Source organism: Achroia grisella, unplaced genomic scaffold (genome assembly GCF_030625045.1).
Source record: "Achroia grisella isolate CSIRO2021 unplaced genomic scaffold, CSIRO_AGI_Agris_v1 utg2786, whole genome shotgun sequence".
NCBI lineage: Eukaryota > Metazoa > Arthropoda > Insecta > Lepidoptera > Pyralidae > Achroia > Achroia grisella.
The window spans coordinates 306635-517814 of NW_026712766.1; the positions used below are offsets into that span (position 1 = coordinate 306635).

General features: G+C 35.0%; 4 protein-coding genes and 1 long non-coding RNA gene across 5 annotated transcripts; 3 read left to right on the top strand and 2 right to left on the bottom strand.

Moving 5' to 3' along the window:
* The first annotated feature begins 13024 nt into the window (after positions 1 to 13024).
* On the top strand, positions 13025 to 142660 carry LOC131843124 (talin-1-like). The gene is made up of 98 exons (XM_059191727.1): positions 13025 to 13160; positions 14534 to 14683; positions 17138 to 17241; positions 27131 to 27272; positions 27942 to 28133; positions 39911 to 39992; positions 41967 to 42135; positions 43210 to 43385; positions 44234 to 44389; positions 45850 to 45941; positions 49381 to 49466; positions 50379 to 50478; positions 50633 to 50710; positions 51816 to 51937; positions 52462 to 52566; positions 53150 to 53272; positions 54474 to 54579; positions 55060 to 55137; positions 55684 to 55805; positions 57041 to 57133; positions 58628 to 58738; positions 59032 to 59233; positions 60057 to 60175; positions 64293 to 64401; positions 65319 to 65396; positions 66552 to 66673; positions 67613 to 67705; positions 68870 to 69028; positions 69418 to 69714; positions 71023 to 71134; positions 71784 to 71861; positions 72022 to 72143; positions 72305 to 72397; positions 73052 to 73204; positions 74823 to 75066; positions 75127 to 75248; positions 75611 to 75722; positions 76200 to 76277; positions 76661 to 76782; positions 77041 to 77133; positions 77408 to 77560; positions 78407 to 78614; positions 78710 to 78831; positions 81293 to 81404; positions 82122 to 82199; positions 83227 to 83348; positions 84797 to 84889; positions 86181 to 86339; positions 87124 to 87340; positions 87787 to 87902; positions 89122 to 89236; positions 89822 to 89899; positions 90676 to 90797; positions 91567 to 91659; positions 92268 to 92426; positions 93629 to 93845; positions 95381 to 95545; positions 96145 to 96251; positions 97044 to 97167; positions 97605 to 97682; positions 98465 to 98583; positions 99024 to 99116; positions 99732 to 99872; positions 100516 to 100809; positions 101923 to 102048; positions 103352 to 103465; positions 103903 to 103977; positions 105023 to 105148; positions 106717 to 106835; positions 109153 to 109288; positions 110233 to 110387; positions 110693 to 110822; positions 112113 to 112228; positions 112706 to 112868; positions 113895 to 113987; positions 114457 to 114531; positions 117626 to 117797; positions 120529 to 120641; positions 121204 to 121329; positions 122586 to 122759; positions 123551 to 123696; positions 125996 to 126130; positions 127514 to 127565; positions 128403 to 128434; positions 128518 to 128620; positions 128703 to 128812; positions 129697 to 129827; positions 130257 to 130405; positions 130796 to 130861; positions 131087 to 131198; positions 132663 to 132738; positions 134292 to 134457; positions 135562 to 135648; positions 136506 to 136626; positions 137823 to 137935; positions 138632 to 138722; positions 140601 to 140665; positions 142532 to 142660. Exons 1-98 carry the CDS (start codon positions 13025 to 13027, stop codon positions 142625 to 142627), a joined length of 12180 nt encoding a protein of 4059 aa, XP_059047710.1. The 3' UTR covers positions 142628 to 142660.
* On the top strand, positions 37328 to 39264 carry LOC131843150 (uncharacterized). The gene is made up of 2 exons (XM_059191759.1): positions 37328 to 37528; positions 38690 to 39264. Exons 1-2 carry the CDS (start codon positions 37375 to 37377, stop codon positions 39220 to 39222), a joined length of 687 nt encoding a protein of 228 aa, XP_059047742.1. The 5' UTR covers positions 37328 to 37374; the 3' UTR covers positions 39223 to 39264.
* Positions 96151 to 97682, top strand: LOC131843151 (uncharacterized). Its single transcript, XR_009357524.1, has 3 exons — positions 96151 to 96251; positions 97044 to 97167; positions 97605 to 97682. It is a non-coding gene; the product is annotated as an uncharacterized LOC131843151 (long non-coding RNA).
* Positions 142661 to 149363: 6703 nt separating the features above from the next.
* On the bottom strand, positions 149364 to 205844 carry LOC131843144 (apolipophorins). Its single transcript, XM_059191748.1, is given in 59 exon segments — positions 149364 to 149990; positions 150587 to 150781; positions 152102 to 152214; positions 152704 to 152830; positions 153335 to 153444; positions 153939 to 154079; positions 154579 to 154726; positions 154993 to 155195; positions 155198 to 155232; positions 162623 to 162807; positions 163583 to 163687; positions 164164 to 164295; positions 164556 to 164761; positions 165279 to 165447; positions 165818 to 165961; positions 166598 to 166726; positions 167002 to 167126; positions 167571 to 167742; positions 168232 to 168361; positions 168905 to 169104; positions 169361 to 169542; positions 169919 to 170084; positions 170357 to 170410; positions 171060 to 171155; positions 171300 to 171538; positions 172689 to 172880; positions 173834 to 173978; positions 175017 to 175158; positions 175992 to 176252; positions 177102 to 177244; positions 178011 to 178180; positions 178595 to 178751; positions 179355 to 179466; positions 180006 to 180184; positions 181316 to 181540; positions 182454 to 182613; positions 183003 to 183157; positions 183546 to 183771; positions 183866 to 184241; positions 184583 to 184712; positions 184792 to 185354; positions 185912 to 186085; positions 186400 to 186937; positions 187068 to 187247; positions 187668 to 187865; positions 187943 to 188105; positions 188547 to 188667; positions 189262 to 189409; positions 189866 to 190018; positions 190747 to 190929; positions 191559 to 191724; positions 192051 to 192121; positions 193011 to 193171; positions 193901 to 194093; positions 194878 to 195027; positions 195451 to 195615; positions 196288 to 196484; positions 197549 to 197575; positions 205751 to 205844. Coding segments are annotated over 59 exon segments (9927 nt in total). The 5' UTR covers positions 205830 to 205844; the 3' UTR covers positions 149364 to 149972.
* Positions 160229 to 162616, bottom strand: LOC131843143 (uncharacterized). The gene is made up of 8 exons (XM_059191747.1): positions 162242 to 162616; positions 161993 to 162102; positions 161629 to 161878; positions 161510 to 161539; positions 161303 to 161392; positions 161093 to 161158; positions 160844 to 161015; positions 160229 to 160618 (listed from the first exon to the last, which is right to left on the bottom strand). The coding sequence occupies exons 1-8, from the start codon at positions 162290 to 162292 to the stop codon at positions 160611 to 160613; spliced, it is 777 nt and encodes a 258-aa protein (XP_059047730.1). The 5' UTR covers positions 162293 to 162616; the 3' UTR covers positions 160229 to 160610.
* Positions 205845 to 211180: the final 5336 nt, after the last annotated feature.

Here is a 211180-nt window from a genome sequence, read left to right on the forward strand (position 1 = left end):
TTGCCAGAATATTAGTATAAAAAAACATATATTAGCTCTAACCAATTGGCTCTAACTACTAATTATAAGTGGATCAGCTTTTTAACGCTTAGTTTAACGTACTAATTAAAAACTATTCGATTTATTGAAATGTTTAATCGATAATTTATAATGATTATTTACAACGAATGTGTATTAAGATAAGGTAGTGTAGGAAAACGTGGGTGATTCAGGAATGTTAGTGCCATGCATCAGTGCTTTATATACTGTATTATATATACTATATAGATGTAGTTATACCAGTTTTACCTTAGTACTCTTCGGATACATGGTTATATTATCTAAAACATTTTTTCGGACTACTCTAAAGCCCTATTTACACTCAGCCCGAGTGGGCAGGGAAGTGAGCAGCGCGAGAGTGTAAACACGACTTCCCATGCCATTGTCGCTGCCACTCGCGCTGCCCGGCGCTCCCTCGATTGTCGGAATTTCGTGCGCGAGTCAAAGGACTGGCAGCGCGAGTGGAAGCGTGTGTTTACATTCAGCCGTCTCGCTCAGTTGTCGCCCGGTAATATTTTCGGCAGCGCGAGTGGCAGGGGAAGCGGCTGAATGTAAACGTAGCATTATGCTGTTGGCCGCTGGCCTTTACTGCTTCACCGGACGATAGGGGGCGAGTGCAGATGGCACTCCACACCTAAGGAAGGACTTATTGAGCGGTTGAAGGCCAACCTCCTGATGGATACGACGAGTCTGAGGGCACCGCTAGGGTTCGAACCTCGGCTCGGGCTGTAATTTCGATCCCGTTTGAATATGACGGGAGATCGATATGTCTAAATGTTTGTTAAAGTAATTGCATGATTATTCTTAAGCTTATTGCTCTCCTTAAATTCTACATGTCCCATATAAAAGCACTGTTTTTTAGTGACAAGATATATTAAATAATGTTTAAGTATAAAGTTAAACGGAATTTTTATATGTGGCAACAACATGTGTTAAAGATTTATTGGTATATATATATTGAAATATTTTTGTCAAATATCACCCTAATTTATTACCCTTTATTCAAATTCAAAATATCTTCATTCATGTAGGTCTATTACAGACTCTTATGATATGTCAAATCTACCGTCAGTTCGGAATGATTTCGAGATGAGAAGAATTGACAAGAAACTCAGCTCGTATTCTCTTCAAATAAATGTTGTACATGTTTAAAATAATATAGTGTCTAATATAATAATATATATTTTAGTCTTTTAATAATATATTTTATTATTTATATTTTTTAAGCTTTTTAATTTTAGGTTCTTAGTTGTACAATTAGGTTATGTAAATACTAGTAATAAATATAGTGTCTTGTATAACATAATGGAGCTTCTAATCAAACTCAGATTTATATATTTAAGTATATTAATTTCGACAACGTTGTACAAATTAGGTTAGTACAAAAGAAGTGAACTCAATAATTGACGAGCGTATAAGAAAAAAAAATTGATGCAGGTATACAAAAAACAAGTACATATGCAATGCGACTATATAATGCATATTCTTGGTGCTATTAAAATATATCAGGCGCTTTTGGCCTGAACATGTAGATATATTTATTTTTATTCATTTATAGCTGACCCGGCGAACTTTGTTCCGCCTTAATGGCAATAAATAAGCAGATTCTTTTTTAATTAAAAAAAATAAAAAATAAATTAAATACCTACATTTATCATTCATAATTCTTTCTGTATTTTAGTACATAGGTTGCTCTTCATTTAAGTATCTTGTGATACACGACATTTTTTGTTTTACACTACGACTGATTTAATCTAATTAGGTATTATTTTGGAAGTCCATTTCACTACTCGATGGATTTATATTATTTTGTTTAATTCCACTACAATTAACATGTGTGACTAGGAATTTCTACACCGAAAATTCGTAGTCTCACACATGTTAATTGTAGCTGAATTAAACAAAATAATATAAGTCCATCGAGTAGCACTACGACTGATTTACTCTTATTTAGTTACTCAACCAGTTGGTTATATATTTAATTTTGACTGTAATGAATTAGTACTATTTGGTAGTTTATAAAACGCAGCGTGGGAAGGCCTCCAGCAAGGTGGACCGACGATCTGGTCAAGATCGCTGGAAGGCATTGGATGCGAGCAGCGCAGGACCGATCGTCGTGGAGATCTTTGGGAGAGGCCTATGTCCAGCAGTGGACGTCTTCCGGGCTGCGATGATGATGATGATGATAATGATTGTAGTTTATATTCACACATTTCAACTTAAAGATGTAAACTTACAACTAAATTATTTAAACAGCAACACGCAAGTTTCTTACTCCTTGTGTTGAGATAACTTTCAGAATAAGCGGTAGATTAAATAAAAATAAGCAATGACTATTCAAAAATGCTTCAATGTAAGTTTATTTGAATAAATAGTTTTCTATGATCTTTAAGTAATTCACAATAAATAAATATCATATATGTACATAACTTAATTATACAACAAAGAACCTAAAATTAAAAACCTTAAAAAATATACTATAATATACTTTGACGACCTCGGTGGTCTAGCGGTCTAGCACACCGCTTTACGACCGATGGTCGCGGGTTCGATTCCTCGCACGGCACAAACATTTGTATTCATGAGTATGATTGTTTGTATCGTCTGGGTATTTTCTATGTATAATATGTATGTATTTACGAAAAAAAAAAATATCTATGTATTTGTATCAGTTGTCTAGGACCCATAACACAAGGTTTAGCTAGCTTAACTTGGGTCTAGATGGCGCTATGTGAATTGTCCTGAGATTATTATTATTATCATTATCATATAATATGATAACTAAAATATATTATTAAAAGTAGTCCCTTTAGGCAAGGTTTTTATTCTATTTTCTATTCTATTCAATATATATATATATACCAATAGATTTGTTATTACCAGCGGAGTTTTTACTTTAATGTATATTGTAACAAGGGTAGATATGAAAATATATTTATATGTGTAAAGGTTGCTTGTCTATGTGACAAGCAACCTCATCATCAACTGCTTCTTCCTTCTCCCATTTATTTGGGGTCGGCGTAATATGTTTTTCTCTTCCATTCATCTCTGTTCGCAGTCATTCCGTTATTTACTCCCTTTCTCACCATATCACCTTTCACACAGTCCATCCATCTCTTTTTCGGTCTTCCTCTACCCCTATAACCATCCACATTCATATGTTGCCTCGGGGGTACGCCCTAGTCCGATCATCAATTCGTTCACTCAAATTCATATTACGAGAGAATGGTTTTGGCTTGTCACATACTATTTAATATATATTCTGTAGATTATCTTCACATAGTATATAATAAAGACGCTTACGCTGTCTGTTCGCTTAGATCTTTTAAACTACGCAACGGATTTTAATGTAGTTATAGATAATAGATAGAGTGATTCAAGAGGAAGGTTTATGTATCACTAGCTTTTGCCCGCGGCTTCGCTCGCGTTAATTTACCCCCTAAGGGGTGGAATTTATCAAAATCCTTTCTTAGGGGATGCTTACGTCATAGTAGCTTTATGCATGCAAAGTCTCAGCCCGATTGGTTCCAAATTGACAAAGTTTCATACAAACTTTCATCCTCTATTTGATCCCCTTGGGGGTAGAATTAATCAAAATCCTTTCTTAGCGGATGCCTACGTCATAACATCTACCTGCATGTCAAATTTCAGCCCGATCCGTGCAGTGGTTTGGGCTGTGCGTTGATCACTATGTCAGTCAGTCAGTCAGTCACTTTTGAGTTGTATATATATATATAGATACATGTTCAACTGCGCGAAGTCGGGGCGGTAAGCTAGTAAATTATATTTTAAATGAACGAAAGGGTTGTTGGCAATACCTATATATTGAAATATATATTTTTATATTTATTGTAATGTTTTAACGGACTAATATTAAGTGTAATTGTGTTTTGTCATAAAAACATAAGGTAGATATGAACAAACTGTTGTTTTAAGGTGCGAGGGAACTTATATAAATTGCTCTTTATGGTGTAATTTAAATATTTTTCTATTAAATCTTATCCAAGTTCGTATTTCATATCTGCTATCTGCTAAATATCTATTAAATGATATATTACACTATTATTAAATATATAAGATTATATCTAAATCAAACTATGAATGAAATGAATGAATGAATAAAATTAAATATTCTTCATTGTTCTCAGCACATAATAAAAACATGTATTTACATATGTGTGCATAATATATAAATAAGAATAGACTGTAGTAGTATAAAAAGATTTAATAAAAAAAATCAGGATTTCATCAGGCGAAAGACAAAACATCGGCTTCATTTGTTGTATGTACAACAAATAAAAGCAATGCTTTGTCTGGACTGCCGAAATACCAATTTTTGTTTTTTTTTTATTAAATACTTTTATGGCCCTGGAAACCCCGACGTTGCACTGTTGTAGTTTATAAAATTTTTGGGCCACTGATTCATACAATTTACCCTGAACATATACATATATAATAATAATCATATATTCAGCATCATAGTATAGAGTAGAAATATATAAATCTTAAAAACTAATATTTCGCTATGAGCTGATATGGCCTCCACTCAGCTGGTGCTGCAGCGTGTCACTGCAGCGTTGATTTTCAGTACTATATTACTTTTATTGGTAACATTTCTTAATATGTATCAATCATATATATTTATAATAGTGTAATTAAAACGTAATAATTTAATAACAACAGTTGCTAATCCTACCTATTAAGTATGACTGTGCTACTTTTGAAAAAACGTGTGAATTTAACCATAGGTGCCCAGATTAGAGTGAAATAAGTAGTAAGTATAGACTACCTTCAGATATATAAAGATTCAAGGAAGCTTAATATCTTCGATTAAATAGAAAATTAGTCGCTAGAATTGCCTCCTTTTATATAAGTCAATTAAATTAACCACGCCGTCTTAATCATTATCTAAATACTTTTAAAATTATATACAAGACTTGTGTGTAAATTTAAAACTTTAAAGGAAAAGATAATTTAAATAAAATTAAAAAAGAAACTGTAAATGTCATTTCATCATTGCCTTACCTTTATCCCATTATTTGTGGTCGGCGCAGTATGTCATTCTCTTCCACTGCTCTCTATCGGTCGTCATATCTAAACATACTCTTCTTTTATTCATATCATCTTTCACACAATCCATCCATCTTTTCTTAGGGCGTTTACATTTTGAATACTGCACTTTTTCTATTTAACCGAAGATATTTAAAGAAATATATTAGAGACACAGTGTAATGTTTAAAATAATGTATAATTCTACACTGCAGTTTGGTGCAATATATTAAAGATAAATGTATTTTAAAGCGTTGCTGTCAATTAGTTACAATAAAAATGGTTATAAGCTGAATTTTATAACAGTTATTCTTCACTGTAACACATAAATAAATATATTATATTAAGTTAAATGGATACAAAACGTACTACTCGGTGTTGTGTTAATAAAGAAATCGTAGCAATAAAATATAACCTCAAACAAACAGTGGAAAAATATTATTTTTCGCGCCATCTATTGACGACCGGGCGCAAATAAAATTAACGACGTGATGTTGGTAACAAACTGCGTCACTACACTATTCAAATAAACGCTTAAGTGTTAATTTGTACCTCTATATCAAATTAACACTGCGTTTATTTGAATGGTATATCGGATATTCTTATATATATAATATCTCGTGTCACAATGTTAGTTACCATACTATCGAAACGACCTAATTGACCGCTTTTTTATTACCGTTTTATTGTATTTGTTTTACTTTTAAAGGAGAAATAACGTATTCTATATATTTTAGTAAAATAAATATGAATATCTTCTTATATATAGGTCGGAGAATGTTATTTATTTATATTTTTATTAATGGTAACACTACATACCAGTAAAATAAATAAATATTCAGTAAGTCTCAGAATTAGCTACTATTTATTTTTTCTTCTCTAACTTTGTTTTAAACAATCATTTTTATAATTTGCATTACAAAAATTTATACAATCCTAAAGTTTCACCCTTCTATCACTAACCCCTATTTTTTAATAGCGATTTTAATATATAGAAGAAAACGAATTCCCGCAGGAAAGGAAAGGTTAATTAATAATTAACTCTTCATAATTACAATAAAAAATATTGTGACATAACTTGGCGGTTGTTTTAGTGGAGAGAGTGGTTATTTCTATTATTATTAACATAGATAGTTAATTGTAACAAGTGTGATAAATATCTTACGAGCTTAAACGTATTTCTTTACTATCCGATGGTCGTAGGTTCGATTCCTCGCACGGTACAAACATTTGTATTCATGAGTATGATTGTTTGTATCGGTCTGGGTGTTTTCTATGTATAATATGTATTTATTTACAAAAAAAATGTATCCATGTAATTATATCAGTTGTCTAGTACCCATAACACAAGCTCTGCTTAGCTTGGGACTAGATGGCGCTGTGTGAATTCTCCTGAAATATTATAATATATATTATTTCAGCATTTACTAGTTATTAGTAAATTTACTAACTTAAAAATTGTTGTGTAAAACAGTCAACATTTAGTATTCCTGACTTCGAGCCTTTTATATTCCCTATATATTTACTATTGCTTCCGTGATTATATCTAAGTGGTGGTTAGCGTAATTATAATATAATTAAGATATATTTCTCGGATTTTAAGAGATTTCAATATTTATGAAAATGTTAAACTTTAATTTTAAATGCAAGTGTTTCAAAATTTTCTAAGGGTTTTTTATTTTGATTAATACAAACATGTCTATGAAATCTTTAAATACAAAAGTTTATTTTATGAAAATGTTAAACTTTCATTTTAAATGCATGGATTTCAAAATCTTATGATTTTTTTTTTGTTTTGATTATATGAAATCTTTATTTTCAAAGGTTTATCTTGACTTTGGTTTTCGTAAATATTATAATTACATCTTTGGTTAAATAGAAAAATGGCAGTATTCAAAATGTACATTTTTAACAAGTGAAGCATATAAACTCTTTTTTTCTTAAATAATTTAAATTATCTTTTCCTTTAAAGTTTTAAATTATAAATTTAACAGAAGTGTTATATATCATTTTAAAAGTATTTAGATAATGATTAAGACGGCGTGGTTAATTTAACTGACTTATATAAAAGGAGGTAATTCTATCTTCTAATTTCGAAAAATGACATTTTTCTATTTAATCGACGATATGTTTAACGTAGATACTTATATGTAAATAACCGGTTTTTTTAATACTGTGAACTTACAAGTGCGTGATTTTTATAATTGTTTAATATTAATGAATTTTTGTTATATTTTCATTTTATTGTTTAAATTTAAGTTCTATTTATATTCTAATAAATCATTTAAACTTTTCGTTTATGTTTTTATTTGGTCCTGTATTATTTAGTCAAGAATATAATTATAGTTGAATAGACATCGGTTTCACGCGCAGGAAATTTCTAGCCTATATTATTCGTTCATAAATGTAGTGTCATCAAAATTCGTTCAGTAGTTTTTACGTGAAAGAGAAACATCCATCCATACTCACAAACTTTCGAGTTTACAATATTAGCAACATGTCATGGAAATTGAGAAATATGTTTTCTGGATTTTAATGTTTGTGAGAATTTATTAATTATATACGGTTGCTTAGCTTTAAAACCTAACTTGTACTAAAAAAACGTAGCTTGACTTTAAAACCTAAATTAATCTAAACCGACACTAGCGGTTTAGCATGTAGGTAACATTAGTCATTTTGAAATAGATCATATACCGTCTTCTTCTTTCAGCATATATTTGTCCACTGCTGGACGTATGCCTCTTGCATAATTTTCCACTTCAGTCTGTCTGTGGCGTGTCTTGTCCAGGTCGGTCCTGCCGTCTTCCTGATATCATCGGACCATCTGGCAGTTGGTCTGCCTACGCTTCTGCTTCCCATCCTAGGTCGCCACATTAAGGATCTGTATGTCCATCTGTTGTCTTTGCTTCGGCATACATGACCAGCCCAACGCCACTTTAGCTGCGCGATATTTTGGACGATGATCATATACCGTACCTAAATAGGATTGTAACATTGTACCGTCTAATAATAAATCAATTATTCTTATATTAGTCAGTTGTTTTATTTATCCGACGTACAAGGTATGTACACAACACAAATATTTTTTTTTATGGATAACGGAATTGTTGGAGATGTGGTGCTGGAGGAAAATGCTTCCAGGGACTGCTTTAGGCATCAACGATCTTTATTCAATGGGCACTTTCAAACCCGAAGGACTTATGAAGGTCAACTCCTGTCTAACGGATACGACTAGCCTGAAGGTACCGCTAAGAGTTCGTTCGTGTTCAGGCAGTCGTAATTATGAACTCAAAATTGGATTAAAAATATATATAATACGAAATTTATCGCGTAAAGTATTTTTTTTTCTTAATTTATTATAGTAAATAAAAAAATTGCGACACTGAAGTAGCAATGGGCAGGGCACATAGCTCGTGGGACATATGGCCGTTGGGGCAATAAAGTCCATGAGTGGCGACCACGGACCGGAAGACGCAGCGTGGGAAGGCCTCCAGCAAGGTGGACCGACGATCTGGTCAAGATCGCTGGAAGGCATTGGATGCGAGCAGCGCAGGACCGATCGTCGTGGAGATCTTTGGGGGAGGCCTATGTCCAGCAGTGGACGTCTTCCGAGCCATGATGATGATGATGATTATGATTATAATATCTGCCGCTTCCTTTATGGCGACATCCTTTTGGTCTATTTTTCTTTTTAACTATACTGTACATATGTTCCATTGTATTTTTTGTCGCCACGCCAAAACTACAGAACCGATTTATATGAAATTTGGAATAGCACAGATAGTCTGGACCCTGAGAAAGGGCGTACTTTTTATTGCGAAAATAGGGTTGTAAGACGTTGAAAAGTGCGATGAAAATTTGTATGGAAGTATCGTCATTTTTGAGGTTAGAAACCTTGAAACTAATATTTTAGGCTGTTCATTAAATATAAATAAAGAAGGGTTGATAATAGTAAGTTAAATATAAATAAGAAAGGGTGATTATTATACTTATTTTTAAAGCTAGAAAATTGCAACTAATCTTTTTAGGCTGTTGATTGATTGTAGGATACCTAAAAGAATATGACATGCAAGTTTGCAAAACGGGTAAAATAAAATGATTTTCATTTTGAAAATCATCATTTTTGAAGTTTGAACATAGAACCGTCTCGTTTTGGGTTAGATTATTGAATATTTTTCTTTATTTAGTCAATGTCACTGTAACACGCGGACGAAGTCGCGGTCACAGCTAGTTTATTATAAGCACATATAACATAATCTATACATATACAATAAAACATATAAAATTGGAGTGTCTGTTTGTAATTTTGAAATAACCGTTTTTACTACATGCATATGAATATAAATAGGGTACACCAAAATAACATTTTTACAATTTTTGTCTGTGTGTCTGTTTGTTATGGCTTGAAATGGCTGGACCTATTTTGACGGGACTTTTATTGGCAGGTAGCTGATGTAATAAGGAGTATCCTAGGCTACTTTAAATTTAGAAAAATAAAGTTAAATTCCACGCGGACACTATAGTTTATTATACGTGATACTTATTTACCTCATACGGATAAAGTGGCTCTCGCAGGAAAACATAACGACCAGTCAACGATGAAACAATATTTATTTCGGGACATCAGGATAACATAAAGTAACAATTTATTTGTGTGTGTACCGAGCGAGGGATTGCCGTGACCCAAACACTGTTGTACCTATTGTAAGTACATTTATTATTAATTTATTTACACTCTACTACTAAAAATTGAGATTGAATTAATTAACTACTTGAATCACTCTATCTATTAAAAAAACTGCTTCAAATTCCGTTGCGTACTTTTAAAGATTTAAGCATACATATAGGGACGGACAGGCAGCGACAATGACTTTGTTTTATACTATGTAATGATTGCACCAATTACAGAACAAAAAATAATTAAAATCTATACATATAAATAACATTGCAGTGTCTGTTTGTAATATTGAAATAACCGTTTTTTACTACATGCACATGAATATAAATACGGTACGTACTCCAAAATAACATTTTTGTCTGTTTGTCTGTTTGTTATGGCTAATCTCTGAAATGGATGGGCCGATTTTGACGGGACTTTTATCGGCAGGTAGCCGACTTAATGAGGAGTAACTTAGGCTACTTTTATTTTAGAAAAATAAAGTTGAGAAAGAAGTCGCGGGTGCAGCTAGTAGTAAATATATAACTGCATCAGTTATATACTAAATGGCGGTCTTATCGCTAAGCAGCCTATTCCAGACTACCTTTGGGTGGATAGAGAAAGTAAAAATAAGAAAATATATTTAGTGCCCTCGGTAACATTTGTGTGAAATTTATATCCTACATGTTATTCTGATGTATAAGCTATATTACTGTAAAGTTACATCACAATCCTTTCAGTAGTTTTGAAAGAAGAGAAGAAGAGTATGAAAGAGTAATAAACATCCATACACACAAACTTTTTTTAACAAATTTATAATTATGATTTGCTTCATAAAAGCACCGGCTAGTCTTTCAAATCAAATCAAAACATACCGGCTAGTCTTTTATTTTTATTTGTATATACTATTTGATTGTTTATAGGTATATACAAACTTACTACTTTACTACTTACTAAACTTACGCAATAAAAATAAGCTAATTTTACCTAAATGTCGTCTACACAAAGTTAGTAATTCATTTTATGGTAATTGCGTAAGATTCTATAATAAACTGCCAGAGTTTACGCTAAATCTTACAGAGAGGCAATTCAAATCTTATATTAAACAAATGTTATGTAAAAAAGCCTATTATAAAATAGATGAATTTATAGATGATAGCAATATATAGCAAGAATAAGTTTATTTGCGGACAACGTTATAATTTTAATTTTCATACTGCTTTCTTGATGATGATAGCGTAGCGGCTTTTGTATTGATTGCCGCATGCATCCTTATGTAAAGTGCGAATACTGTAACTACCATATAGTAATTTTTGTAGCTGTGACGTGGTCGTATGGAATGAGTAGTCATGCTCACTAAAATGTCCAGACATGTGGCGGCGTGGTGGGCCGGGTCATTGGGCTCCCTAAAATATGGTCGAGCGCAGTGATGGCTGGCTCATCCGTCATACTCGTGAAACGAGTGCTGCTTGTAGGGACTGGTCTGCTCTTATCACTACGACTGATTTAATCTTATTGCATATTTATATTTGACCCAAAAATTAGTGCTGGTTGGTAGTTTGTATTCACACGTTTCGACTTGTAAATGTAAACTTACAAGGATTATTTAAAAGAGCAACACACAAGTTTCTTGCTCGTTCTTCTTGTGATGAGACAGCTTTCCGAACGAGTGGTAGATAAAAAACAAATTGTTATGACTATTCAAAAGTGCTTAAATTAAGTTTATTTGAATAAATGATTTTCTATTCTATTCTATTAACTACTTCTATTCTAGTACTACACTTGAATTGAGGGATTGTCCTTGTACCCAGTTGTATCATAAAACATAATAGGTCGAATACATATATTTATGTTTTAATTAAGCATTGTTTTAGCTTCACTGTAGGTACCTACGTACTCGCTGCTGTACAGGATAAACTGTCGATAAAGCCACGCTGTCATACAAAACCTATATGTACCTACTTGTGACTAATTTACCGATATAATTTGCTTGCAATAATTTATTATTATTATTGTAACTGATATGGGAAACGTTTTCCCATATAAATAGCCAGATTAAAGCAAAAAAATTGTCTATTAATAATTTTTCTTATTAATATTATAAACGCGTAAGTTTGTGAGTATGTATGGATGGATTTCTCTTTCACGCTAAAACTATTTAACGAATTTTGATGAAACTTTACAATAATATAGTTCAAACGTCAAATATAACACATTGGCTATAAATTTTTTTTGCGTATAATGCAATTTATTTTTTATTTTATTTATTAAATTTTAATTCGGATTACATCCATATTGTGGTGCGACTAGTAAAATATTTTTTTTTTGCGTATAATGCAACGTTGTTATCCTCTGGAGCGGACAATGTCGCAACAGTTTTTAACGTTTGTTTACGTTGCCTGTGCTAACGGTTTACGTTGGCGGACCACCAGTGGCAGATGATGAAATGAGCATGAGGTCAGATCAGTTAGCCCATCTTAGCAAATTGGAATTTACCACTATGGTTTCCAGGGGAAACCGCGTAGAAGTCAACGTGACATGGTACATTGTTAGCAATGGTGTTATTAGTCCACATTACTAACCATCCCTTACCCCGATTTTTATTATATTACTAACTGTCCCGGCAAACTGTTTTGCCCTATAAATTAATAACGCTATAAAAAATAGGGGTTGATGATAGAAGGGTGAAAATTTTGGATTGTATGTATTTTTGTATGTTGTATCATAAATAAAATAAAAATTTTTCTAAAAAAAAAAAAAAAGGGGGGATTACCCCTATCATTTAGGGGGATGAAAAATAGATGTTGGCCGATTCTCAGACCTACTCAATACGCTCACAAAATTTAATGAGAATCGGTCAAGCCGTTTCGGAGGAGTATGGGAACGAAAACTGTGACACGAGAATTTTATATATAAGATGAGGGACAGTGAGACTCTCCCAACTCCTCCGCGAGAAATTAATCCCCGAATCGCTGGCAGAAGTGCTTTTCTGGGCGATTCCTCGTGTTACTTCTACAGTACATAGACAGACACAGATAACATAAATATTATTCACAACTGTACATATTGTATACTAAGATTTATATCCTTTCAACAAGTTTTGTAATAATTACTTATATGTTTTGTTTAAGTTTCGGCACGTTTGGTCTTTTCTATCAACATATTGTTATATTATATTACTTGTGTATGTATTGACTGTTATGTGCCAAAATAAAAATAATATATATACTTAATCATAATAATCATAAGTAGTTTTTTTTAGAACAGTAAGGAGTGGAGATGGCGCCACTGTCGCTGAAAGTGATCCAGGACGAGGGCGCCGTGACTCGGACGGTGAAGTTCGAGTCCAAGTCGAAGGTGAGCACAGCGCTCGCCACCGTCAAGGAGAGGATACACACGGCAGACGATGGCAAAGGTATCACATGGTTAACAAATTTTTTTTCAGTACAATTTACACAGCTACATCTAAACCCAAGTTAAGCTAGCTAAAGCTTGTGTTATAGGTGCTAGACAACTGATACAAATACATAGATATTTTTATACATACATATTATAAATACAGGACACCCAGACCGACACAAACAGTCACACTCATGAATATAAAATGTTTGTGCCGTGAGAGGAATCGAACCCGCGACCATCGGAAGTAAAGCAGCGTGCTTAACCGTTAGACCACCGAGGTCGTTGGACTAGCCAAATTCTGGCTATAACAATCTTAATTAAAGATGGGTATAGCCAGAATTTGGCTATTTTTTACGAAATAGTCCGTTTACCTCTCTCTGTTTAAGTTGAAGATATTGAGGGTGCATTAACGAGATTTTATAGGGTAGTTTTATTAGAAAAACACACGTTTTTCATATTGGCTGAATTTGATATACAAAACTACAATTATATATACATCTCGCACCCCTCCTATCGATTCCCTTTCCAATACAAACGGGGATCGAAATTACGACGACCTGATCCGACATTAGACTTCCTAGCGATGCCCGCAACTAAAAGCGTATCCGTCAGGCGAGAGTTTTTTTTTTTATAACAGAAACGAGCATGCAGCTCACCTGATGGTAAGTGATTACCGCCGCCCATGAGCACCCGCAACACCAGGGGAATTGCAAGTACGTTATCGGCCTTTTAAAAAGGAATAAGCTCTTTTCTTGAAGGTTTCAATATCGTATCGGTTCGGAAATACCATTGCTGGAAGGTGATTCCACAATGTGGTTGTGCGTGGCAAAAGTTGGCCTTCAGCCTCTCCATAAGTCCTTCATTTGGTTTGGAGTGCCATCTGCACTCGCCCCCTATCGTCCGGTGAAGCTGTAAAGGCCAGCTGCGGCCAACAGCATTAGAGTAATCCGAAAAAAAAATTTACTATGTAATATTATCTTTGCTGTGGTTTTAATTTCTCACATATTTCATATACTTTTTTAATTATTTATATTAATTACATATATGTTTATGTAGAAATAATCTTTATTCAAATAAACTCATTACTTGAATACATATTTTTTTTTTGAACGCAGATTCATCACAAGAAGAATGAGCAGGAAGCTTGTGTGTTGCTCTTTTGAATAGATGTTTTTTTATATAATAATTACAGTATAACAAGAGGCATGCGATAATTAATAAAAATAAAAACACTCATTATTAGTGTAATCAGATAATATTGTCAGTGCTATGGATTTTAAGTTTTTCTATAAAAACATTATTGTCTATGTAATTGGAATATTTTGCTTTGCTTTTTCGTGGCCGAAAAATCGTAAGAATTTCACTTCAATAATAATTTGTTTGTAGAATACGCGCTGTTCCTCACATCGGCCGATGATGAGATGTCTGGTATCTGGCTGGAGGACCAACGGAACCTGGAGTACTACATGCTGAGAGATGGCGACACGCTGTATTACCTCTGCAAGACCAGGAACCTGAAAGTTAGGATGCTGGACGGTAAGTTTAACTGTAATAAAAAACACACCCCTACCACCCTACAGCAAGGTATATTACACTATCAGAGTCACTTGCTGTCGACATATATCCTACAGTTATAATCATAAATATTAATCATTATATAGTATAAAATAAAGTCACTGTCGCTGTCTGTCCCTATGTGTGCTTAAATCTTTAAAACTACGCAACGGATTTTGAAGCGGTTCTTTTTAATAAATAGAGTGATTCAAGAGGAAGGTTTATATAATACACTATCTGTCTCGGCAAACGTTGTTTTGCCTTAAAATAAAAAAAAAAATTGGGGTGCACTACCCCTAACATTTGGGGGGATGAAAAATAGATGTTGGCCGATTCTCAGACCTACTCAATACAATTACAAAATTTCATGAGAATCGGTCAAGCCGTTTCGGAGGAGTATGGAAACGAAAACTGTGACACGAGAATTTTATATATAAGATTTACACCCGTGCGAAGCCGGGGCGAATAGTTAGAAATATTATAAACGCGAAAGTATGTTCGTAACTCTGTCACGCAGAAACTACTGAACGTATTTTATTGAAACCGTGAAACCGCGGGCATGGCTAGTATTATACATATATATAGTAATGAATATAGTAACTTAGGCTACTAGATTTTTGAAATTGAAATTTTACTTATATAAATGTTAAATTCCGACCAGACAAAGCCGCTGGTAACAGTTAGTAGATAATATAATTTATATAAATTTATTACTATAAATATATATAATTTCATATTAAATTGTGACAATAAATTTTCGTTCACCACAATACGGAAGTTGTGGCGTACAAACATACTAACATTTAGCTAAAAATATTTGAAAGAAGTTTACACTTGTGTCTCTTATTAATTTCTTCTATTGTTATCACTATTCATCATCATTGAACAGCCTCGGTGGTCTAGTGGTATAACATAACGCTTTACTATCACATGGTCGCGGGTTCGATTCCTCGCACGGCACAAACATTTGTATTCATGAGTATGATTGTTTGTATCGGTCTGGGTGTCTTCTATGTATAATATGTATAATTGAGAAATTAAATCACTAATATTATAAAGTTGAAAAGTTTGTTTGTTTGTTTGAACGCTCTAATCTCAGGAACTACTGGTTCGAATAGAAAAAATATTTTTGTGTTAGATAGACCATTTGTCGAGGAAGGCTTTAAGCTATATAACATTACGCTACGACCAATAGGAGCGGAGCTGCAATGAAAAATATTGTAAAAGGTAGAGAAAGAAACGCAGACGAAGTTGCGCGGGTCACCTAGTGAATATATCACAGTTAACGCTGAACAGTTTTGACATCTCCGTCCGAGATAAAAATCTATCGACTTTTTCTTTATGATTAGCGGAAAGGACGTAATATTGCATTTTTCTAATGTACATTTGGTTCTTTCAAACATAAATTATTCACTCACCACTTTAAAGAACAAAAATCATTGTAGCAGGGAACACATATAATATAATAAGCATCTAAAACATGTACCAACTACACCATTTATGTACGTTATATATTTAAATATCATTAATAAATTTTATTATAATAAATTATCTCATTACATAACATTATACCTACTTAAATAATATACAAAATTTACTAAATACATTAATTAAAATTGCATTTATCTTTACATACATTTTTATACCTATTTATGAAATGGTCTTAATTTTAACGTTTTATTTTCTTTAGTAATATTTACGTACGCTCTCTCGTGTGTCGTGGCCCCACTGAAAATCAGCGCTGTGGTATATGTATACTGCAGTATAAATGCTGAGTGGGAGTCACATTCAGCGTTACTAGTTTTAGCTTCTAGCTTTTAAGTTGTATAGTATATAAGATAAATTCTTTCGCTGTGTACGCCGTGCGACTGTGGAACTCACTACCATCCTCCATACGTAGCGCTCAATCATTAGCTATTTTTAAAAATGCTGTAAAATCACACTATCTCTCTCATTAAATTGTCTTTCTACTATCCTTTCCTTTCTTCTAAATTGTCTCTTTCTTATTTGCACATTGCTTAGTTACTGTGTATTATTACTAATTTACTTTTTAAATTTTATATTTATATTATGTATAATGTATGTATATTTATTTATGTTATGTGTATATATATATATATATATATGGATATATATGACATATTACTATTATTATTCATGTCCATTCATTCTATCTTGCGCCATCTACCACCTTCTGTCTTTTCTCCTCTACCCAAAGGTTGTCTGGAAGAAATCGCTTTAGCGATAAGACCGCCTTTTGTGCCTAGCCTACCTTCCTGTACATTATGAATATTGTTTTTTCTTTGGATTGTTTTTAAGGTGCAATAAAGAGTTATAAATAAATAAATAAATAAATAAATAAATAGCATCTAAGAATACTGTAATGCTGAATAAATGTCTTTATTATTCTTATTATTATTATTTGCCCCCGTTAAGGTTCTATGAAGACGCTGCTGGTGGACGAGTCAAAACCCGTGGAGGAGTTGATGGTGAACATCTGTGCCAGAATTGGCATCACCAACCACGACGAATACGGACTGGTATGAATAACTACTGGATGATGTTTTGGGGACAGTAATATGTTGTCGGTGAGACAGGAACAGGGCAGGAAATAGAATAGAATAGAATAGAATAGAAATAATTTATTCAAGTAAACTTACATCGAAGCACTTTTGAATAGTCATTACATTTTTTTAATCTACCGCTCATTCGGAAAGCTATCTCATCACAAGAAGAACGAGCAAGAAACTTGCGTGTTGCTCTTTTAAATAATTTTATTATTACTTTACATTTTTAAGTTTAAGTGTGTGAATACAAACCACCAATTAGCACTAATTCTATTAAATACTCAATAGAAAAAATATTGAATATATAACCAACTGGTTAAACAATTAATAAGAGGAAATCAGTCATAGTGATTAGAGCAGACCAGTCCCTACAAGCATGGGATGTTGCGGATGGAATCCACGGATGTAAATGCGAATGCGGATCTTTTGGGTTCACATCTGCAGATGCGGATGCGGATTTTGATTTTATTTACAAAAAATGATATATATAGGTGCAGAAATAAAGTAACAATAATAAACTAATTTTTCCTACAAGATATGTAATGTTTAATTTACGGTAAACAAATTACACTATAACAAACGCGTCGAAATTTGTTATCGAACGAAACTTAGCTCCTATTGAAATAGAAATAGAAATAATCTTTATTCAAATAAACTCATTACAAGCACTTTTGAATAGTCATATGTTTATTCTACCACTCATTCGGAAAGCTAATTCATCACAAGATGAATGAGCAACATACTTGTGTGTTGTTCTTTTGAATAGATGTTTTTTTTTATATAATAATTACAGTATAACAAGTAAGAGGCATGCGATAATCAACATAGAAATCGCTATGCACTCATTATTAGTATAATCAGATAATATTGTGAGTGCTATGGATTTTAAGTTTTTCTATAAAAACATTATTGTCATTAAAAATTCTTCAATGTTATAGTAAGTTTTTTTCCAAATATTGGTCAATGAGCACGCGATGATCGCCGACTCCACGAAATTTCTTTCTTGTATTTCTACAACTTTCTACTTGTGCGACATCCGCATCCGTATCCGATTATTGCGGATGCATAAGTGGTTGCGGATGTGTAAATTGACGCGGAAGTCCCGCATTTGCGGATGTAGATATGAATATTCGCGAAATCCATGGTTGAGACGATGTATATTAACAGATGAGAGGTCAAACTTGTCTGCTCTGAGAACAATGACTTAATTTGATACTCAAGCATACTATTATTTAATTATGTTATATTTGCTATTTTAGCAGTTTATATCCACACAAAATTATTAAAAAATTAATTCTGAACACCATTTATTTAAAAGAGCAACACTCATGTTTTTAACTCATTCTTGTGATGAGTCTGCGTTCCGAATGAGTGGTAGATATTATTGATATTGTATTGGGAAGATTCGAAATTGTTAAAGCGGTTCCCTAGGGATATGTATCCCGAGAGATATATTCCTTCGATAAGACTGTCGTCACAGATCACGGGCAAAGTAAGGAGTTACGAGCGTACCTGGCTTTCTGCTATGGCGTCTTGGTGCAGGAATCGATGATCGACGACGATGATGATCGATGAACTGATCACACACACAACACGCGCGGCGGAAATTAGTGTATATACACCTTGAATATTGCACACTATCTATATACACCTTGACAATTCAATAGTTTATTAAATCGTAGTGATTCAATTATTATAAAACGTAATTATGTGCGAGCGGCGTTTCTCAGACACGAGCGGGAAACGAAGAAGTAGCGCCATCTTTCTTTCCATCGATGGCGCGGGCGTACTCGGCTCCTTTCGGCCCTAGATCGTGAGTATGTCTGTCCTTGTCTATTACACGAGATGTGCATTTAAACTAGTTGTGGCGCAAATATTCCCCCGGCCTTAAAGGGTTGCCTTTAAAAAAAATATACATATATATACCACTGGGAAATGAATAGCAGTATGCGGAAGATATATATAAATAAAATGAGCGGTATATTAATGCGTATAAGATTAATCATAAGCGGGAAGTTATCTGAGGTTATGTGAATACGATATATGAATGAAAGTTATATATAACTAAGCTAAATCTAAATTTTACTTATATTAAATATATAACTATTGATGCGGCAATGGGCACAAACGAACTACCGGGCGAAGGTAGCTACCCTTTGAAGTCCTAACAGTGACCACTCGCGTAGTTCCGTCTTTGGAAGGATGTACCTTTTCAACGACAGCTAATGGCCATGAAAAGGGCGGTGCGTTATCTATTACTAAAATTACAACAGTACCCTCCTTAATGGGAACTGATGGAAGATTCCATTTAGCGCGTGTCTGCAATTGATGCAGATACTCCATTCGCCACCGGCGCCAGAAAGACTGTACAATGCTATCCAGAAGGGAATGGCGTTGATTTAAATCGTGCGTGTTAGCTTCTGGCGCAGGAATGGATGAAAGAGGGACAGTATTTAAAAAATGAGCCGGCGTAAGAGCAGACGGCTCAGCGGGGTCACTACTTCTAGCTGTGAGTGGACGCGAATTAATAAGTGCCTCAACCTGAGAAAGCACTGTTATAAGTTCCTCATAAGAGAGAATTTGTGATCCTATCACCTTAAATAAATTATTTTTAACTATTTTTACGATGCTTTCCCAACTTCCACCGAAGTGGGGAGCAGCGGGAGGAATAAATTTCATACTAATGCGATTTTCTGAAAGTTCTAATTCTAAATGCGGGCGATATTCATCAAGAAACTTATATAAATCGCGAAGATACTTGCGAGCACCCACGAAACATGTTCCATTGTCCGTATATAAACAGTTTATCGGGACTCGGCGAGATAAGAATCGTTTAAGTGCGGATAAGAAACTAACCGTGCTTAAATCAGTAGCAACTTCAATATGAGTAGCACGGGTTGTCAGACAAGTGAAAATACATAGCCATGCTTTGCGGCCTTTAACCCCCGACCACGAATAGGTGTGTACTGTAAGGGACCGGCATAGTCACAGCCTACATGCGTAAATGCCTTATCAACTTGAGTGACGCGGTGGCTCGGTAGATCGGCCATGAGTGGAAACGTAGGGCGCGGTTTTATTTTAAAACAAGCGTTACATTTATGAATGCGATAACGTATTAAGCGGCGAGCGGACAGGATCCAGTACTTCTGCCTGAGTAAGGACATAAGTAACTCTGGTCCTGCATGAAGATGCTTCTTATGATAAAAATCGATAAGAATATCGATAACATGATCGCGGCGCGGTAAAAGTAGAGGATACTTAGTGCAGTAATCCTCAGCGGAACTTGACAAGCGACCACCGACGCGGATGACATCGTCCTTGTCTATAAATGGTCGGAGCTTGTTTAAAGCGGAAGAACAATATTTATTATTTTTTAAATTATTAAACTCATGTGCAAAATATACTTCTTGCACGGCGCGGATTAACTTTATTTCAGCAAAATCTAAGTCTTCACTCGTAATAACAGTATTACGAGGAAGGCGTTTAATAAATTTATATATATATACAATAGTCCGTAATAATTTAGAATATACAGAAAAGCGTTGAGATAGCGCGTAAAGTAGTGATTCAGAGGTATTTGAAATTAATGTGTGTATAACAGTCCGTTGTTCGGGAATGTCTTCATTCGATAAGTCGTGATTGACAACAAGTGGCCACTCGGCCGGGTTACTTAATACCCATGAAGGTCCGGTGTACCATAGCGGATGGTTTACTAGCTTGTCTGGTGTGAGTCCACGAGACAGGCAGTCTGCAGGATTATCGGAACCAGCAACGTGATAGAAACAGTCTGCCGGGACGTTATCGATAGTTTGTACTACCCGATTGGCAACGAAAGTTTGCCAGCGGTGCGGAGAAGAGTGGATCCAACAAAGAGCCACTTTTGAATCACTAAAGGCGTATATATTATTCACAGGATACCGTGGTGCGATAGTATCAACAACCTTACGAAGTAGTTTTGCGAGTAATACGGCTGCGCACAATTCTAATCTCGCGATGGATACAATTTTTACAGGCGAGACCTTTGACTTGGCGCATAATAATTGAACAAAATATTTATTATCAACCTGAATGTGTAGGTAGACTACACCGCCATAAGCACGTTCACTAGCGTCAGCAAATCCTAAAATATTCAATTGACAATCCTCAACCACACCTAAGTGTCGCGGTATGCGAAGCCTATTAAGCGAGGGCAGTTCTAAACAGAACTGTCTCCAGGCTGCGATGATATGATGCGGGGGTTGAGCATCCCAATCACATTTCAACAACCAGAGTTCCTTAATAAGGAGCTTGGCGTACAAAATAGCGGGAGCCACGAAACCTAAAATGTCCCATAAACGGGCAACAGCGGAGAGAATAGCGCGCTTAGTACATATAGCGTCTGGCGTGATTACCTTGAACTTAAAAGAATCATTAGAGTTATCCCAAAATAGACCTAAGATCTTGTGCGGGGTGGAATTATCGAATGATTTGTCACTGAGGGTTTTGTGTGTATCCGGGATGTGAGCAAGCACGTCGCGGGAGCTGCTCGTCCACTTTACGAGATCAAACTGTGCCATTTTAAAAAGTGCAATAAGTTCGTTGCTAATGGTAATAGCCTGTTCATCTGTCATAACAGAAGATACGATATCATCCATATATAGTGCAGACGAAGCAACAGCGGCAGCAGCAGGGAATTTATCCCCTTCATCTTCAACTAGTTGTTGAACAACGCGGAGCGCGAGAAATGGACTCGACCTCAGTCCGAAGCATACACGATTAAATTCATATTCAGTCACAGGATCATCGGTGCTGAAGCGGTACAAAATTCGCTGAAACCTACGATCGGGTTCGCGTACAACTATTTGATGAAACATTTGAAAACAGTCGGCGGAAATACAAACTTTAAAAAGACGAAAGTTAATTAAAATACTAAATAAATCACCCTGTAGGTTGGTACCACTATGCAATATATCATTTAACGAACGACCAGATGTCGTTTTACAACTGGCATCTAAAACCACGCGCAATTTAGTGGTGACCTTATCCTCTCGTAGCACTCCGTGATGTGGAATGTAGTACGAGGGTATAAGTGAATTGTCTTGATGCGATTTAACTGGACTTAAATAGCCCTTATCAATATATGCGCGAATTACTTCGTTATAAGAAAAACGAAAATGAGGTGACGCTTCCAACTTACGTTCTAGACATAAGTAACGTCTATGTGCGGCAGCGAAAGAGTCACCTAAGGAGAACACGTCCTCTCGAAACGGCAGGGATACGATATATCTACCACTATCATCACGAGTAGTGGTGGCGCGAAAATAATGTTCACACTCGAGATCATCTGCACTCTGAGCGGGCGGCGCGGATATCTCCTCCAATTCCCAAAAACTTTGGAAGAGAGTGTCCATACGATCATGAATCACGGAACAACATGACGTTGTATATGCGGTATTTAATAATGCGGAATTAGGCGATGCGGAATTAAAAGTGGGTACGGAACCCATGATTACAAACCCTAATACGGTTTGTATCGCAGGCGGAATATTACGATGCTTGCTATGCACAATACCCGGCAATAGCAAGTACGGGAATATAGAACTACCTATAAGTACGTCTATATTACTAGGAATGGCAAACTCGCCGTCTGCCAGCGGTGGGTTTTTAATGTGTGAAAATGCGGCGGTATTGACAGGAACGGAAGGCAAACTGTCCGTAATACGGTCAACAACAAGCGCGGAAATATTAAAGCGAACATTAAAATTAAAACGAGAAAATATATTAAATTCTACTGAACCCTTAACGTTTTTTTGTGAGCCACCAATACCCTTTACCATCGTAGATGAATATTTTAATTCATTTAATAAACCTAAGCGGTCACAACATTCATCAGTAATAAAATTACTTTGGGACGCACTGTCCAATAAACATCGAACTAAGTGTTGTTTACCTAATGCGTCATACACAATAACGCGTGCAGTTGCTAGTAGCACAGTTTTGTTACTGAGCGCGCAAAGTGACAGACCACTCTGCTTGGCCACGGCCTCGCCACTGTGTGACGGGAGCGGGGGTGAGGCCATGCTACTACGGGGCGCGGGCGCATCGCGCGCGGGCAGCGAGCCCCGATCCGTAACAAAATGTAGCAAAGAATGATGGCGCTTTTGACATGCACGACACGAAGATTTGCAGAGAACGTACCCTAAAATATATTCCTATCACAGAGATGAAATACTAAACCCATCGATTTTTTTTTTAAATATTTTTAACTTATCCACTTTGGTGGCAGAAACATTTAATGATCTACAAACACCTGACTTATGCTTGGTACTTAAACAATTTACGCATGAATTGTTAGCTTTAATATGTTTATAACGATCGAGAGGTGACAATTTTTCGAATGCACTACATTTATAAAAATGATCATGCATATTACTATTACAAAGTGAACATTTTATAGGTGTTACACTTGAAACATAAGACTGCGGGTCCGGGTACTTAGCAGGCGGGCGGTATTTATTAGTAGGCGGGCGGTATTTATTTGACTCTGTACTGGTGGCGGGCGCGGGTTGTGTATTTTCATATATGCGGCATTGTGTTTTTATAAAATTAATAAATCCGTCAAAATCACGTGATTTTGTTATAGAAGAGTGTAATTCGAACGCGCGTAATGTTTCTGAATCGAATTTACGTTTTGCAATATATAATAAAATGAAATCAGATAATTGTTTCCCAAATTACCCTAAATTCGGGAATTCTTATACCTAAGCCCTTTAATGACATAGCGGCGGTGACATACTTATCTATAAATAATTGAAAACTTGCGGCGGAAGGCATTTTGCCTAATTTAAGATTTAAAATCTGGTCTAAGTAATTAGAACCGAGAACGTGAATATCTTGATACTTATCAAGCAGAGACTTAAATATAATTTCATAGTTTTCGGCGCAGGGTGTAATACCTGCAAATACCGATTGTACTTTGGGTGATAACTTACCCAGTAAATAATACAGTTTTTCTGAGTTTGTAAGTGAGGAGTTGTCATGGACAGTAGATTTGTAACTAGCGTAAAATAAATTCCAATCTTGATAATTGCCGCTGAAGGAGACTAATTCCAGGGGGGGGGAGCCTGGGCCTAGATACAGGTGCATCTATCCCACACGAATTCCCACCCGTGGGCGCAGAAGAAAGATTAGAAAATGTCTGTTTAATTGAACAAAACAAATCTTCAAATGAGTCATATACATGAAAATTAGGTACGGCAGAAGGATTCTCATCAAGCATCCTACTATTATATTCATCAAGTACATCTTGAAACTTATTACGAACGTCATCGATGGTTATACATGAACTAAGAAACATACGTCTTTTTTCTTCCGATTCCGTAGCCGACTTCGACTTATCGTAAATACTTTGTATTCGTTGAAATAAAGCATTACGTTTAGCTTCTAACATAATAAGTTGACGACTAGGTGAAAAGGTAGGCGCATCTTTATCTTTACGTGACATATCTAATGATTTAACGCAATATAACTATAGGTAATTATACAGTGACCTGTCAATAGACAGCGTAAGCGGACAGTAACGAAAATAAAAATTATATGTAGGTATGTAGCGAGAACACGGTTAAGTGTTGCGTAGATTACTATATAAAATATAATGGAATGCGGGATATAGACATTTATATTTGTATATTATAGGTGTGCGGGATGTACAAGTATATTATGTATAATATAGTTATAGGATACAATTTTAAGACTATACTATAAATGCGGTGATATAAATATTTATTATCTAAAGAGATAATACAGAGGAATGCGGGATATCATATGGTATTCTATAGCGGTATATAATAAATATGTTTATAAATAATAAACTATTACACATATAGGTGCTTGGTTGCGGTATAATATAAAGAAATAACAAGGCAATCCTATATGGCTACGCGGGTATGTCTGAGAAACAAATAAGTAATATAAGACTAAATAAGCGGATTTTATATTATCAATTTTGAAAGCGGTTTCTTAATAATAATATTAAACGAAGGACCTTGCGAATAAATAGCAAAAGGGGTACGTTATTAAATGTAACTCAATTTAAAAATAGCAAAATATCCGGCTCGAAGGACCAAAAAATGTTAAAGCGGTTCCCTAGGGATATGTATCCCGAGAGATATATTCCTTCGATAAGACTGTCGTCACAGATCACGGGCAAAGTAAGGAGTTACGAGCGTACCTGGCTTTCTGCTATGGCGTCTTGGTGCAGGAATCGATGATCGACGACGATGATGATCGATGAACTGATCACACACACAACACGCGCGGCGGAAATTAGTGTATATACACCTTGAATATTGCACACTATCTATATACACCTTGACAATTCAATAGTTTATTAAATCGTAGTGATTCAATTATTATAAAACGTAATTATGTGCGAGCGGCGTTTCTCAGACACGAGCGGGAAACGAAGAAGTAGCGCCATCTTTCTTTCCATCGATGGCGCGGGCGTACTCGGCTCCTTTCGGCCCTAGATCGTGAGTATGTCTGTCCTTGTCTATTACACGAGATGTGCATTTAAACTAGTTGTGGCGCAAACAGAAATGATATCTCGATGCAGATGTACTTGTTTTATTTCGTTCTCCAATTACATTAATTGCACATCTCACTTATATTAATTTTTAGATAGAAAGATAGATAATTGATTTATTGCCAATATAACACAAAGAATACAGTTTACAATAAGACACAAAATGAGAAATAAATAATAAAATAGAAAGTTGGCAATAGGAGATGCCACAGCTGTTGCTGATATAAGCACAACCTCAGTGAGGTGCACCTATACACCGCTGGTTTTCAGGCAGCCACCGTTACTCATAAAAAAACGAAGATTTTTACTATATACAGATACATATACATTTATTATATTAAAAATAACAAATATATATATATATATATTAAATAAGATCTAGGATACACTAATATCTAAATATATATAACTCAAAGGTGACTGACGTAGTGATCTATCAACGCACATCCCAAACCACTGGACGGATCAGGTTGAAATTTGGCATGCAGGTACATCTACCTGACTTTATGATGTAGGCATCCGCTAAGAAAGGATTTTGATTAATTCTATTCCCAAAGGGATAAAATAGGGGATGAAAGTTTGTATGAAACTTTGTCAATTTTAAACCGATCGGGATGAGACTTTGCATGCATAAAGCTACTATAACGTAGGCATCCCCTAAGACAGGATTTTGATAAATTCCACCCCTAAGGGGACAACGCGAGCGAAGCCGCACGCAAAAGATAGTACATATATATACAATGAATTATATTTTATAATAAGAATATAACTTATATCATAGATCGGCTGCCTTCAAACGAGAATGGCCTATCCGTCCTTCTTTTTTCCTGCATGTTGGTGGTGGCATTACAGTGTCGCCACCAACATCACAATAACATCCTTACTCTATGGTTCTATATTTGAAATTCAAGTAATAAATTACTTTCTCTATACATTGAAGCTAACAATAGTTAGACGATTTCTAACACGACTAATTTTAAGGTAAATAGAGGTATTTACATCTCTTGATGTTTCGATTAGGTTGCACTAGCCGTGGTCACCAGGTGACTGGAGTCACTGAGTGGTAGTATAAAAAAAAGTTTGTTTGAATAAAAATTATTTCAATTATTAAAAACACATTGTATTTTGTGACAATAGGTAGGTACATATAATATAACGTTAAATAAGATTTACCATAGGTAGACTATCATCATCATTATCATCGCAGCCCGGAAGACGTCCACTGCTGGACTGGATTAGACTGTAAATAACAGTCTAATCTAAACTACAGTTTTGAGTTTATCATCTATCCTTATTTAGTGCCGTGATGAGGGTGATGAAGAGGAGAAACCGGCACTAGGCACGAGCACAGGAACCCTCACGCTGAGGAAGGTGAAACAGCCGAAGGAGAAGGATGCCAAGCTGGAGCACCTCAGCAAGAAGCTCAAAACTGATGACAATGGTGAGAGCTCTTAAAATTTATCTATACACATAAATAAAATTGGAGTGTTTGTTTGTAATATTGAAATAGTCGTTTTTTACTACATGCATATGAATATAAATGCGGTACCAAAATAACATTTTTTACAATTTTTGTCTATCTGTTTGTTCCGGGTAATCTCTGAAATGGCTGGACCGATTTTGACGGGAGTTTTATTGACAGGTAACTGATGTAATAAGCAGTAACTTAGGCTACTTTTATTTTGGAAAAAATCTTTAATTTCGAAAAATAAAGTTAAATTCCATGAGGATGAAATCGCGCGAACAGCTAGTCAGAATACGGTGAAAATTTAAGACTGTATGTATTTTTAATGCAACAAAATAAAAAAATAAAAATAAAAACACTTTCGAAAAAATTAAAAAAAATATTTGGGTGAGCCGCCCTTAACTCTCTGGGGTATAAAAAATTGTTATAAACCTATTCTCAAACCTACAGAATATACGTAATAAAATTTCATCTAAATCGGTCAAGCAGTTTCGAAAAAGCATATATAAACACGAAACATGTGACACGAGAATTTTATGTATTAAATAGATACTATTGAACCCGCGACCATCGAAAGCGAGCCGATGTGCTGAACCGCTAGACCGCCGAGCGTGTCAAAAATCATAAAACTTTGGTACCCATCAGTGCAATGGTTGGCGAAACACAAGACGCTCCGCGAGATGGGCATCGGTCCGAAGCAGGCGCTGTTGCTGAAGCGGCGGCTGTTCTACTCGGACCGGAATGTGGACGCGCGGGATCCGGTGCAGCTGAACCTGCTGTACCTTCAGGCCAAGGATGCCATCCTCAACGGGAAGCACCCCGTCACCGAGGACAAAGGTCAGTCCCTGCATGATCATCTCTTATTTCTATGAATATGTGTACGATACGCGCGAATCCTCGTCTGATGGTATATATTGTAAATATTATACCATAAAATTTTATTTAATTTTGTAAGTCATCCTGAATAATTTATTTATTTATTTTAATTCGGATTACATCCATATTGTGTTAGTAAAGAACTTACAAAACTATGTTAGTAACTTATATTATACAGATACACTTAATTCTTATATCAGTGTTCACGTCCAGAAGCACTGGGTCCACAATGCAACGATATCCAGTGCCTCTGGAGCGGGCAATAATATTTAGATATGTTTATTTATTATGTTTTAATTCATAACTATAATTATTATTTCGAATTTCAAAGTACAAATCTAAATCTAAAATAACAATGCCAAATTATAATACCAATACCAATAAAACCAATATTAATTTCCGAATTGAACTACAGTAACGGTCATTCATCAAAAAATTCGTCAACGGAGTGAAAGCATTTTTTTAATAAATATTTTTTAAGTTTAATTTCGAAATTGGTTTTATAAATAGTATATTTTAAATCATTATACTATCACTATATATTATATATATATATTTGAGTTTCTTTTTGTCAATTTTTATAGAATAGAATAGAAAATGATGTCTTCAAATAAACTTACATCGAAGCACTTTTGAATAGTCATCACATATTTTTTAATCCATCGCTCATTCACAGAAAGCTGTCTCATCACAATATTACTTAGCTGATGTAATGTAGGGTAGTATAGTATATTATTTAGCTGTTGAAATAGAAATAGAAATAATCTTTATTCAAATAAACTTAATATAAGCACTTTTGAATAGTCAAGTTTCTTTATTCTACCGCTTATTCGGAATGCAGATTCATCACAAGAAGAATAAGCAAGAAACTTGCGTGTTGCTCTTTTAAATAATTTTATTCTTACTTTACAATTTAAATTTAAGTGTGTGAATACAAGTTACCGATTAGCGTTAATTCAATTAAATAATCAAATAGAAAAAATATTGAATACACAACAACTGGTTAAACAATTAATAAGAGGAAATCAGTCATAGTGATTAGAGCAGACCAGTCCCTACAAGCATGTTTTCTTTGTTAATAGTAATTTAGAACTCAACTTGCTATCGTCGTAGTCGATCCCTTATTGTATTAAGTAATCTATACTTATAATAAATCTGTGGAGAGGTCAATTCTGTACATGAAATATATTTCCAAAATAACAACCCCCTAACAGGGGGTGATCACTAATCACCCCCTGTTAGGGGGTGATTAGTGATCGATACTGATGCCAAAATTACAATCAGTAAAAAAATTGTCTGTTTGTCTGTGTGTATGTTCGTTATAGAAACAAAAACTACTCAACGGATTTTAACAAAACTTGGTACAATTATTCTTCATACTCCCGGGCAGGTTATAGTATACTTTTCATCACGCTACGATCAATAGGAGCAGAGCAGTGAAGGGAAATGTTAGGGAAACACATCAAAAGTTACACACATGTTTATTTTATGTTTATTTTTTAATTATGGTAAATTAAGTTTAATTATATGTACATTTTATTTGCTCTTTTTTTTCGTTTGTTGTTTATATTGTATTTTTTACATTGCACTGAATAAAATATTTTTCTTCTTTCTTCTTCTTCTTCTTAAAAAACCACTGAACCGTGAGGAAGGACATAGGCTATTTATTTTACGAAAAACGACGGAAATACAGACGAAGTCGCAGGCAACAGCTAGTCTGCTAATAAAGGTTATAATAGAATAGCAGAGAGGGTGGACTCACTGCCCTCACTGAGTTATAGACCGTTTTGTTTCCTTCATTATTTTTAAATTTTATTATTGTATGGGGAGCAATTGTATTAGTTTTTGTTTGCGACAAATAAAGTTGATTTTTTTATATAAATATATATATAATAGCTGTGCCCGCGACTTGGTCTGTAATAGCAGTGGCACGTCGTGGGAAAGTAGCCATTATTATTGCTAAAAATTGCATATAGATGGCGTGATTGGTATCGATGGAATTCTTCATAGTTTTGCAAACGTTTTAAAAAACAAAACTGTGGTAATAGTATCCTAGACCAAATGAAAAAAAAATGTTTTGTAATCTAACCCATAAAAGATAAATAAATATTTCATCGTTCCAGCTTCAATTTATATCATTACTAGCTACTGGCCCCGGCTTCGCCCGGGTGTACATGTATTATACATATAAACCTTCCTCTTGAATCACTCTATCTATTAAAAAAACCGCTTCAAAATCCGTTGCGTAGTTTTAAAGACTGAAGCATACATACGGACGGACAGACAGCGACAGCGACTTTGTTTTATAGTTATAAGTATTACGGTTCTAGCTATATAAATTACGATTCTAAATATATATAACTCAAAAGTGACTGACATAGTGATCTATTAACGCACAGCCCAAACCACTGGACGGATCGGGCTGAAATTTGGCATGCAGGTAGATGTTATGACGTAGGCATCCGCTAAGAAAGGATTTTGATTAATTATACCCTCAAGTTGAGCAAATACGGGATGAAAGTTTGTATGAAACTTTGTCAATTTTAAACCGATCGGGCTGTGACTTTGCATGCATAAAGCTACTATGACGTAGGCATCCCCAAAGAAAGGATTTTAATAAATTCCATCCCTAAGGGGATAAATTAACGCTAGCGAAGCCGCGGGCAAAAGCTAGTTTCCATATAAACTTTCATCTCTTCTATTTTATTTTACCCCCTTAGGGGTAATATTTTTACAAACTTTGAATGTAATATTAATTTTTTATTTATATTTAAACAACAACCTAAAAGATAAGCTTCTTTGCTTCTTGAAAAGTAAAATGACATAAACATCTTATTAAATACAATCTGTGACTCAAAGATTTGCTCTTTACTCGAACTAGAACTAAATAGCTGCGAACTAAACTCGTTCCCCCTTAGGGGTAATATTTTTACAAACTTTGAATGTAATATTAATTTTTTATTGATATTTAAACAACAACCTAAAAGATAAGCTTCTTTGCTTCTAAGATTTGAAAAGTAAAATGACATAAACATCTTATTAAATACAATCTGTGACTCAAAGATTTGATCTTTACTCGAACTAGAACTAAATAGCTGCGAACTAAACTCGTTCCGTGTCTCGAACTATGCGGTGTGGAATGTTTTCCATTGATATACCTATAGTGAGTATATATTGGGCCCGACCCGAGCTTTGCCGAATCGATCGCCACCCGACGGGACCGACCGCGCCGACACGAACACGACGCTCAGTCAGAAACTCGCTACAGCGACGACCGAAGCTCCAACATGTTCAACGAGAGATTGGACATTAAATTGATACAACTCGTCAAAGATAACCCGGTTTTGTACGATTTCAACAATGCAAAATACATGGACTTTAACTCGAGAGAGGTGGCGTGGCAGAGGATAGGGGACGAGCTGAAACGACCCGGTGAGTTTTGTTATTTTACTGTGCTCCTTTACAATTTACGACGTAGATCCTACCACGGTTTGTAAACTCACGGATCGTCTTACGACTTGCTAAACTAAAATTCATGTCGAATATTGTAAGACATTTTGTTGTGACTATTATATTTGATTTTGTGGTCATATAAAATATATATCTTATATATAAAATTCCCGTGTCACAATGTTTGTTACCATACGCCTTGATCGATTTTTATGAAATTTTATATGCGTATTCAGTAGGTCTGAAAATCGGATACTATCTATTTTTCATACCCCTAAGTGGTAAGGGATATCCACCCCTAAATATATTTGTTTTATTTTTCGACATAATATTTTGTTTTCATTTTATTATTATTTAGGAATGATAAATACATACAATCCTAAATTTTCACGCTTCTAGCATCAACCCCTATTTTTAATAGCGATTTTAATGTATATGGCAACACAACGTTTTCGGGGCCAGCTAGTGTAACTATAGCGGTAAATTATTATTATTCTTGCAAAATTTTTTATTGTCGTAATTTTATAACTATTTCTCAATTTATATGAGTAATCATTTTGAGTGTCTTTTGCAAAACTTAATAATAACTTTTGTTCAAATGTTTAATTCTTACTAAACACTTTAAATTTCTCACAGTTTCTTTACCACAGTAGGTACTAACTGATACGCGGACGGACGTATAGACTTTAAAAGTTGTACCATAGGGCTGTTTGTCTGTTTGTATTTATACCATTGAAATATATTTTTTTAACAAATATGTTTATTTATTTGTTGGGTTGTTTTCAGCTGCCGATTGCAAGGTCAGATGGATAAACATAAGAGATGTGAACAGGCGTATAATAAGGAAAAGTTTACAAAATCCCAGTTCTCACTCCAGGCTTTACAAGTACGAGAGTGAGCTGTCGTTTATGAGGCCATTCTACAGAGACATATTGATTCAAAATTCAGAGTTCGAATCTGACGATAAGAGCGATAAGGATTGGAATATGGAGGAATGTGATGTACAAATAAATTGTTCAAACGAGAGCGACGATTCTGACAATGATGTTAAAAAAAAGAGAAACTCAAGGAAAAGAAAGAAAAAGGCGTACGACGAAGAAGACAAGCCAACCACTTCTACTTTTAGCGAGGCTGTAACGCCAGCTGATTTCGATCCCGCGGACCCGGTAGACGCCTTTCTGCTCAGTATCGGAGCAACATTGAAGACGTTTTCGCCGTACCACCTGAACTTGGCTAAAACTAAAATATTTTCCGTTGTACAAGAGCACGATTTGCAGCAAATTGTTCAGAAATCAAATGAGGTTAAAGTGTGTACAACAGAAACACTGTATCTTTCGCAATTAGGATAATAATAATCTCAAGATAATTCACACAGCGCCATCTAGACCCAAGTTAAGCTAGCTTAAGCTTGTGTTATGGGTACTAGACAACTGATATAAATATAAATTCGTAAATACCTACATATTATACATAGAAAACACCCAGACCGACACAAACAATCATACTCATGAATACACACGTTTGTTCCGTGCGAGGATCGAACCCGCGACCATCGGACGTAATGCGGTGTGCTAAACCACTAGACCACCGAGGTCGTCATACTAATAATATACATACGTCGTCATATAATATAGATACAAATTGGAATTTTTACTCCTATGAGACTATAAAAGAGCGTTTAAGATATTTTAATGATGTGTTAAAATAGTTCTACAAGCTATATTAAGATCAACGAAAAGATTTTACCTTAAGTAAGCCTAAGCTATCTTTACATCGCTTTCACTGTCAATTCGCATAGACTTTTTAAACTACGTTACAGATTTAATTGCAGTTTTTAATAATAGACATTGTTTCAAAAGGAATAGAATAGAATAGAAAATTATTTATTCAAATAAACTTAATTTAAGCATTTTTGAATTGTCAACAATTTTTCTTTTAAATCTACCGCTTATTCGGAAAGCTCATCACAAGAAGAATAAGCAAGAAACTTGTGTGTTGCTCTTTTAAATAATCCTTGTAAGTTCACGTTTAGAGATTCATAAGGAAGATTTATAATATTATTTATATTATTAACCGGGTCTTAACACGAATATTTTATGGCAAATAAAGGTATTTATTTACCTCTCTCGACGTTTCGACTAGGTTGCACTAGCCGTGGTCACGAGCTGACTGGAACGTCGAGAGAGGTAAATACCTTTATTTGCCATAAACCTCTCTCGACGTTTCGACTAGGTTGCACTAGCCGTGGTCACGAGCTGACTGGAACGTCGAGAGAGGTAAATACCTTTATTTGCCATAAACCTCTCTCGACGTTTCGACTAGGTTGCACTAGCCGTGGTCACGAGCTGACTGGAACGTCGAGAGAGGTAAATACCTTTATTTGCCATAAACCTCTCTCGACGTTTCGACTAGGTTGCACTAGCCGTGGTCACGAGCTGACTGGAACGTCGAGAGAGGTTTATTTACCTTTATTTGCAATAAAATATTCGTGTTAAGACCCGGTTAATAATTTAAATAATGTATATTAAACACGAAAGTTTAAAAGATTTATAATGTTTATATGTATAGTACATCCAAGCCGGGCGGGTAGGTAATTAAAATGAACATATTTAGCTAGTCTGAATATAGCTTCCTCAGACGGATCGGCTGAGATATAATACAATGAGTGATGATACTGTCCTAGCCCTTCCGGCTTCGGGACTTAAGGACCGGCCGCTTCAAGGACTCCTACGTCTTTCAAGTGCTCTCATGTGACTAGCATATCCCAACTTATTTTTAAAAGTTCGCGCACATTTTTGTCATGTTAAGATATTATTTATGTAAATGTAATTTATAGCCATTGGTATGTTTTTTTTATCTGAGAATCACTGAAGTGTTTTTTTTATATGAGTAAGTACATTTATAGAATTTACTTTTAAATAAAATAGATTTAACTGAACTAATAAATTGATTTGTGATATGTATTCAAGTACTGAAGTCAATATTAATAAATTATAATAAATAATACATATGTATTTACTTATGTTGACTAGAATGTGATGATGATGCAAAAAATAAATTATTATTAAAAATAATTTTGTGTATTTCTTGTTATATTTAAAATAATTGAATTTATTTCTACGGATTATATTTTACTAATAAAAACAAGTCACAATTATGGGTTTATCTAAGAAGAACTGGCTAAAATGTGACAACGTATCTACAAGGCAGCGTAATTATACCTTTTTTTCGAAGCATAGAGGGATCTAAAAATCTTTTTAGTAAAAAAAAACTGATTTTTTTTTAAAGCCGGCTACAGAGATCTAAAAAAACTAACATGAAGGTAACAAAAATGTCCAAATAAAATAAAAAACCAAGGGCAGCAGTAGTTAGGTCGCGGACTAAGTAAAGTCGTCAGAAAATAGTACCTATCTACAAATTCAAATAGAATAGAATAGAATTGAATTTATAGATAGGTTCTGTTTAATTCGTTTATTTCTGCGAGCTATTTGTGGATATTGTACTTATATTACTGCGATAAATCTGTGAGTTTCTGTAGTAGTTTCCATGTATTCGCAATCGATGTCACTGTAGTCATTGTATGAACGTAGTCTGGTCGCCTCGCGTGTCGACGGCCGGTACGGATGATCGATAAATATCGTCCAAATATATCGATAAAAAAACGTGAACTGGAATTTGACTTCATACCTGAAAACGATAATTTAAAACTCAACATGTTACTAAATCGGAGAGGATTTGATACTCGATGAGTTTAAAAAAAATATTCAGTGAGCTGTTGCGAAATTACTATGAAATTAGCCAAATGGGAATAAACAATTTGTTGTATTTAAAGTTATTGTTTACACAAAAAATGCCATATCATCATCACCTACTTCTTCCTTATCCCATTTATTTGTCGTCGTAATATGTTTTTCTCTTCCATTCTTCTCTGTTTGCAGTCATCTCGTTATTTACTCTCTTTCTTATCATATCATCTTTCACACAGTTCATCTATCTCTTTTTCGGCCTTACTGTTATTATTTTTAATGAGTGGAGTGATGATCTTATTGCTAGCAATGTACCGTGTCAGGTTGACAACGCGGTTCCCCCTGGAAACCATCGTTATAAATGCTTAGTGAGTTTGTCATGATGCGCTAACTGATCTGACTTCATGCTCATCTTATCATCTTCCACTGCCACGCCAGCGTAAACCATTAGCGCAGGCGGGTGCACCATTCCATTCCATGAATATTTTTGTTATATAGTTAAGTTTAATAGTTTTAAAAGACAAACGTGTTGGCAATTAGCTGTAAGTTTATATTTGTTAATTGAATAAATAAAAAATTATGTATATTTATGTAAATGAATGTCATTGACATTCATTATTTGAATTTGGCGCGCATTTGTAGGTGAATTAAATTTAAACGTCAGAATGACGTACGTCATTGTCACAGTTTTTTTTGCTGAATAATACGTGTATAATTGTTTATAATTTGAGTTGATAATTTTGTGAAGTAATAGCGTTAAATGTTGTTTCTCTTTTCAGGTGAGTTATTTAAAATTGATACTATTAGTAATGCGCTGTTATACTTGTTAAGACAATTGTTTGTAATAAATATAATCTCTTTTCAGAGCAACACAATTAAGTATATTATTTCACATAAAAAAGGTGTTTGAAAAATACATAACACATTATATTTATAGTAAAACAAAATAAAAAGATAAATATATATACATATATAAACTTCTGTAAACATTTACGCATGCCGTGGCAGCCAGTAATTAAGTCAACACTATATACCAGAACTATTTGCAAGTGATATTAATTGTAACCTCATAGTGTATGTCTTGTTGGTCGCTTAAATAAATAAATAAATAAAATAAATTCCGAGTCCGTCAAACATCGATGTCGATATTTTTTCTAAACATCCTTAGTGGACGTCGCGTCGTTCCCGCGCCTTCTCGGCCGCGGCTCGCCCCACCACACGTACACTCGTACTATTACGTCACTATGTTACTCGAGTCCACACGGCCATGCATCGTTTTAGAGTTTTGTTATATTCATATTTACATAGGTTAGTATGTCTACAATCATCTATACATATAAATAAAATTAGAGTGTCTGTTTGTAATATTGAAATAACCGTTTTTTACTATATGCATATGAATATAAATACGGTACATATACCGAAATAATATTTTTTACAATTTTTGTCCGTCTGTCTGTTTGTTGCAGCTAATCTCTGAAATGACTGAACCGATTTTGACGGGACTTTTATTGGCTGATGTAATAAGGAGTAACTTAGGCTACTTTTAATCTAGAAAAATAAAGTTAAATTCCACGCGGACGAAGTCGCGAGTACAGTTAGTCTATATATATAAATAAAATTGGAGTCTCTGTTTGTAATATTGAAATAACCGTTTTTTACTACATGCATATGAATATAAATACATCAAAAAACACTTTTTACAATTTTTGTCTATCTGTTTGTTTCGGCTAATCTCTGAAATGAAAATCCGATTTTAACGGGACCTTTTCTGGCAGGTAACTTATTACATACAAGGAATAACTTAGGCTACTTTTATTTTAGAAAAATAAAGTTAAATTCCACGCGGCCGAAGTAGTTAATATAAAAAGATATAGGTAGTCGGTCCAACTTGACGCGTTCGTGTAATCAGCGACGTTGCCGATCCGAGCACGAGGCGTCGCGTGCAGTCGACGCGGGACGAGGCCGCGCTGTGGACGGGACGAGGCCGCGCTGTGCACGAGACAATGCCTTTACCTTTTAACAAAGCACTGGACCTGAAGCTACTACACTTGGTAAAGGAGAATCCTATACTGTACAACTCGAGACATATCAAGTACGTGGATTTTGACGCTAGAGAGGTCGTCTGGCATAAGATTGGGGACGCTCTGAATAGACCTGGTGAGTTTGGTAACGATTACTATTCCGCCGCTTATCTTATCATTTATACGATTATTTATACCTCAGTCTTCGGACGGTCGCGGGTTCGATTCCTAGCATTTGATTGTACTATGTAAATAGTTTTATTTACTCAGTTTGACAGATCATTCTCGATGTATAGGTATTTTTTATAGGGACCTTTTACCTGTAGCGAGGAATCGAACCCGTTCGAAGACTGCCTGACCAAGACTGAGGTATAAATAATCTGTCAAAATGAGTAACAGTTTGACATATGATTCTCGATGTATAGGTATTTTTATAGGGTAATCTATACCTTATAAAAATACCGGTAGCGAGGAATCGAATCCGCGACCGTTCGAAGACTGACCGTCCGAGACTGAGGTATAAATAATCTGTCAAAATGAGTAACAGTTTCACAGATGATTCTCGATATATAGGTAATTTTTATAGGGTAATCTATATTCTATAAAAATACCTATAACGAGGAATCGAACCCGCGACCGTTCGAAGACTGACTGACCGAGACTGAGGTATAAATAATCTTTCAAACTGGGTAACAGTTTGACATATGATTCTCGATATATAGGTATTTTTTATAGGGTAATCTTTAAAAAAATTGCAGTATGTCTGTAATATCAAATTACCTATCAGGTTTTCACAAAATGCGTTCGAAAGTATATACAGTACTTAGTTTAAAAACATATTTTTGTGTATGTCCGTCTGATCTTGCTAGTCTCGAAACGGCTGGACCGATTTTGACAGGACTTTCACTAGCACATAGCTAATGTTATAAGGATTAACTTAGGCAACTTTTTTTTATATATATTTTAATACAAAAAGGGGCTTCCGAGGGTATATAATAGCTAGTCCAGAATAAAAGAAACGGGGCAACATACACAAATATCAACACGCTATAAAGTTATTATTACCACAGTAGAAATAGAAATAAAAATAAACTTCATTCAAATAAACTTAATATAAACACTTTTGAATAGTCAATTTTTTTTATTCTACCACTCATTCGGAATGCAGATTCATCACAAGAAGAATGAGCAAGAAACTTGCGTGTTGCTCTTTTAAATTAATATAGTTTTAATTATATTTACATTAACAAAGATTAGACATAGGTAAGTCTTATAATAATAATATTTACAATTTCAGGACAGGTCTGCAAATCAAGATGGATCAATATTAGAGACATGATGCGCAGAAAGGTGAAAGAGAGGCTCAGGAACCCCAACCACCGAATATACAATTACAAATACGAGGAAGAACTTGCGTTCATGCTCCCCTTCTTCAAGGAGCCAAACACCAGCTCCAACGACCATGAGGAATACCCCGACTTCCTTGATGAAGAAACTGGACAGTTGACAGAAGTGGAGATGCCGTCAGTCTTTGTAAATGAAAACGAAGTCTATGATGCAGCAGATACGAAAGAAATAAAACTTACAGTACGCAGAAGAAATCAAGAGGAACCTGGTAAAGAGTTTAATGAAACGGTATACACAGAACTGAACCCTGCAGACCCTATAGATGTGTTCCTAATTACAATAGGCACAACACTTAGGAAGTTCTCGCCGTATTATCTGAACCAAGCGAAGACTAAGATCTTCCAAGTGGTGCAGGATTATGAGTTGCAGCAAATTGTTAGTAAGGAGGACCAGCCAGCAGGCAGCAGTAACACTAACAGATGAAAATATAGAAGTTTGTATAGGCTACTATAATTGAGGTTTATTAAATATTTTTGTACGCACAATTTGTTTTATTTATCAAATTTTCATAGTGTTTGTTTTTAGTAGTAGTAGTTTTTACAGGTCATAGTTTTTAAAGAATTAAAAAAAGGTTTTACAAACTAACATAGCTGTTCCCGCGACTTCGTCCGCGTGGAATTTCACTTTATTTTTCTAAAATGCAAATGCCCTAAGTTACTCCTTATTACATCAGCTACCTGCCAAAAAAAGTCTCGTCAAAATCGGTCCGGCCATTTCAGAGATTAGCCGGAACAAACAGACAAATTGTAAAAAAAAATATTTTGGTGAATATAAACTCCTATATGATACTCCAATTCCTTCCTCCAGACCTTCTTTCATCAATTACATACATTTGACGACCTCGGTGGTCTAGCGGTCTAGCACACCGCTTTACGTCCGATGGTCGCGGGTTCGATTCCTCGCACGGCACAAACATTTGTATTCATAAGTATGATTGTTTGTATCTGTCTAGGTGTTTCTACATATAATATGTATGTATTTACAAATAAAAGATATCTATGTATTTGTATCAGTTATCTAGTACCCATAACACAAGCTTTAGTTAGCTTAACTTGGGTCTAGATGGCGCTGTGTGAATTGTCCTGAGATTATTATTATTATTTTGTTGCAGCGGTGGAATTCGCTGGTATCCAGTGCCAGATATGCTTCGGTGACTATCAGGAAGACAAACACAAAACGGGGTTAATAGAGAAGTAAGTTTTCAGTGTGAAGAGTAATTAATTTACTAATCCGACCCGAAATATATGAAGTATCGAGAGTTATTTTATATTGTCCTTAGGATATGCACCAAAGATCAAATGTAACGAAGGGGGTAGGGGTTGTTAGTTGTTGTGGGGGTGTGCCAACGATTTTTGTGCCTCTTGAATCTCCGAACCCGTGAGACCCGATCTGGGAAGCCGGTGGAAATGTGCAATCGTTGGTGGTGCGCAGAATGCCGTCAGACAGAGATCTCTTGATCTCGTCGTTTTCCCATCGTCTTGATCATGTCGGCCAGATCGCGTCGGGGTCACCACTGTTGCGGGTGAATGATATCATGTTGTTGGTAGTGACGATGTATATTAGAGGTAATAATAGACTGGCTAGAGATGTGCTAACTCGTAATCGAGACTCGAGTTAACTCGAGTTAAAATTATAACTCGAGTTGACTCGAGTTACCTGGAATAAAAAGTTTTATTTTTTCGAACAATTCTAATGTTTTTGGGCGCAGCTAGCCTTGAAAGCTTCACTGAACTTTAGGGGGCGAGTAGAAATGGCACTTTAAAGCCGCGGCAGGACTTATGGAATGCATAATCCCTACCCCCTTTGGTACATTTGATCTTTGGTCATACTCGTGAACGAGTGCTGCTTGTAGGGACTGGTCTGCTCTTATCACTACGACTGATTTAATCTTATCGCATGATTATATTTGACCCAAAAAATTAGTGCTTGTTGGTAGTTTGTATTCACACGTTTCGACTTGTAAATGTAAACTTACAAGGATTATTTAAAAGAGCAACACACAAGTTTCTTGCTCGTTCTTCTTGTGATGAGACAGCTTTCCGAACGAGTGGTAGATAAAAAACAAATTGTTATGACTATTCAAAAGTGCTTAAATTAAGTTTATTTGAATAAATGATTTTCTATTCTATTCTATTCTATAATCATTTTATTGATAACATAATCAGACGAATATGCCAAAAAAAATGATAACAACCTCAAATCAATATTGAAATATTGATGATGTGAAATGATCAGAAAATTTCATGTCATTGTCAGTTCGATGACAGAATCATGCTCTCGCTCTTTCACTTGATACATTCATTTCCCAGTTGAATTCTTCCAACTCGAGTTGGCAGAATTCAACTCGAGTTATGCGCAACTCGAGTTAACTCGAGGTAGTAACTCCAGTTGACACATCTCTAAGACTGGCAATATGTACATAGAAATAATGATCTTATATACTAAATAACAATAGGAAAATGTAAGGTGGGGTGACACAGTTTAGACACAGCAGTGCTTAGTACACAATATTGGATTTGTCTTACTAGACATTATTAAATGTAATTATTATTTCTAGGTAACTGTGTCCCATATTAGTAATGGGAACTAGTTATTTTCATTACTAGTAGTAGTATATATACATACTATCGCTTCGCCCGGGTGTACATGTGTTATACATATAAACCTTCCTCTTGAATGACTCTATCTATTAAAAAAAACGCTTCGAAATCCGTTGCGTAAGTTTAAAGATTTAAGCATACATAGGGACAGACAAACAGCGACAGCGACTTTATTTTATATATAGTAGGTACTAGCTAGTCGCCCCGGCTTCGCCCGGGTGTACACGTATTATACACACCTTCATCTTGAATGACTCTATTTATTAAAAAAAACGCCTCAAAATCCGTTGCGTAGGATTAAATATTTAAGCATATATAGTTACGGACAGCGACAGCGACTTTGTTTTATACATAGTACTAGGCACTCGCCCCGGCTTCGCCCGGGTGTACATGTATTACACATATAAACCTTCCTCTTGAATCACTCTATCTATTAAAAAACGCCTCAAAATCCGTTGCGTAGTCTTAAAGATTTAAGGATATATAAGGACGGACAGACAGCGACAGCGACTTTGTTTTATACTATGTAATGATGATAATGATATGTATTCCATAATTTGTTGCCAGTCTTAAGGAGTTTCTCCCGGAGCAGTACGCGAGCTCGTGGGGAATCGAGAAGAAGATATTTAAGGAGCACAGGAAACACCAGGAAGTCAGTTCCATCGATGCCAAATATTTATACACCAAGACTGCACGAGATCTCCCTACTTATGGGGTCACATTTTTCTTAGTCAAAGTTAGTATCTGCATAAATCTGCTAAAAAAAATTTCATTGTAAAAAGAAAATGATATACCATTTTTTTTATATATATTTTTTCAAAATATTTTTCTTTTAAATGAAAAAAAATTTTTTAAAATAATTATTTGTTTATATATTAGGCATCTTAATATTACTAGATTTATTACTGGTGAGCTGTTTACCCACCAGGTCACATGTTGAGCGGAGCTCTCGACTTAACTTTATTTAAAAACTCGACCTTGCAAAGTGTTATACTCGTTTCCATATATGATGTAACACAGTTATAAATGCTTACCTTATCTTATCTAAAAGAAAACATGTGTAATTTTTTTTTTCTAATTTATAAATGGTATCTTTTTTTTTTATTTATAAACTAGAAAAAGAAAACATGTGTAATTATGTTTTTTTTTTCTAATTTATAAATGGTATATCTTTTTTCTTTATTTATAAACTAGAAAAAAAAAATGATGTAACATGTTTTTTTTTTCTAATTTATAAATGGTAGGTATATCTTTTTTTTTATTTATAAACTAGAAAAAGAAAACATCTGTAATCATGTTTTTTTTTAGTTTATAACACTCTCTCTGCCACTGCAAGCATCACTTTTTACACGCATTTAGCAACACACTTGTATTCATGAGTATGATTGTTTGTATTGGTCTGCGTATTTTCTAGGTATAAAAATGAAAGAAGTAAGAAAGAAGAAAGAAAAAAATAATTATTCAGTGCTTTTCAACAATGTTACAATATAAAAAACAAGCAAACGACAAAAAAAAGATTAAATAAAATGTATATATAATTAAACTTAATTTACCATGTAGATAATTAAAAATAAACATAATATAATCACTTTTTACATCCATATAGGCACTGAAATGGCTCCACTCAGTTTTAATGTGCGTTCTATATGAACTTATAATAATGTATTTAAATAAAAAAAAATGTTTTATGTATATCAGTTGTCTAGTACCCATATCAAGTTCAGCTTAGCTTGAGAGATGGCATTGCGTCAATTGTCCTGGTTTATTAAAAGAATGTACATATGCGACAGTTATATACAATCTCTTACAGGAGAAGCACAAAGGTAAAAAGAAACTGATACCTCGTCTCCTGGGCATCAATGCGGAAGCGATACTCCGGCTGGACGAGGTCACCAAGGAGATCCTGCAGGTGTGGCCCCTCACACACGTCAAGTCGTACCAGGTCGGAAAATCGGAGACCTTCTCACTGAACTTTGGGGAATACAGGTTTGTTTATCTTGTTAATTGACGACCTCGGTGGTCTAGCGGTGTAGCACACCGGTTTACGACTGATGGTCGCGGGTTCGATTCCTCGCATGGCACATAATATAATATATGTATAATACGAAATAAAAATCTATGTACTTATATCAATTATCTAGTACTCATAACCAGGGATGTTAGGGATATAATCTCTGCCATATCTCACCTTAAAACCGAAACATAGTTTACAAAGCAAGCTGCTTGGCTGCTCAAACAGGTAACACCTTTAACAATCCTTGACATTTCACACAGCGCCATCTAGTTACCAAGTTAAGCAGAGCTTGTTTTATGGCTACTAAAAACTGATACAAATACATACTGTTATACACATTTTTATATAAATACATTTATACATATAAATAAAATTGGAGTGTCTGTTTGTTATATTGAAATAACCGTTTTTTACTCTGTACAAATGAATATAAATACGGTACATATACCAAAATAACATTTTTTACAATTTTTGGCTGTCTGTCTGTCTGTTTGTTCCGGCCAATCTCTGAAATAGCTGGACCGATTTTGATAGGACATTTATTGGCAAGTAGCTGATGTAATAAGGAGTAACTTAGGCTACTTTTATTTTAGAAATATAAAGTTATATTCCACGCGGACGAAGTCGCGAGTACAGCTAGTACATAATATAAATAGACAGTACCAAAATAAATACAACGAGTACGTGCGAGGACTCAAACCCGTGTCTATCGGAAGTAAGGCGATGTGCAAGCCGCTAGACCATCAAACCCGTCACTTTACCAACGCAGACGACTTTGCGTCCTCCACTCTAATGCTTCCTACCATTTCTATTATTTTAGTGAAAAAGAATATTGCGTGAAGACTAACGATGCTATTCGGATTCGGGACATCTTGCAAGGCTACATTGATATCATTGGAAAACGACTGGCCGCAGTCTACAACAGCAGCCAGCCGGAACGAGAGGTCATTGGCGAGGACAACATCAAAGTGTCCAGGTAAATATACATCAATTTTGTCACATGTAGAGAAAGTGTGAAGGAAGTTGATAAACTGTGACATCATGTGGCAACGGATAGTCATAAATAGAATTAAATTGTGTCACATGTGGAAAGGGTGGGAAGGAGGTTGATGAAGTGTGACATTATGTGACAACGTGTAATCTTAAATACACGTCAATTGTGTCACATGTAAAGAGGATGGGAAGGAGTTTGATAAACTGTAACATTATGTAAGAACGTGTGGTGATAAATACATATCAATTGTGTCACATGTAGAGAGAGAGGGAAGGAGTTTGATAAAGTGTGACATTATGTGACAACGGGTAGTCATAAATATACGTCAATTTTGTCACATGTAAAGAGGGTGGGAAGGAGGTTGATAAAGTGTGACATTATGTGACAACGGGTAGTCATAAGTACACGTCAATTTTGTCACATGTAAAGAGGGTGGGAAGCAGTTTGATAAACTGTGACATTATGTAAGAACGTGTGGTGATAAATACACATCAATTGTGTCACATGTAGAGAGAGTGGGAAGGAGTTTGATAAAGTGTGACATTATGTGACAACGGGTAGTCATAAATACACGTCATTTTTGTCACATGTAGAGAGGGTTTTGAACCTAAATAAATTAGTGTTGGTTGGTAGTTTGTATTCACACGTTTCGGCTTGTAAAATGTGAACTTACAAGGATTGTTTAAAAGAGCAACACACAGGTTTCTTGCTTGTTCTTCTTGTGATGACAGCTTTCCGAATAAGCGGTAGATTAAAAATTGTGTTTAAATTAAGTTTATTTGAATAATGATTTTCTATTCTATTCTATTCTTGCGCGTCATATTTTTTGAGAGGAACTTCTTAGTTCTTCTTCTTCTCATTCCATATATTCCCCGCGCGGATGCCGGGTCCATCGTGTAACAGAGAGGGAATCTATCAGCAGCTCCCGGGACTTTTGACCAGGGTGTAGGTATAAGGCGTCCTATTGCCGATATACGTCAACACTCACCTTCACCGCTCGGGGTTCTCTTCCTGCTCATCTCGATTTCTTCTAGTGCAGCTTCAGATACACTTACTGGTTGACCATCCATAAATTATATTTCAACTGTACGTCTGTATATTTATATTTTTTATTTATGTACTATAACGTATTTTGACAGCCTCGGTGGTCTAGTGGTTTAGCACACCGCTTTACTATCCGATGGTCGTGGGTTCAATTCCTCGCACGGTACAAACATTTGTATTCATGAGTATGATTGTTTGTATCGGTCTGGGTGTTTTCTATGTATAATATGTATTTATTTACAAAAAAAAATATATCCATGTATTTATATCAGTTGTCTAGTACCCATAACACAAGCTCTGCTTAGCTTGGGACTAGATGTCAATTGTCCTAAGACATTATTAATATTATTACATTATTATTTATTTATTTATATTTAATACAAAATGGAATTTTCCAGAGGCAACATCATACAGCACGTCGGCTACAATGCTACAAAAGTTGTTGAAGAATCATTTGTTGGGTCTTCGATCCTTCTCCCTTACGAATCAGGTACCTAGTTTTGTATATATATATATTATAGCACACTAGACTTCGTCTGTTCATCACTTATTTCACCCTCTTGAAGCTTATTTTTTGAGATAAAATGTAACCTGGTCTTGTGATTACATTTTTTTTTTATTAGAAATTCACCTGATTTTAGGTTATGATGAACCTATCATCAAGTCAAAGTTTTATTAAAATCAGTTTAGTCAAAAAACAGATAAACACCTTCCTATTTATAAGAATACAGAACATGATATGAGAGAGTCATATCCTTGTGATTTGTTACTATAAATTAAGCCTCTAAGGTAGTGAGTTCAAAACCTATATATATACTATATACTAACCTATATATATATATATATACACCCACATCAAAATACTTTAGCACTTTATATTTCTTCAATAAAGCGAAACATTAGTACTATATCAAATTAATCCGAGAGACTTATCTTCTGTAAGTTAAGATTTACTTTTCTAAATCCTCTCCTGTCGCATGCCTAATCCTTGTTAATGTAAATCTACTTGAAACAACATTTATTTAAAAGAGCAACACACAAGTTTCCTGCTCATTCTTCCTTTGATGAGTCTGCGTTCCGAATGAGTGGTAGAATAAAAAAATATGACTATTCAAAAGTGCTTGTATTAAGTTCATTTGAATAAAGATTATTTCTATTTATTAACTACTTTATTGAGTGAAACACGATGCGGGCGATCTTAGCGATTAAATTTGCACTCGTTCTAATAATCGATTTGTAGTATCGATCCACTTAGTGTGAGGCGAGATTTCGCTTCGCTTTGTGTGTTCTACCGATTATACAACGAACTGTGTTCTGATGAATTGTTCGACATGATGCCTACGGCCACCTTTTACCACCACCGCTCGCCATCGACAGGGAATTCATTCCCACACGCTGGAACCTAAGTGGTCTCGAACAGCTCGGTTTCAGAGGAGCTTCCTCCCGCGTACACTTAGGTTGTGGAATGAACTTCCTTCCGAGGTTTTCTCACGGCTACAGCATGGGGTTCTTCAAGAAAGGTATATTAAGGTTTCTTAAGGGTCGGCAACGCACGTGACACCCCTGGTGTTTCAGGCGTCCATAGGCTACGGTAACCGTTTACCATCAGATAGGCCGTATGCCTGTATGCCACCATAGTAGTATAAAAAAAAACAATAATACACCTCTGAAACGAGTTGACGAGACCAAAATTTCTCCATCGTTTGCCACTCAATTCCGATCGGTCAAGATGTAGTTTGTAAGAATAAACGCGCTCCGCAACATGGTCTGGTGTGTACCATGTCAGGTTGACCCATTCGCGGTTGCCCCTGGATACCATCGTGATAAATTCCTGGTGAATTTATCACAATGGGCTAACTGAGCTGACGTCATGCTTTTTGCACATTTTTTACAATTTTTGGCCGTCTATATGTGTATATTATACAAACAGACAGACGTTACAAATATATATATAACGAGGGTAGTTCCTCTATTTGGGATACCTCGTCATCAGAACCCATGTTGGGCATGGTGTAGGCAAGAAATAATAGTCTTATTACAAAATATAATCGTCTATTGACTCACTCCCAATAACAAAATAATAAAATGACTAACAGTCAGCCAGATGACAACGGATTATTCAGGGAAACGCGGCAAGTTCGGTACAGAGTGCAGCACAACCTATCACGCTCGCGCCCAATTCAAAAGTGCCGTTTCGTAATTGCTGTCAAAACTGCTTTACCCTGTACCGACCTCACCCAAGCAAACCGCTTGACGTTTCCAACAACGATTCATAGATGGCGCTATTCTAGTAGAAATCAATTGAGCCTCTTTGTTGATTCTGCGACATATATATACATTTATTTATTAAAACTTTAATGCATAAATACATTAATAAAGGTACACATTGCGGACTTAACACCTTGAGGCATTTTCTCCCAGTCAACAATTGGGCAAACAGAGATTCATGTAGACGGTGCATTAAGAAATTGAAATTGAAATTTAAAAATATATATATATATATACATATATATATATATATTATTAATCATGTATCCAGATATATATCAGAATTTACAAATTGTTTTGTCTGGAAATCATATAGAACAAGTGACATATGCACGCAATTTAGGTCTTGTTATGGACGAGAGATTACAATTCGAAAAATATATATTGGATATATTGGATGCGTAATTGTTTTTACAGACTAAAAGTACTGTACAGGCTGCGTGAATTCTTATCTGTTGATATTTGAATCAAACTGTGCGAAGCGTTAGTGTTGTCTAAGTTTAATTACGCTGATAATGTGTTTGGGGAGTGCCTTTTAGCTCGAACTAAGAAAATGATACAACGTATCCAAAACGCATGTGCTCGATTTTGCTTTCCTATTGCTCGTCGTGCTCATATTACTCCCTTTTTGGAACAGAATAACTTATTAAATATGACAGCACGTCGCAATTTACATTTTATTCATTGCTTTTTGGCGTAATACACAGTAAAAAGGCCTCATATCTGTATGATAAAAAAAATTTTTCAAAGCGTAACATAAGAATAAATTCTTTTTTACTTTGTCCACGATACAGAACAGCTGCTTTTCGTGGTAGCTTCCAGTACGCTGCTACGAAATGCTGGAACAATCTTCCACCGCCAGTTAGGAACGCCAAATCATTATTCACATTTAAAAAACTATACAAGAATTATCTATGTACTATTTAACCTATAAATCTTACGGCAAAGTAGTTGTATATATATGTTTAATAATAATGTCTCAGGACAATTGACACAGCGCCATCTAGTCCCAAGCTAAACAGAGCGTGTGTTATGGGTACTAGTCAACTGATATAAATACATGGATACATTTTTTTTTGTAAATAAATACATATTATACATAGAAAACACCCAGACCGATACAAACAATCATACTCATGAATACAACTGTTTGTACCGTGCGAGGAATCGAACCCACGACCATCGGATAGTAAAGCGGTGTGCTAAACCACTAGACCACCGAGGCTGTCCTAATGTTTATATTTATTTCATGTTATGTTATTCTATTTTATTCTTTCTACTATATGTAATTGGTTTGTATTTATTAGTTGTAATTTTGTTTTAATTATTATCATTAATATTTCAAATAGTGCCCTCTCTCTCCCCCTTTTATATATATATTCCTCGTTTTGGTGCCACTGAAAACCTAGGACATACATTAAAGCTGAGTGGAACCATTTCAGTGCATTTTTGGATGTAAAAAATTATTAATTATTTTATGTTTATTTTTAATTATGGTAAATTAAGTTTAATTATATATACATTTTATTTGCTCTTTTTTTTTTCGTTTGTTGTTTATAATGTATTTTTCTTTCTTTCTTTCTTTTTTTCTTTCTTCCTTTCTTTCTTTCTTTCTTTCTTAAATGTATAAATAAATAAAATATCTGCTTATAATTTCACAGGTACTATGATCTCGAAGGGTACTCATTTAGTCAACATCAAACAAGCAATGGTTACCGGTATTGGCTCCACCAAACAACAATCCATTGTAAGTTATTTCCATGTATATTTTATACTAGCTACTCGCCCCGGCTTCCCACGGGTGTACATGTATTATATATATAAACCTTCCTCTGATGCATCGTCGGGGCGCTTTGGACTGGAAAGGCCGGAACATGCTCGCTAAAAGTATAAAAACAAAAAGAAAAAAAAGGGAAAAAAGGAAGAAAGGAAAAAAGGGGAAAGGGAAGTGAAAAAGGGGAAAAAAAAAATTGCCGAATTACGACAAAAAGTGAACTGTGAAATTAAACAATCAATAATTAAACAAAACCTGGACTATAACAAATAGTGAACTTTGAAAATAGTGTTAAAATAAGAATTCATATAATTGTATATGCAGTGTAAGAATTCATAATGTGTATTGTTATATTATGAATTCTTACATTGCACAATGTAATGAAAACTGTGAAATTAGTAGTAGTGTAAGATTTATATAATTGTATATGCATATTGATAAATCTAATCTTCCAAATAAAGATGGGTGACACTGCATGTTGTCAACTCACCCGGCCGGCCAGCGGTGGTTCTGGGCCAGACGGATAAGGTCTGCCTCGGTGTCACTGTTAGGCAAATTGTAACATCTCGGCTGGAGTTGTACAAAAATGGAAATTAAATAAATATTATAATATTAAAGTAAATTAAAAAAGGCACGGACGAATATGTCTGTGGAAAAATGTATTTAAATATAAAAAAAAAAAAACCTTCCTCTTGAATCACTCCATCTATTAAAGAAACCGCTTCACATGTACACCCGTGCAAAGCCGGGGCGAGTAGCTAGGTTATAATATTAGTAAGGATGAAAAAGTCAGCAGTGGCACGTCAGTAATGACTAAATGTGAAGAAATTGAAAGCTAACCTACACAAAATAAAAAAATTAATATGTATTAAAAAATCGAATTAGAGTGGAGAAGTGCCAATGAGGAATAACGCATCGATGGACTTCGTGAAGAAGCTGAACCGCCTCAACTCTGGCTCCGTGAAGATCGTCAGCTACCTAGCTGGTGAGTATGAACTTATAAATGATAATGTTTTTGTAGAAAATATCTAACTTAAAATTCATAGCACTGACAATGTTATCTGATTGAACTGAGATTATGTGCGTAGCGGTTTCTACGTTGATTGTCGCATGCCTAATCCTTGTTATTTGCTTTCTAGATCCAAATGATGCTCACATTTTGGAGTCTCAGAAAGTAGTGGAAACCATTAATGCTGAATGGCCGGACATTCAAGAAGGTACTTTTCTTTAATTTTATAGTTTTATCTGCCGCTTCTTTTGTGGCGACATCCTTTTGGGCTATTTTTTTATACTCTATATGTATTCCATTTTTTTTAAGAAGGTATTATAATATAAAGTTATATGATGAAAGTAATGATTTACCTCGAGTCTTCGAGTGGCGACCGCGGGCCGGGAGACGCAGCGTGGGAAGGCCTCTAACAAAGTGGACTGACGATCTGGTCAAGATCGCTGGAAGGCATTGGATACGAGCAGCGCAGGGCCGATCGTCGTGGAGATCTTTGGGGGAGGTCTATGTTCAGCAGTGGACGTCTTCCGGGCTGAAATGATGATGATGATGATGATGACTGATTACATCACTGCTTTCATTCAATTAAATAAATCAATATCAATTTATTCTCACAAAAACAATAATTGAAATCCAACGCGGCACATCGAACTAGTGTACCCAAGATACGAGATATCACAGATTACATAATCTTAAAATTGGAGTGTCTGTTTGTAATATTGAAATAACCGTTTTTTACTACATGCATATGAAGATAATTACGGTACATACACCAAAATAATATTTTTTACATTTTTTGTCTGTCTGTCTGTTTGTGCTGGCTAATCTCTGAAATGGTTGAATCCGATTTTGACGGGACTTTTATTGGCAGGTAGCTGATGTAATAAGAAGTAATTTAGGCTACTTTTATTTTAGAAAATTCTTTCGTTTTAAAGCTAGGTGTCGAACCTGGACTCAGGCTGTCGTAATCTCGATTCCTGTCTGAATTCGACTTGGAGGTTTAGTTTTTTTTTTTATGGATGATAATGGAATGGTGCACCCGCCTGCGCTAACGGTTTACGCTGGCGGGGCACCAGTGGATAAGATGCTGATAAGATGAGAATGAGGTCAGGTCAGTTAGACCATCGTGACATATTCACCAAAAATTTATAACGATGGTTTCCAGGGAGAACCGCGTGGAGGTCAACCTGACATGGTACATTGCTAGCAATGGGGTTATGAGTCCACATTACTAACAATCCCCAGTTGGTTGCCATTTGCCATTACTGGTGTTAGCTTGTTTGACATGACTGTAACAAAAATATTAATATACATAGGTGTAAAAGAGATGGCTGATAAACAATCAAACGAAGATGAGAGGAAGAAGCTTCTAGATCAACTGCAGGAACTGTGCAATCAAGTGGATATGTTGTCAGCATCAATGGAAACCAGTAAAATTGTGAGATTTCTGAATTATATTAATTCGCCCCGACTTCGTACGGATGTACATGTATTATACATATAAACCTTCCTCTTGAATCACTCTATCTATTAAAATAAACTGCTTCACTGCTGCCGTTGCGTAGTTTTAAAGATTTAAACATACATAGGGACGGACAGACAGCGACTGCGACTTTGTTTAATACTATGTAATGATGATAATAATGTAACATGAAAGAAAAAAACTAAACAGATAACAAAAGTAATACCAAAATTAGTGTAGCAGATTTGTTTATTTTAACCACCGTTTTCTATAAATCAGGTTAAAACCGCTTCAAAATCCGTTGCGTAGTTTTAAAGATTGAAGCATACATAGGGACAGCGACAGCGCCTTTGTTTTATACTATGTAATGAGGATGATGTGTATAACTATCGTATTTGTGATTGCAAACACCCAGAACGATACAATAGTTCAGTAGTTTTGGATTTCATGATGGACATACAGATGAAGTAGAATATTGATGGATATATATTTCTGTCCAGGATGCAGCTAAAGGTCTAGATGCGGCTAAGAATATTGCAAATATATCGGCAGAGATGTACTCCAGTATGGATCCTAAAACTAAGAAGCGTAGCAAACTCCTCGAGGTAACAATTTGTCTTATATGTATTAATGGTCATGAAGTTTTCTATAAGATAATCTATTATATAGTGATTTCAAGTTGCTATGACGTGGTCGAGTGGAATGAGTAGTCATGCTCACTGAAATGTCCAGACATGTGGCGGCGTGGTGGGCCGGGTCATTGGGCTCCCTAAAATATGGTCACGCAAGTTTCTTGCTCGTTCTTCTTGTGATGAGACACGTTTCGACTTGTAAAATGTCCAAGGAATGAGTTTCTTGCTCGTACTTCTTGTGATGAGACAGCATTCCGAATGAGCGGTAGACTAAAAAAATGTGATGACTATTCGAAAGTGCTTCAATGTAAGTTTATTTTCATAATGATTTTCTATTCTATTCTATTCTATTGCCTTGTCCTTAACCCGTTATTTATGGTCAGTAAGAAATCTTCCCACGAACGTTATTCTTTCGAACCCTGTCCGATCATGACGATCTTAGCTTACTCTCTTTTTATACATATCATCTTTCACACAAACCATCCTATTTTTTGGACCGTCTTCTCCCTTTCCATCCACGTTCATGTTAAATACTTATCTGTCAATATGTGTACAGAAATCGCGCTCAAGTTTCATAGCGGACGAGAGGACTGCCGCGTACCTGCGGCGCACGTCGTTCCTGGCCATCGCTTCCAGAGCCGGACAAGCGGTGGACAAAGCCCAAGAAATACTTAACGAGGTAATACTTTTTGTCTGTGTTTATTTTCACTCGCGACTTCATCTACTATTTTCCGATAAATCTACATATTTTAATAAGATTCTGTACCTATGTAATCCCAGAGGACGTAGGTGTTACACCATCCACACGAATATTCACATATTCGAAAACGACTAAACTTGTTGTTAGAGCTTACTGTACTGTGGGAAACAAATGTACCTAAAGACCATAAAATAAAAACAAATAAATATTACGAAACAAAAATGTCTAATAATTTAGACGCGGTCGAAATGGGAGTGATAGGTGTACCAGCGAATTCTTTATACATTTTATAATCTGCTAGCCTATCTAGAACTGCAGTAAGTTCTATACTAAAACTGGTATCTAAAGCAGTACTAGCAGGCTTCTACCAGATCTGTCTGGGCAGGGAGAGAAACACGAGCGGTGAAGGTGAGTGTTGACGTATGTCGGCTAAGGGGCCACTTAAACCTACACTCGGGTCACAAGTCCCGGGAAATGTTCGGAATTTCCCTCTCTACCACACGATGGACCCGCTACCCGCACGATTAATTTAAGGAATGCTGAAAATTTCCTCTCGTTATTATTCGTGTATCGGTTACAAACAGATAAAGACACTTTCTAATTAATAATTTAGATAATGAGAGTATGCTACTGAGAGATTTCCTTTGATTATACACGCAAAAAGCACTTTTTTCGACTTGGAGAAAATCCCTCATGGAGACCCGTCCGCCCCGGGGAAGGCAATCGGTTACTGTGAGACTCCTCCTCTCTAAAAACTTCAAGATGTCCCTGATGTGCTGGAGCCGTGGGAGTTCACCGCAACTCCGACGGCGGTGGCCCAGTCTAGCAGCGGGCCCCATTTCTGCGGGTAACCTATGCGAAACCCACTACTTCCCCAAATCTTCCTTGGGCAAGGCGCGCGGGGACATGCGCGCGACTTCTTCGGGCCTAGTTCGGTGTGGTGGGACCTCTCCAGCGGTCGTCACCCCAGCCCGGTACCGATCGAGGGGCAACTACTTGCCGTCCCTACCTCCCTGATCGCCAGGAGAGAAATTGGGCTCACAACCTGTGTCCATTCCCTCCTCCTCTCCGCACCTTCGGACTTAACCTAACCTTAACCGTTAGCTATTTAATGATTTTGCCTTTATTCTGAAGTGAATATGATATATGGAAGATAAAAAAAAACTATATGTTTGTTTAGAAATACGAAGGACCAAAAATCGACGAGCAGGAGTTGGAGAAAGATTCTGCCGATAAAATGGGGAAACTGAATTCGGCCATCGCATTCGTCTTAATGGCACAAGCAGGTAACTACTTACATGTCTTTTATGTCTGTAAACAATACAATACCTTGACAATAGTTAATTTTAAACTTTCGTGTTTAATATACATTATATACTGAACCTTGACACTTGATGATAGACGTAAGCTGAGGGATATCTGTTTCTTGTACGATATAGTAAATGGACGTCTTAATTGTCGAGATTTAGTATCGAGTATATCATACAATGTATCAATTAACCGTTTTCGAGGCAACACTCCACCATTGCTACACATGCCAAGAGCGTACACCAACTACGCAAGCAACGCACCACGAAGCTATATAACTAAATTTTTAGTGAATTGGACCTATTCAGCTTAAGAAAGGTAACTCACAGGCCCGTGGTCTTTCTAGTTCTCTTTGTCTACATTTACATGCATATTATTTCCAGCGTGAAAGCCTATTCGCAAGTGAAAGAGCGCTAAAGGCAGCAAGAGATGATGGATGTATTCTGGTTTTGTTTCAGATCCCAAGAATGTGGATTACTCGGCTGCAGTTATGTCCATGAACACCATACACGAACTGATCCCGGAATTAGCTAGAGGTAAGGGAAACTGTTTTTCTGGATTTCGAAACAGCATTTCCTGTAACAATGATTGAAAAAATATTATGACAGATGGCTTCTTCAGAGTAGCTGTTTAGCCTACCTCTTTGTGATGGGATGGTCGCGGGTTCGATTCCTAGAACGGCATAAATTGCAACTTTTGTATTCATGAGGATTTACTATGTATTTACAAAAATAATATCTTTAAATATTTCTATCGCTTGTCTAGTTTCCATAATACAAGCTTCTCTTAGCATGGAACTAGAGGGCGCTGTTTGAATTGTCCTCAGATATTTTTTCACGCTACTTTGTCTGGGCTAACTTTCATTCCTTACGTCACCCACTTTTGAATTATTTGGTAAGATAAAAGATAACCCATGTTTATCTCCGTGATATAGTCTATCTTCATATCAAATTTTATTAAGATCCCTTCAGCCGTTTAGCTGGAAGAAGGTAACAGACAGACACTTTCCCAATCTTAATATTATGTAAGTATGGATGAAGAAATAATATTGTTTTTAAATATTAGTATAATATCATATGCAGATGTGCAAGCGTTAGCAGTCTACAAAGAAGGCGACGAGAAACAAAAGATGTTGGATGACATGAAGATGCTGTGCGAAGCGGCGCATCAAGTGTGTTCTTTGACAGGCGCTGCTGACTATGAGGTTAGTGAGTTGATTTGTGTGGATGTACATTTTGTATGTATTTATTTACTTTCATGGATGGTCAACATACGCAACAGCAAGTTTCAATAGGAGCAACAAACGAAGACGTGTGAAGATAGACGAATATGTCTGCTCATAAAAGATTTTATTTACCATCTACTGCTCTTCACCCGTGATCATGGTAATTGAAATACTGCCGAAATATCGGGATATTAATAAAAATAAATAAAACATGGCAAGATCCCGTGACTTTTCCTAATTGCACGTCTCGTTCACCCTCGTCGGCAGGACTTTCTTTCACCTATTAGAGCCCCTGAGCACATAAGGATAATGGTCCCTATGACCATAATAATAAAGCACTACTTTGTTAGAATAGACAAAGTAGTGCTTTTTTGAAAATGACTCTTTGGAGATGTGTATGGGGATGACCTTCGAAACAAATCAGGCAAAAATATTTTTAAGTTGTTATGTGATGTGGGGTTCAAATTCTTGCTAGACATTTATAAAAATATTGAAAAAACGAACAAATTGACCATAGTCGGTAGGGGGAGCGGGGGCAATGTTAATATGACAAAAGCTATGAAACAAATTATACATTGGATTACTTGCAAAGTTAGTATGTCTATTTAGCTATTAAAATATGACTGAAAATTTATTAAAATGTATGTAATTTTTTCACGATGGGAAATTTAACTAAACAAGTCGATTGTAACATCTTACCCCCCAATTGGGGCTAGTTGTTACATCATCGGGGCACGATGTTACGGTAGATAAATAAACACAATCATTCATTATACATATTTTTTTATTATTATTATAAACAATAGACATCATTTTAAACAGTCTTGTAACAGGAAACCAGTCCTGCCCAGCCATATTATTTTTATACCAACTGGGGGGAATACTTTTTAAATCGATTTTATAGAAATAGAAATAGAAATAATCTTTATTCAAATAAACTCATTACAAGCACTTTTGAATAGTCATATTTTGATTCTACCACTCATTCGGAATGCATTTGTTAAGACTGATTTTCAGGTGAGAGTAGAGTAGCTATCGGTTATCGTTTGGTAATGGAGTAGGGAGTATACTGGACTAGGGGCGCCAATCCATCGCGCGGCCTTAGGCACGTGCCCAGTATACCCAGTGGGAAAGAAGGACATGCTCGTCGGCACAGACCCTCTGATCTGAACCTGATAATGTGAGCCCAGACTAATTTTGTATTCTATTTCTAGAAACTTCAAGACATTTCCAACATTTACTCGGACGTTTCCAGAAAGTTAATGTTCAAATTTACACGCGGCGTGATCGGAGCCCAAGACAATAAGGTAAGCTGATGATACGTAATCTATACATATAAATAAAATTGGAGTGCCTGTTTGTAAATTGAAATAACCGTTTTTCACTACATGCTTACGAATATAAATACGGCACATACACCAAAATATATTTTTTTTACAATTTTTGTCTGTCTGTCTGTCTGTACTCTGTTTGTTCCGGCTAATTTCTGAAGTAGTTGGACAGATTTTGACGGGATTTTTTTTTGGCAGATAGCTGATGTAATAAGGCTGCTTCAGCTACTTTTATTTTAGAATAGAATAGAATAGAAATAATCTTTATTCAAATAAACTTAATATAAGTTTTGAATAGTCAAGTTTTTTTATTCTTCCGCTTATTCGGAATGCAGATTCATCACAAGAATAATAAGCAAGAAACTTGTGTGTTGCTCTATTAAATAAATATTGATTTACTTATATTGAATTAACAACAAGGATTAGGCATGCGACAATCAACATAAAAACCGCTACGCACTTAATCTCTGTTCAATGAGATAACATTGTCAGCGCTATGAATTTTAAGTTAGATATTTTCTACAAAAACATTAATATCATTTATAAATTCTTAAATTTTAGAAAAATAAAGTCAAATTCCACGCGGATGAAGTCGCGGGAACAGCTAGCTACAAATACGCTATATAATTGTGCAGAATTGAAGGAGTTTGCGTCCTTTCTTGTTCTTTTGTCTGGACTTACGTGTACAGTTACGTTTGCGTGAAAGTAGATTCGTTCTAAAGACCATAAGTGTAAAGGCAGCTATTCATTTAATAATCAAGTTGCACTATAATTGACAACTTACAAATTGACACCCTGTCCTACAAAAAAGATCTTCTATAACTTCTGCTATCATCATCTGCTTCTTTCTTATCCCCTTTATTTGGGGTCAACGTAATAAGTTTTTTGTTTCGTTTCGTTTAATAACTACTTCTATAAAGTAAATCTACCATATGTAGTGATATATGTATGTAAGCGGCTAAAATGTCCTACATGAATAAATGATTTTTGAATTTGAATTTGATATGAGAAACAAAAACATTATATCTCTTGTTACGAAAGAAGTACGAAAGGCAAACAGCAGAAGAAGTGGAGAATATTATATTATCGATAGATATATGGAATACACTTTATTTGTAATACAGTTACAGTAAAGAAGAATGTTTGACGAATGAAGAATTTATAATAATGTTTAAAAGTACATCACACACTACCATGCGAGTAGAGACAAAATATATGTGTGTGTGTGCGTGTGTGCGTGTGTAACACACATATATATTTTGTCTTTGATAATAGACCTTCTATAGACTTTAAATTGTTTTCATTTGAACCACTGAGCGACTACTTGTATGAAGTACCTAATACAAGAGCAATCCTTTAAGTCAACAAAATGGTAGTCACAATCAATAATTTTTAGTATTCACATAAAAAGACTAATTAATGACCTACTCCTTTTTAAAACAGACCTTTATTTCTATTGGATGTTAACAGATCATCGAACTAACAAAAGATGTCGGCGACAAAACCTCAGCACTATTGGTACAGGCGAATAAATTGTCTGAACCAAAATCGGAAGGAGGCGCCGCTGTGGATGAAGCTGGAGTACGTTGCGCTAATGCTGCGAGGGATCTACTTCTCTGTTCTATGGTAGGATTGTTATTCAAATAAATTAATAGGAAGAGCTACAAAAGAATATGGAATCTAAGGAGCGGTCCATGAATCACGTGATCTTTTTGTAGCATTTCTACTGTTTGAAGAGTCTTACTCTGGTCGCCGAACTGTGAATATTTGTAGTTTCACACATGCTAATGGTAGCAGAATTAAATAAAATAATATAAATGTATTAAGTATTTGGTAAGGTAATAGGTATTATAAAGAAAATTACATTGATGCAGTTGACGTCACCGACTATCCACGAACCCCACTGCCAGAGCGCATTAACAGCTGCATCGGAGACGCTTTCATCATCAGCTCAACATTTAATGTCTACTGCCAAGCCTCTACTAGAGCAGCCAGCTCACCAACATCTTGCGGACGATTTTCATAGAAGAAACACGGATTTGACTAAAGCGTTGGATAAACTACAGCAAGCTTATGGTAAGCCAATTAATATATATTACGCGATCTTAAATTTTATCTTCGAAATGTAAGAAGCACTAATTAAGATGGTGACTGAGGCTTTGAAGCCGGCTACCGCAAGGGAAACCCCAAGTAGCGCCCGTGACTTGTGACACGGGTGTAGGTTTAAAAGGCCCTTTTAGAATGCATTAACACTCACCTTCACTACTTGCACGTTTCCCCCAGGACTAACTAAGACCGGGATAAACCCATTTCTAATACAATTCACTTTAATATCCAAAACACAACCAGCACGCCCTGCGCTCGTCGACTGAATGCCGCGGCTCACGCAACGAAAGAGGATTATTCAACTACCGACCTCTGTATTTATAGACCAAAGTCAGTGTAGTAGGTTGGTCTATAAATACTAGATGGCGCTATTTACAATATTCGTAATAATCCTTACATTGGGTTCTTCATTAGTACTAAAAACAAACTACCTTCTTTTAATATATTTTTAAAATATCTGATTTTTTCTACAATAATGATGTGAATTCTAACAGAAGGATGACTTAAAAATTGTCTGCGTAACAAATCTCAATTTCAGTATTTCAACCGCCGAGCAGTTTGCATTGTAAGTAAGCTATGATTCGTTTATAAGCTGAGCTAAGGCAGTAAAATTACAGGATCTAAGGCATGATGATCTTAGTGGTATCAATGCTGTTAATGATAACGTGATGCGACCGTTGCTACTCACCACAGGCAGTCTATATGTTTGCTATTCCAGTAAAAAAAATGAGAACAATTATAAATAATGCTGATAAGAAATACACTATTTTGCCTAATACACCTGTGTTTATAGCTTATGAAGATGATGCCGAAGAGAATAAGGTTCGCAGAGAGCAGCAAAGATTGAAATTCATTACTACGTTACGCAACGCGAATAAATATTTAGAGAACGCCGACAAAGAGTTAAACAAAGTAAGTTAAATATAATATGTTAATTACCTTACACATAAACAACATGTCATAAATAATTGTCTTCCTGGTGCTTCATTGCCTAATATTTTAAATAAGGTGGTTAATGGTAGGTATGATAAGTTAACCACATTAGTCATTGCTTTAGGCAACTGTTTATATGTAAAAAAAGTCATGTAATTAAACTTGTAAACTCTTTGCTTAATATTGCTGAGCTGGGCATAGGTAAAATAATATTATGTGCATTTCCTTACTGTCGTTCTCTGACCATTGAACAAAATAAGTTCATATATTATATTAATAATTTAATTTATAATATGACATGTCGTCATAATGACTTTTTATTTTTTGATAGTAACAAATTTGTTACAAACTTTTGTATGACTGGAGATAGATTTTATCTGCCTAAAAAACAAATAAGAAATATAGCTAGTTTACTAGCTTATAATATAAATGACCCCATTATAAGTAATATAATGGGTTGCATTAATCCAATTAGTAGTACTTGTACTAATGTTAATACTAAACATACTGAAAATATTGACATAAATATTGATTCTAGTAAGAATCCTTTTATTTACAAAAATTTAAATATGACTGCAGATTTAAACTGCTGAAAAAGACAAAGGGAAAGCTATCAGAATTGAAAATTGTTCACCAGAACATACAAAGTTTTCTCGGCTGTGAATTAATTATTCAATTGTTTTTAGAAAAAAATAATATAGATGTTCTATGTTTAACTGAACATTGGCTCAAAGTGAGCAATATGATGTTCAGCTTAAACAATTATAATATTGTCAGCTGCTTTAATAGAAAAATAGTAAATAGAGGAGGTTCTATGATATTGGTGAAAAATAATATAAAAGTAAAAGAACGTAGTGATATTGGCAATCTTTCTGTTGAATGTTGTATTGAAATTTCCTGTGTGGAACTAGACAATTATATAGTTATATGTGTTTATAGACCTCCAAATAGTGATTATAATTTATTTGAAGAGGTAATGGAGGATATTTTAAAAAGAGTATTTAATATTAACAAAAAAATTATAGTGTGTGGTGATTTCAATGTTGACATTTTATCACATAATACCACAAAAACTAAATTAATGAGTTTATTTCAATCCTTTGACTTGAGTAATGTCTTCCACGAACCCACTCGTATCACTGCCACGTCTGCTACTTGCTTGGATAACATATTTAGCAACAGTGAGTATTTAGATAAAATAATAATAAACAACCTTCCTTCTGATCACTGTGGTCAAATAGTTATTTTTCCAAATCACTTAAACAAAATTGGGAAAATTAATTTATTAAAAAGAGACTTGACTAGTTATAAGATAAATAAATTTAAAATATCAGTTCGTAGTAAATTAGATTTTTATCTTCCATCTAATGAACCTAACAAACTTTATACAGATTTCTTCAATATTGTTTCTAACGAATATAATAAGGCTTTTAACAAAAAAACTATCAGTATTATTAACAAAACAAAATTTTCAGAATGGGCTACAAAGGGAATTCTTAAAAGTAGAAATATATTATTTGATTTATATGCTCAAAAAAAATACCGTTTCGATAGTACATTCGTAAATTATGTAAAAAGATACTCAAAAACTTTTAAAAAGGTATGTAATGTAGCAAAGTCTAATTATCTAAATAAAAAAATTAAAGAGTCCAAGGATAAGATAAGGACAGTGTGGAATATTATTAACAAAGAAACTGGCAAAGTTAAAAGTCCATATAACGATTTTACGCTAAATTATAATGATAAACTAGTAACGTCCACAAAAGAAATTGTCAATATTTTTGAAAATTTTTTCGCTAATATTCCAACTGATATTACTTCCTCTTTGGACTCTTCTCCTGGTACAGCTAAATCATTCCTTATTGATAATGTTGTTTCTTGTCCGGTTACATTTAAATTTACATTTATTGACATTGCTACAATTACTAAAACATTTAAACAATTAAATTTAAAAAATACTGAAGACCATTGGGGCATGTCTGTTAAAGTTATTAACACCGCTATAGATGTTATTGCTCCATATTTAGTAATTATTTTCAATAAATGTATTTCTGACGGTGTTTTTCCCAATTTAATGAAACATAGCAAAATAACTCCACTCTTTAAGTCAGGAGAAAAAACTGTGGTAGGTAATTATAGGCCTATATCTATCTTACCAGTATTGAGTAAAGTGTTTGAAAAAATTATGCTCAATCAAATGCTACAACACTTTAAAGTAAATAAACTGCTTCACAGTCGACAATTTGGTTTCACGGCCGGTAAATCAACTACTGATGCCGGTGTAGCTCTCATTAAATATATATTTGATTCTTGGGAGAGGTCTCAGGATGCAGTCGGTGTATTTTGCGATCTTTCAAAAGCATTTGATTGCGTTGAACATGAAACACTTTTGCTCAAACTTGAACATTACGGTATTAGATATGAAGCACAAAGCATGATGAAATCCTATCTAAATAATAGAATGCAAGTTGTCGAAATAAATGGTGTAAAGTCTGAAGGAACTAGTATTAAAATGGGTGTTCCTCAGGGCTCTATTTTAGGTCCTTTCTTATTTTTAGTTTACATAAATGATCTTCCTTATATGGTAGAAAAGATAGCTGACATAGTTCTGTTTGCTGATGATACTTCATTAGTATTCAAAGTCAATCGACATATTGATGATTTGGACGAAGTAAACGGTGCTCTTTCTTATGTTTTAAAATGGTTTACGGCTAATAATATGTTACTAAATGCAAATAAAACTAAATGTATCAAATTTACTCTCCCCAATGTAAGACCGGTAGATTCAAAAATCATGTTGGACAATAAACCTATTAATTTTGTGGATGATACTGTATTTCTAGGTATCACATTAGATTCCAAGTTGCAATGGGGTGCCCATATTACTAAATTAGCGAGTCGACTTAGTTCTGCCGCTTATGCGGTAAGAAGAATTAGACAATTAACAGACGTGGCAACAGCTAAACTTGTGTACTTTAGTTATTTCCATAGCATTATGTCGTATGGTATTTTGTTATGGGGCAAAGCAGCTGATATAAATACAATATTTATTTTACAAAAGAGGGCCATTCGCTCCATTTATAGCATGGGTTCCAGGGAGTCTTTGCGAGAGTGCTTTAAGGAATCAAATATCCTCACCGTTGCTTCTCAATATATTTATGAAAACATCATGTATGCCAGGAAGAATATAGACAGTTTCAAAAGAGTTAGTGATTGCACTAATAAAAGCTTACGTAACAATAACAAACTGATTTTACCTAAATGTCGTTTGGCTAAAGTTAGTAATTCGTTTTATGGCAATTGCGTAAGGTTTTACAATAAAATACCAGAGTCTGTTATAAATCTGCCAGAAAAAAGATTTAAATGTCAAATAAAACACTTCCTTTGCAAAAAAGCTTACTATAAAATTGAAGAATTCGTTAACGATAATAATGTTTTTGTAGAAAAATTTTAAATACATAGCACTGACAATATTATCTGATTACACTAATAATGAGTGCGTAGCGATTTCTATGTTGATTGTCGCATGCCTCTTACTTGTTACACTGTAATTATTTATATAAAAAAAACATCTATCAAAAAGAGCAACACACAAGTTTCTTGCTCATTCTTCTTGTGATGAATCTGCATTCCGAATGAGTGGTAGAATCAAAATATGACTATTCAAAAGTGCTTGTAATGAGTTTATTTGAATAAAGATTATTTCTATTTCTATTTCTATTTCTATTTCTATAAATGGCTTCAAAAATATCACACTCTTGGAAAAAAACGACCTTTTTAAGTCTTAATTTTTTCTATTTTGGACTTCATAGATCAATGTTTTTGCAGTAATATTGATCTAATCATACTAAATAATATTAAATAAATTGTCCCAAAACGTTGCTCTTTCTTTGAAATATTTAGATGCGAAAAAGATTAAATGAGAACGGAAAAATACGTTAATATTTTTTTCAGCCTAGTAATTCTGAAACGAAAACCTTCAAATATTTAAAATACAAAGACACTATGTGCATACAACGTCTTACTCTCATACGCAAAAATTATTGCTTTCTTCGAATATTTTATATAATAAAAAAATAAATTATATCTTCAACAGCCTTTAATAGCAAGTTCTAAGGATGCCAGCTCAGGAACTGAAGAAAATGTTGCAGAACGCATTGCTGAATTGAAATCTATTGTAGCTTCTGTTATTGCTACGACTGCAGGTAATTATTATATTTGTACATCATCTAAGTCAGAGGTTCCCAAACTTTTGTGTGTCGTAGACTCCTTGCCATATTTTTCGGTTTTGGGTAGCCTCCCATTCTTACCTGGTATTGATTTTTTGTAAATTTCTAACTATAGTAAAGTTTAGTGTTAAAAACATAAAGTAAAAACAACAGGATGTTCGCTGTCGTTCCCTTGCACTTTGTCATAGATCCCTGGGGGTCGATATAGACCGTTTTGGGAATCACTGATCTAAGTAATCAGCGTCATTCCTAAACTCAATAGCATGATTTGGTATCCAAATGATAGTAATAAATTTAATATGGTAACTTTGGGAGCGCAGGGAGAAAGGGAAATAAATTTATTAATGGAGACTCCAGAGAGAGTGACTCCATTGCTTAGAATTAACCATGTCAGATCGATCTCCATGGAGACCTAACTGGAAACTAGCGTAGTTAATTCCTGGTAAATTTGTTACGATGTCTTGACCCCATGTAGATCTTGGTTTCCAGTGCTGTCTCGCGTGGTTAGATAGATAGATAAATTCTTTATTCACAATTACAGACATAACATACATGAGATACAGAAAAAACACGAATTATTAAAAGAAATGTAGGTGACTTTATGTGCCGCAAAAGTGAAAAGACAGCCAACTCAGCATAATGCTACAGATAACTCTGCAGCGATATTCTGTTGGCTCCATACTTATACTATACTTAATATTAAAAAAAAATTATAAGGAGTTTGTTCCCATGTCTTGACCCCATGTAGATCTTATCATCTTCGTGTGGTGCCCCACCAGCGTAAACTAACGGTATACTCTGTGGAGGATACCGTCTCTGTGGAGATCATACCATTATCCTCCATAAAAGCATGGTTAGACAGCATTTAAATCATTCAATATTTTGGATTGCAGATCGTGATAGCCCAGATTACGCATCGGCCGATGTTGCAATTGGCACTATGTACACCCTTCTGCCTGGAGTTATTAAGGGTATGTTATTATATTTATTTCTATAACATCTAAATATATATAGCTGAAAGGTGACTGACTGACTGACATAGTGATTTATCAACGCACAGCCCAAACCACTGGACGGATCAGGCTGAAGTTTGATATGCAGGTAGATGTTATGACGTAGGCATCCGCTAAGAAAGGATTTTGATAAATTCCACTCCCAAGGGGATAAAATAGGGGATGAAAGTTTGTAGAAACTTTGCCAATTTTAAACCGATCGGGCTGAGACTTTGCATGCATAAATCTACTATGACGTAAGCATCCCCTAAGAAAGGATTTTGATAAATTCCACCTCTAAGGGGATTAAACAGGGGATAAAAGTTTGTATAAATCTTCTTAGATTTTCGATTGATTGAACTGAAATTAAAGATTGGAGCTACTATGATGAAAACGTTCGCTTAAATAGGATTTTGATAAATACAACCCCCATGAGGATAGAATAAGGGATGATGCAGGATGTAAATGTATTAGTTTGAACCTATCAGTACCTAATAGAACGAATAAATTAAGACGAACAAAATAATTTTTAGTTCTTTAGGCTACTTTTATTTTAGAAAAATAAAGTTAAATTCCAAATGGACGAAGTCGCGGGAACAGCTTGTTTATTGATGACTTATAGGATGACGTATATAAGGACGGCAGGGAAAAATATTAATCCAAAAAATTAAACTTGCATACGTGTTAAAACGTCCTTCATTAATAAAGGATGAATATAAGACAAAATAGATGTTACAGTAATTCCTATATCTTATATATAAAATACTCGTGTCAGATGATGATGAATGTTAGTTACCATACTCCTCCGAAACGACTTGATCGATTTTTATGAAATTTTATATGCATATTCAGTAGGTCTAAAAATCGGCTACTATCTATTTTTCATACCCCTAGTGATAAGGGTTGTCCACCAGCAACATTTTTTTTATTTTTTGGGCAAAGTTTTTATTTTTTTATTATGTGCCATTAAAAAATACATACAACCCTAAATTTTCACCCTTCTATCACCAACCCCTATTTTTTTATAGCGTTATTAATTTACATGGCAAAACGTTTGTCGAGATACCTAGTAATGTATAATAAGCAGATATATTAATATTGTAGTGTTCAATAATATAAATTCATTATATTCAGATGCCAAAGCTCTAAGTGCAAATAAAGAAGTTGAAGCCCGTGGAAAGATTATGGATGACCTTAAGAAACTTTTGGCTGCTACTCAAGAAATATGTGCAAGCACGGCCTCAAACAACATTGAAGTCAGTCAGCTTTATTTATCCTATTCCGTAAATCTATTATCTTTATTTATCTATTGCTTGTTTGCCATCGTAGTAGTATATGGTGGAAAACAAGCATACGGCCCATCTGATGGTAAATGGTTACCGTAGCCTATGGACGCCTGAAACACCAGGATCACGTGCGCGTTGCCGACCCTAAAATATGAATTAAATTAAAGTGTCTGTTTGTAATATTGAAATAACCGTTTTTTACTACATGCATATTAATACAAATAGTGTACATAAACCAAAATAACATTTTTTACAATTTTTGTCTGCAGTCTGTTTGATCCGACTAATCTCTGAAATGACGGGACCATTTTTGGTGGGTAGCTAATGTAATGAGTAACTTAGGCTACTTTTATTTTAGAAAAATAAAGTTAAATTCCACGCGGACGAAGTCGCGGGTACGGCTAGTTAAGAATAATAAGAAAATGTAACTTCAGGTGCACCTGTTGAATTACAAGAAATTGTTTTACTTTATCACTACATACTATAAAAGAAAGTGGCTGTCTGATTAAAGCATAAACAGGAACGGATAGACAACAGATAGGAAGTAAATAACGCGATGACTGCGAACAGGGATGAATGGAAGCGAAAAAAATATTACGCCGCACAAATAAATGGGATAAGGAAGAAGCAGATGATGATGATGATGATGATGAGGAACGGATAGACAGCGGTCTATCCGTTTCTGTTTATGCTTAAATCTTTGAAACTAGGCAACGAAATTTGAAGCGGTTTTTAATAGATAGTGATTCTAAAGGAAGGTTTATATATATAATACATGTACACCCGTGCGACAGCGGCAGCGACTTTATTTTATATTTGTAATGATGATGATTCCCAAACCAAGCATGCTTAACGACTCATAAATGAGTTTTTAGTAATAATTTACTGATAAGTACAAATCTGTTGCAGGAACTTAATGAAGTTAGTGCGAAATTTGCTGAAGCATCCAGTGATCTGTATTATGCTTTCAGTCCACGAGTTTCTCCAGTTACAGAAGATGAGGTGATTGGGATTTCTGTGATTTCTATCGTGTTACTGTTTAGTTGTATCTATTTGTGTGTAGCTTACTGAAATAACTTTGGATTGAAATTTTGTACAATTTTATCGCCAGATCTAATATTAGTTTTACCACAGATAAGGCTCTATTACAAAAAAATAACTGTATATTAAATAGTCCATAATACATAAGTAACAAGCTTATGTATATGAACGTAAATATGAACTCTGTAAAGCAGGAAATACAATCCTACAGTAAAAGCTACCAGTCTAGACGAAATGTACATAGAAATGAACTGGCCACACAACTGCAACAGGGATCGGCGAGTATAAGATTCTCTCGACTTAAAAGACGTGATATCCAGACACTTGCGGACCCCTCCGATCGATCCCCCGTCCAATTCAAACAGTGATCGATATTACGACGGCCTGAGCCGAGGTTCGAACTCCTAGTGGTGCCCTCAGACTAAAATCGTATCCGTCAGGCAGGAGTTGGCCTTCAGCCGCTCCATAAGTCCTTCCGCGGGTTTGGAGTGCCATCTGCACTCGTCCCCTAACGTCCGGTGAAGCTGTAAAGGCCAGCTGCGGCCAACAGCAATTGGAGTAGTCCGAAATTTAAAAAAAACACGTGCTGAAAGACTCGCAGACAGTGGCCGAGGGTGACTCATTGGAGCAGCAGCGTGAATTTTAAGTGGAATACAAAAAATTAAATAAAAAGAGCAAAGTAGTATTTTGAAAATATAAAAAAAAATAATGTTCAAGTCCTTTATATGTTGGTGCAATAAAGTGTTATAAAATAAAAGAGCCATCAGATTGCCAATTAGCAGTATTCAAAGGGAAAAAATAAAAAACAAGTTTTACTATATCTATAGATTCAGTTTTATAAATTTTAACGTAAATACTTTTGTCTCAAACATTCACGATCTAAATCTTTGTATCATACGTTACGTCCTACACCTGGACAATTTAGTTCAAGTAACAATATGTACATTTACCTTAAATACAACAAAAAGTATAAAAGAGAGTTTTCTAAATGTTTAATTACTTTGTAGCTTAATTTAGTCTTACGTAATTAATAACCTATAGATTACAGTATTTATTAACTAAAAATTAAGGGACAGGAACAGATTTTTCCATATTAATACATAAAATGTGAAATATTAATTTCAGATCATAGATAATTCTACAGTTGCGTGTACTCAAGCATCAGAATTGTTGGCAAACGTTTACCAGCTCGTTGAAGAAATAGGTGGCGAGGAAGGGGCTGTACTAGATAAAAAGGGGACAGTCACAGCTGATGCTGCAAAAGCTTTACTCGCTATTGCTCAAGTAAAGAGAATATTCTATTAAATAAATAATAATTGTCAAATGTTTTATGTTTTTGAAATTGCTATTCGATTAGAATTGAAATTGCTTTCCGACTGCCCACGTTAGCGGCATGCACTTACGAGGGAGCAATGGAATCCTCCATTGGATGAGGATGAAATTAGAGAGTTAGCCCATCATATGGTTTGCAGGTCGACCAGACCACTACTCCTATTATTGTCAATTCTCATCCCAGCACACAGACCAAACTTATACAAGATGTTAGAAGTAAAGATTATGTGTATTTAATTTAAGTAGCGCAGAAAGCACGGCTGATAGCAAAGGAGAAAGTTTTAAGTCATCCATATATAAAAATTCATCAAGATATTTCTAACAATTTCTAATTTTGACAGTTAACAGCAGCAAGCGTCAACGAATCGTGTTGCCGCGAGGCTTTGGTGTCCGCTGTAGACAAGTTATCAGCGACAGCTTACGACCTGGAAGCAACATTCAAGCCAATGACGCGGGATCGTAGATATGCCGACCTTGGAGTGAAGTTACAAAATCAACATCAACAGCTGCAAGACGAATTGGACAAACTGAAGAAATCCTGCCCACCAGCAGTGGATCAATGTCGAAGAATGCAGTATGTGAGAACTGCGCAAGAGATGAAGCAAGCTGTAGAAGCTGCCCAGCAGGAATTAGAAAAGGTTCGTACTATATTACGTTATTTGAATAGACTGTTATGTAAATAGACTATTTACGTGCCAGCAGACAAACCCCGACAGGAGTTTTGCTGGATAATGAATGTGGGAAATTAGGAAAAAGAAAGCTATCTATCTATAAGGTCTGCACAATTGCCTGGCTTTAAATCCATTGTTTGAGCTAGGTGCTGTATATCATCGTCTTCCAGATTTCAGATTCCTATTAGTCATCATATTTGAGTTTACTTTTCTTTAATTCATATCATATTATATCTCCATCCATCCACATATTTTTTGGATCGTCTTCGCCCATTTCAACCACGTTCATCTTAATAATATTACAAACGCAAAAGTTTGTGAGTATGAATGGATGTTTGTTACTCTTTCACGCAAAAAATACTGAACCGGTTTTGATGAAAAGTAATATAGCTTATACATCAGTATAACACATAGGCTATAATTTAAGATGTCCAGTAAGTGTAATGCAGACGAAGTTGCGCGATTCAGGTAGTAATAAATACTTTCTTTAAGTCATGGTTTTCGCTTCTCCGTATAACATGTCCATACCAAGATAATCTGTTGAAAGACGACTGCATGCAACTGAAATGAGAATGTTGAGATGGATGTGTGGTGTGACAAGAATGGATAAGATAAAGAATTAATACATTAGAGGAAGTATGAAAGTGGCACCGGTGTCAAAGAGGTTGAAGAGTAATCTATCATGGTATGGACACGTAATGCGTAGGAATGAGGATAATATTTTAAGAAAGGTGTTCCATATGAATGTGGATGGTTATAAGGGCAGAGGAAGGCCGAAAATGAGATGGATGGACTATGTGAAAGATGATATGGTAAGAAAGGAAGTAAATAACGCGATGACTGCGAACAGGGATGAATGGAAGCGAAAAACATGTTACGCCGACCCCAAATAAATGGGATAAGGAAGAAGCAGATGATGATGACCAAGATAATCTGTTGTAATAAAATGACTGTCAGTTGTTTAAAGAAATGTTGCTAAAATAATGCGTCACGTATTCGTAAAACATTATAGGTGACTACGTTAGCAGCAGCCTTGTGTTTTGCTCGTCCCTGTCCGCATATACTCGTATGTACATTAGCCATGATGTGTTGCAGCTTTGTGTAATAACCTTGTAGATATTTTATGTTAAAAAGAGAAATCGTACAAATTTAATTTATTTCAGAAACAGCCGGACACAAAATGTCTTGATCACTAACCAATAAAAACTAAAGATAATATAATTATAATTGCATTTGCTAAGAGCTGAGTGTGCAGTGATACATCTGATCTTGCAGCCGGCGGGCGCGCCAGTGCGGGGCGAGGCGAGCGTGGTGCGCCAGCTACAGCTGCAGCAGCGGATGGCGAGACTCAACGCTGCCATTGCCGCACTCGTCGCAGCCACCGCAGGTAATTTTTTTGTCCTGTGTACTCCAAACTCGTGGAACTCGTGGAAGAATTATTGAGCTGAAGGCCAACTACTGCAACACTTTAGTCTGAAGGCACCGTTATGGGTTCAAACTTTGTCGTAATTTCGATCCTCGTTTGAATTGAACGAGGGTTGGATCGGAGAAGAGAACCACCGATAATGCATGTTCTTATATGTATACGAGTATATACTAATAGGTCTAGGTTTCGCGCCGCTCGTTTGTGCAATCTTCTTTTTCTTCTTCTTCAATCATGCGTGCTTTCTCCCGTTTCTGTAATATATTATAACTAGCTTTTGCCCGCGGCTTCGCTCGCCTTATTTTATCCCCTTAGGGGTGGAATTTATCATAGTAGCTTCATGCATGCAAAGTCTCAGCCCGATCGGTTTAAAATTGACAAAGTTTCATACAAAGTTTCATCCCCTATTTTATTCCTTGGGGGTAGAATTAATCAAAATCCGTTCTTAGCGGATGCCTACGTCATAACATCTACCTGCATGCCAAATTTCAGCCCGATCCGTCCAGTGGTTTGTTCTCTGCGTTGATAGATCACTACGTCAGTCACCTTTGAGTTATATATATTTAGAAGATTATGAATACTATATTAATACTTGAATTATATTTCATGCTAGAAGGGAAGAGCGTGGACTACGTCAAGGCGGAAGAAGCCGTCTGTACCGTCAACGAGCTAATACCTCAAGTGGTCAAGGGTTAGTACCAGCTTCAGTATCTATTGATTAACTGTCTCTTTTACGTATATATGTTATATATGTTTTTTTATTGAGGGGTGGGAGAGGAATACTGTGCTTTAGAGGTGTTTGGGACAGGATGGAAAGCAACTTTCGTTATCATTGTGGTAAATGTTTGCAGAGACTAAGGCTCTGAGTGCAAGCGGCGACGAGAAGTCTCGCCGAGCTGCTCAGGCGGAGCTGCTGGCACTGTGTGATGCTGTGCGAGGAATCAGTGATGCTGCACAGCAACACGACGCGAAGGTGGGTTGTTGACAGCTAATTAAATTGAGCATTACAGTCATACTCAGGTATATAAATGTTTGGATTGTCTCAGGAATCGAACTTGAGACCATCAAGTATAGCGGAGTGCTAAACCGTTAAATCACCGAGACCGTTCAAAAAATGTGTATTGTTTGTTTCAGGGCGTTAATGAGTACGCATCGAAATTCTCAAATGCTTCAGGAAAACTGACATTTGTTGTGAACCCGCGAACAAGTGCAGAGAAGACAAAACAGGTAATTTGGAAGAGATAATTTAGAATTGTTTATGGTCATTATTAATTAGAAGCAAATTCAAATTCAAATTCCAAATATCTATGTATATTCATGTAAGTCTATTACAGACTCTTATGATATGTCAAATCTACCGTCAGTTCGGTATGATGGAATGAGTTGTCGATGGCGAGCGGTGCGATGGTGAAAGATGCCCGTAGGCATCATGTCAAACAATTCCTCAGAACACAGTCCGTTGTATAATCGGTAGAAATATTGTAGCGAAGTCTCGCCTCAAACTAAGTGGCTCGATACCGTCAGAGAGATTGGGATCATCGAAATTTCAGAATAGAGTGACCATATAAGAAAGGATAATGACTTTAAACAATTCTCACAGCGCCATTTTGTCCCAAACTAAGCAGATAGTGGGTTACGGATACTAGACAACTGATAGAACTACTTAAATACATTTTTTGTAAATTGTGTACATAACATATATATATATATATATATATGCGACTCATCAAACCCGTGTCCGTTGGAGATAAGGCATTGTGTTAAACCTCTAGACCACAGAGGCTTCAAGGCAATGATATTATTTGAGAGATTTATATAACCACGATGTGACGATAACGAACGATCGCGATATGATCAGAAAACCATCTATTACATCACCAGATCATGGATATATCATCATCGGTGAGCAAGCAAACGTCACAGTTGGTGGCGGAAGCACAGAAGTTGTCCAAGTCAGTCGGCGGCCAAGTCCAATTGGACGAGAGCAGTCAGAAGACGGCGAACGCGGCCAAGGTTTTACTTACATGTGCAAAGGTAAGTGGTAAATGCAATATACACCTTAAGAAAAGTGTGTCTATACAATTTTAAGGGGGTATGAGGACACGTCCCTTTAGGGTTTAGGTCTAAGACCTACTTCATCGAGAACCTAGGAGTTTGTAATGATATAACCGAGACATAATATAAGTGTTTTTAATGCATGTTTCGGCCTTATATACAAAGTTGCACGTGTCGCGTACACGTGCCGCTGCACGTAGCAACGGCATGAAGGTCACGCAGCTGTGTTGCTAATGTTACACGTGCCGTGTGACAAGGATTCTAGGAAGTTTCAAGGACTAAAGGTGGCACGTGTAGAAAGTATGCTGCTATACAATAAAATTATTGCTATCGCGCTTGGGAGAGGCGAGACGCAAGATCTCTCTATAGAGATAGAACAGAAAGAGAAGAAAGAGAAAATATTTCATAATAGTTTTGTATGGAAGAGGTCGGCATCTTAACATTGTTAGTCTTTAACTTTTATTTTTCGGATTTTTGTACAAAAAATATCATTGTAATCCCATTGACAATCCCATCGTAACTACATATACTAAATAACAAAAATAAAATTAAAAGAAATAATATGATACCATCCAGAAACAACAACTTAACATTGTTAGTTAATAAGTTATTTCTAGAGGTTTCACGTACTTATTATCGTTTAAGTTACTACTGATATTGCTCTGTGTTTGTGTGCGCTGATAAAAGCAATTTAATAAATTGATCCCTCGCAGTTGGTAATTATTTAATTGTGTTTATAATTTTTAAGAATTGTTCCGATTAGTTTGTAATAATGAGGTTGACATGTCTGAAAACAAAAACAAAGTCCTCTGCATTTCATTGTTTTTCTATTTTCCTTACTTTAATCACCTGAGTTTTTATAATTTATCTAGGTAGAATTTGTCAGTCAAACAAGTTTTAAATGAACGGAATCTGAACGACTGATAGTTGTAAAGAGAATTGTAATGAAGTAATGACAATTCACAATTGGAATTAATAATCGAAAATAATGAAAGCTAATATGTAACTAAAAAAAGCTGCCTTTACACGATTGTCCTTTCACGCGCGTTCAGAAGGGCGCGTGTTTTTGCGTGGCAATACTAGCGCGCGCAATCGTGAGTGATGACAGTTAACTATTTTGGTGTTCACTCTTGATTACGTGCGTTTGTCTTAAGTCATTTTATTTTTAATCTTGTTTTTTATTCCATAAATTCCATTTTATAAAGACACGTTTAAGGTTAATTAATTAATCAACAACCTTATAATTATGACGTTGCGCCATAGACAGATATATGCAATTTTTCAAAGATAATTAATTATTATTACAAAAATGCGTTAAAACATATACGACAGAAGGACGTAAGGAAAAATGCGAGCTGGCGGCGCGTTGGGTCTTTCTCGTTCTCTTTGTGGATGAGAAGAAGGTGCATTCACCTACCTTCTTTATTGAATGTCCGTGTAAAGGAGGCTAATGTTTTTTTTTTGTATACTACCATGGTGGCAAACAAGCATACGGCCCATCTGATCTAAATCGTTACCGTAGCCTATGGCGGAGGTTGCTGATATCTATCAGGCAACAGCATAAGATAGTAATGATTGCTGACTGTGACTTGTGCAGCTGACTGCTCCCCACGCGGGCGAGGCTCGCTGTCGGGAGATGCTAGCGTCAGCCGCGGAGAGCCTGCGGAGGGAGGCGGGGCAGCTGGCGGCCGAGTGCGCTCTGGAGAGAGACTCGCAGCCGGCGCTGGCGGCCGACGTGGACCGCAGCCACCGACAGCTGCGGGGCTTGCTGGATCAGCTCGCGGCGGCCTGCGGAAATGGCGGCGGTGAGAGGATCTTTTGTATAAGTGTGTTCCTACCAAGTAGACGGCGCTATGGTTTCGTTCAAAGATATTTACAATGTTTATAACATTTTCTTTCAGGGAAAGGAGCTTTGAGGGCTCCATTGAAAACCGTTAGCGCTATAGGAGAGAAACAGCGATTAACAAAAGCTGCGTCAGCTACTCAAGACGCAGTCAAAGCAGCACACGAGGAGTTGGACAAGGTTGGTGTCATCACACGACTGTCAATTTGTACTAGCTATGATATCCAAGGCTCGCATGTTTACACGTATTTCTGATACCGTCTCCTTTAGCTGTCCCCACGTGAGGTAGTCGAAGAATTGGCAACTGTCAGCGTTGTGGTGAACGCAATACTTCATATGCCCACATTTTGAGAGGTTAAGGAGAGCTTTCCGTTGTTTGAGAGTGAGTCTGCGGAAGAGTTGTATCGGATTGTGTAATGATATTTATTTAGGGAACAGCCAGACACGATACCTTGATCACTAACCAATAAGAACTAAAGATAATATAATTATAATTGCATTTGCTAAGAGCTGAGTGTGCAGTGATACATCTGATCTTGCAGCCGGCGGGCGCGCCAGTGCGGGGCGAGGCGAGCGTGGTGCGCCAGCTGCAGCTGCAGCAGCGGATGGCGAGACTCAACGCCGCCATCGCCGCACTCGTTGCAGCCACCGCAGGTGATATATGCAATTATTTATGTATAAACTAATAAGGTGCCTTTACCCATACGCTGTTTTATCCGCATATTGGCTTGCATACAAGGAAGAGTGTGCATATAAAAGTAGACAAAAGCTGCCTTTACACGACACGTTCTTTCACGCACGATTGATGTGCGTGGAACAGTGAGCGCGCGCAATCGTGATTGCACTGAAGTATTTTTTGTGTTCAATCTTTCGCACCCTATTGTTTGTTTGTATTGTTTTATAATTTTAGTTGTTTAATTCATAGATTTTATTTTGCCAAGCAACATTTAAGTGTTCTTAAATTATTAATTATAATTATGGCTTTGATCTATGGTCAAATAACGTTTCAACCTTCTTTATGCAGGATACTGGGTACAAGCATAAATGGACTAAGACTTTTGCTGCTTTTGCTTGTCAATATACATAGATACTAACTAATGTGTAACGATCTTAAATTATATTTCATGTCAGATGGAAAGAGCGTGGACTACGTCAAGGCGGAGGAAGCCATCTGTACCATCAACGAATTACTACCACAAGTGGTCAAGGGTTAGTACCAGCCTCAGTATTTATTGCCTCACTTTCTCTTCTGTATATATAGATATTTGTATTGAGTTTGGCCTATTACTCAGTTTGGATATTGTTTTAGGCCTGTAGCACTGCGACCTGCAGAGATCTATTGTCTTCGCCATTTTTTCAGAGTTCGTTGCCTTGAATTGAAGTAGTATCTACATATTCTAATGGCAATTAAATCCTAGTTTCTTCGACGTAACCTTGTCCTACAGATGGGCAATTTCAATTTCGTGGTATCATTGAATACCACGTTATTATTTTCAGAAACTGTGTTGAGAATCATTTTGAATATTTTATTACAACTACACACATATCATTATACTTGTATATAAATTATTATTGTGCTAAACGTTTTGCAGAAACTAAGGCTTTGAGTGCAAGCGGCGACGAGAGGTCTCGCGGAGTTGCTCAGGCGGAGCTGCTGGCACTGTGTGATGCTGCGAGAGGAATATGTAATGCTGCTCAGCAACACAACGCGAAGGTGAGGTGTTGACAACTCATTAAACTGAGTACTCGATAATTAGATGGACTGTTTATGAAAAATTCGACTAAATTGAACTGAGTGCCGTCATTTGTAATATCCATTTCGGATAATTACAGGATCCTATATATTTTTTAAATTTATTGGATGAATCTAGCTGGGTAATTAAAAATAATAACCCGGGACAATTCACAGAGAGTCATAAAATCTCAAGTTAAGCTTGTGTTATGGTTACTAAATATATATTGTTTGTTTCAGGGCGTTAATGAGTATGCATCGAAATTCTCAAATGCTTCAGGAAAACTAACATTTGTTGTAAACCCGCGAACAAGTGCAGAGAAGACAAAACAGGTAACTAGTGGTGGCGATGATGAGAGATGACGTCATCTCAAGATTAGCAGAGCTTGTGTTACGGATACCATACAACTTATAGAAACACTTAAATATACGTAAATACACACGTAACATGCATAGAAAACATCTAAACCAATACAAAAAATCATTCTCATAAATACAAATATTCATAGTGTGCAAGGTATCGAAATCGCGATCATCGAAATTAAAACAGAGACCGATGATGATGAAGGTAGAAATTTTATTTTATAATATTTTATTACATCACCAGATCATAGATATATCATCATCGGTGAGCAAGCAGACGTCACAGTTGGTGGCGGAAGCGCAGAAGTTGTCCAAGTCAGTCGGCGGCCAAGTCCAATTGGACGAGAGCAGTCAGAAGACGGCGAACGCGGCCAAGGTTTTACTTACATGTGCAAAGGTAAGTGGTAAATGCAATATACACCTTAAGAGGAGTGTATCCTTGCAAGAAAATTACAATGTATTGTAGTTACACTTCAGTATTCGTTCTATCTCTATTCAGAGACCCTGAGACTACCTTCACCCTAGCGCGAAAGTAATACTTCTAATCGAAATTTTGCCGTAAATATTTATATTCCACTTTATTCGGCTATCTCTATTATTTTATATTTAATCGAATTAGATGTTATTATGCGGAAATCCATTTCACTACTTAATGTATTTATATTATTTTGTTTAATTCCGCTACAATTAGCATCTGTGAGGTCACAAATATTCGGTGTGGAAACTTGACTACCTTTACGACCTTCTCTAATATTACAGTTAATGTAAAGGTATTTCTTCCATTATTTTGAAAGTCCATTATAATTTCATTATACATAGCTTCGCGTATTTATAATTTATACTTTATTTTACTACAAAATCGTCTGCGTGGATACTCCTGTTTACTTATTTTAGTCTATTTTGTTTTTAAGATTTATTTACTTCTGTCTGTACTTATTTCAGACTGTGGAACAGGTTTTAAGTTATCTGTATTTGAAGGGCTTATAGCAATGTAATTGCAATGTGTCATGACTAATAATCCTCAATAGTGGCCATTAATAGCTGCTTTAATGCAATTGAAGGACGCGAAATTGCGCGAGCTGGGAGCGAGCGCTGTTCTCTCTTGTTCTTTTCGTCTACATTTACACGCATTTTCTTTCTTGGGCATACGTGCAAGGGCAACTAATGTCTATCAGCAATGGTTGCTATTTTCCCTCAGGCAACAGCATAAGATAGTAATGATCGCTGTCTGTAACTTGTGCAGCTGACGGCTCCCCACGCGAGCGAGGCTCGCTGCCGGGAGGTGCTGGCGTCGTCCGCGGAGAGCCTGCGGAGGGAGGCGGGGCAGCTGGCGGCCGAGTGCGCTCCGGAGAGAGACTCGCAGCCGGCGCTGGCGGCCGACGTGGACCGCAGCCACCGACAGCTGCGGGGCTTGCTGGATCAGCTCGCGGCGGCCTGCGGAGACGCCGGCGGTGAGAGGATCTTTTGTATAAGTGTTTTGCTTCAAAGTAAATGGCGCTATAGTTTCGTTCAACAATATTTACAATTTATATCAATTTTTTTTCAGGGAAAGGAACTTTGGGAGCTCCACAAAAAACCGTTAGCGCTGTGGGAGAGAAGCAGCGGTTGACAAGAGCTGCGTCTGCTACTCAGGACGCAGTGAAGGCTGCACACCAGGAGTTGGACAAGGTTAGTGTCATTACACGATTGTCAATTTATACTGGCTTTGACATCAATAAGCATCCTGACCCATCTTCTTTGCTGTTTTCTAGTTCTCTTATCGAACACCAGATTTATGTTTCGATTTTGCCCGACAACGATTCTTGACTAAACGTTTACAAATGGATATTTGGTACTAATAGAGGTGAAGGAATATTGTTTTTATTTTCATAAGAAAATGATAATTCGCTTGCAAGTGTGCAACTTGCCGTGTTCATTGGTGACGCCAGAATATGCAATTGTGTATATAAAATAAAAACAAATTAAACAATATCTCTAATTTATGACGAATAGTTTGACGTTCCATTTTTAAATGGAGTAAATTTTTTTAAAGAAAAGCGAATATAATAATAGTTGGCTTTCACGCAGTAAAGAATGTGCATGTAAATGCAACAACAAACAAACAAACAGAATGAACAAAACCGCGCACGCCGTCAGCTCGAATTCTCGTGTTCTTCGATCGAGTATGCATTAGATCCTTTTTGAAATCATTAATTTCAAATGGCGGACATCTGGACATCATATAGAGCAAAGAAATAGAAATGGAATTAAAAATAGAAATAGAAATAATCTTTATTTAAATCAACTCAAACGAACAGGAAGAGAAAAACATATTACAAATAAATGGGATAAGGAAGAAGCAGATGATGATGATGATGAAATAAACTCAATACAAGCAAGTGCTTGTATTGAGAAATATGATTACACAAAAGTATATGTTTGTAATCATATTTTTGCTTCTACCACTCATTTGAATGCAAAGAAAGACATAATTAATAGGAATAAAGAAAATCATATCTGTGGAATCTCTACATATAACTAAAATTGGAGTGTCTGTTATTAATATTGAAATAACTGCATTTTACTACATGCATATGAATATAAATAATCTACATACCCCAAAATAACATTTTTTACAATTTTCGTCTGTCTGTCTGTCTGTACGTTTGTTCCGGCTAATCTCTGAAATGGCTGGACCAATTTTAACGGAACTTTTATTAGCAGGTAGCTGATGAAATAATAAGTAATTTAGGCTACTTTTATATATAGAATAGAATAGAATAGAATAGAAAATCATTTATTCAAATAAACTTAATTTAAGCACTTTTGAATAGTCATAACAATTTGTTTTTTATCTACCACTCGTTCGGAAAGCTGTCTCATCACAAGAAGATATATAAAGTTAAATCGCGGACGAAGTCACGAGTAAAGCTAGTAAAAAATAAAACTTCAAAAAGAATGAACTGACGTCATACCTACGCGCGTGACAGTGAACACAAAAAATAATAAAATACAATCACTCACGATTGCGCGTGCTTCTGAAATCGGGAGCGTGCCTCGCACATCGCGCACGCTCCCGATTTCGTGAATGAACGTGTTGTGTAAAGGCAGGTAATGGATATCTTTACACAGTCTTATTGGCGATTAACGCTATAACTATTGGTACTTTATCGATGATGTACTCATAACATAATTATTTATATATTTATTATTGTAGGTGACTTAAAGTTCTTAAGTTTTTTACTACATGCATATGAATATACATACACCAAAATATTTTTTTTACAATTTTTGTCTGTCTGTTTGTTCCGGCTAATCTCTGAAATGGTTGGACCGATGTTGACGGGACTTTTATTGGCAGGTAGCAGATGTAATGAGGAGTAACTTACGCTACTTTTATTTTAGAGAAATAAAGTTAAATTCCACGCGGACGAAGTCGCGGGAACAGCTAGTGTTTAATATAAGTTCTATATAATTATACTAACAAACTTATATAGTCAACTAGCCTTATGGCGAACGTAACACTTGTCCTGTCCATGTTTTGACAGGACGAGACGTCTCTTCAAATTATATATATATTATAAAAAAATCTGTCTGTACATCAAAAATTCTGTGTGATCATCTATTACAATCATTACATAGTATAAAACAAATGTATGTTTAAATATTTAAAACTACGCAACGGATTTTGTTTTAATAGATCGTGATTAAAGATGAAGGTTTATGTAAATAATACAAGTATACACGTGCGAAGCCGGGGCGATTAACTAGTATATTATGAAAAGATCTGTCTGTACAGCCGTCCTGTCCACATTTTGATTTACTGCGACATCTGTTACAATCTATACATATCAATAAAATTGGAGTGTCTGTTTGTAATATTGAAATAACTGTTTTTTAATACTTGCATATGAATATAAATACTGTATTTATATTCATACCAAATAATACCAAAATAATATATTTTACAATTTTTGTCTGTCTGTTTGTTCCGGCTAATCTCTGAAATAGTTGGACCGATTTTGTCGGGACTTTTTTTGACAAGTAGCTGATGTAATAAGGAGTAACTTAGGCTACTGTTATTTTTGAAAAATAAAATAAAATTTCACGCGGACAGCTGGTTACATATAAATATAATGTGTTGGTACAGCCTCTGCGAGCTCCACTGACAAATGAGGAGGCTGCGTCGCGGCGGGAGCAACTCTCGCGGTACATGGCAGACCTGAACGCTGCATCTGCTGCACTCCTCGCTGCAATATTGGGTAAATAATATAATAATAATAATAATAATCTCAGGACAATTCACACAGCTAGCTATAACTTGTGTTATGGGTACTAGATAACTGATACAAATACATAGATAATTTTTTTTCGTAAATAAATACATATTATACATAGAAAACACCCAGACCGATACAAACAATCATGAATACAAATGTTTGTGCCGTGCGAGGAACCGAACCCGCGACAATCGGTCGTAAAGCGGTATGTTAAACCACTGGACCACCGAGGCTGTCGAATTGTTCTGAAATCATAATTGCCTTGCCTTTATCCCATTATTTGTGGTCGGCGCAGTATGTCAATCTCTTCCACAGATCTCTATCGGCCGTCATCTGAGCATACTCTTCTCATATCAGTGCTGTTTCAGAGGAGTTTCCTCCCTACACTTAGATTGTGGAATGAACTACATACCGAGGTTTTCTCGAGAGACTACAGCATGGGGTTTTTCAAGAAGGGTATATTAAGGTTTCTTAAGGGTACGCAACGCACGTGACACACCTGGTGTTTCAGACGTCCATAGGCTACGGTAACCGTTTACCATCAGATGGGCCGTATGCTTGTTTGTCACCTACGTGGTATAAAAAAAACTTCTTTCACACAAACCATCCATCCTTTTTTAGGGCGTCCTCTCTTTTTCCATCCAAGAGGTAATGTCTGAAATATTATTATTGTATATTAACTGATGGTTATATTTTCAGATGGTGATGAACCGGACTATATCACAGCAGAGAAAGCAGTTCGTACAGTCAATGAAATATTACCGCACGTTGCCAAAGGTTGGTACAGTCAGTATCCTTTTTCCATCAGATGGGCCGTATGCTTGTTTGACACCTAAGTGGTATAAAAAAAATCCTAATAAAAATATGGACGCTTATAGTCCCCGAGCCAGAGTTTTTTTTTATACTACTATAATGGCAAACAAGCATACGACCCACCTGATGGTAAATAGTTACCGTAGTCTATAATTTCCGCTCGGTCGAAACTTCTAAAATGTTTCAGGTAGGTAGTAATTTTTTAAAAAGTTTGCACTCTTTCCTGAAATTTTTTAAAAACCATCGCTCCTAAGAATATCCTTCAATTCTTGTCCCTGACGGGTCTAGGTAGTGAACTTTGAAAAGGGCGAGCACAATAGATCTATGTAGGTCGCAGTGCTACAGGTCCATGCATCTGAGAATAGCCTAAACAACTCAATAAAAAAAAGGTAGTAATAGAGATATAGAAATAGAAATAATCTTTATTCAAATAAACTTAATATAAACACTTGAATATTCACATTTTTTATGCTACCGCTCAATCGGAACAAAGTCTCATCACAAGAAGAATAAGCAAGAAACTTGTGTGTTGCTCTTTAAATAAATATTGTTTTAAGTAGATTTACATTAACAAGGGTTAGGCATGCGATAAAGAACATAGAAACCGCTACGCACTTAATCTCTGTTCAATCAAATAACATTGTCAGCGCTATGAATTTTAAGTCAGATACTAGCTGTTCTTGCGACTTCGTTTGCGTGGAATTTAACTTTATTTTTCTAAAATAAAAATAACCTAAGTTACTCCTTATTATATCAGCTACCTGACAATAAAAGTCCCGTCAAAATCGGTCCAGCCATTTCAGAGATTATACGGTGCAAACAGACAGATAAAAATTGTAAAAAATTGTTATTTTGGTGAATGTACCGTATTTATGTTCATATGCATGTAGTAAAAAACTGTTATTTCAATATTACAAACAGACACTCCAATTTTATTTATATGTGTGGATAAATAACACGGACCATAATAAGATGAGGTAATGTGTGACAGATGCTCGAGTGGCGTGTCCTCTAATCGACGCGAAGCCGCAGAAGGACATGGAGGAAGAGATGCGCGCGTTGTGTGATGCTGCGCTCTCACTCAGCCACGCGGCCGTCCAACGGGACCCCCAGGTACCTATACCCTCCGGGGATTTTAGCCTCAATGAGGATGTGGAGATGAGGAGGGGTGAAAATATTGTAGTGATGTCTGAAACAAGATATTGTAGCATACATCCCTAGAACTCGCCAAATATCTTATATTTAAATCTTGAAGCCGAATTGAGTGTTTTTGTGGCATATTTATTTATAGCATAGGGAACTTGGTGTTCCCAAGTATCGTCCATAAAAGTTATTCCCATATTCCCATAAAAGATCTATCTTTTATGGGAATAAAATATAGATCTTTTATGGGATTTTAATAGGTATAATAAGATACCAAAGTGTGTGGGACTGTGTATAGGGCGCTGGGGTCGGTGCAGCCAACGATGGTGGTAATTAAAGATGCAATATGTAAAAGGATAGTGTATTATAAAAATATATGCCGTAACAAACTATATGAAAGCAAGAGCAATACAAGGAATGGTAAAAAGGGAATATATAAATAACAAAACCATAGCAACCGATATAAAATATAAATATTTAAAAATAAGGAATAGTCGTACCAGCCAGCGGCCCAAATGTAAGAAGTCCTGTACACCAAAGGATATACTGAAATTACCCTTAAATAAATTCAAAATATATGTTAAATCATATTTACTGAGCAAAGCCTATTACTCACTAAACGATTACTTGAATGACGAGCGTGCATGGCAATAGTTGTTCATGTTCGGGATTTTCATTTAATGTTAGACATAGACACCTATATAAATATACATTGTAAATAACATGGTTTTAAAAAAAAGTAATTCAATTGAGTTTCTTGCCAGTTCTTCTCAACACGATCTATATATTTAATTGGACGGTAGCGAAAAAAGTGTAATATAAAAAAAAAATACATTCATAAGTGGCTAAAATGTCGTACATGAATAAATGATTTTTAAATTAGAATTTGTAGCAGCCCTTGGATCAGGGAACTCACCAAATTCCTCGTACTTACATAGTAACGGAGTGTTTATATGGTAGGTTTTGGGGATTTTTTTATAGCGTAATAACGTGGTACAAGCGTGAGGTTGGCTCAACTGATGGTAAGTGCCGTTGCCGTCGTAGTCGAATTCAAACCAGCATCAAACATCCCCGTCCAATTTAGACGCCTGAGCGAAGGTTCAAACCCCTAGCGGTGCCCTCAGACTAAAGTCGTATCCGTCAGACGTAAATTGGTCTTCAGCCGCTCTATAAGTCCTTCCGCAGGTTTAGAGTGCCATCTGCACTCGCCTCTTATTCGGTGAGCTGCCACCTGCAGCCAACAGCATTAGAATAGTTTGATATCTTTTATTTCTTGTAATGGATACATTAAAATTTTACAATGATTTTTAAATAAAATGCAGTGTAGCATGTTGCAGCTGATTATGTACTTTTTATAGAAGGACATATTCAAAATATACTTAAACGATTACAAATATTTTTTCTGTTTCATGTTGTAGACACTCAATGAGCACGCATCAAAATTGGCAAAGGCCTCCAATGGACTTATGTACATCGTCAATCCACAGACACAACCGGATATATCGAAGAAGGTAAATTATTATCATCACCATTTCAGCCCGGAAGACGTACACTGCTGAACGAAGGTCTCCCCCAAAATTTCCACGACGATCCTACGCTGCTTGCAACCAACGTTTTTTTATGCCTAATTTATACTCAGCCCTAGTGGGCAGGGAAGTGAGCAGCGCGAGTGAAGTGAGAAACACGAGTGGAAACACTTCTCATGCCATTGGCGCTGCCCCTCGCGCTGCCCGGCGCTCCCTCGATTGTAGGTTTTTCGTGCGCGAGTCAAAGGACTGGCAGCGCGAGTGGCAGCGTGTTTTTACATTCAGTCCTCTCGCTCAGTTGTCGCCCGGCAATATTTCCGGCAGCGCGAGTGGCAGGGGAAGCGGCTGAATGTAATCGTAGCATTAGAGATATACTAGCTGACTCAAACGTTATTTTGACATATACATTAATATCGCTCTTAAAAAATAGGGGTTGGTGATAAAATTGTGAGAATTTAGGGTTGTATGTAATTCTTAATGCCACATAATAAAAAATAAAAAAATTGCAGTGACCTTAATACTTAAGGGTATAAAAATTAGTTATAAACCTATTCTCAGAGCGCAATATACATATAAAATTTCATCAAAATCGGTCAAGCCGTTTCGGAGAAACACGAAATTTATGACACGAGAATTTTATATATAAGATTATATATAAAGTAAAATAATATAAAAATAATTAACAAATCATTAACATTATTTAATACTAGCTACTCGCCCTGGCTTTGTCCTGGTGTACATGTATTATACATATAAACCTTTATCTTAAATCACTCTGCTAGAACTGTATTCAAATCTGTTGCGTACTTTAAAATACCTATACGAACAGACAGAGCAAGCAACTTCATTATTTACTATGTAAAGATGATTTTACCATGATTTTTCCATGATAAAAATTTGAATATAAATATTGTTTGCCAAACTTGCTCTATAAGTCCTTCCGCGGGAATGGAGTGCCATCTGCACTCACTTCCTATCGTTCGGTGGTAAAGACCAGCTGAGTCCAACAGTATTAGAATATAAAAAAGAATAAATATGGTCTCTTCTTGATCACGGCAGTGACAAATATGATGATAGAAGATCTGTGTGAATTGTAACAAAAAGAAAAGAAAAAGAAAGAAATATAGGCATTGTAATTGTAGTGCTCTCTATAGTAAATAATGAAAAATAAAGAAAAGAAAAGAAAAGGAAATAAATATATGTCTTGTAATTAATTATAGTGCTCTTTATAGTAAATTGTCGTAAACAAATGTAATATGTAGTAATGAATTCACAGATAATTGTACTATCTCAGTCCGCGCACGATAAGGTTGCAAAGATCGTAACAGATGCACAGCAACTAGCAAAGACAGTCGGTGGGGAGAAGGGTACTAAGCTGAGCAACAGCGCTGGCAAGACAGCTGACGCAGCAAGAGTTCTTCTTACTTCACAACAGGTATCTCATAATTTGCAAAGTAAAGATTCAGTAAGCTATTGTAATTTAAATATGATGTAAAGTCAACAAACTAACCACTAATGGAAAATTACACTCATCACGTATTACAAAAATCAGACTCCAGACTCTCACAAGGAATGGCCTGTAAGATTAAATACATACTTTTGTTACTTTGTTTAATATTGTAAATTTCCTTGTGAGCAGTAAATAAAGATTATTATTATTAATTAGTATCCGGCTCGAAGGACCAATATATGAATTTGGATAGCTCAATTAAACTTCAATTAGAAATTCCTATAAAATAAAATTTACAACTTTAGAATAGTCAACTATAGTAACTAAATCATTAGCTATTGCTGCCGTAATTATCCGTATGTAACAAAATACCTGTTATGTGATGCTATTTTTGAGGACTAAGTTATGTATAACTTATACTTAGGAAGAGGGGTAACCCCTCGTAATTATAATAAACTGGAATTTCTTAGGGGATGCCTACGTCATAGAAGTTTTATGCATGCAGTCGCAGCCCTATCGGTTTAAAATTGACAAAGTTTCATACAAACTTTCATCCCCTATTTAATCCCCGTGGGGGTATTATTAATCAAAATCCTTCCTTAGCGGATGCCTATGTCATAACATCTACCTGTATGCCAAATTTCAGCCTGATCCGTCTAGTGGTTTGGGCTGTACATTGATAGATCACTATCTCAGTCAGTCAGTCACCTTTGCGTTATATACATTTAGATTTTGAGTAATATTTTTCTTTTTTGTATCATGGTTTTAGCTGGTAATACCATACATTTCCGAGGCGCGAAGTCAAGCAACATTAATCTCAGCAGCTGATAGTTTATCAGCCGCTGCTCGAGATCTCACTAACCAGTGTGGGATATTAAAGCAAAATCCACAGCATGCAGCCTTTGTTTCTAAATTAGACAGCCAAAACCAGAATCTTCAGACAGACTTGGATGAGTTGAGAGACATTTGTCAGAATATATCTAAAGGTTTGTGTTTACATTTGTTGTTTTAAATCATTTAAATGTATTAGCTTTGTACACGGTTCCATCTAGTTCAATAATGTTATGTTATTTATATATATAAACCTTCCTCTTGAATCACTCTATGTATTAAAAAAATGCTTCAAAATCCGTTGCGTAGTTTTAAAGATTTAAGCATACATAGGTACGGACAGACAGCGTCAGCGACTTTGTTTTAAACTATGTAATGATTAGTAAAAATCACGGGATCTTACCATGTTTTATTTTTAGTGAGTTCCTATAGTTTGGGAGTGTATCAACCGCCAAGCTCACGAAAACTGAAGAGCAGTAAGTATATGGGAAATAAAATTGTTTATGAGCAGACATATTCGTCTAACTTCACACGTCTTAGTTTGTTGCTACTATTGATTTCTCTGTTAGTGTTACAACTCCAATAATGATTAATAATGCAGGTAAAGCAACTGCTGTAACTGAAGATGCCAATACGGAGGCGCAGCGCCTGCAATTCGTCAGAACTGTATCTGCTAGTAAAAATGCCGTGGACGCTGCTCACCAGGAATTGGGCACGGTAAATGTTGGGAATATATTATTTAAATAAAGGAATAATATTATTTTGTTCACTAACTTCATTTATTTATTAGAAAACCTTAAAGTAACCTGTAACTTCACAGCCAAATCTGATACATCAAACCCGAACACCATTTATAAAGTAAACTTTACGATAGATAGACAGACAGGTGAGAGCGAATACCAGGCAGATAACTCTTACAAAATCTACCTTGTTTTTTTCATAAACTAAAAACAAAGACCAGACTTCAATTATAAATTCATCAAAATCCTAAATATGTAATGTTGAACAACATTTATTTAAACGAGCAACACACAAGTCTCAAAAGAGTTAGTGACTAAACTAATAAAAGCTTACGCAACAATAACACATTCATTTTACCTAAATGTCGTTTAACTAAAGTTAGTAGTTCGTTTTATTGCAATTTCGTAAGGTTTTGCAACAAAATACCAGAGTCTGTTATAAATCTGCCTGAAAAAAGATTTATATGTCATATAAAATACTTCCTTTGCAAAAATGCTTACTATAAAATTGAAGAATTCGTTAACGACAATAATATTTTTAAAGAAAAACTTAATATCCATAGCACCGACAATATTATCTGATTACACTAATAATGAGTGCGTAGCGATTTCTATGTTGATTTTCGCATGCAAGAGGCATGCGAAAATCAACACTTGTTATACTATAATTATTGTATAAAAAATTCAAAAGAGCAACATACAAGTTTCTTGCTCATTCTTCTTGTGATGAATCTGCATTCCGAATGAGTGGTAGAATCAAAATATGAATATTCAAAAGTGCTTGTAATGAGTTTATTTGAATAAAGATTATTTCTATTTCTCTTTCTCGTTCCTCTTGTTGTGAGTTTGCTTTCCAAAAGAGCACTAGAATAAAAAATAAATATAACTATTACGAAATATAACGATTACGAACACTGATTAGATTTTCTACTTTTGCAATAGCATATGCTGGTGGTCACTGTATTCTCCCAAATTTGAATTTAAATGAATCTGTATTGTTGTAAACATGTGCAACATTTATTTGAAAATAATACTAGCCGAGTTTGTTGTCAGTTCGCCTAATCTCGAAATCAATCCGAACTGATGGTAGATTTGACTTATCATAAGTCTTTAATAGACCTACACGAATAAAGATATTTTGAATTTGAATAGAAAATTAAAAAAGGGAAGTTTCTATAATTATAATTTCATTGCAGCCAATAGTTGGTCTTCCGCTGAAGGCTGAAGCAGCTGTTGCACAACAATTGAAGCTCTCCCAGTGGATGGCGCAGCTAAACGCAGCCATCGCCGCTCTTGCCACCGCTGTATCTGGTAAGCTCTGATCCGTAATGTTATCTTTCTTGATTGTAATCAATTCAAGCTTTACTTTTTCATTATTTATATTATTAACCGAATCTTAACACGAATTATTTTATGGCAAATAAAGGTATTTACCTCTCGACGTTTCGACTAGGTTGCGCTCATGACCACGGCTAGTGATCGGATCGGATATATATAAATCACGAAATTTTAAAAATAACTGTTACATTTTTGATTTGTCATGCTTAAACTATATTTAAATGTCTACTTCCTTCAAAGCAAAGGTATTGTACTGTATAACTAGTAGTAGATAGTAAATTCAACTATTTTCTCGCGAAGATGTACACGTCTTGAATTCACGGGGAATATCCCTCTTACGCCTTGTAAGAGGGATATTCCCCGTGTAGACGCAGAATTAAGAAATGCAGTTATGGCTAACGAGCAGACCTTATAAAAAAGATGCTGTTTTGTTTTTGTTTAAAAGCCAACATCATCGATGTGGTCCTTATTAACAATTTTTTGATTATTTTTAATTCGGGATTTGTTTTGTAATTTTATAGCAATTTATTGTATAGCAAGTATTGTATGTACATTTAGGTCGAGATCCGATTGACTACGTAACTGCTGAGAAAGCTGTCACAATTGTTAACGAACTGTTGCCACGCGTTGCCAAAGGTAAGCAGGTTCATAACCAACTTCATGAAAACTATGAAGTATTGGTTATTTTTATTTGTTTTTCTTTTGTTCGTTTTTTTGTTTAATAATAATAATCGCCTATGCGTCTGTTATAGACGAATTATGGCGTAATGGTCATTGAACAGCTCTATTCTTGGCTGTATAAAGCGATTGTTTTCTTTATACTATAATGATTTCATCTCTAATTTAATGCGTTGTTTTTTTACTTACGTTTATTTTATATAATAATTTGTATGCTGCTGTCTGCATCGTTATTGTTGTGTTGTGATGTGTGATGTCATAAATATTATTCTATTCTATTCTATTAAGTTCTCAATAGATTTCTACTTTTTTTTAATTTTCGTTACCTCTAAAGACTGAACTCACAGTTTTATTTCTAAGGATGTACTTTATAAGGATTCTAAGGATGCTGTTTAGTTCCATAGAAAATTCATCGATATTTGTTCAGTGTTCTTTGTGTCTCCGGTTTATCTTTTTTTCTATCTTCCTTCTTTTCTTTTGCTATTTGGACCCGGTCTTCCTTTCTTTGTATCTTGCCAAGCGCCGTGTAATATTATTTTTTGTTGTAAAACAACTAGTCATATCAAACTAACTCTTTAACTTAAATTTTAAAGAATTATAGTTATTAAAATAAAGAATAGATAATTAATTTCTTTTCTAAATTGTTTCAATCACTGAAAACCTCTGTATGATTATTTTTTATAATTATATTGTAAAATTGCATTGGTTTTTATTAATACTTATTTATACCACAGAAACAAAAGTGTTGGGTACGAGATTGGATGACGGTTCTCAAGCAGTGCTTGTGGGCGATCTACGAAGCCTATGCGAGTCTGTACAGGAATTGTGTTCTGCCAGCGGTGAACAAAATATAACGGTGAGAATTATAACAATATATATAATAATACTAATAATAAATAACCCTTAACGACAAACACAACGCCATCTAGTCCCATGGCAGAAATAGAAATAGAAATAATCGTAATTAAAATAAACTTAATATAAGCACTTTTGAATAGTCACATTTTTTTATTCTACCGCTCATTCGGAATGCAGACTCGTCACAAGAAGAATGAGCAAGAAACTTGTGTCGCTCTAAGCTCTAAGCAGAGCTTATGTTATGGGTACTAAACAACTTTGCTTGCAGCTTGCGAGGAAACGAACCTGCAACCATCGGATAGTAAATTTATTATTATTTACACTGATTAGGCAGTGTAATTACAGGCATCTTAGACCTCCACATGCAAGGCATCGGTGTATAACCAGCATGACCATGGTGACAACATGACCAGCACTACGTACATCACTTTATACACATAAAGTGATGTACGTAGTGCTGGTCATGTATATATATAGATGGTTACCTCTTAGCTAACGTTAAGCTGACTCATCTGATCAGCTTATCGTCAGCTTGGTGACATTGCTAAGTATATAAAACAAGTGTGGAAGATATAATGTATGTAACATAAAAAATGTATCAGTTGAGTTTCTTGCTAGTTTTTCTCAACTGCATTAGTTAGCTGAACTGGACGGTAGGGATAATGTTAAAAACATATGACGTGCACAACAGGCCGAAAGTTCCTATGTCATTGATTTTGAGTGTAAATTTGAACTCTTGTTGAAATCTGAACTTGTTTTGTTTCTAGGCCGTTAATAACTCAGCAGCGAAATGCGCCAACATGGCAGCCAAACTGTGTTCAGCTGTGAATCCTCACATCAACCCGGAAAAGGAACAACAGGTACGTAGTGTAGACCTACTGACATAGAGGCAAGAGTTTGTTGCCATGGACTTTGTAATTTTACTGATATCTTTGTTATTACGTCTTGCAAAAATTATTGTATGAATTCTAATAAAAATTAGTAGTCACTTGGGTCCGTTAGTCCCACCGAATTCAACTGCCCAGTGGCTTGTTTTTAAGCTGAATTTCGATTGAAGGGTGCGCCGTCCCCCTGAAGAGCTACGCGAAAGTGGTGTCACGAGAAAGAGATGAACTCTTAGCATTCCATAAATTCACCGTACGGTTGATGGGTCCATCATGTGGCAGAGAGAAACTCCAAGCAGTTCCCGGAACTTGTGACCTAGGTGTATGTTTAAGGTGCTTTTCTGATGTATGTGATGATGGATGAGATGACAGAGATTTGGCTGGGCGGGTTTTGTTAATTAGTTCGCAATATTTATTTGTTTTTATTGTATGGTCTTTAGGTATAGTTGTTTCCTATATAATTATAACGTTATTTCTGTACAGTTGTTTATATATATTGCCGATAACTACCGTTTACCAACAAGCGGTCCGTACGTAAGAACACTTTCAATAAGTTGATATAATATTTGCAAAATCACTTTCAGATAATAAATTTGTCAACAAAAGCGTGCAGTGGAGCCTCTCAGATATTGGCAACGGTGTACAAGCTGTCAGAGGCCGAGGGAGGTGAGGTTGGGGCGCAACTAGACCAGACGGGCTCACGTACCGTTAATGCTGCGAAGACACTCCTTACTGCAGCGCAGGTAAATATTCTAACGAAGACAGTATCTGCAAAATATGTGGGCGATAAAGGAAATCAGGGAATTGATATAAGCCTAATATATATTATCAAAGAAACACTACAAACTAGGGTCATGAAGGAAAAGAAACGAAATAGGATGAAGACACAATTTAGAATTCAGTATTTGAAATATAAATATAAGAAAGCTAACCTCCCGCCCCGGGTTTGCACAGCTATTTTTTTTTTAATGATAATGTAATGGTGCACTCGTCCGAGCTAATGGTACTGCACTCGTCCGAGCAGTACACGTAACAGTACACTGGCCGGGCAATAGTGGAGGATGATAAAATGTGGATGAAGTCAGGCAGTTAGGAATAATAAATTAAACACTATAAGGTTTTTATTTAGATAAGGATTAAAGGATTTTTTTAGAACTTTTTAAGGTGAACAATTCCGTCATACATATTTTTTGCGTAATATTTACCGTTTATGAAGCATACGCGGCGCAAGCACTCAAGTGAACATTTTTTACACATTTTTATTGCTGTACCGCTCCTATTAGTCGTAGCGTGATGTTATATAGCTTATAGCACTTGGGGATAATATACATTTCTAAAGGTTAAAGAATTTTTAAAATCGGTTCAGTAGAACCGGATACTACGCTGAATAAACAAGCTTTCATCATCATCATCAGCCCACAGCAGTCCACTGCTGGACATAGGCCTTTCCCAAGGCACGATCTTCAGCTCTTCTCATTCAGTTATTACCCGCAACACTACGTATGTTGTCACTTTACCTAACTGTGCGGCGTCTTACGCTACGTTTGCCAATCCGTGGTCTCCACTCTAAAACACATCTATTCCAGCGAGCATCGGTTCTGCGATAGATATGACCAGTCCACTGCCACTTCAACTTGCAATAACGAAGAGCTTTATCTCTAACAAACAAATAAACTTTACCTCTATATGTATATATGCTAGCAGACCCGGCCACGCGTTGCTGTTGGTAAGGTTCTTGAATAAAATAATATTGAGACTATAAATTGAGATGTAACCAATCTATCTTTCAGGTTGGATCAAATTGCACACAATGTGCTAATCAAATTTGCAATCAGTTCAGTAGTTTAGGAGTCCATCTCGGATAAACAACGTGACACGTAATTTTTATATATAAAGATATTGGGTCCCGTTACTTACACAGTTCTACCTTGCACCCTCTATACAGTTGACAGCACCGTATATCCACGAGCAACCCTGTCAAATGGCGCTGATCTCTGCAATCGACGAATTATCAACATCGTCCAAACAATTGTCCAGCATGTGGCAACTGGTGGTCAAGAACCCACGTCATGAAGCTGTGAAAAGTAGTCTGGAGCAGCAGTATCCTCAATTGGAGAGTGATCTGGCGTTACTGAAGAAGATGTGCAAGGATGTCAATAGAAGTATGTATTCAATTACGCATAGTCACAGTTACTTGCTGCTTCCATTATTTTGTGTTGTATATTTATTTATTGCATATTGTTATATATGTACATACATATATATATAGGTGTATACAGTTAAATATATGTTATGTTGTTTATTATATTAATTTGTAATATTATTATCCTTATCATTTTTATGTTTTTTTCTATTCTAGTGCCACGTACCACCTTTTGTCTTTTCTCCTTCATCCAAAGGTTGTATGGAAGAGGCGATATGGCCGCCTTTTGTACCCTATTAATTTTAATTTTTCTCTTAATTTTACTTCATGTAATTTATCTGCAATAAAGAGTATATAAATAAATAAATAGTATATTTTTTATTTATACTTCATATGCATGGAATTTAACTTTTTATATTAAATTAAAGGTTCTAATTTAAAAGTACCTGAAGTCACACACCTCTATCTAGTCCCAAGCTAAGCAGAGCTTGTGTTACGGGTACTAGATAACTCATATGATTATATAGATACATTTATTTTTCTTTTCGTAATATACTATGATGTACATAATATACAATTATTATTTTGCAAACATATACATAATATGCTTTGACATTTATTTTTAGTTTTTTATATTTTATATATTTTTTAATGTAATAATAATATAATAGTGTACGCACACTATTATCTACGCAGATACTAACCACGTTACAGTACGCAGAAACCACCCAGATCGACCCAAACAATCATACTTAGGAATACAAATGTTGGAGTCGTACGTAGGGTTGCCAACTTTTTTTGGCAAAAAAATAGTATAAACTGGTTTCGATAGGAAAAAAAAAAAGTATTAGGAAGAAAAAGTATTTTTAAAATTCTAGGGTTTTTATTGCTTTAAAGACGCAATTTTAACACTAGAGTTGTAACAAACGCTACAACTTACGATTGACATCTAACATTTCGTTCAGTAATTATAAATCGTTAAGTACCCATAATGAGTATTTTGTTTTACGCATCACAGTTAAGGTTGAAAATAAAAGTATTTTTAATTTATTTGTACGTAAAAGTATAAAATACAAATACCAAAAATAAGATGATATGGCGAGAAAGGGAGTAAAAAACGAGATGACTGCGAACAGAGATGAATGGAAGAGAAAAACATATTACGCCGACTACAAATAAATGGGATAAGGAAGAAGCAGATGATGAAAATAGGATACGTTATTACAAAGTTTGGTTGGCAACCCTAGTCGTACGAGGAATCGCACCCGCGACCATCGGAATTAAAGCGGTACGCAAAATCGCTAGGGTAACGAGGCTATCACGTTATATATCTTACTAATATTATAAACACAGAAGTTTGTGGGTGTGAATAGATGTTTGCTAATCATTTACGCAAAAACTTCTGAGTGTATTTTAATGAAAGTAATACAGCATCAGAATAATACATTGGCTTTAAATTTCATGCAGCTGAAACTATGGACAGCGAGTTGTAGATAGTTGCGACTTCCAATGAGTATGTGTGACAGTCCTTTAACAGGTTTTTTTCCATTATAGTCTCTAATCCAATCAAATCTACAACAATGAATCAGCCACCATTACCTCCCAAACGTTCCAAATCCAAAACCGAAGTATTACCAAGTCCAACTGCACCGGACGATAAGCGAAGATCTAGCAGAGATGTCAACGAGGAGTCACTGGATAAAATTCGACGCGAACAGAGTGAGTTTTTTTATAATACGAGGAGTCATCTTATGGTGAACAATTACCGTAGCTTATGGACGCCTGAAACGCTAGGGGTGTGAAGTTCGCATTGCCAACCCTTAAAAAAAGTACCCTTCTTGAAAAACCCCATTCTGCAGTCTCTCGAAGTAGTTCTCATAGCATTACGGCTATTTGTGTCTTTATCGAATATTTTATTATTATGCCTGATATGCCAAATCAGTCAAAATAGATTCGACAAGTTTTCTATTGTACTTTTAACTACTGTTTACTTTTAATTGAAACTTTTTCTTTTTTTTTATTTATTTTTAGTTTCCTGCAGTTCAACTTTTACTTTTGCTAAATTTTCTTAGAATTTTCCTAAAATAATAATTTAAACACTTAAAATTTTACAAATTGATAGTTTAGATCTTTAGTTCTTTCTAACAAACAAACAGCGTTCTAATGTAAATATTACGACAAGATTTCTTGCCCTATTTATTTTTGTATTTACAACAAGTAAAATAGTAAAAATAAAGGCTGACTAAAAATTAATACATCTATTAGTTATTCTTAGGTTTTAGATATAAATGACTAAAATTATCTTAAATTACATATAGGCAAAAATGAAGCACCATTCGTTACTGAAGCTGAGAAGGCAGTACAAAAACAGTTTGTGTCGTGTACTGAAGATGCAGTGCGCAATTTACGCGTCGCTGAGGAGGAGGTAAAATTGAATTTGTTTTCAAATATTTACAATTCTTAATTATTTTTAATTATAATCTTTGTACAATCATCTGCATATGTACATTTCTCGCAACCATGTTAACCTTCAATCAGCATTATTTGCAAGATTTTTTGGTTGAACCGTGAGATAAGTTAATGCAATTACGGAAAATGGAGGCATGACAGTTTAGTCCTACGCAATGGTAATGCATTTGTGGTACCATGGGCGTCACAGTATAGCGTGATGTGTAAGGAGGGATACGGGATAACCATCAGGCGGGTTGTTCAAGATCAAGTTCAACATGCCTCATTGTTATTACCTAGTTATAAATATCGTATTATTAATTGTTCATAAAACTATACACGAAACCTCCTAAGAGTAAAGTGTGGTTAGACGTATATTAAAGTATAGAGGTTATCTTTATTAAACTGTGGTTATCTCTACCAATTATTTATAATTACTTTATCAGTGGCTAGCGCTAAAACTTCATATCTGTTTACCAAATTTCATTTCATTGTTACAAATTTCCTCTATCATTAAACTTAGAAATAATAAGGGTATGGTCAAACTCACAATTATCATCTATTTATGTCAAGTCAAATTTCATATACATGCCTGTAGTATAGGTAGAGAGTACACATGTTCTGTGGAGAAAATGATATTATTATTTAAATTATTTGTTAAATATGAGATCATATTTAAAAATAAAGTGTTTAAAAACTTATGTTCTGTCAATAGAAATGCCCCTTGTTCATGCTTATAAAAATATATGTCACTTGTTTTTCTACGTAGATGAAGAATTTGAAGAGCGATGGTCCAGTATTGAGTGAAGATCAAAAAATAGCTGTTCAAAATGCGATAGAGCAAAAGTTAGGTCTTTCAGCTGCTGCGGTCGCTACACTGCTTGCTAGTAACCGTAAGTTTGATGTCTACTAATGGTTACGATATTAGGATATACAGATAGTAGTGTACTAAGGTAGATGAAAGATTTTGTAATTTATCTTAAAACTTCCATTTTATTAATGCATTAAGTATAATTTGTAAGGTCTTCTGCTTTCGTATCAATGGTAAATCTAATTACGTTTTGACCAGAACTTGGTAACTATAATGTCACTTTGTTCAGGTCTTTCTTTAACGATTTGGGTTACCATTATGGTGAGAGTATTGGCCAGCCTAGACACTGCGTTATCATGTCTAGGTGTTACCAGCGCGCCGCGGGGAGGCTCCTATCATGTACCTATTTTAGGCAACAAATTAAATTTTTAAACTTAATGAATACTGCAAGTTTTATTTTTTTCTAATATTAATTAGAAACCAAACTCATTGTAGTAAATAAGTTGTTATTATTTACAGAAACAGATACTGTTGACTACAACACTGCATCGAAGTCAATGAAGACTTTATCCGATTTAATGCCGGCAGTTGTGAAAGGTATGGAAGATGATTTCAACATTAAAATACATATATTTATATGTAAATAAATGTATTTTGGTGTTTAATCTATATATAATAGCAGTTTTTTCAATATTTGTGTTAATTTAATAACCTGTTTAGATATGTATTTTATCTTGACGATATGACATTTGCACAATTCATGCAATATGTAAAAGTAAGTGATTGCCGTAGGTCATAATAGACTAGAGTAGTGTAATTATTACATCTAATTATAAATTAAGTAGCGACACCTCATATCGTTATACATAATAATAATAGTAATCGTCTTTATTTGTCTCAAATAATAAACTATTCCTTCTGTAATAAAATTAAGAGGTATTCATCTATACATATAAATAAAATTGGAGTACCTATTTGTAATATCGAAATAACCGTTTTTTACTACATGCATATGAATACAAATACGGTATATACACCAAAATAACATTTTTTACTATTTTTGTCTATCTGTCTGTTTGTTCCGGGTAATCTCTGAAATGGCTGGACCGGTTATGACGGTTTTTTTTGGCAGGTAGCTGATGTAACAAGGAGTAACTTAGGCTGCTTTTATTTTAGAAAAATAAAGTTAAATTCTACGCGGACGAATTCGCTGGTACATCTAGTCTATAATAAAATCAATCGAGACAAAATAGTCTATTCACTCATACAGTGATAAGGTGATACACATCATGCTACATAACCTTTGTTTTTTGTCTTTATAGCTGTTTAAAGTCCACAGTCAATGATAAGGAATGCTTTATATATTTCGAAATTTTCAGATGCAAAAACTCTGCATAGCACGGTAGCTGAGAAGGACAGACAAAGTTTCATTGATAACATTCTGGAATTACTCCACAGTGGTAATAAACTGTGTAATACTGCAACTGGAGATAGACAGGTAACTAGAGGAAAGTAATTCTAAAGTTAGTTTTTTTAGTTAATTTTGATAATTATCGAAAATATTAAAGAATGTAGACTTAGGTAGTCTGGATATATTTTGCGAAAATCCAAAACTATGTAGTGAAGATGTGCCTTTCCCTGGATACAATGAAGAGGGGACGTAGTAGACCACCTGGCTGACTAATGTCCATAGGGATATGAAGGAGTTGGGCCTATTAAATGACGATGCTTACCAATGAAGTACATGGCGCCTCGAGATTAGGAAAGCTGATTCCTCGTAACGTCAAAAGGCGACGATGAAGAAGAAGAAGAAGTGGGTATTTCTTGAGTCGGTCGCCGCTCTCAAAGCCCGCGGTAAAAGCCCACGATAAAAGCAATGCAATAGCTTAAAAACATTGTCAAAAATTATTTCATCTTAAATTTATTGTGTTTTCATAGAAACTGAGCCAGGTCGCCGTGGACTACGGTAATAAGTCTGCAACGTTGTTATACTCTGTGGGTGGAGAAGCGGACCCTGAACAGGAGAAGGAGGTACTGTACTCGATTGTTGTGCCTGTAGTTTATTGTTTGTTTAGAAAATTTACATATATACATTGTTTGGTGATCAGTTCACGGCATTGTATAATTTTAGATTTCAATTATTTTTGCTTTTAATTTAAATGGTGTAATAAATTATTTTGGTTTTAACAATATTACCTTCTATATAATGTTCAATTGGACACTAAATCAACTACGTTACTTATTAACATAACATTCACACAACATCTTAAACAAGTACTTAAAATTTTATATTCAGATTCTTAGACCTCCTGAGTATGTAGGTCTGAGAATCAGCTACTATCTATTTTTCATACCCTAAGTGATACGGGTTGTCCACCCCTAATAATTTTTTTTTTATTTTTCAATATTTTTTTTTCTTTTTTATAATTAAAAATGCCATTAAAAATACGCTAAATTTTCAGCCTCCTATCACCAAACCCTATTTTTTAATAGCGATTTTAATTTATACGTCAAAACGTTTGCGGGGTCAGCTGGTGTTAGTATATATGTAATGATAGACCGACCCAGAAAGAAATCGCAACCGTTGCGATTTCTTATAATCTGGGTCGTTGTAATATCGATGGTGACACGTCCGGACACGTTCAGGTGGGCGGGCGGACGCAAGCTGTGGGCGACAGCATGTCGCGGCTGGTGCGGGTGGGCGCGGGCGCGGCGACGGTGCCGAGCGTGTGTTCCGCCGCCGCCAGCTGCGCGCGCGCCGCCGCCGGACTCGCCTACACCGCCAAGGTCGGCCTCCTATCTGACCTTATGATCCTTATTAATTTTTAGCAGATAAAATCTATCTCCAGTCATACAAAAGTTTGCAATAAATTTGTTTCTATCAAAAAATAAAAAGGCATTATGACGACATATTATAAATTAAATTATTAATATAATATTTGAACTTATTTTGTTCAATAGTCAGAGAACGACAGTAAGGAAATGTACATAATATTATTTTACCTATATCTATACCTAAGGCTTCATAACCATCTTAGAATCTGTTACTTGCTCACTGGCCACTATCGAAGTATGACTCTTCGAAATTTATGGTTCTTTAATACTATTTGAGAAACCTTGAAGGTTTCAAGGGATACTAATAGAAATCAGTAGTTCAAAATACGATATTTAATGACCTGGTTATTAGTCCTAGGTTAGAATAGGTATCGATATAACCGTATAAAATTCTACTATTAAATAAATTATTTTTTTTGGACTGCTCTAATGCTGTACAGCATCACTGTTAAATTAAAAAGAATCCTTAGGTACTGGGGCCGAAGACAATCGATAGCGCGTTTTACTTTCTTAGTAACGCCATCTATTATCAAATTTACGAGTTAAAATTTTCTTGTTTCTAACACTATTCTTTCCGGTCTTATCATACTTCTAGCTCGTAGCACCGACGATTCAAATACCCGAATGCCTGCGTTGTCTCATAAGTGCCTCGGACGAGCTCGCTTCCGACCTGAAGACCTTCGCGGATACCTGGAAGCCTCTAGCTGCGGATCCTGAATACAAAGAAGCTGTTCAAGAGATGAGCTCGGAACTGAAAGACTTAGAGGGGCTTCTACTAAACCTAAAACAGGATCTGGTGTCAGGAAAGATGGTGAGGAGAAAGAAAAGGATTGTGGTGGAAAATACTCCGTTGAGGCAACTGGCTATCTCGCTACTAGAAAATGCTAAAGTAAGTGAATTAGATTATTACATTTCGTTTCGTCAATCAAAACGATTGACTAGTAGTTTTAAGATTAAAGATTTTTTGAATCCGATAAACTTCTTTTGTTTACCCACCAAGAAAAGTGTGAGTAATCTTTTATTCATTTTTAACAAATCCTATTCCATGCTTATCGTTAAGTTGAAATCCTATATTTATAATTATAATAATATTAGAGTTCATATTATTATTGTAGAAAAAATCCGATATTTTAAAAAAGATATTAAAAGAAGGTAGTTTGTGTTTAGTACTAATGAAGTACCCAATGTAAAGATTATTACGAATATTATAAATAGCGCCATCTAGTATTTATAGATCGACTACACTGACTTTGGTCTATAAATACGGAGGTCAGTAGTTGAATAATCCTGTTTCGTTGGGTGAGCCGCGGCATTCAGTCGACGAGCGCAGAGCGTGCCGGTTGTGTTTTGGGTACTAAAGTGAATTGTATTAGGAATGGGTTTATCCCGGTCTTAGTTGGGCCTGGGGGGAAGCTGCAAGTAGTGAAGGTAAGTGTTAATGCATTCTAAAAGGGCCTTTTAAACCTACACCCGTGTCACAAGTCACGGGTGCTACTTGGGGTTTCCCTTGCGGTAGCCGGCTTCAAAGCCTCAGTCGTCCATCATAATTAGTGCTTGTTACAATACTAAACATTACATAATGATCATAAAGAGTAATTTAAGATCGCAATATAAATATGACAGCTGTACTGTGAGATCTTCTAGTTAAATATGTATTGTAAAAGTACCTACATAAGTGGAATATTTAATCATTTGCCTGATTGCATCAAATCACTGGATGCTGGACAATTTAAAAGAACCTTAACAATGGTTATTGTGTAAGTGCTTTTACAACTTAGATGAATATTACCTTGGTGGAGGGGAGTGACAAATTGTTTGATCTAAGTTGTGTTGTAAATAGTTATTTTTTTTGTTTTTGTAATTTGGTTATTTGATGTAATTGTATATTCTAATTTCATATTGTACGTCCGAAATGGATAAACTGGTCGTTTCCATATATGATGTAAAACAGTTATAGACAATAAATGCCTATCTTATCTTATCTTATGATATTTGTTATTAGAAAAGAAGTCAGTCCGTTACTCTGGACGCTAAACAGAAGCAGGAGTACGAGAAGTACGCTATAGCCTTGAAAAATGCAGTCCAACAGCTGGATATAGCCAATTGGGCTTGCAAGCGGTCTCTACACGTAAGTTTGTACATTACATCTCATCACTATAGTTAGAAATTTCTAGAAAGTTAGAGAGCTCTAGTATTCTTTTGAGTTTTAATTTTGTTAGTATTCTTTTGTCGTGTCTATATAACGGCAACTAAGTAACTTACCTGGTATCTTTTTTATACCAACTATTTGAATAGCAAATTCTAAAGTATTTGATTAAAGTTTGATGTTATGATTGGTTTGGCAACATATGGAAGACTTTAGTTAAAAAATCACTAAGAATATGACGTTTATAGTAACGTGGATGAATGAAAAGGGAGAAGACGGCCGTAAAAAAGATGGATAGGGTGAGTGAGAGATGATATGAATAAAAGGAGAGTATTCTCAGATATGATGGCCGATAGAGATCAGTTGAAGAGAATGACATACTGCGCCGACCACAAATAATGGGATAAAAGCAAGACAATGATGATAAGAAACAGTTTAAAATGGCTCATATTCTGATGCAATTGATGGAATGAGGATAGTAATAGGGTATAATATACCATATATTGTCATTACTGAAGATATCGTTACAGCTCCGTACTCTGTCGTGTTTGATTGTTCGTACCATAACACAGTTGCAAAAGAAAGCTATGTAGTGGCTGAAATAGGTGTGATAGACCTATGAATTTTTGAATACAAATAAAGCAAATCAATTACGATTAAAATAGTTTAACTAGGCAAGAGCTGGACTAGGCTTCTCTGTGATATAACTCCTTGCATTCTTTGAAATCACTACAAGTATACAGTTGGAAGAAGTAAGTGAAAATAAATTTGATAATCGTCAAATTTTTATATCTATTTGAAGAATTGCGACTCTGAAGTGGTAATGCGCAGGACACATAGCTCGTAGGACAGATGGCCGTTGGGGCAGTAAAGTCCTCGAGTAGCGACCATAAACCGGAAGACGCAGCGTGGGAAGGCCTCCAGCAAGGTGGACCGACGATCTGGTCAAGATCGCTGGAGGGCATTGGACGCGAGCAGCGCAGGACCGATCGTCGTGGAGATCTTTGGGGGAGGCCTATGTTCTGCAGTGGACGTCTTCCGGGCTGCGATGATGATGATGATAAAGAGTTTGTTTGTTTGAACGAACTAATCTCGGGAACTACTGGTTCGAATTGATTTTTTTTTGTTTTGGCTAGTCTATTTGTCGAGGAAGGTTTTAAGCTATATAACATTACGCTACGACCAATAGGAGGGGAGCTGCAATGAAAAATATTGCAAATTGGTGAAATGAAACGCAGACGAAGTTTTGCTGGTCAGTTAATCTATAAATATGTTCAATTTCCAGGATACAGATAAACGCTTGCAACTAGAGAACGCAGTCCAAAATCTGCAAATGATTGTGTTACAAGAGAGACCGTCCCTAGCTGGGAACTCGCAGAACAACATTGTTGATTTGTCGGTAAATAATATTTAATATTGTAAATAATTTTAAATATTAAAAGGGTTTTAACGAATTCGATTAAAGATTTATCTAATTGAAGTTCACGGCTTATTGGATGCAACCGTCATTTATATAAATGATATCTTGCTTAGGCCACTACTAAACTATCAAATAAATTATTAAAGGTTAATAAATTTCATGAGGGCCATGAAAAGCACCAGCTTTCAAATAATAAAAAAGAATTATCCAAACTGGTTCATCTAGAAATTGCTTTTGATGAATTAACACAAAGAACAGTCACTTGAATTGAGGACGAGGAAATCCTTTTTTCATTCGATGAATATCACCACAGATAACGTAACGTTCGTAGATAAAAAAAAAACATTGAGCATTGAAAAAAATAATGTAATTTTTTCAGCGCTTACACTAATTGTATTATCTATGAAACTTTACAGAACTATGTAAAGGATCTGTCTTCTGATGCTGAAGAACTGATAAGCGCATCAAACAAATGTTCAAGCGATGTACAGGTGGGTAACAAAATACTGTTTTTCTATATCATTATTATTATCGGATGCCTCTTACTTTAATGAATGAATGAATAAATTAATGAAAAACTCTTAATTAGAAAGGAAATTAACAATTGCACACATTTGGTGTACATATTAATAAAAAAAAACAATTACAATAAAGAGGTAACAATGGGCGGCCTTATCGCTAAATAGCGACTTCATCCATTATTGATACTGTGTAATTATCTATATAAAATAACATTTATTCAATAGAATAGAATAGAAAATCATTTATTCAAATAAACTTACATTGAAGCACTTTTGAATAGTCATCACATTTTTCTAATCTACCGCTCATTCGGAAAGCTGTCTCATCACAAGAAGAACGAGCAAGAAATTTAGGCTACTTTTATTTTAGAAAAATAAAGTCAAATTCCACGCGTGTATAATACATGTACACCCGTGTGAAGCCGGGGCGAATAGCTAGTAATGGATATAGAAAACAGCCAGACCACTACAAACGTTTCTTAATTTTGGTATATACCCAGAACAAGTAAACAATAATTTTGTCAGATTAAATAATTTTATATTCAAATATGTGTTCAATAATTTAATTATGAATTAATAATAATAATAATAATAATAATAATCTCAGGACAATTCACACAGCGCCATCTAGACCCGAGTTAAGCTAGCTAAAGCTTGTGTTACGGGTACTAGATAACTGATACAAATACATAGATATTTTTTTTTCGTAAATACATACATAATATACATAGAAAACACCCAGACCGATACAAACAATCATACTCATGAATACAAATGTTTGTGCCGTGCGAGGAATCGAACCCGCGACCATCGGACGTAAAGCGGTGTGCTAGACCGCTAGACCACCGAGGTCGTCAATTATAATATATTAAACATTTATTATTTACATTAATATAATCATTTAAAGAGCTTATTGTAAGACTATCTGTAACTAAACACACTGTGATACACCTGCACGTAATATTATCAAGATGATTGGAGAAAATGTAAGTATAGTAATAATGTATAATTGCAGGTAATACAAGAAATCTGCAATCAAATAAAAAATGAAGCGAACAATGTACTGTATCCTTCCAATGTACACAATAGAGGCATGGGCAGTACCGTTGATGATATACACGAAATTGATAAGTTTGGCCGGGTAAGATAGACTACTTCTAAATATAATAACATTATCTTATTCTATATCTCCTTAGATATTTATACCTATATTTAATAATAATAATAATAGTAAGTGTGGAAAAAACGAGCAAAAGCTGAGAGAGTGAGACCATGATAATAGTAATAATAATTTGAAAGAAGTAGTAAAAATAGTCTTAAATGCCACAGAATAAACCATCAAGCAAAATAAAGTAACGAGAGACTTGGCATGTCCCTTCCTCGGTACTAAACACCAGCTTATGCTGTGAAAAACAGATAATAATTATCTCAGGACAATTCACACAGCGCCATCTATACCCAAGTTAAGCTAGCTAAAGCTTGTGTTATGGGTCCTAGACAACTGATACATATACATAGTTTTTTTTTTGTAAATACAAACATATTATACATAGAAAACACCCAGACAAATACAAATGTTTGTGCCGTGCGAGGAATCGAACCCGCGACCATCGGTCGTAAAGCGGTGTGCTAGACCGGTGTGTTACCTTTACAATAACATTAACAATATAATATTCTTGGATAATTCACATAGCGCCATTTAGTCTCAAATTAAGCAGAGCTTGTGATATGGGTACTAGACAACTGATATAAATACTATACACAGATCCAATTTCATAAACATTAACAGTAGTCATTAGTATGAACTAATGACTACAAATGTTAGTACCGTACGAGGAATCAAACCCGCGGCCGTCGGAAGTAAAGCTGTGTGCTAAATCACTGGACCATCGAAGCCTTTGAAATTTATGTTCAAGAAAATTTGCAAAATTTGCCAAACTGACGAGGATACGCCACTACACATCTTATGAGACTGTACCCCTCTTATGCATAAACGAAATATCTCCTTTGGAAAGTATACACTCTATCCTGAGGAGATAAAAACCATCGCTCCTAAGAATATCCTTCAATTCTTGTCCCTGACGGGTCTAAGTAGCAAACTTTGAAAAAAGGGCGAGCACAATAGATCTGTAGACCACAGTGCTATAGGTCTAAAGCACCTGATAATAGCAAATTCCTCAATAAAAAAAATTGTAATTATTACTACACTATATTAGAGTTTCTTGGAATTAGAATCCCCTTAGGGGTGGAATTTATCAAAATCCTTTCTTAGGGGATGCCTACGTCATAGTAGCTTTATGCATGCAAAGTCTCAGCCCGATCGGTTTAAAATTGACAAAGTTTCGTACAAACTTTCATCCCCTATTTTATCCCCATAGGGGTATAATTAATCAAAATCCTTTCTTAGCGGATGCCTACGTCATAACATCTACCTGCATGCTAAATATCAGCCCGATCTGCCCAGTTGTTTGGGCTGTACGTTGATAGATCACTATGTCAGTCACCTTTGAGTTATATATATTTAGATATGCTGTTTTTTTGTATTTAGAATTCTACTCATTAACTTAGTAGTTCCACAGATAATATAATTGGTAGTTCTAAGTTTTCTTTGGATTTATCGTTAAAATTTAGTGTAAATCAAGTTTTAGTGTTTGGTCTTTAAATTGTTGTTGACATTAATATATTTTTTTTAATATATTTGATATCCAGGATTGCAGTAACCGCATTAAAGAACTCCAGTCCCAAATTAGTAAAGTGGCAGATGTAAATGAACGAGCAAAACTCGAAAACAAACTGCTGAGCTTGGAGGACACGTTAAATTTGCTGAGGTATGTATTTTTAGTATTATTATTATATTATTTTAGGCCTATGTTGGGCGCCCATACGAAATTACTATAGTATCTGTAAATAATAAGTTTGAATGCTTGAATATGTCTACAGATGGCAGAATGTTGTATATTTAAAAATAGGCTTGTTATGAGGTAAGACAATCTTTGGCTTAAATTTTAGTCCCATGTTGGTCGCCAGTTTACTATAATATATACAATCTAGCTGTCCCGGCAAACGTTGCTTTGCCATATAATTTATAATCGATATTAAAAATAGGGGTTGATGCTAGAAGGGTAAAAATTTAGGGTTGTATATATTTTTCTATCCTAAATAATAATAAAATGAAAAGAAAATATTATATTGAATAAATAAAACATATATATTTAGGGGTGGATATACAATACCACTTAGGGGTATGAAAAATTGATAGCAGTCTATTCTCAGACCTACGGAATATGCATATAAAATTTCATAAAAATCGATCAAGCCGTTTGGGAGGAGTATTTACTATACTCCTCCCAAACAGCTTGCACATACTGGTTTAATGCTTAAATAACTGATGGCAGAGTTTTGTATATCTAAAAACAAGTTGTAAATTTGCTGATTTGATGATTGAATATTTTAGTCCCACGTTGGGCGCCAAATTCAAATTATCGAAATAATTGAACTATGACTATTTATTTATTTATTTTAAAACGTACAACTATTACAAAGTTGATTATACATTAGACCCCGCACTCGGCGAACCTGTATCGCGGGAGTCCACAAAAGAATTGCCAAATAATTAATTAACTATTACAGATCAGCGAGTAGAGTAGATTTGACATATCAGACGAATTAAGATATTTTAGTTTGATTTCATAAAAAGCATACCAGATCAATTGTTGATTACATAAATATTAAATAAAATAAACAGAGAAAACAAAATAAAATAAAAAGAGAATAAAATACAAAGAGAAAATTTCAAGTTTTTTTTTATTTTCTTATTGCGATATGTGCGTAGTTCATTAAATTACTCAAATTATACACTGTTAACATTCTTATTAAATTATTCATTGATTGTTTGGGATAATAGGTTATTTATTTATTTATTTATTAAAGGAAAACCAAGGCTATTCAAGTACACCTTAAATAAAGTCGATATATATGTCATAATAAGCCACTGACAGGCTTTCACTAATAACAATAGACTAATTCTTAAAAAATTTACATCACTATGTATAAAGGCATTACAAAATTAACAGAGAATATGAAATTAATTAACAAGAGTACAGTAACAAATAGTAAATTTATAGAAATATATACATATACATGATTTTCAATAATAATTAATTGTTATTTAAAGAAGGACTCGCTCAGTTGGTGTATCGTTGATTTAATATTATTACAAAATAGATCTATATTAACTGTTTTAGATAGTTTATTAAAATTGTTGCTAGCTCGCCAGAGAAATGAATTCTGCTTATAGTTCGATGACACTAGGGGAACAGATAGAAGAGGATTCTGCCTTGTTGATACTCGTGGTACATTAATGATGAATTAATGTTATATGTAATTACTATTTAAAATTTGTTCAGTAGCATCATAGTTTATTTTTTGTAGGTAATGTTTTATCTTGTGATTAGCTTCAATCCTGTTAATATTATCTAACTTGCAAAGCGCATTAATCTTTTTATATAAGAATGACTGTGTTTTGTTAGTACTAGTTAGTAGTAGTACTAGTTTATATATTTGACACTAATTATTGCTGGTTGGTAGTTTGTATTCACACGTTTCTACTTGTAAAATGTGAACTTACAAGGATTATTTATAAGAGCAACACACAAGTTTCTTGCTCGTTCTTCTTGTGATGAGACAGCTTTCCGAACGAGCGGTAGATTAAAAAAAATGTGATGACTATTCAAACGTGCTTCAATGTAAGTTTATTTGAATAAATGATCTTCTATTCTATTCTATACTGACATATTTTGTCACTCAAGTAGCTATTGTATAAATTTCGGTATTTGGCAATTTGTATACACATAATCCTAAATACATAATGCTGAATAACATTTATTAAAAAGATCAATACGTAAGATTCACGCTCGTATTTCTTGTGATGAGTCGGCCTATTTCCATGTATAGATATACATACTAGCTGTCCTGGAAAACGTTTGTTCAACTGCTTTGTCACATAAACTGCGGGTAAAAAAATAGCCTATGACCTATTCTCAGATCTATCAAATATATAGAAATCTGTAATCATTTTAAAAGAGTTTCAGAACAAACACTGTGACGCGAGATTTCTGGATTTAAAAATATATCTTTATATCCTAGGTTTGTAACACAAAGTGCTGTAGCAACGACAACTAGCGCAACGCTCGATGAAACGCTCAACGATTTGACTGATCTGGAGAATAGGATACAGCAGATGCTATTGCCTGTCGAAAAACTACCAGGTCTTAATGTTGAGGTAAGAAATAATAATCCTGGACAATCTCCAGATTAGGAGAATAGGATACAGCAGATGCTATTGCCTGTCGAAAAACTACCAGGTCTTAATGTTGAGGTAAGAAATAATAATCCTGGACAATCTCCAGATTAGGAGAATAGGATACAGCGGATGCTATTGCCTGTCGAAAAACTACCAGGTCTTAATGTTGAGGTAAGAAATAATAATCCTGGACAACTCACACAGCGCCATCTAGACCTAAGCTGAGCTGAGCTTGTGTTATGGGTACTAAACGACTGATATCAATACTTAAAAACGTCTTTATGAATAATACATAGAAAATACCCAGATGTTACAATCATACTTATGAATATAAATTTTTGCACCGTGTGCGGAATCAAACGTGCGACTATCAGAGGTAACGCGGTGCTCTAAACCGCTGTACAGTCTAGGTCTTTAAATGAAATATTATTTTCGAATAACATTTTTTATGATTGTATATTAACGCTTTTAAGAAAGGCTCTTGGACTAATTAGATCGAGAGATAGGATTTCAAATTTTGCTGATACTAAAAATATCAATTATTGCTGACCGGAGGCAACAAACCAAATTAACGCGACGTTAGGTTCACATCTTGTCAATTTAGATTTAAATACAGTTCTAGAAATATAGCCTATTACTAACTAAACGATTACTTGAATGACGATCAGTAGTTGTGCATGGCAATGCAGTTGTTCATGCATGGGATTTTCATTTAATGTTAGACATAGACACCTATATAAATATACATTGTAAATAAACTGGCTTTAAAAAAAGTAATTCAATTAAGTTTCTTGCCAGTTCTTCTCAATTGGATCTATATACTGAACTTTTAAGACAAGTAGCTGCTCTACGTCTATAGTTAACATTGTTTCAAAAAACACATGTAGTACGTTAATAGTTATTAAAGTATATTGAATTTCCAGCGTACTGGACCAGGAGCTGCGTCTGAGTGGGGTAAGAGCCAGGTAGTGGCGGCAGCAAGTGGTGGAAACCTTCAGAAGCTTGCGTCAGCCTTCCTAGCATACGCTGATGACATGCGAACTCACGCCCAACTATCAGACCCCTCCGAAAATAAACGGTGAGGCATTTTACGCTTTTTTTTTGCAATACCAAATAATGTACAAGTAAACTAAATTGTTGATATTAAAAAATACTTAGTAGTTACGGGTAATACCTAATATTTGTATTTACGTTGTTATTGACTCGAAAGAAGGACACTTAATTAGAGATAGTGATTCAAAATATGATATGAGAAATACATGTATGTGTATGTATGTGTAAGAGAAACCGAAAGATCTTATTTTTTATTATAAGCTTTAATACATTTATTAAGAAGAAAGAAGAAGAAAAGACGGGATTGTTATGGATGGATGTATGTTTCAGCGTAAAAGAACATTTGCAAAAGATGATGTACCTTCTGAAGATATTGACGGTGACCACAAGCCGCCGTGTGGTGACGTGGCAGGAGGTCAGCGGACCAGAGATCGCTACCGTCACAGAACAACTCCTCAAGGTATCCTGAGTTATTCTGCTTTAAACTGTTCTGAGTTATTGCAGTAAATATTTGTAATACCTATTCTTTTGCGGAAGTCCAATTTATTATTTCATGGTAAATCCATATATTATTATATATATATATTATTTGTTTTATTCCGCTGCCATTAGCATGTGTGAGACCACAAATATTCGGTGTGGAAACTTGACTACCGTTACAACCTTCTCTAATGGTGATCAAATTCCGACCGTTATTGAGTCTACACCCATATTGCGACACGTGTTTCGCCTCTGAACGAGGCATCATCAGGCGTTGAATAGAGTTCGGATATAGCTTGGAAGCCTAGTGTTTACTCTTCGGTGACTAAATCGCGACTCGCGGTTTAGTCTAGACTCGTGGTAGAATTAAACAATATAATGTAAATCAATCAAGTAGTGAAATGGACTTCCGCAGAATAACCCCTAATTCGATTAAATATAACTATAATATAGTAACTAGCTAAAGCTATTGACTACGTTACCTAATACTCGCCCTATGTGCCGACAAGCAGTTTGACTTTAGAACCTTAGTTCTAGAGATTAGAAGGGCAAATAACTTATATCGAGATTTTCGTTTAGCAAATATTGAAGAAATCAATTTGCTTGTCGGCACATAGGACGAGATATGTTCATGATTGTCTTACCTTTATCCCATTATTTGTGGTCGGCGAAGTATGTCATCTCTTCCACTGCTCTCTATCGGTCGTCATATCTAAGCATACTCTTCTTTTATCCATATCATCTTTCACACAATCCATCCAACTTTTCTTAGGGCGTCCCCTCCCTTTACTTCCATCCACATTCATATTATACACTTTCCATAAGACTTGATCCTCGTTCCTACGCATAACATGCCCATACCAGCTCAATCTGTTACCGCGAGGTAACTTTTCTATAATCGGCGCAACTTTCAAACTTCCTCGTATATACACATTCCTTATTTTATCATTCCTGGTGACCCCACACATCAATCTCAACATTCGCATTTCTGCCACATGCACACGTCTTTCGTCCGTCCCTTTACGGCCCAACATTCAGATCCATACAAAAAGACGGGTCTTATGATAGATTTATAAACTTTACCCTTTAGTTTCAAGACATTCGGGGGTCGCATATCGTTCCTGGGGTGAGATATGTTGATGACAAAAACGAGTTTATATTCTAACGTCTCTCATTAAAAATACTTAGATTTGCTTTGTAATATTATAGGAATAAATTACTGCAGTGATGGTTTTTAGTCAAGTTATTGCAAAATGTTTTTTTTTTATAGGAAATCGACAAGGTATCCCAAAATTCACCGGGAAAGAGCCAGAAATCAGTGTTGTCTAACATTGACGCAAATAAATTGTTACTGTTTACGGAATCTAAAATAAAAGGAGAAAAAACGTATGTATACATGATTATATAATCAAAATTAACTACTTAATTATTATGTTAAATAATATAATATTTTTAAGAATATTAGCTTCTGTTCAGTCAATTTCAATAAAGGTTTGCAATTAAACTGAAGTTTTTTGTATCCTTTGAACTGTTTTTACTGGGTGTCCTAGTTTTGATGAATCTTTTTTATCTTTGATAGGTCTTAGGTTGATAACATACTAAAAAACATGTTCAGTATGTTATCCAAAATAATTAGTGACAGCAATATCTTTCATGCCACATTTCGTTGGATATATTTGAATCCAACATGTCAGGCGGTGATATACTATCTCTTAATTAATTTTGTGCTTGTTATCAGCGATTCACTTCACCAATTTTGTGTTGTCAACCAGATTCGAATGGAGAACCATCAAAGGTTATATAACCACCATACACCATCAAGCTCTCGTATGTTACAATTGTTTATATGCATTAATATTACAGGCACATCGAAGGTAAATTACAGCTGACCTCTACAAAACTCAGCTCAATGTTGGGTACGGTGGTGCTGAGTACATCCAATCCACAGAGTCTCACCAGGAGTCTGAAGGCTACCGTGGAAACCGCCACAGAGCTGGCCGTTCTTGCGCGAGCACTCAAAACAAACGTTAGTAATATATAACTGAACAATTAAACATTAAGGGTCGGCAACGCGCATGTGACACCCCTGGTGTTTCAGGCGTCCATAGGCTACGGTAACCGTTTACCATCAGATGGGCCGTATGCTTGTTTGCCACCTACGTGGTATAAGGAAAAAAAATAATGTATAAGAGTAAACACTCTTAAGCCCCGAACGCATATATTCATATAGGACATTTTAGCCGCTTATGAACGTAATTTTTTTTGTATAAATATTTTTTCCCTACCGTCCAGTTCAAATGCAAGTGAGAAGAATTGGCAAGAAACTAAACTGAATTTCTTTTTTTAAAGCCAATTTCTTTAAGATTTCCTTTCCTTCCTGTTCCGTTTGGAGTATCATCTACACTCGCCCTCATATCTTTGGGTGGAGCAACAAGCTAGTTTCATCAGTTAGTCATTTCTGATGAGCGGTAGAATCAAAATAAATTACTCTACTACTAAGTACTATTTCACAAGTACTTGTATTAACCTTATTTACTTATACGATATTGGAACCTTTATCGTTCTTTGATCTTGATCATATTCCTTCTTAAATGGCCAGCAACACACTTGTAATTCCTTTGTTGTTGCGGGTGCTTATGGGCGGTGGTAATCGCTTACAATCGGAATTCCTTTGTTGTTACGAGTGCTTATGGGCGGTGGTAATCGCTTACAATCAGAATTCCTTTGTTGTTACGGGTGCTTATGGGCGGTGGTAATTACTTTCTATAAGAATTTCTTTGTTTAATTTATTTCTTTGGCGGTGGTAATAAATTACTATAAGAATTCCTTTGTTGTTACGGGTGCTTATGGGCGGTGGTAATCACTTACTATAAGAATTCCTTTGTTGTTGTGGGTGCTTATGGGCATTGGTAACCACTTACAATTAGTATACCTTTGTTGTTGCGGGTGCTCCTGAGTGGTGGTAATCACTTAGGTACTGTCAAGTGAGCAGAAATCACGATCGTCCCCTATGCTTTAAAAAAATTATTTATTACATTCTCATTTCTTTCAGGATCCTCTTCAAAATGCAAAAATAGAGGAGGTAGTGAGAGAAATGAATTTCTACACCTACAATATCGTCAAGATATCGGACCTTGTTAGTCAGGTGAGTTATTAATTAATTATTACTAATAATAATAATACCTAATCTATACATATATATAAAATTGGAGTGTCGGTTTGTAATATTGAAATAATCGTTTTTTACTACATGTACGGTACATAAACCAAAATAACAGAAATTAAGTGCGTAGCGGTTTCTATGTTCATTGTCGCATGCCTAATCCTTGTTAATTTGAATATAATTAAATCAATATTTATTTAAAAGAGCAACACACAAGTTTCTTGTTATGAGTCTGTATTCCGAATGAGCGGTAGAATAAAAAAACTTAACTATTCAAAAGTGCTTATATTAATAAGTTTAATTGAATAAATATTATTTCTATTTCTATTTCTATAAATCTTAAACGTGTGTTGGGAAAATAAAATCAGTGGAATAAAAATTGAATTTTAAAAGAAAGTGTAATGAAATGAGAAAATAATTAACTCTAATAATGACACGTTCTTTTATACAGGAAGCTAACAACCGTGTGTACAGGAAGAGATTACTTGACTCCTGCCGTATGCTGAATGATGCTATCAACAAAATTGTAAGTGCTTACTTTTATTAATTTTTATGTTTATAAAAGGGAAATGAAACGAGATGACTGGTAACAGAGATGAGTGGAAGAGAGAAACGTATTACGCCGACCACAAATAAATGGGATAAGGAAGAAGCAGATGATGAAAAGGAAAATAAAATTAAAGAAATCTTAGTTTAATAAAGTATATTATATCATATTGTCTAGGTTGACATCTGGAGCTTCTTACTTCACAAAACATTTACGAAAATATCATGTATACACGGAAGAATTTAGAGAGTTTTAAAAAACTCAAAGACTGTACAAGTAGAAACTTACGCAATATAAATAAGCAAATTTTACCTAAATGCCGACTGCACAAAATCAGTAATTCATTCTATGGTAATTGCGTAAGATTTTATAATAAACTGCCAGAATCTGCATTAAATCTGACAGAGAGGTAATTCAAATCTTATATTAAACAATTTTTATGTAAGAAAGCCTATTACAGGATAGACGAATTCATAGATGACAACATATCAAGTAAATAATTAGTTTATTAGCATACAACGTTATAATTTTATTTTCTCATTGCTTTCTTGATTTAATTGATTGATTTTAGAAATATGAAAGCGTAGCGGTTTTTGTATTGATTGCCGCATGCATTCTTATGTAAAATGTGAATACTATAACCATTAGATGGCAATTGTAAGTAGCTTTGACGTGGTCTAGTGTTTTGAGTAGTCATGCTCACTAAAATGTCCAGACTTGTGGCGGCGTGGTGGGCCGGGTCATTGGGCTCCCTAAAATATGGTCGAGCGCAGTGATGGCTGGCTCATTCGTCATACTCGTGAACGGATGCTGCTTGTAGGGACTGGTCTGCTCTAATCACTACGACTGATTTAATCTTATTGTGTACTTATATTTGACCCTAATAAATTTGTGCTAGTTGGTAGTTTGTATTCACACGTTTCGAATTGTATAGTGTGAACTTACAAGGATTATTTAAAAGAGCAACACGCAAGTTTCTTTCTCGTTCTTCTTGTGATGAGACAGCTTTCCGAGTGTAGATTAAAAAAAGTTAAGTTTATTTGAATAAATGATTTTCTATTCTATATAACTCAAAGGTGACTGACATAGTGATCTATCAACGCACAGCCCAAACTACTAATGATCTATCAACTAGACGGATCGGGCTGAAATTTGGCATGCAGGTAGATATTATGACGTAGACATCCGCTAAGAAAGGATTCTGATTAATTCTACCCCCAAGGGGATAAATTAATTACTAAGTTTGTTGAATAATCATTACATTTTTTTAATCTACCGCTCAGTCGGAAAGCTGTCTCATCACAAGAAGATCGAGCAAGAAACTTGCGTGTTGCTCTTTTAAATAATTTTATTATTACATTACATTTTTAAGTTTAAGTGTGTGAATACAAACCACCAATTAGCACTAATTCAATTAAATACTCAAATAGAAAAAATGATGAATATATAACCAATTGAATATGTCTAGACACGCGGTAGCGTGTCAAAGCCGAGTTTCAAGTAAACTGGCAAGCAGCACCGTGTGTATATTTACACGAACCATTTGGAGCCACTTTTGACCCCCTCATAACTCAAAAACTCTTTCACACAAACCTGTCAAATTTGGTTCATATATTGAGACTTGCGAGATAAATATGTGTTCCAAATTTCATAAACATATCTCAAACGGTTATTTAGATATTAATGTCCAAAAATCGTCATTTTTATCACTGATCAACTATAGATCAAAATTATAACCCACTTCCAGATGACCTAGGAAGTTCAAATTTGGCATGCAGATAGGTAATTAGGTGAATATAAAGGAAATAGAAATAGAAATAATCTTTATTCAAATAAACTCATTACAAGCACTTTTGAATAGTCATATTTTGATTCTACCACTCATTCGGAATGCAGATTCATCACAAGAAGAATGAGCAAGAAACTTGTGTGTTGCTCTTTTTAATAGATGTTTTTTTTTATAGAAATAATTACAGTATAACAAATAAGAGGCATGCGATAATCAACATAGAAGTTGCTACGCACTCATTATTAATGTAATCAGATAATATTGTCAGTGCTATGGATTTAAAGTTTTTCTATAAAAACATTATTATCGTTAACGAATTCTTCAATTTTATAGTAAGCTTTTTTGCAAAGGAACTGTTTTATTTGACATTTAAATCTTTTTTCTGAAAAAAAAAAAATCTGAAACTGGTAAATTGTTATCATTTTACTACAATTTTTCACTTTAATTGATTCTATTTCAACTTATACTGGACGAATACTAAAATTCTATGAAAACGTCGATAGCCACCAATTGACATTGATCCCTGGCGAAATATCTCATCTTGTACTGGACGGCAACTAATATTGTATGAAAACGTCGATCATTACCAATTTACGTTGACCCCTTCACATCAGTGTCGATAACTAGCAAACTTCAAATATTGCATTGAGCGGTTGGTTGTTTTCATATACGAAATATACTGTAGCCTTCGCAAGTTCTTAACATTTACAATAGTTACTTGTCAGTTCCTATTTTATTATTAGTAGTAACTAGCAATCGAAAGTAATAATTGGTATATGAGAACTGGCCAAGTTAGACCTTAGGCTACAGTATATTATCCTAAGTTATAAGAAGAAATGATATTTTATATTGTTATAAATACATTTCAGGACAGACCATTGAACTTGGCACCCATTTAGATCTCATCTCTTTTGTCGTAGAAGTCAACAATCAAGGCATATATCATAATATTAAACTCGGCTATCATTTCACATTTATGTTTTTGATGGGATATATATATTTAGATTAGATTATCAACATTCACTGTTACCCCACCAGCGTAACCCGTTAAAGCAGGTGGGTGCACCATTTTTTAAAATTTATTATTCTTTATTGCACCATAATAATAAATATATATATATATACATAAAAGAAAATAATATTTTATGGGTACAAAAGGCGGTCTTTTCGCATATGCGATCTCTTTCAGACAACCTTTGGGTAGAGGAGAAAAGGCAGAAGGTGGTGGATGGTGCAAGATGCACTAGAAGAAACATTCCAGTAATAAAAAAAAAACTTGTCCAGGTTCGAGTGACGATGGTCAGCAGCAGCGCTAGCCCGCGGCGGAGGGAGATCGACGAGATGACTCGCAGCCTGCAGCTCCAGCAGACGTTGCTGCAGGCTCCGCCGCAGCCTACCTGCAGCATGTCCTACACTGACTGCATCGACGCATTGAATAGTCAGAATGAAGTTATAGGTGAGTTTTGTTTAATGCATCCAAATCAAATCAATACAAAAATCATTTATTTATTTAACAAAATTTAGATGTTTATGAACGTAATCATTTTTGGATATATATTTTGCCCTACCGTCCAGTTCAATATACAGATTCAATTTATAAGAACTGACAAGAAACTCATCTGAATTTCTATTATTATATATATTTCGACGACCTTGGTGGTATAGCGGTCCAGTCCAGTCCACACCGCTTTATGTCCAATGGTCGCGGGTTCGATTCCTCGCACGGCACAAACATTTGTATTCACGAGTATGATTGTTTGTATCGGTTTGGGTATTTTCTATGTATAATATGTATGTATTTACGAAAAAAAAAAATATCTATGTATTTGTATCAGTTATCTAGTACCTACCCATAACACAAGCTTCAGCTAGCTTAACTTGGGACTAGATGGCGCTGTGTGAATTGTCCTGAGATTATTATTATTTCTCTATTTTGTTTTATTTCTATTTTATTCATTATTAGGGCTCCGCTCTTTAAAGGTGATAATGCTACTTCATGCATATCTCTATCTATATATCCCTTTATAGTTATTATATTAAATTAAGTTACATTATTAAATTAATTTGTATTAGCATGTGTGAGACCACAAATATTCAGTGCGGAAATCTGACTACCACCACTGGAAACTTTACGACCTTCTCAAATGGTGATCAAATTCCGACCGTTATTGAGTCTACAACCTATACTAACAACTAAACTGTACTCAACTAGGGGGAAGGGTATTGTTAGTCATGTGGACTAATAATCCCAATGCTAGCAATGTACCATGTCAGGTTGACCTCGCGCTTCCCCCTGGAAACCATCGTGATAAATTCTTGGTGAATTTGTCACGATGGGCTAACTGACCTGACCTCATGCTCATCTTATCATCCTCCACTGGTGTCCCGCTAGCTTAAAACGGTAGCGCAGGAGGGCCAACATTCCATTATCATACTTAAAAAAAAAAACTGATCTCTAGGTATACAACCTAAACCTATTGCGACTCCTGATTCGCCTCTGAAAGAGGCTTCATTCATCATCATCATCATCGCAGTCCAGAAGACGTCCACTACTGGACAAAGGCCTCCCCCAAAGATCTCCACGATGATCAGTCCTGCGCTGCTTGCATTCAATGCCTTCCAGCGATCTTGACCAGATCCTCGGTCCACCTATAATAATAAAATTGTAAAATCGTGTGTATTAGGGTTTGACGGAAGTACTAGGATAGAATTTTCAAAGATTAAGTTATGAAATCTTTGTATATACAAATGACGTGTCACGTTGTTTGTCCGCGATGGACTCCTAAACTACTGAACCGATTGCAAATTTGATTAGCACATTGTGTGCAATTTGATCCAACTTGAAATATAGGATAGCTTACATCTCAATTTATAGTCGCAATGTTATTTTATACAAGAACTTTAGCCACAGCAACGCGTGGCCGGGTCTGATAGTTATTAATATGTATAAGTTATAGAGAGCTGAAAAAAAACATTCCCAAGGAGAAATAATTTAAGGATTGTGAGTCATAAAAACTATTATAGCAAATTAAAATTCTTATTACATTTTATGTAGTATTAAAAAAATAATAATTACCCAGGATAATTCACACAGCGCCATCTAGTCCCATAGTCTCAAGTTAAGGTAGCTTAACTTACAACTTGTGTTATGGGTACAGCACAATTGATACAAATACATACCTTTTTTTAAACACATACCTAATATACAAAACACCCAGTTGCTCTGGGAACTGTCAAACAATCATACTCATGAATACAAAAGATTGCATCGTACTAGGTTTTTTTTCGGACTACTCTATATAGATAGATAGATAGATAAAAATCTTTATTCGGATCCCGATAACAAAGATAGTACAAACAAAATTCAAATAACACATAAGAATAGTAAATAATTATAAAAAAAAACAACACATAATACTTTAACTTCCACATAAAATAAACATTAAATTACATATTAGGTGCCACAGGGATACGAAAGGGTTGAGCTACTCAGTGAACAATTTGCTCAGCGAGCACAACACTGATTTTCAGTAGCAGCCCAGTGGTGGTGCGATCGCGTGCAGCGACATATTCACTCAACAATCTTAATGTTACCAAAACTTAATTAAACTCATTCTTAATAAAAATAATAGAAGAAAAAAATAATAAAATAAATAAATCAAAATACAAATAACTGTTGACCATTACCTCTAATGCTGTTGGCCGCAGCTGGCTTTTACAGCTTCACCGGACGTTATGGGGCGAGTGCAGATGGCACTCCAATCCCGCGGAAGGACTTATGGAGGGACTTGGATGGAAGGCCAACTCCCGCCTGACAGATACGACTTTAGTCTGAGGGCACCGGTAGAAGTTCGAACCTCGGCTCAGGCCGTCGTAACATCGGTCCCCGTTTGAATTGGATGGAGGATCGATCGGAGGAGGAATCGAACCCGCGACCATAGCAACTAAAGAGTATAATATAAATACCACTTGCTTACTTTTATATTTGTAAAGTACGTGTTAGATATGAGACAATAAAGACAACTTAGACTTATTAATATAATACTACTAAATACTTTTCGTTGTCTATCAACTATCTATATATATATATATATATATATATTTGTAATTATAATTGTAATGACTGTTTGTACCAAAATAAATTAAAAAAAAAAAAAAAAAATTTTTGATGCTGTACTTTTCCATAGACAAATTGAAGAGTGAAGAGCAAATGTCCCAGGAACAGTTGAGTAAAGCGATGGTGTATGTGAGTGCGGCTGTGCAGAATAGCACAGAGTACGCTATGCAGTGTGCATATTTTGTGAGTATTCACAGATTTAATTTCATATTAAAAGAATTATCTATACATATAAATAAAACTGGAGTGTCTGTCTGTATTATTGAAATAACCGTTTTTTACTACATGCATATGAATATATGAATTTTTGTCTGTCGATCTGTTTGTTCCGGATAATCTCTGAAATGGCTGGACCGATTTTGACGGGACTTTTTTTGGCAGGTAGCTGATGTAATAAGGAGCAACTTAGGCTACTCTTATTTTAGAAAAATTCTTTTTATTTTAGTAAAATAAAGTTAAAATGTCCACGCGTACGAATTCACGGGTGCAGCTAGTGTTAAATAAACTAAACAACCAATATATAATATCTGAAACCTTAAATTCAAATTCAAATTCAAAATATCTTCGCCCGCGTGTACATGTATTATACATATAAACCTTCCTCTTGAATCACTATCTATTAAAAAAAACCGCTTCAAAATCTTTTGCGTGGTTATAAAGATTTAATCATACATAGGGACGGACAGACAGCGACAGCCTTTGTTTAATACTATAATGATCAGTACCCTTGTAATTAAAATACCAGGTATCACTGCCTGATGGAGACATGGAGGTAGCCAAGACGGGCCTGGTGGACGTGCATCAGTTGGTGATCAACGTGGAAATACTACACGAGATCTGCTACAGGATTCTGCAATTTGAGCCGGACCAGGTATTTGGAAACATAGATATATAAAATAATATTTTAGCACTGCGACCTACAGAGATCTGTTGCTTTCGCCTTAAAATAGTAACAAACAATATTTTTTTGACGGTTTACGCTGGCTGGGCTCCAGTGGAGGATGATATGATGAACACGAGGTCGAGTCAGTTAGCCCATCGTGACAAAATCCTCAGGGTTTTATAATGATGGTTTTTAGGAACCACGTGGAGGTCAACCTGATATGGTACATTGTTAGCAATCTGGTCAGCTATCCACATTACTAACAATTTCCTGTCTCCCTATACAGACGTATTAACTTTTCAGTGTTTTTATATTTATAAACCTTCCTCTTGAATCACTCTATCTATTAAAATAAACTGCTTCAAAATCCGTTGCGTACTTTTAAAGATTTAAACATACATAGGGACGGACAGACAGCGACTGCGACTTTGTTTAATAAATTCAAATTCTAAAATCATTTATTCATGTAGGACATTTTAGCCGCTTATGAACATCATGTTTTTACATTATAATTTTATTTTTTCCCTACCGTCCAGTTCGGTATATAGATCCAATTGAGAAGAACTGGCAAGAAACTCAATTGAATTACTTTTTTTTTTAAAAGCCAGTTTATTTATAATGTATTTTTATATAGGTGTCTATGTCTAACATTAAATGAAAATTCAGTGCATGAACAACTATTGCCATGCACACTCGTCATTCAAGTAATCGTTTAGTGAGTAATAGGCTTTGCTCAGTAAATATGATTTAACAGATGTTTTGAATTTATTTAAGGGTAATTCCAACATATCCTTTGGTATCTTATTGTAAATTTTTATACCTATTCCCATAAAAGACCTATTAACTTTTTCTAAACGATACTTGGGGACAGCAAGTTTATCTTTAAATCTAGTATTAATATTATGAATATTGCTGTTTTTTGGAAATATGTCAAGATTTTTATGAACATATAGGATATTTGAATATATAAATTGAGAAGCAACGGTGAGAATATTTGCCTCTTTGAATTTCTCTCTTAATGAGTCACGACTCTTCATACAGTAGATCGCTCGAACGGCACGTTTTTGTAACATGAATATATTTTTAATATCTAATATCTATCTAATACAATGTAATGATAATAATAATGTCCAACATAAGGTAACATAAAAGAAAAAAACTAAACTGATTACAAAAGTAATACCAAAATAAGTGTAGTTGTTGAGCAGATTTTTTTATTTTAACCACCGTTTTCTATAAATCAGGTTAAATCGGAAGAACCAGATTTGACCAAACAAGTGGAGAACTTGAAACAAGCTCTAACCGAGGGTTCTAAGAAGTCGGTGCATCTGAAAGAAGAATTACTGCAAGCTGTAAACAAAGTAGATAAAGCCGCAGAAGATTTGCGTAAAGTTATAAATGAACCAAATACTAATAGGGTGAGTTCTGATATTCTATATAAGTCTCTATCTCTATTTTTTTTTAATGTAACTAGTTTAGTGAAGAAACTGATTGTTTACAAATTCAAATTAAAAAATAATTTATTCATACATAGGACATTTTAGCCGCTTATGAACGTCAAATTTTTTAAATTATAATTTCTATTTTTTCCCCTACCGTCCAGTTCAGTATATAGATCCAATTGAGAAGAATTGGGAAGAAACTCAATTGAATTACTTTTTTTTTAAAGTCAATTTATTTACAATGCATATGTTAGTATAGGTGTCTGTTATTACATATATATATATATATATATATATATATATGGTAAGTGACCACCAAGTAATATATTATATTATTTGGTGGTAAGTGGTGTTAGACCTACAACGAGAATCACTGGTAGTTTTTATATTTGTTCATCCATATTTAATATATACGAGTTCTATCTTTATCTTATTTGACGACCTCGGTAGTCTAGCACACCGCTATACTTCCGATGGTTGCGGGTTCGATTCCTTGCACGCTGCAAACTGGGCGTTTACTATGTATTTACGAAAAAAAAAATATCTGTGTATTTGTTTCAGTTATGAATTTGTTCTATTACCCATAACACAACCTTTAGCTAGCTTAACTTGGGTCTAGATGGCGCTGTGTACATTGTCCTGAGATTATTATTATTATATTTTTTATTAAAACCTGATATTATGTTATTATTACTTATCATTGTAAACATCATACATCATATCATCACATATCATGGTACGTGTATCATGGTTTGAAATGTTTGCAGAATAAAATCACATCGGCGACCATTAAACTCTTGGATACATTGAAATTGGTGAACTCCATATCTGAACACCCGTCGTTGCTGCCCAAAGTGAGTGAGGTGACGACAGAAGCTCAACAGAGACGGGATGATATCTTAAAAAGCTCCAGGTAATTCATTCATCATTTATTATAATAACAATTTTACATTTTTTTTAATTTAATAAATAGGTATATTAATCATCATCATCATCACCATCATCACTATCACCATCACCATCACCATCATCACCACCACCATCATCATCATCTCAGCTCGGAAGACGTCCACTACTGAACAAAAGCCTCCCCCAAAGATCTCCACGATGATCGGTCCTGTATATTAATGAAATTATATTCTTGAAAGAGAATCACTAATTTCTTCTACTGATCAAAATCATATTAGTCGCCGAACCGATGCTCTCGATGAGTGGAGTCCGCGAATTAGCAAACGTAGTGTAGGACGCCGCGCAGCTGGATGGAGCAACCACAAGCGAGTTGTGGGTAACTGGAAGAGAAGCGCTGAAGATCGTGCCCAGTGGCGTACCTTGGGAGAGGCATATCACGGGGAGTGTTCTGAGGAATTGTTCGGATTAATACCAGCTGCTGAGTTTCACCACCGTACCACCCGCCAGAAACTGAAAAACCATCCTGATCATCTGGATAAATGGCGGTCTTCCACAGTACGGTTTTCTAGAAACTTTTTGCCTCGCACAACCATATTGTGGAATCACCTTCCAGCAATGGTATTTCCGATACGATATTGAAACCTTCAAGAAAAGAGCTTATTCCTTTTTAACTGCCGACAACGTACTTGCAATTCCCCTGGTATTGCGGGTGCTCATGGGCTGCGGTAATCACTTACCATCAGGTGAGCCGCATGCTCGTTTGTCCCCTGTGTTATAAAAAAAAGACCTATGTCCCATTAGGCACATTGATTTTAGAAGATAAAATCTAATCCATCACATTTAAAATAAGTAATCAAGTTGGTAACTAACAATTTATATGTAACGTGCAACTGATCGAAACGAGAATAAATTATATTTACTGCTGTATATCTGTAATCCACTGAATCATGTCCAGCAGTGGACTGCTGTGGGCTGATGATAATGATGATGATGATGATCAAAATTTAAAGAAGCAATTAATATTCGTCCCACGTGTAGTTATACAAACATTTATTCTTAAGAGTATGTTTGTTTGAATGGGTCTGGGTGCATTCTATATATATAGTAGCTGTCCCGGCAAACGTTGTTTTGCCTTAAATTAAAAAAAAAATAGGGGTGGACTACCCCTAACATTTAAGGGGATGAAAAATAGATGTTGGCCGATTCTCAGACCTACTCAATACGCTCACAAAATTTCATGAGAATCGGTCAAGCCGTTTCGGAGGAGTATGGGAACGAAAACTGTGACACGAGAATTTTATATATAAATGTAGATATTTACAAAAAATAACAATAGAATAGAATAGAATAGAATAGAAAATCATTTATTCAAATAAACTTAATTTAAGCACTTTTGTTTTTTATCTACCACTCGTTCGGAAAGCTGTCTCATCACAAGAAGAACGAGCAAGAAACTTGTGTGTTGCTCTTTTAAATAATCCTTGTAAGTTTACATTTACAAGTCGAAACGTGTGAATACAAACTACCAACAAGCACTAATTTTTTGGTTCAGATATAAATATGCAATAAGATTAAATTAGTCGTAGTGATAAGAGCAAACCAGTCCCTACAAGCAGCACTCCTTCACGAGTATGACGTATGAGCCAGCCATCACTGCGCTCGACCATATTTTAGGGAGCCGAATGACCCGGCCCACCACGCCGCCACATGTCTGGACATTTTAGTGAGCATGACTACTCATTCCACTCGACCACGTCACAGCTACAATGTACTTCTATCAGTCATATAGTACCCATAACACAAGCTCTGCTTAGCTTGGGACTGGATGACACTGTGTGAATTGTCCTGAGATATTATTAGTACTGTACCATATCATAACCTGCTGTTGACGACATATCCACCTGATTGCACAGTTCCTGCAGTTGATCTAGAAGCTTCTTCCTCTCTTCTTCGTTTGATTGTTCATCAGCCATCTCTTTTACTCTTATGTATATTAATATTTTTGTTTCAGTCATGGCAAACAAGCTAACACCAGTAATGGCAAATGGCAACCAACTGAGGATTGTTAGTAATGTGGACTCATGACCCTATTGCTAGCAATGTACCATGTCAGGTTGACCTCCACGCGGTTTCCCCTGGAAACCATCGTGATAGATTCCTGGTGAATTTGCCACGATGGGGTTATGGTTCACTGACGTGACCTCATATTCATCTCAGCATCCTCCACTGGTGCCCCGCCAGCTACCGTTAGCGCAGACGGGTGCACCATTCCATTATCATCCATAAAAAAAACTATATTTCAGGAGTCTAACGACAAAAACGTTGGCGCTAATGAAAGAGGTGAGGTCTGCTGAGGATCAGGAGATAATGACTTGGGTCATGTTCAGAACCAGGAAAGATCTGCTTGATACGTTTGAAGCTCTAGTCGATGTCGTTAAGTAAGTGCCAATTTTTATCTATACATATAAATAAAATTGGAGTGTCTGTTTGTAATATTGAAATAACCGTTTTTTACTACATGCATATGAATATAAATACGGTACGTACATCAAAATAATAATTTTTACAATTTTTGTCTGTCTGTCTGTTTGTTTCAGCTAATCTCTGAAATGGCTGGACCGATTTTGATGGGACTTTTATTGGCAGGTAGCTGATGTAATAAGGAGTAACTTAGGCCATAGTTATTTTAGAAAATAAAAAGTTAAATTCCACGCGGACGAAGTCGCGGGAACAGCTACATTAGTTTATAAAACCTTTTTTTTTACCATTTTTGTCTGCCTGTCTGTTTGTTCCGGCTAAGCTCTGAAATGGCTGGACCGATTTTGACGGGGCTTTTTTTGGCAGGTAGTTGATGTAATGAGGAGTAACTTAGGCTACTTTATATTAGAAAAATAAATTTGCGAAAGAAGGCGCGGGTGCAGCTAGTAGTAAATATATATTAACTGATACAAAAGGCGGTCTCCTCTCTAGTGGCGGCTAATCTCTGAAAAGGCTGGACCGATTTTGGCGGTACTATTTTTGGGAGGTAGCTGATGCTTATGTAATAAGGAGTAACTTAGGCTACTTTTATATTAGAATAATAAAGTTAAATTCCACGCGGACGAAGTCGCGAGAATAGCTATTATAAATATATTAATAAACACTGACTACATACCTTGTATTTTTTTATATATAGTTTTATCACCATCTGCTTGTTCCTTATCCCATTCATTTGGGGGTAATATGTTTTAGTGTTAATATAGGTCTATGTTATCTTAATCTAAATATATATAACTCAAAGGTGACTGACGTAGTTTTCTATCAACGCACAGCCCAAACCACTGGACGGTTCGGGCTGAAATTTGGCATGCAGGTAGATGTTATGACGTAGGCATCCGCTAAGAAAGGATTTTGATTAATTCTACCCCCAAGGGGATAAAATAGGGGATGAAAGTTTGTCAATTTTAAACCATTGACGTAGGCATCCCCTAAGAAAGGATTTTGATAAATTCCACCCCTAAGGGGATAAATTAACGCGAGCGAAGCCGCGGGCAAAAGCTAGTAATATTATAAACGCGAAAGTTTCTGAGTATGGATGGATGCTTGATACTCTGCTACTCTTTCGCGCAAAAACTACTGAACGGATTTTGATGAAACTTTACAGTAATATAGCTTATACATCAGAATAACATATAGGCTATAAATTTCACGCGGGTCAAAGCGTGGGCACAGATAGTTTGGAATATTTGTATAATCATACCTACGCCCCAACACCTGTGCATCACAAATATGACTGAATACGAGATAATCACAATTTTTTAAATAATATCTATTAATTTCAGAGAGAATGGTAAACGTTCTGGCATCTTGGAGATGGCCGTGGAAACTGAAGAGGTATGTACTAATGGTGTAGTATAGAATAGAATAGAATAGAATAGAAAATCATTTATTCAAATAAACTTACATTGAAGCACTTTTGAATAGTCATTACATTTTTTAATCGAAAAGAACGAGCAAGAAACTTGCGTGTTGCTCTTTTAAATAATTTTATTATTACTTTACATTTTTAAGTTTAAGTGTGTGAATACAAACCACCAATTAGCACTAATTCAATTAAATACTCAAATAGAAAAAATATTGAATATATAACCAACTGGTTAAACAATTAATAAGAGGAAATCAGTCATAGTGATTAGAGCAATTAGTAATTACAGATTAAAGAATATTACATTTATTTCGCTGAGCAGGGAAACACGAGCGGTGTAGGTGACTGCTAGCGTTGCCCTTTAAACATTCACCCGGGTCACAAGTCCCGGGGACCGCAGGGAGTTTCACCCCCACGGTGATTCCATGCAATGCTATGAAGTTTTAATGTTAATAAAATAAAAAAATATGTAATTTTAAATAAATTCACATCTAATATTTGTGTCATTTGGAATTTTCTTTTTACAGATATGCATTTATTAATATTCTTATAAAAAAATATTGTTCAACTTCTACGGAATTAACTTAAAATGTTTTGTTAATGGTTTTTTAACTAAAAAAATCTATATTACATGAACGAGGAATTGATTGAAAATATTCAATTAATGTTTTTATAACTAAAAAATCTATATTACATGAACGACAAAGTGTGATATGTATTGTAGTCGAAAATATATGTCAATTTAGGTTACATTATGTGGTAATTTACATTAACCCACAAACTAAAATAAAAATTATTTTTTTAAGGAACCTAAAAAGAAGAGTTTTGTTCAGATTCAGTAAGTAGTTTTAAAGATTGTACCTATATTTTGAGCGTAAAATATTGTAGTTTCCCTTATTTATGTTTAAAATATGATTATAGATTGGAATTAGCAAGCAAATGGCTTATAACTTCAAGGAGTACGTCTGACACCAAGGAAGCTGGGGAGAAAGCTGCACAAAAAATCTTAGAAATTGCAGAACAGGTACTGTTGTTAAACTACCTTATATTAAGCTGCTTTATTTTAATGGTTATATTTATGAATGGGATGTTTTTACAACTTGTAGATGGCAGAGGAATTAAAAGGTCCTGAAAATGAAGAGATACGTCACCTCATTGTGGAGTCTAAACAATTGCTGAGTAGCTGCTCTATTAAATACAGTAAAGAAAATTCTAGGTGAGAATTTACATATTTACTATGTGGGTAAAATGGCAGAACAAACTAAAGATTACTTGTTAGAAAATGGAACCGTTGTATACATATAATACGTAGAGTCATCATATGACGCATAATACACGACATCGTTCTCGCCGGCGAAGTGAACGACCCCAAATACACCGTACCGCGCAATCAACCCGGCGCCTTCGCGCGCTCCGGCGCTCCATACCGGTACCCCCGGTCGCCCCTCCGATCGATCCCCCGTCCAATTCAAACGGGGATCGATATTACGACGGCCTGAGTTGAGGTTCAAACCTCTAGCGGTGCCCTCAGACTAAAGTTGTATGCGTCAGACGGGAGTTAGCCTCCAGCCACTGTTTAAGTCCTGGCTTTGGTTTGGAGTGCCATTTGCACTCGCCCCCTATCGTCCGGTGAAGCTGTAAAGGCCAGCTGCGGCCATCAGCATTAGCGTAGTCCGAAAGCATATGACGCCTGTGATATTATGTGTTGCTATTGTAGAGTTTTAATTGCTACCCGTACGTTATACTATGTAATTTCAATGCTCTATGTCAATCTTCAATTTGGAACACTGTTTACAAAGTAAGCTGCTAAAGTAGACTGTACTAAGGTAGATAGACAATTTGTATAAAATTTATCTACATTATTTATTTAAGAAAGTTGTAAGGAAAATTGTGTCTTCCGTGCTTTCCTTTTGGTGTAAAATGTTTTTGACTTTGATTATTACTTCGTTGTGTGTTTTTAACACAGGTTTTTAACTAGCACTTGAAACAATTATTTTAAATATAATATACCTACAAACATTTTATTATATTCGACTTATATTGTGAACAATTTATGTAACATTAACATCTGTTTTGTTATAATTCTTATTCTTTTTGAAGCCAATTGGTGGAGCGATTGAAAGGTCTAAAGAAGTGCATCGAGCGTGGTATGGTGACCATAGTTGTGGAAGACTTTATGCAGGAAAATGAGCCACTGGCTGACCTTGACTACTTGATCGATGCTGAACCTGGTAATTATACTGCTTAATTATTAATTAATGAAACATTCTTACCTCATGACGATATGTATGATATACTAGCTGATCGCGCAACTACGTCTGCATTAGTATTCATTGATACTCCAATTGGTTATTGTGTGATGTTATTAATCCTGTATCTATCCTTGAAAAATGGTAGCCAATTGTTGAAACTGATAAATTCTTAGCATAGACCAACGTGATGAACAACAATTACTGTTAGAATGTTTATGGTTGTTTGTGCGTTTGTGCCTGCTAATCTTCTTTGTGCGCTTTTCACTAGTAAACGTCACTTAAAGTTGTGTGTTTCTTTTATTCTAATCAATACATACCGAAACCAAAAAGTTATTAATTATTCCTGGTATGAAAATGCGGGCTGAACTGGTTAATAAATATTTTAAGATTGATCATTTTGTTCTGTAGATGCATCGAAACGAAAATTCATCTTGGAGCGCAAGATAGCGGAGTTACAGGCGCAGCTTCAACGTATGAAGAAGACGGCTAGGCTGGTCGTCAAGGCAGGCTCCGGAGCGGAACAAGTCTGTGTTGAATTGGAGAAGTGCGCCAATCAGGTAACTTTACTCTATACATTTACAGGCTAGGTGTCAGATTTGGGAATTATCGCCCCAAATGTGTGGGGTTGGAATAAGTTGATTGGATGGAGTGGATTTTGGAGACCATGTAGGCCTAAAAAAGGATAAGAATATTTCTAGATAAACGAAGTTGTTATAGTTGAAAGTTTATTATCTAGATTCTATCTAGAATATTCTGAACACTAAGTTGTGGGGTACTTAGAGTTTATTGCGGTGATTTTTTTCAAAGCCTATTTTTTGCTGGACTAAAATTAAAATGGGAATATCAGATGATCATCTGCCAATACTGCTCTCACAGTAAATTTAAATGCTCCTGAGACTTGGTGTGTATAATTTGATGAATATAATAAAATGAACATATTATTTCAGGTTGATCTCCTCGCGCCTTTACTCGTCAAAGCTGCTGAAGATGGAGTCAACTCCTCTAATGACGAGGTAAGTCTATTGTGAATGGCAATTACTTGCAATTACTATACGTTGTCTACCGGTCAGAAGCGGAAACGAGAACTTTGTTTCAAATTCTAGTTTGATTGAATTGGGTTCCATGGGTTGGTTTGGTCGGTTGGTTTCCATTTCATCATTGGAATGAAGATAGACAATAGAAATATTATCTATCTATCTATGTATTTTTTTTTTTCTAAATGAATAATGTTTCGGCAGGCCGCTGTCGAGAAATACAAAGCAATCCTGACTGAATACACGGAATCTTTATTGAGGGTCCGAGATTTGTGCGACCAGTCGGTGGATCCTATGGACTTCGTTCAAACTGCAGGTGAGTCAACTCTTAAAGCTGTATGACGCCTAACCCTTTCCATGCAAAACTTGCTACTGTAATTATTTTCTACAATAACTATTTACACTCGATGAAATTTTATCCATGGTCTAAAAAGTAAAGGTGTGGACCAGACAATTTGAATTTTAGAAATACACATAACTAAGCAAGTTGTGTTAAAAAAATCGACTTATGTTTAGTTCATTCGTGAACAATTCAAGACAGTATAAAAAATATAAAAAATCTGCAATACAATGGAGTTATATTGATTTTCAGAATAACTACTTCAAAAGGGCACTGATAATCTATACATATAATTAAAATTGGAGTGTCTGTTTGTAATATTGAAATAACCGTTTTTGACTACATGCATAGGAATATAAATACGGTACATACACCAAAATAACAATTTTTACAATTTTTGTCTGTCTGTTTGTTCCGCCTAATCTCTGATATGGCTGGACTGGTCCCGATTTTGACGGGACTTTTGTTGGTAGGCTGTTTTAAAAACCAAGTTAAATTCAACGCGGACGAAGTCGCGTGTACAGCTAGTATATTATAATAATAATAGAATAAGTGATCAGAATGGTGCCACCACTCTGTAACAAGACTTTGTGAGATATTTTGGTTGATATGGCAGTAAAATAGGGCACAGAGGCATGAAACGTTAGTTCTCTGAAAGCAACGCCTTACAGATATCCTTGTTAGAAGTCAGTTGAGGACGTGGTTCTCAAAATACATAGAGACATTGGTTGCTGTTCCATTAGGTGGACTATTGTTTACAATTCCAGTACGTCATACTCGTGAACGAGTGCTGCTTGTAGGGACTGGTCTGCTCTTATCACTACGACTGATTTAATCTTATTACATGATTATATTTGACCCAAAAAATTTGTGCTTGTTGGTAGTTTGTATTCACACGTTTCGACTTGTAAATGTAAACTTACAAGGATTGTTTAAAAGAGCAACACACAAGTTTCTTGCTCGTTCTTCTTGTGATGAGACAGCTTTCCGAACGAGTGGTAGATAAAAAACAAATTGTTATGACTATTCAAAAGTGCTTAAATTAAGTTTATTTGAATAAATGATTTTCTATTCTATTCTATTCTAAAATAACATTAACAGACAATACAAAATTTGTAGAAAATATCTAACTTAAAATTCATAGCGCTGACAATGTTATCTGATTGAACAGAGATTAAATGCGTAGCGGTTTCTATGTTGATTATCGCACGCCTAATCCTTGTTAATGTAAATCTGATTAAAACAATATTTATTTAAAAGAGCAACACACAAGTTTCTTGCTCATGCATTCCGAATGAGCAGTAGAATCAAAAAATTTGACTATTCAAAAGTTTATTTTAATAAAGATTATTTCTATTTCTATTAAAAAAAAACAACTATTAAAGAAAAACATATATTCCTTCAAGACTTGTGAATATATCTATGAGTTGTTTGTTACAGGGGAAACAATGCAGCGCTTGAGGGAAGATTCATCATCTAGTAACGACTATTATCAGTGTGCTATGTCCATCACCAAGTAAGTGTCTTATTCAATCATTTCATCATCATGTTAGCTTCAATATATAAATTTCATCATTTGACTAATTTGTAATTTCACGAATTATTAGACGTTTTGCCACCACTAATACTCATAGGGTATTTACATGGGAAGGAAAAAGGTAGTGGCCTCCCTTCCAATCGATCCCCCGTCCAATTCAAACGGGGATTACGACAACCTGAGTCAAGGTTCGAACCCCTAGCGGTGACCTCAGATTAAAGTCATATCCGTCAGCCGGGAGCTAACCTTCGGCCGCTCCATAAGTCCTTCCTTTGGTTTGGAGTGCCATCTGCGCTCGCCCCTTATCGTCCGGTGTAGCTGTAAAGGCCAGCTGCGGCCAACAGTATTAGAGAGGTCTGAAAAAAGGGAGCAATATTTGCATGCACATTTTTTCCTGCGTGAAAGCCTATACGCAAGTGGAAAAACAAGTGGAAAAATGATTGATTTGAACATGCTGGCAAAACACGTCATTAACTTAGTAGTCAGCCAACAGTATTAGAGAGGTCTGAAAAAAAGGGAGCAATATCTGCATGCACATTTTTTCCTGCGTGAAAGCCTATACGCAAGTGGAAAAACAAGTGGAAAAATGATTGATTTAAACATGCTGGCAAAACACGTCATTAACTTAGTAGTCATTGAACAGGACAGGCTTGTAGAACGCGTCATTAACCTAAGTATAACGTTGAGATGATATGATTGGTTTGAACGGGCTGGCAAAGCGCGTCATTAACCTACGCATGACAGGCATTCAAAATGCGTCATTAACCTAAATTAAACAGACAACCTAAATTAGTCATTATTAAAATTTCACGCATTGAATTATTGGTTTGAACGGGCTGGTAAAGTGCGTCATTAAACTAAGTATGAAATAGAATTATTGGTTTGAACGGGCTGGTAAAGTGCGTCATTAAACTAAGTATGAAATAGAATTATTGGTTTGAACGGGCTGGTAAAGTGCGTCATTTACCTAAATTTGACAGGCTCGCAAAGAGTGTTATTAAGCTAAGTATGACATATAGTATGATTGATTTAAACGGGTTGGCAAAGGGCGTCATTAACCTAAATTTGACAGGCTCGCAAAGAGTGTCATTAACTTAAGGATGGCATATAGAAATATTAGTTTCAACGGGCTGGTAAAGCGCGTCGATGACCTAAGTATGCCAGACTCGAAAAATATAATACATCATTAACCTAAGTATGACATATAGAATGTTTGTTTTGAACGGGCTGGCAAAGTGCGTCATTAACCAAAACTTCACGTATTGAATTATTGCTTTGAATGGGCTGGAAAAGCGCATCATTAATCTAAGTATGAAATAGAATTATTGGTTTGAACGGGCTGGCAAAGGGCGTCATTAACATAAATTTGACAGGCTCGCAAAGCCCATCATTAACCTAAGTATGACATAAAGAATGGTTGGTTTGAACGAGCTGGCAAAGCGCGTCATTAACCAAAATTCCACGTATTGCATTATTGGTTTGAATGGGCTGGAAAATTGCGACATTAATCTGTGAATGACTGATTTCAACAGGCTGGCAAAACGCGTCATCAACGTAAGTATGACGTCAAGCAACGCGAAGCGTGACCCTGAGCTGAAGCGGGCCCTCAACGAGGTGCAGCGCCGCATGTCCGTCAACTTGGTGGCTGCAGACACGCGCTGCAGCCGCCTGCCGGACTGGAGAGTCACCACTGCTGAGGTGAGCATGATGATGATGTGATGATGATGTGATGATGATGATGATGATGTGATGATGATGTGATGATGATGTGATGATGTTGTAATTTAGATATTGTAATGGGGGAAAATTGCGATTGTTACAGTCTATGCTCTAAATACTATAAATGACTTGGAGTATCTTGAAACAGTCATGCTCGCTATAAAGTTCAAACTTGTGGCGGCGTTGTGGGCCGAGTCAATGTGCTCTCTCTAATATGGTTGAGTGCAATGATGGCTGGCTGGCTGGCTCATCCGTCATACTCGTGAACGGATGCTGCTTGTGGGGACTGGTCTGTTTGGGTTACGAACACTGATTACACTATATGCTTTTCCAATAGCATATGCTGGTGGTCACTTTATTGTCCCAAATTTGAATTTTAAAATGAATCTGTATTATTATAACATTTATTTGAAAAGAATACGAGTTTCTTGTCAGTTCTTCTCATCTCGAAATCATTCCGATCTGACGGTAGATTTGACATATCATAAGAGTCTGTAATAGACCTACATGAATAAAGACATTTTGAATTTGAATTTGAAAATAAAGAATATTGTCTAATAATATAAAAAAATTATAAATATACCTGGACAATTAACAGCGCCATCTAGTCCCACAGTAAGCAGAGCTTGTGTTATGGGTACTAGACATCTAATATAAATATTAGATATATGTTTTTGTAAATATGTAATATATATAGAAAACAGACAGACAGATATAAACGATTATAGTCATCAATTGAAATATTTGCACCGCGCGAGAACTAAACCCGCGACCATCGGAAGTAAAGCTAGACCACCGGCCCGGCCCGGCCATAATCTTATATATAAAATTGTCGTGTCACAGTTTTGGTTCCCATACTCCTCCGAAACAGCTTGACCGATTCTCATGAAATTTTGTGAGCGTATTGAGTAGGTCTGAGAATCGGCCGACATCTATTTTTCATCCCCCTAAATATTAGGGGTAGTCCACCCCTAAATTTTCACCCTTCTATCATCAACCGCTATTTTTTTATAGCGTTATTAATTTATATGGCAAAACAACGTTTGCCGGTACAGCTAGTAAATATTATATAATTCTTTGCAGATTTTACGTTCGACCGGCGAAGTAGAGTCGGTGTTGGGAGGCGAGATGATATTCCAGAAACAACCGGAATCAAACCAACCGATTTTCGTACGTATTTTGTTTTTTTTTTCGGACTACTCTAATGCTGTTGGCCGCAGCTGACCTTTACAGCTTCACCGGACGATAGGGGGCGAGTGCAGATGGCACTCCAAACCCGCGGAAGGACTTACGGAGCGGCTGAAGGCCAACTCCCGCCTGACTGATACGAGTTTAGTCTGAGGGCACCACTAGGGGTTCGAACCTCTGCTCAGGCCGTCGTAATATCGATCCCCGTTTGGATTGGACGGGGGATCGATCGGAGTGGGGTCGTGTTTTGTTTAGCGAATAAAGTTATTTCTTTATTATCCTGATAGCTTCAAAATAGACTGCCTATTGTATACTAAAAATAATGATATATTTAAATCGCCTTATCCTGGTTACATTTTAATAGTTAAAGATTTTGTTATTATTTTGTTGCTGATATTTAAATGTGATGTCACAATATCCTAGAACCCTTCTGCAAGATGATTTGAGGACGTAATTTTTTTTGTGTTTTTTATTATGATTATTATTAATAGGGACCATATATTATTATATGCATATATTACGCATATAAATTGTTAAATGTTAAAATATTAAATAATTTTAATGTCATATAATTTTACTTTACCTATTATCGCCTATCAAAAAATAATTTACTAATTTTATGCTGATTATGAAATAAAAAAAAGAATACATTTCTATTTTTTGTTTGGGATTCCTAAAATTTTTCATTTAATTTTGCATATTCTGCCAATTTTCGTGCATATTTCAAGCATTTTTCATGCATATTTGCATGCATATAACAAGTTTTTATGTTGCATATCTCTCATTATCTGGTCTGTAATTATTACATTATACAACGAGAGTGTGTGGTGTGACGGTAGACGGCAGCGTTGGGCCTGCACGCTGCCGTCCGCGGGTGGTCGGCGCGTGACAACGAGATCGTCGCCGTCGCCAAGAGGATGGCTGTACTCATGGCCAGGCTCTCAGACTATATGAACAACAGTGAGTATATCTATACTAATATTACTAACTTCGTCCGTGTGGAATTTAACTTCATTTTTCTAAAATAAAAGTAGCCTAAGTTACTGATTTTTGATTTGACGGATTTGAATTTTGACGGAACTTCTATTGGTAGGTGATGTAATAAGGAGTAACTTAGCCTAAGTTACTCCTTATTACATCACCTAGCAATAGAAGTTCCGTCAAAATCGGTCCAGCCATTTCAGAGATTAGCCGGAACAGACCGACGTACAGACAGTATTTGTATTCATGCACTAAAAAATTTTAATTTCAATATTACAAACAGACACTCCAATATTATTTATATGTATAGATTATTGGTGCCACTTGGCCGATGTTAGATCCAAGAGTGTGATTCAACTCCGATCCAACTCCGTTATTTGAACGATTTCAACACTTGAATTTGCTGACTCGGCGGCACGTTTTTTCGCATGGTACTTTTTACGTTAATCGCCACGATCATATCAGAAAAATTATCACACGGGCCATGATAACTTCATTAGTTAATTTAGTTAAAATGTACCAAGGAAACTTAATGTATCACAGAATTTTTTTTTTTTTGCCAAATTACCCAGAAAAACACTTTGTTTATGTTCTCGCTGTGTTAGTCTTATATGTCTGACGCATCCAAACAAGATACAACAAGTACCTATTGACCTATTGTTTTGAACTCGGCGCTTTCTACAAAATGGCGTACTGTTAGGCGGCTGACCCCGTTTGGGTTTTTAAAAAAAACCTTTTTAAAACACAACACAAAAATCACTTGATTTCAGATAGTTTATTTCGAAAATGTGGTTTCACAAGTTATTATATTAACAAACTTATCCCAAACTATGTAGGTGCAAGTGAAATGAGTTATCGACGCGGACTGGTTTGACTAACTGTCTAAACTGTTTTTATATAACGATGTAAATCGGGAATTATTCAGGCTCAGCATTTTCTTTGTACTGGGCTCGGGCATAACAGTACGTCAGACACATATGTCTGACATGGCTCATGTAGAACTTAGTGTCAGACACATATGTCTGACATGGCTCATGTAGAACTTAGCGTCAGACACATATGACTGACATGGCTCATGTAGAACTTAGCGTCAGACACATATGACTGACAGCGATTAACGTGTTAACGTTTTATGATTTCGTAACGTGTGTTCACTAATTAAAAAAAACCAACAGATCGTAAACGTGAACTGATCGCCACGTCTAAGAAGATAGTGAACGAGTCTAATGAAGTCGCCAGCCTGGCCAGAAATCTGGCGTCCGAGTGTTCAGATATCAGAATTAAAACGGTAAGAACATTTTATTGTATTATTGGAATAGTAACGATTTTACCGATGGTAAATGGTAGCTGAAGTGGCAATGGGCAAGGCACATAGCTCGTAGGACAGATGGCCGTCGGGAAAGTCCTCGAGTGGTGATCACGGACCGGAAGACGCAGCGCCGGAAGGCCTCCAGTAACGGGGACCGACGTTCTGGTCAAGGTCACTGGCACAAGACATTGGATGCGAACAGCGCAGGACCGATCGTCGTGGAGATCTTTGGGGGAGGCCTTTGTTCAGCAGTGGACGTTTCCGTGCTGAGATGATGATGATGATGATGATGAAATGGTAGCTGTCAGCTGTCGTATAATCGACCACTGTACAGCCTGCTGACTATTTTTAATCTTCAACCCTCAACAGTGGTGGGCGGGGTCGATGTGCTCCCTCAAATATGGTTGAGTCCAATGATGGCTGGCTCATCCGTCATACTCGTGATCGGGTGCTGCTTGTGGAGACTGGTTTGTACAGGTTGCGAACACTTATTCGTAGCTTACGTGTCATCATAAAAGTCTGTGATATATGTATGTATTCTACCCAGACCAGAAGTATTTAGGACATTTATAAAATGATGAGTTTCTTATATAAGTTTTTATCTTAAATAAATCTCAATTATAAAGAGTTCTTACTGATGGAACCAATGGAATAATTAATAATGGAATTTAACAGAATCTTCAGCAAGTTTGCCAGAGAATTCCAACGATCAGCGGCCAGTTGAAGATGTTGACCACCATCAGAGGAGCCATGTTGGGACCTGAAGGTAACTGAAGTGTTTTAAATATATATTATAACGTGATAAAGAACAGGTCTAGTGGCCTTATTAGTAATAGTGTAGCATGTAGCCTCGACCTCCACGAGATCTCCTGAAAACCATAGCTAATTCGCTACGGTTAATCTTGTTGTAGCATGTAACCTCAATGGTTTCTAATATTTCGACGTCGAGCGTCACTGTTCTTCTTGTATTCCAATTTTACTAATGTCTACCAATACGTGTTGTTTTCTTTAATAATATTTTTCTCCAAAACATCTAATTCATCTCATGCTCACCCTAGCATCCTCCGCTGGTGCTTCATCATCGTATACAGTTAGCTCAGCCGTGCGACCCATACCAACTTCATCATCATCTGCTTCTTCCTTCTCCCATTTATTTGTGGTCGTCGTAATATGTTTTTCTCTTCTATTCATCCCTGTTCACAGTCATCGCGTTATTTACTTCCTTTCTTACCATATCATCTTTCACACAGTCCATCCATCTCTTTTTCGGCCTTCCTCTGCCCATATAACCATCCACATTCATATGTAACGCCTTCCTTAAAATATTATCCTCATTCCTACGCATTACATGTCCATACCATGATAGATGATTACTCTTCAACCTCTCCGACACCGGCACCACTTTCATACTAATGTATTCATTCTTTATCTTATCCGTTCTTGTCACACCACACATCCACCTCAACATTTGCATTTCAGTTGGATGCAGTCGTCTTTCATCCGTCACCTTTACCATACCAACCCACTTCATGTATTACAATATATATTATAGTGGAAAACGAATTATTACAATTAGTGCTAATTGGTAGTTTGTATTCACACAATACGACTTAAAAATGTAAAGTTGTAACGATCATTTGAAAGAGCAACACGCAAGTTTCTTGCTCGTTCTTCTTGTGATGAGACAGCTTCCCGAATGCGGTAGATTAAAAAAAATAACTGACTATTCAAAAGTGCTTAAATTAAGTTTATTTCAATATAAGATTTTCTATTCTATTCATTATTTATACTGTTAACCGGGTCTTAACACGAATAATTTTATGGCAATTTACCTTTCTCCATGTTTCGAGTTATGAATACATCAGCCGTGGTGAAAAGCTGACTGATGAGCTCAGGATTTTTTATAGTCTCATTACTGGCTTTATAATATGTCAGGACGACCACTACGTCGCGAATAATAATATGGTTATTTCTTGGTCAACAATGTATAACAGATTTGTCAGACCCCATTCAGCCATCTTCCACTAATGCACCGTTAGAGTCTATCGTTGACAAAGACCAGTGCACCGGTTTATCTTCTACCATAAAGGTATCCTTTATTAAAAAAAGCCTCATACCTCATACCTCATTCTCCTCTCATCTCTGTCGATATTTCCTCTTTGTCTTTATAATGCTGCCCACCTTCATGAAGGAGAACTACTGACCGAAAGGTGTGGTGGTATATCGGCGCTACCGTGGTAGGTTGTCGTCTTCAGTGCCGTGACAAAACAGCCAATATCAATATATTAGTTTTTAAATATTATATGTATGTTTGTCTATAAGGTATTTATAATATGGGCCTAGTTGAAAAAATGGAAAAATAAATAATGAATAGAATAGAATAGAATAGAATAGAATAGAAAATCATTTATTCAAATAAACTTAATTTAAGCACTTTTGAATAGTCATAACAATTTGTTTTTTATCTACCACTCGTTCGGAAAGCTGTCTCATCACAAGAAGAACGAGCAAGAAACTTGTGTGTTGCTCTTTTAAATAATCCTTGTAAGTTTACATTTACAAGTCGAAACGTGTGAATACAAACTACCAACAAGCACTAATTTTTTGGGTCAAATATAATCAATGTGTATATATATGTTCAAAGGTTCCAGAGAAGACCAACAGGACGTGACTATGTTAGTAGACAACGCACAGAACCTGATGCTCAGCGTATGTATATTACCGTTAATTTTGTTACCGCCTGTTAGGTGATGATTTTAGGACACCATGTATCCGCAGTTGCTACCTTGCGACTATGTTGGCCATATAATCAAATTTTAGCTGTCAAAACCATATTGCTTTTTTTTTTTTGTATATTTTCTTTTCGGACAACTCTAATGCCGTTGGCCACAGCTGGCCTTACAGCTTCACCGGATAATAGAGGGCGGTGCAGATGGCACTCCGAATCCGCGGGAGGACTTATAGAGCGTTGAAGGCCAACTCCCGCCTGACGGATACGACTTTAGTCTCAACTAAAGTTTTAGACTTTAGTCTTTTTAACTGTGCAGATTTTTAAATATAATTTTAAAAAAATACTCCTCCTCACTCAGAAAACTGTGCTGTGATGTGTCTACACTCCAAATGCATGGTAATGCAACATGTCAGCCTACTAGTGTCACCAGAACTTTGTTTATTTTATGTTTCAGTGTGTAGTTTTGTTTGATGTTTATTTATATATGGTAGTATGTCGTAAATGTTTACTCTGTGTTATCCGCCTAGATCTATGTATGTATGTGATGACAGAAGGGGTGGTGAGAGTAAACACACACAGTAGGGTGTAACTTGTATATTAACTGTTACATCTTGAATTACTCTATGTTCAAAATCTACCCTGTATCATCGTAAGCACAGATTATTATATTAGAGTCCGTTAGTTTGTGTTCCCGCGCTTTTACTTCCCCTCCCTTACATAGTACTGAACCGACTGTACGGCGGCCATGACGCGCGCGCATTGTGTTGTGAATTAAAATAAATTAGAACTGTGAAACCTACTGTGAAACTGGAAAGCTAGCGAAGATATCTTCGAGACCCTGAAGCCCAAGAAATCCGCAGAACCATACAGGTACGTGACTGACGCTTCCACTCATTTTTCACTATATATATATACAGAGAGTAAATTCCCTAACATTTTGGTAGCAGAGTAGTTTCCCAAACACTGTAGCTTACACTAATTACATAAACTATATATATATGAGGTACTGCGTGACCTACATGTCGTTATATAAAACGTACACTGTCACAATCTACTATCGAACCTGCTGATTTGCATCACTATATCACAGTATGTATGTGTATTATTATTTTTATTTTATTATATTTATTATATATGAAGGTATCCGTATAAAACCAGCGTCGTGGCACCCCGTCACGACATATGCTGAGCGGAGACCTATTTGGTATTGCACTGGTACTATTATTAGTCTGAGGGCACTGCTAGGGCTTCGAACCTAGTCTCAGGCCGTTGTAATTCTGATCCCCGTTTGAATCAGAAGGGGGATCTATCGGAGCGGTCTCTCTTTGATTTGTGAAGATGTCAATGGTAGTTACTACAAATTAAAAGTGCAACTACAAATACAACTACAACTACAAATTAAAACTACAAAAAAATATTTTATTTATCTATGCATATAAATAAAATTGGCGTGTCTGTTTGTTATATTAAAATAACCTTTTTTTACTACATGCATATGAATATAAATACGGTACATACACCAAAGTAACATTTTTTACAATTTTTGTCTGTCTGTTTGTTTGTTCCGGCTAATCTCTGTAATAGTTGGACCGATTTTGACGGGACTTTTATTAGCAGCTGATGTAATAAGGAGTAACTTAGGCTACTTTTAGTTTAGTAATATAAAGTAAAATTCCATGAGGACGAAGTCGCGGGTGCAGCTAGTCTAGTATATATGGTGATAGTTATTCCCCAGAGACCAGAGTGCGACCTATAAATTATTAATGAATGAAGGTACCCTCGCGGACGACTTTGTGCAAAGTGTACTTCGCTAAAAGTGTTATATAAAGTGTGTTGGATTACAGATTGAAGAAGTGGTGAAAGTCGCTGCTGGAGCGTCCGTGAAGATAATGTCTCAACGCGGCGGGCCTCGAGTGCGCTGGGTCCGCAGAAATTATTAATTTGTATTTCTAACGTAATCTTGCTTCTTATATTATTACCAAAAAGATTTTAAATATATTTTTTACTTTATTCATCTCTTTTTTTTTGGTAGCTTCCCCTGGTTTTTTTATTGGATTACTCTAATGCTGTTAGCCGCAGCTGGCCTTTACAGCTTCACCGGACGATAGGGAGCGAGTGCAGATGGCATTCCAAACCAAAGGAAGGACTTATGGAGCGGCTGAAGGACAACTCCCGCCTGACGGGTACGACTTTAGTCTGAGGGCACCGCTAGGGGTTCAAACCTCGGCTCAGGCCGTAATATCGACCCCCGTTTGAATTGGACGGAGGATCTATCGGAGAGGTCTCTTCCCCTGGTGTAGGGTTTAGGTAGTATTGAAGAAGTAGCAGGTATGCCTAGGTCATGCCAATGAAGTTGGTAAGCTTCACAAATAAATTTTAGTTTAGTTTAGTGTGAAAGTAAATGAAATTAAGTGTTTGTAATTTTAAATTGACATCAAATGGAAAGTATGACCATGACTGTGTATTATTGTAAACACTAGCTACCCACCCCGGCTTCACACGGATGTACATGTATTGTACATATATACCTTCCTCTTGAATCACTTTATCTATTAAAAAAAACGCCCCAAAATTCGTTGCGTATGTTTAAAGATTTAAGCATACATAGGGAAACGCCATTACACAAACAAACGAAATATCTCCTTTGGAAAGTTTACACTCTTTCCTGAGGAGATAAAAACCATCGCTCCTAAGAATATCCTTCAATTCTTGTCCCTGACGGGTCTAAGTAGCGAATTCTAGCGAACATTTATTTGAAAAAAATACGAGCTGAGTTTCTTGTCAGTTCTTCTCATCTCGATATCATTCCGAACTGACTTGTTATTGTATTATTATTTATTTAAAAAAATATATATTTAAAAGAGCAATACATTTCGCGCTCATTCTTCTTGTTCGAATCTGCGAATCTGCGTTCCGAATGAGTGGTAGAATAAAAATATGACTTTTTAAAAGTACTTGTATTGAGTTTATTTGTCAGTAATGTTGATATTGATGATCATGTTGTCGATCCTTACATTTAAATATTAAAATATTTTTTTTATTTTAATATTTAAATGTAATTCTGTCGTTTTTTTTTTTTTTTTTTTTCTCTCTGGCAACACTGCCGATAACAGTCTTTGTCAGTTGGCTCTTATTTATTTATTGTTTTTAATTTATTACTTGTGAAATAACGATACTAGTGTATATAATCAGTGAGTTTTGGGCATAAGTAACGTCGATTATTGTTGGTGTGCAAATCTGTGATTTCTTTGTGACAAAAATCTACGTTACAAAATTTGTGGGACCGCCAACTGTCAAAGTATTGGTAATTTACAATAGAAGTCTTGGATTTCTATTGACTCCTTTAATAATTAAATACAGTTATTACACTTCACTATTACTATATCCGTTTACAAATAAACAATAATATTAAAGTTAAATATTCGATAGTGAAGATCGGTTGTTGTTGTTGGGAGGAAAAAAAAAACTACCCACTAACATAAAATATTATTGTTATTACAATACAGCTCACAAAATTTATTTATTATCATATTGATAATATATTCCAAATAGCTGTGCGAAACTAAACTTATGTATTTGATTAAATAACAATACAATATTAGTAATCCATAGCCATTGCTAGATATTATATGACAAATTAAGACATATTTACTGTAGTGGTAATATATAAGATTAATTATTTTTTTGTAACAGTATTGGTATTTAAAGTTTTTACTAACAATATTTATTTATTTATTTATTATTAAATTATTTTATTGAAGGGAAATAGCGCACTTTCAACACTGTATTTCTTCTATTGAATAATATTCATTGTTGTCTTGTTTCGTAGATATTTAACATAATAATTAAAAATGATGTCCCGCAGAGCATGTGATCTTGATGCTAAGCTCAAGGTGACACTCTTAGAGTTAAAAAATCCAATGAATTAAATAAGGCCTTATTACAGGAACGAGATGAAAGTGAGATTGAAATTAAGTTGATGTCTGATAAATATGTGGCTCTGAAGAATGACCTAGTGAAGATCAGTACAGACTTTGAAGTTCTACATATCGAAAATGAAAAACTTCAAGAAATTGTAAATAAATATGATCTGTGCAGAGACACATATGAGTCAGCATTGCAGAAAATCACTCATCTAGAGCGGCACCTTGAGGAAGTTCAATCACAAAATAAATCTTTGTTGGATCACAGGCGGTTGAGTAGTTATAACGAGACCATGGATCTGTATACAGAAATGTTAAATACTACTAGTGATCAAACATCTGCTCTGCCCCTTGTGACCATAGATTTGACAAATACACCAAGCTCCTATAGTCCTAATAAAGTACCTATTAATAGTAGTAATAAGTTAAAAAAATATGTAAAATTAAATAAATTTATTCGAAAATCAGAAAATTTAGTGAAAAGTCATAAAAAGTGTTTAAAATCAATTATTACTAGGAAGCAAAAAATTGACTTATCAATAGAATTAAATAATTGTAAAGAAAAAATATATAACAAAGATTTAGAAATAGATGAATTATCACAAAAAATTAAACTATTAGAGAACTCGTTGTCCAATTTATCTTTGAAATACGAATCAGCTAAGAATGAAATACATGAATATTCTGATCAGTTGGATAATTTAATAAAATTAGGTAACTACAACATGGAGCGGTTTGTTTCTCTTACGGATAGATGTCACTGTAATTCACCAGAGTCTGATAACTATATCCAACCGTCCCACCATAATCAGTTGAACATTGATATCTCATCCGTCACGGAACCAGACGTTTCATGTTTACCCACACGAAACAGTACAAAAGTAAATAAATGCAGCACTGTACATGAAACCATCAGGAGAACAATTATTTATTCAGATGAATTTGGCAAGGATTTAGGTAGTTTATTATCGAACTGTCTCTCGCAACAAGTAATAAATAATTGTTTTCCGGGATCAGGTATATATAAGATTATAAGAAATATAGTAAATGAAAAATATGATATTCACACGACCCTAGTAATAGCGTTAGGGAATTGTTTGCATATGCGTAAATCTGATATAGTTAATTTAATAAAATCATTATATAATATAGTGGAGCTTGGTATAGGTAAAATATTATTATGCGCATTTCCCTACTCTCAATCCCTGACTAATGAACAGAATAAGTTCATTTATAGTATAAATAATTTAATTTATTCGATGACATATCATTGTAATGATATATTTTATTTTGAAAGTAACAAATTTGTTACAAATTATTATATGACGGGAGGTAATTTTTATCTTCCTAAAATACAAAAAAAGACTATTGCTAGTTTACTAGCGTATAACATTTATGATCCCATTATAAGTAGTATAACGGATTTAATTAGTAATATTAGTAATAATACTAATAATGTGACATGTGTTAATTTAAACTAACATCTACGACATTGGTTAAGCCACAGGATATGGTCATTATTCATCAAAATATTCGTGGCTTCTCCAGCAAAGAATTAGAATTAAGTCTATTCTTAGAATCTAACAATGTACGGGTGTTATGTCTGACAGAACATTGGCTTAAACAATATGAAATAATTTGTCCTTTTGAACATTATAATATAGCTAGTTTTTTTGCTAGGAACAATGCCATTCATGGCGGGTCAATTATTATTTTAAAAAATGATGTAGAATATAAAAACCGTCAAGACATTGTAAATATTTCTATTGAGCAAACAATTGAACTATCTTGCGTAGAATTAGTTACTTGTATAATAATTTGCGTTTATCGTCCGCCATCGGCTTGTTTTGATTCTTTTGAACTGGCTATGGAGGAAGCATTGAGACGAGTCGCACGGAGGAATAAAACATTATTTGTATGTGGCGATTTTAATGTTGATTTATTATCGGAATGCTCAATAAGCTTAAGATTGATTAACTTATTTAAATCATTTAATTTGCACAATCTTTTTTTAGAACCCACTAGGGTCGCAGGAAATTCTGCCACTTGTATAGATAATGTTTTTTGTAATTGTGAAGTAAAGGTGAAAATGAATTTCGACTGTCTTGGATCTGATCATTATGGACAAAAAGTTATAATTGAAACTAAGGGATCCAAAGGGACTCAAACAATTACATGCAGACAAATAACACAAAAGAATTTGGCACGTTTTAAAAATAAAATTGAACATAAAATATCTAGTGTCATAGTACCTCAATATGACCCGGACATTGTATGTGAACATATTTTTAATTTAATTGAACATGAAGCTAGCAGTGAATTTAAAACAAAAACCTTTTCAACTAGTGTAAAATCAAAGTTTTGTGACTGGGCCACGTTTGGTATTTATAAGTCTAGGGCTAATCTTTACGAACTTTACGAAAAACGAAGCTATATATCCGATCCCTTATTTCATGAACATGTAAAATCTTATTCGAAAATATTTAAAAAGGTTTGTCATACAGCTAAGTCTCTCTATTTAGGTAAAATAATAACTAAATCTAAAGATAAAATAAAAGCCACTTGGAAAGTAATAAATAGCGAAACTGGAAAAGTTAATTTTCAAAATAGTAAAATAGCTTTAAATATTAATAACAAATTGGTAAATTCCGACACAGAGGTCGCGGATACATTCGAATCTTATTTCACTAATATTCCATTAATTACGACACAGGCTCTAAAATCTTCCCCGTCTGCTGCTGAAACTTTACTAACAGACAATGTTAGCAAGTCATCAGCTGTATTTAACTTTAGACATACATCATCAGTAGAAATAATGAAAATATTCAAACAGCTTAATAATAAAAAAACAGAGGATCTATGGGGTATATCTGTTAAAATACTAGATAGTATAATGGAAATTATTGCGCCCTCTCTTGCTTTTATTTTCAATAAATGTATAGATGAAGGTAAATTTCCTAACATAATGAAAATTAGTAAAATCATACCGCTTTTTAAATCTGGAGATAGGAGTGACCCAATAAATTATAGACCTATATCTATACTCCCAGCACTCAGTAAAATTTTTGAAAAAATAATCCTTATGCAGCTTGTCAGTTATTTCAATTTAAATAATTTAATCCACAATAGTCAATTCGGTTTTTCCAAAGGTCGTTCAACTACAGACGCAGGTGCAGAGTTGCTTAGACACGTATTTGCTGCATGGGAAACTAAAATGGATGCGATAGGTGTTTTTTGTGACCTTTCTAAGGCTTTTGATTGCGTTGATCATAATACATTGCTAAAAAAACTTGCTTTTTATGGCGTCAAAGACAATGCTTTAAATTTAATAAAATCTTATCTATCTGATAGAATACAGAAAGTGAAGGTTAGCAACGCTACGTCTGACGGGTCACTTGTGCAAATGGGTGTACCTCAAGGATCTATTCTCGGTCCATTTTTATTCCTAGTTTACATTAATGATCTCCCATATGCCATGCAGGATAGATGCGGCATAGTATTATTTGCAGACGATACTTCATTGATTTTTAAAGTTAATAGAATGACTAATAACTATGACGATGTAAATAGTGCTTTGCGGCGTCTCCTGCACTGGTTTACAACTAACAATCTTATGTTAAACGCTAAAAAAACAAAATGTGTTAATTTCTCTCTGTCTAAAAGTTTTAATACTAATTGCAATATTAAATTAAATGACGAATCTCTGGAATTTATAGAATCTACTGTCTTTCTAGGAATCACACTAGATAATAAAACAAAATGGGGTGCACAAATTCAAAGCCTTGCAGCGAAACTAAGTTCAGCAGCTTTTGCCGTGCGTAAGGTTAGACAGTACACTGATACTGATACTGCTAGATTAGTCTATTTTAGTTATTTTCATAGTTTACTCTCTTATGGAATATTACTATGGGGAAAAGCGGCAGATATTAAAAATATATTCATATTACAAAAACGTGCCGTTCGAGCGATCTACTGTATGAAGAGTCGTGACTCATTAAGAGAGAAATTCAAAGAGGCAAATATTCTCACCGTTGCTTCTCAATTTATATATTCAAATATCCTATATGTTCATAAAAATCTTGACTTATTTCCAAAAACAGCAATATTCATAATATTAATACAAGATTTAAAGACAAACTTGCTGTCCCCAAGTATCGTTTAGAAAAAGTTAATAGGTCTTTTATGGGAATAGGTATAAAAATTTACAATAAGATACCAAAGGATATGTTGGAATTACCCTTAAATAAATTCAAAACATCTGTTAAATCATATTTACTGAGCAAAGCCTATTACTCACTAAACGATTACTTGAATGACGAGTGTGCATGGCAATAGTTGTTCATGCACTGAATTTTCATTTAATGTTAGACATAGACACCTATATAAATATACATTGTAAATAAACTGGCTTTAAAAAAAAAGTAATTCAATTGAGTTTCTTGCCAGTTCTTCTCAATTGGATCTATATACCGAACTGGACGGTAGGGAAAAAAATAAAATTATAATGTAAAAATTTGACGTTCATAAGCGGCTAAAATGTCCTACATGAATAAATGATTTTTGAATTTGAATTTGAATTTGAATTTTGTTCTTATTATTCTGAAACGCCTAAGCCGGTTCTGGTGCTATCTAATAGTAAACACCACTTCAAATTTTGTATTTCTTTTTTGCCAATTTTTACAGACTTTTTTGTATTTTTTTTTTGTTTTTATAGTTGCGGCCTCAGTTGGTAGTAAAAATAAAACTACATAAATATATTAATAACATACTTATTTATTCTAATACAAGGTGAGATTATTTCAATGAGACATTTACCTCTTTATTGTACAGAATTATTTAAATAATTTATAAAATAAAAACAGAATAATTACAGAATGAGAGGTACAACAGCACTTGTGATATATTTATTGAGTGCGAACGAGATGCATATAGTCTCTTAGTTACGTCCTAAAATCGTTATAGCATCCAATCCAAAAATTATGTCACACTTAAGTGTGACGAAGGGTGACATTTGTCATATATTTCGTACACTTTAGTGTGACGAAGTGTAACAAAGACAAAGCATATGTCATAAAATTCGTAACTACACATTTTGAAGTCAACATTTTATAAATAAATATGCTAAATGGAAATCAAATTCATTTCTAATATAGGTCTTAACCTCACAAAGAGTTGAAGTATGATAGATTAATTATACTGTACTATTTTATATAATAATAAGTATGAGAGAATAATAAAGCACAATAAAGAAAATATATTCATCTCGCTCTTGTAGAGACGGTAGTTATAAAAAATTAGAGTATTTGATACATAATGGCACTGATCACAGTCTCGTTAGTTCCGTTGGGTCTGCCTGGTAACCTCACTTTCGTCGGTGTGCCTATAACAAAAAAAAAAAATATTATATATATGTATCGTATCTCTGAATTTACATATAAATAAAATTGGAGTGTCTATTTGTAATGTTGAAAGAACCGTTTTTTACTACTGGCATATGAATATAAATATGGTATATACACCAAAATAAGTTTTTTTACAATTTTAGTCTGTCTGTCTGTTTGTTCAGGCTAATCTCTGTAATGGCGGGACCGATTTCGACGGGACTTTTTTAATAGGTATCTGATGTAATAAGGAGTAACTTAGGCTACTTTTATTTTAGAAAAATTCTGTAATTAACTTGTTATTAATAATAAGCCTTGTCTATTCAGCGCTATCTAACCTCAAGGTTGGCTCAGCTCAGCTTAGACAACCGATAGATGTTCTTAAACACATTTTTATTTCTAAAATCATATATATAGACAACATTCAGACTGATACATATAATCATACAAATTTGTATCGTGTGAGGAAAGGTTACGAACCCGTAGCTATCGGCAGTGAAACGGTCTTCTATACTGCTAGACCACTGAGTTAATAGGCTATATTTTTTTAATGTGTGAAATGCCACCAATAAAAAAATATCATTGAAATCCTTACCACTTCCTTCCTAGACTTGACTACACACTCGGAGCGGCCAACGAATGCGTCAGCGTAGCTACACACGCACTCCTGCACGAGGGACTCCTCGAGGATCTTCTGTGTGATAGCATTGGCAGCAGAGAGGAGGAACTGCTTCTGTTCCGCAGCGCCCAACGCTAGGTAGTTAGTTGCCGAGAGCACGAGCCCGTCAGTCTAGAAAGTACAATATATCATTAGAATTTATAAAAGAGGATAGAAATATGAAAGTTGTTATTTCTAATAATATATATTTTTTGGTATTGGGGTATCTGCAATCAGTACTGGTACTATAAGCAGGTGAGTTGTTGGTAGTAGGCGTGGGAGGATCTCTATCCTTTGACAAGGTCCCCAATGTTTCAGCTAGCTAGAAATTTTTCATCCAGCTCAAGGATATTTGATCTTTTTAATCTTTTTCTGGGTTGTTGGCTAGAAGCTTCTGAGCTAATTCGTTTGGGTGAATAGCAAGGCGGGCCTTATATTTGGTGCTTGTTTTCCTAATTTCTACTCTGAATAATAATAATAATAAGTCCCATCTCCTCTCCTTAAGAGGGGAGATGAGAATATTTGAAAAAAAAATAATAATAATCTCAGAACAATTCACACAGCGCTATCTAGACCCAAGTTAAGCTAGCTAAAGCTTGTGTTATGGGTACTAGATAACTGATACAAATACATAGATATTTTTTTGTAAATACATACATATCATACATAGAAAACACAGACTCACAGAAACAATCATACTCATGTATACAAATGTTTGTGTTGTGCGAGGAATCGAACTCGCGGCCATCGGATGTAAAGCGGTGTGTTAAACCGCTAGACTACCGAGGCCGTCGATAAAATAACAAGTCTGTGAGGAGAAAAAATCTACTAGACAGAATATAATGAAATTTGGTACACAAATAGATCACAATAATAATAATAACTCTGGAAGATTTACACAGCGGCAACTAGTCACCTCGTCAAGCTAAGCTGAGCGTATTTTTCCAATTTATTACACAGTTTTGGATTGTTGATATGAATGAACTAAAGATAGGTCTTTTTCTTTCTATAAAATCTAAACTAACATTTTTAAAGAAAATCTGAAATGTTGATATTATATTAGTTGCCAGTTGTTATATCCTCTAGACAATTTCCTTGAATTTAATTAGTTATTGCAGAAAATATTCATAGTTAACACGCAAACATGATTACGTGGTTAAAAATGTTCAAGATACCAAACTCGACCAGAGGTAGGTGCAGACAACGCGCCACATGGTGGAGCAATATTAAGAAGTAGATGGACAACCTTACTACTTAGAGAACCCAGAACAGTTCTCTGGTGCAGATGTACAGGGAGACCTGATCCCAGATAAACTGGGAACATGAGTTAGACAGAGAGAGAGAGAGTTAAGACGTTTTGTTTGTAGAGGGGTCGAGGACATGTAGCCTTAATTTGCATCTTTAGATTGCATCATCATATTTTTATCTATTGCTGTATTTATATCTACTTACAACTTCGGCTACAGCTGCGCAGTAGTTGGTCTCTTCTTGGTCCACGTCGACATCCTTCACTTCCTTGGCATGCTTCTTCTCATCAAGTACCAGAGCAGAGTCACTGGTGTAACCTGCAGACAAAATACTTTCAATATTGTCGCCTTTTTTGGTACCACCTGAAGTGATGGTAAGTGGAAACTGTTGCCAAATGGAAGAAACTCCACTACAGATCCTATGTGGTTGTAGCCCACTCATGCATAAACAAAATATCTCCTTTGGAAAGTATACACTCTATCCTGAGCAGATAAAAACCATCGCTCCTAAGAATATCCTCTAATTCTTGTCACTGACGATCCTAGATAGCGGAGTTTAAAAAAGGGCGAGCACAATAGATCTCTGCAGGTCACAGATCTAAAGCACCGAGAAATCACCCAAAACCACCAAAAATTAGTAACTGATCAGAACTGATATCTACCTGTAATTGACTTTTTAATTTACATAAGTTTTGATATGTAAGTTGTCGGTAGATTAATAATAGATAAAGATTCAAATCCACGATCTTCAGAGTGTAGTCAGGTAGTAAAACAATTAGATTTAGATGAAGATCAGGAGAAACTTACCAATAACATCTGCAGGTTTAACACCGCCCTTAGTGACTTGCAGGCCGGGAGTGGATGCCACCAAACTGTGAGTGATGCCCAATTGTTCGTAAAGAAGTGCAGTGAGAGCTATTTCCAATGGAGTGCCCTGTGATCCGAAAATAATAATTATTGTAAATTTATAATGAATTCCATTTTCCACATTTTGCTTCATATTTGGGTCGTTGTGTGAGCGTAGATCAGATATTTCTAAAGTAGTAAAAACCTGCTAATTTCTTCTAAAACATCTTCCTTCCAGCAATGGTATTTCCCAAACAATATGATATTTAAACCTCGAGGAAAAGCGATTTTAAAAGGCTGACAACGCACTTGCAATTTTCCTGGTATTGTGGGTACTCCTGGGCGGAGGTACTTATTTACCATCAGGTGAGCCGCAAGCTCGTTTGTTCCCTTGCTATATAAAAAATGTAGTAAGTGAACTCAGTAATCCTAAGAGTTCTGTACGCCCACGGCTATGTGAGCAGTTGTTCCTTTGAAATCAAAGCAACATCACCAAAGTGGACAATTTGTAGAGCCTATTGCGTTTCTTCTAAAGGGTCTAAAGACCAAAGTGTATAAACCTTTTCAAATATTATAAGTATCGAAAACTTACAATTTCCAGTTGGCAAGTTTCGCCGTTGACCGTTATGATGTGCTTGAGGGCGCCTGGTCGGAGAGGGGTATCAATAGCTCCGGCGTATCCACCGTTAATGTTGGACAATCCTGAAATTAATATTAAATTTGTAAATGTGTTGATTACTGTACGCCATTTTATGAAAGTTTTTTTTTTATATATAATTATTAGCAAGTACAGATATGTATATTATAGTTACTATTATTTGAAATGAGCCTTGATTGAAACGGTTCTAATTTGTATTTAGGTAATGTTAGCTTTTTAATTTCACGTAAAGAAAACATTTTGTATACTACATTATTGGACCCGGCATGAGCCTTGCTTGAAATGGTTCTAATGATTTGTATTTAGGTAATGATAGCTTTTTAAGTTCACGTAAAGAAAACATTTTACATACTACATTATTGGACCCGGCAGATGTCTGGCCGGAAACCGTGTATTCAAATCATCCAAAAACTAAAATATGCACACAAAATTTCATCTTAATTGAACCAGCTATTTAGGCGAAATTAGGTGACAAACAGAATTACATTTCTTAAGATAATGCCTCTATATTTTAATTTTAAAATGATGTATGACTTACCTAAGATTATTCTTAGTTGATCAATGTAGGAGGCAATAGTCTTTTGGACGGAGTTGACCTTCTCGCAGCCGGTGTTTATGGTGGGAGTTGTCTGGTAGCGGCTCTCATCACTGAATGAGACCTTCGGGGTCTTCAGTTTCACTAGAACAAGAATGATTAATACATGTAGTTTACGAATATAATAGTTTGTTCTCGCAACAGGCTAACAACATCTTTGACCCTGGGCACATTAAGGTAAAGGGACTCTAATGTTGAGATTGATTGGTTGTAGATACAGAATAGATACTAAACATGGACCCAGGAATGCCAAATATACTATAACTCTTCGATATATGTCTATATACAGTTTCAAATTTGACGCAATCATTTTAGAAACGTTATTAGGAAAAATAAATAACTTAATAAAAATAAATAAAACGTGCTAAGATCCTGTGATTTTTTCTAATTGCATCTTCTATGAACATTTCAAACGATATTTTTTTAATTAGGAGGCACCCTGGATTGGACAAGTTAGAGTTTAAAGTACTATCACTAAGGACCGGAATTCCTTAAGCTCCTAACTACTGCATCACTTTGCACGATTATTGAGCATCAGCATTGGGATCTGCTAAAACGACACTGATTTTGAATAGAAACTTACAGTCGGTATCATAAACGATGGGGTATGGGAACCTAGCGGTGACTCCGATCAGGTAGACCTTGATGTCAGTGATGCGCTTGCTCTTCAAGTTATCCACCACTTGAGAGACTAACGGCACGACCAAATCTTTGTAGTTCTTTTCGTTGCTCTAAAACAAATAAATAAATGAAATATAATAATTATTTCAAATTAATTTTAAATGCGTTATCATTATTTTTTTACAGACGATGTCGAAATTAGATATTAGTAAGTCCATTAGATCACTGTCGAGAATTCACTGGAAACTAACAACGCTGATTTCCAGGTAAATCAAAAGATATATCTATAGATATACTACATTATGTAATAAAAGGCAAACAATTCCTGGATAATGGATAGTAGTGAAGTAATATAGAGAACCACTCAGGGACTAACCTTAGTAGTCTCGACGAGGACCAGGATATCGGCCTGCTTGCCGGGCAGCTTGACCTCGTAGGTGTCTCCGATGGGTTTGACGCCGCCGGCGTCCGTGCAGCGGATGCAGGCGGGCGGCAGCACGGCCGGCAGATATATCCGTGCTCAGCGCCAGAAAAGCCACGTCAGCCAGGCGCCTCATTCCATCGCCTCGCGGAACAACACTGAGCGTTGCCGGTCACCGCGTGGATGCACGCTTGTCTGTTTTTTAGTTTCATTATTAGTTACATTGTTAGGTTCAATATTAGTTTCATTATTCGTTTCGTTGTTAGATTCATTTTTAGTTTCGTTGTCAGTTTCATTGTTAGGTTCATTATCAGTTATTGTTCTTGTGACATTAAACGGATTTCAACTGAGATGGTTTTCATTACAACTAATATAGTAAATGAAAAACTGAGATTGAATATGGTTTTAACAGTTTAAATAATCATATCGAAGACATACACATATACATTTTATGAATAACACCGTATCGGTGTTATTCATAAAACTTAAGAAGCCTTTATAAGCCCACTATAACAGAGCTATAAAGGCTTTATAAAAATGATCTATTTATAAACGCTCTATAAAGCTCTTATAACTGTTCATTAGCAATCAGTTCTATAAAACGGCTATAAACTATGATCTCTGATAGTGAAAAACGTTATTCATAAACGTCTATAGCGGTCCGATAAAGTTAAAACGTCAAATAGCGACGAATAAAGTTAACAGAGCCAACTCCCTACTTTAGCGGCATTTTAACCTAAAAATTGTGAAATAATTATTCCGTTAATTAATAAAATGGAAGCAATTACGACTATTTCTACAATTAATTTAATTGATATGTCAAGAAATCGTCAAAAAAAACATTTAAAAAAAAAAAAGTCAATCCATTTCTTTTACCAGATAAGTGCCTTTAAATATAAATACCGATTCAATAAAAGTACTGCTCGATATATAAGCTGATGAATCAACTAAAACAAGATCCCAGAGGTGGTTCAACGTTTCTCCAGAGTTGCAAGTATTAACTGCTTTGAGGTGTTGGGGACGAAGAGAGGTAAGTTTTTTTACAATACATTCATCAATCATATATTTATATATATATATAGGATAAGTACCATTTTATATGTAAGTTTTCATACAATTCAAACTCATAATTAATCTTGATATCTTTCATTTCTACCGGGAAAGGATGATTGTGCTGATCTTCATGCACTCAGTCAACCCACAGTACAAAAGTAGGATATGTCGAGTATTGAATGGAATGCTCAGCTTGCTTCCACTTTTATAAAAATGCAAGAAACTGTCACAGAGGAACGGTCTTGTATGACAAATTTTGAAATGTGTGACGCTGGTTTGCGCAGGGGTTACAGGGATCGACTATAGACTGTACCCATATTAAAATTAAAAAAACAGGTGGTGATGCAGCCCAATATTACATAAATAGGAAGGGATATTATTCTTTGAATGTGCAGGTGATAAAATTATGAAAAATATTATGTGTAAGAACATAATCTATATTGTTTGATTAACTAATTATCATTACATAGTATAAAACAAAGCATCATTAAAACTATACGCCGCGTTGAAGGGGGTTATAATAGATTCAAGAGGAAGTTTATATATATATATATATATAAGTAATGTATAAAACTTAATTATTTCTGATTTTAGGTTGTCTGTGATGCAAAACTTGTAATAAGAGATGTTGATAGCAAGATGGACTTCAACCCAATACAAAATGAAGTAGAATATTTACTGAGTCAATTATAAAAGAAACGTTTAATAATGGTCACTATTAGAGGACGTTTACGTTCAATGCTGTGACTCAGGGTATCAGAACATCCGGAAACTACAGAAGAAATATTTTACATCCATGAATATCGATGTAAAAAAATTTTGCATCCTGTATGTAGAAAGGAAGAAAGGTATAACTCTGCCCATATCAAAACACGGAATAGTGTGGAAAGATGTTTTGGAGTGTGGAAACAGAGATGTCATGGATTAATAACTACATGGATTAAGTGTATCGCTGGAAAATGGAAAGGCAGTTATAGTGGCTTTAGGGCTGGATTACCAATATCGCTATTAGTAGGAATGACGATATATTAGGTAAGTTTTAATGAAACACTACTTTATTTATTTCAATATTATTTAATAAACACAATTTTTACAAAAAATTTAGCAACGGTAGGGAGCGTTGGCAGTCCGATGTATTGGGCACTCACAGCTCATTTCACCACCAAAGTTTCATAGATATTTTTTGTTTTCTACGCACAGACACTATACTTTATTCACTAGCAACACCGCTTATCTAAAGTGTCAGTGCATCATTAACATACGGACACAACATACGACTCCCGTAAGGCGATTTTTTCACCCCGTCGCAAACGACCGACTCAATATTTTATTATGATTTACGTATCAAAAAACTACAATCTATAATCAAAGTTACGACCAGTTATCTTTTTCTTTTGTCTTAAGCAATATTATATTTTTCTGTAAATTAGGTTGAAAACATTTGATAAAAATATTTATTCGTGTGGATCTATTTGAAAACCGGTCTACCATGGGGAGCAGGGTCCCTACGAAGTGATTAGAAGGAACGGAAAATTATTCACCGTCCAATTACCACACAGGGAAGCTACCATATCTGTTTTGACCGTGTATTTTGGTGTCTTTTATCATGCCTATGGAAACAGTGGTTAATCATTTCGCAGCCTGACAATGCCGTTTTCATTTAAAAAGAAAAATCAGTTCCGAAGACAACTAAAGATACGGTCGTGTAGCGCGCATTGGTACGTTTCGCAAAGGGCTAAAATTAAAAGCACACATGATGAGTGGAATAAATATGACAACTGCAAGATCAACGCTTCGCCGGTTATAAGCAGGGTGGTGTCGTAAAAGATAATTCTTGTAAATTTATATCGTCTCAAATATTCAAAAGATGAAGTATACTAATGACATGATTTTACGCAATAAGTTGTAAAGCATTCTTTTAAATCAATCCACGGATATCAAAATTGAAAACACGCGAATTGGTTTATGAATACGCCACTGCCATTCGAAAAAACAACATCTTTGATAACTGGACAGAGAAGAAACTTGCATCCTAATGTTGAGATTGATTTTTAGATACAGAATAGATACTAAACATGGACCCAGGAATGCCAAATATACTATAACTCTTCGATATATGTCTATATACAGTTTCAAATTTGACGCGATCATTTTAGAAACGTTATTAGGAAAAATAAATAACGTAAAAAAATAAATAAAACGTGCTAACATCCTGTGATTTTTTACAATATGCATCTTTATGAACATTTCAAACGATATTTTTTTCTCAGAGGCACTGGATTGGACAAGTTAGAGTTTAAAGTAACTATCACTGAAAGAGGGACGCTTGTAACTGCATCACTTTGCACGGTTATTAAGCATTGGATCTGCTAAAACGACACTGATTTTTCATATTCCCACGGGTTAATCATAAACATATATGCTAAATGATGCCCCTGTTGGTTCAGATGGAGCAGCACATGATGTCAGTGGATGACATCACCAAATTTTTTAAAATATATTCACCATTTGAGAGACACGCAAACCAACGCCTTCATCGCCAGTTCTTTTGCTGCTGGACAATCATGAAAGATATATAATAATTATTTCAAATTTTTAAACAATCATTATTGTTTTACATGACTTTCCACCACACTGCAGATATTGCAAGTCCATTAGATGACTGTCGAGGATTCACTGAAAACTTATTATAACACTGATGTAACAGATTAGATGGTAAGCAATGTAATAAAAAACAGTAACAATTTATGAAATACCAAAATTAGCAGCAAATAGCCATTCCACTAGCATTCAAGTTGCAGAATATTCAAAGTGGATTTGAAAATATCGGCATGCTTGGCCATTGAATTCAAATATTTTCTCCGATGAAGATTTCGCTTGTTCTTCTATAACTGATCGCTGCTTGTCGGAAGAGGGTAATGTTCCTTCAGAACAATCTATTTCAGGACCAACCTGTCACTGAACAGCCTTCAACCGCGTGGAAAATCAGAGTCTAGAGATCATTACAAGTTCAAATTGTTGGAAGTCATTGGGCCATCTCATTATTGGAATCTCGTTCTACAAGTCAAATTAGTGGCACTGTCAATGTAACACCTGATGTAGTAAGACCGTATCCGAAGGCATTAAACGGAGTTGCAGGGTATGAAACGGAAGAAGGGAAAAACTAGAATATTGACGGACACACGAGAAAAGTTTATAGAAATGGAAGAAGAAGAAAGACAAAGAAAAAATAAGATCAAAGAGCTCAACAAAAATAGAAAATGCTTCAAAAATACAGGACAGAAAAATTATAAAACTTCTGATGAATTTACTTAAACCAGAGAAAAACAGGAAAATTAGCAGCGATGATGAAATAGAAAATGTTTAAACCTCTGATAGTGAAACCGTTGTTGAATCGGAAGATTTTGATGAAGACGATGTGATCGTTCTGGATAGAAATTTCCAGATCAATAACTTTGTATTAGTGAAATTTGACACCAAAAAAACTGTCTACCATTATGTTGGAATAATCGAAAATGTTAATCAGACGATGGCAACTGTAAAATTTATGAGAGTGAGTAAGTTAAGAAATACTTTTATATTTCCTGACATCGAGGACGTAGCCAGTGTCCTCCTGGAAGATATAAAGACAAAATTGCCTACACCAACGACATGGATGAAACGTGGCAGCTTAAAATATAAATTTGACAAGGTTTATATATATATAAATATAAGATAAGTTTAATTAAGTCTAACATCGTGCAGTACTGATTCTAAGTCACATTGTTAAATTTTTCTAAAATCTATGATAAGAAAAAATGTTTGTATTACAATTTTTCATAGTAATGTTATATAATACTTAAGCCTAGTAGTATAGTAAAGCAATTTCGTGCATATTAAATACAGTGCCCAAACCTCCCTACATGGGTGCCCAAACCTCCCGACCGCCGGGAGGTTTGGGCACTTTGGACATGTGTTCGAAGATCTCTTGTAACTTTGAAACTAATAACAATATTGAAACTTTTCTTAATAATAATTACTACCAAATATGTGTGCTCCCTATATTAGGAATAAAATTTTGATTATGATAAAAAATAACAGTTTTATTAACATTTATGTAAAAAAGTGCCCAATGCTCCCCTACCTCCCCTACTATACAAGTTTTTGTACAAACACTAATTTGTTTACTATGAAATGATTATCAACTTCAGTGCATTCATAATTTGCACTGTTACACAATTATTACAACTTGCGGTTGCCTGTGACTTCATATGAAAATGTATTTTTGTAAAAATCTTCCAGAATTAATTATTTTTGAAGCCTCACAGGTCTGCTATGAATATGTAACTTTCAAACTATTTATCCAGATTATGTGTAAAGGACAAAGTTTTAATGTAGTTTATATATTGTTGTTATTTATATCTTCTGATATATGATGCAGTCACAGTCATCCATTGAATATAGTTATACAGACATGTTTCTAATCCTTGTTGTTTAAGCTGTGTTTTGATAAGTAGCAATACATTATATTTTTCAATAAATTATGGGCCTGTAAAGTAATAATATTCTTAATTTCAGAATATGAGAATCTTGAAGAGGTTACCATTCAATCACAACATCAAATTGATGAAGGAATGGGCAATGGTGCTGTAAGAAGACACTCTCGATATATTTTGGATACATTTATACAAAATAATTTTTAATAAAATAAATTATGTTAATTTACTTTGTTTACTATATTTTATATTTAACTTGTTACAAGTTGTCTACATACTTGGATTGTTTTTCTTTCTATAAAATATCAATTTTTGTTGTAGAATTTCATACTCCAAGTCTAAATTTCTTGCTTTCTTTCTTTCATTATCCATTTGTATATTATGTAATTCATTTTTGTTCTTGATCTCTGTATCAGCTATTTTTTGTATATAATTGTTTGTATTTGTGAGCTGTATAATAAAAAAAAAACAATTATTTAATTATAAAAAATATTTGTATTTTATTGTGTATAAATTTATTTGGGTACCTTTCTTTTTTTATTACATTTCTTTCCTTCATTTGAAATATATTCTTTGGTGCTGCCACTTTGAGACTACAAAAGAAATAACAAAATTTATGTATATTAAACACCATATTATACCAACCAATTTAATAAATCATATCAAACATCTCTTTATAATCTTTGGTCCCAGTCATTTAGCACACAAAATATATTTAAAAGTTCTATATTACTTACATTTTCAATAATTTCATCAAGATCCAAAATAATTTCTGGCATCTCCGGTGCTTTTTCATTCAGTTTTGGTTCTCTAGGTTTGTCTGGAATCTTTTAATTACAACATGTACTTTTATAAAAATAATATATATATGTTATATAATATACATTATGCTGAGTTCATTGATGTCATGATATAATAGATACTACATATTATATATTACTTACAGCGCTTACAGGTACATCTATTTCATTTATCTGAAATATGAACACAATGATTAATGAACCTACACTTACTACCTTTACTTTTTATATTATATGTAATGAAAAAATAAAAAGTAGGTTACATGATCATCTGGAATTCCTGTTTTAGCGTCAGAATCATATAGATTGGTGTCCACGTAAAACTCCTGCGGTAACCATGCCAATATGTCTGTACTGTCCACTGGAACAGTCACAGTAGGTGGTCCTCCACCAGTTTTATTCAGAGATCGCCTCTGGTCTGCTAAATTTTTCTTTTTACTTATTTTGATGACTCCCCACTGAGTTTTTATTTGTTGCAATGTGCGTCTGCTACCTTTGCACATTGCATTAAAACTGAAAAATATATTGAAGTGTAAGTACATGAGCAATAACAATTCACATATAAAATTATACTAAGCATGCAAGTTACTCTAATCTACGGGCTAGCTTCTACAAATAATAAATAACCTATCCATAACTTCCAGCCATCCTTTCTTTTTACAGTTGTTGGTATTCGTATCCGTATTCTTATTCTCTAGTACGGCGACACGATCGCGGATCAATTCCAACAATAAATTCTATCAAAAATAAGGTATGCATTAAATGAATGTAATAAAAAGTTAAAACAAGTGAAATTCAAAGTCGTACATAAAAAATAATTTACTTGATCCAAAACTGGACAAATTAACAAATATTGATAAGTAAACACTATCTTACCTTGTCGTCTTCCAACCAATTTTCGCTTCGTGCTCTCTTTTGTTTATCCATTTTAAAATTTACTAGACAATGAAATCCGTAATATGTAATCAATCCGTTAATTCTAATTCTAACGTAACTATATTAAAACAATCGTAAATTATAACATGCAATTTACCTGCACCATTTTTATGTCTGGTCTAATATAAAAATATGCAGACAAAATCGCGAGCAAACTAGTTTTAGCTAAAGTTACTTTCATTAGTAACATAAAATCATAAACAAAACCATAAGAATTACTCTTTCAATATTCCGTACCATAAACAACTTGCATAATAATAAAAAACATATGAATCTTCTTTGTTCTAAAGTAAATGTTGGAGGATATCGCGAATTACAAACCTGAATGGTGCCGCATCAAGGATTAAGCTGAGCGGACGTAGCGTGGAGCTTCCTCCGAAGACCTGCTCGCAGGCAGCTGGCAGGGCAGCGTGGTGTTGATGCTGCGAGTGTTCCGGAGTCTTGACTTGCGGGCAGCTGTTGGCCAGCCGGTAGGCGTTGCCAAATTCAGATTCTGAGTTAGCAATCTGAAAATAAATTACATATTAAAGCAATTATCAAACCTACATTTCATTAAAGGTGATTTTTTTTGTACTTGTCATAAAAATCTGTTATTTTTTTAATATAAATCAACATACAGCGTATAAAATATGTTTTTAAGTGTACTTAAAATTAATTATTGCAATATAAGAAATACCTCAGTCAATTAACTTGTCTAAAAGTTTCATACTTTTGTCGGCCTAAGAAATCATTATGAAATTTCGTGAAAATCAAATCCTAGTATTTTGGTTAAAGAAGGACGTAGGTTTGACATTTATCTTATTTAATCATATTCATTATGTACATAATATACATAGAAGTCACGTTGATTGATGTAATCTATTAAACATAATTGACGACCTCGGTGGTCTAGCGGTCTAGCACACCGCTTTACGTCCGATGGTCGCGGGTTCAATTCCTCGCACGGCACAAACATTTGTATTCATGAGTATGATTGTTTGTATTGGTCTGGGTGTTTTCTATGTATAATAAGTATGTATTTACGAAAAAAAAAATATCTATGTACTTGTATCAGTTATCTAGTACCCATAACACAAGCTTTAGCTAGCTTAACTTGGGTCTAGATGGCGCTGTGTGAATTGTCCTGAGATTATTATTATTATTATTATTATTATAATATGTATCTATATATATTATTGGTACCTCCAACTGCTTTAGTATTGTAAAAGATGATTTTGTTGAAGTAAGGGAGTTTAGATAAATATCTGCTTCACTAAAGTTGTCAAATAATATTCATATTACCTTTCCATTGGGTAGTCTGAAGTCATCGAAGAGTTCGTTGTTGCCATCGCCTAACAGGCCGCGCAGCTTGCCGAGGTAGAAGCCGTTGACTTCGATATAACACACCTAAACATACGGATAATGCTTTAAATTAAACAATCTACATATATTTTTAGGATACTGGCAAAATGTTGGGACATTTGATACGACATGATGAAGTTATGAAGGAAAGGAGAAAGAAAGAGAAGGGAAAGACCAAGATACAGTTACATCATGTAGATGAAGGCAAAAGTTGGAGACGTGTCGTATCAACAATTAAAGAGCTTGATAGAAAATAATGGGAAATGTAAGAGCTCCACCGATAAGAGCCTAGCAATGTTGTGTAATGTGGAAAATAGTAGATGGACGAGGATATGCTATTATATATGTTATTCAAGAGAAATAAGCTGTAGCACCAATTTACGTTGTAATTTCGGTGCCACATCTTGCCCTCCAACCTAAACACTTGTCTACATGTAAATGCATTTGAACAAAATCTACTGTGGTAAATCTCTAATCTATCAATGTGATTATTTTATTGGCTTCCTAATTTTTGAACGTACCTCAAGTTTAGGAGAGCAGTATGCTAGTGCACCGTACTTGGATCCAATACCCAGTACTCCATCAGGCTTCTTGAATGCAAACACGTCTTTCTCTTCAACTGGATATCCATGTGTAGCGCCATTGAGGGCAACCTGTTACAGATTAAATTGTTAAACTGTTAACGCTGTTTATTTTAGATAAAGGAAATTCACATGGATGATTCAGAATAAATTCATTCTTAGCTACAAGGTAAATTTTTAGATATATGTTCGTCATTATACTAATAAACTGATTAGAAGAAGTACAATTACAATTTGGAAATTTCCAAAATATTACTGTTTCATTATTTTCTTTTCAATAAAGTTTTACAGACTTTTACTTGATTAATTTTATCACAACATAGTTTATTTACCTGTCCATTGTCCTTTAATTCCACAGTCGTGCCGCTCTTGTCCTCGAGGATAAGGGATTTGGGTTTGCCATTCTGCAGCTGCAGGACAAACGTGAAGTTCCTGTCGACGTAATCGTGAGCGAGGACGTAGCGACAGTTGCCCGGGAACGTCAGGTGGCGGCCGTCGAATGTGAAGATGTGTTGACCGTTAACAACGACAGCTCGAACTGCAGGAGAAAAATAGAGTTGATAATGTGTTTTTAAAGAACTTCTACCTTAATACTTCGTTAACCCATCAGGTTATGTTGCATGTAAGATTACACTTTGTACCACACTAGTGAGAATTAGATCAAGAATTTTTGTTTTACCATGATCTTTCAAATTGACTGCCTCGGTTTAGCGCACCGCATTACTTCCGATGGTCGCGAGTTCGATGCCTCGATACAATACGAACACGGTCAAAACATTTCTATTCATGAATATGATTCTTTGTACTGGTACAGGTGTTTTCTATGAACATTATGTATGTATTGACAAAAAATATATCTATCAGTGATCTAGTACAAAAGCACTGCGTAGCTTGGAACTAGACGGCGCTATGTAAATTATCTGCTTGTGCTGTTTATTACAAATATTTAGATGACGGTGAATTTCTAACAATTTGCTTTTTCCTTACTTGAAGTACTTAGACTTTTATGTCAACAACAAGATCAATTTCTGTTCAAAAATAATTATAAAACTTACGTTTGACGGGGACTTCTTCAAGAGGGTCAAAGCTGCGAGGTCTGTATGCCTGGATTACTGATAACGGATCGGGGACGTCTCCACGCAGTATTTGGTTCACCAAACTCAACGATGCCCCAACACCCGTGGGAGTGTAAGAAATTTGTCCGGGAGCAGTAAGGAACGGTATCTGTAAAAAGGAAGATAAGTAAAGTATTTTAAAGGCAATAATAGAATTACTTGATAATTTTAAGCTAAAAACATTAACTTAATATGCACATTATAGTCCGTAGGTACTTGATTACAATAAGAAAGTTTAGGAAGAATTTGATAAAATTTTAAGTGAAGTATTATTTGATCAGTAATTTGATATTGGAATAGATAATTTCTGCGGTGTATTGAACAAAATATTGAATAGATACGAGGAAACTTAATAAAACATTGAATATGAAACATTAAAGAAAAATAATGCATCACATATGTCTTTTAATGAAGCCACAGGAATAAATATACTTCTAATTGTGACATTAAAAGGTAAAACAAAAAGATAATGTACTTACAGAGTCAATGCTGAACAGAGATGGTATTCCGTATTGGTTGAATTGACCGCGGAGGAATTGGATGAGCGATGTCAGCGCCACAGTGAATTTCTCGTATATGATACGCAATTCGGATTGTTCGTCGAACTTCTCAGCGCGCAGTTTCTAAACGAAGCAAATTAGAAATATTTTAAGGCATTTCTTGAATTAGTGGTGTAACTAATATGAGTTAAGATGATTTTAATGGTGGTCCATTAACCAGGAAATCATCAACATCAGGATTATTACTACATGATAGAATAGAAGGGCTTTTAATTTAATACATTTCTTACGACAGTTATGCTTAATGAAGTAGTCAGTATCCTCAACTGTAGATTTCGTGGTGAAGTTAACATTAGACATATCCAAATCTCAGGTAAGTAATGTAAGTTGGATTCTATCATCCGCATTTAGCCTGTCATTTTGGCCGTTGTCCGTATTCGCTCGGTATATTTGAATTGAAAGTAGCAGAGAGCGAGCCTATAGCTACGTCTCGGAGTAATTTTGGTTTGTCATCAATATTCATCATCATCATTGGAGAATAAGTTAGGATTATAAAATGATATACAATTCTTTTTATTACGTTATTTGATCTCACGACCTTTAGATGTGAGTCGGGGTATTTAACCATTGGGCAAATATGGTTTCAATTATAAGCATTAGTAAATTTAAAAGTAGAGAAAAAGTCAAGGATAGTGATTTGAAGCAGCATATAAATGTAGATACATCTAAAAATTATGTTTTTAGTTCTGATGATGGTACCTTGGAAACGTAAGTGTATACTGAATCAGCGAACTTCTTAGTTTCTTCTGTAGGCAGTAATGCTCGTAGAGTATTGTGGATCTCCTGTAGAGCATTCAGTACACTCTCTGGCACTCCCAATTCTTCATACTAAAAACAGCAAATGTCATATTATTCTACTAGAAGACTTATTCTGTTGTTCGGAGAAAATCAAGGCATATATATGAAATATAGGCACGTAATCAAACTATAAATATAATATTAGGCGATTTGAATTACATTTATTTGAAAAAACTATAATATTTTTTTAAAAATTTATTTTTATATAAAAGTTTATAATAAACTGGAATTCGTTAGCGTTCTATCAGGGATGATACTATTATGTAGTAGATTGCAATAAAAATAATAATGTAGGAATCTCGTACCTTAGATTTCACGATGTTAACAATGGAGGACTCCAGTTCAGTGACGTATGCAATAATTGCTTCCAAGCTATTCTTTACGTTCACTTTCAGTTCTTTCAGTTGGATAACGATGATACGGGTGATTTCTGTAAAAAGTTTAAGTTTAACATAACAATTACTTTCATCTAGTTAGACTTTGATCAAATTCGTCTGTGTGGTACCTCTGTCTCGCCTATTTTAGCCGTCAAATAGATCACTTTATACTGTGATCGCCACTTTATGTTTCGGGTAAAGATATAGCAGTATAATAATAGGATATAGGAGGAATTGTTAGTAATATGAACTAATAACTCCATAGCTGGCAAGGTACCAAGTCAAGCTGATCTCCACGTGGTTCCCCATGGAAACTATCCTGACAAATTCTTGGTCAATTTGTCATGATGAGCGTCAACTGACTTGACTCTGTGTTCTTTTATCATCCTACACCAGTGCCCAGCCAGCGTAAGCAGTTAGCGCAGGAAGGTGCACCATTCCATTATCATCCATAAAGAAACGGTAATGAAGTCTATTATATACTACTTCTACTATACCTTTAAAGATTCCAGTGACGGCGTCAGTGAGTTCCTTAAGCTCGGCCTTGTGTTTTTCGAAGAAGTCGGTGACGAGAGCTGCGTAATGTGCTACTATGTCAAGCAGTCCATCGAAGAACTCCTTCAAGATGGCTCCGACGGTTTCATAGAGTTTCTTTATTTGAGGTGCAATCTACAACATTAAATATTCATTATTTATATTGTTAAACAGGTCTTAACACGAATAATTATCGTCAATAAATAACTTTTCTTTAAAAGAGCAACACGCAAGTGTCTTAAATTAACACTTCCTAATGTAAGACAAATAAATATACAGTTATTGTTTAGTGATGAAATAATTAATTTTGTTACTGATACAGCTTTTTTAGGTATAACAGTAGACTCGAAGTTACAATACTATATTTCTTATTTTTGATATATCTTCTTGCGAACCGTTCTCTGCGTTCCGAATGAGTAGAAAAAAATATAACTATCCAAAAGTGCTTATATTAAGTTTATTTGAATAAAGATTATTTCTATTTTTATCCTAGTGTATTTGACGTATCTTAATTGATGATAGATTTGAATTAATATATTTTATTTAGATTTGCTGCTCGTTTTTTATTATTTTTTAAATCTGTTCTAAATTCTATTCTGTAACATTAAAATATTGACTTATTACCTCTTTGTCGAAAGTTTCTTCAAGTTGCTTGAGAGTGTCACTAACAACAGTGTACAGTTTGTCAACGAGGGGTTTGAACGCTGTGACGATGTCATCAATGATCTTAGCAAGGAACTGCGCAACCTCTTGGCTGAAGACAAAATAATGATTTTTAATATAAATAACACACAATTACTACTCTTATCTTAGCAAATGTCGAAATTATGGGAAACAGAAGACGAAAGTGTTCAGACTGAAATGTTCAGATTTCTCATTATACAAACCAACATGGGCCTTACCGCAGTCGTTCGGATTCGGTCTGTGGCCGAGCGTCTTATTTTTCGATTCCTAGCACTTTACAACTGTATTCAAGAGTATGATTGTTTGTATAAATCAGGGTCATTTCTATGTATATATTATGTAAAAAAAAGTTATGTTAGTTATCTAATAACCATCATACAAGCTCGGCTTTGCTTGGGACTAGATACGAATTATCTAGGACTATTATTACTATTTGATTTGTTGTTTTCATCACTACAGTGTCAGAGATATACAAAATGGTGTTAGTTACATAGATTCAAATTCACCTCTTTTTTGATTTACCCCGAGGTAGTAAACCATTAGGACACTAGGTTGTTTGATCTTTTTGTGTGGATCAAGATAAAAATGTATAGAGTTGAATTTTGAAACTTACAGCACTTGCGAGATTTCCTTCAGAGTTTTATCGTTGACCACTTCGTTGTAGATCTTCTCCAAGTCTTCCTTGTAGCATTTCTCTAATTCTTGGATCTTGGGTTGCACTCTCTTCACGATGTCCTTAAAGTCTGCGTTTGTCTTCTCTCCCAGCTGCTTGATGCGCGACTCCAGGTTTGTTAAATCATTCTTCAGTGCGTTCTGTGACAATGCAGATTTAAATTACATATAAAGACACATTACTTGTGAGAGATTGAATACCATCATTTATATAAATTGCAGATCCCAGGAATATCAGTAATTTTTAAACCTTTCCCGCGCCATGTCACAAATGATCACATTATGGTATTTTAAATTTCGTTTTTAATACTACAATTAAAATGTGATTTCATAGTACTTAAGAATCGTAGGAATCCACGAAGCTAATAATTTTTAAACGAATTTTGCTACCCCTTACCACGAAGTAATTGAAGTTCTCCTTAGAAATTCCATAGTCACTCTTCACAAGGTTGTCCTTCAAGAAGAGAGCACCGTGGGCAATGTTCTTCTTCTCTCCCGAGAGGACGAGGTCAGCGCTGATGTCCACGCGCTTCTCAGGGTCCAGGTGACCGATCACAGACAGCTTGCGATCTGACTCATCTGTAGAAATGGTTAGTGTTTAGTATATGCTAAATTCAAATTCAAATTAAAAAGTTTTGGATTTCACGCATTCTATGGTCTGGCGGTATAGCACGCCATTGTACTTCCGTTAGTCGCGGGTTCGTTACCTCGCACGGTACAAACTTTTGTATTTATGAGTTTTCGCTTTCTTTCATAGAATCTGGCGACTAAAATATATTTTGTTTGTCTTCGCTTTTTTTTTTGCGCTCCACACAACATGTGACCTGGTTTCTAGACAACACACCGAGCTTATCAAACCTGGTTTATCATTTATTTAATCATTAATGGAAAGAGTCATTTCATTGAGAAACATATTTGTAGTAAATATATTTCACAGAATGTAGTTCAAAATAACCTGTATAACCTGTAGTGAATTCATAATATTGGAAGTCCTTGATGAGAGCGCGGACTGTGACTGGTTTGCCCTGAAGCAGACAGAATTTCAGGTCCCCTTGTTGCAGGTTATCCTTCACTTGTAGGTTGCTTTCTACTTCAATCACTTTGACAATTGGTGTGTCCAACTGAAAAAAAATGTTGTTACTTCCTTATGTTATATAAGTATCTTAAAAAAAAGAACTGTCCCCAAGTATGACACTACATTTAGTAAGCTAGTTTAAGTAGTTTTCTTTATTTTTTGCCCTAGGGGCTTTGAACTAGTTATCCGGAGGTTGTTGCCCCTGGAGTAGAAATGACACACAAAGTTTTTTTCGGCAATGACTGGTTTCGAATCCAGGACCTTTAAGTGGGCCGGTAATGACATTTTTACCAAGATAATTATTATAACTTTACTTACCACAAGTTTAAGTGAACTAGTGCCGACTTCCAGTAAGAATTTCGATTCACGGTCCTGAAAACAACGTACATATTAAATAACAGTTTCAGAAGATTTTTTTTTTTAATATTCTCCAATGATTAATAGTAATGTGAGAAAAGTAAACTTGTATACAGATACAATAGTACTATGGATATGCCGTCATCATATGATCTTATCCGTTTCTTGTCCTTTCAATCATCATTTTTATTTTTTATCAGATTTAGCCATAAAGGTCTTACGGCTAAATCTGATAAAATTAGAGCGAGTTCTTCGGACACTCCAATATCGCGAAAGAACTTATAGAACCCCTTTTTGTACATATGTTCGGTTAAATAGAAAAACGGCAGTATTCAAAATGTACATTTTTAACAAGACAAGCATATAAAGTCTTTTTTTCTTAAATAATTTAAATTATGTTTTCCTTTAAAGTTTTAAATTTATACAGAAGTGTTATATATCATGTTAAAAGTATTTAGATAATGATTAAGACGGCGTGGTTAATTTAATTGACTTATATAAAAGGAGGTAATTCTAGCTTCTAATTTTGAAAATTTACCTTTTTCTATTTAATTGACCATGTACCGTTTGACCCCTAGGGGTCAAACTTTGGCTCCAGCCATCGTAAATTCAATTGAATTCGATGCCCTTTAGGATTTAGTAAATTAGTATCAAATATACTTACAGCTCCAAGAACTGGGTGACAGATGCTGGCCGAAGTTTCAATTTGGACTATGTTATCGCTGTTCTTAAGATTGCCTCGAATCTTGAGCAAGGCCTCCTGCAATTATTATAAGATATGTAATTTTTACAACATAATAAAAATAAATAAATAAAAGAGTAACTTAGGCTACTTTTATTTTAGGAAAATTTTCTAGTCAAGTCCACGCGGACGAATACGCGGATTCAGCTAGTCTATAATTACCTTGCCCAATTTAGGATGACTGAATCCAAAGTCGGCAATAAGCAGATGCTGCTTCTCGCTACCCTTCACGTCGACCAAAAATCTGGCTGCAGTCTTATATTGGGGCTTCCTCTTGTCTGGGTGGATGGTCAGCTCTCCTGAGATGGGGAATGGTAGGTCCTTCTTTGTGGGGTATACCACTTTGGTCTCGAGTGCCAGGACACGTTGTGGAAGGGAGACAGTGATACCGGCGGGGAATTCTGTGAAGAAAATTGAAATTAACTAGCTGATCCCGCAAACGTTGTTTCGCCATATAAATATTATACAACGGACTGTGTTCTGAGGAATTGATCGACATGATGCCGACAGCCACCTTTTACCACCGCACCGCTCGCCATCGACAGGGAATTCATCCCCACACACTGGAACCTAAGTGGTCCCGAACAGTGCGGTTTCAGAGGAGTTTCCTCCCGCGTACACTTAGATTGTGGAATGAACTTCCTGCCGAGGTTTTCCCACGAGACTACAGCATGGGGTTTTTTAAGAAGGGTATATTAAGGTTTCTTAAGGGTCGGCAACGGGCAAATGATACCCCTGGTGTTTCAGGCGTTCATAGGCTACGGTAACCATTTACCATCAGATGGGCCGTATGCTTGATTGCCACCATAGTAGTATAAAAAAAAAAATATACGCCGTAGGGTGTTATGTTCGCCATATGCACATTTATTTTTGTCTGCATTAAAGTTTTAATAATAATCTCAGGACAATTCACACAGCGCCATCTAGACCCAAGTTAAGCTAGCTAAACCTTGTGTTATAGGTATTTGTCTGCGTTAAAGTTTTAATAATAATAATCTCAGGACAATTCACACAGCGCCATCTAGACCCAAGTTAAGCTAGCTAAACTTTGTGTTATGGGTACTAGATAACTGATATAAGTACATAGATATTTTTTCACATATATTATACATAGAAAACAGACTGATCGACACAAACAATTGGATACAAATGTTTGTGCCGTGCGAGGAATCGAACCCGCGACCATCGGAAGTGAGGGGATGTGTTAAACCGCTAGACCACCTAGTCAATAATTAAAATCTATACATATAAATAAAATTGGAGTGTCTGTTTGTACTACGGAAATAACGGTTTTTTACTACATGCATATGAATATAAATACGGTACATATACCAAAATAACATTTTTTACAATTTTTGTCTGAAATGGCTGAACCGATTTTGACGGGACTTTTTTTGGCAGGTAACTGATGTAATAAGGAGTAACTTAGGCTACTTTTATTTCAGAAAAATAAAGTTAAATTCCACGCGGACGAAATCACGGGTACATCTAGTAAGTACTATTAACACATTATGTTATCTGTGCTATTAATGAAAGTAACTTCAAACTTACGGCCTTGTTCCGGATGGCTGTACACATTGAGATGGTATTTCCTATCATCCTTAGCAGCGTGTAAGTCCAGAGTGTACTGTGGGAGTTTCTTTTCAGAAATCTCGTTGGTGATCTGAAGACCGAATTCGGGAGCGACTCCAAGTTTCCGCAAATCAACATTAACGTTGATAGCATGTTGTACTACGCCTGGATCTGAAAAGATGATAATAATATTATTAAAAAAACAATTAAAATAAAAAAAATAATATTATTAAAAAAGGAAATAAAAAAAATCTCAGGACAATTCATACAGCGCCATCTAGACCCAAGTTATGCTAGCTAAAGCTTATGTTATGGGTACTAGACAACTGATACAAATACATAGATATATTTTTTTCGTAAATAGATATTATACATAGAAAACACCCAGACCGACACAAACAATCATACTCATGAATACAAAAGTTTGTGCCATGCGAGGAATCGAACCCGCGACCATCGGAACTAAGGCGGAGTGCTAAACCACTAGACCACCGAGACCGTCAAGCTATAGAACATTACGCTACGACCAATAGAAGCGAAGCATCAGTGAAAAATGTAGCAAAAACGGGGAAAATTATTTATATTTGAGGGCATCCGTTGCGTGCGCTGCGTAAATGTTTCAAGTTATCAAAAAAATATGTATGAAAGAATTATTCCTCTTTAAATGATCTAAAAAAATGTCCGCGACAGTATATGTCTATCTCATAAGATAAATTCAATAAACCCTTTTTTTATTTAACCCGCAGCATGGTCGCGGTCAAAACAAAAAATAAAATGGAGGAAATTAATCACGGAGGCCTATGTCCAGCAGTGGACGTCTGGGCTGCGATGATGATGATGATAGTCGCGGTCAGAGCTAGTAGTAATAGAATAGAATAGAAATAGAAATAGAATAGTCAAGTTTTTTTTATTCTACCGCTTATTCGGAATGCAGATTCATTACAAGAAGAATAAGCAAGAAACTTGTGTGTTGCTCTTTTAAATAAATATTGATTTACTTATATTTAATTAACAACAAGGATTAGGCATACGACAATCAACATAGAAACCGCTACGCACTTAATCTCTGTTCAATCAGATAACATTGTCAGCGCTAAGAATTTTAATATAAATATGGTACTAACTTGGTATGTTAATCTTCGAGTTGATGTCAACATGGGCGCACTGCTTCTTCTCCTCGCAGTACAAATATGAGTTCTTGTATTCGAGGTTGGTGATCCTAGTCTCCGTGACGTAGCTGCGGTCACCCAAGGCCAGGTTTAGGAAGGTCTGTTAAAAAAAAACTATTTAGTTACCGTACAATGGAAAAAAAAGAAAAAAGACAAATATTGAACACCATAGAAAATAGACGAGGAAAAATGTTAGGGCACTTGATACGGCACGATGATTTCATGAAAATTATTATTGAGGGGAAAATAGAAGAAAAGAGGGGGAGGGGAAGACCAAGGAATAGCTACATCAAACAAATTGAGGACAAAGTGGGAGTCGTGTCGTATCAAGAATTAAAGAGCATGATGGAAGATCGCGGAAAGTGGCAAGAGCTCCACTGACAAGAGCGTAGCTCTTAAATTATGAATGAATGAACAATGGTATATTTATTCATTCCATGCTTAAAAAACATCTTTTGAGAGCTAATATATCAAGATCCTCTCGTAAATGACTTATCAAGACCTACAGCTGGAGTATAGCCTTGTATGCCTGTGAGACGTGGACATTGACACAAAAGGAAAGATTCCAGTTTGTCACTGGAAGCCTTTGAAATGTGGTGTTGGAGAAGAATGGAAAGAATTAGCTGGAAAGATAAAATAAGGAAGGAAGAAGTGCTTGAAAGGATTAAGGAAAAGAGACAGATCATAGATATTATTGAGAATAGTCGGGGAAAATGTTGAGGCACGTGATACGACACGACGAACTAATTAATAACATTATTGAAGGAAAAATAGATGGAAAGAGAGGAAGGGGAAGACCAAGACACAGCTATATCAAGCAAGTTAATGAAAACTTTGGAGTCGTGTCGTATAAACAACTAAAAAGACTGATAGAAGATCGTGGAAGATGGTGGGAGCTCCGCCGACAAGAGCACAGCTCTTAAATTATGAATGAATGAACAATGGTATGGCTTTCAAATGTATAATGGTTACATGACGTATCTCAATTGGGCTCATCCCCTATCCGATATTGTCCGAAACTTTTATTTCGGATTCGGTTAAGGTTACGGAGCTCCTTAACATCCCTGGTAATTACAGCATCATTTCTCGGATCAATAAATTTCCTTTCAAAAGAAATCTTGATAAATTATGTGCTTACCTCAACTCCTTGCTCATTGCCTTCTGTCAGGATAGTTCTGATGTATTTGAACGTGGCTGACTTCTCAACATCGTTGACCTTCACCTTTCCAGAACCTTCGATTAACGTTTGCTTGTTCTCTTGCTTGCTTATGAATGTCGTGCTGTAAGAATAAAGTCACTATTAAATATTTATGTTTATATATAATAAAATCACCCCTCCGATCGATCCCCCGTCCAATTCAACGAGGATCGATGTTACGACGGCCTGAGCCGAGGTTCGAACCCCTAGTGGTGCCCTCAGACTAAAGTCGTATCCGTCAGGCGGGAGTTGGCCTTCAGCCTTTCCATAAGTTCTTCCGCGGGTTTGGAGTGCCATCTGAGTGCAGATGGCACCCCAAACCCTCTATCGTCCGGTGAAGCTGTAAAGGCCAGCTGCGGCCAACAGCATTAGAGTAGTCCGAAAAAATAATAAAATCGTAAAGTCATAACGAGGTGAGTACTGTCTGTCTGTCCTTCTTGTTCAGTTAAAGTTTCACGAATAAACTATACTACTATATAGAATTAGAGTGAAATTTTCACAATTGATTAGAGCAGACCAGTCCCCACAAGCAGCACTCGTTCACGAGTATGGCGGATGAACCAGCCATCACTGCGCTCGACCCTATTTTAGGAAGCCCAATAACCGGCCCATAACGCCGCCACATGTCTGGACATTTTAGTGAGCATGACTACTACACGTCAAAACTACTAAAATTACCGTATGATAGTTGTATAGTAATTCAAGAAAACTATGCCTTATTTTTTTTAATGTAAAATTAAATGCCTAATTTGGAAAGTTTTGCAACTTGCCACACACTCACTGGTTATTTTAAATTTGCTTCCATTTTTATGCGAGGCCCCTGCAAGAGCGAGGCCCCAAGCGATTGTCATGTTTGCCATCCTGTATATATATAACAAACCAGTAATCAAAACTAGTAGTAAATAGTCAACTCACGTTCCACTCAGTATGTTCTTGTTGTCATTCGTTGCATGGAATTCCAAACGCTTGCCGTTATTCGGAGCATCCTTTGTTGCAATGTTTACTTTGTAATTCTTCCAACCCAGCTTCTCAGAGTTTGCCAACAGGTTCAGAACAATATTGTCTTGTTTGATAGTGCCCTCGGTTACAGCGTCGAGTGATACATCGCGGATGTTCACGATTTTCAGTTCAATTTTGCCTTCGTTATCGCTGAAAGAACTGGCCTTGACGTAGAGTCTGAAATAGAAATAGATTTTTTTATAGATATAGCAAGTTCTCAATTCAATTATATATGCTTTAGTATTGTTGATTATGGAATAGAAATAATATTTATTGAAATAAACTTAATATAAGTCATATAATATTTTTTTATTCTACCACTCATTCGGAATTTATACTCATCACAAGAAGAACTTGAGTGTTGCTTATCTATATGTTCAGCATTACATATTAAGTAAATATATATAACAGCTACTCAATTAACAGTTACATGTAATGTAACTCTTAACAATCACCATTTATTATATTATATACATAACCTAATTGTACAACTAAGAACTTAAAATTAAAAAGCTTAAAAAAATAATAATATGATGACTAAAATATATTATTAAAGGGGTCCCTTTAAGCAACGTTCCGAAGATACTGGCAGCGTTTCCTCTTTAACAATTAGATGTAATGCTCTACTCAAATTTAACCTCTATTTGTTTAAATTTAAGACGGATTTATATGATAAGGAATCGTCTATTAATCGTGAATCATTAAAGGAAGAAGAGGTGTTGACGTAGAGTGACAAGGTGTGACAAAGAAGAAGAGGTGTTGATGTAGAGTGACAAGATGTGACAAAGTCAAAAATCATCTATTACAGTAGGACTTGTACTTATATATGTGTCTATGTTTAGCATTTAATGAAAATCCCGTGCATGAACAACTATTGCCATGCACGCTCGTCATTCAAGTAATCGTTTAATGAGTAGACTTTGCTCAGTAAATATAATTAACATATGTTTTGAATTTATTTAAAACTAAATTCAGTATATCCTTTTGTATGTAATGTTTGCGAATTTAATAGGATTACACTCTTACCTGCTCGCTGGTGCATTTGGTGGGGTGTAGGAAATATCCACAACTGGGTTTGAATTGGAGTACACCACGGTCGACTGAGACTTGTATACCCTTCCATCAGCGTCCACTGCTGCCACTACCACATATGTATCAGGTGATGGGTTCTGTTGAAATACATGTAATTTTAATGATGAAGGAACGGTGCTAGTTAAGGGACATTAGATGTCGGTTGATGAAGTTGATTGAGAGATAGAAGATGTTGAAACAACGTGTATTACAGATAATAGTGAACTGACTATTGTACATTACAATATTGATATTATATACTAAATAACAATAGTAAGAATGTAAGGTATGGTAAGACTTGATGCAGTGTCTAGTAGACAATATTTTGTCTCACTAGCCATAATCTAATTGCAAGTGCTACATTGACAAACGCGAGAACATTCTGGGACACATTACCTAGTGTCCCAGAATGTTCTCGCGTTTGTTAACGGTATTTGCAGGAATATAATAACAATAAGATAACAATGGGATGAAGTTGATGAGGTATTTAGTTAGCTCATAGTAGCGATAGTAGCATTTCAAACAGGGTATCAACCTTTTTTCCTAAGATTTCTTCAGCTAGGTGGTCTAGCGATTTTAGTAAGCCAAAGAAATATAAATATCACAGTTTTTTAGCATTTGGACATGATTTTTCTTTAGAACTATCCTCATGCTACCGATTGCAACAGGTTCATCGGGGGCGAGTGCAAATTGCACTCCAAACCCATGAAAGGACTTACTGATGACGAACTCCAGCCTGGCGGACACGACTTTGGTCTGAAGGCATCGCTAGAGGTTCGAACCTCGGCTCAAACCTTCATAATTTCGATTCCCGCTTGAATTGGATGAGGGATCAACCGGAAGATGAATAGATGGGATAAATACCTTAGTCTTAAGAGAGAGGTCAAGCTTCTTAAGTTTCTCGTTCTGTGGTGCGTTAGCCTTGATATCCAAGTCGTATTCCTGAGGAGCGGCCGCGCCGTTCACCACCAAGTTGACTGTCTTACCCTTACCGTACAGGGCTTTTACTTCCACATTGACGATTTGCTTTTCACCTACGCACGCATTTTAAGACAGGTCATAAATTTGTTTTTAGTTGTTACATTAAATTACATTTACTAATTAATTTGGAAAAATATTACAGTAAATTGTATCCAACAAATTAGTTCTTATAATAAAGTATGCATCACACTATACTAGTTTCCTGTTACTTCATCTGTTTCTGAATGTGAATGCGAAAATTTGTCTGTGTGTCTATTTAGTATCTTTTTACGGCTAACCGGGGCATTTAACATAAGTACAGTTATAACAGTTATTTAAAAGAGCAACACATAAGTTTCATGCTCATTCTTGTAATGAAATTGCGAGCCGAAAGCGTGATAGATTAAAAAGGTGCTTATAATTATTGGAATAAAGATCATGTCAATTGCTATGAATATTTTTAATGATTAGGTAGGTGGTTTTAATACCTTCAGAGTTGGTCTTGTACTTGGTGTCAATGTTGAACGGTTCCACGTGAGGGATCAGAACGTGTAACTTGACACCGCCATCATTGGTACTCGCGTAACCTTTGGAGTCGAACTTGTATTCATCGGCATTTATCTGGATTGCTTGCTTGAGGTCGTACTGTTAACAGAAAATTTAAGTTTAACTAAAGTACAACAGCTGTGGGGCCTCTAGGGCCAGGGATGTTATGGATATATAATTTCGGATACAGATGGGTTTCCAATATAAGAGTGAACTGGATACAGATACGGATGCGGATATGATTTTTTTTCGGATCATCCGTTAGTTTCGGATAATTTCGGTTACAGATATTAATTTTATAAGGAATATCAATAGTAAAATACAAATAGCTAATAAAATGGTTACATAACGTGTCTCAATTAGGCTCCGCCCCTATCCGACATTATCCAAAACCTTTATTTCACAAAAGGATTACTAGTAATGTGAATTGCTGAACCTATTACTAGCAATGACCTATGTCAGGTTGACCTCCACGCGGTTTCTCCTGAAAGCATCCTGATAAGTTCCTGGTCAATTTTTCACGATGACCTGATCTCATGTACCATTATCATCCTCCACTGGTGCCAGCGTAAACCGTTAGCACAGACGGGTGCATCATTCCATTTCATCCATTAAAAAAGCCATGGAATACTAAAAAGTTTTTCTCATACGATTGTTTCTACTGAAGTAATAAGACCAATTCATTTCCCATTTTTAACTTACCTCAGATTTGTCTCCGTTCTCCGGTTGAGTGAAGAGGAAGTAAGAAGTGTATTTGATATCATGGGCCTTCTCGATTGGAGTTATTAGTTTAATCACGAAAGAATCGTAATACCTGTTCAGAGAAATTAGTTGAAGAAATTAGTTGAATCTATCTTCTTCTATCTTCTAAATATATATAACTCAAAGGTGACTGACATAGTGATCTATCAACGCACAGCCCAAACCACTGGACGGATCGGGCTGAAATTTGGCATGCAGGTAGATGTTATGACGTAGGCATCCGCTAAGAAAGGATTTTGATTAATTCTACCCCCAAGGGGATAAAATAGGGGATGAGTGTTTGTATGAAACTTTGTCAATTTTAAATCGGGTTGAGACTTTGCCTGCATAAAGTTACTATGACGTAGGCATCCCTTAAGAAAGGATTTTGATAAATTCCACCCCTAAATAAACTAACGCGAGCGAAGCCGCGGGCAAAAGCAAGTTATATATAAAAAGCTTTCTTAGCGGATGCCTACGTCATAACATCTACCTGCATGTCAAATTTGAGTCCGATTCGATTTAGTCAGTCAGTCACCTTTGAGTTATATATATAATAGATTATTAATATAATGTATAATATATTATTAATTTTAGATTATTGCAACTTACTTCTTCTCTCCTTTTTCCAATAACTTGATAATGTAATCCCCACTTATTTCGTAACCAATATTGTCTCCGTAGCCTCCTTTGCTGGAGTAAGTCAAGTCGACAACCTCGTCTGAATCCAGGTAGGTACCATGTGCTGATAGGTAGATTCGTTTCGGGATCAAGTTTCCGGAGATATCGTACTAAAATATAAATAAAAATTATTTTGTGTATCAAAAATTGAAGGTATTAACAATCTCCCAGTATTTTATTCATAATCAGAGCTATCATCATCATCATCATCATCGCAGCCCGGAAGACGTCCACTGCTGGACATAGGCCTCCCCCAAAGATCTCCACGACGATCGGTCCTGCGCTGCTCGCATCCAATGCCTTCCAGCGATCTGGACCAGATCGTCGGTCCACCTTGCTGCAGGCCTTCCCACGCTGCGTCTTCCGGTCCGTGGTCGCCACTCGAGGACTTTACTGCCCCAACGGCCATCTGTCCTACGAGCTATGTGCCCTGCCCATTGCCACTTCAAAGTCGCAATTCTTCGGGCTATGTCGGTCACTCTGGTTCTTCTGCGGATCTCCTCATTTCTGATTCGATCACGCAGAGTAACTCCGAGCATAGCCCTCTGAGTGACTCTGAGCTTGTTGATAGGGCCCATAGTTATAGGGAGATCAGAGCTATAGTGTTCACTTATTTGTTATTTAAGTCTTGTATCTCCTTGTATGTAAGTTGTTATCGACATAATATCGGCTCGTTAGCCACAGCTCCACGTCTTTACTCCGCGGCGTCTGCGCGGGGAATGTCTCTCCTCTTGCGCACCGCGGCCCGTGTACGCTAGTCGCGAGACCACAGATAATAAACCGCTAGTGTTTCCACATACACTACAAGAGCCATAAAAATGCCCAATAGTAAAAAAAAGGAAGGGAACAAGACTTGTGTTGATCAGTGTTATCTGCTTAGGTTGAGACTAGACGACGCTGTTTTCTAAAATATAATTTAATAATTTATTTCTTTCTTTCATATATTTTTTACAAATAATTTATGAAATCCCTGATATCTGAGGTAGGTATAGAAAATACCTGTGTCTCAGAATCAGTGTTCTCTTCCATATTGAGGTGTAGTTTAAGTGAATTTGTTAAGATATTGTTAGGATATAAGACATTGTGTATTTTGTGAAATTGTTGATAGTCTAGAAACGCCTATAGAAGTGGTGTTACCGTATCAATAATTCTATTTGTTCGTAATCTAATGTTAATAACCATTTCTTAAGGTTGTTTTTGACTATATGGTGTATTTGACAATGAAAATATTATATTATTACCTTGAAGTTATATTTGAATTTTTCCCCGGCAAGTTCGTTTGTCAAAACGATTGTGTTCTGCAGGTGTTTGCCTTCCTTTAGTTTAATATCAATTTGAGCTTCATAGTTAATGATGTCTTTTTCTAGATTGGTGTTCACGATTTTAGCTTTGTAACTGATGAGGGACGTCTTACCACCTCGCTTTGTAGCATCGGAGAGGACAACATCCGCATGGCCATTGGCAACCTGAAGTAAAAAGAAATATCATCAATATGTTCAGTCAAATTCATATTAGGAGATAGAAATAGAAATAGAAATAATATTTATTCAAATAAACTTAATATAAGCACTTTTGAATAGTCAAGTTTTTTTATTCTAACGCTTATTCGGAATGCAGATTCATCACAAGAAGAATAAGCAAGAAACTTGTGTGTTGATAATGGTTTTGACTTCAGCTCTATTGACCGGCCGCCTGCCTGAAATCTACCCTCCTTGGACATGCATGGAATGGTGATATTACGACTATTAATAAAGGAAAAAGGAGTAGGAAAGAGAGGATTTACGAAGGAAAATAAGGGATTATGCATGAAGAAATAATAATATTTTTTATTAATTATAAATAATTAAAAGTAATTAAGTAAACAAGGATGTAATTATACTTTATCGAATCAGGAGTTATTTCGCCGAAAAATGAATACTAGGGTTCCATGCTACATACGAGCTCTGTTCAATGCCTGATGATACCTCGTTCAGAGGGGAAACATGAGTCGCAATATGTGTAGATTCAATAACGGTCGGGATATAATCACAAATAGAGAAGGACGTAAAACTCCCTTTAGCGCTTAAATTTCCGCACTGAATATTTGTGATCACACACCTGCTAATAGTGAAGAATTGTGAAAAGAATAGTGAAGAAAGAAGAAGAAGAGAAGTGGAATTTAACATCCTTACTAATATTATAAATGCCAAAGTAACTGTGTTTGTCTCGCTTCCACGCCGAAACCACTCACCGATTTAAATGAAATTTGGTACACAGATAACCCTGACAAAGGACATAGACTTTTTAATGCGAAAAAAGAGTCGCAAGGGGTCGAAAGGGAAGGGGAGGGTTATATGGAAGTATCGTACAAATTCATTACATAAGGCTACAAACACTTACATCATCCTTGACAGTAACATCTCGCTTAACTTTTAAGTTAAGGCACCTCTCTGAAGGCAGTACTACTTCAATGTTAGCATTGACCTTGTTCAAATCTGTGGGGTCGCCGTCGGTGCGGACGTTCACCTCAGCACTCTTACCGGCATATGTGACTTTATTCCTGAAAATATTAACATTATGAACAAAAGCACGTATTTCAAGACAAGGAAGTACACTTGCCTAAGTGCTAATCAGTGGAGGCCTATTCGGGATGTAGATTGTATCATCGTTTATAATTTACTAAAAATATTTATTTAAAGTACTCGTATTTCAATTTTCAAAATTGTGTTATCTGTGTTAGTCTATCTCTTGTAAGATGCCTACAAAGTTTACAAAAGCTATATTACATCATTTGTATATTACGTAAAATGTGAATCCATATTAATATTATAAAAAGATTTTCTTTATAATAAATCAACTTTAAGTAATTTTAGAAATTCTAGGATAGGATTTTGATGCAGTTTTTAGCTACTCAGCTATTATTACATTACATTCAGACGTTACACTTACTTTGAGTCCAGACTCTTATCGGTTCTCTTGGTGTTAGTAGTGAAGTGAACCTTATCGTTGTTATCCTTTTCATAGTTCAGGTATACGTCAATTTCAGCACTGAATACTGGATCCTTCGCAACGAACACAACATCACCCTTGATCTTTCGTTGAGCCTAAAATTAATCAATTGCATATGAAATAGATATTTAGTCATTCTTATTATCTATCTCTAGAAGCACTGGACTTAAATATTGACGGGAGATTTTGGGAAGTAGCATGAGCTCTATCGACAAAGGCTCTTAAATTATAAATGAATGAAGAACTACTAGATGAACTTTATGAAACTGGATTGCCGTACTGGCTGATGGTCCACCAAACAATGTGGTAACCGTCGTTTATAAACATAACAAAACAATAATAATTATTAACTATAATTTGTTTAAAACTACCATAGTTTAATCATCAAAGACTTAAAGACTAAAATTTAAAATCAACAATGGAACAACTGGCTTATATACAATGATTTCAAGTATACATGTTAATAATATTAATTATATTTACCTTTTTGAATTCAATAATGATCGCACCATTGCCTTTGCCATCAGCATCCGTTACTTTGTATTGTCCATTAGCAGCGATTGTGTCTTTTAAATTAAGCTTCAATTGACCATTTGGATTATTTCCTCGGGTAACTTTCAGTAAGTAGTCCAGAAATTCGCCATGATTAGAAGAAATTTTGGCATGAGAGGAGTATAGGCTTTCGGTTTGAGTTACGCCAACGTCGAACCTAACGTAGAAATAAATGTATTACTTAATCTTGTTACGATAGATTTAATTAAACAAATATATAACAATGTATTAAGAGGACAGTCAGGACTTACTTGATATCTTCAGATTGGCTACCACTGGAAATCTTAAGATGACCAACAGCTCCAGTAACGACATCATTGGGTTTATTCTTATGAAGCACCACACCAGACAACTCATATTTTCCAAAGTTCTTAATAGCAACGTAATTCTCGAAGTTTGACTTATCGGCAGTTAAGCAGTCTCTCTTTGAGAATACTTCCAGTCCTCTGTCGTTCAAGTTGGCAACTAATTTAACGCTATAGTCATCTGGTTGTTTGATTTGTGAACGTGCTTTTAGATTTACATCAACTTTATTGTTCTGGTATTCTCCTAGAAGTTCTACGTCAACCTTTTTGGGATCTACTTCAGCATCGGCAACAACTTTGAAGCCAATTGGGACGATTTCAACTGCAAAAGTATATTAGTTATGTATATAAATATTATAAAGTAATAAAGTTATGTATTTTTCATTAAATATTTCCGTGACTTCTACATATAATTGTCTATCGTAAATATATATATATATATGTCAGCTATCAGGAGCTCGTTTGTAAGCTGTATGTCAATTATGGCATTGAAATTACAAGGTACAGAGGCATTACTAATTCAAAATGGTAACGCATGAGTTGTATCTTGGGCATTGGTGATGTTAGAAGCTCGTGGTGCTGTTATAAGCGATACATAGGTGGACCATCATCTTGATTGCCAATCCAATTAAATAATTTACATCAATTATTCCAACAACTTACTCTTGTTCTTAGTAATGACGCTGAATTCACTCTCTGACTTTTTGTAGTTCTTGAACAATTGATTGAACACGATTCGGTTTTGGTTGTTATTAAGTTTGTCACCGAAAATAATGTCCAAATCATTGTGGACCTGCGAAATTAGAAAATATTTATAAATTTTATCCATTAACGATATTTTTAAAATTACAACTTGTATTAAATATACATACCGTTTCACCTGTTTCGAAATGTCCGATAGCCTTGAAATTGATGTTAGGATTCAGAGTATTACGGAACTCTAGATTCACGTCATTATTTTTCACGGAACCACTGAGTAATATATTATGTTCGCCTTTCAGTGCCTTTACTTCGAGCTCAACTCCACTTGGTTGGGTAACAACATGTCCGTTCACGTTCACAGCTTCATTAGAGTTAGGAATGTCGATTTTAATTCCCTGAATAGTGTATTTTGTTACGGGAGCATTAACCTCCTTGACTATTTGTCCGGCTACCTTCAAAGTTTGTTTTTCACCTTTGTCAGGAAGTTGGTATTCAATAATAGGTTTGAAGACACTTCGTTTTTCGTTCCCTTGTACATTAAATCCGGCTTTTGCATAAACTTCAGCGGTATCTAATTTGCCACTTACGACGATGGTGTATTCATTTGGTTTAGTATGAAGCGCTAGTTGTCCTTGAATAACCTTAATTGGCGAGTTCAAGCCGAGTGAAATTGATTTTTCTGTTGCGCAGTTCACGTACTCTCCAGTTAATTGTGTGCGTCGATTTTGTGAACCTATGGACAATGAGTATTTGGTGATTAATTACATAGACACGTCTATATAAAAGAATCTGTCATATTTATTATAATATAGCTATTTAGCTTCACGAGTGTTGTATAACTATACTTATTGAATTCGATTTCGTGTCGGTGATAGATGTGGCTTGTATGTGTACCATTTTTGAGATTACCGTGTAAAAACGCATAGACAAAAATATTTATTTTATAGATAAAATAAGTAGTAGTGAGTCGTACCTACTACGAGTATTTTTTTTTAAAAGACCTAACTTTAAATATAATTTGTCTATATTTATGTACTTAAATTTAACGTACGTAATGTACGTAAATTTTGAAAGATGATAATGTAGTGGCTTTAAACAGTGCTGTCGTGTTTAATGTAGAATGCTAAACACTAGCACGAGATGGTAGTAAAAATTATCTGAACTAAAAACTAAACTAGAAATATCGAGGCTTCAATTGAAAATTAGGTGTAAAAATAGTGCATTGTAGAAACAGATTATGTACTACGTTGTTAAATACTATGTTTCACCAAATATATAATATATATTTACCTTGGGCATCAAACAATAGCTCAAATCCTTTTCTTTCAGGGTTGTCAGCGCGGAGAATACCTCTGATATGGTAACCCTTCAAGTTGTTCTTTTCTAACACTAGTTTTACTGAAGAAGCTCCTGTCAGTGGGTATCTAGCAATGAATTTAGAAATGGATGCTTGGGCCTCGTCACCTGTAAATATTTAAAGAGTTAGAGAGATATACGATGTTCATATTACCAGAAGATCTAAGTAATAATGTTAATCTAGGACAATTCAACTATTGCCATCTTGTCTCGGGCTATGTAGATTTTGCTGCATGGATACTAGGGCAACCGATTGAAATACAAAATAATTAATGGACAAACGAATACAAAGAAAATAGAACTCTATCTAATACCGAGGTCATTAATTGTATCATCAAGTCAAGTATTCGCTGAAAACTTTAAAGACCTTATTATATTGGTTATTGGTATATAAAGTAATCAAAGGTTTTGGATTTTCTTACCTGATACTGCAAATGGTACAGACACTTCACCACAAAGTGTTAGTCCCAATACACCGGACAGCTGATCGAAGCATCCCGAATAATCTTTCCTATGTGCATCAACCTTCAACGGTACATGTGTTTCCTTCTTTCCTTTTTCAGCTGTGAATAACACTAGATCATTTGAAGCAGTCAAGATTTCCTGCTTCTCAATGGGTAATGCCAATTCAATATCAATACCGCGTCCACCTTCAATCGATTTAGCGATCAGATGACCACCAGTAGACGAATGTAGATTATTGATTACTTTCAAACCAGTTGCAACTGCACCTGCATCTACTAAGAACAGTCCAGAAATTTCAATATCTGTGCTGGGTACCAGTTTGATGTCAACTTTGCGATCATCGGATCCTGAGAAGAGTTTGTTGAAGTCAATAGAGGTGGCTATTTCAAGACGACCAGTTGCAGCGCCTACAAGGTCTAATTTCAGAGGAAGACCAGTAGCGGTGGGATAGGCTAACTCAGCGTCGATGAATAGAAGATGCGAGCGGAGTTCTTGCTGCAAATTAAAATTGAAAAATTAGTAGTTATTTTAGATAATTCAATTACTACTGAAACAAATCGAATTCGACGTTTGTTATAGTTTTGTTATCTTTATTATCATCGGATTATTAAACAATTTTGCTTACCTTAAAGTTCTTGGCTTGCTTGGTACCAGTGTTTACAACTTTCAATATTTGATCGAGAGCCCGATTGAAGTCAAAACCTTTATCGTCTCCAAGTGATAGGAATACTGCATCTGTGCCGAAGATCTTCACATACAGATCCAAATCCAATTCATTGTTGTATGGTGTAGATTCCGCTTTTAGCTAAAAAATTAGGTAGGTCATATTCAAATGTGCAGTTTATGAAATAGTATATATAAAGAAAAAATTGTGAGAAATACGTTGTATAGTCTAGAACAAGTAAGCATATAGATTGACGAAAACATCAACTTTGCTTTATACTAATTCTGTATTTATCTTATGAAATAAATTATCGATTAAACGAAATTAATTTCTAATATTGACTACTACCTCAGATTATACAGTAGAAATATTAATTATTCAAATAAGCTTAATATAATAAATATTTAATAGTCCGTTTAAATTACTATAAATTTAGCTATGAGTTTCATAAGAAACTTTACCTGTACTCTTTAAACTAATAATCTAACTTTAGATGTTTAAGTCATTGTTTTTATGTTACAAAACTGAAACTGTACATTTTATTGTATCAACTTTACTTACATGCTTGTCGAAATTGTCAACTTCAGATTTAACGGAGCGACGGCCTCTGCTTAATCCATCTTCTACCTTCTTTTTAGATGCTTCGTATTGTTTCACGATGTTATCATATATTGTTTGTGGGTCTTTTGTACGTAGGACACCCTTGGGGCCCAAGAAATGTTCAATTACGCGATCGAGATTTCCTTGACGTCCACCGATCTAAAAGGAGACATAAAAATTAGTACAGTAATATATTTTATTACTAAGAATTGTCTTGAAACGTTTGAAGACATTACCTCAAGAACATTGAAGTTGTGTCCGAAAACCTCAGCGGTTACATTGAGGCTGGCAGATCGAGGCAAGAAAGAGTCTTGTGAGAAGATCACAGTCTGCTCGAGGCTTCCTCCTAATCCTGCTGCATCCACGTTGTAAGATAGCTCGCGGTAGAAAGAGTATTTCCTGTACACCATTGAAATATATTTTATACTCATGCGAATAGGTCAAGATTTTAACTTATTAACATATTTATTTTCTATTCTATTCTATTCCTAAAATTTGGTCGACCGCAGTGATGGCTGGCTTATTTTTCACCAGCTCTACTCGCGGTTTCGCTCGCATGAAATTTATAGCCTATATGTTATTCTGATGTATATGCTATATTACTGTAAAGTTTCATCAAAATCCGTTCATTAGTTTTTGCGTCAAAGAGTAACAAACATCCATCCATACTCATAAACTTTCACATTTATAATATTTGATAAACTGCGGTGAATCAGTAGTGCTTCATGAATCATCAAAATTACTGGGAAAACTTAATCAACTTCAAGAATATTATTTTAGATAATACAAAGCCTGTAGTTTTATTATCCGAAACAAGCGATACTATATCAAAATACGAACCTGTCATCGACGTTGAATCGGTTGGGCGTGCGAATGAGACCATAGTGCTGACGGGCGAGGAGTTTGTCGGGGTTAGTCGACGCCCGAATGTAGCGCAGAGATGATGTGATGAACCGACCGACTGTTAAGATAAAGTAATATATTAACTTCACATTACTCCACAGTAATAATAACTACAGTAATCAATTTTAACCTAAGACAATTCACACAGCGTCATCTAGTACCAAGCTGATCAAACCTTGTGTTAGGGTACTAGACAACTGATATAAATAGTTACATATAATTCTTTTGTAAATACACACATGTACATTGAAAACAGCCAGACCGATACTAACAATCATAGTCATGAAGTAAAGCGATGTCCTAAACCGCTAGACGACCGAGGCTTATCATATAACATACTAGCTGTACTCGCGTTTTCATCCACGTAAAACTCGTAGACTATGTGTAATTCTGATGTATATCGACAGCGATATACATCAGAATTACACATAATCTACGGAAAAAGTTTATGAATTTTATGAAACTATACAGATAGTTTCATAAAATTCATAAACTTTTTCCGTTCAGACAATTAAATTTCATCCCAATTGTACTGTTTTTAATTAATTAATAAATTTTTATCATCATTTAACATTTAATTGAGATCCGTTCAGCCATTTTGTTATGACATGTTAATGAACAGTTAAACAGTATGAAAGTATGCATAATATACCTTGTTGAGATTGCTCATGTTCGAGAAGATTCTTAATTTCGTTAGCGCTGTGACCACATGGACAGCTGATCACGACAAGGTACGCCTTGATACGTATTTCAGAGTCTAGATCTTTATTCTTCAATAGGTCCAAAGCTGTCTTCTTAATCTGTAAAAAGATTTTCCGATTAGGGCTTCTTGCTCTAATATTATTACATCTTTAATTTTCTTTAAAGAAAAAGTAAGAAATAATACTATATTATAGAAAATCTAAATTAAACATGAAAATACAATTAGTTAACAAAATAAACCAATAGCAATAAGAGTAGTAGCAATTACTATAAGCAATGTAGAACGTGATTTTCAAAATCTTGAGGACACAATAGAAAAGGTAAAATGAGTATAGAAGGCTGTATAATGTAGTCGGTATCGCTTATGATGGTAAAAATAAATGATGAAATATGTGATATGCCTATAATTTACCATGTGCCCGTTGCTCTTAATTACCAATAAAATTACCAAGATCTCAATAATTCTTAAAAACCACGGTGAAATTAGTATATTCTTCGGTATTATATGCAAATACTGCGTCAATCAAAAATTTTACAATAAACATATCACTTACTTTAGCGGAGCATGGGTCTGCCTGGAAAGCTTCTAGAACTGCTACCCTCACTCTTGGTTTCACACTGTTGTCATTAGCGGATCTGACCAACCTGTCAATCAGATTGTCTTCCAAGTGCCGAATGTTTCTGATACCTTTAAGAACTGCCACGGTCTGTAGGAAGAATTATTTGAATTTTAAAGCATTTTGCAGAAAATAGTGTTTAATAATTATTTAGGATGATCATCATTAGAGAGACATCTATTTTTATGTATTATAGATATCGATGTAGGGATCCTGATTTATTAGTATTCTATTTTAACTGCAAATTTTTGACCTAGTTTTTTTAGACCTCAAGTAGCATTTTGTCAACATTGTATTTTTTGTTTCTTATTTTCTTTTGTCAATGTTATCGAGGACTTAACATCGATATGCCAATGTTAAAAAGATTTAACAATGTCAAAACATCGATATTTTCCAACTAAATATCGAGCATCCCTAAAGTTATTTATTGGCTGTAGCGAGTTCTTTTATGTCTTTCTCTTTATGTCGTGTAATAAAAGTACTTATTGTTAGATACTACTTATAAAAGAAGAAAAGAAGTTTACACTGAATTTAGTCATTTTTGACCACTCCCATACCCCCAGTTCACAGCTCGTCATATTGTAATAATTACAATTTCGTTTTAATACTGAAATCGAAATGAAACCTCACATAATTGGAAACTCTTCCAGGGATGACATGATTCCTGGATTTCATGATTTGTTTACTTCTTACCCAAAATTGAAGACTCATTGTTATAAAATGTCAAACTATATCCACCTTCCTGCCCCTCCCCTTCGTCTTAACATATGACAATGTATGTATGAATGATATATGTCGTGGATGAAACTAATACTTACAACATCCTCTTCAACTTTCGATTTCGGTTTGCAGTTCTGCAATTTGGCAGCGAGTTTCTGGCTCAAAGCGGTAATGCCATCAGATTTGACAGTATGGCAGTTGTGTTCCTTGCAGTAGGCACCAGCAAGTGCTCCGATACCAAGATACACCTCTTTCGGAATATGAGGGTTGTCCAACAGACTCTACAATACAAAACCATTTAATTTAATTATATGTCTTCTCACCTTGGAATAAAGAACAAAATGGCACCTCATGATCATTTAACAAACTAAAACAATTTAAGAAATTAAATAACTTAATGTAAAATTACATTGAAGTTTTTTAAATATGTTATCTTAACTTTCTATTCTATTCTATTGTCAACAATAATCTTTCATCAAATATTGTTGTAACAATTAGTAATAATAATTAAAAAAAATAGGCAAATTGGCCGTGTACAATTAATTCGGTATTTTTTTTAAATCTCTGATCGCCGAAACTTTGGTTAATTTTTTCTTGCTTTGTCTCTCAAGAAAGAGGCAAAACTGTAGTTGAGTCTTCATATAAATAAACTAGCTAATCTGAGCTCACTTCGTTGGACGGTAAACATTTTCGAGTGTCACGAAAGTATTTTAATTTGTATTCACAAATAACGTGAGTTTCTATTGGTAAACGAATTTTCTAAATCGATTCAATTGCTCTAGAGATTAGCTCCTCCAACCTCACAAATTATACTATTTTATAATATTGTTGTAAATTTGTTCTTAGCCTCTACTATCTCACAAACTTACTATCTTACAAAAATTGGTGTATTTTTGACTTCAATACTTACAGTGGCAGCTTTGACAGCCTCACTGCTGACATGTCTTGCGTTTCCTAGAGACAGGTAGACCAGTTGTTCTGCCACAGGGCTCAAATCTTTACTCTTGAGGATGGCTATGGATGCTTCAATACTGTATCCGGTGCCAGCTCTTAATACAGCATCCAAGTATACTTGCCTGATAACATTAAACATAAATAAATAACCCTGCACAAGTAACTCAGCGTCATCTAATGCCACGGCAAGCAGAGCTTGTGCTATGGGTACTAGACCACTGTTATAAATACTTGGATATATATATTTTTGTAAAAACATAGAAACACCCAGACTGATACAAACAATATTCCGTTCGAGGAATCGAACCCGCGAGCATCAGAAGCAAACCACCGAGGTCGACAAATTAAAGAGTGTTTGTTTTAGATGCAATTTTGAAGTGGCGTGGTGATGATTATAAATTTAATATAAATGATAGAGTTCTAATTCTTTCTAATAAACATTACTCACTTCTGTATATTGTTTCCTTTGACTTGGTTGTATACTTTGAGTAAATCGTCCTTGTTGGTGTTCCGGAAAATCTAAAAGAAAACCAAAGATTCTCAGTGATCATTGCCATATTCAAATCAAATCAAATCATAATATCTTTATTCATGTCGGTATAATATGTTAAATCTACTCAGCTTGTGCTTTCGAGCTAAGAAGAACTGATATTCTATTGATTAAGGTACAATAATAAGAACAGCGGACAATTCACACTGAACCACCTATTCCCAATCTAAACAGAGCTTGACCACTGATATGAATAATTAAATATATTTTTTGTGCATAATATAGGTATAGAAAACATCCAGACCAATACAAACAATCGTACTCATAAAGCGAGGAATCGAATCCGCAATTAATGGAAGTTAGGCAGTGTGCACTGAGACCGTCAATGAAACTTGGTTTTTTAATCAAACGATATAATTATTCATGGCGGACTTTCTAGCCGCTTATGAACGCCAAGTTTTTGTATAATATTTTTTTCCCTACCGTCCAGTTCATTCAGATTCAATTAAGAAGAACTAGCAAGAAACTCAACTGATTTAACATTAGTGATGACAATATCCTTATTAATTATTGTTTTTTAATCTAGATCATGTATTAGATATTTACCAATTAAATTATAATCAATTAATGAAACTCTTATTATTTATATACATTTATTTTTTATGTAAAATTACATAAGTATATTTACCATTTTGCATTGCAATTTTTGTAATGTTAAACTATGAGATACATGATTCAGTCTTGATTATATAATTTATACTCTAATACCATATACATTAAAATTTATTTTAATTGAAGAATTAGGTTCATCATTGTTAGAGACGATTCTTTCATCTTTCAACTTTATACTTTAAGAGAAACACATAATATTATGGCCAATGTAGTATAGTACAAAAAGAATATTATATTTATGCATACCCTGACAAGCTGAGCGAATAGTCCAGCCGATTTCGAGTTGGCTTCAGTGCCAAGATTCTTGGCAGTTTCCTTGACAGCGTCGAGAGCAGCATCAGCGTTGCTGTCCACAACAGCCCCGTGGGGGTTTTCGAAGATGATTGTTCGGCTTTGTGTGCATTTGTCTGTAAAATGATTAGAATGATAATACGAGACAATTCACACTGCGTTATCCAGTCCCAAGTCAAGCAGAGCTCGTGTTATGGGTAGTTATACTAGACTGGGTGGGTATACTAGACAACTGATATATACTAAAAATTTTCTTTTGTAAATACGTACATAATATATCCCATCAAAGCCAAGTTCAATTTTTTTTTTCTTTATAACAAAGGGGATAAACTAGCGTGTGGCTCACTTGATGGTAAGTGATTACCGCCGCCCATGAGCACCTGCAACACCAGGGGAATTGCAAGTACGTTGTCGGCCTTTTAAAAAGGAACAAGCTCTGTTCTTAAAGGTTTCAATATCGTATCGGTTCGGAAATATTTGCTGGAGGTGATTCTAGAAAGTGGTTGTGCCTGGTAATAAGTTTCTAGAAAACCACACTGTGGAGGACCATTCATGCAGATGATCAGGATGGTATTTTAGTTTCTGGCGGGTGGTACGGTGGTGAAACTATATTATGATATATGTCTTGGTTGTTCAACGACAAAAGAAGTAAGGTCTAAATGTTGGCTTGTTTGGAATTTAGGTCTTGTTCTTTTGTAGTTGAAGTTCCATGGTCAGTCCTGAAATTTATTTAAACCACCTTAAAATATAATTTCTTCTTATTACTTAGGATAATATATTTTAGCCTAAGGTCTGACTTCGCTAGTTCTCATATTATTTTAATTTTTACGACAATAGATACTTACTGGATGTGCCACCAGCTTTGGCTTTGCCAGTAAGAGTCAGCTTGGTGAGTACTCTCGATTTAGCACCATTATCGCCAACCGAGAACGGTCTGTATAGGTAATCTTCAGTTGCAGCCACCTTCTCTGGGATACCATGGTTCACCTTTGATTCTACGTTCAATGCGGAGCGAAGGACTTGAGAATTCTTGATTTCCTGTCAAAAAATAAAGCAACCAATGAATCTAACATATCTAAGAAAGCTATTGATAGTCTCTGGCGATGGCTTTCACCACTTTACCCTCTTTTTGTAGCGCAAGTTTGCGACTTAACTGATAGTAAGTAGTTATCACAGCAAATGAGCTTGAGATTTGCAAGCCTTTCAAGAAAGAATAAGTTTGTTTTTTAAAGTTTCAGTATCAATAAGCGTATCGATTCGGAAATACTTCATTTTGGGGTAATTCCGCATGTGTTTATTATGGTAAAATGTTTTAGGAAAAATGGACGCTGAACTATCATCTAACATGGATTTTAATATCTGGCGGGTTGTTTGTGGATATCCCAGCTAAATTCCATAATTCAGCAGCTTACATGAATCTGAACAATTTCTCAGAACGCTCCATGATATATTCGGTAGAAAATTTACAGAGATGCTTACATCAGTGTTACCCAAAGTTGGGCCCGTGGGCCTCACAGTTGGGCAATTTAATCTAAAAGTCCAATTCGAAAATGGACTCGACACGAGTTAACACTTTCGCTCTGGCCCATTTAAATGCAGTACCAGATTTCGATGCCAAATTTAACAAAGAAAGCAAATTCTTGAGTAATTGATTTATAACAAAATTTAAACTATAATAATAGAAATGCTAAGACAATTTTTTTAAATTAAATGGCCATAAAAATTTTGGGAAACACTGGCTTACATTGTCTGTTTCAAAGACAATCTTGTAAGGTATCTTGAAGTTAGGATAGTGAGTTATGGTATTGTACAAGATACTTACAGCTGTAGGGTTGTATACGGCGGTAACGAGTTCATTTTTGCCCTGTTCCCTGTGCGCACATCGTGATAAATCCCTGTTCCTGTGAACTAGCACGGAGCCACCTTCCTGAGATGATACAGCCTCCGTGGGGCAGGTACCGAAGATATCCGTCTGCAAATTTAATGATTCTTCAATTTTTTACTAGCTGTGCCCACGGTTTCACCCACGCGAAATCTATAACCTATATATTATTCTGATTTTTGTGAAACTTTACAGTAATATAGCTTATATCACAGTAAAGTTTCATAAAAATCTGTTCAGTACTTTTTCCGTGAAAGAGTAACAAACATCCATACTCGTAAACTTTCGCGTTTATAATATTATTAAGATTAAGATATAAGATGTGTTGATTCTGTTATATATTACAGTAAAGTTTCATCAAAATCCGTTCAGTAGTTTTTGCGTGCAAGTGTAACTAAAATCAATCCATGTATACTCACTCACAAACTTTCGCGTTTATAATATTAATAAGGTTTGTGCAAAATGAACATTTGCTTCAAAAATAATACAGCAAAAATAATTTCTTGGTCGTACCTGAGTGGAAGCCTTATTCTCCGTCTGCAGCAAAGAAATGATGGCTCTCTTGATGTTGAGAGCTCGACGGCTATCATCCTCCTCAGCACAGATCTCGGGGCCCACTCTGCCATCTTGAAGGGTGAAGCGGACCGGTTTCTCGATGCCCAGAGGAGATGGATATTTCTACAAAAAAATTACACTCTCAAAATCCAAACAAACTTATATACGTTACTACAGTTACCCGTCCGATCGATCCCCCGTCCAACTTAAACGGGGATCGATATTACGACGATCTGAGCCCCTAGTTCCATCCCTCCCCTTGGAGTGCCATCTGCACTCGCCTTCTATCGTCCAGTGAAGCTGTAAAGGCCAGTTGCGACCAACAGCAGTAGTCCGAAAAACAAAACTACAGTTGCCAGAGGCTTTATCAAATGTCGATGTTGTGGTGAAAGCATTCAGTGTGTAAGAATTGAATATTTTGTACATTTCACAAACTTAATGGTTTTATATTATTTTGTTTAATTTCGCTACACTAGCAAGGGTGATATAGCTTAGAAATATAGTATTGACTGTTCTAAAACTGCTACAGTAGGGTTTCAGGCTATATCCGAGCTCAATTCAATGCCAGATGATGTTGTCTTGTTCAGAGGCAAAACAAGTCGAGTCAATAACGGTCGAAATTTTATCACCAATAGAGATGGTCGTAACGCTGGAAGCGGCAGTCAAGTTTCCGCACTGAAAATTAGTGGTCTCACAGATGCTAATGGTAGCGAAATTAAGCAAATTAATATGAATTCCAAAAAAATTTAATGGAGTTTCTCTAAATAAAACGTTCACAATAAAAAATTCACAAACCTTGCCACCCGGACCCGATATTGCCAAGTTAACGATTGTCAATTCATTGACGCAGTTGCCAATGGCAGTGACAGAGGCCTGGCCGAGTAGCTTCACGCTAGTTTCCTGTTTGTCAGCACCAGTTAGAAAGATGGAAACCGTTCCTTCCACGCCATAGTTGTATTTATGTCCATTTAAAAACGATGGTGACGTAGCAGCTATAAAGAAAAGTAATTAGATTTCTATGAACATTTTTATTTATAACTAGCTGTCCCGGCAAACGTTGTTTTGCCTTATAATAAAATAAAAAAAATTAGGGGTGGACTACCCCTAACATTTAGGGGGATGAAAAATAGATGTTGGCCGATTCTCAGACCTACTCAATACGCTCACAAAATTTCAGGAGAATCGGTCAAGCCGTTTCGGAGGAGTATGGGAACGAAAACTGTGACACGAGAATTTTATATATAAGATATGTAACTAACAATTCCCTATTGATTTTGGCATTCTCATTATCTACTTGTTTGGTATTTTCTGTAGTTTTGTACATTAATTAATTAATTCATAATTTAAGAGCTCTTGTCGGTGTAGCTCTTGCCACTTTCCACGATCTTCCATAATACTCTTTAAACTTTGATGCGTCACGCTTTGTACATAATCGCAAAATTGATAGATCTAATCTGTTTGCAATGAGAATGGTTGTTAATAGAGACAACATATTTATTTCCCCAGACGCTATAAAACAGAGATGTAGTAGCTACGCCAAACCTATCGATAATGAGAATTTCAATGAATTTGAGAATTTCCATTCAAGGATATGGTTCACAATTGCAACTGTGAAATTACTTAATTGCAAAATCCAAAATTCTAATTTGTTTGCAATGAGAATTGTTGATATTAGGAATACCCCAGGATTAATAAAAGCAACATGTCGTAACAACTACAAATAAAATTTACGATTTAATTCTAATGACTGCCATAAATAATATGAAGTACAATCACTCCGATTCTGTAATGTTTTCTGCAAAATCTTTAATTCATTAGAACATTTCTGAGACAATTAACGATCGTTTTTTAAAAACTTTAATGACTATAGTAACGATAATCAAAAACAAACTTTACAATTAAATAATAATATACTACAGATTTCATCAGTAGTTATAATATAAATTGTTGATGTAGTTATTGATAATTGTATATTTAAATATGTATCTACTAATAAGTAGCTAATTATAATTACAATACTAATTAAAAGAGAACAAACAACTTTTATTCCACTTACATCCTTTGCATCCTATCGAACACTTATCTGTAACAAACAAAGTGATTTATGTCAATTAATAAAGTACACAATTACATTAATTATATGACTACATTGTATACAATAAACAAGAGAAGTTACCACACGCAGTGTCTGATAACACACACTTCTTTAATTATAATAATAACTGGAGAATCCGCGGCGCCATCTAGTTCCAAGCTAAGTAGAGCATGTGTTATGGGTACTAGACAACTTATATAAAGATTGTTCTTTGTTACTAAATTACTTTCCGATATAATATTTGTTAATTTTGAAGCTAGTTGAACTGGAGCCTGTTTTCAGTTAAAATTCTGTACTTAAAGATTTATTTATTCCTGCGACACATGCCTTGAGCTTAGTGCAGGGATTGCTGTTAAAATATTTTGTCTATAATCATTGCTGTAGTGTGTACAAAAATATAAATACATTTTTGTAATACATAAATAATATACATAATACCCAGATGCAAGCAAACTTAGTTATAAATACAATGTTTGTACCGTGCGAGGAATCGAATCCGCGATCTTAGGAAGTAAGTCGGTGTGCTAAACCAGTATTAACAGTATCAAAGGATGTTAGAAAATTTCTGCAAACGCAAAGAGCGACTGAAACTGTGGTAATTTGTTGACATCTAGGTATAATGGAATTTCCTATTATGTATTGAAATGTTATCAATAATGTCAAAGTTAGTGTCAATTATTTCTCCAGTAAATTAGATGTCAAGACCTAAAAATACATAGAAAATTATCACAAGTCAACAGTTCAAGGCGTTATTATCGCATTAGTTACACGTACATAGTATATAAGATCCGGATCGACCCGGGTCAAACGATTCCTAACACTATCACAGAGGCGTGCAAACATTATGAATCAGCATCCCTTTATCAATAATAGGTCAATTAATGATTTACAATTAAATGCACCAATTGTTAGAGGAATGGAAAATTTGGAGGATATTCCAGGTCTTTATCTGCACTCGTGTAAGACTATTTTATTGTCTTTCCCTCGAAGGAAAATAGAATTTGGTACACAACAGTAAGAACGCTTTTGCTTTGAAGTGACGAAATCGTCAGTTCAGAGTAGAAACAGATTCAGTTCAGCCTATAGGGTAGCCTATCTTTGCACTAGTACCTTTACTGGAGGACAATCTACTAGTTTTTCTTTAAACCAAATATAGTCGTACATTTTATCAGTTATAGATATAGTGTGCATGGACGGTAAAATAACAATAATACTATTTAAAAAATTTTCAAATATATGGTTTCCAGTTTATACTACCCGTTGATTATGTAGTTTTCACTAATATAATTTCTAAAATCATTCAAGTATTTTTGAATTTATGAAATGTTCCACTTATAGGTTCTATGTATGTATGTATATAATATGTACCACAATCCTTTTTTATTTTATATGTATCTAATAAACATATTTTCTTTCTTTCTTTCAAGTATGTCCTTTTACTTTAATTTTAATGTCTGTCGCCAAATGCATCAAAGAAAGCGCCCCATCGATCAAACGTGCCATCAAATTGAATAATCGCCATTTCTTTCCCTTCTCATCGTGCATCGTGTTGTCGCTGCCTCCGGTCGTATCAATGGACAATTACCCAATTTGTCTAAAGGGGACTCATGTGTCTTTGGGGTCCCTTTGTTAGTAGCTGTCTGGCTAACCACGCGTTACAAATATGAGTTCAATTTTAATATTTATACGAATCTCGATATAGTATTTACGTAGCTTTTTACTTCTTTGCCGTCTAAAGTTCTTAGTTCAACAACTGATGCTCGTTAATTTTTATAAGTTTTGAGTTTTCTTTCTTTGTTTCAAAATATACTACCAAACCTCTTCATTTTTTTATACTACAGCAGTGGCATAGACTGAAAGTCTATGCTACTATATAACTAACGTAACTTCAGAGTTGAATATTTTAATTACTATAATATCTATATTCCAAAAATATATTGAGGCACTCAAACAATGCTCTTATAATGTGTTAATAAATATTTATTATAACGTTATAGTTTAGAAATATATTTAAAGCTTCTGCTGGGATATTCATATTCCTTGTATCTAGCAAGATAGCAGAAAGAGTTCGTAGCAGAAGAAATAATGTAAGGATACAAGTTATATTCAGGTTCATATTTTTGGTGGAAATCTTTAAAAGGATCTAAATATCTATTTAAAAAAACAAATTACCTAATAGAGCTAAAGTTAAAATTACGACGTATACATATAATATATATTTTTAGAGATAACATGCACATTGGTGATGATCCTAATCATTGCAGTAAAGCGCAAATAGATTCAATTAGAGTGGGACAGCATCCCGTTGTGTACGGATGTATCGCTTAGTGAGACGATACTGTACCATTCATGAAATGGATAGAACAAAATTGATGAATAAAAATAGATGGATCATTGGGTAACCGGACTATATTTTCCATATAATTGCATTTGTAAAGTTGCGTAAAGAATACGTTAAAGAAACATTGCAGAAAATGTACATTAATTGGCAATCCTATAAATAATCAATTCAAATTCAAAGTATCTTAATTCATGTAGGTCTATTACAGACTCTAATGATATGGCAAATCTACCGTCAGTTCGAAATGATTCCCAGATGAGAAGAATTGACAAAAAAACTCAGATCGTGTTCTTTTCAAATAAATGTTATAGATGTGTACAATAATACAGATTAATTTTTAAATTCATATTTAGAAGAATAGAGTGAATCTTTAGTTAATTTGATAGTTCCTTTAGACTAGACTCTTCTAGACCAGAATGCAGATAAGTAAGGTCTGTATGGTAAGGTCGTTTGACCTTACAGACCAATTGAATGAAAATGACTCTACAAACATCACGTCATACCCTCATGGTACTCCTAATTGCTATTCTATAGACTTAGGCATTATACCTACTGAAGAAACATAAAAAAATGGTTCCTCCTCGCAAGTTGAAGCATAGCAAGTTGCCTAATGGCAGAATAGAATGAATTAGAGAATCTTGGGAAAATCAACTTTATAATATTTCTACGTCGGCATGCAGCGTAGTAATTGATATTTTATTGTTTATTGATATTATGTGAGCGAGAGGTGAGACTGATTTAGCTGGTATTTAACAAATCTCATAGTTAACGTAATTGTTAAAGGCTATATTTTAATAGATCGATATATTAATAATATTATTATTGGACAATTCTCACAATGCCATCTAGTCCTAAGCTAAACAGACCTTGTGTTATGGGTACTACACAACTCATATAAATATATAGAGATATTTTTTGTAAATACATACATAATATGCATAGAAAACACCCAGACCGGTATAAAAATCATACTCATGAATGCAAATGTTTGTAGCATGCAAGAAATTACTACAATCATCTGAAGTGAAGCAGTGTGCTAAAATCACTGAGGTCTTCAAAAGATCAAAAGTAAGACAAAAAGAAAATACAGGAAAGTAATAGATAGATAGAAAGAAAGATAACGTGTAAAAGAAAATTTTGTAAAAATATTGCTTAAGATTATGAAATTTGAACGATCACGTATTTTCCATGTTGATAAATAAATAGGTAAATAAACGAAACTTATATCATCTTTCTAATTGACAGACGATACAATTGATGTTTTGTGAGCAAATAAATGCAAACATTTACTGATAATGGGGTCATAGTTTACAATAAATTCACTGATAACAATATTATCGTGTTTGCTATAATAGTTATCTTATGAGTTCATTAACAAATTCTATTGTCACCGGCTGGTCATTGTCAAGGCGATCTTCATTAAATTCCTTATTTGTTACACATAATTTGTAGAAATTAACAATATTGATAAATAGTATACGTCAATTATAATATCTATTAAATGATTGTTGCAGTAAACTGAGAGAAAATAAATATTATTAGTGGATATTTAATAATTATTATGACTGAAAAGATAAATGACATGCTGCACTACATTAAAATGAAATTAATGAAGAAATTTGATCAAACTAAGAATAAGAATGTGTTCGTAATAAGGAAAGAGACTATTTTATCCAATCTTTGAAACTAAATAGGATAGATGTAGGTGTATTGCATGGAATATTGGCAGAGCCAGAGTCGGATGCAGTCAAGTTATTATTCTGACTGGTTACATTAATTTAATTTGATTATTATATTTTTTGTTATGTAGTATCGGCATAAAGAGATTATACTGTCTCATTTTATTTACAAAAATCCAAAAAAAGAGAAATAACATTGAATAAGAAAATGTCTACAGCTTAGAAAGAATTTTAAGTGGAATCATAAAATACAGATGATCGTTAACAACAAGCAAAGGTATACCTGATGTAAATTATATACATGAAAAGCAACATGGGTTCTGTGATACTGTTATCATTTCGAAAGCCTAAGATGTTATACTTCAATATACTATTAGAAATGTGCAAATTATCAGCAACACTATAGGCATTATTAATACTTAAAATCAACAATGAAGTATTGATAATTTTGATATGACGGTAAATTTTTAATAATCATAATAAAAAGCTATTATTGTATCCATTGATATGATAATGTCTGTGTATCTACTTTTAATGCAATAAAAATATTTGGAGAACAATAGGTAATTCATGAAACTGTTGTATGCATAGTGACAGATGATAGCGTAATCAGGGGGGCAGAGTTGAAGCATTATCAGTTACTTTTGCAAACTATAAATATACACCTACGGTTTGCTGTTCTCCCTACTTTAAACAGCTACAAGATTGTGGAGGGCGAGGTTTAATATCTTTTGTAACCTCTTTTGATAAATGGGTAAGAATAGCTGGGAAATAAATTGTTTTTTTGTTACGACTTGGAGGAACGCATAATCTGACATAATATTTGAAATGGTTGGATCCAATAGCTTCATCTTGAATTCATACCCAATAACTTCAATTCCAAGTATAACATTTATTTATTGTATTTACTGAGCAAAGCCTATTACTCACTAAACGATTACTTGTATGACGATCGTGCATGGCAATAGTTGTTCATGCATGGGATTTTCATTTAATGTTAGACATAGACACCTATATAAATATACATTGTAAATAAACTGGCTTTTTTAACAAAAAAGTAATTCAATTGACTTTCTTGCCGGTTCTTCTCAATTGGATCTGTATACTGTACTGGACGGCAGAGAAAAAAATTAAATTATAATGTAAAAAATTTGACGTACATAAGCGGCTAAAATTTCCTACATGAATAAATGTTTAATTAATTTGATTTTGAAACATGCTAAAGGACTATTTAGTGGAGGTATTTATTAAAATAGATGATTTAGAAACAGGGTCAGAAAAATACAAAATGATGCACCTACACTAAAGGCCGCTACGCTGGAAGGCCATCTGTAAAGGATGATAGTAAGAAGTCGTGGAGAATGCTCTAGAGGTTAACTATAATGCTTTCCAAAGGTAAAGTTAGGGCAACTGATAAGGAGAGAGCCCGATGAAAAAACAAAAGTGTGAAATTCATGACCAATTTTGTTTAAAAAATTAAAGATAAGACGTAGTAAATTATTAACGATTGTAAATTGACATCTACAGCATCGAGAGAGAAAGAGACACCATGTATTGTAATGTTCTGTCTCATAGGTGCTGAAGTGATCGTCCCGAAGACAATAGATATGTCTGTCACTTGAGTGGTATGAACTGGAGTAGACTATAAAAGTCGACATATAAATTTATGAACGACTGCAACTTTAGGTGTCATTTCAACGTTATAAACATCATTGATATCAAGATTTCAAATTACAGTAATTAGAAGTCTCCTATCATTAATCTGTTTAAGCTAACATACAGTTAGCAATACGAGTAACATGCTTACATAACTACAACCTATCGAACTACTTGGATCTGGCTGTGACAGATAATTGTACAGTCTGCCTAATCTAGTGGCTACTTTTGTTCTGATTACTTATTTGTGGATTCAGAAAATATTTTCCTTATTTATTTAATCCAACACGTTGGTATATTGCATCCTATATCTCATCTGTTACTTCCTTCTTTAGAAAGTTAGATCAGAAGTGATTTTTTCGTTGTTTGTTTTGTTCATTATGTATGTTGGTATATTATATTCTGCATCTCATCTATTGCTTCCTTCTTTAGAAAATTCGCTTAATTGCTTCCTTCTTTAGCAATTAAATATTCTTTATTGCACTTAAATACATTTGTAAGTATATTAATTACAGCTAATGTTAACAAAGGAGGACTTATCTCTAAAAGAGATCTCTTCCAGTCAACCCAATGCGTGGCACAGGAAGTGTTGAGTGGGTTAAATGAAAATGTCAAAATTTTAAACATAAAAATATAATGTCCAAAATACAGATACTAATACAATATAGCAATTAGAAATATTTCATTTGCTACTATATTATTTTTCTAGCTTATACTATTCAACCAAGTTTTATTAACTTTTTGAAATAGATTTAAAACTTTACTTTTATTACAATGAAAACTATTGTAAAAAATATATGAGATTGTGTTACAACGGTATTGAAATTTAAACATTAATTAATGTATATATTGTATATAATGTATATAATACTGTATAGACAGTAATAATGTACTATAATAATATACAGTACTCAGTGCGTTAGGTTTGTCTTTTATATATCTTATTACTAAACTTACGCGTTTATAAACGCAAAAGTTTGCGAGTATGGACAGATGTTTGTTACTCTTCCACGCAAAAACTACTAAACGGATTTTGATGAAACTTTACAGTAGTATAGCTTATCACTACATCAGAATAATATAGAGGCTATAAATTTCATGCGGGAAAAACCGAGGGCACAGCTAGTATTTTATATAGGTAAAAAGCAAATAAAGAATGTACGGTGTTATTGACTGTAGCCTAAATTGCAATAGTGGGTAATTTAAAATTTAGCTTAAAAATGGATTATCCATAATTCCTATGCAATCGAAAGATAACGGGATCTGCGATGGCGAAGAGGCAGTAGACAGTAGAACTATTGTCATAAGCATCAGTAGGAATTGCAGATTTTTTTTACTTTTGATGAGATATGTATATGTCGTAACCATTGGGCTATCAAATGCAAAAACATATGCAATTTTATAGACTACTAGCTGTCCCGGCAAACGTTGTTTTGCCTTAAAATAAAAAAAAAAAATTAGGGGTGGACTACCCCTAACATTTAGGGGGATGAAAAATAGATGTTGGCCGATTCTCAGACCTACTCAATACGCTCACAAAATTTCATAAGATTCGGACAAGCCGTTTCGGAGGAGTATGGGAACGAAAACTGTGACACGAGAATTTTATATATAAGATTTAACATTATGCCACAACATTTAGAAGACGAAAAAAAGAAGAAAGTCAGTAGAAATGGTAAGCAATAGCGACATAGTAGCAGTGGACGATGATGTGATACGACCCGATGGATTTATCCAGATTAGGCTGAGGGTAAAACCGCGGGGCAAAGCATGTAATGTACGAAGGTCATTACAAGGTCATACATAAAAAGTTCTTTCTGAGACAAAAATTTTTTTTTTTCATCTACGAGTAATGAAGTAGTTGCTACGCAAATTCAAAATTTACAGTTAGTTTTTACTTATATATGATATAAGTTCTTGTACATTATCGTTTTAAAGTACAATTTTGTAATGTCTATTTTAGATTACAACTTAAATTAAATATACACTAAATGAATTAAGAATAATATAGAAAATCATTTATATAAACTTACATTGAAGCACTTTTGAATAGTCATATCATTTTTTTTTAATTATTATATATCACAAGAAGAACAAGCAAGAAACTTGTGTATTGCTCTTTCATAAAGAATAATATAAGAAATGTTTCTATTACATGCATTATTTTGCATTTATATAATGCATATTTAATTATATAATAAAATTTCATATGAATTATCTCATAATATAACTTGAAGAGAAAAGAAAATAAACCTTATATAGTTATTGAAGAAACTAAAAATATTTTTAATATTAATAATAATGTGAATAATGAAAACGGCCCTGGTGAATTATTTCATAATGAAATTAATGAAAAATTTAATGAAAAAATTACATTCAATATAATCATAATAATGAAATTATTGGAAAAAATACTTAAATTATTATTATAATAATTAAATTAATATACATATATAAGGAGAAATAAATAAACGAATGTAAACTTACCATTTGCATACGCCGGATTCCATAATACGGAAATTATTAAAACACTAAAGAAGCTCAACCTTATACTACTCGTCCCCATATTGAAAGGGGATGAAGTAACACTAATTCAGTCTGTATTTTACTTAGATCTACAATACTATGACGTGATGCTTAAACCTCCGCAAGAAGGCAAATGCGAAATGGAGTCGACGGGACTCCCTTATATGCGTGATGGCCGACCAATCAACCAATAAAATTGGAGCTATATAAAACATAATACGTCTGTTTGTTTGTAGATAATGTACAGGTTTATAGAAACAAAGGTTGTGGAATTAGTTGAATGTTTGTTAGAACGTTGAGGGTGTTTTGGCACTCGGTGTAGGTAGGTTCAGTTTTTGTGGTCGTTAGTTCGGATTTGGTTGATGCAAAAAGTTTTAGTATTATTTTATTTCTGATTGTTTTCCGGTGATGGGAACACCATTATTAAATAAAAGTTAATGATGAGACATGGTAGTTGTTCCGTGTAGGTGACAATTTTGAGTCAAAATACTTAGTTTAAATTGGGGTACTTATTTAATTATTTGAGTATTTAATTGAATTAGTGCTAATTGGTGGTTTGTATTCACACACTTAAACTTAAAAATGTAAAGATAATAAAATTATTTAAAAGAGCAACACGCAAGTTTCTTGCCTGTTCTTCTTGTGATGAGACAGCTTTCCAAATGAGCGGTAGATTAAAAAAATGTAATGACTATTCAAAAGTGCTTTAATGTAAGTTTATTTGAATAAATCATTTTCTATTCTATTCTATTCTATTCTAATTGTTTTACAAGTTTCGGTGGCGGTAGGTATTCCGTGTAGGCTACAATACTCCTAAAAATACTCTAGTTTAAACTAAAGGTTTAAAACCTTTTGGTTTAATTTGGTTTCGTTCAAATTGGAGTATTTTTTTATTGTTTCACAGGTTTTAGTATGTATTTTCTTATTAAATCTTTAGATGTAGTTTAGTTTAAGCAGTATTTAATATAACTGAAATGATGTTCTTTAAAGTAGAAATATAAATAATCTTTATTTAAATAAACTTAATATAAGCAACTTTTCAATAGTTATATAACATTTTTTTTATTGTACTTCTCGTTCAGAAAGAAAACTCATCTCAAGAAGAACGAGCAAGAAACATGTATCTTACTCTTTTAGTTATCTGAGTCTATCAATATATAAATATATTATTTAAACAAATATATTATTATCAATTTCATCTATATCGGTTAGCTTTTTTTTATTAGGTTGTTTGGGCTATTGTCAGGTGTTTGTACCTGTAGCACTGCGACCTAAATAGATCTATTGTGCTCGACCTTGTTCGGAGGACACGACGAGGGACAGTCCCGTCAGGGACAAGAATAGAAGGATATTCTTAGGAGCGATGGTTTTTATCTCCTCAGGATAGAGTGTATACTTTCCAAAGGAGATATTTCGTTTATGCATGAGTGGGCTACAACCACATAAGATGTGTAGTGGCGTTTCCTCTTCAGTTTAGCAGAATCTGCAGACCAAGTAGCTTACATTGTAAGACCAGATCACGAAGTAAAATTACAGGTTGCCTCATGCATGACAACTTAGACCTACCGAATTGCAACGCATTTTCTGGAGTCCCATGATAACGTGATATTCGTGATGCTGAGCAGAGACCTACCGGATGATCAAACGAAATCTCATGTGTCATTTATGATACGTTTAGAAAGTTCTGATAGGAAAGATGAACAAACATATCGGTCAAAATAAAATACACCATTTTGTGTTTACCTTACATTTGGGCAAATATTGCAGTACCTATCCATAATAATAATTTTATCTTATCGTGTAGAGAGCTTTTTCGGTTTCACAAAGCTTATCAGGTTTCAGTAGAAGTGTTTTATTTACGACTGTTTGAGACTATATATTATACAATACAAATATTACTGAGGTATTATATAGGTTTGTTCCTATGTCCAGCAGTGGACGTCTTCCGGGCTGCGATGATGATGATTATATAGGCTTAGAGGAGCCTGCGACGTTAATTTGTATAACTTTATATTTTACCTGCATTCGCGACATCTTCCGCGTGGAATTTAATTTTACTTTTCTAAAATAAAAGTAGCCTAAAGTACTCCTTATTACATAAGCTACCTGCCAACAAAACTCCCTTCAAAATAGGTCTAGCCTTATTAGAGATTAGCCGGAACAAACAGACAGACAGACAGATAAAAATTGAAAAAAAAATTACAGTAATATGTTATCTGTGGATTACCACAGATAACATATTACTGTTACATAAGTATAAAATGTCGTAAAAGTGTTGATTGAAAGATTTTTGTGTAATATAATCATCATTGCCTTGCATTTATCCCATTATTTGTGGTCGGCGCAGTATGTCATTCTCTTCCACTGCTCTCTATCGGTCGTCATATCTAAACATACTCTTCTTTTATTCATATCATCTTTTGTGTAATATAATATAATATGATAATGCTGGAATATAATATAAGTAACATATTTATTCAATATATATGTACATATATATGACTACTGCATTTATCTGCCACGTTTAAGATATTTGGACTTGGAGTAAATATTTTTTATAATGATGTTTAAGACGAAACTGAATATAAAATAAAATAATAGAATAGAAACTGTCTGAATATAAAATAAAATAATAGAATAGACTTTGTTGTTTCTACGAATGCAGACAAAGCCGTGGCGTAAAACCTATTGTATTGATATAGATAACCTTCTACATTTGGATGGAAACAATACTAAATAGGTAACATATAATTACTCTTATCTTCAACATGTTCATTATTACAAACATACAATAACATTACGAGCATGGTGATAGGCGGGTCACAAAAGAAATTTTATTTTAAGGAAAAACGCACGTGCTTTGTGATAATGTTACTTTGTTATATAAATAATATAACAATTAACTATTTATCTAGCATGAAGCAGTGCAGTTTTGTTTACTACCTGAATTTTTTTTTGAGACAGAGCTTATGTCTAACTTCGACGTAACAATTATTAGTTTTTTTTTCGGACTACTCTAATGCTGTTGGTCGCAGGTGGCCTTTACAGCTTCACCGGACGATAGGGAGCGACTGCAGATGGCACTCTAAACCCGCGGAAGGACTTATGGAGCGGCTGAAGGCCAACTCCTGCCTGACGGATACGACTTTAGTCTGAGGGCACCACTAGAGGTTCGAACCTCGGCTCAGGCCGTCGTAATTTCGATCCCCGTTTGAATTGGACGGGGGATCGATCGTAGGGGGCGAAAGTAGGGATGTTTGTTACCTTTTCACGCAAAAACTGCTGAACCGATCATCATGAAATTTTGTTCACGTGTTCTTGCAGGTATTAGAATGAACATAGGATATTTATTATTGAAGAAAAAAGCAAATATTTTCTATAAAAAATAAAAATAATAAATTTGAACATTATGCTACTTCAGCGCCATCTATCAAACAGTAATGAAGTTATAAATCATATATTTATTGTTATTTTCATCTGTCACTCACAGATAATACAATTCAATGCAAGTAAAACCGCGGGTAAAAGCTAGTAAAATATAATTACATTAATTAGTAATAAGTTAGGCAGTAAAGTCTTCAAGTGGCGATCGCGGACCGGAAGACGCAGCGTTGGAAGGCCTCCAGCAAGGTGGACCGACGATCTGGTCAAGATCGCTGGAAGGCATTGCTTGCGAGCAGCGCAGGACCGATCGTCGTGGAGATCTTCGGGGGAGGCCTTTTTTCAGCAGTGGACGTCTTCCGGGCTGAGATGATGATGATGGTAATGAATTAGTAATAATAGTGACTAATTATAGCCATAATGTTCTTAGGAGGTGGCCCTCATATATATATATGACGGCCTCGGTGGTCTAGCGGTTTAGCACACCGCCTTACTACCGATGGTCGCGAGTTCGATTCCTCGCACGGCACAAACATTTGTATTAATGAGTATGATTGTTTGTATCGGTCTGGGTGTTTTCTATGTATAATATGTATGTATTTACGAAAAAAAAAATATCTATGTATTTGTATCAGTTGTCTAGTACCCATAACACAAGCTTTAGCTAGCTTAACTTGGGTCTAGATGGCGCTGTGTGAATTGTCCTGAGATTATTATTATATATGTACCTATAAGAGCATTGTTATATAAACTACATTTATCGATGAACTAGCTGTGCCCACGGTGTGTTATTCTGATGCATAAGCTATATTACTGTAAAGATTAATCAAAATCCGTTCAGTTCAGTAGTTTTTGCGTGAAATAGTAACAAACATTCATACTTACAAACTTCCGCATTTATAATATTAGGTCCCAACATATGAAATTGACGTTTTGTAAGGGTAGTAACGAAAAGTTATTTTTTTCAAATTATAATATTATTTATTTAATCAATGTATGTACCATTGAAATATATGCATTTTTGTCATCACATAGGTAGTTTATTGATTTAATGTACAATGGTTTATTTCTCATATTAATGTTGTTCATGTTTATTTTGTGTTCGTATTTTTTCACTGGCAACCCCGGTGATCCAGTGGTTTAGCATACCGTGTTCTAAACTCGCGGGTTCGATTCCTGTGTGTGTTTTTCAATTGAAATTGTGTATATTAGAAGTTGTAGGTGAATTTAAATGTGTTAAACATTTTTTTCACTGTTTGTTGTTTTTATCACTTTCTTATTGCTTGTATGTTTACCATGTGTTTTTGTTTATTTTTAATAACACATTCTGTAAGTTTTATCCTAATCTGTCTAGCTGTTTTATGTATACCTAGTCATGATTTACACTTTTCATATAACGAAATTAAATAAAAATTCTTTATAGTTCTCCTCATACAAACAAACATTTATATACACTATTAATATATAAATATGTATAAACATAAAACATTGTTAAAGGAAAGAGACAAGAACGGGCGGCCTTATTGCTAAAAAGAGATTTCTTCCAGGCAACAATATAATGTTAATGTGTTTTAGAAATAGAAATAGAAATAATCTTTATTCAAATAAACTCATTACAAGCACTTTTGAATAGTCATATTTTGATTCTACCACTCATTCGGAACGCAGATTCATCACAAGAAAAATGAGCAAGAAACTTGTGTGTTGCACTTTTGAATAGATTTTTTTTATAAATAATTACAGTATAACAAGTAAGAGGTATGCGATAATCAACAGAGAAATCGCTACGCACTTGTTATTAATGTAATCAGATAATATTGTCAGTGCTATGGATTTTAAGTTTTTCTATAAAAACATTATTATCGTTAACGAACTCTTCAATTTTATACTAAGCTTTTTTACAAAGGAAGTGTTTTATATGACATTTTAATCTTTTTTCAGGCAGATTTATAACAGACTCTGGTATTTTGTTATAAAACCTTACGCAATTACCATAAAACGAATTACTAA

Bases quoted from the DNA above. Each gene is read 5' to 3' on its own strand.
- LOC131843124 (XM_059191727.1), top strand. From the start codon at position 13,025: ATGGCGCCACTGTCGCTGAAAGTGATCCAGGACGAGGGCGCCGTGACT. The intron at 51,938-52,461 runs GTGAGATTTCTG...ATTTCTGTCCAG, and splicing joins CAATGGAAACCAGTAAAATT to GATGCAGCTAAAGGTCTAGA. The intron at 132,739-134,291 runs GTAAGTGTCTTA...TGATTTCAACAG, and splicing joins TGTGCTATGTCCATCACCAA to GCTGGCAAAACGCGTCATCA.
- LOC131843150 (XM_059191759.1), top strand. From the start codon at position 37,375: ATGCCTTTACCTTTTAACAAAGCACTGGACCTGAAGCTACTACACTTG. The intron at 37,529-38,689 runs GTGAGTTTGGTA...TTACAATTTCAG, and splicing joins GGACGCTCTGAATAGACCTG to GACAGGTCTGCAAATCAAGA.
- LOC131843143 (XM_059191747.1), bottom strand. From the start codon at position 162,292: ATGGATAAACAAAAGAGAGCACGAAGCGAAAATTGGTTGGAAGACGAC. The intron at 161,393-161,509 runs GTAAGTAATATA...TGTAATTAAAAG, and splicing joins TAGATGTACCTGTAAGCGCT to ATTCCAGACAAACCTAGAGA. The intron at 161,016-161,092 runs GTACCCAAATAA...TTTATTATACAG, and splicing joins AATGTAATAAAAAAAGAAAG to CTCACAAATACAAACAATTA.